We start from the raw sequence: 248,439 nt of genomic DNA, 5'->3' as shown, positions 1-248,439 counted from the left end.
TCCCCACCCAAGAAATGTGCCTTATTGGAGAAAATAGGTGTGTTAGATAAGCCTCCTTTAGGCAGGAGTTATAGTGCTGTTGGCTGCAAGTTCAATGTTGATGAATCAACAAATTAGATAAGGTGTCTTTAAACAGAAACACATGAAGTGAGGTTATGTATTGACCAGTTGATGAAAATGTTGCGACCAGAGACTCACAGACACCTAACCTTGTATTTCTCCTGGAAACATAGTTCAGTATTTTCTTTTTTTTTTTTTTTTTTTTTGAGACGGAGTCTTGCTCTCACCCAGGCTGGAGTGCAGTGGCACGATCTCGGCTCACTGCAAGCTCTGCCTCCTGCGTTCACGCCATTCTCCTGCCTCAGCCTCCCGAGTAGCTGGAACCACAGGCGCCCGCCACCTCGCCCGGCTAATTTTTTGTATTTTTAGTAGAGATGGGGTTTCACCATGTTAGCCAGGATGGTCTCGATCTCCTGACCTCGTGATCCGCCCACCTCGGCCTCCCAAAGTGCTGGGATTACAGACGTGAGCCACCGCGCTTGGCCCCATAGTTCAGTATTTTCTACTTCAGTGTTTGTGACAACTTTATAGAACAGAATTACCTCAAATAATGAGAATGAACTACACAGTTGATATAAGTGTGTGTGTGTATATATATATATATAATGTAGATGCAGATGTATTGTAATAAAATTAAGTCCTTATCTATTAGAGATATCTACTGAAATATCATGGATGAAGTCATATAATGTCTGGGATTGTTTTAAAATACTCCAGCAAGGAGATAAAAGTGTGTATATGGAGAATGCAAAAGAAATGAGATACCAAAGGTTGAAGGTTGTGGAAGTGATATTTTATTTTATTTTATTTTTTTCTGATGGAGTTTCACTCTTGTTGCCTAGGCTGGAGGGCAATGGTGCAATCTCGGCTCACCACAACCTCCACCTCCCATGTTCAAGCAATTATCTTGCCTCAGCCTCCAGAGTAGCTGGGATTACAGGCACGCGCCATCACATCCAGCTAATTTTGTATTTTTAGTAGAGACAGGGTTTCTCCATGTTGGTCCGGCTGGTCTCAAACTCCCAACCTCAGATGATCCACCTGCCTCAGCCTCCCAAAGTGCTGGGATTACAGGCGTGAGCCACCGTGCCCAGCTGGAAGTGATGATTTATTGGACCATTTTCTCTCTACTTTTGTATTGTATGTTTGAAAATAACCATATCAAAGGGTTTAAAATACACTCGAGAAAATCTCGGGGAACTATTTCTTTCTTTTTAGAAATTTCCAGAATTTTTTTCTTTTTTTAATTTTTTTTTTTTTTAATGTTTTTGGGAGGGAAATTTGAGATCCCAAACCCCAATCCTTCCACGGGCTAGGATGGGATTTAAGAGATCTGGCTCTAGGAGACCTGCTTGGTTATCTCTGACAACTCACAGTGCCACTGGACCTGTTTTTTAATCAGTTAAATAAGGAAGTTTAACTGGACAACCTCTGAATCCCTTTCATTGTTAAAGCCCTCTAATTCTAACACCAGTATTTCTTAAATTGGCATGTTCTGGTTGGGTATTACAGCCTCTCTTCAGCTGTTGCTCCTCTGCCCAATCCATCCTGTTACCACATCCTGTGACTCTTGCCAATTTTCTCCCTTTCTTTTGCAACATTCTTACCACAAAGCTCTTTGATTTTGGTTTATCTAAAGCCTGAACTCCCTAGCCTAGCAGTTAAGGTCCTGGCAGCAGAGGAGCCACTGAATGCTGTGACATGATCTCACTCTACCAAGAGCAAGGCCACAGTGCAGTTCAAAAAGGGCCAGGCGGGATGCAGTGGCTCACGCCTGTAATCCCAGCACTTTGGGAGGCTGAGGCGGGAGGATCGCTTGAGGTCAGGAGTTTGAGACCAGCCTGGCCAACGTGGTGAAACCCCGTCTCTACTAAGAACATAACAATCAGCCGGGCGTGGTGGCAGGTGCCTGTAATCCCAGCTACTCAGGAGGCTGAGGCAGGAGAATCACTTGAACCTGGGAGGCAGAGGTTGCAGTGAGCTAAGTGAGCTGAGATGGTGCCACTGCCATCCAGCCTGGGCGACAGAGCCAGGCTCCGTCTCAAAAAATAAAAAGGGCCAGAAAAACAGGGACAACACAGGCCATGCCAGGCTACTGCAGAACGCAGAGGCAAGTCACCCAAGCACGCCTGGGGAGGCAAGATGTCTCCTGGAAGAGGTGATATCTGAGCTGAGACCTAAAGGCTGACCAGGAATTACTGCAGCTAACAGAAGGGAGGGAACATAGAGGCAACAGCATGCATGAAGGAATGGAGGCAAGAACATTGGCAAAGGTCCAAAATTCAACATCCATCATCACATCTAGCACCATGAATCTCTCCAGCAGTATTTGCTGCTCATCCTTGCAACCCTTCTTTGCCTCCTGCCTAGTCTGTGAGGTGGAACTCCTGTGATTCATATTTGGGAAGGTATATATTGGACTCCCCATAGGCCTCCTTTAAAATAACCAGGGCAGGAGAAATTTACACTTCCTATTGCACTCTAGTTTTGCTCATCTCCCATAATTCTGATGGCCTATTTTTCAGCAAACTTAAGCTCAGAAAGGTTGTCAGTCATTCAGGCTCACACAGTCAGTGAAGGGGAAAATGGGGATGCAGAGCAGGTGGACCTGCCACCTGTTGTCCCTTTAACTGCACAGGCAGTCTGGGCACACACAGGCTTCTGGCCAGGTGTCTGCCAGAGGAAAGGTCTTTGCAAGTTCTCCGCATGCTGCAGCGTATACAGGTGCGCTACTGTGATCCTCTTTCTACATTGAGAAAGATGAGATCAGTTTCCTCAGGGCCAATTATAAAGTCCTGCCGGTCGCCTCAAATATCCCATCCTCCGAGAGCCGAAGACTCTAGGTCTCTCCCACCTCCCACGTGACTATGTGACATCTGACGGGTAACTTCATCTCATCTGTAAAATGGGTCTTGCAGGACCGTTCTGGTATCCGTACAATCCTGCAGAAAGCAGCAAAGAACACACCCAGCCTCCGCGTCATACTCCGCAGTGGCAGAGCTGGCGCACAGAACACCCGCCAGCCGGCCATGCGCAGGCGCACTCCACCAAGTCCCAACAGGCGCTCTGCGGCTGCGCACTAGGCTGGCTTTGCGGCCGCACTGCTTGATGGCAGCGGTGTCCGCCCCACGGCCGGCGTTGCCGAGGTAACGGCGAGCGCATGGGGCCAAGAAAGGTAAGGGCCCTGGGCGAAGAACGCGCGGCCCCTTCCGAGTTTGGTGTTTTGCCGCGAGAGGAAATCTCGCTCTTCGATAAGCCCTCCAGGGCGAGAGCGGAAAGGGCTCGGGTACTGTGGTGGGGTCGCACAGCCGGCCGAGACAGTGCCGGGACGGGGAGCCAGGCTTCCGAGCGCCTCCGCGTCTTCCTCGTGCGCCTGCAGCCCTTGGTTCTTGGAAACGCCGACGCCTTGCTCAGGGCTGGTGGGGCTGGGGCGCAAGGTGCAGCTGACGGTGCCCGAGAGGAGCCTCAGCCTCTGGTGGGGTTCGGTCGGGTGTGGGGGTAGTCAGGGAAAGAAGCAAAGGGGTAAGTTGAAATAGGGAGTTAGGAATTCGCGGGGCCCTTAACGCTATTTGGGTGCGCAGTTGTTTATTTGTATTAATAGTTGCAGCTGTCGTCTGGCGAGCGCTTTCCACGTGGTAGGCCCCGAACAAAACGCCTTCTGCAAAATTATGCATTTAATCCTCACAACAACTTTCAAAGGCTTGTCATCTGTTTCTATGGCTTATTTTCAGGTTCTAACTTGAAAGCTCCCCAGAGGCAGGATTGTTTACCTTGTCCCTTTCATCCTTGCCTCCCTGAGCCCAGGAGGTGCGCAGGTGGTGCTTGAAGCGTGTTTTGGTTGGGAGAAGGTGAAATTTGCTGGGTGGGAGGTTTTTAAACCACGTTTGTTTGGCACCTAGTCCAGGAAGGTTGGAAAATTAAATGGAGCCACCGCCCACTTTTTTGTTTGTTGTCCTGATAGACATTTACCAGCACCTAAGAGGTGTTAGCTTGTGTGCTCAAGGGAAGAATAAGAAACAGACCTTGCTTTTAATAGAAAGTAAGAATACGCAGCTCTGGAGTCAGGTGTGCGCAGGTTGGGGAAAGGAGAAGTAACGATTTCTCAGAGGTGCTCCAGGCCCCTCTGAGTCACATTCCCTATCTGTACAATGGAAATAAAAATAGTCTTTACCTCAGGGGGCTATTGGGATTAAGTGAGTTTGAATAGACCGTGCTGTTACAGGTGGTTGGCTACGTGTTAAAATCACCTGGGTCCTCCCAGGAAATTCTGATGTAATTGATTGCAGGTGAGGACTGGGCATGAGGCGTTAAGGGTAGCTAAGCTTGAGGGCCACTGTGTGTGATGTACCACTCCCAGGTTTAATTTTCCTAATCTACATTTTTCAGTCATCATTCTCAACTTAAGAACCTGCAGTGACTCCAATTCCAAACCAGCCTTTGCATCCCAAACCTCTTGACAACTAACCCAGTCTTTCCTGTATGTTTTTGTGCACCTCAGGCACGGCTCTTCTTTCTTATCTGTGGAATGAGGATAGTACAGTCAGCTGTCCCTATCAGGTTCCGAATCTGTGGATTCAACCAATATTACATCAAAAAATATTTGGAAAAAGACATTTAAAAAATAATAATTATTTGGCATTTACATTGTGTTAGGTATTATAAGTAATCTAAGTAATCTAGAGATGACTTAAAGTAGATGGGAAGACGGGCATAGGTTACATGCAAATACTGCATTTTATGTAAGGGACTTGAGCTGCAGATTTTGGTAGGGGGTGAGTCCTGGAACCAGTCCTTCTGTGGATACCAAGGGATGACTATAGTACCCACATGTGCAGCACATGGCACAGTTAGTGCCTCTGGCATCTGGTACCTACAGTTTACTCTTCTTATTTTACTCACATCCCACCTCTTACAGCATGCCATTCTCCTGCCGTGGCACTAAAGAACCATTTCTTGAATGTCCATTGCAGATACAGGGAATGGCAAATGCAGTCTTTTCTCCTCTGCTTTGCCTTTCGAGTTAAGCACAAGAGGACTCTTCCATGAAACTAGAGATCATCTGATTTGTCCTCTTGAATTTCTCCCCCTTGGGAAGTGAGCTCTGCCTTCCCAGAGAGTTTCTTTCGATCTTTTCTAGAAGCTTCACGCTGGTATCTGTGAAGCAATTCTTGCAGGACATGGCCTGGGGGATGTCTTCTGAATTTTTAAAAGTGGCTTTATTGAGATACCATATAATTCTGTAAAGTTCACCCTTCTGAAATGTACAAGTCAGTGGTCTTAGTATTCTCGGAGTTATGTAACCATCACCGTCACTACAATCTAATTTTAAAACATTTTCGTCACCCTCCAAAATAAACCCCCTGTCTATTAGCTGTCACCACCCACCCCCCGTTTCCCACTTTTCCCCGTCTCTGGCAACTGGTAATCTGTCTCTATGGATTTGTCTATTCCGGACACTTTATATTAATTGTCTCGTGGTCTTTTGTGTCTGGCTTCTTTTAGCATAATGCTTTCAAGTGTTGAAGAATGTATCAGAACTTCATTCCTTTTCTATGACCAAATATTTGATTATATGGATAGACTGCATTTTGTTGATCTGGTCAACTGTTGATGGACATTTGGATGGTTTCCACTTTGAGCTATTATGAATAATACTGTTGTGAACATTCACATACAAATTTTTCCATGAACATATGTTTTCAGTTCTCTTAGGTCTGTACCTAGGGGTGGAGTTGCTGGATCATGTCATAAATATGTGTTTGACATTTTGAGGAACCGCCAGACTCCTTCAGTCCTGTTAAATTTGAAGATGAAACTGGGCTTAGAGAAAGTGGGTTGTGCAAGGTCACACAATAATAATGGCGGCTTTGCGTGTCTGGAAGGCCTACTGCGAGCCAAATTCCTGAGGGGTGAGCAGCCACGTGAGCAAGAGTGACACAAGAACTTGGATTATGAGGGGTGTTTTGTCTCAGGGACCCTTCCATCCCACACACTTGGGTTGGAGTACAGAGTTCTTTCGATCAAGTGTCACAGCTAAATCTTGCCTTTTTTAGATGTGACAGCAGCCTGAGAGGGAAAAACGCTGAACAAATGAGGCAAGCTAAAATACAACTCTTTATTTGTTGAATTTATTAGAACTTCTTGAAGGTGGCCATTAAATCTTTTTTCATTTTTTTAAATTCCAAATGTAATATATATAAGTCAGCTGCTGAGCAGAGGTTATTATAAAAGTGAAAAATCCCATAAAAGTCCAAACCATTCCTGGAAGTCTTTCAAAAAGTGCCTTACTGGAGACCAGCATCCTGTCCCCAAAAAGCAGTGTTTATTTTCAGTTTTAGAATAAATTAGTGTCTCTCCAATTGAGTACTAAATGTGATAGTTGGCTTGGGCTGAGGGATAAGTCAGCAAGCAAGGTAAAGCCTAGTCAAAATATGCTCTTAAGAAAATCTCTTAGGTTTCCTGTGAACATGTAGTAGACATGGTTATGTTATAAACACTATACAGCAAGGTGCATGCATAAATATAAAATGTACAAAGTAATGCTCAGTATGTAATTCCTTCAAGATACCTTATTTAGAAATTAATCTAGCATGTTGCTGCTTAGAACACTGGCAATTCTAGGAAGGTTCCAACTTCCTGATTCTTCTTGTTTTTCATAGTTATCTTTGTAATTGATGTATCAATTCCTCTAACTCTTCTTTAGTCTGTGTTTTTCTATGTCCTCATATAATTCCTCAGCTTCTTCCTTGAGAAGTTGGATAAAGATATCATCACACATTGGATAAGCCTTTTCATTTCTTAATGATCATGACACTCTTAAAGCCACTCACCTTCCCCTCCCTCAGCTTTGGCCACCTTCTTGACTATTTCAGGCTTGATGGCGTCCCTTGCCAATGGGATGCAAGTACTGAGTGCAGGAGCCACCTAAGTAATTAGTCTTCTTTTTTCCCTTGTGAGGGTTTGGAGTCATGTAGGTTAAACGTGTGTATGATTTGGCTGCACTGTATCTTCAAGCACCAGGTAAGCTCTCAGTTGAAATCAAGTCTAGTCCTGGTACTGAGGGAGCAGCAGATTCAAGTTTCCCACCTCATTCCAGGACAGCTGCTCCTTGAGTGGAATGTCTTACACCATTTACATTGTTTTCCCCTGTATAGGGTTAAGTTTTCCTAGGTTAAGTGCATCTGCTGTATCTCTGTGCCTGCGTCACACAATATGCTCACATTTACTCCCTCCTTTAGACATTAGTGGATCACAGCCTGTTCTGTTAGTTCCAACTTGCTTTCTATGCTTCCAGGTATGTTATATACTTGTTTTGTCTCCTTGGGTCCAATGTATGGCCCCAGAGGGACACATACTGGCCTTGGCTTCCTCTTCTCCCTCGTAGTGCTGGGTGCACGATAGGTAATTCCATTATTGCTCAGTAACCCTTCACCATCTGATTTTGAGAAATAGTCATCAGACAAAAGACAAAAGTAGGACCCTGCCTGTGCTTTCAGCAGAATCCAGAGAGAGGGCATGGGCTTGGGAGTTCAACAGACCTGGGTCATCCGATACCACCACACTCGGGGTCCTCTACAAATCTCTCTAACCTGAATCTGTTTCCTATTTATAAAATGGTGTTGCTATTGCTCACCCTGTAATACTAATACTCACTGCGTGCCAGGCCAGGTACTGTTCTAAGCACTTTATGGATCTCAACTGTAAGATAGAATCTGTTCTTATCTTGATTTTGCAGGTGAGGAAACTAAAGCACAGAGTCAGTGACTTTTGCCCAAAATCACACTGCTAGAAAGTGGTAAAGTTGATTCCAATGCTGGTAGTCTGACTTTAGAGTCCCTGCTTGAAGCCAGTAGCATTTGGTAGTATATAATCAACCCTTAAATAACTGCTGCTGTCATTATTATTTATTAATGTACTTTAAATGTTGGGAGCTGATTGACCCAGTGTTTAGTGTGTATTTTAAGATCCTCTTGGAAAATGAAGTGCTTGCAAGATTTAATTTGTTGAGGACAGGGTCTCAGTTTTGTCTTTGTCTCCCCAGCACCTATGATTATTAGGAATTCCTGGTAGTAAATGTCTGTTGGGTGGGTGAAATGGAAGCACTCCTGGTAGACAGAAATCCTGTTGTGCTTGCTCTCTGGAGACCTAACATTGCAGCTTTGGGCACGTCACTAGGTCTCAGCATTGTCAACTGGAGTAGAAAGATTACCACTCATTTCCTGGGGGTTATTTTGGGGGATTAATTGCCATATTCTGGGTCAATGTGATTTACATTGCTCACACAAACTGTTCTTATTACTTTTAGTTTATTGCTTTATAAATACTTGATTTCTTCCCACAGACCCCTAAGTTTTCTGAGCCTCGGTACAGATGTACTCACATTTTGAATCAAGGTAGTTACTGATTGTCTGTTTCTTTCTCTTTGTTGTCTACTCTTTAAAGGATACCTCCTCTGAAAAATGGCAGAAGCAGTTTTCCATGCCCCGAAGAGGAAAAGAAGAGTGTATGAGACTTACGAGTCTCCATTGCCAATCCCTTTTGGTCAGGACCATGGTCCTCAGAAAGAATTCAAGATATTCCGTGCTGAAATGATTAACAACAATGTGATTGTGAGGAATGCAGAGGACATTGAGCAGCTCTATGGGAAAGTAAGTGCGGGCAGCCTCGGCAGGATTACTTTCAGACAACCCTGAGCAAGCAGTCCTTTCCTTCTCCCCATCCCAGCCATGCCCCCACACCAACCATGAACAATGTGTATTCTTTCCTTGCAGTTTGGTCCAGTTATAGGAAAAGTACAATTTGAATTAGTGCCCAAAAGCCATACATTAGGGTAATAGAATGACAGATGGAGCACCCCTGCCCACAAACCTTTATTTCAGTGATGAAGTAGAGTCAATGGATTGGCTTTTTGTTTTTTTGGTTTTTTTTTTTTTTGTCTTTAGTTGTAAAAGCAATGCATGTTTGTTGAAGGAACAAAAAAAGTAATTTACAGAAATGTAATGGGTAAAAAAGTAAAAATTCCCCACTGACTCCCATTCTGTTCCCAGAGGTAGCCACAGCGTGGTATGGTGTCCCTGCTCAGGCACGGATCAGGTGGGGCTTTGGTGTGAAGCTCCTTATCTGCTGCCTCCTGGTTGGAGACCTCTTCTCAGATGAGGACAAGTTCTAGTTTTTACTGTTTTCCAGCGTTGATCAAGTTGAATGAAGACTGGTAGTTCTTAAAAAAAAAAATTCCCACAGTCTGTTCATTGCTGTGGGCATTTTTAAAATACAGCTTTATTAAGTTATAATTTACAATTATAAAGTTCTCCCATTGTAAGTATACAATTCAGTGATTGTCATCAATTTATAGAGTTGCACAACTCTCACCACAGTTGTTTTAGAACATTCCCATCACCACAAAGTTCCCTTGTGCCCATCACACTTAATCCCTGCTCCCACTCCCAGCCCAAGGCAGCCACGGATCTGCATCTTGTCTCCATAAATGTGCCTTCTCTAGACATTTTATAGAAGAGTGGGTGGCACTGGCCGTGGTGAGGCAGGAGTCTCAGTAGGCCAAGGGCAGCTCACCAGGGAGGCCTTCACTTACAGTATATAACATTAAGCAAGAGGCTCTATAAAGTGCTGTATGCGTTTTTTCCTCTTGGTTTTTGTTGTTGCTGGGTTGTTTTTTGTTTGTTTTTTGAGACAGAGTCTTACCCTGTCACCCAAGCTAGAGTGCAGTGACGTGATCTCAGCTCGTTGCAACCTCTGCCTCCCAGGTTCAAATGATTCTTCCACCTCAGCCTCCCGAGTAGCTGGGACTGCAGGCACATGCCACTATGCCTGGCTAATTTTTGTATTTTTTGGTAGAGACCGGTTTTCACCATGTTGGCCAGGCTGGTCTTGAACCCCTGACCTCAAGTGATCTGCCCACCTCGGCCTCCCAAAGTGCTGGGATTACAGGTGTGAGCCACCATGCCTGGCCTTTTTATTCTGGTTGTTAATCTAGATGGAGAAAGGGGTGTTTGTTTTATTCTTTCAATTTTCTGTGTGTTTAAATATTTTATAGTAAAAAGGGGAAAAATGCATGTTGTTTTTGGAATCAGCAGGAATGAGAGGAATACTTCAATTCTGGAGTATGAAAGAATCCAAGAGGTTTTTTTGGACCTGGTGGGCAGCATGGCTCCTGCTTTCAGGCAGCGTGTTCCCAAACCATATGTAAAGAAGAAACTCTGCCTCTGCCTGCCCTCGGCTTATAAGACCTAGACTGAAAGCATTAGTTATGGGATAAATGATATGTGCCAAAAACTTACTAGTACTCTTGAAGTGATTAGAAAGGTATTATGCTAAGAACATCCTTAGTCGTCATTAGATAATCAGAGGGAAAATGTCAAGACGTGGAAAGTGGAGCAAACCTCTTGTTAACTCAGATGGGTACAGTTGGCCCTCCATATCATGGGTGCCACTTCTGTGGATTCACCCAACCTTCGATTGAAAATATTTGAGAAGAGGCCGGGCGCGGTGGCTCAAGCCTGTAATCCCAGCACTTTGGGAGGCCGAGACGGGCGGATCACAAGGTCAGGAGATCGAGACCATCCTGGCTAACACGGCGAAACCCCGTCTCTACTAAAAACACAAAAAATTAGCCGGGCGAGGTGGCGGCGCCTGTAGTCCCAGCTACTCGGGAGGCTGAGGCAGGAGAATGGCGGAAACCCGGGAGGCGGAGCTTGCAGTGAGCTGAGATCTGGCCACTGCACTCCAGCCTGGGCGACAGAGCAAGACTCCGTCTCAAAAAAAAAAAAAAAAAAAAAAAAAAAAAAAGAAAATATTTGAGAAGAAAAATTGCATCTGTACTAAATGGGGACTTTATTTTCTTGTATTAAACAATATAGTATAACAACTATTTACATAGCATTTGCATTGCATTAGATATTATAAGTAGCCTAGGATGATTTAAAGTATATGGGAGGACCTACATAGACTATATATAAACACTGCACCATTTTATATTGGGGACTCAACCCTCTGCAGATTTTGTTATCCACCAGAGGTCCTGGAACCAGCCCCCTGTGAATACTGAGGGATTACTGTATATTCTACCTCAGCTAAAAAACCTGGCAACTAAACATGAACTAACTTTGTTTTCTCTTCCTGGAAGGGTTATTTTGGAAAAGGTATTCTTTCAAGAAGCCGTCCAAACTTCACAATTTCAGATCCTAAACTGGTTGCTAAATGGAAAGGTAAAGTTGTATCATTCAGTTCTTTTGACAAATTATCATTTTCCTTTATTTTTGATCTTATACCTCAGATTGTATAGTAAAATTCTAGAGAAGTAACATGTACACTGGCAGTTTTACTGCCAAAGAATAATTCTAATCAAAGCAAAAGGGTTATGATTGGGTGACAGCGTGTTTAATTTCTAGAATTATCAAGTGTTAATTGGGCTTTTCTGTTGTTAAGTGTTTGCTTAGCAGAGTACTATGCCTGTGGCAGGTACTGGTAGTTAAGTACCTGCTCACCTGTGGCACTATGCAACATTTTTAAAATTTTGTTTCCAGAATTAGAATTTATAATAGCCATGACATGTATGTGTATAGTTCTCCCTTGCTGATTCTCTTTAATTTGCAATTGTTTTGGAGTATTTCTCTAAGGAATTCTCATGGTAATCACTTAAGAACCAATACCAGCATGTTAAAACATAATTAGAAAGGATCTTTTAAATGTTTTATTATAAGAAAATATGCAGATTAAAACTGCACTGAGATACCATTTCAACAATCAGGCAGAAATCCAAAAGTCTGACAATATACTGCATTGGTGAGGACTTCAGAAACAGACCTTCTCTTGCATTGCTGGTGGGGTGCTTGTGGTGCAGCCCTCATGGAGGTGAATCTGGCAATGTCTAGCAAAATTATATATGCATTTACTTTGTTTTCTTTTCCCCCATTCCTGTCTCTCCTCAGTCCCTGGTAACCTTTATATGTTTTCCGTCTATGGATTTACCTATTACAGATATTTCATATATAAATGCAATCATACAATATCTGCCCTTTTGTGTCTGTTGCTTTCACTTAGCATGTTTTCAAGGTTCGTCCCTGCCATAGCGTCTATCAGAACTTCATTCCATTTTATAGTGGAATAATATTCCATTGTTTGGACATAGTGCCTTTAGCTCATCTGCTGATGGACACTTAGATTGTTTCTGTGTTTTGGCTTTTCTGAATAATACTGTTGTGAACATTGGCATGTACGTATCCGAGTCTATTTTTTTATGTGTTTTGGATATATACCCAGGAGTGGAGTCAATGGGTCATATGGTAATTGTCTGTTTAACATTTTAAGAACTAGCCAAACTATTTTCCACATTGACTGCATCATTGTACATTCCCACCAGCAATGCACCAAAGGTTCCAATTTCTCCACATCCTTGCCAACACTTGTTTAAAAAAATAATAGTCGGCCGGGCGCGGTAACTCACGCCTGTAATCCCTGCACTTTGGGAGGCTGAGGCGGGCAGATCACCTGAGGTCAGGAGTTCAAGACCAGCCTGGCCAACATGGCAAAACCCTGTCTCTACTAAAAATACAAAAATGAGCTGGGCTTGGTGGCAGGCACTTGTAATCCCAGCTACTTGGGAGGCTGAGGCAGGAGAATCACTTGAACCCTGGAGGCAGAGGTTGCAGTGAGCCAAGATCGCGCCACTGCACTCCAGCCTGGCCGGCATAATGCAACTCCGTCTCCAAAAAAAAAAACAAGTTAAATTTTTACAAGGGATTTTTTAAAATATAGAAATGAAGTAACTGAAAGCTTATATCAAGTTGGTTGTATAACCACACAGGGAGAAATTATTTTGAGTAACTTTTGGTGTTTTTGGAGTAGGGCCTGGAGTGCAGTGGCGCAATCTCAGCTCACTGCAACCTCCACCTCCTGGGCTTATGCCGTCCTCCTACCTCAGCCTCCCAAGTAGCTGGGACTACAGGCGCATGCCACCACATCTGGCTAATATTTGTGTTTTCTGTAGAGACAGGGTTCCACCATGTTACCCAGGCTGGTCTTGAACTCCTGAGCTCAGACAATCCACCCGTCAAAGCCTCTCGAAGTGCTGGGATTACAGGACTGAGCCACTGAGCCTGGCCATTTGAGTAACTTTATAGTGATTTGATTGTTCAACCTAATGGGATAGACTTTGTGTCAGTTACTTCTTGTCACAGTAATGCTGCTTAATAAACCACCTCAAAATGTATTGGCTTTAAACAGCAACCATAGTAGTCACTAGGTGTGCTGTCTTGGCTGGGTGTGATCACTTTCCTGTGGTGTTAAAGCTGATCATCATTTCTTCCAAGCCTTTAATGCATGCAGAAGAGGCTGAGTTTGGGGAAAGAGAAGTAATTAGCCCAAAGGCAGAGTTAGGAAAAGACCAGGACGAAAAATCAGACCACTGGGTGACCTGATGAACATTTTGGGCGGAAAGAGTCCTCCCACCTGATGCCCTGCTTATGCCTGGGGTACAGGCAAGTTACTACAACCAAAACCTAAGATTCAGTAACAGCAGGAGCCCGCCTGTCAGAACTGCGCCCTCATCAGGCTGGCTTTCAAAATAACATGAGGTCAAGCCAGTTTGAGATTCTGCACAGGGAGCTAGAGCTGGAAGCCCTGAACTCCCAAATCCACATCCAAAACCAACACTGCAATCAAGTTCACTTTCCCAGCCCTTTCGATATACACATGTAAGGAGCTTTCGGTGAAGAGGGAAGAATGCAGATGAAGTTCATACCTCTAGGGCCTCAGCATTCTCATTTGGAAATTGGAATGAGCATTCAGCCGTGGCAGAGAGGTTTCCAATCCCGTGCTGTTGCTGCTTAGCTGGAGCCCTGAGTTGAGAAGGATTCTGAGGTCCCCTGTAAGCCCACCAAGACTGATGTGATTGATGGGCAGCACCTGCCAAGGGTATGGGTTCAGGGAAGGATGGCATAGAAAGCATATTTTTGCCATTGCTGACTGGACAGTATTAACTTTCTAGGTGTGTGATTTTGTGAACCTTAAAATTCTCAGTCTTTACTAGATTTTTAGTGTTTGTTCCCTTTATGGGAAATTTGCCTGAAACTAATAGAACTTCTTTGTTCCAGATGTGAAGACAAACATGCCTATCATCACATCAAAGAGGTAAGTCATAACGAACTTTGGCTTCTGTCAAAATGATGGTTTAAGTCAGATGTTTTTAGGTAGTCTTGTCCCATGTAGTAGTCCAGTCCACACCTTTTTTCCTTTCTCTTTTTGGTAGTAGATGTATCCTTGAAAATGATGTCTGAATTTAATGTGAATCAAGTCATTTTTGAAATGCCTTACGTGAGTTTATGGTTTGTTTAAATACTGTTTTGCCAGTTGAATTCTTTCCAAATTATGAATAACTATCCTGTAATAGCTATGTTATTAAGTCCTCATATTCTTGGGCCTAGATTTTGAACCAGCCTTCTGCCCAGTGGGCACAGATGGTCCTGTCCCTCTCCTCCAGCTACACTGTAGGGTCAGAGAAAGAGGCTTTCACAGAGGCCCTTCCTCATTTAATCCTGGACATTCCTGGAAGGTTTCTCCCCGACTCCCCAAACACACACATACGGCCTGGCTGATTCCTGCATGTCCTCGATCCTGCTCATGCATGATCTCTCCTGGGTTTCTCTCCTTACCACCATACCGTCCTCTGTCCTGGGTGCTGCTCCTCTGGCCCCCACAGTCCTCTTTGGCGTGCAGCACTCTCCTCATGTGTCATACATAGGTTCAGACTGTCAGTGCTTGGAGAGCAGAGATCAGGCCCTTCTCTCTTCAGCACCACACTTTGTGGTCCCTTGGTAAGATTGTTGGCTGTCTCCATCCATCCCAGACCTCCTTGTGCCTGTGGTACAGTACAAGTCTCAGCTCTTCCATGAAACCTTATAAAACTTCTCAAGTCTCAGTGATTTTGTTCATCTTGCTTCTAGCCTATACGGGCAAAATCCAGCAGCTCCTTTTTGGTTACATGCCTGGCAACCCCATAGCCAGCGGGGTGGCAAGGAGTGGTGGCACCAGGAAGATCTCAATGGCTGTTCTGGCTGTAACCTCAGGCCGGGGTCAGGAGTGGGATTCTGGTGTGTGGGAGGGACCTGCTGAGAACCTGGCAGAGCCCCCAGTCTTGGAGGAGCTATAGTATAGACAGGTTGCCACAACAGAAACCTAGGGATCAGAAATAGCAGGAGCTTGCCCATCAGAACTGCATCCTGGCTAGGCTGGCCACAGCATGACATAAGGTCAAGCCAGCTTGCCAGCATAGAGGTTCTGCACAGGGAGAGGGCTGCCTCCCTGAAGAGCATCCCTTTGTGAGCACTGCAATGTCCCAAGAAGTTTCACTGACCCTAGTATTCATTTCCTAGGGCCGCCATAACAAAGTACCACGGACTCGATGGCTTAAAACAACAGAAATTTATTCTCATGGTTTTGGACACCAGAATTCCAAACTCAAGGTGTTGGCAGGGCCACAGTCCCTCAGATGGCTCTAGGGGAGCATCCTTCTTTGCCTGCCTTCACTTCGGCTGGCTCCTGGCACCCCTTGGCATTCCTTGGCTTGCAGATGCATCACTCTAATCTCTGCCTCTGTGGTCACTCCCTTGTGTGTTTCTGTGTGTCTTTGTCCAAATTTTCCTCCTTTTTTTTTTGCATGAAAAAAATTGATAGATGTATGTATTTTCAGGGTACGGGTACATGTGATATTTTGCCTCTTTTAAGGACACCAGTCACTATGTCCTTACATCAAATTGATTCCATCTGCAAAGACCCTGTGTCCAGATAAAGTCATATTCACAGGTACTGGGGCGTGTAATCTGGGAGGTGTATGTTGTCCTACTATTCCTTACTCAAGGCCCCACAGTTACGGAGTTGCACTGAGAAGTGAAAGTGATAAACTGTTCACTAATAAGCAAGCCTGGCGTGAACTCAGTCTGCATTCAGACATTCTCTCTTCCCTCCTCAGCGCTCTTGATATACTTTATTGCGTTATCACCTTAGTTGATTTTTCCTTCAATTCTCCTCTAGTCTAACTGCCAGATTCTCATTTTTTAATCCCTTTGCCATACTTTGATCACTTTGATAGACTTCATGAATCCTGCATCTTTTTTGCAAGATTTAAATGTTCAATTTGCCATCAATTTGCATTGAATTTACATTAACATAACAAAGGACAAAGTGACATAGACTCGACACATAGTGACAGTGCAGGAATGTTGCTTGAAGTGGGTATGCTTGTGGGGATTAATTTTTTATAAGAAATTTTCGGATTACAATCCATTTCTGTATGTGAACCTAAAGATGTTTATAGATGTTATCAGCACAGTTCTGTCAGCAAGCTACATATGTCCCCCAACCAAAATCGATACTTGATTTATTATTTGTTCATAACACTTGGAATCACAATCTAAATTTTGAATATAAGAAAAATTGATTCATGTTCATATTTTTAGATAATTTTTCAACTTATATACTTGTCATAATTGTTGTTTGTGTTTTTTGTAGAGACAGGGTCTCGCTCTGTTGCCCAGGCTGGTCTTGGGCTCAAGTGATCCTCCCATCTCAGCCTCCCAAAGCACCAGGATTACAGGTGTGAGCCACTGCACCTGGCCATAATTGTTTCTTTGCTGGTGCCTCTGAAATTCTGATTTCTATTTCAAGTGGATTCACTCAAATTGGCCTTTTTCCAACAATAGTCGTCTTTGGGTGAAGAGCACCTTCTGTGTAACTCTTTCTGAAGGTAAGTGTCAGGACCCTTCTGTGATGCCTTTGGGGAACTGACACAGATAGAGGTATGTCCCTGAAGGACCAGCCCGGATAGTCAGGTCGCCCACCCCGTTGTGGTCCTTTATTCAGCCAGAATTCACTGTGTGTCAGGCATTGGGTAGGTGCTGGGGACCCAAGAGCGAGGAAAAGACCTAGTCCCCGTTCTTGAGGGATTTGCAGTCTAGTGAGAGAGGAAGAGAAGTGAACAGTTGTGCTGTCCTGTAGTGGTGTTGTGGTAGAGATACCATCGCCATTATGGCCAACAGGTGCTGACTGCTCTAGCAGTGCCAATCCCAGTCTCTGAGCTTGCCTGCGTTACCTCCTTTCATCTTCTCAAGAAACCTTCGAGGGTAGGTACTAGAGATGTTTCCGTTTCATAGATGGGGACTCAGGTGAGGGTTCAGTAGCTTGCCCAAGATTACATGGGCTCAGTGCCAGAGCCTGGGAGGTATTGATGTGGGTGGGCGTACCAGCACTCCCCGAGCACCTTCCAGTGCTAAGTATCATGCCAGTGTTGGGCCCGTGTGTCGTCTCAGGTCCTCACATCACTCCCATCAGGTGGGTCCCGTTCTTATCCATCTTCCACAAGTGGAAGAACTGAACACAGGGAAGTGAAGCTCCTTGCTCAGGGTCAGTATGTGGACTTAGGCACTGTGGCCCCAGAACCCGTGTGCACTAACCACTCTAAACCACTCTGCTGTGCACTTCCAGTGGTAAATGGGCGTTCATCGGTACAACAGTAGAGAACGGTGCCCTGTGCAAATAGGAGAGGTGTGTGTTCAAGGATGCAGAAACATGAGAATCCGTGGCGTGTTTGGATGGGCATGTCCTGTGTCCTTGTGGTCCTGGATGGTACTGCTTTCCCCAGTCCTGTCACCGCTTCCAGTCGTGGCTGCTGCCTCGTCCTTCTGCCACGCTGCCCCTTACACTTTCTGCTTTTTACTTCTCATTTCTCTTCTTGCAACTGCTCCAGCATCGGGGATTGATGGCAGCAGGACTTAGCTTTTTAAGATGTTGCCAGCCAGCTAGAGGATGCCTTCAGCTCTGATCCATATGTTGTTGTCTTGTCATTTGTTTTTGTGGCTCTTTTCATCATGTCTGACTTGGAGGCTTCTACATGCTCTTCAAGCCTCAGTCTCCTTTGACCTTTCATAGCGATCCTCTGAGACCCTGAAAAGGGAACACAGGTATGGCCTGGTTCTGGTGTATGGCAGAAGAGCACAGAGGTAGAGGTACTAAGTGGCTTAACTCAGAGCCACATGGAAGAGCCAGCTCCAGGACCTAGACCTCCAGAGGCTGTGTTCATCCCCACACTGCTGCCTCTGCTCTCAAAGAACAGTGAATTAAGACATTTCCATTCATTAACATCTTTTTCAATATACTATATATTGAGTCTGATTTATTTTTCAAGCCACTCCTAAAAACTCCACAATGATATAGTAATATTGATTGAGCACTTCTTATGGGCTTTGCACTTTACGTGTCTTATTTAATCCTTGCTGCAACCCCACGAGGTAGGTGCAGTTATCCCTAGTTTATAGATGGTCACTGAGCTTTAGAGAGGTGGGGTCATGCAGTTAATACGAGAATGTGATGGAGCAAGGATTGGAACCCACGTCTGCTTTGACTGCTGTGCTGCAAGGAGCAGAGCAGTGCTGTCTGTGTGCTCGCTTCGTTCCAGATCTTCTGGTCAAAGGAGGAACTGTTGACCCTTTAAATCAGTGATTCTTTCATGTGTTTTGAGTCAAGGAATTTGGCAAAAGTTGTGGGTCCCTTCCCCAGAAAAATATATTGTCACAAAAATTTGTGTTCAAATAAAGGAAATATATAGACCCTGTAGAACCAATGCTTTTGTTGATATGAAGAGCTGAGATTCTTTTTAGACCTCTCACATGACGGTTCTTTTAAACGTATGCATAGGTGGCCGTGTTCCAGGTGAGAAGACAACCTACTGGTTTTGGCACAGCTGTGTTCTTTTTGCTGGTTTTAAAAGTAATACATAACAAGATCCCTTTGAGGTGGTAGTACTACTCTCCACATTTTATAGGTGGGAAAATTGAAGCACAGAGAAGTTAAGTAATTTGCATTGCCACACAGTTGTAAGTAACGGGGCTGGACACAAAATGTGCAGTACCAAAGTCATGGTGTCGTACTGTCTCTCAGGTATTAGGGTAGCCTTACCAGGTGTTAATCTTCAGGATACAATTCCCAGTATATAGGGAGACATCCCTGATGTTTATCCTCATGTGGGGTGAACAGGGTGTGGACAACTTCGGGATTCTTAGGAATCAGGGTATAGCAGAAGCCAGTGTCCTTGTTAAATTGTGTGAGATATAGCAGTTTATAAACTATGACATACTCAGTCTTTTTCTTTTTGGAAACATTTCACAAATTTGCATGTCATCCTTGCGCAGGGGCCATTCTAAGTATATGTGCTGCCGAATGAAGCACTATTCAGTCTTCTTAACCAGGTAAAAGAAGGTGAAAAGTAAAATTACATCTGCCTTCTCTCAAGCCATGTGTTGTCTTGGATGTCTTTCAGACTGATCACTGAAGGTCCAGGCAAAAAGCACTTGAGTTTCACAATGTCTTTGACCTTCTGATCTTCAGATTTCCAGCATCTGGTAGTTCTCACATCACATGAACACATCCCAGCAGCCTAGGCATGAATGCTTTGCCCTATTGTTTTGCCTGTAACTTTTTGTAACTTGGGAAGTGTTTTGTAACTTGGGTGTTAGCTTCAAGTTTTAGAAACTTAACATGAATTTTGTCGTTAAAATCTACTCTGAAAAGTATTGTGGGGAAAGGGGCTATTTCTCTTAGAATATTTGGATGAATCTACATAAGCCAAATCATTTCCTTATCCTGTAAAGAGGTTGGTAGGCACTGTGATGAATATTTATTGAAATTCTCATTTTGCTTTCCAATACTAAACAAAAGTTCTTTGTATTATGAATGGCATATCTATCTGAAAACATTATGAGATCCAAAATTGAAAATAATACAAAACAAGCCGAGAGCGGTGGCTTCCACCTGTAATCCCAGCACTTTGGGAGGCCAAGGCGGGCAGATCACTTGAGGTCAGGAGTTTGAGACCAGCCTGGCCAACATGGTGAAACCCCATCTCTACCAAAAATATAAAAAATTAGCTGGGTGTGGTGGCACGAGCCTGTCATCCCAGCTACTGAGGAGGCTGAGGCAGGAGAATTGCTTGAACCCGGGAGGCAGAGGTTGCAGTGAGCTGAAATCGTGCCACTGCACTCCACCCGGGTGACAGAGTAAGACTCCATCTCAAAAAATATTAATAATAATACAAAAAAATCCTGATAAAGGATGGCCATTTTTTTTTTTTGCTTATTTATCTAAATCACTTAATCTGCCAGTTCTAAATTATATAAATTTTCATAGTTAAACTGGGTTTTTTTTAAAATAAATAAATAAAATGAAACTATAAAAGCAAAGAAACAAGAAGTAGCGTATGCTTGTTGCAGAACACTTAGAAAATACAGAGACCAGATGCGGTGGCTCACACCTGTAATCCCAGCACTTTGGGAGGCCGAGGCGGGCAGATCACAAGGTCAGGAGATTTAGACCTTCCTGGCTAACATAGCAAAACCCTACTAAAAATACAAAAATTAGCCAGGTGTGGTAGCGGGTGCCTGTAGTCCCAGCTACTTGGGAGGCTGAGGCACAAGAATCACTTGAATTCAGTAGGCGGAGGTTGCAGTGAACCGAGATCGTGCCACTGCACTCCAGCCTGGCAACAGAGCCAGACTCCGTCTCAAAAAAAAAAGAAAAGAAAATGCAGAAAAGTATAAAAAAGAAAAATATTTATCTATAATGCACCATTCACAAATAATGCTGTAAACATTTCGGTGTGTCACCTTCTAGTCTTTTATGTGCTTTGTTTTTTCAATTTTGAAATTCGAGTGCTGTTTCCAACGGTATTTCTGTCTTGCAGGTATCAGCATAGTGTTGAGTGGGCGGCAGAGCTGATGCGTAGACAGGGGCAGGATGAGAGTACAGTGTGCAGAATCCTCAAGGATTACACGAAACCGCTTGAGCATCCTCCTGTGAAAAGGAACGAAGAGGCTCAAGTGTATGACGAGCTTAACTCTGGAATGGTTTCTAACATGGAAGGCACAGCAGGGGGAGAGAGACCTTCTGTGGTAAACGGGGACTCTGGAAAGTCAGGTGGTATGGGTGACCCCAGTGAGCCATTAGGCTGCCTGCAGGAGGGCTCTGGGTGCAACCCAACAACAGACGGCTTTGAGAAAAGTGTGAGAAAGGATGCTGCACCTCTGCCCCAAGTCTGTTGCTGCAAACAAGATGCTCTCATCCTCCAGTGTGGCCCTCACCATGAGGACGGCAGCCAGCACGTCGGCCTCCTGCATGCTGGGGACAGGGGGCCTGACCATGAGTACGTGCTCGTCGAGGAAGTGGAGTGTGCCATGAGCGAGAGGGAGGATGCCCCAAATGAGGAAGTAAGTAGGAGAAAATAAATTGCTTCCTCCAAAGCCATCTGTTCCTGGAGATGTTGGCTAATAGGGATGTCTTTTGCCTGCAGCTGGTAGCTGGCCTATTGTAAGGTCCGAGGGAAGCAGCAGGCTCTGGGCCACAGCAGCTGTGAGGGCCATTTCAACTAAAACCCCAAAGTTGGTGAATAACTTTTTAAAAATTTATAAAATTAAGGCAAGGCCAATGGTACTCTCTCCTTTATTTGAGAGAAAACAAAATGCGGTGATAATTACACCTGATCTTGAGTACAGCTGAGCGAGAAGGGCTCACGTGTGGAAGTCAGCCGTCACGAGAAAAGCCTAGGGAAGCTGGGTGAGAGCTACGTCATTAGGGGACTTGCTGTCAGAGTTACCCTAGAGCTGTCTGGAATTGCTAAAAATTAGAAACAATCTAATGGCTGAATGGGATATGAGATACCCATTCAAAGCAATATCATGTAGACTTAGCATGAGGTTTATGAAGTCATATTAAGAGCATAGGAGCCAGGCACAGTGGCTCACACCACTTTGGGAGGACGAGGCAGGAGGATCACTTGAGGCCAGGAGTTCAAGACCAGCCAGGGCAATATAGCAAGACCTCATTTCTACTAAAAATGAAAAAAAAAAATTGCTGGGTGTGGTGGTACATGCCAGTCCCAGCTACTCAAGAGGCTAAGGTGGGAGGATTGCTTGATCCTGGGAGATCAAGGCTGGGCAACAGAGTGAGACCCTGTCTCAAAAAAACAAAAACATAGGCAAATGCTTATTAGGTACAATTGGGTGAAAAAAGCAACACGTAAAATAAAATTCACCAACAGAATGATTACAACTGCAGGAAAAATTCACAGGGAAAAAAGGAAATAAGCCAGAATCTTCATAGTGAAAAAATTAAAACTTCCTTTTCCACACAAGTAATAAAAAAGCGTTTCTTGGCCAAGCGTGGTGCCTCACACCTATAATAAACACTTTGGGAGGCTGAAGCGGGAGGGTTGCTTGAGGCCAGGAGTTCAAGACCAGCCTGGACAACTCTGTCTCTACAAAAAATTAGCCAGGCATGGTGGCACACGCCTGCCTGTAGTCCCAGCTACTGGGAAGGCTGAGGTAGGAGAATTGCTTGAGTCTAGGAATTTGAGGCGGCAGTGAGCTGTGATCACACCACTGCACTCCAGCCCAGGCAATAGAGCAAGAGTCTGTCTCAAATTTTTGTTGTAATCATTTCTTTATAATATTAGCACAATACAATGTGAATCCTGGGAATTTATAAGAAAAATGTTCATTTTAAAATACGTTCTCTATGACATGTAGTGCTTCCATTTGTTCTGTATATATTGTGTTTCTTTCTCTTTAGTTGGTGCAAAGAAACAGATTAATATGCAGAAGAAATCCATATAGGATCTTTGAGTATTTGCAACTCAGCCTAGAAGAGGTATGTTTTCAACATGTTATCATTTCAGCTGTTGGTCTTTGGGCCTGAACTATGCTATATGTGAACCTACCTCACAGTGTAGTTCTGTACGTAATTCAGTTATTGAATATTGTGAGTCAGTATTGAAATCATTATGTGTACCTCCCAAGTAGGCCTGCCCAAATTTCACTCCTCAGCCTTTATTTCATCAGTTCTAAGATATATGTTTGCAATCATTCCACAGAAGATTCGAGGTGTTTTTCTGTGTACTACTTTTCTTGTTAAGATTTTAGATTGCTAGGCCGGGTGTGGTGGCTCACACCTGTAATCCCAGCACTTTGGGAGGCCAAGGCAGGCGGATCACCTGAGATCAGGAGCTCGAGACCAGCCTGGCCAGCATGGTAAAATCCTGTCTCTACCAAAAATATAAAAATTAGCCAGACGTGGTGGCTCATGCTTGTAATCCCAACTATTCAGGAGACTGAGGCAGGAGAATTGCTTGAACCCGGGAGGCGGAGGGTGCAGTGAGCCAAGATTGAGCCATTGCACTCCAGCCTGGGTGACAGGGTGAAACTCTGTCTCAAAAAAAAGAAAAAAAAAAGATTTTATATTGATGGCTAGGTGTGATGGCTGATGCCTGTAGTCCAGCCACTTGCGTGGCTCATGTGGGAGGATTGCTTGAGCCCAGGAGGTTGCGTCTGCAGTGAGCCATGATTGCACTACTGCGCTCCAGCTTGGATGACAGAGTGAGACTGTGTGTCAAACAAAAAGAATAAAAAGATTTCAGATTGTTAACAGATGCTGACTGGTGACGTGGTGGGTAAGGGGGTGGAAAGAAGAAAAACATGGATTTCGGATTGGCTGAATATTTTGTTACTAATTTTCACTAGCTTTTTAAAAAATACTATAATTCATATACCATATAATTTATCCACTTAAAGAGTACAAGTCACTATTGTTTGGTATGTTCATGGAGTCTCAACTTTTCATAGACTGTGCTACATGATTCAGATCATGTAGTGACTGCTAATTAAGTAAATGGATTTATTTCCTTCTGCAGGATCCCTCTACTTAATGCAGTAGCTACATTCTTGAAAGTTAGCTTGGGCCTGGTGCCATGAATCACACCTGTAATCCCAGCACTCTGGGAGGCCAAGGCAGGCAGATAGCTTGAAGCCAGGAGTTTGAGGCCAGCCTAAGCAACATGGCAAAACCCCATCTCTACAGAAAATGTAAAAATTAGCCAGGTGTGGCAGTACAGGCCTGTAGTCTCAACTACTTGGGTGGCTGAGGTGGGAGGGTTGCTTGAACCTGGGAGGTCGAGACTTTAATGAACCGAGATCATGCCACTGCACGAGTGAGACCCTGTTTCAAAAAAAAAAAAAGTGGCTAAAAGTGGCCTTCCATAAACTCTATCATATTGTCCTGGTGATCTGGAGTTCCTCTAACCTGTGGTCACTTTATGCTCAGTCCCTCTTTTCTTGCTTATGTTGATAGTGCACACAGAAATGTCCTTTCTGCCTTTGAAGATAGCACCCCCTGGGCTCCCCTCTCCTCCAGGAGCTCTGTGATGGCTTTCTTTGATAGTTCCTGCAGTGTCCAGTGTGGTTCTTGGCATACAGGTGGGTCCCAGGAAGTGCTATGGAACACATCCATGTTGGTAATTTTATAGCTGAGACCACAGGAAAGTAATGTGGGGGCCGGGTATGGTGGCTCACACCTGTAATCCCAGCACTTTGGGAGGCCAAGGAGGGCAGATCACGAGGTCGGGAGATCGAGACCATCCTGGCTTGCACGGTGAAACCCTGTCTCTACTAAAAATACAAAAATTAGCCGGGTGTGGTGGCACACGCCTATAATCCCAGCTACTCAGGAGACTGAGGCAGGAGAATCGCTTGAACCTGGGAGGCAGAGGTTGCAGTGAGCCGAGATTGCACCACTGCACTCCAGCCTAGGCGACAAAGTGAGACTCTGTCTCAAAAACTAAATTAGGCCGGGCGCGGTGGCTCAAGCCTGTAATCCCAGCACTTTGGGAGGCCGAGACGGGCGGATCACGAGGTCAGGAGTTCGAGACCATCCTGGCTAACACGGTGAAACCCCGTCTCTACTAAAAAATACGAAAAACTAGCCGGGCGAGGTGGCGGGCGCCTGTAGTCCCGGCTACTCGGGAGGCTGAGGCAGGAGAATGGCGTAAAAACCCGGGAAGTGGAGCTTGCAGTGAGCTGAGATCCGGCCACTGCACTCCAGCCTGGGCGACACAGGGAGACTCCGTCTCAAAAAAAAAAAAAAAAAAAAACTAAATTAAATTAAATTAAATTAAATTGAATTAAAATACAATTCAAAATTCCTTTTCTTGGTTGCACCAGCCACGTTTCAAACACTGAACGGCCACGTGTGGCCACTGGCTACTGTATTGAACAGCACATGCAAAGACATTCCCAGCTTTGTGGAGATCTTTACTAGACAGCCCATGTGTACCTGTTCTTTAGATGTTTGGCCTCTCAGAGCCTCAGATTTCTTCTCTGTAAAGTGGGAGCTGTGTAACATCTTGTTCATAGGATGTTCTGGAAATTAAATAATACATGTAATTGGGTCAGGACAGTACCTGATAATATAGTAGATGCTCAATAAATGTTAATGCCTGCTACTTTTGTCATTATTAAGTTACTTGTAAAAGCTGATTAGCAGCTAGTTGGAACCTTATTTTTTACAATCACGAAAATGGCCACTGGATACATACTAAGTGCCAGGCATTGGGCTAAGGGCTACCAATACTGAAATAAGTAGAACATGACTTCCGTCTTAAAGATAGCCCAGAAATCATTACAGTTCAGTGTGATAAGCATAGTGTGGCATATGGATCTTGTCAGTATCGCTCTTCCTGTTTCCTTGGGCCCAATGCCTGACATCTATCAGGTGCGTAATAATTATTTGTTAAATGATTTAACGTACAAGATAGGGAATTTGCACAGAAGCTGGTGGAGACCATCCAGCAGGGCTGAAGTGGAAAGCCTTTGTAATCATGATAGCTGAGGATAGTAAAGGATAGATGGGGCTTGCCGCATGGACACAGGGTAGCAAAGGCTCTTTCAGATAGCTCAGCCAAAAAGAACACCAGATGGGGGAGGGTGTGTCCGTGAGTCAGGGTCTGGCCTGGTCCTGGGGCAGCAGGGCACTGCAGGGGGTTCTGTAGGGGAGTGGAGTGCCTAGAGCTAGCATCAGTATGGAGGGTGGGCTAGAGGCCTGGCCTGGGAGGTGGCAGCTGGAGGCGAAGTGTATTTGGTGTCAAATACTGTGAGTTCAGCCGCACTGTTCCAGGTGACCAACTGCTGTCTTTTATTGACAAGTTTTTTTTCCCCCCCGAGACAGAGTCTCGCTCTGTCGCCCAGGCTGGAGTGCAGTGGCGCGATCTCGGCTCACTGCAAGCTCCGCCTCCCAGATTCACACCATTCTCCTGCCTCAGCCTCCCGAGTGGCTGGGACTACAGGCGCCCACCACCACACCCAGCTAAATTTTTTTTTTGTATTTGTAGTAGAGACAGGGTTTCATCGTGTTAGCCAGGATGGTCTCGATCTCCTGACCTCGTGATCCGCCCTCCTTGGCCTCCCAAAGTGCTGGGATTACAGGGTGTTGACAAATTTTTTAAAGGCTGCTGCTACCTGCTGCCTCCTCTTGAACACTCCCTGATGAAAGGCAAGGGTAATAGGAGACAGGAGATGAGGATACTCTGCCTTCTTAGAAGCTGACTGGCACCTGAGAACATACCAGAGATGTGTTCCAGAAGTTTTCAGGGAGCATACCATTAAACCTAGCTCTACTTGTCGTTCTGTTTTGGCAGATTTCTTTTGAATGAATCACCCATGTTTGGTGCACTGCATGTACCCGCTCAGTGTTTCTGTGAATGTCAGTCAGGAGCACAGGCAGAATGGCGTCTCACCCCTGCTGTGGTGATTCACAACAGCTCTCTTAAGGGACTCAGAGCGGTAATACACAGCTGACTTAGAAGTCCATTCGGCACTGACATGGGAAGCTTTTGGTCTGCAACCTACCACAGATGTGGACATGCAGCCCTGTAGGGGTGTTTTCATGCCTTTGCCTTGACTCATTCAGAACAGAGATTTGGAAATTTGCATAGAGTAATTGAAGAGCTATAAACTATATTTACCTTAGTTATTTCTGAGTAGCTATTTCTGAAGATTTCTGTTTCCATCTTCTGCATCCTTCAGTGGACACGCACACACACAAACGCTCAAATGCTTTGCTCTTTAAATTTTTTGTTTTTATGTTTTTTAGAGACACAGTTTCTCTCTGTTGCCCAGGCTGGAGTGCAGTGGCACCATCGTGGCTCACTGAAGCCTCATACTCCTGAGCTCAAGGTATCCTACCACCTCAGCCTCCTGAGTAGCTAGAACTATAGGTGCATGCCACCCCACATCTGGCTAATTTTTTAATCAAATGCTTTTTAATTAGCAAGATCCAGTGAAAAATAGATTGATTTGGGGGACCGAAATTTTTTTTTAATCAAACGAAAGTTGATTTCACTGTAAATTAAAAGCAGTTGCATAATGCTGTCATAAAGTTAGGGCCATCAACTTTTTTTTTTTTTTTTTGAGACACCGTCTCGCTCTGTCACCTAAGCTGCAGTGCAGTGGCGTGATCTCAGCACACTGCAGCCTCTGCCTCCCGGGTTCAGGTGATCCACCTCAGCCTCCTGGTAGCTGGAACTACAGGCACACACCATCACACCCAGCTAATTTTTGTATTTTTAGTAGAGATGGGGTTTCGCCATATTGGTCAGGCTGCTCTCAAACTCCTGGCCTCAAGTGATCTGCCCGTCTTGGCCTCCCAAAGTGCTGGGATTACAGGCATGAGCCACCACACCCTGCCAGGCAGTCAACTTTTGAAGGTTAAGGAGATTTAACATTTAAATTTCCCAAGATCCAAAGTAGTCGTGTTTAATTTTACTATCCCTGTGTGTGCTGTTGGGAAACTAATGGGAGGAGATTTAATAGGGGTGGTGCAGACCAGCTCACTCATTCCCAGCAAGATTCCTTCCATGGCAGCACCCCAGTAGGGCCCTGCATTCCAGGTCTAATCCTTTGCTTGAGGGACTAAGAAGTTCGGATTTGTTAGAGCACAGAAAATGACTTGAGCTCTAGGAGCAGCATTCAGGCTGACTGTGCTCACAAGAGCCTGGGGAATAAACTAGAGTGTGAGTTTATTAACATTAGCAAAGGCCCCACCACCTGCCTTTCCATGTTGGCATATTCTCTTCATGTAGAAAATTCAGGTGCCAAAGGGTAATATAATTGGAAGGCTGCTTGGTGAACACGGAGTCAGCCCGTGAGGAGTGAGCTGGATAATCCAAATGCTTAAGGATGTCAGGCCCACGTGTCCTTCTCCCCAAGGAGGGATAAACTGTTTTTAACTTGATACTGATGATTCTAAGATTGTTGTAAGTCTTTCATTTAATTATTTTACTTAATGTGGTAGCATTTATTCTTTTTCTTGAAAAGCCACCATTGAATTGAGGTATATCAAACAAAGAGCTGCTAACATCTAGACTGGAGGTAGTGTGGTGCATGCATTGGTCTGCCACCGAACCCTTGGGTCGGAGTCTCATCCTGTGTGCATTGCGAAGACCTTGCCACCGTCACCAGATTCCCCATTTGCTGACTTTCCTCACTCACTCTGTGTCACATTCTTTAACTGTGTTGATACCATTCAGTTGTGGCTCTGAGTTTGCCGATGCATGTCGATTTCTTAGTCTAACTCTGGTGTTGGAGGCTACCTTACTGGTACTTCTGTGTATTGTTTGTATATAGTTATAAAGCTTTTAAAGAAGAAAACAAAAGAAAGTGGTCCCCACACAGGAGGACTAGGTGGGAATGCTTGGAAACAAAGGGGCACACCAGCGTCGGGCGACAGCTCTCCGTGTGCCTGACAGCAGCAGTCTCAGTTGGGTCTCGTTTACGCATCTTCTTGTGCCTGGCTCTTCCATTTTGTACCTCACCTGTTTTTTCCACATTCCTTTTCCCCTTCTTAGTGTCCATAATGTGGATTCCAAGTATCAGAATCCAGTGATTAGAATGTCTAAGATTCTCCCCTAGAATTTTGCAGTTATTTTTTACTGCTATGTTGTTTGACTAGTCTCCCTCCCCTGCAATAGGTCAGTGACTTTCCTTCTATCTAAACTTCTGAAAATTTTCCAGAGACTTCAACTGTGAGACAGTTTGGGTCCTTTTAGCAAGAATATATACTTACAGCAGAGCCTTTTGATTAAGGTTTGAAAAACTATTCTAATTTTTTTCTGTAAATATATTTATATTCTCTTATATACCCAGACACACAGGAAACTTTGGGTGAACTGCTTTGAGGATCGGGTTTTGTTTTAAAAGCCTTTGTGTGCTGGCGGGCAGGACAGAGAAGAACTGCAGTTTTGCTCTTTGTTTCATTGATCCTTGTTTTAAGCCTACAGCACCCAGTATTCCCAGGCAGTCTCCCCTCCCAAGTACTAACCAGGCCCAACGCTGCTTAGCTTCTGAGATCAGACAAGATCAGGCACGTTCAGAGTAGCATGACTGTAGGCCTTATTAATTTTTAAAGTTCACTTGGAATCATTAGAGTAGCCAAGAAAAAGGAGATCTTACTGCAGCTGTTAATAAAACATAAAGTAGCAATATAGTCTTGGTATAGAAAAGGAAAGATTGGGCCACAATCTACAAACAGACCCATTTATAGATGGGATTTCAGGGTACAATAAAAATAACACTTCATATTAGTGAAGAAAAGATTCATGGTGTTGGGACAGCTGATTAGCCATTTGGAAAAGACAAAGCTAAAATCCCATCTCCTAACATACACAAAAATAAATTTCAGGTCAATTAAAGATATAAAGGGAAATTTAAAATAGAAAACAAGGATAATTATTTATGCTTTTTTTTTTTTTTTTTTTTTTTTTAAAGACAGGGACTCTCTCTGTCACCTAAGCTGCAGTGCAGTGGTACAATATCAGCTCACTGCAGCCTCAGTCTCCTGAGCCCAAGCAGTCCTGCCATCTCAGCCTCCCGAGTAGTTGGGACCACAGGCACACGCCACCACACCCAGCTAATTTTTGTATTTTTGGTAAAGATGGGGTTTCGCTGTGTTGCCCAGGCTGGTTTCAAACTGCTGGGCTCAAGTGATCCACCAGCCTCGGCCTCCCAAAGTGCTGGGATTACAGGTGTGAGCCACCCTGCCTGTGTTTTATATATTTTTGAGATATGGATAAGTTCTTCTAAGAGGCCATAATATATAGATTTCATTACCTAGAGATTTAAAACTATGTTAAAGACAAAGGCAAAATTACAGGCAAAAGATGAAATGGGAAAAAAATATTTGCCACATGCAGTATAACACACAATAGGCCGGGCGCGGTGGCTCAAGCCTGTAACCCCAGCACTTTGGGAGGCCGAGACGGGCGGATCACGAGGTCAGGAGATCGAGACCATCCTGGCTAACCCGGTGAAACCCCGTCTCTATTAAAAAATACAAAAAACTAGCCGGGCGTGGTGGCAGGCGCCTGTAGTCCCAGCTACTTGGGAGGCTGAGGCAGGAGAATGGCGTAAACCTGGGAGGCGGAGCTTGCAGTGAGCTGAGATCCGGCCACTGCACTCCAGCCTGGGCGACAGAGCGAGACTCCGTCTCAAAAAAAAAAAAAAAAAACACACAATAGACAGTGTTCTTGGCATTCCTCGTTTTCCTCAGCTGTAGTGTTCTCCTTCAGAGGAAGATAGTGAAGATTGAATGCAGCGTGATATGTGTGACGTCTCTCTGTCCTGGAAGACACTTAGCAATGTATATTCCTCATTGTGTCCCCATCCCTCTCCCAGCTAGCCAACTTCCCTGGGTGGAGTGAAGACATAGCTTTAGTTCACAAAATGGCAGATATTTTTAAATGAATATATTTTCTGTAAATTTAAAATGAACTTCAGTGCAATGTGTTTTATGGGCAGTTTGGAGAAAGACGTGTGTGTGCTGAGGGAGGGCTAGCTCTCACAAGAAAAAACGCTTCTTGGAAATTGTGCTTTATTTTTGCTTGAATTGATGTAGCAGCTAATGACGTTCAGTGATGTATAGACAATGACCAGCACAGTTCCTGGCACATGTAATAGGTGCTCATTTGGTTCCTGCCTTTATTCTCTGCCTGATAGGACATACATACTCTGTCTCTAAATTGTTGATGATGATCACAAAATAGATCTTTTACTTAAATGGTGGAAGTATTGCACAGTGACTAGGTCTTTCACACACACAGTGACTAGATCACATTAGTAGAATACACTTTTTTCCTGGTTAGGCACCTACAACTGTATTCACATATGCCAGATGGCATATTCCACATGCAACATCTTCCTTACCTCTGCTTTTAGCCAGTGACATTTTAAACCATACTTTTTGTGAACTGGACATGGGGATGATTCAGTATTCATTTCAGGGATAATTAGATTGCCATGCCAGTTAGCTAATGTATTCCATTGTTTTATAGGGATCTGTTATTGAGATCTATTTTTCCATTACAACACTTGAGGGCCCTGACTACATTTAGCAGTATGATGTTAAAAACTATCATTTAACTTATCCTTCCATCTTATTAGTACTGTGAAAGTAAAACTTAATAATGCGATTGCAGGGGATATGATTGTCAACCTCTACAGACCTCTCTAGTCTACTGATTAGTTTTAAATAAAACCAACTCAATTGAATTAAGATCCCCTCCATTGGTAATAAGTGCCTAGTCACATTTTGCATAGATTGGTAAAAGCCAATCACCATTTTAAGCAAATAAAAATGAGATAATGGTTTCATTCACTCTTGGGGAAATGTATGCTTGCTGATAATGAAAACACATCAGTTTTTGAGGAACTTACATTTTAGCAGATATCAGGAAAGAATCTCTTATTAGGCAAGGATGGGATTGAACTTTTTTTTCCAGGCTATGCTATCCAGTTATTAGAAAGGGAAGAAAACTAAGGCCAGCCACGGTGGCTCATGCCTGTAATCTCAGTGCTTGGGGAGGCCGAGGCAGGCAGATCACCTGAGGTCAGGAGTTCCAGAAAGGAGGAAAACTAAAATTAATTGAGCTTTTAGGTGCTTTTCATAACTTATTAAATCTTTGTGTGATTTCTGGGACCTGTTGTGGGGTGGGAGGAAGCGGGAGGGATAGCATTAGGAGATACACCTAATGTAAATGACGAGTTAATGGGTGTAGCACACCAACATGGCACATGTATACATACGTAACAAACGTACACGTTGTGCGCATGTACCCTAGAACATAAAGTATAATTTAAAAAATAAAAATCTTTGTGTGATTTAATCTTATTAAATATTTAGCTAAAAAAAAAATATTTAGCTAGGAAAGCATTATGATCCCCATTGTATAGATGAGGCATGGAGAATTTAAGTGATACTTCCAAGGCCCTAGCTAACAGTGACGATTTGAGCTCAGGTCTGTCAGATCTCAAACTTCATTCTTTGTGTTACACTATTCTGAACCAAGAAGTGCAAATTGTGTTGAGGAAACAACTTTATCTTTTCCATTGCACCTTTTGGCCTGTAGTCCATCTGAAAAACAGCAGTATTCTGTATTAATAAGTAGTGAGTGATGGAAAGAGAAAAGGTCAAAATAAAATTGTGGGCCACTTGGCAGGGCTGTCAACAGCAGTGAAAGAAGTGGAACACAATGTTCACACTGAGAAGAGATGAGCTGAGTGAGGTGCAGAGACCTGCTGTAGGGTGGCTCTGGCTGTTGGGGCCTAAGCCAAGGGCAGGATTGGGGACCTGTCTTTTTTGTCTTTCAGCACAAGCATTGAACACCTAACATGTACTAGACCCCTTTCTAGGCCAAGGGAACAGCAGGCAGTTTCTGTTCTGCCAGAGTTTACATTCTAATCGGAGGAACACATGTAAGAGAAAGATTTTCAGACAAAAGTAAGTGCTCTGGAGGTGATCAGGATGTGGGTTACTTAGACTCGGTGGCCAAGGAAGACCTCTCCGAGAGGTGACCTTTGAGTCTGGAGCAGAACATGCCAGATAGCAGGAGTAGCGATTACAGAGGCAAAGGCCTGAATGAGCTTAGTGTCTTCAGGAGACAGAAGTGCAGACAGGACGTCTGGAAAGAGCAGTGGTAAGATCGTGCAGGGACCTGGAGCTGGTGGCAAGCAGTTTGGACTTTATTCTAAGGGCAGTGAAATCTCTTTGGAGGGTTTTAATTAGGGGAACGACATGATCTTCATGTGCCAAGAAGATGAATCTGGATGCTGTGGAGAGTGGACTGTAGAGGGCTCAGAACAGGGAGGGTGTCACAGGAGGCAGGAAGGAGCCACCCACAGGCTGGGACCAGGAAGGCGATAGGAAAAAGTGGAATAGAAGGTGACTACCTTCATCTCCAGAAATGCTCTAGATTTGGATTTGGGTAAAACTAAAGTAGTGGTTCCTCATATTTGTCAGTGTTTATCAAATTATGAATTAAAACAAAAATGATGAGTATCTGTTTAACACATTTAAAAATAATAATAGTGATGTCTTCAACAGCACATATACTAAAATTGGAACAATGCAGAGATTAGTATGACCCCTGCCCATGGATGACACAAGTTTGTGAAGCCTTCCATATTAAAAACAACAACAACCCATACCTTGACATAAATAATGTAAGTTTTTAATGAAAAATAACTATATTTTCCAAAACAAAAAATTTAGTGAGAAGAGGCTTCGTTTTTCATTTTTGCAAGTCGATTTAAGGTCTGATTTCCTGAAAGTCATCTAGATTCTTACATCTGCTTCTGGCTCCAGTCTTGGACCATCACACATCTTATAGTCACTGGAGAGAGCACAAATGAGGCAGATAACACCACATTATTATGAAGTGGTTTTGACCTTGAGACCTCCTGCAAGGGTCTTGGGGATCCCAGGATCCCCAGACCACCCTTTGCGAACTGCCCCTGTGAAGAGAGATGTCATCAGATAGCCAGGCAGAGAATGACAAGGTATTCACTGCTTGGAAGTCCTTCCACCCATATTACTTGTACTGTCTTTTGTTCTGTGTGTGCTGGATTAGGGGTGGGATGGAAGGACAGTGAGGAAACACGCTGAATGAGCAGTTTGTCAGTGCCTTGTTGCTGCACAGTAGCCTCAAGGCTCATGACAGGGAGGGGATTATGTTTCTGCTCCCACACTGCACAAGAGGACCCCTCCTTGTCTGTGTCTGCTGGAAGCAGCAGTGAGAGCTGAAGCAGAATATTTGATGTTTGGTTATAAATCTCATTTTTCACCTTCATATTTAAAAAGAAATATAGTCCCATTTTACCACTGGCTACCATTTGGTCACTACCTGCTATGCACCAATCTCATGGGAGTCCCTTCAGTGGTATCTGTAGACCCTAAGCGCCCTGGATAGGCAAAGCCAACAACACATGTCTCTTTGGGTGGTGTCAGTTGTTTGGCAGTGTATTATTTTAACAGAAAGCCATTTTCATTTCCATTTAAATGTGATTGTATTCAACTGGAGCCAATTTTCTTTGCCATTCCTACAGGCTTCCCCGCACATAGTAAAAATATGTCATCATATGAGGTCAGTGCAAACATAGGGTTCTAGAAAATCATTTCACCAAAGATAACTGGGAAACTAGTATTTTGTCAGGTAAGCAAAATCAGCACTGCCCCATACTTTTCACACATTTTTTTCTATATATATTTTTCTCAATTTAAATATGGTTATTTAATTGTACAGGGAGAAACTCCAATGAACAACAATTTCTATTGCTACACCTGTTAACGTCATTTTTCAGTTATATAGGTTTTTTAGGGAATAAATATGGAAACATTCATAAAAATCTTTTATTTTTTATTGATTTAAACCAGTTGGTAACATTTGTATTTTCTTAGATTTTTTTTTTTAAATCTAAGACATTCAAATGAACCATTTATATTAAAAATATGTGACCTTTTTGATGATGACTTAAGGGCATTAATTTGTATTGAAGTGAAAAGAGATCAGTCTGTAAAATAGTTTCGCAAGATTGTGGAACTATTTGTAATGAGCATTTTCTGCTTGCTGTATTTTCAGGCCTTCTTCTTGGTCTATGCTCTGGGATGTTTAAGTATTTACTATGAGAAGGTAAGATGCTTTGTTTACATACAATCCACTTAAAATTTCCCTATTGTTAAAAGCAGGTTGTACTAATTTCTATATTGCATTAATACAAATGTTTCTACTCTTACTGAATAAAATAGGAATTGAATTTTTCTCTAAAGTTTTGGATTTGGGTTCTGAGGTGGGACTGTTCGAGCAAAAGGCATCTTTGACCCCTTTTTGCATTTCATTCCTTGAAACTAGGAGAGATACAGTATCTTATACTGTATAATAATTAGGTCAGATCACTAGATCAGGAGATCGAGACCATCCTGGCTAACATGGTGAAACCCCGTCTCTACTAAAAATACTGAAAAAAAAATTAGTCGGGTCTTTACTAAAAATACAAAAAAATTAGTCGGGCGTGGTGGTGGACACCTGTAGTCCCAGCTACCCGGGAGGCTGAAGCAGGAGAATGGCATGAACCCAGGGGGCGGAGCTTGCAGTGAGCGGATATTACGCCACTGCGCTCCAGCCTGGGCGACAGAGCAAGACTCTGTCTCAGAAAAAAAAGGACATCTGTGTCAGAATAGTATTAAAAATTAACAAAAGTAAAAGTTACCAGTATTTGGCACCTACTATGATAAAAGCTATACGTTAGGTACTTTACATGCACTATTTATAGTCCTTACCACCACCTGGTAAGAATTTGCAGATAAAGTAACTGAGGCTCAGAGAAAATAAGTAATGTACCCAAAGTCACACAACTAGTCCAAGTAACTCCAAAGCCCATGACTTTGTGCTGTAGCCTGCTGCCTTTAGAAGAGAGATAATTGTAAAAATAATTCAAATAAAATGAAAAAGAGAAAAGTAAACAGAACAGTAAATGGAACAGAGAAGGTGTATTCTCTTTGACTCTTGGGAGCACATAATTTAATCGTTCATCAAATTCTAATTGCATAAATACTGTTCATGGGTATTCTAGCGGTTTGTAAGCAGTGTCTGCCTGACAGATGCCTCATTTTCCCAAATGGTGGCCATTCTTAGCCCCACCCTGCTTCTTCTCATGGGCCTTACCTGAAATTTGTCAGAACATTACAGCTGTGACATAAAAGCCTCAACATCTGAACAACATTGCACTGTGTTGGAAATTCAACCTTCTCTATGAGACTGTTGCTTGTTAGAAGAGGGGGTTGAGTGTTTACTCGCAGTGGGGTCACAAGGTCACACAGGTATGGAATTTTTGCATTAGGAACAACTGCAAAAAAACCTCTAGCCTATTGTATTATAATCTTAGGCTGGGACAAACTGAGCTAGTCTCACTGAGTGACTGAGCCTTAAATCAGCTGAAAAATTGATTGTTTCAGTAACTACTGAAATGAAGCAAAAATTTTCCAAACTTACCTAGTTATTTTGTTGTCATTGTATTTTTGGTAATGATACATCAGAATATTCTCTAGACCAAACCATTCTCATTCTCTTTGACTCCCACATTAAAAACAAAGTTGTCTTATAAGCAGTTAATTATTAATTTGTGCCATCAGATAAATTCTCTAGTTTCAAACACTAAATTTTGGATTTTTTTTTTTTTAAGTTTTACTATAAAATTATTTTTTGTTCTTCTGAACGTGATCTGACATAGAGTAGCTACTTGTTAAAGATCTGTGAAATGTTGTCAGGCACTGCCCTCCAGCCTTGGTGGGCTTGTTACAGTGAGCCCCCTGCATGTGCTGGTTCCTCTGCCTGGAATGTCCATCCCGGCACACCACCATCCCCCGTCCAGCCCCTTTCCCTCACTACTTCTCGTGCTCAAATGCTGCCTTTTCTAAGTCCTCTGGAGCAGTGTTGTGCAATAGAAGGACATTGAGAGCCTCAGATGGGAGCCATGTGTATATAATTTCAGATTTTCTGGTAGCCACATTAAAAATGTTTTTTAAAAAGCAGGTGGAATTTTAATACAATATTACACAGTTTATTTAACCCAACTTATTCAAAGTTATTGAAATAGTTTATATTCCCTATTTTTTTTTTTTCATACTAAGTAGGAAGTCAGTGTGTATTTTACGCTTAGAGCCCCTCTCAGTTCAGACTAGGTGTGTATGGCTGGCAGCTGCCTCACTGGACAGTGCAGGACCAGACCTTCTTGCTAAATTGCTCTACTGGGAGTGAGCCGAGATCGCGCCACTGCACTCCAGCCTGGGTGACAGAGCGAGACTGTGTCTCAAAAATAAAATAAAATAAATTGCTGTGCTGGGGGAAATGCGTTTTATTCACTGCTTCAGCTCCACACTTAGTATAGATGTTGACGCTCTGGCTGAACGGAGGGAGAATGCATACACAGTAATGCTTTTTGTTTTTTGTAAATAACTTTAGGAGCCTTTAACGATAGTGAAACTCTGGAAAGCTTTCACTGTAGTTCAGCCCACGTTCAGAACCACCTACATGGCCTACCATTACTTTCGAAGCAAGGGCTGGGTGCCCAAAGTGGGACTCAAGTACGGGACAGATTTATGTAAGTAATTCTTCGTGTGGCGTGTGTGAGAATGGAGTTTATATCAGATTTGCCCTAGAACATCAAATTGGTCATGTGTGCTGTTGACGATGTTTTCTAAGAAGGCATCCTTTGGGTTTAGATAAGATTATTGGATATTTGGATTGGGGTAAGGGTAAGTGCAAAAAGAGAAAAGGCAGGCTAGGGAGAAAGCCTAGGAGTAGAAGCTTGCAACCCCATTTCAGGCCTTCCCTCTTGTTTGCTCTGTAATCTTAGAAAAGTGTTGTGACTGGGCACGGTGGCTCACGCCTATAATCCCAGCACTTTGGGAGGCCGAGTCGGGTGGATCACGAGGTCAGGAGATAGAGACCATCCTGACTAACACGGTGAAACCCCATCTCTACTAAAAAATATAAAAAATTAACCAGGCATGGTGGCAGGCGCCTATAGTCCCAGCTGCTCTGGAGGCTGAGGCAGGAGAATGGCATGAACCTGGGAGGCAGAGCTTGCAGTGAGCCAAGATCGCCCCACTGCACTCCAGCCTGGGCAACAGAGTGAGACTCTGTCTCAAAAGAAAAAAAAAAAGAAAAGCATTCTATAGCACCCACCCCCACATCTCACTAGCCATGAGACTGGGTAATTTGGGAGAGTCCCTTATCCCCAGGCCTCAGTGGCCTCATCTGCCGAGTGAGAACAGTCATATAATTGTAATAATCGCCGCAGCCATCATTGAGCACTTGCCATGTGCCAAGCAATTTTACTAAGTATTTTACATCCATCATCTTGTTTAATCCTTATAGCAGTCCTATGCAGTGGAGACTCTTATTGTCTTCATTTTCTGATAGGGAGACTACAGTTTAGAAAAAGTAGGTCATTGCCCATAATAGTTTCCAGGGCCGGTAACTTGCAGAACTGGGCTTTGAATTCTGGAGCCCAGGCTTTTAGAAATGTCTAACAGTACTGCCTCCCTTGATCTTTTTTTTTTTTTTTTTTAATTAAATCAATACTTTATTTACTTAATTTTTTTAACTTTACATTTAGGGCCAGGTGCAGTGGCTCACGCCTGTAATCCCAGCACTTTGGGAGGCCGAGGCAGGCAGATCACTTGAGGTCAGGAGTTTGAGACCAGCTTGACCAACATGATGAAACCCTGTTTATACTAAAAATACAAAAATTAGCTGGCTGGGCATGGTAGCAGGCACCTGTAATCCCAGCTATTTGGAAGGCTGAGGCAGAAAAATTGCCTGATCCCGGGAGGCAGAGGTTGTAGTGAGCTGAGATCATGCCACTGCACTCCAGCCTGGGTGACAGAGGGAGACTCCAAAAAAAAAAAAAAATTAGGTTCAAGGGTACATGTGAAAGTTTGTTATATAGGTAAACTCATGTGACAGGGGTTTGTTGTACAGATTATTTGATCACCCAGGTGCTAAGCCTAGTATCCAGTAGTTATTTTTTCTGATCCTCTCCCTCCTCCCACCCTTCACCCTCAAGTAGACCCCAGAGTCTGTTGTTCCCTTCTTTGTGTTCATAAATTCTCTTCATTTAGTTCCCACTTACAAGTAAGAATATGCGGTATTTGGTTGTCTGTTCCTGGGTTAGTTTGCTAAAGATAATAGCCTCGAGCTCCATCCATGTTCTCACAAAAGACACAATCTTGTCCATTTTTGTGGCTGCATAGTATTCCGTTGCATCCCCTATCTTAAAGTGAGGGTCTGGACCAGGTGAGTTCCTCATTCAGCAGATAATGACTAAGGGTCTGCTGTGGGCCAGGTACTGTTTGAGGCATCAAGAATAAAAACGTGAATAAGACAAACAGAGCTGCCTTCATGGAGTTTACATTCTAGGGGGATTGGAGGGGGGACACACAAGCAAGTAACTACATGACGTAGTTTCAGGAACAGATAAGCACTGTAAGAAAAAGCAGAGTCAAAGCTACCCAAGGTCAACTGTAGTCCAAAAGATTCAGCTATCTACTGGGCACAGTGGCTCATGCCTGGAATCTCAGCACTTTGGGAGGCTGAGCAGGTGGGTCACCTGAGGTCAGGAGTTTGAGACCAGCCTGGCCAGCGTGGTGAAAGCCTATCTCTAGTAAAAATACAGAAATTAGCCGGGTGTGGTAGTACATGCCTGTAATCCCAGCTACTTGGGAGGCTGAGGCACAAGAATCTCTTGAACTTGGGAGGCAGAGGTTGCAGTGAGCCGAGATCACACCACTGCACTCCAGCCTGCACAACAGAGTAAGACTCTCTTAAAAAATAAAAATAAAAATTAAGATATTTTGAGAGATCAGATTCCCATAACTTTCATTACAGTATATTGTTATAATTGTTCTATTTTATTAATGTTCTTAATCTCATACTGTGGCCCTTTTGCCTGCAACTTTATTTTAATGATCAAGTTATACTTTGGATGATGCATGGAGAAAACTTCCTCAAAGATATTCTGCCTTATAAGGATGGTTGGACAGATGAATAGATGGATGGACAGATAGATAGAATTTTGAAAATAAAAAAGATAAACTGCTCAGTTTACAACTCCCCTGGAGGCCTTTGCCTCCACTGGGATATATCATCTGTTTCTAATTCCTTGTACAATCAATGTGGGACCAGGTCTCTGACTCACACAGAGTCAGACTGGGCCAGCATCAGTGTTAAAAGTGTCTTCACATTTCGCTGTGTAAGGAAAGGTTCTCGAGCAGTGCTAGCCTGGGATATGAGGAGCGGCTTCCTAAACTCTGCCTCTTCTTCAGGTATGGCTGCACAGTTCCTGCTGCTTTTTAACAATATTATTTTAATTTTGGAGGTCAGTGACCTAATCACATGAAGCCTAGAACTGCCAACATAGGCTAAACTCTTAACAATTGTTTTTCCTTAGAGAGGTAGTGACTCGTAATATAAGACCATTATGAAATTCACATCTTATCAGGGAAACTTTTCCCTTGAATAAATCTTGTCTATCAAATTTCATTCCAGGAGCAGTATTTGGGAGAGGTAATACGGGTCTCAAATCAAGTGCAGCTGCCAAGCTGGTTGACCTTGATCGCCTACTGGGGGAGCCAGGACAGGAGCCAAGAGGGAACCTTTCCTTACACTCCCCACTGAGCAGCTCCCCTGGCTGCCGGCTCCTAGGGCCAGCCAGGCACCTTGCCTTGGTGTTTTCTTCTCTTGTCTTATTTAATCTTCACACTCCTGTGAGGTCTGTAGTAGTAGCTTCCTTTTGTGGCAGAGGGGTTTGAGGTTTAGAAGGGTTAGGTAAGTTGCCAGAGTACTTAACAGCTCGTTAAGTACACAGATTAGGGCTCTGTGGGTTTGTCCTCCTACTATGCCTAAGTCACGTTGCCTGCTAAGAAGCCAAAAACTAACGCAGGATTTATATTGTCTTATGTAGACAGTTATGGTTTGATTTGATTTGGTGTGACCCAAAGGTCTGGTTACTCCTAAGCCTCCTTCCCAGCCAACCCTAGTTGGGGATTTGCATTGACTGATAAGTATGATTTCTGAGCTTTCTGCAAATTAGAAGTCCCAGCACAGAAATGGAATGGTGGGAGTCATTGAAAGCTAGCAGTTATAGAATTACCAGACCCAGAAGGAACCATGACCTGTCGTGACATCCATCCCAGAGTCTGACAGTTCTGTCCGAGAATGGAGGTCAACAGAATAGCTTTCTATTTGTCGCAGAACAAGGAGATGTGTCTTCTTCCCGTCTTCCTCTTTATTCTTTTTTTTTTTTTTTTTTTTTTGTTTGAGACAAAGTCTCACTTTGTTGCCCAGGCTGGAGTGCAGTGGCGCGATCTCGATCTCTTCTCACCACAACCTCTGCCTCCCAGGTTCAAACCATTCTCCTGCCTCAGCCTCCCAAGTAGCTGGGATTACAGGCACACACTACCACACCCAGCTAATTTCTGTATTTTTAGTAGAGACAGGGTTTTGCTATGTTGACCAGGCTTGTTTTGAACTCCTAACCTCAAGTGATCCGCCTGCCTTGGCCTCCCAAAGTGCTGGAATTACAGGCATGAGCCACAGCACCAGGGTCTTTGATTCTTTTCTAAGCCACTTCCTGGCTTGTTTTTCTTTTTCTTTTTTTTTTTTTTTTTGAGACGGAGTCTCGCTCTGTCGCCCAGGCTGGAGTGCAGTGGCCGGATCTCAGCTCACTGCAAGCTGCGCCTCCCGGGTTTATGCCATTCTCCTGCCTCAGCCTCCCAAGTAGCTGGGACTACAGGCGCCCGCCACCTCGTCCAGCTAGGTTTTTTTTGTATTTTTTAGTAGAGACGGGGTTTCACCGTGTTAGCCAGGATGGTCTCGATCTCCTGACCTCGTGATCCGCCCATCTCGGCCTCCCAAAGTGCTGGGGTTACAGGCTTGAGCCACCGCGCCCGACCCCTGGCTTGTTTTTCTAGTCAAATTTTGATATATTTTTGTTAATATCCTTTACATTTACGTGATTAATCCATATTAATCCATAAGTATTTTTCATGTGTACCTCCAAAGAATACAGACATTCTCCTACATACCATATAATGCCTGAGAAAAATTAGAATTACTTAATATCATCTAAGTGTCCAGTCTATACTTAAATTTTTCCTGTTGTCCTTGTAATGTCTTTTGTGGCTATTTTGGTTGTAATTTTTATAGAGATGGGGTCTCTGTATGTTGCCCAAGCTGGTCTCGAACTCCTGGGCTCAAGCCATCCTCCTGCCTGGCTTCCCAAAGTGTAGGATTACAGGCATGAGCCACCATGCAGGCCTCTGGCTTAGATTTTTTCGATACAGTCGCATTTGATTATTATATCTTCCTTTTAGTTTCCTAGGGCTCATAAGACATTACCACAAACTGGGTGACTTAAAAGCAACAGAGATTCATTCTCTCACAGTTCTAGAGGCCAGAAGTCTAAAATCAAGGTGTCAGCAGGGTCAGGCTCCCTCCAAAGGCTCTAGGAGAGAATCCATTCCTTGTCTCTTCTAGATTCTGGTGGCCCCAGGCATTTTGTGGCTGGTGACTGCATTCCTCCAGTCTCTACCGTGTCTGTCTGTCAAATCCCCTTTCTCTTATAAGGACACTTGCCATTGGATTTAGGGGCCATCCAGCTAATTCAGGATGATCTCATCTCAAAATTCTAAGCTTAGTTACATCTGCAAAGACTCTTCTTCCAAGTCACATTCCACATTCCAGGTCACATTCACAAGTCAGGGATTAGGACATGAACATATCTTTCTGGGAGCTGCCGTTAAACCCACTGCAATCTCTGTTCTCTCTTTTTTTTCTTTTCTTGAGACAGAGTCTTGCTCTGTCGCTCAGGCTGGAGTGCAGTGGCACGATCTCCGCTCACTGCAACCTCTGCCTCCCGGGTTCAGGCGAATCCCGGCCTCCTAAGTAGCTAGGATTACAGGTGCTTGCCACCGTGCTTGGGCTAACGTTTGTATTTTTAGTAGAGACGGGGTTTCGCCATGTTTGCCAGGCTGGTCTCGAACTCCTGGTCTCAGGTTATCCACCCGTCTCAGCCTCCTGAAGTGCTGTGATTACAGGCATGAGCCACTGTGCCCAGCTTCTTTCAATCTGACACAGTCACTCTAACTTCTTGTTTTGTTTGTCATGACGTTACTTTTTTCGATGTCTTTTAGGATGTTCCCCATTCTCTGTATGTCTGATTGTTCCTGATGATCAGACTCAAGCTCAGGTTCTCTTGGCACACATAAGTGATGTGTGTGCTTATTGGAGTGTGTCAGGAAGTGCTTGCAGTCAGGTTTTCCTGCTGTGGTGATGCTAAGTTTGATGGTGGCCGTTGTCAATGTCTGTCATATAATTACAGTTTTCCTTTTGTAAAAAACAAGTCATTTGTGGAGTGATACCGTAAGTAGCTGTTTTTCATTCCACACCTCCATCTGGCATTCTTCTGTAAGAAAGAGCTTTCCTTTTATATTCCCTGTTCTTTCAGACCTTATATTTACTTTTATTTATTTATGTAGTTTTTGAAACAAGGTCTCACTCTGTCCGCCAGACTGGAGTGCAGTGGCACAATCTCAGCTCACCGCAGCCTCAACCTCCCAGGTTTAAAATGATCCTCCCACTTCAGCCTCCTAAGTAGCTGGGACTACAGGAGTGCACTACCATGCCCAGCTAATTTTTTTTTTTTTGTATTTTTAGTAGAAATGGGGTTTCACCATGTTGGCAGGCTGGTCTGGAACTCCTGGCCTCAAGTGATCCACCCACCTCAGCCTCCCAAAATGCAGGAATTACAGGTGTGAGCCACTGTGTCCGGCCCTCAGATCTTTTTTTAAATGCCTACTATTTCTCAGATTACTTATGCTTTCATCTTTCAGGTATTTTTGTAAAACAATTTCATTTTTCCCCCTGAGTACACTACCACCATCATCCAGTCATGTGCTGCCTAACATTTTGGTCAAATAACTTTTTTTTTTTTTTTTTTTTTGTTGGTAGACGGAATCTCGCTCTGTCGTCCGGGCTGGAGTGCAGTGGCACAATCTGCTCACTGCAAGCTCCACCTCCTGGGTTCACACCATTCTCCTGCCTCAGCCTCCGGAGTAGCTGGGACTACAGGCGCCCGCCACTACGCCTGGCTAATTTTTTAATATTTTTTAGTAGAGACAGGGTTTCACCACGTTAGCCAGGATGCTCTCAATCTCCTGACCTCGTGATCCACCTGCCTTGGCCTCCCAAAGTGCTGGGATTACAGGCATGAGCCACCACACCTGGCCGGTCAAATAACTTTTATACAAATGGCAGTGCAGTAGGTTTGTTCACACCAGCATCACCACAAACATGCAAATAATGTGTTGCACTATGACAGCACGATGGCTACGATGTCATTAGGTGATAGGGATTTTTCAGCTCTGTTATAATCTAATGGGACCATGGTCATATCCATCATGGTTCATTGTTTGTTGACCTGCACCCAGCCAGGTTAATTTATTATTGAAAAAGGATACCAGGCGTGGCAGCTCACCCCTGTAATCCCAGCACTTTGGGAGGACAAGGCAAGAGGATCCTTTGAGCCCAGGAGTTCAAGACCAGCCTGGGCAACATAGGTAGACCATGTCTCTATATATATGTTTAAAAAAAAAAAAAAAAACCTAAAGACAGAAAGAAAAAAAATTTAAATAACTTTAGTGCAGGTTAAGTGTACAGTGTTTATAAAGTGTTCATTAGCACACAGTACTGTCCTAGACCTTCACATTCACTCACCACTCACTCACCCAGAGCAACTTCCAGACCTGCAGGCTGCATTCGTAAGTCCCCTATACAGGTGTACGGGTTTTAGCTTTTATAACGTATTTTTACTGTACCATTTCTATGTTTAGATACACAGATACTTAACCATTGTGTTATAATTGTCTACAGATTGAGCACAGTCACATGCTGAACAGGTTTGTAGCCTAGAAGCAATAAGTGATACCACATAGCCTATGTGTGTGGTGGGCTGTACCATCTAGGTTTGTGTAAGTACACTCTACCATGTTTACACAACAATGAAATTGCCTAAGGACTCATATCTTAGAATGTATCCTCCTCATTAATCCACACAGACTGTAATTGTTACTAGCATAGGTAACTTTGTGATACTTAGTTTATGCCATACACTGTGCTAATACTTCTGTCTTCAGCATAACCCCCATTTTTTATAACGAAATTGACATGCAGAGTTGTCCCATAGTCTTGGCACTGCTGACTTGACCTTGGGTCCGTCTACTGCCGGTGTTCTTGCTTAAACTAAGCTGTGCTGTGTCGGAGTCTGTCGTCAGAAATTACTTGCTTTGTGGGTGTGAGCTACTTTCAAGCTCTGTAATGCTCCAGGTGCATATTGGATTAATGATGTGTGTTTGATTACAGGTAATGGCATTTGAGGACTAGAAAAGATCTCAATTTCCCTTGATGTCTTCATTTTAGGATTTTGGAAACCAAGGCTCAGAGAAGTTAATAACTTGCTTAAAGGCACACAACTTGAGGAGGCAAAGATTGGGCAGGGAACAAAACTCCTGAGTTCACTTTCATTCCAGTACATGGTTTCTTTCCAGTACACTCCATCTCAAAAAGTTGAGAATTGTATGTTTGGATATTTACTTAGATTTGTGCCGCAGTGAATTTGAGCTGACTTGCCGAGTACTTTAAATACAACTTAAATAGGAAATACAGAAAGGAAACGTGACCATGGAAAATGTAGATGTGAAACAAGACTAAGTGAAGGGTTACTGTGTCGCCCTTGGGGTCCTATATGGTTACTAAAGTCATGCTACAAATTTGACTCTGAGCTTCCTGAGCCAAAGAGAAACATGATTACAGGATTGATCTGTCCAAAAAGGAAAATTATATCCATTCCTCAAGGGGAACAAAACTTTTCCTTGAACTTTCCTGTGCTGGTTTTAGCACAGAGGACAGCTAACAGCTTACAGATGTAATTGTGTTCGTTATGGCAATTCCCATAGCTGTAGTTGCATAGAAACCCCAAGTCTCAGGGGCTTAACAATAGAGTTCATTTTTGTTCATGTGAAATCCAACACGGCTGTCTCTGATTGGCGGCCCAATCAACTCCAAAAGATGCTTTAGGAGCTGCTTCCTGGTGGCTCCCAGTCTTCAGCACACAGCTTCCAAAGTCACCTTCAGGCCAGGCGCGGTGGCTCACGCCTGTAATCCCAGCACTTTGGGAGGCCCAGGCGGGCGGATCACAAGGTCAGGAGATCGAGACCATCCTGGCTAACATGGTGAAACCCCGTCTCTACTAAAAAAAATACAAAAAATTAGCTGGGCATGGTGGCAGGCACCTGTAGTCCCAGCTACTTGGGAGGCTGAGGCAGGAGAATGGCGTGAACCCAGGAGGCGGAGCTTGCAGTGAGCAGAGACAGTGCGCCACTGCACTCCAGCCTGGGCGACAGAGCGAGACTCTGTCTCAAAAAAAAAAAAAAAAAGTTTAAAAAAAAAAAGTCACCCTCAGAAAGAAAGAGACACAGAGAGGGTTTGTATAAGGGAGGGTTTTACGGGTCAGCCTGGAAGTGTCACACAACACTTGGCCATACCTAACTGCACAGGAGACTGACTGAGAGCTGTGGTCTGGCCATGTACCTGGGGGAGAGATAAGTGGATTTGATGAACAGTTAGCCAGTACCTGCCACAGACCATGTGCCTCTGAAGGGTTCCCTGCCAGATTCCAGAGTCTATGTGGCAGAGTCCCTGGCCCCAGGCTCCTTCACTGAGTGGCTCTCGAACTCCACAGACTGAATTCCCCCATCTCCTTCAGGTCCTCAATAGTGGAACAAACTGATACTTGAGTGGAATGTATGATTGTGACTTCTATCACTTGACTTTGAATTTCTTCAAAATAGGCATGAGTCTTACTCCTCTCTTTTACCAACCCCTGTCACAGTAGCTGGCCAGAGTAGCGAGTCAGACACTGCATTACATTGATCTCAAATAAATAACAAAATATTGATGCACATTCTATGAATTTTACACTCAGTATGATTCACACTCACTCTGGAGAGTGTAAGACAGGAAGCAAGGCAAGATTGCCTGTACTTTGACTTTGGAATTTATTTGTAGGGTGGGATGAGGTGTTAGGCTCTTGGCAACAGATTTCTTTACTAATTGCACTTTGTTTCAGGAAAATAAGTTTGGATTTTAAAAATAGATGACAGGGGCTGGGTGTGATAGCTCACACCTGTAATCGCAGCACTTTGGGAGGCTGAGGCAGGACGATCACTCAAGCACTGGAATTTAAGACCAGCCTGGGCAACATAGGGGGATGCTGTTGCTAAAAAAAAAATTTTTAATTAGTTGGGTGTGGTGGTGCACGCCTGTAGTCTTGGCAACTCAGGAGGCTGAGTGAGGAGGATTGCTTGAGCCCAAGAGGTCAAGTCTGCAGTGAGCCATGATCATGCCACTGCACTCCAGCCTGGGTGACAGAGCAAGACCCTGTCTGAAAAAATAGACCCCAAGGCATATTGCAGATTTATCTATCTACATATAGGTAATTGAATATTTGCCTCCTTTTGGAAAAGAAAAAAATTAATAAAGCAAGCTTTTTATTGAGTCTTATTCCTCTCTTGTTATTTTGAGTGGTTATACTTCTTTTTTTTCTTTCTTCTTTGCAGTACTGTATCGGAAAGGCCCTCCATTTTACCATGCAAGGTTTGGAGTGATTTTTAAATAAATTGATGGGTTAAAGGGACACAAGGGACACAAGGAATTTCTGGCCTCTAATTTTTTGGTGCCATAGGAACAAAAGTCATGTTCTTCCTGGCCTGATAGGAATAGATACTATATGTTCATGCCTTACACACTAATGTCATTATACTATATATAAGATGATATATAGTTTATGATACTATATGTTCTAGTGTTAAACATTGAGTTAATCTGTGCCGTAATTGTTCATCTTAACATCAGTTAGGCCGGGCGCAGTGGCTCACACCTGTAATCCCAGCACTTTGGGAGGCCGAGGTGGATGGATCATGAGGTCAGGAGTTCAAGACCAATCTGACCAAGATAGGGAAACCCCATCTCTACTAAAAATACAAAAAAAATTATCTGGGTGTAGTGGCGGGCACCTGTAATCTCAGCTACTCAGGAGGCTGAGGCGGAGAATTGCTTGAACCTGGGAGGTGGAGGTTTCTGTGAGCCAAGATCACACCACTGCACTCCAGCCTAGGCGACAGAGCGAAACTCCGTCTCAAAAACAAAACAAAACAAACATCAGTTAGTATTAGTGTCTAAACAGTTGTGTGAATTTACAGCTTTCGCATTGGGAAAAATACGTGTTTGGTTTTTGCTGTAAGTAAGTGTTGGAATCAGCCTGAAAGTTTGTAACTTAAAGTATGAATTTTTCATTAATATTTTCTCAATAGCAGTTTAGGGGAATTTAGAATCAGATGATGTAAATTTTATTTTCTGTATCTTTGTTCTTGGTAGCACAAATAATATTCGTTTAAAACAGGTTTATTTCATGCTTACTTTTAAAATGCTTTTTCTGTGTTTTCCAGTTATTCTGTCATTATCGAGCTAGTTGATGACCATTTTGAAGGCTGTCTCCGCAGGCCTTTCAGTTGGAAGTCCCTGGCTGCCTTGAGCAGAGTTTCTGTTAATGTCTCTAAGGTAACACAACATCAGCTTTGCCATTGGAGTGTCACTTAAATGGTTCAATTTTTTTTTTTTCTTACATGTAGTAGAATCAAAAAAGTTACCTGTAGAACCTTCATAACATTCCTGCCAGTGACATGCTGGCAGGGGTCATTTGTACCCTTCCCTTATTGCGCTAGAAGTTGTCCTCCCTTCACGTTACATTTTATTGTCCCCTCCCTCCCAACTGCTGCTGAGCTCCAATGACTGAGCTTTGAAGTTTCCCATGGTGATCTGATCTGAGTAGGCATTGCCTCTCTTCCCAGGGGTATCGTTGCTATGTGGCCTGTTTTATACTGCAATTTAACATTCACTCATACACATATTCACAAAGGAGCCAAAACATTGAAAGTTTGCAGATCTCTTAGAGAGGAAGGGACTTGATATTTATTGCAAAGCACTTTCCCACCCTGTTGTTATCCTCATCCCAAGGATGAGAAACCAAGGTTGGAGCTGTTGAGTGAGTAATCCAAGATCACACAGCTCATGTGCAGACTCGGGATCCAAACCCACAGCTCTCTGGCTCCCTGGCTTGTGTTTCACTGTATCCTTTCTGTTGCCATCAGAGATAGGAGGAACTCAGCTCACATAAGGACTATCAAGAAAGAAAGCTGTGTGTGTTTTCATTACTCAGTGATTTGCTGGCTGAGAACAAATTGTACATACCCTCTAATTTCGTGCTCATGCTGCTGGAGGTGAGGTGGGGCTGAGGCCGGAGGGTCTTGCAGGGCTGGAGATGACTGCCCTTTAGAGCAGGTTAGGTTGCCTAGGCTTTAGCTTGGTCCTGTAGAAAATTAGGGAGCCAGGCCGGGCGCGGTGGCTCAAGCCTGTAATCCCAGCACTTTGGGAGGCCGAGACGGGCGGATCACGAGGTCAGGAGATCGAGACCATCCTGGCTAACACGGTGAAACTCCGTCTCTACTAAAAAATACAAAAAACTAGCCGGGCGAGGTGGCGGGCGCCTGTAGTCCCAGCTACTCGGGAGGCTGAGGCAGGAGAATGGCGGGAACCCGGGAGGCGGAGCTTGCAGTGAGCTGAGATCCGGCCACAGCACTCCAGCCTGGGTGACAGAGCGAGACTCAGTCTCAAAAAAAAAAAAAAAAAAAAAAAAAAAAAAGAAAATTAGGGAGCCTATACTGTTTCTAGTGTTTTTATGCCCATTTTAGGGGACTCGTAGCATACTTAATATGTCCTCACTTAACATTGTTGATATGTTCTTGGAAACTGCAACTTTAGGCGAATACCATATAAAAAAACAATTTCTTCTTCTCATCATAAGAACACAACGTTGAAGTTTATTTGAAGACCTGCCATACATCTGTATTAGTCCATTCTTATGCTGCTATAAAGAAATACTTGAGAGTGGGTAATTTATAAAGAAAAGAGGTTTAATCGACTCACAGTTCCCAGTTCCACACGGCGGGGGAGGCCTCAGGAAGCTTAAAATCATGGTGGAAGGCACCTCTTCAAAGGGTGGCAGGAGCAAGAATGAGAGGATGAGGGAAGGAGGAAGCTCCTTACAAAACCATCAGATCTCGTGAGAACTCGTCATCACAAGAACAGCATGGGGACCGTCCCCCATAATCTAATCACCTCCCACGAGGTCCCTCCATGGCACGTGGGGATTGTGGGAGCTACAATTCAAGATGAGATTTGGTTGGGGACAGAGCCAAACCGTATCAGTGTCGTTTCACTTAACGTCCGTGTCGAAGAACCTATCAAGGACATTAAGTGAGGACTTACTATATTTAGTATTCTTAATGCTGTGTTTATAATGAATGTATCTGCTTATAACTCTTGCCATGTTCAGTGATTACTAAATGGCGGGTACTTAGAACATAAATCCCAGTTATGATGTCCCCAGGAGGAAACTGATGTGTCTGTGAGTTTCCACTTGGAGTGCACAGTGAGAGGGACTGGAGACCACCTGCATTTCCTGCTGATACATCCAAATTTGTACTATTATTTTGTAGGATACAGAAGTGGTTTTTCATTTCTCAATAGGAACTTATGCTGTGCTATTTGATTAAACCCTCAACTATGACTGATAAGGAAATGGAGTCACCAGAATGTATGAAAAGAATTAAAGTTCAGGTGAGTAAACCGAGAGAAATTCATGTCATCCGAAAGATTCTGTGCATCATAGTGTATCTGGAACATGTGGTCCCAAGAAAATACATGAATACAGTCTTGCCTTGGTAACAAAGCCTTCTCAGGCAGGCTCTGTAAGTCTCACCTTTTCCCCACTGAACCATTGGACACAAAATCTATGCTGACTTCCACTCTTCCTTGATTCCCCACTTTTTTACCTGTGATGTCCGCATCACTCAGCTGAAACTGCTGTCTCACAGGTGGCCTGTGACCCCCTGGTCAGGCCAGGACCTCTCACAGGTCTCATTCCCAGAGACCAGAGGTGTCCCTGTTGACTCTCTCCTGCTTCTGGGCTTCTGTACGGAACCGAGGTGCCGCCTGTCATCTTGGCTGGTTTCTCTCTGGTCTGGCCGAGTCGTCTAGTGTGTGTCCGTGTTTCTGCACTCCCTCCCTCTGTGTAGAGCCTTAATGTTGCTATTGGCTCCTCCCCACATCCAGTATGTCATTGTTGTCACCCTCTCTTGTACTTATCGCCCTTTCTTCTTTTCACACCACCCTGCCCCCTGCAGACCTGTGGTCTCCAGGGCCCCAGCACCTCCTGCCTTCAGTTGGTCCCACTTATCTCCACTAGGCTAATTTTTCATAAAATGCTCATCAGCCTCATTTCTCCCTTCTCAGTAGCTGGCCCAGTAACAGCAATGCCATCACAGACCTAGCGCTAATGTAAAATCCTAGCTTTCATCCAGCCCACCTGTTCCTGAAATGTGCTGGTAGAATACCACAGCAGAGGCAAGCTTAGCTTTAAAATCTTTGCCTGGTGAAAGTAGATACTATATGCTTGTAAGGTTTATGTTGTTCCATTCATTTTCTCCAGATGTTTCTGTTTTAAAGATGGGAACAGTATCATTATATAGACAGCTCTTTGTGAAATGTAGCTGTGGTGTCAGCTACCCGGAATGGTCTTACATTTCTGTTTTAAGAAATGGTCTTTTTTTTTTATTGGTTTCAGGAGGTGATTCTGAGTCGATGGGTTTCTTCACGAGAGAGGAGTGACCAAGACGATCTTTAACAATTCAACCTCAAATTTCTAATTTCACCAACAACTATTTATTGAGGGTTAGGTAAAAAGTTATTTTTGTTGTAATCATCCATTAATTTATAAATTTTAAAGGACATGGTGCTCCCAGCACCAGAAAAGTATCAGTGTTTTTAAAGATAAATTACACAGGGGAGGAGAAAGATCCCTGTGCTAGGAATGCAGATTCTGTCCTTGCGTTGGCCTCTAACTCTCCAATCCCGAGCCTCGTGCCTCTGGCCTCAGTCTGTGCCCTCATCCAGTCACTGCGGAGGTTGGACTAGATGAGTCCTGAGAGGACACTTCCAACAACAGAGACATTTATTCTCTGATTTTACCTGAAAATGGTAGTAGTTTACATTTATACAGTACAGTTTATGAAGCACTTTCATACACAGGCATCTCTTGTTACCTACATCTAAGCTGTTCCCAAAAGAGTGTTACAGAACACAACAATATTGTACAATATTATATAAGCATATCTTCACTGAACTTGTTATAAAAATGAGTGGTGAAATAATGTTTGGAGACATAATGAAAGCAATTAACATTTAGCAAAATATAATAAAGCCTTTTTGTAATTGGTGAGAAAGTCATGAAGACTTAAGTTACCTAAGGGCATTTGGTGGCAAGAGAAGGGAGATGGGTGGCTGGGCATGGTGGCCCATACCTATTATCCCAGCACTTGGGAGGCCAAGGCCCATGGATCGCTTGAGCCCAGGAGTTTGAGACCAGCCTGAGCAACATGGTGAAACCTCTCTACTAATAAAAATTAGCCAAGCATCGTAGCACATGCCTGTAATCCCAGCTACTCAAGAGGCTAAGGTGGGAGGATCGTTTGAGCCCAGGAGGCAGAGGTCGCAGTGAGCGGAGATCATGCCACTGCACTCCAGCCTGAGCGATAGAGCAAGACCCTGTCGCAAAAAAAAAAAAAAAAAAAAAAAGGAGGAGGGGGGAATGGGAAGGGGAAATACTTGCTCTTTGGTGGTAGAGGGTGACCAGCTAAGGTAGTAGCCTGAGCTATATTCTCTTAACTGGTCCAGACACTACTTGAATGATTTTGCTGCAAGCCCTTACATGTTTGTTGTATGGGGTATTGGCTATCCAAATTGGCAAACCATAATAGCAAACATTTGGAGAGTGGGAGTTGAGATGGGGCAGATGCCTGTGTATTTATCCCTGCAGCAGCCTTGTGAATTCAGGAGGAGGGACCCACAGAGGGGTGTTTGAGGCTCAGAGATGTTGGCAGGTGTGCATCACTACCAGTCATGCACACGGAGGACTGGACCTGAGATCAGTGTCTCAGCTGAAATGGCACTATCCTAAAAATTACATGCAGTCAGAAATAGAACCCTGTTGTCTGGTGGTGGTGGTGGTGGTGAACAAGGAAGGCCACCCACCATATCAGGCAGGGCCAGCTTTGTGCTCCCACACAGTCCTCTACCTCAGGGATGGGGTGCAGCCTGAGGCCCCCTTACTTACTGGTTGTGCCTGTGATTTCGAAAACAGCATCAGAAAGATTCCATGATGACCACCTATGGATCTAAGGGTAAGAACCTTGGTGCAGTGTGTGGTGCTTGGCTTTTAATTCCCCAGAGAGAATTCTGAAAACTGGGTAGTGAAATGAACCTTCTAGAAAGGAACGCTTCAAATCTCAGCTCTGCTTCCCTGTGGTAGTGTGCCCTGAGCAATTTACTTGCCTTGATAACTTCAGTTTTCTTATTTCTAGCATGTGGCTAATGTTTACCTAATCATGTGGTTGTGTGGGTAAAGGAGAGCTCAAAAAGCACTGTAATCCCAGCGCTTTGGGAGGCCAGGGTAGGTGGATCACTTCAGGTCAGGAGTTCGAGATCAGCCTGGCCAACATGGTGAAACCCTGTCTCTATTAAAAATACAAAAAAAAAAAAAAAAATTAGCTGGGCGTGGTGGTGGCGCCTGTAATCCCAGCTTCTTAGGAGGCTGAGGCAGGAGAATCACTTGAACCTAGGAGGTGGAGGTTGCAGTGAGCCCAGATCACGCCACTGCACTCTAGCCTGGGGGACAGAGTGAGACTCCATCCAAAAAAAAAAAACCTGAAGTTTCATTGTTACTTATTGATAACTTTAAATTGATAATTTTTTAAGAAAAAAAAAATTCTATTAACTTGAATGTGGTTCTTATTTTCACCCTTGTGGAGAAGCACTTGGATTAAAAAGAAAGAAATTTTCTCTCCTCCCACCACCCACCTCCCATGTACAATTTTACTAACTGAACTGAATTTTTAAAATCTCATTACAAACTTGAATAATCATCCCATGAATATTAACTCCCCTAACACTATAACCGAGGCCCATTTCTAAAGTTGATCTTAAAACTGGAAAATTTGAGTCTCTCTAATTTTGTGAAATATAGGGATGCTTTTTACATGATGTAAAAATCATATTTGTAAAATGGTTAAACTAGGAGGCAATATTTTTATTGCAAGTATGATCTCTTTTAAGTGAAAAGTTTCTGTCATTTAAAATTTTTAGAGTCTTTATATTTTCATAAACAGTATTTCAAAGGCAAATGTTCTTCCTAACTTTTTTTGTGTGTATGTGAGACAGAGTTTTGCTCTTGTTGCCCAGGCTAGAGTGCAGTGGTGAGATCTTGGCTCACTGCAACCTCCACCTCCCAAGTTCAAGAGATTCTCCTGCCTCAGCCTCCCGAGTAGCTGGAATTACAGGTGCCCGCCACCCTGTCCGGCTACTTTTTGTATTTTTAGTAGAGACAGGGTTTCACCATGTTGGCCAGACTGGTCTGGAACTCCTGACCTCAGGTGATCTGCCTGCCTTGGCCTCCCAAAGTGCTGGGATTTTCCTAACTTTTAAATGGCACATTCTGCTAAAGTAGAATCAGAAAACTTGAGTCCACATTTCAAATCGCCACTGGGAAAACAGTGGTAACCTAAAGGAATGTTGCTTGATCACTCTGAGCCTTGGTTTCCTCAACAGTAAAATGAGGATAATTACCACCTCCTGAGTTTGCTTTGCAGACTAAATGAAATGAGATGACATACAAAAGGGTCTGGCACACAATAGGTGTACTTTTCCCCTTTCAGACAAAGTTAAGCATTGCCATTCTTATTTTCACTAGGAAGTGAAAAGCCTATTTTATGCCTTGGTAGGTGAGACAGTGGAGGGGAAGGAGGTGATGGAAAAATAGTTGGAGGTAAAGTAGTAAAGACAGCTGAGGAGACTGGGAGGAGAGGCAATACTGCAGTAAGCACCTGCTGTACACAGGGGGCTAGATGCAGCCATTGGGAGGTTTTTTTAAATTTTGCTTTTTGTTTTTTGTTTTAATAGTGGCTGGTAGGTTTTCCTGGTTCTAGGAGTAATTCATGCATGCTGTAGAGGCTTTGGAGAATTACCTTCGTATAGATCATTTTAGTCTTTCAGACAGGAAACACTTCAGCACTTACTGTGAAAAGGATCCCGGTGGTCATCCCATGAACACTGATCAAGTCCCAGATGTGTGCTCTGGGGAGTGCTGAACAGTGGAGTGAAGAAGCACATCTCGGGAGGTGCTGGGAAGAAACTTGGGATGTCATCTGGGGAACAGAGTTACTGCCAGTGCTGAGTCTCCCTGCTGCTTCAGTTAGCATTTAGCTGATGTGATAAAGGAAACTTGATCGAAGGAGTCTCAGTTCATAATTCTACGGACTGAGCAACATTGCCATCTGTTGGTGTAAATCAGTAACTGATTTCCTTTATTAGGGGCAAAACCTAATTTTTTATAGATTGGTATGTGGTCTTATTAAGAGGAGGGGGCCAGGCGCGGTGGCTCATGCCTGTAATCCTAGCACTTTGGGAGGCCGAGACAGGTGGATTGCTTGAGGCCAGGAGTTCAAAAGCCAGCATGGCCACCATGGTGAAGCGCCGTCTCTACTAAAAATACAAAAAATTAGCCAGATGTGGTGGCGGGCGCCTGTGATCACAGCAACTCAGGAAGAATCGCTTGAACCCGGGAGGTGGAGGTTGCAGTAAGCCGAGATCACACCACTGACTACAGCCTGGGCAACAAGAGCAAAACTCCATCTCAAAAAAAAAAAGGAACTCGTAGCCTGCTGAAGCGCGAGAGAAGAAATATGAGGCCAGCTTTTGCCAATGTCACCTCCAGATTGGAGAGCACCCCCTAAAATACAGAATGGGGACCATCTAAAGCTTTTCTTGAAAATTAAGGGGTGAGAATCTCAGCACTTTGGGAGGCTTAAGTGGGAGGATCACTTGAGAACAGCCTGGGCAACATAATGAGACCCTGTCTTTACAAATAATTTTTTAAATTACCTGGGCGTGGTAGCATGCACCTGTAGTCCCAGCCACTGGGAAGGCTGAGGTGGGGAAATTGCCTGAGCCCAGGAGGTTGAGGCTGCAGTGAACCGTGATTGTGCCTCCGGACTCCAGCCTGGGCAACAGAGAAAGACCCTGTCTCCAAGAAAATAAATGAAAAGAGCTGCAGCCCCTAAGGGAAATTAGCATGAAATAGGCATTTCTTAATTATTTTAGCTGACTTTCATTGTTTACCACCTTTCTGTGTTTGAATGTTGATAAAAGCAAATCCTGATTTTCTCCTTTTTCTTCTCTAATGGCGAAGTATTGACCCAGTTTCTGCACGTACTAGGTACAGCTGGTCCCTTTCCATTTGCTGGGGTTGTCCTCTTGACCACTGCAGTGTGGCCCAGGGGTTACAGGCGCAGCTTTTGTGGTCGAACCCTGGTTTGAACCCCAGTTTTGCCACTGTGTGGCTTTGGACAAGTCATTTCCTCAATTTCCCTTTTCATCTATAAAAGAAGCATAATGTTAGGACCCACCTACAAGGAAGAATAAGTGTTTCTTCTGGTGTGGAGTCCTTTATGAATACTCATTAACTGCAGCTGCTGTTACTACTAATAATGAGTAAAGAATTAGACTAGAGAAGCTGAATCCTAGTATAAAATGTGAAGAAATGAGGGCAGATTGGAATTCTTTCATCTTTACCCTCTGGGGTTTTGTTGACTTCTTGAACACCATGTCACAGTTCTGCTTAAAATGGTATCAAATTCTGGGTGGGCAGTTTTGTATTTGAAGGAAAGTACCTGAGCTTGTAAATGCAAATGTTGCTTTGCCGTGCATTCTTTCCCACTGAAGTTAACTGTGCTGAAACATGGACTAAATGCCTCTTTGGAAACAAGCTTTAAGGATCTGTAGCAAGTTTTCTGAATATCTTTATTACTAATGTTAAAGGATAAAGCACGTTTAAGTTTATTTGAGCAGACAGCCATTCGTGAATCAAGCCGCACCAAAACCGAGGTGGTTCGGGCTCCTGAGGAAGGGTGTGAAGGGAGGCTTTTAGAGGGTGTGTGAGGAGGCACAGGAGAGAAGTTGGTTGGTTAAAGTTTAAGCAGTTGTCTTATTTAGGTTATCCCAGTGGCAAGTATCTGATTGTGTAACTAATGTTCAGTTGGCCATTTAGGATTGGCTGAGCTTAAGTTTTGTTTAGTTTAATATGGAACTGGGTGTTGGATCCATCTTGGTATAATGGCTTTTCCCTAAGTTATTTTAACACGAGGCAGTTATTGGTACCTTTAAGATGGGTTTGATTTTTGGAAATTAGACATCAGTTGGTACCAAGACTGGGGATTAAGTGAAGTAGTACATCACATTTGGTCAAAAACAACCGAGTTCTGGAAGAAGTTTCCAAAGAGGAATTCGGGAATGTTTTGCCTGTTGGCCTTTTGAAGTTCAGTGATAATTTCAGTACACAAACTCCAACATACTTGTTAAAAGTCACCTCATTTCTTTAGTTTCTCATCCCAGTTTCCCCAGCGTCCTCCTGTGAAGGTATCAGAGAAAGAAGATAGCCCTGTCTTCCTGTCCTTTCTGAACTCTGCCTTTTTAGTGGGCAGAGGAAGTGCTTTGTGGCACAAACCCAACCCCCGAACCTCCATGTGTTGGGTCAGGCAAAATGAAATGGACACAGGCTGGAATTTTACTGATTTGAGGCGTCGCTGGGCTCGTTTGTGCAAATAGACTCAGAAGAGCTCATTTAAAAGGGGTGACCATTTCCTGATTTAGATTCTGAGGGGTTTTGGTTTTGTTTTACTGTTGTTCACTATCATGAGCCTACCATGGGCTTTTTTTTTTTTTTCTTTTTTCTTGAGATGTAGTTTTGTTCTGTCGTCCAGGCTGGAGTCCCGTGCTGCAATCTTGGCTCACTGCAACCTCTGCCTCCTGGGTTTAAGCGATTCTCGTGCCTCAACCTCCCGAGTAGCTGGGATTACAGGCACTCACCACCACGCCCAGCTAATTTTTGTATTTTCAGTAGAGACAGGGTTTCACCATGTTGGCCAGGCTAGTCTCAAACTCCTGACCTCGTGATCTGCCCGCCTCAGCCTCCCAAAGTGCTGAGAGTACAGACATGAGCCACTGCACCCGGCCCTTAGCATGTGCTTTTAAACTAAAAACCACGAGGGGAAAGTACTCATTACCTCATAACTTGTGTTTCACCCACCTTGCTGTCTTCACATCCCCACTTTCTGCATGCACATTGGAAGGTGAATTTGTTCAGCTCACATTCATTTATAGGAATAATTTTCATTGCTCTGTGAATAAAATGTGCTGCCACTTTATGCTGTAAATGGATTCTTAGTTTAAAAACCTCATTGATAAGAAAATAATTTTGTTATCCCAGCACTTTGGGAGGCTGAGACGGGCGGATCATGAGGTCAGGAGATCGAGACCATCCTGGCTAACACGGTGAAACCCCGTCTCTACTAAAAAATACAAAAAACTAGCCAGGCGAAGTGGCGGGTGCCTGTAGTCCCAGCTACTCGGGAGGCTGAGGCAGGAGAATGGCGTGAACCCGAGAGGAGGAGCTTGCAGTGAGCTGAGATCCGGCCACAGCACTCCAGCCTGGGTGACAGAGCAAGACTCCGTCTCAAAAAATAATAATAATAATTTTGTTTTAATACATATAATTTTTAACATCTGGGGCAATTTTTATTTTATAAAGTCTTACGACGTAAGCTGACATATGCTTGAAGGGAAGCCATACACGTTTTTATTTTTTATTTATTTATTTTTTGAGATGGAGTTTCACTCTTGCCAGACTGGAGTGCAATGGCATGATCTTAACCCATCGCAACCTTCACCTCCCAGGTTCAAGCGATTCTCCTGCTTCAGCCTCCCTAGTAGCAGAGATTATAGGCATGTGCCACCATGTCCGGCTAATTTTATATTTTTAGCAGAGACGGGGTTTCTCCATGTTGGTCACACTGGTCTCGAACTCCCGACCTCGGGTGACCCACCCGCCTCAGCCTCTCAAAGTGCTGGGATTACAGGTGTGAGTCACCACACCTGGCCCATACACGTTTTTATTAACCACAGTTAAATGCATTTAGAAATCCATAGTACTGATTAAAGGTAGCAACCACCTTACCCCCAATGCCCAGGCTGCACTTAACATAGCTCTCAGCACAAACCACCACCTTCAGGGGGTTGTGCCTCGTGCTGGGGACAGTCAGTGACATAGAAGCCATGCTCCCGTATCGCCCGGTAGAGTGTGATGAACTTGGATGCCAGCCTTGTCCGTGGGACTACGTACTTCTCCGTAAATTCACTCTTGTCCAGTTGCTGTCTACCTTCTGCCATCAGAACGCAGTTAATGAACGTGAGTGTGTAAGTGTAGCAGTTGTGGTGGTCGTCTTCATACCTTACGGAAGAGAACAAGGGTGTTGAGAAGAAAAGGCTGCTCAGGAACAGGCCGTGAAGCTACCCATCAGGTGCCTCAGCAAGCAAGGCCTCTGCTGGTTCATGTGGTTAAGAAGCTTCAAGATGTGCACTTCAGGCCAGGTGCAGTGGCTCACACCTGTAATCCCAGCACTTTGGGAGGCCAAAGTGGGAGGATCACTTGAGGTCAGGAGTTTGAAACTGGCCTGGCCAGCAAGGTGAAACCCTGTCTCTACAAAAAATACAAAAGTTAGCTGGGCATGGTGGTGCACGACTGTGGTCCTAGCTAGTTAGGAGGCTGAGGCAGGAAAATTGTTTGAACCCAGGAGGCAGAGGTTGCAGTAAGCCAAGATCGTACCACTGTACTCCAGCCTGGGTGCATAGGAGGTTTAGCAATAGGGTATATAAGCCTGTCCCAAGCTTCAATTATAATGTTTCACCTACAAGCTCCTTCCCATCCTATTCTTTTCATGTTCACTTCAGACCCTAACTACAAAGCCTGGCAGAACCTTCATTTGATGCTAATCAGAATCATGAAGCCCAGATTGTTTTGGGCTTCATGTAATTCTGGGGGATGGTTGGTCTCTGGGCATCTGCTTGCTGCAGATTGGCATAGATTCACCCAGATGTTCAGAGTGGTTACTCAGTTGCAAGTTAACTACCAATTTGGGGAACTCATTGAACTTCTAGATTTCAGAGATGGAATTCCATATGAATTTTATGATATTCCGTAGTATCCAAACTTATTTCAAGGGAAACCTCAAAATAAATCCACAAATATGCTATACATCTTATAAAATGTTGAGAGTGAGAAATTAACTTGAAATTGCTAAAATTACAAAAAAGAAGCTTTTACATTTTGAACTTTTTTTTTTTTTTGTTCTGTTTTGTTTTTCTTTTTTTGAGACGGAGTCTCACTCTGTTGCCCAGGCTGGAGTGCAGTGGCGTGATCTCAGCTCACTGCAACCTCCGCCTCCTGGGTTCAAGTGATTCTCCTGCCCAAGCCTCCCAAGTAGGGACCGCAGACGTCCGCCACCACGCCTGGCTAATTTTTGTATTTTTAATAGAGACGGGGTTTTACCATGTTGTCCAGGCTGGTCTCGAACTTCTGACCTCAGGTGATCCACCTGCCTCAGTCTCCCAAAGTGCTAGGAATACAGGTGACAGCCACCGTACCCAGCCTGAATATTGTTTTTTTTAATTTTTGTTTTAAAGAAATATATCGTGACTTGCTATATATGTGTAAAAATACCTTGTCACACAACTGAAATAACTGAATACAGATTCTAGTCCTTTCAGCTCTTAAAACGCTGTAATTTTGTTATATGTGTGTGCTGACCCAACTGCAGAAAATCTAGAGTAGTTCAACCCCTGTTTAAATTCTGTCAGCGATGTTAATATCTCTGTATCGGCTCAACGTGAAGCTAAATGCTGCGGAGTCCTCTGTGAGCTGAGGCCACACGGGGATCCCACTTGCATAGCATGTGAGTGCCAGCGAGGGTGCAGCATTTGCAGTTGTGTACCTGTGAGGCAGCCAGGTCCCCGAGGTGGAGAAGTCTTCCAGGTACTTGTCCCATTGCTCCATCATTCCATACATGTGGGGCTGCAGTAATGGGATGCTTATGCTCTGTTCCCACCCTGCTCCATCTCGCTGGACACCATGTGCACTGTAGTTATACACAACCCCTGCAAATCAAAACCAAAGTCATGTGGCGCCTCAAGGAGAGACACACCTCTGTGAAAAAGGGACATCAGAAAATGACAGTAGCCATGTGGTAACTTTACATAATATAAATCCAGGGTGGAGGTTCTAGAATCTTTCTTCCGCCTAATGAGATTTAGATTTGCCTAGAGTCAGGGAGGGGTTTATGTAGCCTTCCCTGTTACTAGCAATCATTTCCTTGAGAGAAACCCAGTTCTAGCTCTACCTGCTGTTCAGGGCTGTGAAGTTGCCCCCAGGAAACAGAGACAATAATAGGTACCAGGATCATCATCTCCAATATTTTTATTGAAGTTCTGTATTTACCAATGGGTCAATCTTGTCTCCTTAAATCAAGAATAAATGTCCACCTGCTAAAGATGAGTGGTAAGTATGCCTGTTCTTGTGGGTAACTAAGTTCAGAACCGTTCTGGATTTCTAATCAGTGTCACTTTCTCTTGCCTCAGTGGGTAAGGAAAGGCTGTTATTAGACTTCACCTGTGAGGCCTGGCTAGGTGCCTCACCTGCCTCACCATATCCAGGCTACATATCCTGCAGGTGGCTCCATCCAGGCCCTTTTCCTGCAGACAAGAAAGCTTCTGGCTGAAGGGTTGCACACACTGCCCTCAGAGCTATAGGTGGCCAAAGGAACAGTTTTATTTAATCTTCACTTTCCTTTAAAAAAAAACAAAAAACTGCAGGCCCCACCATATCCTGCTTTACTCCTGAAGTCCCTAGAATGTGGGGACCCAGTGGTAGTCAGCTGAGCATAGGATTGGAAGTCAGAGGGCCTGGTTCCAAATTCTGGTTTGGACACAAGATACGAGGTCTTGGGCAAGTCAATCTCACTGGACATCTATTTCTTCTTATTTTAAAAATCAATAAAAAATACACTGATTTGTATGGCTCTTCACTGAGAAAATATTAAAGAGCTTTCAAATATTTCATATTGTTAGTAATAATTTGCCATAAAGTCAAATATTTCTCATTTGGGGGCAATGCCCACCTCATGGTGCAGTAGAAGAACCCAGTGAACAATGGAATCACTCATTAGATGTTGCCATAATCAAATCTCCACAAATACTGCTTTCCTTTTACTGGGTAGTGGGGGTTTTTTAAGCCATAAAACTGCACTTACCATTTGTGTTAGTTATTCCAACATGAAGATCAGACCTTCCATCATACTCCCTGAAAGAAACAAGGTTTTTTTTTTTTTTTTCTGGTTTGCATGTGTTTGGCATGAAGAACTGGCATTTAAAGTAGGAGGAGCCCAAGCACAGTGGCTCAAACCTATAATTCCAGCACTGGGAGGCCAAGGTGGGCGGATCACTTGAAGCCGGGAGTTTGAGACCAGCCTGGCCAACATGGCGAGACCCCATCTCTACTGAAAATACAAAAATTAGCCGGGCATGTCAGTGTGCTCCTGTGTCCCAGGTACTCAGGAGGCTAAGGCACAAGAATCGCTTGAACCCGGGAGGTGGAGATTGCAGTGAGCCAAGATCGCACCACTGCACTCCACCCTGGGCGACAGAGCGAGACTAAGAAAATAAATAGAGCCAGCTGGGTGCAATGGCTCACGCCTGTAATCCCAGCACTTTGGAAGGCTGAGATGGGAGGATCTCTTGAGGCCAGGAGTTCAAGACCAGCCTAGCCAACATGTGAAAACCTGTTTCTACTAAACATACAAAACTTAGCTGGGCCTGGTGGCATGTGCCTGTAATCCCAGCTACTTGGGAGGCTGAGGCATGAGAATTGCTTGAACTCGTGAGGCGGAGGTTGCAGTAAGCGGAGATTGTGCCACTGCACTCCAGCCTGGGTGACAGAGTAAGACTGTCTCAAAAACAAAAATACAAGTAGGGGGAGAGGCATGGTGACTCTTGCCTGTAGTCCCAGCTACATGGGAGACTGAGTTGGGAGGATCACTTGAGCCCAGGAATTCAAGGCCTCAGTGAGCTATGATTGTGCCACTGCACTCCAGCCTCAGCGACAAAGGGAGACCCTGATTGTCAAAAACAAAACAAAACCCCAAAACAGTTTGGGCTTCACGGTTCTGATTAGGATCAAATGAAGGTTGATCTACCTTCATTTGATTTGAAGGTTGATTCTACCAGGCTTTGTTGTTAGGGTCTGAAGTGAACATGAAAAGAACAGGATGGGAAGGAGCTTGTGGGTGAAACATCATAATTGAAGGTTGGGACAGGCTTATATACCCTGTTGCTAAACCTACTATGTGCTTACCATTTGTGTTAAGTTCAAATAGACTTCCCTCTTATCAGCAAAAACATTTCCTTGAGACAAACCCAGTTCTAGCTATACCTGCTGTTCAGGGCTGTGAAGTTGCCCCCAGGAAACAGAATAATAGGTGCCAGGATCATCATCTTCAATATTTTTATTGAAATTATTTAATTTTTAAGATTAAAAATTAGTCCAGGCGTGGTGCCTCAAGCCTGTAATCCTAGCACTTTAGGATGCTGAGGTGGGCAAGTCATATGAGACCAGGAGTTCAAGACCAGCCTGGACAACATTGTGAAACCTCATCTGTACTAAAAAATAAAATACAAAAATTAGCTGGGTGTGGTGGAGGGCACCTGTAATCCCAGCTACTCGGATGACTTGAGACACGAGAATTGCTTGAACCCAGGAGGCGGAGGTGGCAGTGATCCAAGATTGCACCACTGCACTCCACCCTGGGCAACAGAGGAAGACCCTGTCTCAAAAAAATAAATAAATAAATTAGTCTTTGTTTTACAGATAAGGAACCAGAGACACTTGGAGCTGGTTAGAAGAACCAGGATAGGCATCAGGGGCTTTATGATGCCCCAGCCTGTAATGCCCTCTCTGTGCTGTGCCCTCTCTGCATTGGCTGCCTCCCTGAGCAAGGCCCAGGGATGCTGTCTGTTTAGCACCTAACAGGATGACCAAAACCTTTTACATATGTTGGTTCATTTCATCCTCATAGGGACCAGAAGGAAATTGATTAAGGAAGTTAGTAGGCAGGAAGGTGAGTAGTCAACTCCCGTTTTCTTATTCGAAATCAGCACTCTTGAGGGGACAGGAAAGTTAGGAGGGTGAACTCTAGGGAGCATTAGACTAATGATACACAGGAGCCGAACATGTTTCCTAAGGCATACACCAACATTCTATGACCCATGCTCTCCTAAAGCCTGGCCTACTCTGGGCCGATCCTAATCCTATTGGTAAACTCCACGGGTACAATAAAATATAAACCTGGCCGGGCACAGTGACTGATGCCTGTAATCTCAGCACTCTGGGAGGCTGCGGCGGGTGGATCACCTGGGGTCAAGAGTTTGAGACCAGCCTGGTCAACATGGTGAAACCCATCTCTACTAAAAATGCAAAAATTAGCCAGGTGTGGTGGCGAGCGCCTGTAGTCCCAGCTACTCGGGAGCCTGAGGTGAGAGAATCACTTGAACCCAGGAGGTGGAGATTGCAGTAAACTGAGACACCATAGCATTCCAGCCTGGGCAACAAGATCGAAACTCCATCTTAGGAAAAAAAAAAAAAAAAAGTATAATCCTTTCTTTTGCTTTCTAATTCATCTTTTTTGTTTATACCAGCACTCTCAGCAAGAGAAAACTGAATTTGTTCTTAAAGCCAGGTGGTGTCTACAATGGAAATAGATCAGTTCTAGTCTTCAATTTAATTTGCCTCCATACAAAATAGTCTGTAAGTGCCAGTTCATCAGGCCTGGTATGTTGTACCTGTTTGTCACTGAAACTACAAATTAACTGGCGGTAAAGGTATTATTTAGATATTAGCTGCTGGGTCATTTTCCCGGTTAGCCTCTGAGCAATGTTTTTCTCTCTGAAAATCATATGAGCAGGTTTACTCCTCATATATTCCACATATATTCTTGCACTTATCACTGCAGGAACATATGCACACCATCAATTTTTTGAAGCCAGTAGGCCTGCATCTCAGGATTTAAGGCCAAAGCTGAAAAAATTGTCCACCAAACCTCACACATTATATATTAAGGAAATTTTAGTGACTAAAACAGAAGGAAAAGTTTGCACAATGCAATTTAACACTTTAAAAACACTGTACCTAAGAAATGTTCCCTGAGTTGGTCTGAGGTGGAATGAACATTTTTCTTGATGTCCATTAGTAAATGGATTAGCGATGCTAACAGGTGCGTCCTCCAGCTTCCTCCAGCCCAGGTCCTGCTGGCAGAGAGGGCAGCACTGGGGCACACTGAAGCTGTAGATGTATTTCTCACAGTGGTTGAATTTAATTAAAGCCTTCCCAGCCTCTGCGCAGTGCATAGCTTTCGCCTCCTGGGATGCCAGGGGAGGTTTCCGGAGACTTCCTTTTCCTCATTATACACCTGGCAAACGCACACCGCCCCAAGGAACCTGATCAGTGGTGATGTCATCCTGACTGATGGCTTCAGAAGCCAAACCAGATAGGATTAACCAGTAGCCAGGCCTCCCCCTAGACTGTTTCTTAAAGAGCTAGTTTCTATTTGTTTATTTCCATTGTTTATGGTAGCTGATAACTACCAGCTCCTATTCATCCTTTAAAGCCTCACTTTTCTGTGAAATCTTTCTCAGCTTCCCCTAGTCTTCCCTTGCAGTGGCAGTGCTGGATTCATATTTCTGTCAGAACTCTTATTTATTTATTTACAGACAGGGTCTCACTCTGTCACCCAGGCTGGAGTGCAGTGGCACGATCTTGGCTCACTGCAACCTCCACCTCCAGGTTCAAGTGATTCTCCCCACTCAGCCTCCCCAAGTAGCTGGGACTACAGACGCACACCACTACACCCAGCTAATTGTTGTGTTTTTTGGTAGAGATGGGGGTTTCACCATGTTGGCCAGACTGGACTCGAACTCCTGACCTCAAGTGATCCGCCTGCCTCAGCCTCCCAAAGTGCTGGAATTACAGGCATGAGCCACTGCACTCAGCCTAGAACTGTTATTTAATCATTTAGTTTTGTTTCTCCCATTAGTCTGTGAGCTTCTTGGAATTGGAGACTGACCTTTATTTTTGTGTTCCCAGAATTGGTTAAATCGTTTGTTGTTGCATAAATAAATCCTTAATTTAAGGCTATTTTGACATTTTATATTGTAAAAGTAATTTTGCTTGTAAAAAAAATAACATCCAGAATGTTCTGGGGATTTTTTTGAAAAGTTAGCAGCCCTGTTAGAAATAAGCATAGTGGTTACAGGAGGGAGATACTGACTGGGAGAGGACAGAGGTGGTTTCTCGGGTCCAGGGCTGTTGTGACTCATTATCTGGGTGTTAATAATATGGGAGTATTCCATTTGTGAAAAATCATCAAGCTGTGCATTTTATTATAAGCACTATATAATTTTTCAATTTTAAAATAATTTTTTAAATTTTTTGTTTTTGTGGGTACATAATAGGTGTATATATTTAAGGGGTATATGGGACTTTTCTTTTTTTTCTTTTTTCTTTTTTTTTTTTTTTTTTGAGACAGAGTCTCACTCTTGTCACCCAGACTGGAGTGCAGTGGTGTGATCTTGGCTCACTTCAATCTCTGCCTCCTGGGTTCAAGTGATTCTCCTGCCTCAGCCTCCTGAGTAGCTGGGATTACAGGTGTCTGCCACCACACCCAGCTAATTTTTGTACTTTTAATAGAGATGGAGTTTCACCATGTTGGCCAGGCTGGTCTCAAACTCCTGAGCTCAGGTGATCCTCCTGCCTCAGCCTCCCAAAGTGCTGGGATTACAGGCGTGAGCCACCGCGCCCAGCCTCCATGGGATATTTTGATACAGGCATACAATGTGCAATAATCACATCAGGGTAGATGGGGTGTACAATTTAAAAATAATTTTTAGCTAGGTGTGGTGGTGTATGCCTGTAGTCCCAGTTACTCAGGTGGCTTGAGATGGGAGGATCGCTTGAGGCTCGAGGCTGCATTGAGCCAAGATCATCCCACTGTGCTCTAGCCTGGGCAGCAAAGTGGGACCCTGTCTCTAAATAAATAAATAAATAAAATAATTTTAAGCAATTCCATTAAAATGTTCGGAAGAAAAGTAATGCCCCTTCTTTCTCACATAACATTTTTCCACCCACCATATTCTACTTTCCGGAGAACACTAATGGTATGTTAGGTTTTTTAAAAGCTCAATATTGGCTGAGTATGGTGGCTCACACCTATAATCCCAGCACTTTGGGAGGCTGAGGCAGGTGGAGCACTTGAGCCCGGGGACTTCAAGACCAGCCTGGGCAACATGACAAGACTCCATCTCTACAAAAAATACAAAAATTAGCCAGATTTGGTGGTGTGTACCTGTAGTCCCAGCTACTTGGGAAGCTGAGGTGGGAGGATTGCTTGAGCCCAAGGGGTCTTGGCTGCAGTGAGCCATGATCACACCACTGCACTCCAGCCTGGGTGACAGAGTGAGACCCTATCTCTAAAACAAAACAGAACAAAACAAAAACTCTCAATATTGTTATATTGTATACTGTTTTGAAATTCGTGTTTTTGCCTCATCTTGGAAACTTTTCCACAATATCAGTAATGTAGGTCTAGTTCATTCTTTCAGATTGCATGGGAATCCACATTTTGGTTGTACTACACTTTAACTAAGGCCCAACTGATGCCTGTAGTTCCGAAGATAAGCAATCTTAAAGGGGAGACCCACAGAGAAGGTATCATGGCAGGTAAAGGCCCTTCAGGAGAGTTAAGTATTTGACAGTGTACATTTAAATAAATTACAGTATGCTAAAATGCAAAAAAGTGCATCTTCAGTGTTACAACATGAGAATGATCATCAGACTCACAGAACTAGAAAGGACCTCAGAAATCATTTCAACCAACCTTCTCTTGTTACAGTGAAGGCAGAGAGGTTATAGCTAGACACAGCTCAGGTGACAAGGACCTGAGATTGTTCATTATTAATATAAACCACATGGTATGGCTGGGCGCAGTGGCTCACGCCTGTAATCCCAGTACTTTGGGAGGCCGAGGCAGGTGGATCACCTGAGGTCAGGAGTTCAAGACCATCCTGACCAATATGGTGAAACCCCGTCTCTACTAAAGTTACAAAAATTAGCTGGGCATGGTGGCGGATGCCTGTAGTCCCAGCTACTCAGGAGGCTGAGACAGGAGAATCGCTTGAACCCAGGAGGTGGAGGTTGCAGTGAGCTGTGACTGCACCATTGCACTCCAGCCTGCGCTAGAGAGTGAAACTCTGTCTCAAATAAATAAACCACATGGTATTGTTTGTTAGGTTGCTTGAGTGACCCAAGCCACTTTCAATTGAGAATATAATCTTTCTGACACCAACACCAAGAGGTATTGTTAATCTCATGAAAAAGGATTGAGACACCATGCTTTAATAAACATTTTAAATACACCAGCATTTTTTTTCAACACAAGCATCTTCAATCCTTTTTTTTTTTTTTACCATGTCTCTATCTTAAAAAATCTTATTATAAAATAAAACATAGGCACAGAAAACTACATAAAACAAATTGTAGTTTTTAAAATTTTTTTAAAGGCATTTTATTTTTTATTTTATTTTATTTGAGATGGAGTCTCATTCTGTTGCCTAGGCTGGAGTGCAGTGACGTGATCTTGCCTCACTGCAACCTCCACCTCCCAGGTTCAAGTGATCCCTTTGCCTCAGCCTCCCAAGTAGCTGAGACTACAGGCACCCACCATCACGCCTGACTAATTTTTTGTATTTTTAATAGAGACGGGATTTCACAATGTTGGCCAGGCTGGTCTTGAACTCCTGACCTCGTGATCTGCCTGCCTTGGCCTCCCAAAGTGTTGGGATTACAGGTGTGAGCCACCACGCCTGCCCTATTTTATTTATTTATTTATTTATTTATTTATTTATTTATGAGATGGAGTCTTGCTCCATTGCCCAGGCTGGAGTGCAGTGGTGCAATCTTGGCTCACTGCATCTTCCATCTTCCAGGTTCAAGCGATTCTCCTGCCTTAGCCTCCCAAGTAACTGGGATTACAGGTATGCACCACTGCACCCAGCTAATTTTGTATTTTTAGTAGAGACATGGTTTCACCGTGTTGGCCAGGCTGGTCTCAAACTCCTGACCTGAAGTGATCCACCTGCCTCAGCCTCCCAAAGTGCTAGTATTACAGTCATGAACTACCATACCCAGCCTATTTTATTTTTTGAGACAGGGTCTTGCTCTGTCACCCACGTTGGAGTGCAGTGGCACAATCAGTGCTCATTGCAGCCTCAAACTTCTGGGCTAAAGGGATCCTCCCACTTCAGCCTCCCAATCAGCTGGGACTACAGATGCGTAACACCACAGCTGGCTAATATTTTAATTTTAATTTTTATAGAGACAGGGTCTTGTTATGTTGCCCAGGCTGGTCTTGAATTCCCAGGCTCAAGCGATCCTCCTGCGTCAGGCTCACAAGGTGCTGGGATTATAGGTAGCGCCCTATAATTTTGACTTGAAGAACTCCTTTTAGTATTTCTTTTTTTTTTTTTTTTTGAGACGGAGTCTCGCTCTGCCGCCCAGGCTGGAGTGCAGTGGCCGGATCTCAGCTCACTGCAAGCCCTGCCTCCCGGGTTCACGCCATTCTCCTGCCTCAGCCTCCCGAGTAGCTGGGAGTACAGGCGCCCGCCACCTCGCCCGGCTAATTTTTTTTTGTATTTTAGTAGAGACGGGGTTTCACCATGTTAGCCAGGATGGTCTCGATCTCCTGAACTCGTGATCCGCCCGTCTCGGCCTCCCAAAGTGCTGGGATTACAGGCTTGAGCCACCGCGCCCGGCCTCCTTTTAGTATTTCTTATAGGGCAAGTTTTCTAGTGATGAACTCTCACCTATTAGAATGGCTAAAATCCAAAACACTGAGAATACCAAACCCTGGAGAGGATGTGGAGCAACAGGAACTCTCATTGCTGGTGGGAATGCAAAATGGTATAGTCATTTGGAAAATAGTCTGCCAGTTTATTACAAAACTCAACAAACTCTTACGTATGACCCAGAAATTGTGCTCTTTGGTATTTACTCAAATGAATGAAAACCTATGTCCACACAAAAACCTGCACATTGACGTTTACAGCAGCTTCATTCGTAATTGCTAATACTTGGAAGCAACCAAGATGTCCGTCAGCAGGTGAATGGAAAAACTGTGCTACATCCAGACAAAGGACTATTGTTTAGTGCCGAAAAGAAGCGAGCTATCAAGCCATGAAAGACATGGAAGAAACTTAAATGCGTATCGCTTATGAAAGAAGCCACTCTGAAAAGGCTGTGTACTGTATGACTCCAACTATATGAAACTATGGAAAAGGCAAAACTGCTGAGACAGGAAAAAGATCAGTGGTTGAGGGAAGGGAGGGATAAATAGGCAGAGTACAGAGAATTTTTAGGGTGGCGAAACTACTATAATGTGTCATTGCACATTTGTCAAAACCCATAGAATAAGCCTGGGCAAAATAGCAAGACCCCATCTCTATAAAAAAATTTTTAAACCTTGCCAGGCACTTGTCCTCCAAGATGCCCACTTAGCCCTCTTCCAAGTGTATTTTACTTTCTTTTCATTCCTGTTCTGAGGCTTTTTAATAAACTTTCACTCCTGCTCTAAAACTTGCCTCAGTCTCTTTTTCTGCCTTATGCCCCTCGGTCGAATTCTTTCTTGTGAGGAGGCAAGAATTGAGGTTGCTGCAGGCCTGTACAGATTCACTGCCAGTAACTCGGACACCTGTCACCGATAACATATTTTAGTGTTGGGTAACTCAGACAACTTCCTCTGCTAACATAGTTTGCTGCATGACTCGGATACATTCCCTAGTAGACACATACCCATTTGATTCCTTAAAGCAAAGTGTACCACTCCAGTCAAAGCCTTGTTAAAATAACCAGTTTCTTCACAGTATCAGTAATACAGGTCTAGTTCATTCTTTCAGATGGCATAGGAATCCACCCATCAGTGGGACATGACAGAGGCGAAATCCTGCCCCTGTCTCCCTTGGACTTGGTTACATACCGCTTTCACCAACCCAAGGAGCCACTCTCCTACCCTGACAGCTAGCAAGTGGCCAAGACCCACAGAACAACCACCACCACCCCTCTGTCATTACATTTTATTTAAAAAAAAAAAAAAAAAAAAGATGGGTGCACTGGTCACGCCTGTAGTCCCAGCACTCTGGGAGGCTGAGGCGGGTGGATCACTTGAGGCCAGGAGTTTGAGACCAGCCTGGCCAAAGTTAGTGAAACCCTATCTCTACAAAAAGTACAAAAATTAGCCGGGGTGTGATGGTACGCATCTGTGGTTCCAGCTACTTGGGGGACTGAGGCAGGAGAATCACTTAAACCTGGGAGGTGAAGCCTGTGGTGAGCTGAGATTGTGCCACTGCACTCCAGTCTGGGCAACAGAGCAAGATTCCATCTCAAAAAAAAAAAAAAAAGAAAGAAAAAAGAAAAAACTATAGAATAATGGAAAATAATCCAAAGGAATATATGAAAGGAGAAAAAAAGAACAAATAACAGATTGTGTGAATAGAAAATAAATATCTTTCAATGAAGGATTTATTAAGAAAAAAGGCCAGGCATGGTGGCTCACACATGTAATCCCAGCACTTTGGGAGGCCAAGGTGGGCAGATCACCTGAGGTCAGGAGTTTGAGACCAGCCTGGCCAATATGGTGAAACCCCGTCTCTACTAAAAATACAAGAACACAAAAATTAGCCTGGCATGTTGGCGCATGGCTGTAGTCCCAGCTATTCCAGAGACTGAGGCAGGAGATTCGCTTGAACCCAGGAGGTGGAGGTTGCAGAGAGTTGAGATCACACCATTGCACTTCAGCCTGGGTGACAGAGTGACACACTGTCTCAAAAAAAAAAAAAAAAAAGAAAAAAGAAAAAAAAATCAAGAGGATACATTTAAATCCAACTATATTACATTTAGTGTAAATGGACTAAATGCTCCGATATAAAAAACAAAGAAGGCCGGGCGCAGTGACTCACGCCTGTAATCCCAGCACTTTGGGAGGCCGAGGCAGGTGAATCACTAGGTTAGGAGTTCAAGACCAGCCTGGCCAAGATGGTGAAACACCGTCTCTACTAAAAATACAAAAAATTAGCCATGGTGGGTGCCTGTAATCCCAGCTACTTGGGAGGCTGAGGCAGAGAATTGCTTGAACCCTGGAGGCAGAGGTTGCAGTGAGCTGAGATCATGCCACTGCACTTCAGCCTGAGCAACACAGCGAGACTCCATCTCAAAAAAAAAAAGCTTTCCAAAACTGCCATAAAAAATGAAATCCAAATAGCTTTATATATAAGAAAGCAATGAGATCTTTTTAATTTTTTTAATTTTTAATTTTTTTTTTCTTTTTTTTTTAAGATGCAGTCTCGCTCTGTCACCCAGGCTGGAGTGCAATGGTGCCATTTCGGCTCACCAAAACCTCTGCCTCCCGGGTTCAGGCGATTCTCCTGCCCCAGTCTCCTGAGTAACTGGGATTACAGGCATGCGCCACCACACCTGGTTAATGTTGTATTTTTAGAAGGGTTGGGGTTTCTCCATGTTGGCCAGGCTGGTCTTGAACTCTTGACCTCAGGTGATCTGCCTGCCTAGGCCTCCCAAAGTTCTGGGATTACAGGTGTGAGCCACCCACCATGCCCCACATTTAAATCTTTAATTAAAAATCTTCCTGCAGGCTGGGCGTGGTGGCTCACGCCTGTAATCCTAGCACTTTGGGAAGCCGAGGTGGGCAAATTGCTTGAGCTCAGGAGTTTGAAACCAGCCTGGGCAACATAGTGAGATCTCCTATCTACAAAAAATACGAAAATTGGCCAGGAGTGGTGGAGCGTGCCTGGCGCACACCTGTAGTCCCAGCTACTTAAGGGGCTGAAACCAGGAGGTAGAGGCTGCGGTGAGCCAAGATCGCACCACAGCACCCCAGCCTGGGTGATGACAAAGTGAGACCCTGTCTCCAAAAAAAAAAAAAAAATCTTCATGCACAGTAAACTGCAGGCTGAGGTGGCTTCCATAGTAAATTCTTCCAGACATTTAAGGGAAAAATTAATACCCATATTACACAGACGTTTCCAGAGAATAGAAAAGAAAGACTTCCAAACTCATTTTATGAGACCAGCATATCCCAGATACCAAGCCTTGGCATGGACATTATAAGAAAGGAACACTACGGACTAATATATCTCACACACAAGGATGCAAAAATTCGAAACATAATTTTTAACAAATAGATGATTTATAGAAAATATATCATGGTTATGTGGGGTTTATCCTGAGCAATTGGAGAGGGTTAACATTAAAAATCAATCAGTATAATTCAATACATTACCAGTATAAAAGGGAAAAACAATATAGGTTTCTCAGTACATGCAAAAAAAAAAAAAAAGTGATAAAAGTCAAGATGTGTTCACGGTAAAAATGCTAAGAAAACTAGAAAGAAACTTAACTTGGCAATGGATAGCCTCAAAAAAATATAGGGCTAACATTTTAATTAAAGTATTAGTTTAATATTTTAAACTTAAATATTACATAATTTTAAATTAAAATATTAAATATTTTCATTGACTCCAGGAACAAAATAAGATGTACGCTATTATTACTTCTTAACATTATTCTGAAGGCTGTAGACAGTGCATGCAATAAAGCAAGGAAAAGAAAAAGATATAAAGATGAAAAGGAAGCAAAACTCATTATTTGCTGATGGCGTGATTGTAGAAAATCGGTAACAACCTACAAATAAACCATTAGAATTAATTCAAAATTTAGCATGGAGCTGAATCCCAGCTCAGTGTACAAAGATCTAGTGTATTTCTACATATAAGCAACAAGCAATTCGGAAATTTTAGGAATATCGTTTGAAATAGCATCGAAAACTGCATCTAGGGACAGACGGGCACACAAAGAAAACGAAAGCTTTGCAAGACCCTCGGCGCACGTCTGCGCAAAGGGTCTCTGTGTCTCTACGCCCAGATGGCCATTTTGAGTCTCGAGCTCGGAGCCACCCTTCTCTTCTGTTTTCTCAGCGTCTTCACCCGCCTCCATCTGATACGCCTTTTTCCCCTCTGTGTTTGGTAGCAAAGTTGCTTTTCCTATGGGCCGAGAACGGGAGCTGGTGGTTATCTAAGCAGACATAAAGTTTTATGCGACCCTGCTGCGGGCAGGAGCGAGTGGCCCTGCGTTCTCTGCCAGCGCGGGTTCGCTGCGAGTGAGGAAAATGAGTTCCACTTCCCCAGTAGGGCAGGACTTGGTGTTTAGTGCCAGATAACGCCGGAAGAAGCCCAAGCGGAGACTGCTTGTATCCTTCGGGAAAAATCTAAGTGCTAAGTACCATGACAGTGGCAGGAACCAAGCTGTTGGGTACAGCTTGTGGAAGTGCACACTGGCTGTCGTTGATTCAGTGTTTTATTATTTTTTTCCATATATGTATATTTTGCCCATGACACAGCCCTCAGGAGATCCTGAGAACAAGTGCCCGATCCAGTGTTTTACTAGCACAGACACCCTAAAGGGGACCAGCAGTACAAGGCTGATGAAATAACTTATGGCATAGTCGTACAATGGAATACTATACAGTTCTACAAAAGGAGGAAGAGGCTCTATGTACTGATATGGAAAAATCTTCACTGATTATGTGTGCTGTGCAGAACAGTATGTATGTTATCTTTTCTAAAAAGGGTAGAAAATATGTATATTTAAAGAAATATATTTGTGTATATTTAAAGAAATTCTGGAAAGATGTATACAAAGTTTGTAACAGTGGCTAGGTTTTGAGTTTTTAAAAAATGTTTCTGCTTTTTGTTTTGAAGAGGCGAGAACTAAATTGACAGGAGACTGAGACTTTTCACTACACTTTTAAAATATTTGAACATAATAACGTTCATATCGTGAATGTATTCCATAAAGAATGAGATAAGCTGAATTTTAAAAATAAGTGGCACGGGCTGGGCGCGGTGGCTCTCACCTGTAATGCCAGCACTTTGGGAGGCCGAGGCGGGTGGATTGCCTGAGCTCAGAGGTTCGAGACCAGCCTGGGCAACACGGTGAAACCCCCTGGCTACTAAAACACGAAAAAATTAGCTGGGCGTGGCAGCGTGCGCCTGCAATCCCAGCTACTCCGGAGGCTGAGACAGGAGAATTGTTTGAACACGGGAGGCAGAGGTTGCAGTCAGCCAAGAGCAAGACACTGCAGTCCAGCCTGGGTGACAGAGTAAGACTCCGTCTCAAAAAAAAAAAAAGACATGGAATTTTTATGAGCATGAATTGCATGAATCAAATGTGTTACGAATTAAAATGCAATATTCAAGACACTGAAAACAAAATTTCCAGTATACTTCCACATTCCTGAGAAAAATTTCAAAAGTTCTAAGTAATTGGAAGTATATACCATGCTCATTCATTGGTAGACTCAATATTTTTATAGCAAAGTAAAAGAAGAACATACAGCTATATATATATAACATGGAAAGATCTCACAGATATAATGTTGGTCAAAAGAAGGCAGACAAAAGCGTAGGTACTGAATTATTATTTATATGAAAGTCAAGAATAGTTAAACTAATTTGTAGTGATAGAGATGAACCCAAGCAATGACTTTTGTAAAGTATTGACTGGGAAGGACCATAAGGAAGCCTTCTGGGGTGTCGATGATATCCACCGCCACCCCCCACCCCCCACCTTTTTTTTTTTTTTTAAGAGACGGGGGCTTGCTTTGTGACCTAGGCTGGAGTGCAGTGGTGCGATCACAGTTCACTGTAGCCTCAACTGCAGTGAACTGTGCTCAAAGGATCCTTCCGGCTCAGCCTCTCCTTACTCCAGCACTTTGAAGTTAGTCGAGCCTGGTGTCGCGCACCTGTATTCCCAGCTGCGGGGAGGTTAAGGCAGAGGATTGCTTGAATTATGATGGCGCCACTGCACTCCAGCCTGGGCGACAGAGCAAGACCCTGTCTCAAAACAAAACAAAAAATTCTTTATTTTGATCTAGGTGGTAGTTTCGTGAGTGTATGCATGTGCAAAAATTCACAGAATGTGTTTTGTGCACTTATATTGTGCATGTTATGTATCTCGAGTTTTTAAGCAATGAGAAACCATTGTAAGATTAAAAGGTGAATGACATGATACGATTTATGTTTTAAAAATAGATTTTTACCTGGAGCGGAAGCCAAAAGACCAGTTAAAAGGCTATAGCATGGCTGGTCGGGCGTGCACGCCCGTAATTCCAGCTACTTGGGAGGCTGAGAGGCAGGAGAATCTCTTGAACCCGGGAGGCGAAGGTTGCAGTGAGCCGACATCGCCCCACTGCACTCCAGCCTGGGCAACAAGAGAGAAACTCCGTCTCAAAAAAAAAGAAGTTATTGCATGGTGCTAGGTAGAAGGGATGGTTGTTTCGACGAACGCTGACGGTGGAAAGGGGCAGAAGAGGACGCATTGGACAGAGGTGTGGGAGCAGAATCTGCAGGGTATAGAGAGCTAGAGGGAAGTGTCAAAAATAACTTTTGGGGTTTCCACCATAGGAAATGGAAGACGAACAGCACAGGACTGGCAGGAAAGAAAATGAAGACTAAAACGTGTGGAAGTAGAGATTTGGGGAAAGAGCAGCTGGGAGAGGGCTAAGGAATTTCCTTAAGTGGAAGGCGAGGTCCGGCGGGAACAGTTGAGGCAGGGCTTGAGAAGGGTGCCCAGTGAGTGCAAGTTTGAATGGGGAACCTGGGATTAAGAGGAGAGGCGGGAGTTTGCCCCAGGAGGGGTGAAGTGCCTCGAAGGAGGCAGGAGATCGCTAAGGAATACTCTTGGCGATGGGGGGCAGAATCGGAGGCACTAACAGTAGGCATAGGGATAAGACTGGCAGGACTAGGATGCCAGCCAGGCTCCGCCCCGGAGGCCTGGAAGTGCGGGACACCCAGAGCAGGGATGCCGGGACCGCCTGCCCGACCCCGGTGCGGAACCAATTGTGACGGCGGCTAGGTTACCCGCCGGCGCTACAAAGGTGCCACACCGGCGGGGCGGCGTGCGCCGGCGTGACGCGACTACGCAGGATGGGCCGGGCCAGGGCCAAGGCCGAGGCGGCAGCGGCTGCGAGAGGCGGCGGCACGACGACGGTCCTTCAGCCCAGCCACCATGAGCACCAAGCAGGTCACTTGCAGGTCAGTGCGCGGGTGCCAGGAGCGCCGGGCCACTTCAGGCCGCTCCCCCAGGCCTCAGGGGTGCCGGTGCGCGCCAATTCTGCCGCTCGGGAACCTGAGGCTAGAGCGGGACTCGGAAAGTTACTCAGCTGTTAGCAGCCGGGGCTTTGCGAGGCAGAGCGAGCGCCGGCCAGAGCCGGGGATCGGGGGATGCATGACTGAGACGCGGGGCGAGGCCAGCGCTGGGGGCTACGCCGCGAGTTTGAAGCGTGGCCCCTGTGGGCTGGGAGGAAGGACGTCCTAGCCAGGGCCGTGCAGGATGCTGGGCCTTGTGGGGAGGGCTCTGGGGCTTACGGTTTAACTGGAAAAGACTTGGAATTGATTAAAGGAACCCCAAGAGGACGGTTACAAATGGGGATACCACGTGGAAGTAATTTGTTAATAGATTATAAGGGCCTCGAAGTTTGGAGAATCCAGATGCAATCTAAACTTGCAGAGAGTTAGCAAGTAAAAATTGTTGTGTGGAAAATAATAACGACAGATAGCATTTTCTGAATATCGGTGAAGCGCCCTGCATATTTCCAAGTGCTTTATATTCATTATCATCAGACTTCACAGTAAGACAACTTAGTAGTTATTATTACCATTTTACAGTGCAGGAGACTGAGACTGAAAGAGGTTGACACTCTTATCTTACTGAGAGAGCCATTTACGAGGAGAAATGCCACGGTAATGGATGGTTTGTTGTAGAAAATAGAAAGCCAGATAGCTACACTGCGACTGCTCCTGTGAAACAGAATAGTGTGGTTGTGTAACACCCTCATTCCTTGGTCAGCTTGTGGCTTACTGGTAATGGAGTCTAGTCCTATTGAACTGTATGTTTGGAAAACGAAAATTGAATTGTATGCTTGGAAAAGGCAAATTTCATTTAATATTTTTTTTGTGGGAAACATTGCTTAAAAACAATTGTAGAGTTTGTGGAATAAACAGTTTATTTTCTGTGTTGTTACTTCTCTTCATTGGTATGAATAGTTGAGACGTGACTGTGTAATAAGTTTCCTATTAGTATTAGTGTATATTAACTGTTCAATTGATCCAAGGCCCAGGTGGCTTATGTTAAGCTGTTGTCAGAAATTTGCACCTAGTGCCTATAAGAAGACTTTTACTAGGTTATTTGTACTAGAAGGTGTTTTGTGAAGACGGGTTTGTGTGTGTTTATGTATTTTTATTTATATAAAGTTTCTCCTGCTGGAGGAGGTATTCCTAGGTCATTGTGCACTGTAAAGCAGCTTGTAGCCACCTAGAAAAACCTCTCTATTCCTCCCCTCGCTCTATGGTTTAGTTCCACCATTTATTCCCGTACCTGATCTAAGAAGTGTCCACGAAACAGTACACATTTATGTAATAATGCTTTATAATTGAATCTCAACTCTGTAGTATCTTATTTTACAAACAAGGAATCTTATGCTCAGAAAGACTTGACATTTGCCTAAAATTTCACACCTTAGTAGAGGCACAAGGACCTAAATCAGGATCATCTTTGTTTTTCCTTGTATACCTGGAGATAGCTGGACCTGAAAGCTTTAATTCTGTTTCCCAAAAGGGGTGTTCTGCAGGATGTTGCTCCATATAAATGAAGATTGGGTTGGAATGTTGCGAAGGGATCACTTCTGTTTAAGTGCTAACTAGTGTTTGTTGGGGACTTACAATGTGCTGGGGCTCCTAGGTGCTGTAGTGTATAATCCAGCAACCAGCACTATTCCACAGATGGTAAAACTGAGCTTCAGCATTGAAGTCACTTGCCTAAGGTCATTTAGCTTCCAAGTGGCAGAGGTATGAAATCAAAGTTCATGCCCTCATAGACTGTAGGGCCTCCAAATAAGTGTCAAAATACTAAATTAAAATTTCTTTACTGCAGGACTTTTCAAAGCTTTTAATATGTTCCCATGAAAGGAAACTCATACAAGGATACGTAAAACTGCAAAGACGTTTACTCACAAAGGGGTGTAAAGGAGTCAGGGCTCCCAATGACTGCCTCGTCAAATAAAAAACATAACAGGTGTTTAAGTGAGAAAAACCCAAATTACCAAGAGTACCAAGTTTACATTAGTGTGTTTACCATAAACTTTTCTACCAGCTTATCTACCAAAAGCTTTTCTTACTTTATTATCTCATTAACAAAAGGCTTATCTCCAGATATTGATAATTTATAGGAAATGTTCAAGGTATGATTTATTTTGGGGACCAGATCTAAGCAGGGTGGTTTTTTTTTTTTTTAATTTCAGGTCACAAAGTTTTAGGTTTGTTTTCCTGACTGTAGGATGTGATGTACATGTTTATTTTGAATGACAGCAGAATAATGTCAGTTTTGCTTTCAATCTATTAGGTATTATGTCTCTCCAAGAGATGCTTATCAAATGCTAGCAGTCTCAAACCTAATGACAAAGACACTCCGTGTTTTTATTGCCTGGAATGGTCAAAATGACTGCTTGTACAGTTATGCTGTCAGTCAGCTCTCCTGATTCCTTGATGTGCCACTCTATCCAGAATCTCAATCTGTGCATCATTTTTGCTGATTCCCCTCCCCTACAACCATCTCCCTGTCTTTCAGTCTGTTTTCCAAGCCCTGGGGGAGGCCCTTATTATAGCTTGGTAACCAGTTTATTTCACCCTCTCCTTTTGTGATAGAGCTTCCCTGCATCTCATAATCACTATTAGAAGACACAGGATTTCATTGTCCTAAGATAGTCAAGCTTCGGGCTTTTGATTCTTTGAAAGTCACAAAACATGGGGGATCTTTTCAGCCGGCAGGGGGTAGGCAGAGTTTGAGCCCCAGGGTTGGGCAGTTCTAGATTCTAATCCTCATACCACCTGTGCCACAACTGCCTCATCTGTGAAATGAGGATGGTAATGCCTAACCAGCAGGGCTGTTTAAAAGTTAAATAATAGCAACAAACCATTTATTTTGTATTAGGATGAGCACTTACATGCATTTTCTCAGTTAAACGTCCCAGTAGTTTATCAGAGCAGTCTGTGAAGTAAGTGCAGTTATTATAATCACATTACAGATGGGGAAACTGAGGCTTGGTGATTTAAATAACTTGCTCAGGGTCACATAGCAAGCAGTCTGACTTCAGTGTCTTCACCACCACACTGTACTTCATTTCATCCCCACCTCTAATCAGTACATTTATTGCAAGCCTGCCACAGTGCCTACCATTTGCTTCCTTCCCCCTCAGCGGATCTGCTGTCACCCTTGTTACAGCCATAAAATTTTAGCCTGTGAAAATATGTAGGAAAATGTAAAGAAAAAATGACACTGAGGATGCAAATTACCTGTATATTTGGAAGTGATTTGCAAAAGCGTTTTGCTAAACAGAGAGGCAACATTGAAGGGCCTGTAAGAAACCAGATTGATTGTTTCCCTCAGCACTGCTGCTGCTGGAGCTGCTGGTGGTTCTGTGGCCAGCAGTGAACCTGATATGCTCTGCAGTGTATAATAGCCATACTGTCTGAAACAGTCTTTTGGGGTTACCCGAGGTAACACTCCTTTGGAGTGTCCCCCAGAAAGAACCTACCTGCTCTGAGTCTCCAGCTATGCACTTCACCCGCCTAGTCGTCTCTCCCCTCCTCCAGTTCATGTCTTGGTCCTCTCTCTTGGAAGATATGAGGGGCAGTTTGTCCATCAGGAAGGGTTAGCAGTTGGAAATTCATTACAAAGTGCAACATGAAAGAGGCTTGGAGTAAGATCAGTATAACATAGATGGAGAGGAATGACTATAAGCACAAGACAGAGATGCCCCAAAGGACAAGCAGGATATGCTCTAGGTGGCTTTGTGCTTGTCACTGGGGAGTGTAAATGGTGACATATGCTACAAAAATAGGACTGGGCTGACTTCACCTCTTACATAACTCTTGTTTCACACTTGCCTTTCCTGAAGGCAGTGATGGTGGTCTAGAAATTATTTTTGAATCTGTTTAAATCTCAGCTCAGTCATTTACAGAAGCAAAGTGGCTTTTATGAAGTCACCAGCTTATAAATGGCAAAACTAACTAGAAGCTCTGGTTGGCAGTTAAATATTTGTATTTTAGTGGAAGAGATGATTAGTGCAGTTTGGAAGGCAAGTTTTCTGGATCGGACCTATGGAAGGTGGAGGTAGAATTATAAAAGGCATCCTTGTAGGAGACCACTACCTAAAAAACTTTCCTTTTGTCTGCCTTGTTAACAAATAGTATCTGGTAGACGGCCTGTGGTGGTCTTCCACCCTGGTTCTTTCAAGAAATTTTCTGTTCTAATTTCTTCAAAAGAAACAATACAGTATTGGCTGGTGCAGTGGCTCATGCTGTAATCCCAGCACTTGGGGAGGCCGAGGTAGGAGGACCACTTGAACCTTGGAGTTCGAGACCAGCCTGGGCAACATAGCAAGATCCTGTCTCTACCCAAGAAAAGAAAAGAAAAGAAACTATACAGTATTTATTAGATATCACTTTTGTGTAACTGCTTGTGTTGCCACTTTGAACCTGTCCTCTTTCAGTATTTATGAGTTTACTAATCCTGATACCTCTTTGTCATTCAGACTTGGCTCTTGGCACTGATTTTTTTTTTTTTTTAAACTATTATACCTTCAAAGGTTACCATGTTTGAGGACAATTGAAATATTGCAGTCTTGAGTAGCATTTCTCAAAAAGAATTCTCAAACTGCTGAGATGTATACTCCACTTTTGTGTTTGGGATCTCCAAGACCACCCCAAATCCAGAGATTGTCTAGAATTGGGACAAGTGGGTCCCCGGATTCAGCTGTACTCAAGTCTGAGATTATTACCATATCTAGTAAGGGGTCACAGCCAGATCATGAGGGCAGAAGACACGGGGGGTCTGGAGGAGCCTGGGTGCAGGCTTCCTGCATCTGTCCCTCCCTGAGAGGGCCACACAGCAATGAAAATGCAGCAACATGTGTCCAGGGAAGCCCATTAGAGATTCAGTGCCCAGGCTGGTCACCTAGGCCAGCTCTGCCTAGCATGAACCAAAATTCCAGACTCCCAGAGGAAAGTAGGTTTTCAGCATGAACTACATTGTACATCAGTTTAGACACAGCGAACCACTCTCCATCATTTAGGGAAAATTTTGTATCTGTGTGGAGAACTGTTACTAGCTGAGTTCCCAGATGCCAGGCAAGGGGCAGCCTCGGAAGCAGACCTTCCCAAGGATAGCAGTCTCAGATCTGCTATGTAACTCTCTTCTGTGTAGTTATAAAATCAGTATTGTAAATAACCGAAACTCTAAGTTTCTAACAAAAAGTGCCCTTAGTTTCCCAGCCTCTGTCTGTGCTTTTTTAAAAAATAAAACTATAACAGCCTTATGGCAAATTACTGCATAATGTCTGATCTAGTGCAGTGGTCCCCCACCAGTCCATGGCCTTTTAGGAACCAGGCCACACAGCAGGAGGTGAGCAGTGAGCAAGTGAGCAAAGCTTTATCTGTGTTTATAGTCACTCCCCGCCACTCACATTACCACCTGAGCTCCGCTTCCCGTCAGATCAGCAGCACCATTAGATTCTCATAGAAGCACTAACCCTATTGTCAACTGTGCATGTGAGGGATCTTCGTTGTGTGCTTCTTATGAGAATCTAATGCCTGATGATCTGTCACTGTCTCCCATGACCCCCAGATGGGACCATCTAGTTGCAGAAGAACAAGCTCAGTGTCCCACTGATTCTACACTATGGTGAGTTGTATACTTACTTCATTATATATTACCATAATAAAGTGCACAATAAATGTAATGTGCTTGAATCATCTTGAAACCATTCCCCATCCCACCATTCCGTGGAAAAATTGTCTTCCATAAAACTGGTCCCTGGCACCAAAAAGATTGGGGACTGCAGATCTAGTGGTATGCCACAAGAGGGTGCTCCGTGGAGAAAGCCTATCTGATTACCTGGCAAAGGCTGTAGGATGGCACCACTGTATAGTCACTTACGTCATGAGGTCCAGTTCTCATTTCGTAGGCTCAGAAATTTGGTTTTGTTAGTGTACATAGGGGTGGCTCATACTAGCCAAACTCATGAGAGACTGACTTATATACTAGAATATCCTTTTTTTTTTTTTTTTTTTTTTTTTTTTTTTTGAGACGGAGTCTTGCTCTGTCGCCCGGGCTGGAGTGCAGTGGCCGGATCTCAGCTCACTGCAAGCTCCGCCTCCCGGGTTCCCGCCATTCTCCTGCCTCAGCCTCCCGAGTAGCTGGGACTACAGGCGCCCGCCACCTCGCCCGGCTAATTTTTTTTTATTTTTTAGTAGAGACGGGGTTTCACCGTGTTAGCCAGGATGGTCTCGATCTCCTGACCTCGTGATCCGCCCGTCTCGGCCTCCCAAAGTGCTGGGATTACAGGCTTGAGCCACCGCGCCCGGCCTAGAATATCCTTTTATAATTTCCCTGGGAAAAAATAAACTGTCAGATATGTCTGGTCAGCACTTCCTCTGCTTTTGGGGAGAGGAACAGGTGGAGAATTCTCGTCAGAGGTTTCTGATTAGGGCGGATGTGCAGCATGTTCACTAGTACCCTTTCTCTGGAGACACCAGCAGTCTGGGCCTCTTGGGCCTTCCTGGAATGCCATACTATTCCCTCCTGTTGTCTAGTTCTTTTTTTTTTTTTTCTGAGATGGCGTCTTGCTCTGTCGCCAGGCTGGAGTGCAATGGCGCGATCTCAGCTCACTGCAGCCCTCTGCCTCCTGGGTTCAAGCGATTCTCATGCCTCAGCTTCCTGAGTAATTGGGATTACAGGTACCCACCACCACGCCCGGCTAATTTTTGTGTATTTAGTAGAGACATGGTTTCCCCATGTTGGTCAGGCTGGTCTCAAACTCCTGACCTCAGGTGATCCGCCCGCCTTGGCCTCCAAAAGTGCTGGGATTACAGGCGTGAGCCACTGTGCCCGGCCTTCCTGTTGTGTAGTTCTATTCTGTTTTCCACTTTCAGACAACACCGTATAAATGGTTAGGTTAAGGCTTTCTGTATCTGCTTGCATTTAGTAATATTCTAGCTGTGCCTTCCTGCAGTTATTCCCAAACATTCTTCATTAGAGAACAGATGTTCCCAACTACATCTTCCAGAGCACTAGCTTGAGAGGATCTGGGGCCCCAGATTGGGAAGTGCCATAGCATGTGGATGCCACTAGTGAGTGAGCCTGGGGGCTGGAGGGTATGAGGAGGCCTTTTGGATCAGCCAAGACTCATGCTGGTCCATGAAGGAAGGTAGGTTATAGTAATTCAGTGGAATGAAAGATATGGGCTACTGTGTTTTACACAAGGGCCATGATGGGGATGAAGGCAGCATGATAGGGAAATTGATTTTGTTGGGGAAAGGTCAGGGCTATCTGGAAAGACCAGACTTGGAGTCCTCGTACCTAGCAATTAAATCTTCTGTAAGTCACCTCACCTCTCTGAGCGTTGGCTTTCCTATTTGCAAAAAGAAAAAGAAAAATATCATATATCTTACCCTCAAGGATCACTACTCTTAATATGCAAGTATATATCTTTCCAGATTTTATTTTGAGACAGGGTCTCACTGTGTTGTACAGACTGGAGTGCAGTGATACAATCATAGCTCACTGCAGTCTCCAATTTCCAAGTTCAAGTGATCCTCCCACTTCAGCCTCCCTAGTAGCTGGGACTCCTGGTGCACACAACCACAGCTGGCTAATTTTTGTATTTTTTGTAGAGGTGAGGTTTTGCCATGTTGCCCAGGCTAGTCTTGAACTCCTAGGCTCAAGAGATCTGCCCGCCTCATTGTCCCCAAGTGCTAGGATTACAGGCATGAGCCACTGTGCCTGGCCCCAGATTTTTTTTTTTTTTTTTTGAGATGGAGTCTTGCTCTGTTGCCCAGGCTGGAGTGCAGTGGTGCGATCTTGGCTCACTGAAACCTCAGCCTCCTGGGTTCAAGCAATTCTCCTGCCTCAGCCTCCCAAGTAGCTGGGATTACAGGTACCCACCACCATGCCCAGCTGATTTTTGTATTTTTAGTAGAGACGGGATTTCGCCATGTTGGCCAGGCTGGTCTTGAACTCCTGACCTCAAGTGATCTACCTGCCTCAGCCTCCCAAAGTGCTGGGATTACAGGTGTGAGCCATTGCGCCCGGCTGGGTCTGATTTTTAAAGTACATATATGTATACATTTATAATCTTTTACCAAAATGAGATCATACTGTATACACTGGTTTAAAGAATTTTATTGTGAGCCGGGCGCAGTGGCTCACGCCTGTAATCCCAGCACTTTGGGAGGCCAAGGTGGGTGGATCACGAGGTCAGGAGTTCAAGACCAGCCTGGTCAACATGATGAAACCCCGTCTTTACTAAAAATACAAAAATTAGCTGGGTGTGGTGGCAGTCACTTGTAATTCCAGCTACTTCAGAGGCTAAGGCAGGAGAATTCTTGAACCTGGGAGGCGGAAGTTGCAGTGAGCCGAGATCATGCCACTACACTCCAGCCTGGGTGACAGCAAGACTCCATCTCAAAAAAAAAAAATTACTGTGGTAAAATTTCCGTAAAATTTACCATCTTAACTATTTTTAAGTTTATAGTTCTGTTACATGCATTCAGATTGTTGTGTAACCAATCTCCAGAGCTCTTTGTCTTGCAAAACTGAAACTCTGTGTACTACCCATTAAAAAACTTCCATTTCTCCCATCCCCAGCCTCTGACACCTACCATTCATTCTACTGTCTGTCTCTCTGAATTTGACTACTCTAGGGACCTCGTAGAAGTGGAATCATACAGCATTTGCCTTTTTGTGTCTGGTTTATTTTACTTAGCATAATGTCCTCAAGGTAGCATGTGTCAGAATCACCTTTCTTTTTAAGGCTGATTGTATATGGATAGACCACGTCTTGTTTATGCATTCATCCATCAGCGGATGCTTGGGTTGCTTCCACCTTTTGGCTATTGTGAATAATGCTGCTCTGAACATGGGTGTCCAAATGTTTGTCTGAGTCCATACTTCGAAGTCTTCTTTTTTTTTTTGAAACTGACTCACTGTGTTGCCCAGGCTGGAGTGCAGTGGCGTGATCTTGGCTCACTGTAACCTCTCCCTCCCGGGTTCAAGTGATTCTCCTGTCTCGGCCCCCAAAGTAGCTGGAATTACAGGCGCCTGCCACCACACTCGGCTAATTTTTGTATTTTTAGTAGAGATGGCATTTCACCATGTTGGTCAGGCTGGTCTCAAACTCCAGACCTCAGGTGATCCACCCACCTCAGCCTCCCAAAGTGCTGGGATTACAGGCCTGAGCCACTGGGCCTGGCCTGAATTATTTTGTGTCTATACCCAGAAGTGGAATTACCGGATCATATGGTAAATATATTTTTAATTTTTTAAGGAACTTCCATACTGTTTTTCTATAGCAGCTGCACCATTAACTGTTTTATAATCTACTGTTCTCAGTTAATTGTGTTTAACTTTCCATATTAATAAATTTTCATTTTATACCTAGTCCATACTCACATTTGTTTCAAAATACCTTTCAAAATATCTGGTTTAAAAATGTCTTTTATATCTTATTTGTCGAAACCAGATTCTAGTCCAGAGCTAAGTATTGCATCTGGTTATTATGTCCCTTGTGTTCTGTCTGCTAACCTAGCATTGTCCCTTCCCCTTTTTCTCTTTTCTAACAGCTATTTCTGAGGTATAACTTACACACCATAAAATTTACCTGTTTGAAGTATACAGTGCAAAACTTTTTAGTGAATTTACAAAGTTGTACAACCATCACCACAATTAAATTTTAGGAAATTTCTATCACCCCCAAAAGATCCCTTGTGCCCATTAGCAGTCACCCTCACTTCTTTCCTCCCAACCCTAAGCAGCCACTTAATCTACTTTCTGTCTCTATAGCTTTGCCTTTTCTGACATTGCATATAAATGGAATCATGCAACATGTGGTCTTTTGTGTCCGGCTTCTTTCAGTCCGCATCGTGTTTTCAAGGTTCATCCATGTTGTAGTGTGTGCCAGTACCTCCTTCCTTTTTATGGCTGGATAAGAGCCCATTGTATGGATAAATCACATTTTGTCTGTCTGTTCACCAGTTGATGAACATTTGGATTGTTTCCACTTTTTGACTGTTATGCATAATGCTGCTTTGGACATTCATATACAAGTATTTGTGTGGACATGGATTTTCATTTTCTTGGGAACATTCCTAGGCGTAGAATTGTTGCATCATATGGTAGATTTATGTTTACATTTTTTAAGAAACTGTCAATCTCTTTTCCAGACTCAGCCTCCTTTAGTTACGTGGCACTTATAAAGAGAGTAGGCCTGGGTCCCACATGCAGCCTCTTTTGTGTTTATTTGGTTGTTTTCTTGAGATGTCTTTCATAGGTTGTCCCCAGTCTCCTGTATTTTCTATGAACTGGAAGTTAGATCTGGGGTTTTGTGGATTCAAATTAATTGTTTCTGGCTAGAATATGTCATAGGTTATTTTATACTTCATTTTGGGTCGTATCAGCAGGTACGTATTTTTTTCCAAGTTGATTTTGGGTCCAGCATCATTTGGTGAAAAGATTATTTCCCCCACTTACCTTTTTTTTTTTTTTTTTTTGAGACAGGGTCTCACTCTGTCACCCAGGCTAGAGTGCAGCAGCACGATCTTGGCTCAGTGCAACCACCGCCTCCTGGGCTCAAGCGATCCTCCTACCTCGTCTTCCTGAGTAGCTGGGAGCACAGGCGCACACTATCATGCCTTGCTAATTTTTTGTATATTTTTTGGTAGAGACGAGGTTTCACCATGTTGCCCAGGCTGATCTCAAACTCCTGAGCTCAAGCGATCCACTCACCTTGGCCTCACAAAGTGCTGGGATTACAGGCATGAGCCATTGCCTGCGGCCTATGTGTGGTTCTATTTACAGGGTTTTTTTTTTGTTTTGTTTTGTTTTGTTTTGTTTTGAGATAGGGTCTTGCTTTGTCACCCAGGCTGGAGTACAGTGGTGCAAACAGAGCTCACTGCAGCCTCTGTCCTTCCTGGGCTCAAGCAGTCCTCCCACCTCAGGCCCCCAAGTAGCTACCGTGCACGACTAATTTTTATATTTTTTATAGAGATTGGCTTTTGCCGTGTTGCCCAGGCTGACCTCAAACTTCTGGGCTCAGGCAATCCTCACACCTTGGCCTCCCAAAGTGGTGGGATTACGGGCATGAGCCTCTGAGCCTGGACTATTTATGGATCTTTAAAGAATCCCTGCAGCCTCCCTGAACTCCAATCTCTGTGATTTGCCTGAGGTTTCAGGACCTAGAATATGCCTCCAGGTAGGAAGTCAGACTACATATGGGGCTTACTTCCTGTGTTTTCCTTCTCTTGAGGACCAGTCGTTTTTTCTATTGTCTGAAAGCAGTTGTTTCACATAAATTGTATCATTTTCCAGTTGGGGTTTTTTTTTTTTTTTTTTTTTCCTTAACAGTGAGAAGCCAAGATCCATGCTCCTTGGTAGTCAAAAGCAAAAGTTTGTTTCTCTCTCTCTCTCTCAGATGGTTTCTATTCTGTGTCTTTAAGTATTCTGATATTTTCCTTTGTAGTATCCCATCTACTAAACTCATCTAATGTAATTCTCATTTCAGACATTGTATTTTTCACTTCTAGAAGTTTCATTTGTTTTTTGTTTTGTTTTGTTTTGAGATGGAGTTTCGCTCTTGTTGCCCAGGCTGGAGTGCAATGGCACGATCTTGGCTCACTGCAAGCTCCGCCTCCCGGGTTCACGCCGTTCTCCTGCCTCAGCCCCAAGTAGCTGGGACTACAGGCACTAGCCACAACGCCGAGCTAATTTTTTGTATTTTTAGTAGAGACGGGGTTTCATCATGTTAGCCAGGATGGCGTCGATCTCCTGACCTCATGATCCGCCCACCTCAGCCTCCCAAAGTGCTGGGATTACAAGCATGAGCCACCGCGCCTGGCCCTTATTTTGTATTTTTTTTAGTAGAGACAGGGTTTCTCTATGTTGGTCAGTCTGGTCTTGAACTCCTGACCTCAGGTGATGCACCTGCCTCGGCCGGATTACAGGCATGAGCCACCACGCCCAGCCTAGTTTATCTTTAATATCAAGGCATGTTCATCTAGGGTCTCTACTGTTTGAGTATTCACTCAGGTCTCTCTACCCTGGCTGGACAGAGTTAGAATGCCTCCCAGGTATTCCTGTACCACTTATTCCTTCAAGGCCAGGATCTGATATCTCAGTGGAATATTCTGATACAGAACATGTGATACATCTGATATTCTGATGCATCTGAAACAATGTATCAGAAACAGCTTTCATTAAAAACTGTACTTCAAGTACCCATACAACCTTTCTGTTTCTCACTTTCAGTACGGTGTTTAATAAATTGCATGAGATTATTCTGTACTTTATTATAAAATAGACTTTGTGTTAGATGATGTGGCCCAACTGTAGGCTAATGTAAGTGTTCTGAGCATAAGTAAGGTAGCCTAGGCTGAGCTAGGAGAATCGCTTGAACCCGGAAGGTAGAGATTGCAATGAGCTGAGACTGTGCCATTGCACTCTAGCCTGGGTGACATAGAGAGACTCCATCTCAAAACAAAAAACAGAAAACAATGGCTTTATTGGGATGTAACCCCATCATTAGTCAAGGAGCATCTGTGTATATCTTTTGATATCACATGATGGTATTTGATCCTCACCACAACCAGTCCAGTGGGTAGTATAATCTTCATTTTATAGGGAAAGGTAGCAAGGCCCAGGGACGTTGGTTTTGTGACATGTTCTTAAGTGACAGAGCTGGGTCTTGAACCCAGATCTTCTGGTTTCATTAGTCATGCCCTTTAAGCTCCTTGAGAACAGAGAGAACAGTTTTTCACAGAGTATTTTCTCAATTATGTGGCTCACGTTGAACATATCTCAAATCAGGAAGATATATCTTCACATAGAAATATATGGGATTGTTTGCTTTTCTTCCAGAAAAGCTGTCATTGAATCAGTTGTAGTGCCTCTGAAATCACTGTTGTAGAATCAAGGAAATATATAGATCTCTCTCCAGTGCCTAATAGAGCCTTTATACCTAATATATACTTGGTAAATATTTGTATGCTAGGTTCAAGAAAAAGCTGATTTTATAAAGCAAAATGTGCTTCTGAAAGTTGTATGCCTGTGCTTGTCTCTTCAGGTATTTTATGCATGGTGTGTGTCGGGAAGGAAGTCAGTGCCTGTTCTCACATGACTTGGCAAACAGCAAGCCGTCCACCATCTGCAAGTACTACCAGAAGGGCTACTGTGCCTATGGAACTCGGTGCAGGCAAGGACTCTGCGACAGGCTCCAGCTGTGACACTGATTTCGTTTGGAGAATGGGTCTTGATAAGGGGGAAGTTTTAATGTAAAAGTAATATGACAGCATTACAGAAAGTATGGCAAATAAATTTAAAACCTGTTTCAGTACCCTAAAACTAATTTTCTTTTTTTTTTGAGATGGAGTCTTGCACTGTTGCCCAGGCTGGAGGGCAGTGGCGCAATCTTGGCTCTCTGCAACCTCCGCCTCCAGGGTTCAAGCAGTTCTCCTGCCTCAGCCTCCCAAGTAGCTGATATCACAGGCACCTGCCACTACACCTGGCTGATTTTTTTTTTTTGTATTTTTAGTAGAGACAGGGTTTCACCATGTTGGTCAGGCTGGTCTTAACTCCTGACCTCATGATCTGCCTGCCTTGGCTTCCCAAAGTGCTGGGATTACAGGTGTGAGCCACCGTGCCCGGCCTAATTTTCATTTTTTAAAACTACTTTTCAGCCTTATTCTTATGAATATATAGTTAGAAAATTGTACACAATTCCAGAAACTTGTTCGTGCTTTTGTAGTGCAGAGCTGATCTTTTGTTTCCTAGGCTGCAAAGTTTCCTTTCCTCCATTTTCTATGCAGTGCAGTGGGAGATGATGGAAGTAGGCCCACCTTGGTCTCCCCCTGCCAATGAGTGCCGAGAGAGACAGTCAGGGAGAGGTCATTGGCCCTTGTCAGCATTTTGGGGACTCCTGCTCAAAAGAATACTGGGTCAGTCAGGCATCAGGAGATTTCAGCTCAACATCTCTTTGGAACTTTCAGGCTCTCTGTGTGGTCTGGAGCTGTGTATCTGTCCCACTAAAGTCCCACAGAGACACTTAAGCATAGGTGATAGATAGCAAATGTCCCCCTCACACTGAATTGCCAAGCATCTGTTAATCGATAATCCTGTTAGAGTTTAAATATTGGAAAAGATGGCTGCTTTCTTCACCTCAACAAGTGCAGCAGAAGGAGGGCCATTGGCATCTGGGGAGTGTGGGGATGTGTGTGGATGGCATGTCTGTAATGCATCTGCTGTGTGTTTTGTTTAGATATGACCACACGAGGCCCTCTGCTGCAGCTGGAGGTGCTGTCGGCATCATGGCCCACAGTGTGCCCTCCCCAGCTTTCCACAATCCTCACCCTCCTTCTGAGGTCACTGCGTCCATTGTGAAAACTAACTCACATGAACCCGGGAAGCGTGAAAAGAGAACCTTGGTTCTTAGAGACCGAAGTGAGTAAGCGGAAGCCTTTTGTTGCTTCTTTTTGTATAGCACTCTTGGCTTATGCTTGGTGCTCCTTTCTAGCCTCCTCTTGTCAAGAGGACTCCTAACCTCATACACCTCCAGGTTGTGCGCGTGGAGAGACCAGAACTTTCTGAAGAGGCTCCATGTGGCTGTAGATCATTCAAATGATACGTTTGCCCTCGTGCCCAAAGGCTGGGTTGAGCTCCAAGACTGACCTGGCAAAACATAAAAACGCAATCTTTTTGTCAGCATGTAACTTCCATCTTCATATGGTGGTTGTCCAGCTGGTGAGAAGCATCAAGCTCTTCATTTCAAACCTAAATATTTTGTCTGGGTACAGTGGCTCACACCTGTAACCCGAACACTTTGGGAGACTGAGGTGGGCAGATCACCTGAGGTCAGGAGTTTGAGACCAGCCTGGCCAACATGGTTTAGTAGAAACCCCGTCTCTACTAAAAATGCAAAAATTAGCTGGGCGTAGTGGCAGGCGTCTGTAATCCCAGCTACTTGGGAGACTGAGGCAGGAGAATTTCTTGAACCCGGGAGGCAGAGGTTGTAGTGAGCTGAGATCACGCCACTGCACTCCAACCTGGGTGACAAGAGTGAGACTCCCTCTCAAAAAAAAAAAACAAAACTAAATATTTTGCTAAAGAGCATGTTTCACTGTTTGACTTTTAGGCCAGTGAATGGTCTTAGTTTTTATGCTGACAGTGTTTGACATTTTAGATTGCACCTTTGGGAACAGAATAGCACACTAGGGTTTGGGACATGGTCTGTGCCTTAAAACGGGGTTTGATGAGGAAGAAAGCTACAAATTGTAAAAGTTTTTTTGTTTTTTTTGTGTGTGTTTTTTTTTGAGACGGAGTCTCACTCTGTCGCCTAGGCTGCAGTGCAGTGGCATAATCTCCGCCTCCCAGGTTCAAGGGATTCTCCTGCCTCAGCCTTCCGAGTAGCTGGGATTACAGGTGCCCGCCACCACGCCCAGCTAATTTTTGTATTTTTAGTAGAGACAGGGTTTCACTATGTTGGTCAGGCTGGTCTCGAACTCCTGATCTCATAATCCACCCGCCTCGGCCTCCCAAAGTGCTGGGATTACAGGCAAGAGCCACTGCGCCCGGCCGTAAAAGTTGTTTTTATTGGCTGGTCCTCACCAGGTGAAGAGATTTCTAGTTCTTGGAATTGGGTACCATGAGGTAGGCAGATTCCATCCTCAGCAAATGAGTAGTCCTGTGAGAATACGTGACCTCTAAACAAGCTCGGAGGTGTGCAGTGGGAAGGCAGCAGCTCCTGGCGTGAGAAGGGTTCACCATGGGACAGTTTACGCTGGCCTCAGGACCCACAGATTTGCTGTAGACATCTATTCTAGTTCACTTAAAATGATTGGTAACTTTGCTGGTATGAAGGAAACACTGTGTTCTAGTGATCTCACTTTTTTTGTTTGTTTTAGTGTTAACTGGTCCATGTGTTAACATTTCCATATTTGCCATTTTAAACAGCAGCTTTAGTGTTCTTTTGTATAAGTGTATCCTATTGTTTTGCTTATTTCCCTGTCTGGCCATTTTTGTTTTTTGTTTTTTTAAGTAATTATAAGTAATGTCACTATGAACATTTTATACTATTCCTTTTATTTTTCCCCTTCGGTCTGTTTTTTTGCCATATGTTCTCAAGGGTGGAATTCTTAGGTCAGAGTAGCTTAATATGTTAGGCTTTGGTTAACGGCATATCAGAAAAATGGGGCCATTTTCATGTGTGTGTGCCATGTGTTGTATTCAGATCTGTCTGGCATGGCTGAAGGAAAGACTCAGCCGAGCATGGTGAGTAATCCAGGCAGCTGCAGCGACCCCCAACCCAGCCCCGAGATGAAGCCGCATTCCTACCTGGAGGCCATCAGGAGTGGCCTTGATGACGTGGAGGCCAGCAGCTCCTACAGCAACGAGCAGCAGCTGTGCCCCTACGCAGCTGCTGGGGAGTGCCGGTTTGGGGATGCCTGTGTCTACCTGCATGGGGAGGTGTGTGAAATCTGTAGGCTGCGAGTCTTGCACCCCTTCGACCCAGAGCAGAGGAAGGCTCACGAAAAGGTAAAGTCACAAACCTTTGCATGAACTCAATGTTAAGAAATCTGAAACGTACTGAACAGGACACTGAAGGCCATCCATACACACTCAAAAAAAGAAATCCGAAACATACTAAGTGACAGAATTGTTGGTGTTTCCACAGGTATCCCCCTGCCAGTAATATACCTATGTTATGCATCTATGTAAAACATCCTATTTTGAGATTCTTTTTCCTGCAGTCATTTTGCCATTTTTTTTTTTTTTTTTTGAAACAGAGTCTCCCTGTCACCCAGCCTGGAGTACAGTGGTGCAATCTTGGCTCACTGCAACCTCTGCTTCCCCGGCTCAGGTGATCCTCCTGGCTCAGCCCCGCCGAGTAGCTGGGATTACAGGCACTCACCACCACGCTCGGCTACTTTTATATTTTTAGGAAAGAAGGGGTTTCACCATATTGGCCAAGCTGGTCTCGAACTCCTGACCTCAAGTGGTCCGCCTGCCTCAGCCTCCCAAAGTGCTTGGATTACAGGCATGAGCCACCATGCCCGGCCTATTTTGCCAATATTTGATTACTCAGAATAAAGAGAAAAAGAAGTAGTATCTGAAACAAAATCATGCTAAGTTCAAAGAACAGATCTAGCTCAGGACCATGGTATGTCATATGTGTGTATGTCTCTGTCACACGCACATATAGCGTCCTCCCTCCCTGGGTTCACACTTCCTCATGGTTGGGATCCAGCTAGGCCAAGTTTTGGAAGATTTGAGCCCAAATCATAGAATCTGAGGAGCCACTTATTGGAAGGGCCTTTTAAAGTCATTAATGTCTGCAGTGTTTTGGGAGGCTTTGCCTTATGCTAGTCCCTATACATGATGCAGAGGGTACGAAGCTGGATAAGAGGCAGGGGAGGGCCAGTCATGATGACTCACACCTGTAATCCCAGCACTTTGGCAGGCCAAGGCATGCAGATCACTTGAGCCCAGGAGTTTGAGACCAGCCTGGGCAACATGGTGAGATCCCTGTCTCCACAAAATAAATAAACAAACAAACAAACAAACATTAGCCAGGTGTGGTGGCACACACCTGTAGTCCCAGCTACTTGGCGGGGCTGAAGTGGGAGGATCGCCTGAGCCTGGGAAGCAGAGGTTGCAGTGAGCCAAGACTGCTACTGCACTCCAGTCTGGGCAACAGAGTGAGACCCTGTCTCAAAAAATAAAAATAATAAAAAAATTTTAAAATGCCAGGTGTGGTGGCTTGGCTAACTTTTAAAATTTTATTTTGTTTTGGCCGGGCACAGTGGCTCACGCCTGTAATCCCAGCACTTTGGGAGGCCGAGGCGGGTGGATCACGAGGTCAGGAGATCAAGACCATCCTGGCTAATACGGTGAAACCCCGTCTCTACTAAAAATACAAAAAATTAACCAGGTGTGGTGGTGGACGCCTATAGTCCCAGCTACTTGGGAGGCTGAGGCAGGAGAATGGCGTGAACCCGGGAGGCGGAGCTTGCAGTGAGCTGAGATTGCTCCGCTGCACTCCAGCCTGGGAGACAGAGCGAGACTCCATCTCAAAAAAAAAAAAATTATTTTATTTTTCACAGAGATGAGGTCTTGCTATGTTGCTCAGGCTGGTCTTGAACTTCTGAGATCAAGCAGTCCTCCTATCATGGCCTCCCAGAGTAACGGGATTACAGGTGTGAGCCACCGCACCCGGCCTAAGGCATGTTTAAATGGACAGTGTATTCCTAGATAATCAAGGGGTAAGCTAGTACTGACTCCATGTGGCATTGGACAAGGAGACACTCTCCGTTGTCTTCCAGGGAAGCAGAGGATTAGAACTGTCTTTATGCAAGTGTGTGAGGTCTCTGCGGTGAACGTTGGCTTGTCTCAGATCTGGACACACTGAGTTCACAAGGGCCGGGCGTAGGTCTTCTCACTCTTTGCACTTCCTCAAATGCCAGCACATAGAAGGAATTCAGGGCATGCCTAATGAATGAATGAATTCATTGAATCGTTTTCTTGGGGAGAGGTGGTGCTGCTTACATATGACTAGGTTGCTAGCCTCAAGGCTTATGGTAAGGACGAGTCAGCACCTCTGATGTAGACATGGCTCAGAGTCGGGGGAAACAGTGCCCAGAGGAGCTGGGGGACTAGGGTCGCAGTCCTTATGGACTCTGACTCCACTGCAGTTTAACCTTTTCGGATCTCCGTGTTCTCAGCTCTAAATGAGTGGTGACCACGTCACCTCCTAGGAAAGCAAGGGGCTGGACCAGTGATGGTTTGAAGTCCTTTGTGTGGTCTGAGGGAGATGTCAGTGTCCTGACTTGGGGGAGGCTGGGCCTTGCTCACAGCAGTCGCTGTCAGTGTTCCTTCCTGATCTCAGCACTGGCAGTGTGGCTGCAGCTACTCCTAGGCTCCTGCCACTCCTCAGTGGCCAACAACCGAAGCCTTCCTTCCTGTCTGTGCTTCAGATCTGCATGTTGACATTCGAACATGAGATGGAAAAGGCCTTTGCCTTCCAGGCAAGCCAGGACAAAGTGTGCAGTATCTGCATGGAAGTGATCCTGGAGAAGGCCTCTGCTTCCGAGAGGAGATTTGGGATTCTCTCCAACTGCAATCACACGTACTGCTTGTCCTGCATCCGGCAGTGGCGGTGTGCCAAACAGTTTGAAAACCCAATCATTAAGTAAGTACAGCCAGGGGTCTTAGCTGTAGGAACTAGGAGAATGTTTGATTTGAGACTTTATTCCATCCACTTTTAAGCCCTCCGTTACCCTCCAGGGGTGTCTTAGTGCAGAGTAACTGGTGAGTTCTGGACCCTGGCTGCATGAACTTCAGCAAGTCATTTACTCTTCCTGAGCCCAAGTGCCTGTTCTTATAAAAGATGGGCAACAATTCCTACCAAGCGTTCTGGGTGTTGGGGAGGAACTCAGCAAAGATGATCTGTGTAAAAAGCTGTTCCACGGCAGTGGCCTGTTTTCGTTTCCTAGCCTTGTGTTTGAAATCCACTACTACCTGCCTTTAGCCCAGTTGCCTGTGAATCGTTTTGAGCTTCGTTTTTTTCCCCCACCAAAAACAAAAATAGGGTTATTTGAGGATGAAGTGGAATAATGCATGTAAAACATTCTGCATGATGCCTGGCACATGAGATGTGCTCAATGTGGCCAACAGGAGTCTCAAATTCTCCAGCAGGACAGGGGAAAAGCTGGCGTGTGGAGAGGTTACTGCACGCATTCTACTGTTCAGAACTCTTCACATCTATCTGCTCATCCCATTCCCGCAAAGACCCTCCTCAGTTACAGATTAGAAAACAGGCCTGAGGTCAGGGGGTCAAGTAACTTGTCTAAAATCGTGTGGTAAAACAACTGCTTTATTGAGATAAAAGCACACAATTTAGTTCACCACTCATCTGCTGTCTCTACAGAGTTGCCTATTCTGGACACTGCTTATAAATGGAGTCAGAATATGCGGCCTTTTGTGCCTGGCCTCTTTCACTGAGCATGGTGTTGTCAGAGTTCATCCTGACTGTAGCATGTGCCAGAGACCCCTTCTCCTGGCGGAATACGTTCCATTGTATGGACACAGCACATTTCCCTTATCCATTCCTCAGCTGGTGGACATCTGGGCTGTTTTCACTTTGTAACTATTATGAATAATGCTGCTGTCAACATTTGTGAACACAGTTTTGGGTGGACATGTGTTTTCATTTCTCTTGGGTATACACCTAGGCGTGGAATTGCTAGGTTTTATGGTATAATAACACTACATAAAACTGTTGGAGAATCTGCCAGACTCTGTTCAAATTTTGCATTCTCTGCACCATTTTACATTCTCACCAGCGATGTATGAGGGTTATTTCATCTGTCTTTTTTGTTGAGGAAACCCTATATATAGATATATAGATATGTATTTTTTTTGCCTTAAGTTCTGGGATACACGTGCAGAATGTGTAGCTTTGTTACATGGGTATCCATGTGCCAAGGTGGTTTTCTGCACCTCTCAACCTGTCACCTAGGTTTTCAGCCCCACATGCATTAGCTATTTGTGCTGATGCTCTCCCTCCCCTTGCCCCTGCACCGACAGGCCCCAGTATGTGATGTTCCCCACATGTGTCCATGTGTTCTCATTGGGAAACCCTATTTTTTAAATAGTAAATAAGGTTCTTGGATGATTGTGATTTCATCTTTTGGAATTTCTGGTGAAGGAAGTGCCTGTAGTGGTCAGGCAGTTGAGCAAGAGGTGTAGCAGAGAGTGTGCCCAGGCTTCATAACATGACTTCTCCCTTCGTAATCTAATTCTTATTTCAGGTCTTGTCCAGAATGCCGTGTGATATCAGAGTTTGTAATTCCAAGTGTGTATTGGGTGGAAGATCAGAATAAAAAGAACGAGTTGATTGAAGCCTTCAAACAGGGGATGGGGTAAGTGCTTTGAGTTTCGACGTGCCCTTGCTGCCTGCCTGGCTCTGCTGTCAGCCTGTGTCCTTGTTCTCCCTCCCAGGAGTGTGGTCTTAGGGGCCTCTTCCTCTCTTCCTTCTCTCAGGCACGATGCTGGGCTCTGGGATGCAGCAATGAGCAAGGACATGGTGATGTGGACCTGTTTAGTTTTGGTGTTTTTTTGTTTTTGTTTTTGTTTCGGTGAGATAGGGTCTCACTCTGTTGCCCAAACTGGAGTGCAGTGGTGCACTCTTAGCTCACTCTAGCCTCAGCCTCCTGGACTCAAGCAGGAGCCTCTTGAGTAGCTGGGATCGCCAGTACTGTGCGCCACCATGCCCAGCTAATTTTTTTTCTTTTTTTCTTTTTTTGGTAGAGACAAGGTTTCGCCATGTAGCCCAGGCTGGTCTTGAACTCCTAGACTCAAGTGATCCTCCTGCCTCAGCCTCCCAAAGTGCTGGGATTACAGGCATGAGCCACCGTGCCCAGCCTCAAGTTTTCCTCTTTGTCCTGGTTGTCAGCATGTTGACATTTTGCTGAGGAGTGGTTTTTCTCTACGTTTATGTCACTCCCCAAGATTAGGGAAATTTTAGCTGTTGTTTCATTAACTTTTTTTCTACCTTGTTTTTTCTTTTCCTGCTGGGACTCTACTTACATTTATGGTAGATTTTTTTATATTGTCCATAGATCTCTGGGGATGTTCATTCTTTTTCAACCTTTGTTTTCTCTTCATCTCTTTGAGCATAGTTGTAGTAGCTACTTTGAAATCCTTGTCATCTTGAAGTTGACCTCTGTTGTCTTTTAAGAATGGATCACATTTTCCTGATTCTTCATATATCTAGTAATTTTAGATTTTATCCTTGACATTGTAAATATTACGTTGTAGAGAGACTTAGGATTCTGTTACAGTTTATCTGTAAAGTGTTCATTTTTTTTTTTTTGAGACGGAGTTTCACTCTTCTTGCCCAAGCTGGAGTGCAGTGGTGTAATCTCGGCTCACTGCATCCTCTGCCTCCTGGGTTCAAGCGATTCTGCTGCCTCAGCCTCCTGAGTAGCAGGGATTACAGGCATGCGCCACTGCGCCTGGCTAATTTTTTGTACTTTTAGTAGAAATGGGGTTTCACCATGTTAGCCTAGCTGGTCTTGAACTCCTGACCTCAGGTGATCCGCCCACCTCGGCCTCCCAAAGTGCTGGGATTACAGGCATGAGCCACTGCGCCTGGCCAAGTGTTGATGTTTTTAACAGGTAGGTAAATTGTCTGAACTCAAACCCAGGCAGCAGTTGAGATCTCAGTTCTGGTTTTGCATTCGTGGCTGAGTTTGTCGCATTCCTGTGTGGTTCAGGAGTTAGTCAGATTTGGGCAGAGTTTATACACAGCCTTTGAGCACTCTTTCACAGGCCTCTTACTTTGTGGGATTGTTTCCTCACTTTCCAATGGCTGCGATTACCTTGAACTCTCGTCTTTTAGTTCTTCAGGCCAGAAAGATTGGATTTCCCCTTGGAGTTTTAGTCACCCCAAGTGGTTGTGATTTTGGCCTGCTCCAGGATAAAAGCTACTTCTTTCTTTCTTTTTTTTTTTTTTTTGGAGACGGAGTCTTGCTCTGTAGCCCAGGCTGGAGTGCATGGCTCTCAGCTCACTGCCACCTCCGCCTCCTGGGTTCAAGCACTTCTGCCTCAGCCTCCTGAGAAGGTGAGACTACAGGCGCATGCTGCCACACCTGGCTAATTTTTGTATTTTAGTAGAGACAGGGTTTCACCATGTTGCCCAGGCTGGTCTTGAACTCTGGAGCTCAGGCAATCTGCCTGCCTCGGCCTCCCAAAGTGCTGGGATTACAGAAGTGAGCCACAAAAGCTACCTTTTTAAAGGTAACAGCCTTTGCCATTGCTATTCTTCTTTGTGTTTACTCCTCCAAAGAATCTAACTGCATTTGTTCATTCTCCAGTGCCTTCAGGTCTTTTTTTTTTTTTTTTTTTTTTGAGACGGAGTCTCGCTGTGTCGCCCAGGCTGGAGTGCAGTGGCCGGATCTCAGCTCACTGCAAGCTCCGCCTCCCGGGTTTACGCCATTCTCCTGCCTCAGCCTCCCGAGTAGCTGGGACTACAGGCGCCCACCACCTCGCCCGGCTAGTTTTTTGTATTTTTTTAGTAGAGATGGGGTTTCACCGTGTTAGCCAGGATGGTCTCGATCTCCTGACCTCGTGATCCGCCTGTCTCGGCCTCCCAAAGTGCTGGGATTACAGGCTTGAGCCACCGCGCCCGGCCACCTTCAGGTCTTTTTGAAATATTTGTGTTAAGACTTGTCTGCAGGAGGGTTGGGTATGGTAGAAGTTTACTTGTCATACTAAAAGTGAAACTATACATTACCTTTTTTATGGTTCCTTTATGTTGCGTATCAGTTTACTAAAGCTTGATTTTTTTTTTTTTTTTTTTACCATTTTTTCCTCATACAATCTTCCTGTGTGTCCACAAGAGGGCAGGCGTGGCAAGCAGAGGGCCCCGGCCTGTAGAAAAGGGCCCCAGCCTGAGAAGGGGGCTCCGCTGAAAAGCAGTCTGGAAATTGTTACTGCTATTTGGATCTTTCCTTGTTTGCTTTCCTTTGATGACTGTGTGTTTTGCAATCCACAGACATTTACTGAGTACTCACTGTGGGTCAGGCACCTTCCAGCTAAGCACCACTGGGAGATGTAGAGATTAGTAAGACAATTTCTTTTTTTTTGAGTCTCACCCTTTCACCCAGGCTGGAGTGCAATGGCGTGATCTCAGCTCACTGCAACCTCCACCTCCAGGGTTCAAGTGATTCTTCTGCCTCAGCCTCCCAAGTAGCTGGGATTACAGGTGTGTGCCACCACACCCAGCTAATTTTTGTATTTTTTTAGTAGGGATGGGGTTTCACCATGTTGCCAAGGCTGGTCTTGAACTCCTGACTTCAGATGATCCACCCATCTCAGCCTCCCAAACTGCTAGGATTATAGGTGTGAGCCACCGCGCCCAGCCAAGTAAGACAACTTCATGGGAAACTGCAAAAGGGCAATTATGATACAGGTTTGCTAGTGACCAGTTCTTCATGAGGGACCATAAGTCATAACAGAGAAAGCACTTGGATCCACCAGGGGCTGTCAGGGGAAGCAGCGTGGGAACCTGAACAGTGAAGCAGGAAGCACCTGTGCAGGGGAAGTGACGAAAGGACATGGGCACAGAAGGGTGTCGGTTTTGTGTCTGGGGGACACTGGGAATGGCTCCTGGCACTGAAGCAGGTGTGTAGAAGGATGTGGTGGGACCTACACACAGACTGGAATCTAAGCGACACTTGAATCCCAGTGTGACCATGGTCTTTAAGAACAGGTTGGGGCCAGGTGCAGTGGCTCACGCCTGTAATCCCAGCACTTTGGGAGGCTGAGGAGGGCAGGGGTTCGAGACCAGCCAGGGGAGACATAGGGAGACCTCATCTCTTTAAAGAAAAAAAAAGGTTGGGAAGCTCCTCTGTGGTACTCTGAACAAGGTGGAAACTGGTGGAGTGGGAGGGAGGCCAGTGAGGAAGTGGCCCTGGTAGGCAGGCCCCAGAGGCTTCCACAGTTTAGGAACCCAAAGGAAGGGGAGATTGGGAAGTGATTTGTAAATAGAATGAACACAGTTGGGTGTGAGAGCCGAGAACACAGAGTGAGTCAGAGTGAACTGGAGGCTTTTGGCCTTGGTGACCAGATAAGCCTGGGGGAGGAAAAAGAGTAATATTCTTGTGAGAGTACGGAACCAGCACATAATGTGTTTGACCTGATGGAGTTCATAGCCAGTGTGCTAGGATGCCCTAGAGTTGTCCAGCAGGCTCTGGTGAGAGCAAACTGCTCGCGGTCATTTGAAGTCTGCTCAGAACCCCAGGCAAGTGGGGGCCTAGAGGATGTGCGGTCCACACACCTGCTCTGCAGCCACCTGTGCTCAAATCAGATCAGATGGCAAGGGAGCTTCCCGCCTCCCCCAGACGAAGTCTCACTCTGTCTCCCAGGCTGGAGTGCAGTGGCACGATCTCGGCTCACTGCAGCCTCCACCTCCTGGGTTCAAGCAATTCTCCTGCCTCAGCCTCCTGAGTAGCTGGGATTACAGGTGCCCGCCACCACGCCCAGCTAATTTTTGGATTTTTAGTAGAGACGGGGTTTCACCATGTTGGCCAGGCTGGTCTCGAACTCCTGACCTCAAGTGATCCACCCACCTTGGCCTCCCAAAGTGCTGAAATTACAGGTGTGAGCCACCACACCTGGCCAGGGAGCTTTTCTTTATGCTGCTCTGAAGCCGTCCTCAGAGAACTTCACCACTGGCCTGTGGCCATCCCATCTGACAAGACGGAAAACCACTGGATTCAGGAGCCCCCTTTCCCCGTTCTTGTCTCCCGCTGTCACACACACCCCAGCTGCCCCTGGCAGCAGCATGCCCTTTCTGTTGTTTGGCTTTATTTCTGTGACTTTCCCCCTTCCTCTGTTCTCTGAGATGGCCCTCTGGATTCTTGGGTATCTTTTTTTCACTTCAGTTTGGGGTCCTTTATGATTGGATAAACCAGAGTTCATTTGAGCAAAATGGGAATTCATTTGATTGAGTTTCCTCGGGCAGGGTTCTTAACATAGAGGTCTGTGGGGAAAATGGTAGAATTAAGAGAGAGGGAAAACATTTTGAACTGTTTGGTAACTGTAGGCTCTAGACCTAGGCGTTTTATGTATTGAAAAACACTGTTCAGAGAAGGGGTCCAAAGCACATAAGGCGTGAAGAAGCCCTGGTGCTGAGGGTGAAGACAGGAAAACTGGAAGGAGACCTATGGTTTTAGGCAGTTGCTAAAACCCTCTGCTTTCCCTGTAGTCACCTTGACAGCACTGCAGCCAGGAGGAATGGGAGACTTGGCTTGGTGGAGTACCTAGGGAACTTTGAGCAGAGACAAGTGGCCCAGCTTCAGACCTTAGTGCCCAGAGGAGTGACCAGGCCTGGCTTAGCTCTGTGGTGACCCAGGAGGCGCTCTGGAGCTGCCGGAGGGCCTGTGAGGCACTGCAGTCTCCACACAGCGAGTCTCCAGGCAGGTTCATATCCTTTGCAAGGCTACAGGTAAGTAGGGATGCTTCCTATTCTGCTTGGAAATCAGAATCCCAGCTGTGTGGGACCTGAGACAAATTACTCAACCTCTCCCAGCCTAAGTTGCCCCACCTAGAATGTGAGGCTGACCTACCTCTGCCGTAAGGGTAAGGATAGAGGGAGGCAGTGGCCCAATCTGGACCCCATATTTTCCCACCAGCCACTTGACTTTTTCTTTCTGCTTTTCAGGAAAAAAGCCTGTAAATACTTTGAGCAAGGCAAGGGGACCTGCCCATTTGGAAGCAAATGTCTTTATCGCCATGCTTACCCTGATGGGCGGCTAGCAGAGCCTGAAAAACCTCGGAAACAGCTCAGTTCTCAAGGCACTGTGAGGGTAAGGACTTTAGCCATCTCTAGTTGGGGACACTTAGCAGCTGTGGGCATTTCCAGGTACTGTTCCTGGCAGAGAAATGGGGTAGGCAAAAGAAAGATCAAGCAACGTAGCCTTCCTGTTGCTCTTGGCAGTAACCAGGCATGTCCACTGGCTGTTTTTGCAGTTCTTTAATTCAGTGCGGCTCTGGGATTTCATCGAGAACCGAGAAAGCCGGCATGTCCCCAACAATGAAGATGTCGACATGACAGAGCTCGGGGACCTCTTCATGCACCTTTCTGGAGTGGAGTCATCAGAACCCTAAAGAGTAGATGGTTGCCCTGCATCTTGGGCTCCATCAGCCAAAACTTTCCCAAGCCAGGGTGTGCAGAGCTTCCCTGTACTGTAGCCAAGGTGGTGTGTGGCTTGGATTTGAGTGGAGTTGGGCTTAGCCTTAGTCTCATTCACTCTCCATTATTACAGCCATGGGGAAGAGTGAAGGATATAAAGTAACCTAATAAGTGTATGGAATTACTATTTTTATAGCTGATATAGTTACACCTCAAGCCCCTCAGGGGTAACAACTAACCACCCAGACTGTTTGTTTGGATTGACTGCTTTAAAAAACAAACTTGGCTCTTATCTTTGATCTTTTCTTTCCCAGAGATAGTAAACTTGCAGCTGTCCCTAATGCAGCATATTTTTCTTACCAAAGGATTCTTCAACCCTATAAAAGGACTCCTCTATAGTGTATTTCTCTAATGTATTTAGTGTGTGGTCAAAATTTTGCTTTATACAGAGCTTTCAAGAATACACAATGCAGAGTGAGTGCAGCATAGCTGTTAACATACAACTTTTTTCTAGGGCTTTAAGGGTGGTCATTTTTTTTGAGTTCTCGCAAGTGTCCCAAATCAGGGTAGCAATCTTGTTGCCACATGTGCAGCAAACAAAGTGGAAGTATAAATCTTTTTCTCCCTTAGGGAGGCTCTTGAAGGAACAGGAGGTACAGTACTGGGTAGCAGTCTGGCCCTCCTGTCTGGTTGGTGCTGGGGCCTCCAGCCAGGGCCCTCCAGGGGAACCAAACCTCTGCTCTCACCTGTGGGTTCATGCCCATCAGGGTAATTGTATTGAGAACTCAAAATATACGTGCACTTACATAATGTGTGGTTCGTACTCAAGCGGTCTATTATCTGCAAAGCCTGGCTTTGATTTGAAATTTTGTAAAAATGTCATGGCACCCAAGGTTTCTGATTCTGACCCAGCAGTGGTCCTGAAGAGAGCTGATGGCAAGTCTTGTAGTCATTTTAATTGAAGGGTGAGCACAACCTTGTGAACTAGCACTGGCTTGTTCCAAGCTGGAATTTATCTGTTTTTTTTTTTTTTTAAGCTGTAGCTACCAAATATTTTATAGAACGCATTACTTAACCTATTAGCTGAGTTTAGAATACTTTCTGCTTAATTTTTATACTTAACTCTTCTTCAGTAGAGGGTTACAAAGAGTACAAAGGTTAAATTACAAATTCATTCCCAGCCTAGGCTCTGGGCACATTTCCTGTTCTTGAATTCTGCTCCTGAAGAGGGTGAACAAATGGGACGTTCAAATTGTGAGCTCAGAATTACTTTAAAAGGAGGTAACAGCCATTACACCTAAATTTAATTTATTTTATTAAAATAACATAAAATTGAGGGACCATCAGATAACTGTATTTTGTCAGGTGCAATAAAAACAAAATTAAAACCCAAATCATCAAGAAAACCTGTATTCCTGGCTTCCTTGTATACACATGATGTGACTAGAGAAACAAGGCTGTTAGAGAAACAAGGCTGGCCCTGCGGCCCCGCCCCATAGGGGCAGCTCCTGGAAGACAAAATTCAGCATGATGGAAGACTGCTCCCTGAGGGCCGAGATGGGGACTGGCTGAGTGCCTTGCCTGGAAAACCATCCCAATGCACTGGACACCTTAGAAGCTGTGAAAGGAGGATGTGTCCCCTAAGAAAAGTTCCATAGTACCAAAGCAGGCTCCTTCGGGCGGCCAGAGTCTCGGCAGTCCTGGGCTGTTTGGTGCCTTATGTGCAAAACGTCTGGCGCTGCACCACTCTCTGAAGAAAGTCTCACCTGTGACATGCATTCCTCCAGAAGCCGATTTCCAAAATCCCATGTGTCTCCACATCAGGGCTGGACTGTCTGCTACCTTACTTCCTCAAAATACTCATGTAGCCAACAGCTGGGCTGGGCCCCTGCTTTTTGTACTACCATCAACATCCACTTGCGCATCTAGAGAAGGCTGAGCCTTGAGCATGGGGGATGCGGGGAGGGAGCAGGATGCACCAGCACTGCAAATGGCTTCCTTCTCCCAGGGCCCAAAGGAATAGAAAAGAAGGCAACATGAAGTTAAGGCCCTGTGAGCAGTCTAGAAGGTCCTTAGCAGCAGCTTCTCTGAAAACATGTGTTCTGCCTCTGGAGAAAGGGAGCAGAAAAGTGGTGCCTGCTGGCTTCTCTTCCTCCCCTGGCAGCCTGAGGGCAGGTGCAAAGTCAACTAGAAGACAGGCAGCCTCGGGGACGTGGTCAGCGTGCAAGCATTGATATCCTCAGTGTGGGCTGCCCGATGCAAGGATGGCTCGGAAGCGCTCCGGTTGATCTTCGGTAGAGAGTGTTGGAGCAGCTCAATGGAAGACAGGATCTGAAACAAAGCCCCAGAATGCTCTCATTAGCTGTCTCAAAGACACAGGCTGTACCCTGCCCCCAACCATCTTGTAGAGGATCTGGGTCCCCTCCCTATAAAACAAAACAAAATACTCCCACCTTACATTGCCATCTTTAAGAACCAACCCATGCTTTAATCACCATTCTAGCAGCCCTGAGCCTTACCTGGGGAAAAAGAGGCCTCTCTTCCTTTACTTTCTTCACACAGTCAGCTACCAGCCTCTTCATTGCTTTGGGGCAGTTCTTATATAGCTTACTAAGATCTGGGGAGGCATACCCTCGGCCCACCATGAAGATGATCTAAGGGAAAGAAAACAGCTGAGCGAATGGGGGGTAAATGAACTACAGAAAATATCAAGTCCTAACCCTCTAGCTGCCTAGGCTGGGAGAGGCCCAAGGGCTCCCACGCGTTAGGACCTTTAGCACCAGCACAGACTCACCTGATCTCGGTTGTTGATGTGAGAGTAAGGAAGTTCCCCCGTCATCAGCTCATACAATACGATGCCATAGGAGTAGACATCCGACTGGAAACTGAATGGGTTGTTATCCTGCATTCGGATCACCTCTGGGGCCTACATTTATCACCATATGACAAAAGTGCATTTATCACCATATGACAGACCTTACAGACATCTAGGACCCAGGCTGTCCCTTTCATTAGTTTTGAATGAGTCCATTCTTCAGTCCCCACATAGTTTTTCCCCTAAAGGACTCCAACTCAGGCACTGGGTAAAACAGCTCAGGAATCCTTGTCTTTAAAGGACCAACACCCAGCACTTCTATCACCCAGCTTATTATCTCCTCTCCACACTAAGCTTCACAGTGGTTCTGATCAACAGCTTCCTCAAGAAAATCTACAATTGCCCTGAGGCTGGCTGTCACTAGGGGTCATGTGGATTTCAGGGAAATGTACAGAAACGCTTTAAAAGTTTGCACAAAAATCCCCAGGGCATTCCCTTTGCCCTGTACCAGAGACTGCTGGTGGGAGCCCAGATTCTCACCATCCACAGGACAGAGCCAGTAGGTTGTTCAACCTGCTGAGAACCACTCCAGCGTGACTTTACTGTTGCCAAACCAAAATCTCCAATTTTCACTGTTAGGCCTTCATGGAGAAATATATCTCAATGCTTGTTAAGGACTCTGGTTTCAAAAGAATGGTCAAGTTAATTTTGAAAAACATCCCAAAGTTCTTTATAACATGGTAATCTCTCCACCTTCCCTCTGTCACAGCCTCTGCACTGAATTTCCTAAGGTTTCTGAAGTTCTTTAAAGTGCTTTTGAAATGCCCCTTCTTCCAGAAGACAGGCAGGGATTGGTCAATGTGCCAGATTATTTGGCCCAAGCCAAAAGCAAGCCAGCGTTTCTTCTCTGCTGCTTCTCCCCATTTGCATGTCTAGGTGCTGGGTCCCTGGCCTTGTGACCTTTCCACATAATACAGGTGCTTGAAACCCTAACACAATGAGCAGAGGCCACACTCCAGTGCTCCCCAGAGGGCCAAGCATGGCCTGCTGACAGCTTACAGTCGTTTCTGCCTGTATTCCACCCTCAAATCACCATCTGAAACTTGAGTGGTTAACAAAATAGCAAATCCCTTACTGAGTGTTCAATGTTGTCATAAGAAATTCCTCGTTAGAATTGGTACCACTTGGTGACTTCAAAATGAGAGCCGAAGTCAGCTCGCTTCTGGGTAAAGAAGTCATACAGTTTAAGTCTAACTTGTGAGGGGAAAAAAAATTTAAAAACAGAAAAAAAAAACACATACAAAGTAACTTGTGATCTGTTGGTGCCCAGGAATTCACACCTTAAATCTGTGATTTCTGCTTTCATGGTATAATGTTTGGCTGCTAAAAAGCCCACCATTGAAAGGTGTTCCACACCTCAGACATGTACCTAAAACAGGCCATGTCCCATAATCCAACACAACTATCATGCCTCTCTCACTGCTCAAGAAGAAAAGTGGGTTGTAATGCCATCTTTCTTTCACAAGGAAAGGCTAGTGGAGGGTGGCAGATTCAAATTTGTTAAATTTCATGCCTTACAGCATTAAAAATACCTTTCTTCATTTACTCTTCTATAAAAACAACCCCTCTCCTCTTGTAACAGTGACTTCTGAGGAACCCACTTATGTACCTTTAAGAAAGATCATTTTATTTATTTTTTTGAGACAGAGCCTTGCTCTGTCCCCAAGGCTAGAGTGCAGTGGCATGATCTCAGCTCACTGCAACCTCTGCCTCCCAGGTTCAAGTGATTCTCATGCCTCAGCCTCCTGAGTAGCTGGGATTACAAGCACGTGCCACCACACCCAGCTAATTTTTAAAGTTAAGAGACAGGGTTTCGCCACATTGGCCAGGCTGGTCTCAAACTCCTAGCCTCAAGTGATCCACCTGCCTCAGCCTCCCTAAGTGCTGGGATTATAGGTGTGAGCCATTACGCCTCGTCAAGAAAGACTATTTTAAATAGTGATTTTGGAAATCTTTCAACATCTGGCTTGTAGCTACTTACTATCCACATCTGGCTTGTAGCTACTTACTATCCACATAACAAGTAGATACACATACACACACTGGCCACAAACTAGAAATAAACATAAGACAAAAGCCCAATCCCCCTCAGGTTAAATTTACTAATAGTGTGATAAAATTATACCTATTTCAAGTTTACCGAAATCTCTCCAAATCACTTTTGCTGAGATAAAACTCAGAAAGGAACCTAACCTAAACATCGCTCTCATCAGCCCAGGTGAGGCATAAGCTGCTGAGGGGCAGGCCAAGCCTACTAATTTTGACTTTTCTGTTTTCCTGTCCTCTTCTTCTTTCCTTAAAAAGATATCCCCTGGCACCAACAGCCACTTAGATAAAAAGGCTCTCCTCTGTTTCCCTAAATTTAGAACTGAGCAGTCAAATGAACTCAACAACCAAAGGATACTGTTGGATTTCATGTCTCTGTGGATGATGTTCTTTGCATGCAAATAGCTGTGAAGGGAAAAGAAATTATTAAAAATAAGTTTGAGGGGCATGGGTAGAAAGCGGTTTTAAACTACAGCTAAGAAGTAAAGCCACTGAAGGTCTGGCTCCAAGGAGTGTTACACACAGGGACAGATGCTGTGCTGTTCAGCCTGGTTCACATCACTGCTTACCTGAAAGTGAGGCTACAGTACAAACATGCTTACACTTTTTTTTTTTTTTCCTGGAGACTGGAGTGCAGTGATGCAGTCATAGCTCACTGCAGCCTTAACCTCCTGGGCTCAAGTGATCCTCCCACCTCCCAGTAGCTGGGACCACAGGCATGTGCCACCACACCACATTTTTTTTTTTTTTTTTTTTGGTAGATACAGGGTCTTGCAGTGTTGCCCAAGCTGGTCTTGACTCCTGGGCTCAAGTGATCCTCCCGCGTTGGCCTCCCAAAATGCTTGGATTACAGGCATGGGCCCCTGCGCCTGACCATTGCTGACACTTCTTCAAGCATCAGTTTTACTCAAAAGTAATTCTGATAACCCAATGTCCATAACTGATGAATGAATAATGTGGCATATCCATACAATGACATGTTACTCAGAAAGGAATGAAGTAGTGACACATGCTACAACCTGGATTAATCTTGAAAATATTAAACTGGGTCAAAGCGCCCAGGCATACAATACCATATCTTATGTATTATACACAGTCAAGCATCACTTAACGGCAGGGATATCTTCTGAGAAATGTGTTGTTAGCCAACTTGTTATCATGCAAACGTCATAAAGTGTACTTACACAAACCAAGATGGTACAGCCTACTACACACCCTGGCTAAATAGTATAGCCTGTTGCACTTAGGCTACAAACCTCTATGGCCCTCAGTGTACTGAATACTGTAGCTGGTTGTAACATGGTGAGTATTTGTGTCTCTAAACATAGCCAAACATAGGCCGGGCGCAGTGGCTCATGCCTTTAATCCCAGCACTTTGGGAGGGCCAGGCGGGCAGATCACAAGGTCAGGAGAACAAGATCATCCTGGCTAACACGGTGAAACCCCGTCTCTACTAAAAATACAAAAAATTGGCCAGGCGTGGTGGCGGGCGCCTGTACTCCCAGCTACTCAGGAGGCTGAGGCAGGAGAATGGCATGAACCCGGGAGGCAGAGCTTGCAGTGAGCCGAGATGGCGCCACTGCACTCCAGCCTGGGCGACAAAGCGAGACTCCATCTCAAAAAAAAAAAAAAAAAAAAAGCCAAACATAGAAAAGGCACAGTAAAAATACAGTATTATAATCTTGTGGGACTACCTTCCTATATCATTATATATATCTTTATATCATTATGTCATATCTTACATGATTGCATTTATATTAAACTATAAAGTAGGCAAAATCCGTAGAAACAGAAAATAGTTGCAAGTGGGTGAGAGGTATTGGGTGACCGCTAATGGGTATATCATTTGGATATCTGTCCACTCCAAATCTCAAGTTGAAATGTGATCCCCAGTGTTGGAGGTGGGACCCAAGTGGCAGGTGTTTGGGTCATAGGGATGGATTCCTCACGAATGGCTGGGTGCCCTCCCTGCAGTAACGAGTGAGTTCACACACTATTAATTCACATGCTATTAGTTCACATGAAACCTGGTTATTAAAAGAGTCTGGGACCTCCCTCCATGCTCTCTCTCTTGCTCCTTTCTCTCACCATGTCACATGCAGCTCCCCTTGCCTTCTGCCATGAGTAAAAGCTTCCTGAGGGCCTCACCAGACACAGATGCTGATGTCATGCTTTTTGTACAGTCTGCAGAACCATGAGCCAAATAAACCTCTTTTCTTTATAAATTACCCACCCTTAAGTCTTCCTTTAGAGCAACCCAAACAGACTAATACAATGGCATATATTTCTTTCCTGGATAATGAAAATGTTCTAAAATTAGATAGCGGTGATGGCTGCACAACACAATACCAGAAAAACACTGAGGTGTACATTTTAAAAGGGGGAATTTTATGATATATGAATTATATCTCAATTTTTCTGAAAAGTCATTCCATTTCTTAAAATATACAGAAGGCAACTTCCATACGAATTTTAAAGATAACATGAGAATTTCTGTAGGACTTGCAAGCACAGCTATACCTTAGTAGCTCCCAGATGTCTAGGGGGTATAAGGAGTTCCTACTCCTCTACCATAAGGGGCACTTCTGAGGAAAAGTTTGAGAAGCACTCCCTGGGCTAGCCAGGAAAGGTGGGAGGATCACTTGAGGCCAGTTTGAGACCAGTCTGGGCAACACAGTGAGACTTCCAACTCTACAAAATACACAAAAATTAGCTGGGCATGGTAGCGTGTGCCTGCCGTCCCAGCAACCTATGAGACTGAGCCAAGAGGATTGCTGGAGCCCAGGAGTTCGAGGATGGAGTGAGCTATGATCGCGCCACTACACTCTAGGATAGGTGACAGAGTGAGACCCTGTCTCTCTAAGGAAAGAATTTTTTTTTTTTTGAGATGGAGTCTGGCTCTGTCGCCCAGGCTGGAGTGCAATGGCATGATCTCCGCTCACTGCAACCTCCACCTCCCAGGTTGAAGCGATTCTTCTGCCTCAGCCTCTCGAGTAGCTGGGATTACAAGCGCGCGCCACCACAACCAGCTAATTTTTGTATTTTTAGTAGAGATGGAATTTCACCATATTGGTGAGGCTGGTCTCGAACTCCTGACCTCGTGATCCACCCACCTCAGCCTCCCAAAATGCTGGGATTACAGGCGTGAGCCACCGTGCCCAGCCAGGAAAAAGTTTTTAATTTAAAAAAAAAAAAAAAAAAAAAAAAAAAAAAATTATCCCAAAAATGACATCTGTTTAAACCCTCATGTGGGACAGCCATGCCTCAAACAGCTGAGCAGAGGGCACTGCCACAGCTATCCAAGCAGAAGGTACATGCCCCCCACTATGTTCTCAGGTTTCTGATAATGCGAGGGTAGCAGGCAGAGCCCGAATCTAAGCCCCAAGGGGGAAGCGCCAAGGGGGAAGTTCAGTCCCAACAGGGGAATCTGAACTTTTTTTTTTTTTCTTTGAGACAGTCGCTCTGCAGCCCGGGCTGGAGTGCAGTAGTGTTATCTTAGCTCACCGCAACCTCTGCCTTCCACGTTCAAGCGATTCTCCTGTCCTGGCCTCCTTAGTAGCTGGGATTACAGGCATGTGCCACCATGCCTGGTTATTTCTTGTATTTTTAGTAGAAACAGGGTTTTGCCATGTTGGCAAGGCTGGTCTCGAACTACTGGCCTCAAGTGATCCACTGGCCTTCGCCTCCCAAAGTGCTGGGATTACAGGTGTGAGCCACCTCACCCAGCTGGAACCTGAACAACTCATTCCTGATAACTGGCCCCTCCAGCCAAGGCCAGAGGCTTACGCAAAGATATCACAGAATCGCTTAATGGACTAGAAGGCTTTTCCTGATTCTGGTTCCAATTTAGGGACAAATTTGATGCCTGGGTCCCAGAGAGGCATCAGACCATCTACTCACTCCATTCCCTGAGCCGTCTGCCGGGCAATGTCAATTAGCTGGAACATCTGAAACTTGGTCTCCTGGACATGCAGGTGTTTGTAGAGGCTGCTGCCCTCGCACCACTGGGTCACAATTGCCAGGTTGTCCTTTGTCATGTACCCCATGAAAAGCAGAATGTTCACATGCCGTGTTTTGCTGGGGAGGTGAAGAGAGGAGAGGGAGGAGGAAAGTGCTCAGGGAGGTCTACTGTGCTTTTCCGTGGACACTGGGTTCTGTGCTCTCGACACCACCCCCAGTCCCAACCTGGAGGGGGCTAGAAAAACAAACACATGGCATGGCTGATAACCCAGGTGGCATTCTGAGCAAACAGAGAAGCGCACCATTAGTTCACTGGGCCATCAGTTCAGTGCTGGCCTTGCTTACAGAGACGACATTATCTTCCATCAATGCACACTCCATGACCCTCCCCGTGGAGGTCACAAGGACTCCTCTGTAGAAATCTCCATTATATGACTTATTCCTACAAGTCTAAATAGTGACTGAAAGATTTGAAAGCTGACTGTTCTGAAGTCTAAAATAAAGCAACTCAGCTATAAAGAGGGTTCTGGGAAATAAAGGTAAAAACAGGGCCTATTTCTGCCCACCTCAAACCAAAACCCAGAGATAGAACTTGGGCTATTGAGTTTACTGTGCCCAGAGGAGGGTATTCTCCTGAGAAGGGGCTCTTCGAAAGGCCTGACAGCCACATAAACTAAAGGAAAGATCCCTTGAGAGCAAGGGAGGAGCATCCAACCACAGGAACTCCAAAGTGAGTCCTAACTGCCCGCCCATCCCAACCCGCGGCACAGTCCACTAACTCTGCAGTCCTTGTACCCCCACTCTAGCACTCCAGAGGGACTGGACTGCCAGCTTTGTACTCACCGCAGAACAGCCACCTCATTCCTGAAGGCCTGGAATTGCTCTGGGGTTGGGTCGACAACCTTTAGGATCTTTACTGCAACGTCTCCTGCAAAATTAGTTGGCAATCAGTGCAATCAGTTGATCTTAGTCTTTCAAATAACCTAGTTTTGAAGAAGATACAGTGAATCATTTATCCAAAGAATCACATACCTACACAGATACAACAAATCTCCAAAATTTTTTTTTTTGAGACAGGGTCTCACTCTGTTGTCTAGGCTAGAGTGCAGTGGCACACAGTGGCACGCAGCGGCCTTGACCTCCTGGGCTTAAGCAATCCTCCCACCTTGGCCTCCCAAAGTGCTGGGATTACAGGTCCAATTTCTACATAATTCAAATGACTCAAAAAAGTTACATAGGTTAACTGCTATCCCTACAGTTAGGCCTTCAATAGTCTTGGTTAAACTATTCATACCAATCCTGGCAAGCCCCAGATGGGAGGTCATGTGTGACAGGTCAAAACCTTGTCCTGTGGGAATGAAATCAGTGCATGGATATGAATGGCCTGGCAAATACAGAATGACTGGGGCTGGATGCTGGTGTAAGGAAGCAGACCATTTAGCAACTACTGAGGTTGAACTCCGAATCCACATTTCAGTGAGACCTAAGATGGTCACTAGGAAAAATTCAGAGATATATATTGAAATTAAGCTTCTCTGCCTTCAATACCGTTAAAAAGTGATCCTAATAATACTGAACCCTGGCACTGTGTGTACTTTTATCTCTTTTAATCCTCACAGCTGCCCTATGACGTAAATAATTTATCTTCACTTCAGACAACAAGCAGAGAAGTTTAGTCACTTGCCCAAGGTCATACAGTCAAAAAACAAAGAGTGCTGCAGCCAGGATCAAAACCCCAGTCTGACTCCAGTTGCTATCCTACCTACTAGACTGACAACTGACTATCAAGCACTGTAAAACCAGCCTCTTGATATAACTTTAGACACATCCAGGGATCCCGTTCCACTTTAGAGTGCTATAAATTTAAAAGCCACTTTCTTTTCTTTTTTTTTTTTTTCTGAGACGGAGTCTCACTCAGTTACCCAGGCTGGAGTGCAGTGGCGCAATCTTGGCTCACTGCAAGGTCTGCCTCCCGGGTTCACACCATTCTCCTGCCTCAGCCTCCCGAGTAGCTAGGGACTACAGGCGCCCGCCACCACGCCTGGCCAGGATGGTCTCAATATCCTGACCTTGTGATCCGCCCGCCTCAGCCTCCCAAAGTGCTGGGATTATAGGCGTGAGTCACTGTGCCCGGCCAAAAGCCACTTTCGAAAGTGTTTCTGGAGCCTCTCTGTTGGAGCCTTCCTCTTTTTTTTTTTTGAGATGGAGTCTCGCTCTGTCGCCCCGGCTGGAATGCAGTGGTACAATCTCGGCTCACTGCAACCTCCACAAGCGACTCTCCTGCCTCAGCCTCCCGCGTAGCTGGAATTACAGGCACGCTCCACCATGCCCAGCTAATTTTTGTATTTTTTGGGGACACGGGTTTTCACCATGTTGCCCAGGCTGGTCTCAAACTTCTGACCTCAAAGGATCTGCCTGCCTCAGCCTCCCGGTGTGCTGGGATTACCAGCATGAGCCACCCCACCCAGCCCTCCACATTTCATTTTTGGGAAGAAAATTGGTAGAGAGATGGTTCTCACAATAGGTACCAAACTGTCTTCCCGTGATCTCTGGTTTTATCATCTAAAGTTTCAATGAGTCCCTGTGTTTTAACAGCAGCCTCCAAAGTGGCTCTCATCCAGTTAACCTGCATTACCATGGTAAACCATGTGTTTACCATGGACCCTGGGCCATGGGCTGCCGGTGAAGGTGCTGCTGACTGGATGGGAGAGATCCACACTATGTTTAAAGCTACCTTCTATCTAGAAAAATGGATCTGGTATACCATATGGGACACATGTATAACCAGCCCTGAGTAGGAGGACAACAATCTTTTGTGTAAGTGTCCATTCCGGTACAGTTGGAGCCAAGACAGGAGTGCTGGAACAGAAGGGGTTCCCCAAGATGGGGGAGTAAATCTTTTTTTTTTTTCTTTTTTGGAGATGGGCCCTCACTATGTTGCCTAGGCTGGCCTCGAACTCCTGGGCTCAAGCAATCTTCCGACCTCAGCCTTCCAAGTAGCTGGGACTACAGGTGCCTAAGTAAATCTCTTTTCCAAGAGGATATAGAAAGGTTTTCTGAAAGAAATAGGATATAAACCAAGGGAAGGACTTTAGTAAATAGGAGAGAATGTTTCAGACTGGGCACATCAGAAATAAAGGTGAGGTGAGGGGGATGAGAGAAACCTGAGCTGTGTTTAGTAAACTCTAGGGTAGGATTTGGACACCTGTAGGACAGAAAGAGGGAGGCCACAGAGGAATCTGCTGCAATAGCCCAGGAAAAGTACAATGGGTGACTGTGGGGACTTAGAAAGAAGGGATGAAGACAAGAAACCCTGTGAAGGTAAACTGACCCAATGAGGCAGTCAACTGAGTGGGAGTGCTGGGAAAATGGCCAACGCTATGACCCAGGCTCCAGGACCCAGAAAAGGGCAGAGTCTTTAATGGGATGGGATAGGACAGGGCTAGGGGTTCAGGCACATGGCTTGGCAGATGCTGGATGATTGCTCAGGGGGAACTGCTTCTAAGGACCTTCCTATTTCACGGGCCTCATTTTGCAGTCCATTCCTTCTTATAGCTCTCCTCTGGGCATGCTCTAGTTGTCACTGAACCCACCCTCTGGTGTCACCTGTTCTGGCCCTAATCAGTAATACAACCTCAGAATTCAGAGCCAAAGTTCACGCAGTGACTTACTCTGACCTTGTAGTCAGCTGAACTTCCTTAGCAGTTTCCACAAGCATTATCATTAAGCCACATCTTCCCCCTCCAGTTCTACTTTTTGGAACAACAAATAGGACTTATCTCTGTTAAAAGTTGATCTTTTCTTTTTTCTGTCATCTTAGCCAGTTGAACTCTTCTCACTTTTCTAAATCCTCAGTACTGTGCAAATACATATCACACCTCTGGTTAAGTCACTGATGGGAAGACCAAACAGGGTCAACCAAAGACAGAGCCCAGGGTACTTGCAGGGATCCATCTGCCAGCCAGCTCTCGTTAACATAGTTATGGTAATAGATTATTTGCAATTTCTTATGAAATCCAGAAGCAATGTTCTATACTGCAGCATTCCCCTCATTTACATATAAACAATCCAAGGACTGCCACGAAAGGGATTCATTCAATCTGCTAGGATCAATGAGCAAACATTATAGGAAAATGGATTTCAACTCTAATAAAGAACTATTCCATGCCCGCCCCTTGCCCCACCCTGGCTCTTGCTCTGTCACCGAGACTGCAGTGCAGCAGCACCATCATGACTCACTGCAGCCTCAAACTCCTGGGCTCAAGGGATCCTCCCACCTCAGCCTCCCAAGTAACTGGGACTACAATACAGGTGTGCACCACCACGCCCAGCTAATTTGTAAAATTTTTTGTAGAGACGAGGGTCTCATGTTGCCCAAGCTGGTCTCAAACTCCTGACCTCAAGTATTCTCCCGCCTCAGCCTCCTAAACTGTTTGGCCACTGCACCCAATTATATGTGGGCCACTGCAACCAATTAAGAACTATTTTCTACTAGTAGGAACTACCTGGAGATAGAATGGGCTTTTAGACAGATCATGAGCTCTCTCATCACACTCATTTTCAAACAAAGGCTGGCCAAACCTCCTAAAAGTCTCGTACGACCCCGGATCCCACTTAACCCAAATGATACTCAGTCTTTATAGGACCCTAAAACACCCTACCACTGGACCTCACTCCTATTAGTCTACCTCTCACTCACTCTAAATGAAGTCCTAAGATCTCCTTGAGTTCTCTGAACAGGCCAGGTGAGTGGTCCACTTTGCACTTGATGTTACTGCTTCCCTAGATATCTGCACCACCCTCACCCTCCATGCAAATGCCACTTTCTTGGCAGATTCCTCCCTGACCAACCTACTAAAAACTTTGAACTGGGACTGCCAGTGCATATCTCCTTTCCTCCATTTTTCTCTTTAGCAATTACAGCACACTATATATTCTGCTTTTCTTGTTTACTGTCCCCGCTAAGAATATAAAGTCCTTAAGTTTTTTTTTTTTTTTTTTTTTGGAGAGAAAGCGTCTTGTTCTGTTGCCCAGGCTGGAGTGCAGTGGTGTGATCATGGTTTGCTGCAGCCTCTATCTCGCAGGCTCAAGTGATCCTCCTGCCTCAGTTTCTCGAGTAGCTGGGACAACAGACACACAGCACCACGTTCAGCTAATTGTGTTTTCTTGTAGAGACAGGGTCTCACTATGTTGTCTAGGCTGGTCTCGATTTCCTGGGCTAAAGTGATCCTCCCACCTCAACCTCTCAAAGTGCTAGGGATCACAGGTGTGAGCCACCACACCTGGCCTAGAGAATTTTTTTTTTTTTTTTGAGATGGAGTCTCGTTCTGTTGCCCAGGCTGGAGTGCAGTGGTGTGATCTTGGCTTACTGCAACCTCCACCTCCTGGGTTCAAGCAATTCTCCTACCTCAGCCTCCTAAGTAGCTGGGATTACAGGTGCGCGCCATCACGCCCGGCTAATTTTTATATTTTTATCAGAGACAGGGTTTCACCATTTCAGTCACGCTAGTCTTGAACTCTTGACCCCAAATGATATGCCTGCCTTGGCCTCCCAAAGTGCTGGGATTACAGGCATGAGCCACCGCACCCAGGCTTGATGCCAAATTTAATGCTCAAAAGGAGATTGTGAACTTTGGGCCTCAGAGACGCTGCTTTAAATAAATATATTGAGTTTTAGTTTATGCATCTGAGGCCTCTGAGTTGCTTTGAGACCCTTTCTGCTTTACTTCCACAGTGGCTCGGCTGAATTAAAAAAATCTTCAATCAAAATCATGAAAACAGTTGTAATTTTTAAGATACTGAACAGATATATTGTATACAGGAACCAGAATATGGGGGGAAAAAAAGTATTGCACGAAACAATCTAGAAATTATGTTTCCTTGACCACTCATTTTTCTTCTTCATTCATAGACCAGGGCTTGCTTTCTGAAAACATGGCATAAAAGTCCACTGCTCCTCACTCCTCTGACTTTTGAGACTTTCTGACTTAAAAAAACCTAGTCTGTTTTTTTTTTTTTTTGAAACGGAGTCTCGCTCTGTCACCCAGGCTGGAGTGCAGTGGCACGATCTCGGCTCACTGCAAGCTCTGCCTCCTGGGTTCATGCCATTCTTCTGCCTCAGCCTCGCGAGTAGCTGGGACTATAGGCGCCGCCACCACACCCAGCTAATTTTTTGTATTTTTAGTAGAGACGGGGTTTCACCGTGTTAGCCAGAATGGTCTCGATCTCCTGACCTCGTTATCAGCCCGCCTCAGCCTCCCAAAGTGCTGGGATTACAGGCGTGAGCCACCGCACCTGGCCTAAAAAATCCTAGAATCTTAAAAACAAGTTATCTACATTCTAATAGTAGTCTTTATGGAAGTAACACTGTAACAAATAATCTTTATCACAGTTTGAAAGCTCACCCTATTGAGAGAAGACAAAGTTCGGAAGCAGAACCATGTAGTAATACCTTGAAAACTTATGAATCCCCAAATAAAAGTGCTCAACCAGAGGAAAATTAAACTTGGGTACAACTTAAACTTCATCCGCTGGCTTTTAGCTGGGGCTTTTAAAATGTGATACAAAAATGATCAAATGCTAACAGAAGCAATAAATGCAATATCCATTGCTCTGCCTCCTACAATTACTAGCAGCCTTTTTATCTCAGATACAAGTAAGTGCTCTATCCCACGAAGTGCTTGTGTTCTTCTTTCCTAAGGAATCCTGGAGATATTTATGCCATCTAAAATATTCTGCAACTGGCTGGGCATGGTGGCTCATGCCTGCAATACCAGTACTTTAGGAGGCCGAGGCAGGCAGATCGCTTGAGTTCATGATTTCAAGACCAGTCTAGGAAACAAGGCGAAACTCTATCTCTACAAAAAATACAAAAATTAGCTGGGTGTGGTGGCATGTGCCTATAGTCCCAACTACTTGGGAGGCTGAGGCAGGAGGATGGCTGGCTTGAGCCCAGGAGGCAGAGACTGCAGTAAGCCAAGATTGTGCCACAGTACTCCAGTCTGGGCAACAGAGCCAGATCTTGTCTCTAAATATATATAAATAAATATTCAACAATAGTATCATTTCTCTGGGACCCGGGAGGCAGCCCGGTAGTACATACTAGATGCAGTTTTCTTTTTTTTCTGAGACAGGGTCTTGCCCTTTCACCCAGGTTGGAGTACAGTAGTGTGTACTCACTGTACTCAGCTCACTACAACATTCGCCTCCTGAGCTCAAGCAATCTTCCTGCCTCAGACTTCCGAGTAGCTGGGACTACAGGCGAATGCCATCATATCCACCTAATTTTTGGTAGAGATGGGATTTCACGATGTTGCCCAGGCTGTTCTTGAACTCCTAGGCTCAAGTGATCTGCCTGCCTCAGCCTCCCAAAGTGCTGGGATTACAGGCGTGAGCCACCCTGCCCGGCCAGATGCAATTTTCAAAGGGAAAGGAATCATTCCACATGTACTTTACAAATGCTCAGTCGGGTGCCAATCCTCTTAAGGAACTAGAAATTGGTCAGATGATTAACTACAAATGGTGAAAACCCATGCATTAATGAGCATGGTAAATTACAAGTGGTAAAAACCATGCATTAAAGAACACAAGGTAAGGCTGGGCACAGTGGCTCATGCCTGTAATCCCAGCATTTTGAGAGACCCAAGAGGACTGCTTGAGTCCAGGAGTTGGAGACCAGCCTGGGCAACATAGTGAGACCTTGTCTCTACAAAAAATAAAAATAAATAAAAAAATATTAGCTGTCTCTACAAAAAAATAAAAAAATATATAGCTGGGCATTGTCTGGGCATAGACCTTGTCTCTACAAAAAATAAAAAAATATTAGCCGGGCATTCACCTGTGCTCCCAGCTACTTGGGAGGCTTAGGAAGGAGGATTGTTTGAGCCCAAGAATGGAAGACTGCAGTGAGCTGTGATTGTGCCACTGTACTCCAGCCTGGGCAACAGAGCAAGAATCTATCTCCAAAAAAAAAAGAACACCAAGTACTCAAAACTGGAGGTGTTTGATATTTTCAGTACCTTGAATTTTAATACTCCATACATTTGATGCTTTTAACTTCTCTCAATCTTTGCACATTTGCACATTTATCTCTAAAGATAATTCCGGTGTCATCCAAAGTAGAAGTATAGGCACTGAGGGACTCTGTGATTTTTGCTTAATTGTAATCTGAATTTAGAAGAGATGACTTTTTGGGAACATGCAGCATTTTCAAGAAAATACCTATTATTTGCCAAAGTCCTAAAGCCAGAGGCATTAAAAACCTAACAGAGAAATGCTAAGTATGTTGCCAAAATGTTGAGTGTTGCCAAAATACACAAGCTGTAACTACAGAAGTTAAATAGTACCTTTCTTCCAAGTGACAAAGTGTTTCCATTAAAATAAGAACACTAATATTCCACACAGATTCAATAATTAAGTCTATGCCTTCCCTGTTTGATAGGGATACCCACAACTAATCCTAGGGCGGGACAAAGAGAAGTTATTTCAGGAGATTTCCAGCTTTCTTATGCCTAACTGCATGACCATGGGCAAATCAGCCCCCATTTCAATCTCTAAGGTCCTTTCCAGCTTACAGTTTTTAGAACCCAAGCTCCCTCCATAGCAGCAGACTCTTGCTCACTTAAGGAGCTTCCAAGCATGACCCATGTGCAGACTGTATTTAATCAGTTTAAAGGAGAAGCACTCCTGACATCTGATTATAGGGCTCAAGTCTTATTCACTAATTTCTAATTATCCTGGGAGCTTTATAAGAACCTAGTCTAAAAAGAATTAAGCTCAGTCTTCAAGTATAACCAAGTATCTAAGGGAGAGTACTGCTGTAAGCCCAGAAGCACTCAGTCTTCTCTTCCTCCTGGCCCCCTGAGCTGAAACTTGACTTCACACCAAAGCCCTGCAGTAAGTAAACGGAAGGCCCCAAGCTTACCGTGCCATTTGCCCTTATAAACAGTTCCAAAAGAGCCTGACCCAATCCGAGTGGACAGCATCACTTCACTGGCTTCTATTTCCCAGTAATAGCTTGAATCTCTCTGTCCACGAGGCCTCTGAAACAAGTAGAGATCATTATTATACTCCATGCAACGGTAATAATCTTTTGATAATGAGGGCATCAAAGAAAGGATCAACCCATGTCATCTGTTTCCATATCTTTTAAAGATAAACATATTAATCACGATTCCAATTTTTGTCTTTTGAGAAATACCATTTCAGTTAAAGCACTGGCAAGCTATCTGATGCAAGTGTGCCAAAAATGACAGTGACATTTATAATCTCCTTCATTAAATATACTTTAATAGAATCCTCTCCCAAAACAAGTTAAAAGTATTCTAATTTCCAACGAGGTTTTTCTTACTGAACCCTAATTGGCAGGAGGTACGGTTTCTATACTCACAATTTTGTTTTTCTCCTGGGTCCCAGATACTGGTGCCCGCTCTCTTTGTGCTGGCACGGGTGTTTTCGGCTGTGACCAGCCTGTTGGGCTCAGATTGTTGGGGCTACTGGACAGGGCTGAAGGTGAGGCTTAATAGACAAGACAAACAGAATCCACACAAGGATAAGCCAACAGAAGATACACCGTATAAAGAAAAAAAGCCCATTATTGTTGGCTAAATGACTATGGAAAAGTACCTGATTCGCTGTGACTTCGAATTGCATCCTGAAACAGAAAAGGAAAGCTGGTCAACTCCTACACACAAAAGATTTTCTCTGGGGGAGGGAAAAGAGAGGAGAAGGATGTGCAAGAACAAAATAGTATTAAAAAACCTCTAAAAATCATAAAAATCCTAAACATACTCTAATCAACGTTCCTTGATTAAATTCAGTAAGTATCAGTGGCCAGTACCTCCAAGGCTGATTTTTCATTAAATATTAGAGGGACTGGTATCAATTTTTTTGGTTTTTTTTAGATGGAGTCTTGCTCTGTCACCCAGGCTAGAGTGCAGTGGCGCAATCTCAGCTCAATGCAACCTCCACCTCCCAGGTTCAAGCGATTCTTCTGCCTCAGTCTCCCGAGTAGCTGGGATCACAGGTGTGCACCAGCATGCCTGACTAATTTTTGCATTTTTAGTCGAGACAGGGCTTTGCCATGTTGGCCATGCTCGTCTTGAACTCCTGACCTCAGGTGATCCACCTGCCTCGGCCTCCCAAAGTGCTGGGATTACAGGTGTGAGCCACCGTGCCAAGCCTGGTATTAGTTTTTCATATATAATGAAAACCACATTCTTTTTCTCAAAAGAAAGCAATGTACACAACAAACATACTCTTTCAAGGGAAGCTAGCAAAGTTACTCTCAGCTGAGACCCTTCCAAAGATTGGGAATCTTGTTCCACTGAGGCTCAAAACTTTTTTTAAAAAGGCAGGGTGGAGAGGTGGATTCTGGGGGAAGCTCACTCTTACTCCACAAGGAATTAGGCTAAATTAACTAGAAGTTGGATTTGAAAAAGGTAAGCAGCCTACATACTTTATCCAAGCCTAAAATCACAGAAAGCTGGAAAGACCACAAATCCAAGTTCAAAACCAACATTTTACATATAAGAAAACACATCTGAACAGGTAAGGAGACTTGGCAGGGTCACTTGGCAGAGCCAGGGAGTGGCAGAAATAGAACCAGAAACCATCACACACGGATCTCAGCCCTCAGCTCTTTCACCACAAAACACTGCCTTATGGGTGAATTTGGAAATTGATTACATTCTGCTCATGGGAGAAAGCAAAGGCTATCTTTAGAATTTATTAGAAACTGTTTGGAAAATAGTTTAAAACACAGAGGCCTCCATGAGACCTAAACCCCAATCTAAAATTCATCACTTGGAATAGAATAGTATAATAGAATAATATAAAACCACTTGGACCCCGTATCCTCAAAAAGGACATTTTTTTGGGGGGAGGTCCTACTATTATCTTTGTGTAACTACAGTATAGACAAGATACTTGTTCCACACAACTATTACTAGAATGCTCCCACTCAATGGTATTATTACAAGATAAAAAGAATCAAACCAAGCTGTTCCTCTGCTCCCAAAACATAATTCGGAATTTAACAAGAAAGCCTAGTTCTGGTTCCCAAAACTAGCTAGTCTTCAGAATTACTTGGATAGTGATTCTGACTCTGGAAAGAAGAATGACGATCCACCCCTAATCCTCAACCCAGGATTGACTGAGCATGTTCTGGAGGGGAACGTGGGAAGCCCAGGAATCTGTGTGTTTTTAAGTACAGCAGGATAACTGCCAGGTGGGCAAAACAGTGGCAAAAAATAACGTGGATTTCAATAGAAATCGGCAGCTGTAGCTTCATTATCCAAGTAATCTGTTCTTTGTTTTTAAAGCAAAGCACAATTTATTTTTATTAACCACAATTATATTCCTATGTAATAGGATATTTTCCTTAATGTCATAGTAATTTTCTTCCCTATATCCATTAAATATTCCATATTTTATTCTGTGCTAATTTCTACAGCTGGATCAATTTATCCTAGAAAGAATTTTTCTATTGTTCCTGGAATCTAAATACTCAAGAGAACTATGAATAATTTGAGACTTACAAACAATTTAAATAAATAAAGCAACAATTAGTCTACTTTTAAAATGCTGACTCATATGTGATTAAATAACAGGAATCAAAATTTACCCTGCATCCAAAGTAAAAAATGATTTAGGCATAACAGTTGTGCTAATTCTTTTATAATAAAAACTCAAAAATTCTTGACACAATCATACATAGCTCATTACAACCTCAAACTCCTGGGCTCAAGCAATCCTCCTGCCTGAGCCTCCTGAGTAACTAGGACTGCACGTGCGCACAACCAAGCCTAGCTAATTTTCATATACCTTTTTGTAGAGGTGGGGTTTTGCTACATATAGCCCAAGCTGGTCTCGAACTCCTGGTCGCAAGTGATCTTCCCACCCAGCCAATTCTGACCTTTATTGTTCCCTGTAAGTATTACAGTGTTCATACAGGAACAAACCATTTAATAAAAGTAGCAGTAACTGGTATATTATTGTATTATCAGGACTAATCATAATGATAAAGCCAAAATAACAAAATTAATAGCTTATACATGACCTCCTCACAACAGTGGCAGGACAATTATGTTGAAAGTGATTTGAGGTCTGAGTGAAATAAACTGTGCCTGAGGCAGCAGATGTCTACATGATGAGAGAGAGCATAGTTATCTCTGATAAGCTTTCAATAAAGGATATTTATTCCAGGGTTTATCAACCAAACTGACACATTTGGTACTAATATATAAACAGAATACCAATGCTGTGAGTACCAACTAAGTCAGTCTAACATTAGTCTGGTTGGAACTGATTTAAAAAAAAAAACAAAAAACAAAAAACTTTTTAATGCCCTTGGCCTCAAAATCTAACTTGAGATTTTTTGTTTGTTTTTAAGGGGGATTCTTACCATGTTGTCCCAGTTGGAGTGCAGTGGCTAATCACAGGCACAATTGTAGCTCCCTACAGCCTAGAACTTCTGGGCTCCAGTGATCCTCCTGCCTTAGCCTCTGGAGTAGCTGGGACAACAGGCATACACTGCCACGCCTGGCCTAACTTAAGAAATTCATTTCACCTATCATCAATACCATATACAACATTTTTTTTTTAACTTCTATATACTCTACTGCCAAAAAAAAAAAAAAAAAGGAAAAAAGAAAACATGGAAACAAGCAACAAGAAATATAAATTTAACTTTGCAACTATTTCATTTTTGGTAGTCTACTGTCTGACAGTTTTAGCAATCCTGTTAATTACAAGAAAGCAAAAGCATGAAGAAAAATACCTACTCTTCCCCTCAAACAAAATCGTCTGGACCACGCCCTGGGAGAAGCATTCAGGCTGTTATTCTAGTCCAAAGCAATGAGAAATAAAGAAGAATAAAGAACAAAGGAAGTATTTAAGTGTATTCAGTTGTTATTAAAGATGAAGCAGAAAGCAAATTAAACCAATAGGACATAACCAAAAAGCCAAGAAAAGAAAAAGCAGTTCAAAAACACTAGCTTTGGGCACTTGGACATCTCCCTAAATACCTGCTTATTAAATCCTAGGACTCCACCCTTTTATTTCTAAATAAAATCACAAAAGTCTTCCAGAGAATCTGTAGTTCTCCATCACTGTTATTTTCTGTCCCACACCAAAATTAAACTCCTCTTTAAATATCTTAGGCACTCGTTCATTAAAAGCCTATTCAAATCTGATAATGGGAAGAGTTCAAATGTTAACATATTTTTCAGGAAATTTTAGTTCTCCACTTGAATGATATACCAACCAGACTATTCAGCCAGTCTAAAGATACTATGGATATAAAATAAACTGTAAAAGTCCAGAGACCTGAGAAAGTGTTGCAACATTCTTTGATCAGATTTGAAACCCAAAACTCCTGAAATAAATATCACCCTCACCCCATTAATTGACTGACATTACCACCCCCAAGGGGCCCTATTACCTCAATCATCCTGCTGTCCACAGGCAGGGTGGTGCTGACCATGTGGACATTAGGTGTGGACGTCGACCTCTGCCTCTGGGAGAGGGAACCTTCAGATGAGGGACTGGAGGTGTTAAAGGTGAAGGCGTGAGGTGTAGAATACCTGTGCTGAGAACTAGGCAAGGAGGAGAAAGAAAACTCCATGATTGGCATTTAGGCTTTCATACTGGTGAAGTCTTTCAACTACCTACTTGATTAAGATGCTTAAGGGCAAACTCTACCTGTACAACCTTTGACACAATGTTTGATTCTTTCAAATACGTGACATCTAAAAATTATCTTAAGTCTGGGTGCTTTTGCATACAAAATTTGGAACAGGAAATAATATATGTACTGGGAATTCAATGAAAAGGAGAATGTATTGTAAGTTTTCTTTTTTTTAATAAAGCGCCACCCGAATACTCCAAATTTTTACATCATCTCCGGGAAAGAATAGATTAACATTTGACAATCACACTACCACTTATTAAGCTAGTTGGAACGTGCCCAGTTTAATTTAGAGACTAAATTTGAGAACTTTAAGATTTTAAACAGATAAGTAGACGTGCTGAGTATGTCTGCAAAAAGGCCAGACGTTTTCATTATTTGTTCTAAAGATTAGTTTGAGGTTTGTTCAGATTCAGTTAACATCCATGTATGAATTAAAGGGATAAAAGGCCAGCTTTTCTAAGGGAAATTGTTCTATTGTCTTGAAAAAATGCCTTCCCACATAATTCTGTTTATGGCTTCAGAGGCCTGGTTTCTTCTAATCTTCAGAGGTAACTACAAACTCTTGGTCAGATCTGCTTTTCAAATTATCAAGAAAAATAAAAGTCATACACAAATATATATCCAGACATATGCAAATTCCTTATTCTGAGATATGCTGCCTTTAATAATTTCCATAGTAGTTTCACATTAAACATTATCTGATTACACATTATGTGTGTGTGTGTGTGTGTGTGTGTGTGTATTTTTTGGAGACAGAGTCTTGCTCTGTCACCCAGGCTGGAGTGCAGTAGTGCCATCTCAGCTCACTGCCTACCAGGTTCAAGATTCTCCTGCTTCAAGTAGCTGGGCCAAGAGGCGCATATCACCACATCCAGCCAGTTTTTTGTATTTTTAGTAGAGATGGAGTTTCACCATGTTGGTTGGCCAGGCTAGTCTGGAACTCCTGACCTCAAGTGGTCCGCCCACCTCGGTCTCCCAAAGTGCTGGGATTACAGGCCTGAGCTACCATGCCTGGCCTAAAGTAAGATATTTTGGATGTAGATTTTACTTTAGGTTTCAAATTCATGTGTGTAACACTGAGCAATATGTGAACTGAACAAAACTGATTGTAAAGCTGGAAAACAGAGTAAAGACAAGTTATATGCAAACTCAGAGACACATTAGAAACAATATTTATGCTGAAAATATAACTAAATGTTTTTTAAAGACACTAGTCTATTTAAATACATGGTTTTAGCAAATGCAAGGCCATAACATGCATTTCAAAGTCAAGGGTTTTATTTTTATTGAATCACTGTATCAAGTTTTGGGACCCTTTCCATTGAGGTTGAACTCAGTACATACTGAGGAAAGTAGAATCTCAAGCTCTTTAAAATGTAATGACATATTAAGGAATATGCTACGATAACAGAAGAAACTATAGTCAAAGTCACTTTCCAGAATGTAAGATCTACAGATCCATAAAGAGAAATTTCTACATTTTGCTGTACCACCAGTATCACATTCCACAGAAGCAGCAAGGGATTTCCACATAGAGAGGAGGGAATGTGAAGAAACTCTTATTTTTTGTCTTTGAGCTTCCAACCCCACCTCCCCCCACCAATAACTTTCTAAAAGAAAAGCTATAGGTAAAAAAATTACCTAACAGGCATCCTGGAAACAGACTCTCGCATACGACGCATAGTCAAAGAAGGTAGTGCTGGGACTCCACTATCACCAATAGTGGAATTTGGAAACAATCTAAACAAAAGCAGGGAAAGACTGGTTTTTAGGCTTACAGTAATCTTACAAGACAATCAGCGTGCCTTGCTTTTGCAAACTCAGAGCTACTAAAACTGAACTTTTCCCAGTCACATTTTCCTCAACTGTTTTACATTACCTAGAATAAAGGGAACAATATTCCAAATAACTGGGTTTGAATGATTATTGAATGTGAATAATACTGACCTGCCAATAAACATACGGGCTCCAGTATGCTTTTTCTTTTTCTTTTTTTTTTTCTTTTTTTTTTGTTGAGATGGAGTCTCGCTCTGTTGCCCAGGTTGGAGTGCAGAGGAGCAATCTTGGCTTACTGCAACCTCCGCCTCCTGGGTTCTCCTGCCTCAGCCTTCCAAGTAGCTGGGATTACAGGCACACACCACCACGCCCAGCTAATTTTTGTACTTTTAGTGGAGACAGGGTTTCACCATGTTGGCCAGTCTGGTCTCAAACTCCTGACCTCAGGTGATTCATCCGCCTCAGCCTCCCAAAGTGCTGGGATTACAGGCGTGAGCCACCACGCCCGGCCCAGTGTGCATTTCTAGGAAATACTGGTCCTATGTCTAGCTATATCAAAATAATGTTTTTCAAACTACAGTAGAACATTTTACAAACTATGTCACATAGAGCTTTTCTGGAAACATTCCATCTTGAAAATAGATAGATAAAAAGACTAAAATAGGAGGAATAAATCACAGAAAAGTGAGTAATTAGGCACCTTCTTTCCATGAGCTGGGCACTTGTCAGCAAGCCTCATAAGAACAATGCAAGGAAGGTAATATCCCCTTTATTCAGATGCATGAACGAAAACTCAGTTGTGGTTATGGTTAATGACAACAGTGAGATTCTGACATACGTCTGTTAGACTCAGAATCTTGTGCCACCAGGTGCGGTGGCTCACACCTGTAACAACACCACTTTGGAAGGCCAAGGCGGACAGACTGCTTGAGCTCAAGAGTTCTAGACCAGCCTGGGCAACATGGTGAAACCCCCGTCTCCACAAAAAATACAAAAATTAGCTAGGCATGGTGGCAAACACTTGTAGTCCCAGTTACTCAGGAGGCTGAGGTAGGAGGATTACTTGAACCCGAGGTCAAGGCTACAGTGAGCTGTGATCATGCCATTGCACTCCAGCATGTGAGACAGAGCGAGATTCTGTCTTTTAAAAAAAAAAAAAATGCTGGGTGTGGTAGCTCACGCCTGTAATCCCAGCACTTTGGGAGGCCGAGGTGGGCAGATCGCAAGGTCAAGAGATCGAGACCATACTGGCCAAGAAGGTGAAACCTCATCTCTACTAAAATTACAAAAATTAGCTGGGCGTGGTGGTGTGTGCCTATAGTCTGAGCTACTTGGGAGGCGGTGTCAGGAGAATCGCTTGAACCCGGGAGGCAGAGGTTGCAGTGAGCCGAGATCACGCCACTGCACTCCAGCCTGGCAACAGAGAGAGACTCATCTCAAAGGGGAAAAAAAAAAAAAAAAAAAAAGGTGGTGGGGGCTGGGGGGACAAAAATAAGATAAATTTTGAAAGCTTGTGCCATTTGTGCTACTCAAGCTCTCATCACAAAATCAATATGTGACCATGAAAGCAAAAATATTTTCAGCATGGTCTAATAATAACACTCCCTTGGTCTCTCTAGTACTATCAAAAAAGGACAAAACTTTAAACTTTTCATATCCCTAGTTACAGTTTTTAAAAGGCAGTTTGGACCATGTACTTTTAATATAAACTAAATTCTTTAATAAAATTTTATCTATATGAAATATATTGTCTCCTAACAGAAACAAGAATCTTTCAAGATTTTATATTCAAACAATTTTAATTCCAAACAACTAAGTTTTCTCCAGTTTAAAGTGAAGAAAATGGCATCAACTGTGCTTTCTGCTCTTTCTCAGTGTCAAAGGCTCATTCAGCATATTCAACAAAATACAGAGCAGTGTCAGCAGTGTCTACTAGCAACCCTAGTAGATGATACTATTAAGAGAGAAAAGCAAAAAATCTTCTTGTTTTCATATCCTTTTGTTCTTTTCCTTACTGAATCACAGTCACAGTATGTCAATCTCAATTTGACAGATAGTAAGTCCTACTCCTACCTGCTCATTCTGGAGTATCGATGCCACCAAGCCTAGCTAGTTTCAGAATTATCACTGTTTCTAAAGTAGTTTCTGGATCACAATTCATTAAATGAGTCTAGAATCCAAACCTGCCAGTCAAAATCTACACCAAATACCCTTTAAAGTATTTATACTCCTCATCCCTATATTCCTTGAGAAAAAGAACAATGCCTTACAAGAGTTGTCTGATATTACTCCAGTCCACACACATAGTAGGTACTTTGGTGCTACAGTGCTCATGAAATTTGTAGCCACAAGTCTGACATCTAAATCCATTGAGCAGGAATTTCTGACAGATGTCACAGAAGGCAAGCTTCAGGAACGTCTTCCGAGCCTACACAAGGACACAGGTGTAAATTATGCTGAATAAATAAAAGATGACAAAAGACAAAGTCATTTCCTCCTTGGCCTCCAAAAGAGTTTTTACAAAATGAATCGTACTTCCAACATTTACAGAATTCATAATCACAAATTGAAGTGTATCTCTGGCTAATGAAATCTAAATTGCCTTACCGTAAACAACAACATAAACAGCTTTAAACAATTCAACTATATACATACGCATATTACCTGAGAAATTTCTGTTATGCCTGGCAAAGCCCTCAACATGCCAGAAAGAGAGGAGATCTGCAACTTACAAAGTTGTGTGTTGTGAGCGGAACATGATCCAGGAAATCTACTTGAAGTTCTTCCCCAATCAAAGAGGCAGCATCAGTATTCCAATCTAAGCGTGCTTTTTTACTAAAAAGAATTTTTAAAAAAAGCATAAACAGGAAATGTTTAAACAAGGTAAAAGTGCAATAGAAATAACAACAGCTACCATTTATCACATGCTATATAAATACAACTTTATTTAATCCATACAACAATAACTTATTTAATTCATACAACAAACCTATGAAGTAGGTATTATTTCTATCTGAAAAATAAGAAAACTGGGACTCTAAGAAGGTAACTTGCTGAAGGCCACAGAGCAAGTTTAAGGGCCAGGGCCTATGTTGGAATCTAGGTCTGCTGAACTCCAAAGCCCATGTTCTTAGAATAAAGTTTTCTATTTATTTAAAAAAATGTTTTTTGGTAGAGACAGAGTCTTGCTGTGTTGCCCAGGCTTGTCTTGAATCCTCGACCTCAAGCGGTCCTCCTGCCTCAGCCTCCCAAAGTGCTGGGATTATAGGCGTGAACTACCATGTCTGGCCAGAATAAAGTTTTATTTAAACAACGATATATAACAATCTCACGATAAAGTCAATATACATTAAATTGGAATTTGTAACATTAAAATCTTACAAAAATCCCCAAATCCTGTAAAATGGATTATAAATATTGCTGCAGTACAAAATTTAGTCTTCAGTAGCCTATTTCAATCTACATAAATAGAAAGGAACCACAAATGAAAAATGTACTTTTCTATTAATAACAGACTCAAATCTGGCCGGGCGCGGTGGCTCAAGCCTGTAATCCCAGCACTTTGGGAGGCCGAGACGGGCGGATCACGAGGTCAGGAGATCGAGACCATCCTGGCTAATACGGTGAAACCCCATCTCTACTAAAAAATACAAAAAACTAGCCGGGCGAAGTGGCGGGTGCCTGTAGTCCCAGCTACTCGGGAGGCTGAGGCAGGAGAATGGCGTGAACCCGAGAGGAGGAGCTTGCAGTGAGCTGAGATCCAGCCACTGCACTCCAGCCTGGGTGACAGAGCGAGACTCCGTCTCAAAAAAAAAAAAAAAAAAAAATAACAGACTCAAATCTGTAGTTGTAGGGTCTATAAGTCAATGAGAAACTTAGAACTGTCTTTTAAAATCTATTCTGAAACCACACTTTCTCTGCCTACAGTATAAATAAGATAAAAAAACAAATACATATAAGTAAAAATCAATGCCCAATTCCTTTCTCATGTTGTATCCAGTTAATCTGGCCCATTTTCCAAAGGAAGAATATTCTCAGGTAAAGAGAATAACATGTACAGCACCATTCAAGCCTCTTCATCATCTACCAGAAGCCTAGTCAAGCCATTTTTCTCACTATCCAACAGTAAATAATACACTCATTAATATAATTACCTATACAGCACCTGGCAAACTCCCTATAATTCCAAAGGACTATTTTGCCCTTATGAAGAGAGGCAGGACAAGCCTTATTTTCTCATCAATCTGCAGACTGATCCTAATGACAATCTGCTCTCTGTCCTGGAGACTCCAGAGTAGCTCCAAACTAGTGCAGCCTTGGATGAGAGCAGACCAAGCCCTCCCTGTCTCAGAATCTCTCTAGTCCTTAAGGACCACTATGGATTGGCTTAGGGACCCAACCTGGGCTACATTCAGCAAAAGTTAACATCTGCTTCAAAGATTTGCACTTCAACAAACGCCTCCTAAATTGAGAATTACACTCACCCTTTTGAGTAGATTCATTCCCTGGGCTATTCTCTCAAACTGGAGAACTCTTTGAAACATGAAAAAATGTAAGCTAAAGATGAATAATGTAATTGACCCTTTCCAAGAAGAGGGTAAAAAAAGAACCCTTTAAAGGTTTCCCTATATTTTGGTGGTGGAGGGAATAGTGTAAAATGGATAATTACAGACAGCTCTGCTGCTTTGAGGTATTACTCCTAGCCTTTGAGGGGATGCCTCTATCTTGTCACCACCATTAGGAATAGGATAAACTATGAATCTTCCCTGAAGCAGAAATGCTTCTGCATCTTTAAACAATCTATTAAACAGCAGGGATTAGGACACATTTAACTGAACAAAAAAAAAAAAAAATTAGTGAATGAGAAAAGTCAATCTCCTGAGGATAGCATTCTTTATATATATAATAATGCACTTTCTGAGTGCCCAGTCTATATAACGCATTACAGTAAACATAGTAAACACAAAGAAAAATCTTTGCCTCAAAAAACATAGCATCTAACATTACCGTTTCCATCCATGGAAACATTATCAATACCTAACATATGTTTTTTTTTTGTTTCTTTTTTGTTTTTAATAGATAGGAGCTTGCTCCAGCCCAGGCTGGAGTCCAGTGGCACAATCATGACTCACTGCAGCCTCAAAGCCCTGGACTCAAGCAATCTTCTCACCTTAACATTTCGAACAGCTAGGATTACCGGGCCGCACCACCATGCCTGGCTAGTTTTTAAAATTTTTTTGTAGAGATGGGCCTTCACTATGTGCCCACGCTGGTCTTGAACTCCTGGCCTCAAGCAACACTCTTGCCTCAGTTTCCCAAAGTGTTAAAATTACAGGTATTGGACTTTTCAAGAGAATGTCCAAGCAATAATTTCAATTTCTTAATACCTATTTTTCTGAATTATCTCTTTATAAAGGCATAGAAATATACAATATTCTATAGGAAGCTGGTACAATTTAATACAAACATAGCTATTTGAAGCTAGAAGAAGTCAATTGACTTTTGAGCTCTTACCCTTTGTGTTCATGGAGAAGTCTGAACACTGCACAGCACTCTGGTTGAAGGCCCCTCACCTTGAGTGCTTTCATAAGGCAGTCATGCAAGCTCATTCCATTTCGTACATTGACCTACAAACAAAGGATCACCTTTAGGACCAACATAGGCTGCAGCACCCCTTGGAAAGGTGGGCACAGAAATAAACGCACCAGTCTACAAAGGTGCAGGCAAATTTATGACAGCATTGCTTGTGATGGCACACGCACACACACATATATGAAACAACCTGAATGTACAGCAGTAGGTAAGTACTTGAATGAAGTGTGAGACATCTGTATTATGTCACATTATGCAGCTATTATATTACTTATAATGACCTGGATGGAGAGGAGTCCATGATATATTAATTGGTGGAAAATATCCTTCAGAATAATAGAGTAAGATTATTTTAAAGATGAAGAGGCCAGGCACGGTGGCTCACACCTGTAATCTCAGCACTTTGGGAAGCCCAAGGCAGGTGGATCACCTGAGGTCAGGAGTTCGAGACCAGCCTGGCCAACATAGTGACCCCGTCTCTACTAAAAATACAAAAATTAGCCAGGCATGGTGGTGGACACCTGTAATCTCAGCTACTCATGAGGCTGAGGCAGGAGAATTGCTGGAACCCAGGAGGGAGAGGATGCAGTGAGCTGAGATCACGCCATTGCACTTCAGCCTGGATGACAAGAGTGAGACTCTGTCTCAAAAAAAAAAAAAAAAAGGTGAAGAAATTTGTATGTTACATGAGTGCGGAAAGATTTACACTTAGCTGTTCATATCAAGAGATAGTGGTTAAGAAAGAGAAAATGACGGCCGGGTGCGGTGGCTCAAGCATGTAATCCCAGCACTTTGGGAGGCCGAGACGGGTGGATCACGAGGTCAGGAGATCGAGACCATCCTGGCTAACATGGTGAAACCCCGTCTCTACTAAAAAATACAAAAAACTAGCCGGGCGAGGTGGCTGGCGCCTGTAGTACCAGTTATTCAGGAGGCTGAGGCAGGAGAATGGCGTGAACCCGGGAGGCGGAGCTTGCTGTGAGCTGAGATCCAGCCACTGCACTCCAGCTTGGGCGACAGAGCGAGACTCTGTCTCAAAAAAAAAAAAGACAGAGAAAATGATAAACTTTTCCTTTACATGTCTCTAATTTTGTGTGATTAGATGTATACACATGTATGTTCATTAGATTCATTAAAGAGGAAATAAGTCAATCTGCTCTACAAACAAACATGAGTTTTTATGATCAAAATTTGTACTTCAACTTATTTCAACAAAAATGACTAATCATTCTAACAAAAATTCCATCTCACAAGTACTTAACACTAGTGAAGGCAAAGCAGGAAGTGGAAGATATAGAACTCCAGCCCTGCTGTAGGGACAAACACCAATCTTAGTTTAAATATATGTCCATACCATACCAAGCAGCCTTAGTGGCACATACTTCTCTATATTTCCCTGTACTCAACCCTCAAAAAGCTAGGCAGGTACTCAGAACCCTATTGGGAAGTGTGAGTGCCCAGGACACTCACAATTAATGGCAGCTGTAAAAAAATTTGAACTAAAATTTCAGAGTTTTAATAAAAGTCCTCCATGTGTTAACTTCAAAGCCAAGAGTTAATCAAAAGTAAAGTAACTAGAGTCAGTATGGCCAGCAAGGAGGGCAAAACATACATTTGCAGTGCTTGTTAACTTCTTACAGCAAAGTTCCTCCTCTGAAAGTGTTAACAGCTTACAGCAGCCAGCCAACCCCTTCCCCAGAAGGTGGTGAGTGTATGCATATATTTACCTATGCGAATACATGGGGAGGGGAAAGGAAGCAAAGCAGGGCTCCAAAAGGCCCAAAGTGTTCTTAATCTTGGCTCTTACTCCAGGCACCTCAATGCCAATCCAGCCAACCTTCTCCAGCTGGTTTACAACAGAAAAAAGTCTTAAGAAACAGGACATAGGTATCTGGGCCCTCCTAGTTACCAGGCTCCAAACCAGGGTATAGTATTTTGATGCAAAGCAGAGAAAACAATCTAGGAAAGAAGGAAATGCATGTGAGCCTAAAGAATTTGAAAAATATCAGACAGGGGCAAAGTAAGAAGTTTTTCACAAGGCTTTATTTTGCTATCACCAGGGACTGATGGGGACTTATCTGCCCAGTAATCATTATTTGAAGCCCAAAGATGGACTCCACATTCAGAGTACAGTGTAGAAGAATTTGAACTTGTAACAGATTAGCTCAGAAGGTGATGGGAGTGGGGGAGGAATATTTTCTGGGAGGATCAATCATCTGGGAGAAAGGAAAAGATTTTCCAAATGAAAAAAGTTCCTTTGGAGTTTGTGATAGCCTCCTTAGCTACCGATGGTTTTTCCTCTCTTTCAGAGATGTGGAAGAAAGCAAAGGTCTGAACAACAGGGTAAGGGGAAACCAACTGATTCTTCAAATAGATAGAAGATTGATCATAGGAAACCTCTGAGGAAAAGAAATGGGGATACAGGGGCAGGGGTCACCCAAGACTTCTGGCTCATATGAATGCTTTACCTATTTAAAAATAAATAAAATTAGCATTCTTTAAAAGTTCCTTGTACATACCAAAATAGTTCAGACAAATGATATCCGGGATTTGTGTCAAAACATTGGGAAAGGAGTGGATGAAAACACAGATTAAGCAGGACTGCCACGGTTAGCTAAGTGTTGAAAGTGGGTAAGTTGTACATCAGATTTGTTATTCTGTCTACGTGTGTGGGGGGGTGTGTGTGTGTGTGTATAAAATCTGTATTATATATACTGAGACAGGGTCTTGCTCTGTCGTCTAGGCTGGAATACAATGGCATGATCATGACTCATGTAACCTTGACCACCCCGGTTCAAGTGATCCTCCTGCCTCAGTCTCAGCTGGGACCACAGATGGGCAGCACCACCCTTTGTTTTTTTTGTTGTTTTTTTTTTTTTTGTTTTGTTTTTGTAGAGACAAGATCTCACTATATTGCCCAGGCTGGTCTCAAACTCCTGGGCTCGTCAGCCTCCCAAAGTGCTGGGATTACAGGGAAGAGCCTCTGCACCCAGTCTGTATATATTTTTTAATGTCCCAAAATAAGTTTATTTTAAAAGTTTCTTGACGCAGTGATACCCACCAATTTCCAGCTTTTCAGAAACAAAACAAGTAAGCTATACTGATCTGAACTATGAAGACACTAAGAATGAGGAAAACGAAGAGTAATAAACACACACTAACAGAATCATGACCTGCACCAAATGCTGTATAATAATGTTTTCTAAGCTATAAAGTGATATCTGTTATATTATCAGTCTTCATTAAATCATAATTCAAGCTGGACAGTTCTTTAAATATCGTCTAATCCAGTCAGGTTCCCAAATGTAGCTGGCATCAGAATCCTCAGAGAAGCTTGTGAAAACATAGATTCTATCTACTTGTCCAACACATCCAAGGATTCTGATTCAGTTAGTATGGAATAAAGCCCATTCATACAGAACGAATCTGTATTTTAACCTGCTGGTCAGCTGATTCTAACAGTAGTGGTCCTCGGCTCCAGTCAATCACTCATCTAATAATAATTAGAAGCAGTAGCAGCAGCAACAACAGCAGCAACAGCGGCAGGAGGAAGTCAAAGAGGTACATGTTTAGAAAATAAAAATTAGAAGAAACATTCAAAAACCTAATTATCACATCTAAAATTATTTAAATCAGATACACGTCCTCTGTCTCATTCTCCTCTTTACAGCCCTCTATGGATACATGCTGTAATCAGCTAAATAATTTCTAGAACCCACTGAGTGATTATGAGAGTCATTCTGGGTTCAGGAAGTGAAGCAACCTAGGGAGGAGTAAAAACAGCTGACTGATGGTACTGGCCTAAGTGACTCTTCCCTCCTCTACTGCTTTCCTGAAGCTCGGTGCCTGGTGAAAGCAGCTAGTTCTTTCACAGTTAGTACATCTTTACCCAAAGAAATAGGCAAAACTAACCTAGGCTACAACCTTCTCATAAGCTGTAGGAGAAGTCAAGCTTGGTTTCCAACCATTAGCTGTGCTCAAATGGAGGTGATCAAGGACTACATAGATGTTTAAAAAGCTAAGAAATAGTCACAGCAGCCAGGCATGGTGGCTCACGTCTGTAATCCCAGCACTTTGAGAAGGTGAGCCAGGCAGATCACAAGGTCAGGAGTTTGAGACCAGCCTTGCCAACATGGTGAAACCCCATCTCTACCAAAAATAGAAAGAAATTAGCCAGATGGGGTGGCGGGTGCCTGTAATCCCAGCTACTTGGGAGGCTGAGGCAAGGAGAATCACTTGAACCTGGGAGGAGGAGGTTGCAGTGAGCCGAGATCAGGCACTCCAGCCCAGGTGACAGTGAGAGCCTCTATCTAAAAAAAATATATAATCATCATCATCATAGCTACCACTTCACTAATGAATCAGTCACTGTACTAAGTACAAGCCTCATTTCATAAAGGTCAGGAAACAGGCTCAAAAAAGTACAAAACTTGTTTAAATGATATAGCTAATAAAAGGCAATGCAAGGATGTAAATTGGGGTTTTCTTCTTTTAAAGGTTCATACACTTAATCACTATGCCACATTAAGTTTTCCAGCCTGCTGGGCAAACTGGTAGCAGATGGGGATGGAGAAGATAGTCTCAATAACACTCTGAAGAAGCACCAAATGGTCTTCAACTTCTCATAACACACAATTCCTATATCTGACTTCTCAATTTAGGGTCAGAAAGAAAATTAATGAGAAACAGTAGGTAAAATTACTTTGCAAATGAAAGACCACTATTCAGATATAGGGGATTATTACTACTTATTTTGCCAGCCATAAAATTTTCATTTTTAGGGAGACAAAGATAAACTTACTCAAACTTTAATTGGACTTTTGAGTTTTGCCTTCAGTTCAAAATGCACCTAAGTATTCAACACTATACTGGGGAGGCTCCTTAGGTTCACAAAAAAAGTATAAACAATTTATTAACAAATTGGGAAGAGTGGAACTGTTACAAGCAAACAGAGAAAACTCTGGACTGGGGTTCCCTACCTCAGAACCTTGCTTCACCTGACTATACGGTATAAACACAATGCATTGATTTTACACAAAGAACAGAGGATGGGTGAGGAAGAGGCATGGAAGTTTTTGAACTCAAGTTCTCTGAACAGTTCCACTAAGCAAAACCAATACAATTTCACTTTTCTGTTTTGGCTAGGTGGTTGGTTTTGTTTTATCCATAATAGTAGAAATTTTTTTTTTTTCTTTGAGAAGGGGTCTGGCTCTCTGTCACCCAGGCTGGGGTGAAGCGGTGCGGTCTCAGCTCACTGTGACCTTTGCCTCCTGGGCTCAAGCCATCCTCCCACCTCAGCCTCCTGAGTACCGAGTAGCTGGGACTACAGATGCGTGCCACCACGCCTGGCTACATTTTTGTTGTTATTTCTTTCTTCAGATAGAGTCTCGCCCTTTCACCCAGGCTGGAGTGCAGTGGCACAATCCCGGCCCACTGCAACCTCTGCCTCCCAGGTTCAAGTGATTCTCCTGCCTCAGCCTGCCAAGTAGCTGGGATTACAAACGCACAACACCATGCTTGGCTAATTTTTGTAATTTTAGTAGAAATGGGGTTTTACCATGTTGGCCAGGCTTGTCTCGAACTCCTGACCTCAAGTAATGTGCTGGTCTTGGCCTCCCAAAGTACTGGGATTACAGGCGTGAGCCACCACAACCAGCCTACTTTTAAAAATTTTTTTTTTGTAGAGATGGGGTTTGCCATGTTGCCCAGACTGGTCTCGAACTCCTGAGCTCAAGCCATCTGCCCACCTCGGCCTCCCAAAGTGCTGGCATTACAGGCATGAATCACCACACCCGGCCAGGTAACTTTTTTGAGTGCTAAATTCTTAGAAAAATTGAAGTTTTGTATCAGGCTGGGGCGGGGTCTCACGTCAGTAATCCCAGCAGTTTGGGAGGCCGAGGCAGGTGGATTACCTGAGGTCAGGAGTTTGAGACCAGCCTGGTCAACATGGTGAAACCTCGTCTCTACTAAAAATACAAAAAAATCACCGGGCGTGGTGACATGTGCCTGTAGTCCCAGCTACTTGGCAGGCTGAGGCAGGAGAATCATTTCAACCCAGAAGGCAGAGGTTGCAGTGAGCTGCACTCCAGCCTGGGTGACAGAGTGAGAATCTGTCTCAAAAACAAAAAAACAACAACAACAACAAAAAAGAAATTTTCTATCCAAAAACCTAGTGGCAGTGTCCTGCCATGATGCCAATATGAACCTGTCACGCAAAAATAAACTATGCAGAACTAACTGGCTGGTGTCAGTGCCCTGAAAAAGAAGACTGTATGATTTCTAAGCTGCCTCCAGACTTGTCCTGGGCCTATGAAATACACAAAAATAATTTTTTCTATGTAATTTTACTTTCTTCTTTATACTTGGTTGTAATATTCAAAAAGCTTTAGGTGAATATTTTAATAGAAGAAATAAAATGTCTTCTAAAAAAAGTAGTTGGAAAGGCCTAGAGACTTTTCAAAGAAAATTCTTTGAAATATACCCATAAAAATGTACTATTTGTTTGGATGAAGTGGCACAAAGGAAGACATTCCAAGCAAGAGTAATAGAAGGAAGGCCAACAGGTGGGAAAAAATAGGGGGTGTGAAAGGAACAGCAATATAAAGAAATGAATCTGCAGTTAGAAAAAAAATTAATAAAGACCCTATATGACAATGAATATTTTGCCTGTCTTTAAGTTGAACAACATGATCCTTAATGTGTCCCACAGGCAGATAAATAGTTAAATTTCCTAAGTAGAATTTTCACATACCACTGTTCTTTGCTTGTTTGGCAAGAAAACACGGATAGTGTTGCTTGTCTTAGAAGGATCTGTGAGTTTGCCATCATCTGATGCCCGGCGCTGATAGCCAAACTGCTGAACTATTGTAGGAGAGATGCAGCTGGAGCCATCAAACACGGCATCTTTGAATCCAAAACCATTGCTGATCGTCTTCCAAGCTCCCTGTATGTGCTCCATTGATGCAGCTTAAACAATTCTTAAACCTGGTAAGAAACACAAATAATTATAAGTCTAGAACAAAAGTATTTAACCCAAGAACACAATATATAAAGACCAATTATGAAAATAGCACGATGTGGGTTTTTCATAAGTGATACCTCCTGCATTTATTAGCAAAGAAAACTTTCTTTAATAGTACATTTCCATAAAATATTTCATAGATGAGGAAAATGGGACCAGCAGTTAAAAGATTTAGCAAGGGATGGCCAGGCGCGGTGGCTCACACCTGTAATCCCAGCACTTTGGGAGGCCGAGGCAGGTGGATCACAAGGCCAGGAGATTGAGACCATCCTGGCTAACACGGTGAAACCCCATCTCTACTAAAAATACAAAAAATTAGCCAGGCGTGGTGGCGGGCGCCTGTAGTCCCAGTTACTCAGGAGGCTGAGGCAGGAAAATGGCGTGAACCTGGGAGGCGGAGCTTGCAGTGAGCCGAGATCGTACCACTGTACTCCAGCCTGGGCGACAGAGCGAGACTCCGTCTCAAAAAAAAAAAAAAAAAAAAAAAAACCAGAAAGAAAGATAGATTTAGCAAGGGACCAGGCACAGTGGCTCACGCCTGTAATCGCAGCACTTTGGGAGGCCGAGAGGCCAGTGCATCACTTAAGGCCAGGAGTTTCAGACCAGCCTGGCTAACATGGTAAAATGCCATCACTACTTAAAATACAAAAATTAGCCAGGCATGGTGGTGGGTGCCTGTCATCCCAGCTACTGGGGAGGCTGAGGCAGGAGAATCACTTGAACCCAGGAGGTGGAGGTTGCACAGCTTGGGGGACAAGAGCGAGACTCCACCTCCAAAAAAAAAAAAAAAGGCCAAACTGGAACATGAGCCCAGGTCTCAAGACTAGTCTATTACTTTTTCAATTACATTTCTCTTCTTCCTGAGCAACTATCCTTGAGTGTGAGGAACACATTAGTACTATGAGAAATACCTGCAAAAAAGTGTAAGCCAGAATTTATGACTTCATGGAAGAAAAACTATTATTTCTAGGATGTATTTTAGGCACTTTATAAATTATCTCATTTAAGAGTTTCTTTTCTTTTCTTTTTTTTTTTTTTGGAGACAGAGTCCACTCTGTCACCAGGCAGTGGCGTGATCTTGGCTCACTGCAACCTCTGCCTCCCAGGTTCAAGCAATTCTGCTGCCTCAGCCTCCTGAGTAGCCAGGATTACAGGCATGCACCACCATGCCCAACTGATTTCTGTATTTTCAGTAGAGATGGGGTTGGCCATGTTGGCCTGGATGGTCTCTATCTCTTGACTCGTGATCTGCCCGCCTCGGCCTCCCAAATCACATCTGGGATTACAGGTGTGAGCCACCGCGCCTGGCCAGATTTTTAATTCCTTCCTCTATCCTCATTTTCTTTTTAATTAATTTATTTTCTGAGACAGGGTCTTGCTGTGTCGCCCAGGCTGGAGTGCAGTGACATGATCACAGCTCACTGCAGCTTCGATTTTCCAGGCTCAAATGATCCTCCTACCTCAGCTTCCCAAGTAGCTGGGACCACATATGCGCATCACCATGCCCAGCTAATTTTTAAAAACAGTTTTTTGTAGAGAAAGGCTCTCACTATGTTGCCCAGGCTGGTCTCGAACTCCTGAGCTCAGGCAATCCACTCTCCTTAACCTCCCAAAATACCGGGATTACAGGTTAAGCCACTGCAAACCCTTTGTTTTTTGGACAGAGAAGTCATGCTACTTGCCCAAGAACACCCCAACAGTGGGTAAAATAACCAGATTCCATATGTTTAAATTTGAAGTATATGAATTTTCTACCATAACATTCAGAGTTCAGAGTTCAGAGTTCAGTTCATGGTCAGAAACCATGCAGAAGTAAGGGGGGTGGGGTTTCCTCCTTTAGAAAACTTTGAGGTTGATAAGGAATCCCATCTTTTCAAGCCTTCCTCCTTCAGAAACTTGTTTTATTATTAACAATAGCTACTATTTACTAGAAGCTTACTATTATGAGGCAGGATACATAGCATACATTCCAATCATTATCCACATTACTTTCAGTGCTACTCTAGGTAGGAATTATATCCCCATTTTACAGTTGAGAAAATTCTCTCACACACAGCTTGTAAGCAGCAAACTAGGATTCTGAACTGGGCTGCACTGACTCCACAGCCCTTATCTTCCCATATATAACACTAACACTCAAATCATTTTAGTCACAGCTGAAATGACCTAGAATTAAGGACCACAGAATCCAAACCTTGTTTTTAATCAAAAGTTTCTAACTGAATATCCACTACGTGCTAAATCACATCACATGCCCAAATTAAGAGGGAGGTTAGATATTTAGTATTCTTAGATGACAGCTGAGAAAACCAAAGAGGTTTTGAGACAACTTAAGATCACAACATGGAGTTATTCTCATACAGTCTTGGTACATCCTTTTTGGAAAAGAATATGGAAATATCTATTAAAAGTTTGAAATGTTCTTAAAGAATAATCTAGTATTCTCCAGAAATCTATACTATAGAAGCCTAAGACAAGTGTATAAAAACATGTGTAAGCATATTCCTTGCAGCACTATTTATACCCTTGAAAAACGATGGTAAAAACCAAATACCTAACAATAGGGAATTAAATAAACCATGTTAATATCCAGGTGATAAATGAAGTAGATCCACATATACAGAGATGGGAAAAGATATCCAAGACAACAAAAAATGAACAAAATATATAGTTTGAACCTCTTTAATATTAATCTACAAAGAGGGAGGGAAATCTAGAAATAAATAAATGGATGGGGAACTCTAGAATTAAAGTGTTAACAGTGATCATTTCAGCAGGACTGTGAAGGGTTTTTATTTTCTACATTACTTATTTTTTGTTTTTATATTTTACTATTACACTATAAACTTCTATCAGCATATTTTATTTCTGTAAGAGGGGATGCCAGAGCAAGATCTCGCTGCCTCGTGCCTCTAGAACCTCAACCTGAGCCCTGACTCACTCCTACCTAACTCCATCCCCAGGTTACTGTGAGGTCCCTTTTTTGGAGTACATATAGCTCCTCTTTTTTCTAGATGTTTGAGTTTTTTTCCAACTAAAAAGGAAAAGATGGAGGAGCTTAAGACCAGATAAGAGAGAAATAGATGAGGGAAGAGACAGAAGGAAGACTCATCTGAGCATCTTACTAGCCTGAAACGATATGGTTCCTAATGATCCATGTAACAGCCTGAACAAGCTTAAAATGCAACTCATTGTGTCACTTTCCTGTTTAAAACTCAGAATAAAATCTAAACTCCTTGACAAGGTGTCTAAAGGCCTTCTTTCAGAACATGCCAGACTTTGTGCCTCAAGACTTCCGAACTTTGTGCTTCTCTTCACCTGGAAGGCTGAAACCCCCAAAACAGGCAAGCTGGGTTTTTTCACATCTTGTCTCCACCCAAGAGACATCTCTTTAGAGAGGCTTTCCTTAACCACACTATCCAAAATTGCCCGCTCTCCTTCTGCCAATTAATACTGTTTCATTTTCTGCATGGTACTTACGTTAGATAGTTTTCAAGTTTTAGTCCGTCTCCCTACCTTCCTTCTGCTCCATAAGGGCAGAACCCTGCCAATCTTGCTCAGTATCTGGAATACAAAGGCGTTTAAATGTTTACTAAATTAAGTGAAAAGCCAGAATAATGCTACAAAAAAAAGTAACGTTTTTTAAATAGAAAAGACTTGTCAAAAACTATTAAATGTGAATCAAATCTCCATTTAGTGGTACGTCTTCAAAAAATACTTTGTCAGCCGTGCGCAGTTGTCCACACCTGTAATCCCGGCACTTGGGGAGGCCCAGATGGGAGGATTGCCTGAGGCCAGGAGTTCGAGACCAGCCTGGTCAACACAGCAAGACCCCATCTCTAAATTAAAAAATTTTTTTTAAATTAAAAAACAGTATTTTGTTTTCCAGCAAGATGAACTGTAATGAATTTTATTTTTTGTATAGATACATATTTCAATTGAGATGAGGTCTCACTATGTTGCCCAGGCTGGTCTTGAACTCCTAGGCTCAAGCAGTCCTGCCACACATGTGCCCCTACACCCAGTGTGCAACAGATTTTATTCTATATTCAACTGTGGGGGAAGACTGTATTGGAATCAATTCCAATTGATTGGTGAAGAACCCACTGACAAGACTAAAATGTAACCTCAGTCCAAGAACAGTAATTTTACATTGAATTCCAAGTCTTGCAAGCACTCAAAATATAGTGCCGGTACTTAGTAGAGAACACACTACAGTAACTTTTAATAAAAAGTGATAAAATAAAAATACACCTACTTTAATTCAAGTCCTAGATTATTTATCATTCATAGTATTTTACTTTCTGTCTCCATATCGAGACCACTTACAGCTTAAGAGGCAGGCTAAGGACCGGGCGCAATGGCTCACGTGGTCAGGAGATCGAAACCATCCTGGCTAACAGGGTGAAACCCCGTCTCTACTAAAAATACAAAAAATTATCCGGGTGTGGTGGTGGGCGCCTGTAGTTGCAGCTACTCGGGAGGCTGAGGCAAGAGAATGGTGTGAACCCAGGAGGCGGAGCTTGCAGTGAGCCGAGATGGTGCCACTGCACTCCAGCCTGGGCGACAGAGCTACACTCTGTTTCCAAAAAAAAAAAAAAAAGAGGGAGGCTAATGTTTCCTAACCATTTTCTTTTTCTTTTCTTTTTTTTTGAGACAGTCTTGCTCTGTTGCCCAGGGTGGCGTGCAGTGGCACGATCTTGGCTCACTGCAACCTCTTCCTCCCGGGTTCAAGAAATCCTCCTGCCGCAGCCTCCCAACTAGCTGGGATTACAGGCATGCACCACCACGCCTGGCTAATTTTTGTATTTTTAGTAGAGACGGGGTTTCTCCATGTTTGCCAGGCTGGTATCGAACTCCTGACCTCAGGTGATCCACCCGCCTCAGCCTCCCAAAGTGCTGGTATTACAAGTGTGAGCCACTGTGCCCGGCCTTCCTAACCATTTTCATGGCACATACTCATACAAACCATAGGTCATATTTGCAGAACAAGATGAAGTACACAGACAATGCTGCTTCAAGAGCCCTACAAGTTGTCTCAGGGAAGAGTGGCACAACTCTAACCTGTTAATCACAGAAAATTCTACTAAGGTATTCCTTTATCAAGGCAAACATCTGAAAAATCAGGGCAGACATCTGAAAACTCAAGGCAGACATCTGAAAACAAGGAGGAAAAAAGCATCTTCTAAAAAAATCATATAGCAGCAACATACTTCAATCCTAAATAGAGATATTCAGAAACCCCGTTGACACTACCTTCAAATATAAGCATAGATCGCTTTTCCGGCAGTGACGACCTACCCACACGAGAACATGCCTCTCGCAAAGGATCTCCTTCATCCCTCCCCAGAAGAGGAGAAGAGGAAACACAAGAAGAAACGCCTGGTGCAGAGCCCCAATTCCTACTTCATGGATGTGAAATGCCCACGATGCTATAAAATCACCACGGTCTTTAGCCATGCACAAATGGTAGTTTTGTGTGTTGGCTGCTCCACTGTCCTCTGCCAGCCTACAGGAGGAAAAGCAAGGCTTCCAGAAGGATGTTCCTTTAGGAGGAAGCAGCACTAAAGGCACTCTGAATCAAGATGAGTGGGAAACCATCTCAATAAACACATTTTGGATTAAAATATATATATATATAAGCATAGATCTAGCTTTTAATACTGTAGTTTCTTTGACTAAATGCCCCATGTTAAAAAATGTATACACAGACACACATACACACACATCCTAGACATATACTAAAACTAGATAAGCCAATGTGAAAATCAGTTTCTGCATGTGAAAAGCCTTTCAAAGTTGCACAGAAAAGTTCTAAAATCAAATGCATTCTCCTACGAATGGAGAAATATGTCACGTTGGACAAGATCAATTATTTAAAAAGAGAGACATGTTGGCCAGCCACAGTGGATCATCCCTGTAATCCCAGTACTTTGGGAGGCGGAGGTGGGTGGATCACCTGAGGTCAGAAGAATTGCTTGAACCCAGGAGGTAGAAGGTGCAGTGAGCCGAGATAATGCCACTGCACTCTAGCCTGAGCAACGAAGCAAGACTCCAACTCAAAAAAAAACAAAAAACAAAAAACAAAAACAAGGAGCTCCTAAAAATTAGTAAAAGATGAACAATGTCACTGGGAAAAAAACAGGAAATTAAATTCATAGAAAAGCAATAGAAAGGCCAGCAAATATATATGTTTAATATAAAGTAGGGAAACACAAATATAAAAACTATTTTTAATATTAATTTGTAAAATTTATTTTATTTTTATTTATTTTTTTGAGGCGGAGTCTCACTCTGTTGCCCAGGCTGGAGTGCAGTGCTGCAATCTCTGCTCACTGCAACCTCCGCCTTCTGGGTTCAAGTGATTCTCCTGTCTCAGCCTCCCAAGTAGCTGGGATGACAGGCATGTGCCACTATGCCTGGTTAATTTTGTGTTTTTAGTAGAGATAAGGTTTAACCATGTTGCCCAGGCTGGTCTTGAACTCCTGACCTCAGGTGATCCACCCACCTCAGCCTCCCAAAGTGCTGGGATTATAGGCGTGAGCTACTGTGCCAGGCCAGATTTGTAAAATTTGAAAAGACAAAACATCTAGCACAAGCATTTCAAGTAATCTACTCTCACAGTGAAGAGTATAAACCACAAAAGTATAGCAATCTAATAGTATCTATTAACTATTTAAAAATTTAACTTCACATTTCACACCCAGCAGTACACAAACACAGGAATGTTTCTAATACCAATAAACTGAAAATTACCTCAGACTCAAAGCCACAGAACTAAAATTGGAACAATTTAAGGCAGGACGGGTTTAAAAACAAGACCTCCCAGGAAACTGAAAGAATGTCTATTCCCAGCTACTCAGGAGGCTACTCAGAATCTCCTGAGGCCAGGAGTTTGAGGCTGTAGTGCATGACTGCACCTGTGAATAGCCATTGAAGTCCACCTAGGCAACACAGTGAGATCCCTTCACACACACACACACACACACACACACACACACACACACACACACACGTCATTTTCCATAATTTAAGAATAAGGTCAGTGTCATCTGTCACCAATACCAATACAATTTAATACTTCCAAGTACTACATGCACAGTAAAATATCAAAAGTAAACCACACTGCAGGAAAAAGATAAGCATTAAAAAAAAGTAGGCCAGGCGCAGTGGCTCACACCTGTAATCCTAGCACTTTGGGAAGCCAAGGCAGGCAGATCACCTGAGGTCAGGAGTTCGAGATCAGCCTAACATGGTAAAACCCTATTTCTACTAAAAATACAAAAAATTAGCCAAGCGTGGTGGCGTGCGCCTGTAATCCCAGCTACTCAGGAGGCAGAGGTTGCAGTAAGCCAAGATCGTGCCATTACACTCCAACTTGGGCAACACAAACAAAACTTTGTTTCAAAAAAAAAAAAAGGTAAACCAAACAAACCAAAAAAAAAAAAAAAAAAAAAAGGTTAACTGTTCATGGGCTGGGCACAGTGGCTCTCATCTGTAATCCCAGGACTCTGGAAGGCTGAGATGGGAGGACTACTTGAGCCCAGGAGTTTAACACCAGCTTGGGAAACATACCAAGACCCTGTCTGTACAAAAAAGTGTCAAAAATTAGCTGAGTGTCACAGCATGCACCTGTAGACCCAGCTACTTGGGAGGCTGAGGTGGGAGGATCGCTTGAGCACAGGAGGTCAAAGCTGCAGTGTGCCACGATCACATAACTGCACTTCAGCCTAAGTGACAGAGCGAGACCTTGTCTCAAAAAAAAAAAAAAAAAGAAAAAGAAAAAGGCATTGTTTAAAAGAATATTGTTAAGTATGTAATTTCAAGATACTTTGGTAACAAAAAGTTTATATGGAAACTAATTGTAAAATCACATTTCTGCTCAATGATAAAAATGTATCTTTTTAAAAAAAAAAAAAAAAAAAAGATAACTCTCTTCGCCGGGCAAGGTGGCTCATGCCTGTAATCTCAGCACTTTGGGAGGCTGAGGCAGGCAGATTATCTGAGGTCAGGAGTTCGAGATCAGCCTGACCAACATGGAGAAACTCCATCTCTACTAAAAATGTAAAAATTTGCCAGGGGTGGTGCTGCACGCCTATATTCCCACCTACTCAGGAGGCTGAGGCAGGAGAATCGCTTGAACCCAGGAGGCAGAGGTTACAGTCAGCCAAAACTATGCCATTGCACTCCAGCCTGGGTGACAACGAGACTCTGTCTTCAAAAAACAAAAACAAAATTATTTTTATATATACAAAATAGTAGTAAAAACTTTTATTACCACAAAAGTTCCCAGGCTTTAAACATTTATTTGGTAAGACAGTCTGGGAATTTGTATTCTATAGGCAAAACATTTACCTTTTACATGCCAGAGAAGCCACAGTGTATTCATAATTTACCATGATATCTAAATCATATACATTATTTCAGAAGCCTACAACTTACTTAATACAAATTATTCTAGTCTATTACAGAATTTAGGTTTACCTGGTTCCAGGCTACTTCCCTCTGGATTCCTGACTTCCCCTGGTCACCCCCACCAACCATCACAGAATGCTTCAAAAATCAAAAGGCCTAGATTCTACTCTGTTTTGCCTTCCTCTACTTTGGCTACTATTCCATTAAAAGATTACTACATGGGCCTAACCCCAAAATCAGTCTCTGAAAGGTACCAGGTGACATTTTAGGATAGAAAAAAAAAAAAGGAATGACTCATAATTGCCAGGTATCTTAGCTTTCTGTAGTCACCTACTTTGTATCTATCAATCATGAATTTATATAAACTTCTCTAAAATTATTTTTTCTGGTCGACATTATTTCTGAGGGTGGTAGGTTCCCTAGGTTCACCAAAAAAAATTGCCTTTTATTGGCTTCATGCATCATTCTGCCACCTGGACTTTGAGGATATATTTGCTTTAATCAAGCAATTCATGATTGTTATGGTTTAAACTCTTCAAAGTTGTATCTTTCTATAATCTTTCAACTGCATTTATTCCCTATATGAATATTCCTTTTAGAAAGTTAGAGTGTGGCCAGGCACAGTGGCTCACGCCTATAATCCTAGCACTTTGGGAGGCCAAGGTAGGTGGATCACCTGAGGTCAGGAGGTTGAGACCGGCCTGGCCAACATGGCAAAACCCCGTCTCTACTAACAATACAAAAATTATCCGGGTGTGATGGTACGTGCCTGTAATCCCAGCTACTTGGGAGGCTGAGGCAGGAGAATCGCTTGAACCTGGGAAGCAAAGGTTGTAGTGAGCCACCGCAATCCAGCCTGGGCAAGAGTAAAACTCCGTCTCAAAAATTAAAAAGTTAGAGTGTAAAACTATTTCTATATTCAAGTTAAAAAATGGGCTTACGGCCTGGCCAGGTGCGGTAATTGATGCCTGTAATCCCTGCACTTTGGGAGACTGAGGTAGGAAGATGGCTTAGGCCCAAGAGTTTGAGACCAGCCTGGGCTAATCCCTGCACTTTGGGAGACCGAGGTAGGAAGATTGCTTAGGCCCAGGAGTTTGAGACCGGTCTGGACAATAGTGAGACCTCATCTCTACAAAATCTAAAAACTAGCCGGGTGTGGTGGCATACACTGGTAGCCCCAACTACTTGGGAGGCTGAAGCTGGAAGATCACTTGAGTCCAGGAATTCAATACCAGCCTGGACAACACAGTGAGACTCCTACTCTACACAAAAAAGTTTTCAAAAAGTCATTTTTCCTAATTCACATAACTCTACTAGTTTTCATGTATTTCATTACCATGTTAATAAGAAAAAAATTTCAGTATATTATACTGTCATTCTTTTCTCAGGTGCTGTAAGTTATTTTGTGACCTTATTTATCATTCAAATTTCTACTTTAAAGTAGAAGATACTTTAATGGATATACTGGCAGTAACTTCTATTCACATAAGTATGATGAACCTGAGACAATTTTTTTGGGGGGGGACGAGGCGGGGGCAGGGTCTCTGTTAGCCAGGCTGGAGGGCAGTGGTGCAATCTTGGCTAACTGCAACCTCTGCTTCCCGGGTTCAAGTGGTCCTCCCACTTCAGCCTCCCAGGTAGCTGGGACTACAGGTGTGGGCCACCATGCTGACTTACTTTTGTACATTTTGTAGAGATGGGGTCTTACCATGTTGGCCAGGCTGGTCTCAAACTTCTGACCTCAAGTGATCCACCAGCTCATCCTCAGCTGGGATTACAGGCATGAGCTACCACACCCAGCCAGTTCACTAATTTTTAAATATCATGACAGTTATATCATAATTCCTATGGATCATTTTAAATCAACTGACCCACAGAAGTCAACCAAAAATGCAAAACCAATGAAACAATGGTAGTTGTAGAATCCACATGTTAAGTATTAAAATTTATGTAAATAAGGTGGCTATTGTTTAAGATGTAATATAAAATTAGAACCACAAGTAAGTGTCCATGAAAAAACACAAATATGCGACAAAGCTTGTTTGGCTATCTGAACAAAAACAATACGTGTTTGCTCTCTTTTGGTACCCGCTAAAATTCACTAGGCAACAAGATATATCCACCAAAAAATAAATTTCTTAAAACTCCTTATCAACTGAGCAGCAGCAACAATAATGATATTAGCTAATGTATTAGCTAATACTGAATGCTTATTATGTATGTTCTTTACATACAATATCCCTTTTAATCCTCCAACAACCCCCTATAAGAGAAATTACCATTTTAGAGTGAGGAATCTATGGACCATAAAGGTTAAGTAAAAATGTCCAAGGTTACATGGTATTCAGAATATTCACAAATCTCACCAGGGTTTCATCACACCATCACATATGTTAAGATCAGTGCATTTGTGGGAGAGGCGGTTCCTAAGATGAGGTGCCAGATTTCAACCTTGTGGCAGCCTACTCTGGCTTCCTAGTATCTGGCTCTTTCCTCTACTCTGATAATCTGTTTCTAATTATACTTTTATTTATTTTTTTAAGGCATGACCAGTCTGGCTCCGTCAACCAGGTTGGAGTGCAGTGACATGATCATGGCTCACTGCAGCCTTGATCCACATTCAAGCAATCCTCCTGCCTCAGCTTCCTAATTAGCTAGGACTACAGGTGCACACCACCGAGTCCAGCTAATTTTTTATTTTCTGTAGAGACGAAGTCTCGCTATCTTGCCCAGGCTGGTGTTGAACTTCTGGCCCCAAGTGACCCTCCCACCTCAGCCTCCCCAAGGTGCTAGGATTATAGGTATAAGCCACTGCACCTGGCCTAATTATATTTTTATTTATTAAAAAAAACCCAAAAAACAAATTTGGGAAGGAGGATAAAGGGGAAGTTACTCATAATTTTACTAATCCTAACACATTTTTTTGGATATCATCTTCTAATATCACAGGCACAATACATAAATATCAGTTCAAAATCTACCTCCACCTTTTATTAGTTGTATGGCCTGGCCTTTCACCAAATTGCTTACCTTTCCCATATACCAATTTTCGTCACTTATTCAGGCAATAAACATTACTGAGTGCCTACTATGTACCAGGCACTGTTCAAGATGCTTGGGCTACCTCAGGGAACAAAAGACAAGGATCCATGATCATAACAGAAGCCTATCTTCTGGTGGAGGCATGCACAGTAAATTCTATGATAGTGGGTGATAAGTGCTGGGGAAAGGGAGCCAGACTGCAGTTTATAAAGTGAGGTCATAGTAGGTCTCAACGAAGAGGTAACAGCTGAGACTTGGAAATCAGTGAGTCTGACTTGCAGATAACTGAGAGAACAACATTCCAGGCAGAAAGAACAGCTAGTGAAAATCCTTTGTATAAGGTATGGTAAAAAGATCATAGAGTTAAGTGAGTACAACATCAGGGAGCAGGGACAATGTGGATAACATAATGCCTTGTAGGTTATTATAAGGACTTTGCCTTTTACTGAGTGAAGTGGGAAGCCACTGAAAGGTCTTGAGCAGAGGAAAGGCACAATCTACCTTAGATTTTTTTTTTTTTTTTTTTTTGAGACGGAGTCTCACTTTGTCACCCAGGGAGAGTGCAGTGGCACGATCTCTGCTCACTGCAACCTCTGCTTCCTGGGTTCAAGTGATTCTCCCACCTCAGCCTCCCGAGTAGCTGGGACTACAGGCATGTGCCACCACATCCGACTAATTTTTGTATTTTTTTGGTAGAGATGGGGTTTCACTGTGTTGGCTAGGCTTTAATCTTAAAAGGACTGTTCCAGGCACAGTGACTCATGCCTGTAACGCCAGCACTTTGGGAGGTCAAGGTGGGCAGATGAACCCAGGAGTTTGAAACCAGTCTGAGCAACATGGCAAAACCCTGTATCTACAAAAAAATTTAAAAATTGACCAGGCGTGGTGGCTCACGATATAGAAAATAAATGACATAGGCAGTTAGATACAGAATTATGAAGTTCAGAAGACGTCTGAGCAGAAGAACCATAAAACAAAGATAATAGTATTTATCTAATTAAGTTATTAAATTGTTCAATAGTGTAAAGCACTTAGCATTGGGCCTAACACAGAGTAAACAACACTGTTACAGCTTCTATCCCACACAAGAACACCCACCACAGGAGATGAGAGAGGGTGGAAATTCAGCCCATGCTTCACTTGCTAAGCCATGTGTCTGGTACACAGACAGCATAAGCATGAAGGATGGGGATCCTTCTAATTCATATGTAGGAAGTTTTCCTGCTAGCTGAGCTACATCTCTGCAGAGGTACAGCTGTACAAAATGGACCTTTTTCTATTTAGTAATGGTGACTTTGGGGCTGTGGCCCTAATCCTTTTCCACATACACGTGTACTTTTACACAATTACATTCTCAATCCAAATACTGTATCACAATAGTCTCCTTCAAATTTAAATGTTTGATAAATTATTTAATTTTGGCAAGGTGCAGTGGCTCATGCCTGTAATCCCAGCACTTTGGGAAGCCAAGGCAGGCGGATCGTGAGGTCAGGAGTTCAAGACCAGCCTGGCCAACATGGCAAAACCCTGTCTCTACTAAAAAATACAAAAATTAGCCAGGTGTGGTGGCGGGCACCTGTAATCTCAGCTACTTGGGAGGCTGAGGCATGAGAATCCCTTGAACCTAGAAGGCGGAGGTTGTAGTGAGCCAAGATTGTGCCATTGCATTCCAGCCAGGGTGACAAGAGTGAAAATTCTGTCTCAAAAAAAAGAAAAAAAAAAAACAGGAATCAGAATTACTTCAAACTCTTCAACAACACTAGAAGACATAATGGAGCAAAGCCTCCTAGATTCTGAAGGAAACTATCTGCAATTTACAATAATCAGCAAAACTATCAGTGAGGGACAGAACCAGAGAGATTTTGACATTCATGATTACAAAAATTTGAAACTCCATGATTCCTTTTTTTTCTTTTTTGAGACAAGTCTTGCTCTATTACCCATGCTGAAGTGCAGTGATGTGACCTTGGTTCACTGCAGCCTCCGCCTCCCAGGTTCAAGAGATTCTCCTGCCTCAGCCTCCCGCGTAGCTGGGACTACAAGCACACACCACCACACCTGGCTAATTTTTTTTTTTTTGTATTTTTAGTAGAGACAGGGTTTTGCCATGTTGGCCAGGCTGGTCTCGAACTCCTGATCTCAGGTGATCCGCCCGCCTCGGTCTCCCAAAATGCTGGGATTACAGGCTTGAGCCACCACGCCCGGCCCGTAATTCCTTTCTCAAGGAATTTGTTACAGGAATATAGCAAGAGAAAGACTTAGGATATAGGAAATGGGACATCCAGCTTAGGAAAGAAGTGAAGGAAATCTCCAGAAGGCCAATATGGAGAGAAATCCCTGGATAACAACTGTGCACCAGACACAAGAATCCATAATTATGTGACCCTTTCTAGCAATTTCTAACTATCATCGACACAATGGCCTTTTCTTTTCTTGAGAGTGCCAGGGAAGGAGGAAGGGAGGAAAGCGGTTGGAGGAAGGGCAGACAGAGGGAAGGAGGAAGGGAAGGAGGAAGAGGGAAGGGAAGGAGGAAGAGAGAAGGGAAGGAAATAGCCTACATTTTCAAACTTAGCCCCTTTAAGTATATTCTCTCCCCTGTGGAGGAGGTGAATGGTAAAACCTGTGCTAGGTCTTGAGACATTCCAGGTGGCTGCACAACATTAATAAAATAGTATAGCACCATAGTGTTTCCCAAAGCAAGGGATATATACTACTCATGGTTTACAAAATGATTATAAGGGATATATGTACAAGATACAAACTAAAACTGATATGATAAGGAAAAAGTCTCAGGTGCTAGTATATGTTTAATGCTTCTTTAAGACTTTCTACTAAGACAGGCGCCATGGCTCACACCTGTAATCCCAGCACTTTGGGAAGCCAAGGTAGGGTGAATTGCATGAGCTCGAGTTCAAGACCAGCCTGGGCAGTATGACGAAATCCTGTCTCTACTAAAAATACAAAAGTTAGCTGGGCTGTGGTGGCATGTACCTGTAATCCCAGCTACTCAGGAGGCTAAGGCGGGAGAATTGCTTGAAACCGGGAGGCAAAGGTTGCAGTAAGCCAAGATCTTACCACTGTACTCCAGCCTGGGCAACGGAGGGAGACCCTGTTTCGGAAAAAAAAAGCCAGGGGCCGTGGCTCACGCCTGTAATCCCAACACTTTGGAAGGCCGAGGCGGTTAGATCATGTAAGGTCAGGAGTTCGAGGCCAACCTAGCCAACATGATGAAACCCCATCTCTACTAAAAATACAAAATTAGCCGGGCGTAGTGGAACACATCTGTAATCCCAGCTACTTGGGAGGCTGAGATAGGAGAATCCCTTGAACCTGGGAGGCAGAGGTTGCAGTGAGCCGAGATCGCGCCACTGCAGACTCCAGCCTGGAAGACAGAGCAAGACTCTGTCTCAATAAAAAAAAAAAAAGGTTTATAAATTTATTAGGCTGGGCGTGATGGCTCACGCCTGTAATCCCAGCACTTTGGGAGGCCAAGGCAGGCAGATCACAAGGTCAGGAGATCGAGACCATCCTGACTAACACAGTGAAATCCCGTCTCTACTAAAAACAAAAAATTAGCCAGGCGTGGCGGCAGGCGCCTGTAGTCCCAGCTACTTGAGAGGCTGAGGCTGGAGAATGGTGTGAATCCGGGAGGTGGAGCTTGCAGTGAGCCAAGATCGTGTCACTGCACTCCAGCCTGGGCGAAAGTGCAAGACTCTGTCTCAAAAAATAATAATAATAATAATAATAATGATGTTTTTAGGCCGGGAGTGGTGGCTCATGCCTGCAATCCCAGCACTTTGGGAGGTCAAGGTGGGTGGATCACTTGAGGTCAGGCGTTCCAGACCAGCCTGGCCAACGTGGTGAAACCCCGTCTCTACTAAAAATACAAAAATTAGCTGAGCATTGTGGTGGGCACCTGTAATCCCAGCTACTTGGGAAGCTGAGGCAGGAGAATCACTTGAACCCAGGAGGCAGAGGTTGTAGTCAGTTGAGACTGCGCCATTGCACTACAGCCTGGGCAACAGAACAAGACTCCATTTCAAAAAAAAAAAAAAATAGCTGGGTTTGGTGGTACAAGCTTGGCGGCACCAAGCTACTTGGGAGGCTGAGAAATGAGAATCGCTTGAGGCTGTGGCAGGAGAATCACTTGAGCCCAGTAGTTCAAGACCACCTTGGGCAACACAGCAAGACTGTATATCTTTAAAAAAAAAAAAAAATTGATTAAATTAAAATACAGTAAGAATGGCTGCTCAAAAAAAAAAAATTGCTACACTGGCTAGGTGCAGTGGCTCATGCCTGTAATCCCAGCACTTTGGAAGGCTGAGATGGGGAGGACTACTTGGGTCCAGAAGTTCAAGACCAGCCTGGGCAACATGGCGAAACCCCATCTCTATAAAAAATACAAAAATTAGCCAGGCATGGTGGCCTGTATCTGTAGTACCAGCTACCTGGGGGGCTGAGAGGGAAGGATCACTTGAGTCTGGGAGGTGGAGGCTGCAGTGAGCTGAGATCATGCTGCTGCATTCCAGTCTGGGTAACAGAGCGAGACCTTGTCTCAAAAAAAAAAAAAGAAAGAAAAAATACTTGCTACATCAATGAACAGCAGCGGCAACAACAGTTTCATTACATACTACATATCCTAGAGACTATACCGAGCACTTCTGGTTTAGTAGGTAAAAGAACAGGTACTGAGTTTGAAATCCAGCTTCACTACTTGGGCAACTCCATGGATCTTGGGTAAAGATAATAATGGTATAAACTTCACTAAACTGCAGTGAAGAATGAATGAGACAGTGTAAATAAAGTACCTAGAGTCTGGCATATAAAAAACATTCTAAGTTAGCAAAAATTGTGTACCTTCACTATTAAAACAAATTCTTCAAGTGAAAAGCTGAACTCACTCAGAATTTTTTAAGTGTATTATACTCACTAGTAAACTTGGGAATTAGATTGTCATCTAGGAACTAGGGTGTGTGGGTTAACTTCAATCTTTCAACTTCTGAGAACTTCAGTGAATTCACGAACTTCCAGGAACTGAATACAGAATATTGTATATATGTACATGTACATCTTTGTAGGGAGGGGCCTTGCTTCTATTAAAATTTTTTTTTTGAGACAGAGTTTCACTCTTTCACCCAGCCTCCTGAGTAGCAGGGACTACAGGTGCATGCCACCACACCTGGCTAATTTTTGTATTTTTAGTAGAGACAGTGTTTCGCCATGTTGACCAGGCTGTTCTGGAACTCCTGACCTCAGGTGATCCACCCGCCTCCATCTCTATTAACATTTGAAAGCAATCTGTCCTCTACTGAGCACAGTCATTGTGTTCTTAAAACACAAATCGAAGCTGGGCACAGTGGCTCACTCCTGTAATCCCAGCACTTTCGGAGGCTGAGGTGGGTGGATTACCTGAGGTCAGGGAGTTTGAGACCACCCTGGTCAATGTGGTGAAACCCTGTCTCTACTAAAAATACAAAAATCAGTTGGGTGTGGTGGCACGTGCCTGTAATCCCAGCTGCTCGGGAGGCTGAGGCAGGAGAATTGCTTGAACCCAGGAGGCAAAGGTTGCAGTGAGCCGAGATTGCGCTACTCCACTCCAGCCTGGGCAACAGAGCAAGACTCTGTCTCAAAACAAAACAAAAAAACACAAATTTGGACATATTACTAAATACCCTTTATCTGTTCTTTATTACACTCAAATCAGCACTCATATTCTTTAACTGTGACCTACAAGACCTTTCATGATGGCCTGGCCCGTTACCTATCAAACAGGACCTCCCCTGACCACCCTGGTTCAAGTGTATCCTGTCCTTCTCCATCATTCTTCTCTTTACTCAGCTTTACGGTTTTCATAATAATTCATCACCATTTGAAATAATATTAGGTATTTGCCTGCTCAATGATTATTGTCTGCCTATACCACTAGGTAGCATGCTCCAAGAAGCTAAGTTCAGTTCACCCTTATAAGCCCCACTGCCTTTAAGTATCTAGCATTTGGCAAGCTCTTAAGAGAAATTTGCTGAATGAGTAACATATGGTATCTGGGCTATCTGGGAAGTGGTGAGTTCTCACAAAAGTTATCAGTGTAGTCGTTTATGAACCACATTATGCCAAAAGACTCTACTCAGGACTAGAACACTGACAACTGTGGAAAAACTATAGAATCTGCATGGAGTAATTGTTGACTGGCAGTCAGCTAAGGAGCAGCCAGGATAATGGTTGGCTGACAGTCAAAGTCATGTAACAGTTCGTCAAACAAATCCCAAACAGACCAGCTGATAATAATACCCAATTAAAGCTACTATAGAATTCTACGTCAGAGGTATTTCCAAAGTTTGATTTACTACTATTGTTTGGCATTTCCCTTCATAGGTGTTTTATATTACAAATAAAACCAAACACATTCTTGTTCATCTGTTCTGTCACAGTAAATGGTAAATATTTCCTACCTACTCACACAACCGATTTGTCCTAAACATACACTGCTGAAAATAAAACGGACTTTTAAACTACAGGGCTCCTGCTCAAGAAATGTAAAAATGGGCCGGGCATGGTGGCTCATGCCTGTAATCCCAACACTTTGGGAGGCTGAGGTGGGCAGATCACCTGAGGTCAGGAGTTTGAGACCAGCCTGGCCAACACAGCCTAAAAATACAAAAAAAAAAAAAAAAAAAAAAAAAATGACATGTAAAAATGTGTTTTTAAACATACATAAGGTTATGCAGAATGCAAAAGAATGTACAGGAATATGATGGATTACGTTTATTGATTTGCGTATGTTGAACCAGCCTTGCAGGGATGCAACATACGCAAATCAATAAACGTAATCCATCATACAAATAGAACCAACGACAAAAACCACACGATTATCTCAACAGATGCAGAAAAGGACTTTGACAAAATTCAACAGCTCTTCATGCTAAAAACTCCCAATAAACTAGGTATTGATGGGACGTATCTCAAAATAATAAGAGCTATTTATGACAAATCCACAGCCATTCATACTGAATGGGCAAAAACCGGAAGCATTCCCTTTGAAAACTAGTACAAAATAGGGATGCCCTCTCTCACCACTCCTATTCAACATAGTGTTGGAAGTTCTGGCCAAGGCAATCAGGCAAGAGAAAGAAATAAAGGGTATTCAGTTAGGAAAAGAGGAAGTCAAATTGCCCCTGTTTGCAGATGACATGATTGTATATTTAGAAAACCCCACTGTCTCGGCCCAAAACCTCCTTAAGCTGATAAGCAACCTCAGGATACAAAATCAATGTGCAAAAATCACAAGCATTCCTATACACCAATAACAGACAAACAGAGAGCCAAATCATGAGTAAACTCCCATTCACAATTGCTTCAAAGAGAATAAAATACCTAGGAATCCAACTTACAAGGGACATCAAGGACTTCTTCAAGGAGAACTACAAACCACTGCTCAACGAAATAAAAGAGGACACAAACAAATGGAAGAACATTCCATGCTCATGGATAGGAAGAATCAATATTGTGAAAATGGCCATACTGCCCAAAGTAATTTATAGATTCAATGTCATCCCCATCGAGCTACCAAAGACTTTCTTCACAGAATTGGAAAAACTACTTCAAAGTTCATATGGAACCAAAAAAGAGCCCGCATTGCCGCAAGACAAAAGAACAAAGCTGGAGGCATCACGCTACCTGACTTCAAACTATACTACAAGGCTATAGTAACCAAAACAGCATGGTACTGGTACCAAAACAGAGATATAGACCAATGGAACAGAATAGAACCCCCAGAAATAATACCACACATCTACAACCATCTGATCTTTGATAAACTTGACAAAAACAAAAAATAGGGATAGGATTCCTTATTTAATAAATGGTGCTGGGAAAACTGGCTAGCTATACACAGAAAGCTGAAACTGGATCCTTTCCTTACATCTTATACAAAAATTAATTCAAGATGGATTAAAAACTTAAATGTTAGACCTAAAACCATAAAAACCCTAGAAGAAAAACCTAGGCAATACCATTCAGGCATAGGCATGGGCAAGGACTTCATGACTAAAACACCAAAACTGACAAATGGTATCTAATTTAACTAAAGAGCTTCTGCACAGCAAAAGAAACGACCATCGGAATGAACAGGCAACCTACAGAATGGGAGAAAATTTTTGCAATCTACCCATCTGACAAAGGGCTAATATCCAGAATCTACAAAGAACTTAAACAAATTTACAAGAAAAAAAATCAAGCAACTCCATCAAAAAATGGGCAAAGGATATGAACAGACACTTCTCAAAAGAAGACATTTATGCAGTCAACAGACACATGAAAAAGTGCTCATCATCACTGGCCATCAGAGAAATGCAAATCAAAACCACAATGAGATACCATTTCACACCAGTTAGAATGCAGATCATTAAAAAGTCAGGAAACAACAGGTGCTGGAGAGGATGTAGAGAAATAGAAACACTTTTACACTGTTGGTAGAACTGTAAACTAGTTCAACCATTGTGGAAGACAGTGTGGTGGTTCCTCAAGGATCTAGAACTAGAAATACCATTTGACCCAGCCATCCCACTACTGGGCATATACCCAAAGGATTATAAATCATGCTGCCATAAAGACACATGCACACATATGTTTAGTGCAGCACTATTCACAATAGCAAAGACTTGGAACCAACCCAAATGTCCATCAATGATAGACTGGATTAGGAAAATGTGGCACATATACACCATGGAATACTATGCGGCCATAAAAAAAGGATGAGTTCATGTCCTTTGTAGGGACATGGATGAAGCTGGAAACCATCATTCTGAGCAAACTATCGCAAGGACAGAAAACCAAACACTGCATGTTCTCACTCATAGGTGGGAAGTGAACAATGAGAACACTTGGACACAGGGTGGGGAATACCACATACCGGGGCCTATTGTGGGGTGGGGGGAGGGAGGAGGGATAGCATTAGGAGATATATCTAACGTAAATGACGAGTTAACGGGTGCAGCACACCAACATGGCACATGTATATATATGTAACAAACCTGCGCGTTGTGCACATGTACCCTAGAACTTAAAGTACAATAATAATAATAACAAAAATGTACAGAAACAAAAAGATTTCAGATATGGAGACAAAATAGTTCCACTTACAGGAAATATAACAATTTCAAAATATTTGGAGGCCATGTCCCCAAACAAAAATGCTTTTTTTTTTTTTGGAAACAGGGACTTGCTCTGTCACCCGGGCTGGAGTGTAGGGCTGCGATCTCAGCTTATTACAACCTCTGCCTCCCGAGTTCAAGGGATCCTCCCACCTCAGCCTCCCAAACAGTTGGGAACATGGGCACACACCACCACATCTGGCTAATTTTTGCATTTTCATAGAGACAGGGTTTCACCATGTTGCACAAGTTGGTCTTGAACTCCTGAGCTCAAGTGAACTACCTGCTTTGGCCTCCTAAAGTGCTGGGATTACACATGTGAACCACCGTACCCGGCCCCAAAAACGCGTTCTTAAGCATAACTATGTAATGCTAGTTGTAGTTTAGATTCTAAACCCGGTGTGGTGGCTCACGCCTGTAATCCCAGCACTTTGGGAGGCTGAGGCAGGCGGATCATCTGAGGTCAAGAGTTCGAGACCAGTTGGGCCAACATTGTGAAACCCTGTCTCTACTAAAAATACAAAAAAATTAGCTGGGCATGGTGGCAGGTGCCTGTAATTTCAGCTACTCGGGAGGCTGAGGCAGGAGAATTGCTTGAACCCAGGAGGCAGAGGTTGCAGTGAGCCCAGATCATGCCATTGCACTCCAGCCTGGGCAACAAGAGCAAAACTCTGTCTCAAAAAAATTAATGTAGGCCGGGTGCAGTGGCTCATGCCTGTAATCTCAGCACTTTGGAAGGCTGAAGCAGGTGGATCATGAGGTCAGGCGATCAAGACCATCCTGGCTAACATGGTGAAACCCCATCTCCACTAAAAAAAAAAAAACTAGGCTGGGCGCGGTGGCTCACGCCTGTAATCCCAGCACTTTGGGAGGCCGAGACGGGTGGATCACGAGGTCAGAAGATCGAGACCATCCTGGCGAACACGGTGAAACCCCGTCTCTACTATAAAAATACAAAAAACTAGCCGGGCGAGATGGCGGGCGCCTGTAGTCCCAGTTACTTGGGAGGCTGAGGCAGGAGAATGGCGTAAACCCGGGAGGCGGAGCTTGCAGTGAGCTGAGATCCGGCCACTGCACTCCAGCCCGGGCGACAGAGCGAGACTCCGTCTCAAAAAAAAAAAAAAAACAAACAAAAAACTAGCCAGGCGCGGTGGCGGGTGCCTGTAATCCCAGCTCGTCAGGAGGCTGAGGCAGGAGAATGGCTTGGACCCAGGAGGCAGAGCTTGCAGTGAGCTGAGATCGGGCCACTGAATTCCAGCCTGGGTGACAGAGCGAGACTTGTCTCAGCGAAAATAATAATAATAATAATTAATTAACTTAAAAAATAGTAAGATAAAAAATACTTCTCCCATTTCAGTAAAAGGATGAAGCCAATTTCTCAATGAATAAAAACAAGAGATTGTTGAACGTCAAGTTTTATAGGCAGCCCGGGCAACATAGGGAGACACCAGGTATGGTGGCATGGGCCTGTGGTCCCAGTTATTGGGGCGGGGCCACGGGGTGGGAGGCTGAGGTGAGAGGATGGCTTAACTGGGAAGTTGAGGCTGCAGAGAGCCATGATCATGCCACTGTACTCCAGCCTGGGTGATAGAGCAAGACTCTGTCTCAGAAAAAAAAAAGTCAAGAATGCATTCTTGAAGAATTCCACCAACAAAATGCACCAAATATAGCCAAAGAGTTTTCTGCTATATGCCAAGTGGAAAGCTACGAAGAAAGAGAAGAACAGAAGCAGGAGGACATTGATTTTCATCTCCTATCCTTTCAAGAAGTAAGATTCATTATCTTGTAAAAAGTCTAAACACTGGTAAGGCAAGACACAAGTCCGACCCATAATATTGCACTTCTGTCCTCAGGCAACAAATCAAATGACAGATAAAAGCACGACATCCACCACCCAATCCCCAGGCTTCAGCCGAGAACTCACAAACATTCTGCTGGCTAAAGCAAAAAGGTGTACTGTATTTCCAGACAGCCTGCAGAGTTCTGAGCACTATTTCCATAATCCTCATATCTCAATCTACACAAAGCACCATGGGGCTTATAAACAGATTATATAGCAGGCAGGAACACTCTTGGGATGCTGAGGCAGAAGAATCACTTGAACCCGGGAGGCAGAAGTTGCAGTGAGCTGAGATCGCACCATTGCACTCCAGCCTGGGCAACAAGAGCAAAACTGTCTCAAAAATAAAAGAAAAAAGAAATCCAGTTTACCTCCTTGTGGAATTCCTAATGAACTGCTGAGAAGTGATCTTACACAGGAATCTTATATCATTTATTCTGATGCTCATAATCCAGAAGAATACAGGGTTGTGATAAAGGTATTTTCAACTCCACATAGTCAATTCAGCCTCCTCACCCTGTGGTCCACCCCTAGAAATAATTTCAGTGAATTGTTGCATTCAGAGGCATTTCTAAAAATGATTAAATAGTACCAGATTAATAAACTATAAACTAGCAAACTTTCAAAAACCCTGGAAAGGTTTTGCTGGGTTTTTTCAGTTTATCATATCTTGTAAAAAAGAAGAAAGCACAACTATGTTCAAGGTGCAAGATTATTAGGGAGCAGCACACGTACAAAGTACAACGAAGTAGCTTTGGGACAAGTCAAATCTGGAAAGACTACAATTATTAAAAAGTTACTACCTGTACTTAGGGTATCATTTTAATAGATTTGAATCCTAATATTTTAAGGTACCTCTGTCACATTAAAGCTAAATCTGAGGCATAAATGTTTGAGTGAAAATGTTATTTTATCAACGTCTAGAGAAGGAAATCATACTAGAACACCCACGTAAGTTTTCTAATGGATTGTACTGCCGTAACTATTCTCCCGAAAAATCAGATTAGATTCCTTTGGACAGTGGTAAGAATTATCACAACTCTGACTAAAGCAGCAAGCTTCTCAGCAGTTAAGTGTGCTAGAACTACAAGTCTTAAAACTTCTGTCCAAAAGAGAGTCAAGCAGCAGCTGGAAAAACTTAGGGTTAAGGATGACTTTGTTTTGTCCTATCCCTTGGCTCTATGCTTTTGCTTATTAGCAAGGCCAAGCAGTCAAATCTTCCTATTGCCCTTTCTGAGTAGGGAAACACCCACACGCAATAAACAATGTAAATACTTCAGGCATGGACATTTTAAAGTTTTCTTCAAAAATGCCTTAGCAAATCAATCATCATAAGGCACTTTGAAAAAACTTCATTTTTGAGTTTTTCCTCAAATACTATATTTCACTTAAAAATATTAAGGTGGCCGGGCGCGGTGGCTTATGGCTGTAATCCCAGCACTTTGGGAGGCCAAGGTGGGTGGATCACAAGGTCAGGAGATATAGACCATCCTGGCCAACATGACGAAACCTTGTGTCTATTAAAAATACAAAATATTAGCTGGGCATGGTGGCACGTGCCTGTAATCCCAGCTACTCAGGAGGCTGAGGCAGGAGAATCGCTTGAACCAGGGAGTTGGAGGTTGCAGTGAGCCAAGATCGCACCACTGCACTTCAGCCTGGTGACAGAGCAAGACTCAGTCTGGGAAAAAAAAAAAAAAAAAATTAAGGTGGCAGGACAAAAATATCTAAGGTAGCCAGCCTTTTGATGTTAAATAAGGTTTTAAGAGATTCTTAGAGCTACCTAAAACCTAACTTGTGAGAACCTACCAATGCTTTTTGTGTAGTTTCGACTCAAGAAATTTACTGAGTCAAGAGAACTTAGAATTTAATTTAGCACAGCTCTACGATTTATTCAGCTCTCCTTACCATTATCTCATAGAACTGTTAGAATTAAACAGGCTGAAGCAGGTATTATTCATAATACCCCTTTTTCTGATGAAGAAAAAAAGTAAAGTTCAAAAGGTTTAGTGACAATTTAAGACAAGCAAAATTAAAAATTCAGATACTCAGACTTTACAGTTCTTTCCATTACAATACTGATTTAAATGGTACATTAGGATTTGAAAATTTTATTGTTTAATGATGTTACTATTATACTCGCTCTAAAATTTTTTGTTTGTTTTTCACAGTTGATCTGTACTTTGAAACCTAGGACTTAATTTTTTGGAATACAATAATGTAGTGGTTAAGAGCTTTAGGCATTGAACTCAGAAAAAACCAGGCTGAAGTTTAAGCCCTATCTAGAAGAGTTCCTAATTATTGTACTGTACTGTATTTATTCATTTTTTTTGTAGAGGTGGGGCAGGGCGGGAGGGTGTCTCACTATGTTGCCCAGGCTAGTCTTGAACTCTCGGCCTCAAGCAGCCTCTCAGCTCAGCCTCCCAAAGAGCTGGGATAAAAAGGTGTTAGCCACTGTGCCTGGCTTATTACATTACTTTTAAATACTGTTTATAAATAACGCATCAGACCTCTGTGTGGAGGAAAGAAAAAGACTGTATATACCATGTCTTATATATTACAAGCAATTAAAATTTTTCTTCATATTTAAGAGATTTTTACTTCACTTCTAAACAACAAAAGATTTAGCTTAAATTCATTACTTTAGGGCAGTCATATTCTTAATGCTTTTTTATAACTTTTCCTTTCTTTCTTTTTACTCAAATAATATATTAATAGATGGTATATCAAAAATCGAATCTTTGTTTTGTAGACATGGAGTCTCCCTTTGTCACCTAGCTGGAAGTGCAGTAACTTCATCATAGCTCACTGTAGCCTCAAACTCCTGGGCTCAAACAATCCTCCCACCTCAGCCTCCTGAGTAGCTGGAAAAATATAACCTTTCATTCATGAAGTTAACATTATAATCTACAGCAAATGGATAAAGAATTAAGACAGGTAGAAATATAATAACGATATTACCCGTTTAAGTCTTTTTTTTTTAGATGGAGTCTTGCTCTGTTACCCAGGCTGGAGTGCAGTGGCACAATCTTGGCTCACTGCAACCTCCACCTCCGGGTTCAAGTAATTCTCCTGCCTCATCCTCCTGAGTGGCTGGGACTACAGGTGTGCACCACCAACGCCCTGCTAATTTTTGTATTTGTCTTTTTTTATTTTATTTTATTTTTTTTTCAAGACAGAGTCTCACACTGTTACCAGGCTGGAGTGCAATGGCGCAATCTCGGCTCACTGCAACCTTCACCTCCCAGGTTCACACGATTCTCCTGCCTCAGCCTCCCGAGTAGCTAGGATTACAGGTGCACACCACCACACCCAGCTAATTATTTTTAGTAGAGACCGGTTTCACTATGTTGGCCAGACTGGTCTTGAACTTCTGACCTCGTGATCCACCTGCCTCAGCCCCCCCAAAATGCTGGGATTACAGGGGTTGGCCACCGCGTCCGGCCTAATTTTTGTATTTTCAGTAGAGACAGGGTTTCACCGTGTTAGCCAGGCTGGTCTAAAACTCCTGACCTCAAATGATTCACCCACCTTGGCCTCCCAAAGTGCTGGGATTACAGGAGTGAGCCATCGCGTCTGGTTTTTAAAGTCATTTTTTAAATATTCATTCCCAAAATATTCTCCCCAAAGTTGGTAATAAATAGATAAAATAAGGTCGGGCACAGTGGCTCACGCCTGTAATCCCAGCACTTTGGGAGGCCGAGGCAGGTGGATCACAAGGTCAGGAGATCGAGACCATCCTGGCTAACACAGCGAAACCCCGTCTCTACTAAAAATGCAAAAAATTAGCCGGGCGTGGCGGCGGGCGGTGGGCGCCTGTGGTCCCAGCTACTTGGGAGGCTGAGGCAGAAGAATGGCGTGAACCCTGGAGGCAGAGCTTGCAGTGAGCCGAGATCACGCCACTGCACTCCAGCCTGGGCGACAGAGGGAGACTCCGTCTCAAAAAAAAATAATAAATAAATAAATAAATAAATAAATAAAATAAATTCTCCATGTAATTAGAAGACTGCTCAACTACAAATCATGACATTAATTGTGAATGTTAGGCAATACAAAGGAATTCCTACACATCAAAATAACTTAAGCAATGCCCTAGAGTGAAAATTCTGTTGTAGTATTATCTGGCTGCCCTGAGTTTCCCCTTGGTTTGAAAGCAGAGGGAATGGCCAGGCGCGGTGGCTCAAACCTGTAATCCCAGCACTTTGGGAGGCCGAGACGGGTGGATCACAAGGTCATGAGATCGAGACCATCCTGGCTAACCCGGTGAAACCCCGTCTCTACTATAAAAATACAAAAAACTAGCCGGGCGAGGTGGCGGGCGCCTGTAGTCCCAGCTACTCGGGAGGCTGAGGCAGGAGAATGGCGTGAACCCGGGAGGCGGAGCTCGTAGTGAGCTGAGATCCGGCCACTGCACTCCAGCCTGGGCGACAGAGCGAGACTCCGTCTCAAAAAAAAAAAAAAAAGAAAGCAGAGGGAAGAGGAGGAACTGGTAGCAAGAGCTTACAAAGTCTGTATCTGGCATAACAACCTGAACACATTAAGGTGCCCTTTGTTGTTGTTGTTGTTGTTTTGAGATCGAGTTTTCCTCTCGTTGCCCAGGCTGGAGTGCGATGGCATGATCTCCACTCACTGCAACCTATGGCGCCCAGGTTCAAGCGATTCTCCTGCCTCAGCCTCCTGAGTAGCTGGGATTACAGGCAGGTGCCACCATGCCCAGCTAATATTTTGTATTTTTAATAGAGATGGGGTTTCATGTTGGCCAGGCTGGTCTCAAACTCCTGACCTCAGGAGATTCACCCGCCTCAGCCTCCCAAAGCACTAGGATTACAGGTGTGAGCCATTGCGCCCGGCCAGTTGCCTGTATTTTTTTTTTATTTTTCTGAGACGGAGTCTTGCTCTGTTGCCCAGACTGGAGTGCAGTGGCGCAATCTCAGCTCACTGCAAGGTCCACTTCCCGGGTTCACGCCATTCTCCTGCCTCAGCCTCCCGTGTAGCTGGGACTACAGGCGCCCGCACAGCGCCCGGCTAATTTTTTTGTTTTTTAGTAGAGGCAGGGTTTCACCATGGTCTCGATCTCCTGACCTCGTGATCCGCCTGCCTCAGCCTCCCAAAGTGCTGGGATTACAGATGTGAGCCACCGCGCCCCACCGGCAGCAGCCTGTATTTTTTTTTTTTTTTTTTGAGACAGAGTCTTGCTGTGTCGCCCAGGCTGGAGTGCAGTGGTGCGATCTTGGCTCACTGCAAGCTCCATCTCCTGGGTTCACGCCATTCTCCTGCCTCAGCCTCCAGAGTAGCTGGGACCACAGGTGCCCGCCACCACGCCCGGCTAATTTTTTGTATTTTTAGTAAAGACAGGGTTTCACCATATTAGCCAGGATGGTCTCAATCTCCTGACCTCATGATCCGCCCGCCTCAGTCTCCCAAAGTGCTGGGATTACAGGTGTGAGCCACCACGCCTGGCAGTTGCATTTTCAAACAGCACTTTCCCCGCCAGTTGCCTGTATTTTTTAACAGCATTTTCCTTACTGACATCTGAAGCTTAAGATTTACCTGTGTTTCTTTCTCCCTACTTGACATATTTCTTAGTATGTGAGGATTAATATATGGGAAGCACACAGTTTTACACCTGAGATGGTAAATGTTACTTATTATTGTTTGTTAAATAAGCAACAATTATATGATTGAAATATATCAGAAATTGATTAGAAATGATGTTCTAGTGCCAGGCACGGTGGCTCAAGCCTATAATTCCAGCACTTTGGGAGGCCAAGGCAGGCAGATCACTTGGCCTGGCCAACATGGTGAAACCCCGTCTCTACTGAAAATACAAAAATTAGCTAGGTGTAGTGGCAGGTGCCTGTAATCCCAGCTACTCTCAAGGCTGAGCCAGGGAGAATCACTTGAACATGGAAGGCAGAGATTGCAGTGAGCCAAGATTGCATCATTGTACTATAGCCTGGGTGGCAAGATAAAAACTCCATCTTTAAAAAAAAAAAAAAAAGGTGTTCTATTCATTACAACAATCAGGAACTCTGGCTGGGTGCAGTGGCTTAATCTCAACACTTGCGGAGGCCAAGGCATGAGGACCGCTTGAGCCCAGGAGTTCAAGACTAGCCCCCTGGGCAACATAGTGAGACTTTCACTCTACAAAAAATTAACTAACTAAATAAAATACAATAATTAGAAACTCTTCTAGATAGCTCTTAAACCTCCAGCCTGAATTTTTCTGAGTTCAATGCCTAAAGCTCTTAATCACTGTTACTGTATTCCAAAAATTAAATCCCAGGTTCCAAAGCACAGGACACCTGTGAAAAACCTATGTTTAACTCTCACATTACTTAGGGAAATCTGTATTTCCCCATATTAACAATACACTACCTTATTCATTTACTCTTTGTAAATTGTCTCCAGATTCTCAGAGATCCTCTGTAGACCCTATGTGGGACAATTCTAGATATTTTACCCATTAGTCTATAATTTAGAACCTTGTAAATGACATCAGCACAGTCCTAAATCACCGCATTAACCAACTCAACTTTTTGGAAAATCTCTCTCTCTCTACCTGCACTTATCATTTCCTCAAAAAGTTTCTTATTTCTCTAAGAAAGGAGACAGAAGGCAAGATTTAGTATCAGGCCAGTGCAGTGGCTCACACTTGTAATCCCAGGACTTTGGGAGGCCCAGGTGAGTGGATCACTTGAGGCCAAGAGTTTGAGATCAGCCTGAGCAACATGCTGAATCTGCACCTCTACTAAAAACACAAAAATTAGCAGGGAGTGGTGGCACGGGCCTGTAATCCGAGCTACTTGGGGGGCTGAGGCAGAAGAATCACTTGAATCCGGGAGGCAGACGTTGCAGTGAGCCAAGATCATGCCACCGCACTCCAGCCTGGGCGACAGAATATCAAATACAAAAGAAAATACACCAAATACTATGTATAACTTAAAGCTGCTTAATGCTTAAGAGAAATATAAAATATCCTGTTTCATTGTTCTTAAAGGTAGTTCTATTAATTATATACAACATTTTATTTGAAGTGAATGCCAGTTTACATTCATTTATTTATTTATTTATTTATTTATTTTGAGATGGAGTCTCGCTCTGTCACCCAGGCTGGAGTGCAGTGGCGTGATCTCGGCTCACTGCAACCTCTGCCTCTGGGGTTCAAGTGATTCTCTTGCCTCAGCCTCCTGAGTAGCTGGGATTACAGGCTACCACCACCACACCCGGCTAATTTTTTTGTATTTTTAGTAGACAGGGTTTCACCATGTTGGCCAGGCTAGTTTCGAACTCCTGACCTCAGGTGATCGCCACCTTGGCCTCCCAAAGTGTTAGGATTACAGGCACCAGCCACCGCACCCTGCCTCAGCTTATATTTTAATCATTTAACTAAAATATTCTAACACTATAAGTATCTTTCTGATAAATCAAAAGATTAGAAAATAGATTGGGAATATTGAGGAGAAATAGCAATGAAATAAACTAGGCCGGGCACAGTGGCTCACTGTAATCCCAACACTTTGGGAGGCCGAGGCAGAAGAATGGTTTAAGCTCAAGAGTTTGAAACCAGTCTGGGCAACATAGTGAGATCTCTATCTCTACAAAAAATTAAAACCCAGCCAGGCATAGTGGCAGGTGCCTGTGGTTTCTGCTACTTGGGAGGCTGAGGTGGGAGGGTTGCTTGAGCCCAGGAGGTCAAGGCTGCAGTGAACTATAATCTCACTACTGTAGTCCAGCCCTGGAGACTTGAGACCCTGTCTCAAAAAAAAAAAAAATTTCTGGCCGGGCATGGTGGCTCACGCCTGTAATCCCAACACTTTGAGAGGCCAAGCTGGGTGGATCACAAGGTCAGGAGATCAAGACCATCCCGGCTAACACAGTGAAACTCCTTCTTTACTAAAAATACAAAAAATTAGCTGGGCGTGGTAGCAACGCCTGTAGTCCCAGCTACTCGGGAGACTGAGGCAGGAGAATCATCTGAACCTGGGAGGTGGAGGTTGCAGTGAGCCGAGATCACACCACTATACTCCAGCCTGGTGACAAAGTAAGAATCCATTTAAAAAAAAAAAAAAAAAAATTTCTACAGTGAAGATAGAATAGAGCCAAAATTACCCTAGATAATCCTCTTAATCTTCCATTAAATACACGGCCTGTATTTAGGGTATTTACTCCATCTCTCTATCCACTTGGTTTCTTCCTCTTTATTTATTTATTTATTTTTTTATTTTGAGACAGAGTCTCGCTCTGTCTCCCAGGCTGGAGTACAGTGGCGCAATCTCCACTCACTGCAAGCTCTGTCTCCCGGGTTCATGCAATTCTCCTGCCTCAGCCTCCTGAGCAGCTGGGACTACAGGCACCCACCACCATGCCTGGCTAATCTTTTATATTTTTAGTAGAGACAGGGTTTCGTCGTGTTAGCCAGATGGTCTTGATCTCCTGACCTCGTGATCTGCCCACCTTGGCCTCCCAGCATTTTGTTCTTTAAAAAAAAAATTCAGGCCAGGCGTGGTGGCTCACCCCTGTAATCTCAGCACTTTGAGAGGTTGAGGCAAGCAGACTGCTTGAGCCTAGGAGCTTGAGATCAGCCTGGACAACATGGAGAAACCCCATCTCTACAAAAAATCAGCCATGCATGGTGTAGCACACGTGTAGTCCCAGCTACTCAGGAGGCTGCAGTGGGAGGAACACCTGAGCCCAGGGAGGTCCAGGTTGTAGTGAGCCATGATTGTGCCACTGCATTCCAGCCTAAGCAACAGAGTGAGAACCCTGTCTTAAACAAAGAAAACAAATAAATTTCAAGTGGTCACAACACTGGAAAAAAATAACTTTCACACACAAAAAGTTTCTGCTGAACAAATATGCTCAAATGCTAGTTTCCTAACCAGTCCAAAAGGGCACTCTCATGCACTGCAAGGTGATGTGTATGTGTCAATATTTTGAGTTTCCTCACTCCTCTTTCTCAATTTCTGACCACAAACTGGTAACTTCATCAGATGACAGCCCAGAATAAACACACATGAAGAAATAAGCCACTCTATTCTTCTAAAAGTTAGCAGGGGCTGTATACGTTTATAAAACAGACTCCAGCATTTTAAAAGTGTAACTTTAAAAATGCAAGTTTAAAATGAGCTAGTTCAAAAACGATTACGCCAAAACAATCAGTTCCACAAACCATACCTGGAGCCAACTTTATTTTTAACTCTCACCACAAATGAGCTTTGAAATTGTTTTCATTTTAAAACACTTTGTCTGGACTCTTTTTTAACCTGTTTTTCTTTTCACCTTCAAATCAATCATTGTTTTCTTCATCTAGTCAGCAACTGCTGATTTTTAAAATAAACAGACCTGTATTCAAAGTACATCATTAACACAAGTACCATAACACACAATGTACAAATAAAATATGGTTTAGGAATGATTATTCAGATGGCCAAGTAACAGTGGAGTTTAAAAAGAAAAAAAAAAAGCAAAAAAAAAAAAGCTACATAATGAAGTAGGAAGGAAGGGAGAAAAAATCACCTGGAAACACTAACAATTCCAACACTAATTTCTCTTTCACACTAAAGGCATTAATTTTCATAGTAAATCTTGCATATTCAACAAGTGGTTAAAAAAAAATTAGCCCTCCTCAAAGATAAGGACACAGAATATAAGTGAATCATTCATTCTATACACTGGCATCACTCATTTGGGCAGAGATGTGTCCTCAAGAAAAGACGTATTCCCCCATGTTTACATCTTACCAAAGAAATTTCAAAAAGTAACCATCTATATTAGCCGGATGTGGTGGTGCACACCTTTAATTCCAGCTACTTGGGAGGCTGAGGCAGAAGAATCGCTCGAACCCAGGAGGCAGAGGTTGCAATGAGCCGAGATCACACCATTGCACTCCAGCCTGGGCAACAAGAGCAAAACTCAGTTTCAAAAAAAAAAGAAGAAAAAGAAAAATTCTCTAGTCTTTAGTGGTGCTCTCAATAGTAAACTTTAACAACTTCTAAGAGTTACAGTAAGACACCTGTAAAACTGATAATATCATTTGTTCTTCAGAAATTACTTTTAACCAACTTTTCAATAATTTTCTCAAAAGAAGGACATGTTTAAAATTTTTCCCTGGCCAGGCATGGTGATTCATGCCTGTAATCCCAGTAGGATGGCTTAAGCCAAGGATTTCAAGACCACCCTAGGCAACAGAGTGACACCCCATCTTTACAAAAATAAAACAAAATTAGCTGGGCATGGTGGCACATGCCAGTGGTCTCAGCTACTCAGGAGGTTGAGGCGGAGGATCACCTGAGCACAGGAGTTTGAGGCTGCAGTGAGCTATGAGTGTGCCACTGTACTCCAGCATGGGGGCCAGGGACTGTCTCACATACACACGCAGTTTTCACTGTTACACCATTAATTCATTAAAGCTCTAAATTATACCCTGCTATTTTGCCAGAGGATAAAATAGTAAATGAAACACAAAAATATAGCCTAGGGTAGGCCAAGTGCAGCGGCTCATGCCTGTAATCCCAGCATTTTGGGAGGTCAAGGTGGGTGGATCACAAGGTCAGGAGTTCGAGACCAGCCTGCCCAATATGGTGAAACCCCGTCTCTACTAAAAATACAAAAAAAACTAGCCGGGCGTGGTGGCACATGCCTGTAATCCCAGCTACTCGAGAGGCTGAGGCAGGAGAACTGCTTGAATCCGGGAGGCGGAGGTTGCAGTGAGATCACGCCACTGCACCCCAGCCCAGGTGACAGAGCGAGATTCCATCTCAAAACAAAAAAAAATACATAACCTAGGGTGAGGAGCAAAGACTCACAACTGTAATCCCAACACTTTGGGAGGCCGAGGTGGGTGGAGTGCTTGAGCCCAGGAGTTCAAGATCAGCCTGGTCAACCAAGGGGGAACATCAACCCTACGAAAAAATTTTTTTAAATTAGCTGGGCGGGCCGGGCGCGGTGGCTCAAGCCTGTAATCCCAGCACTTTGGGAGGCCGAGACGGGCGGATCACGAGGTTGGGAGATCGAGACCATCCTGGCTAACACGGTGAAACCCCGTCTCTATTAAGAAATACAAAAAACTAGCCGCGCGAGGTGGCGGGCGCCTGTAGTCCCAGCTACTCGGAAGGCTGAGGCCGGAGAATGGCATGAACCCGGGAGGCGGAGCTTGCAGTGAGCTGAGATCCGGCCACTGCACTCCAGCCTGGGTGACAGAGCGAGACTCCGTCTCAAAAAAAAAAAAAAAAAAAAATTAGCTGGGCGGCCGGGTGCAGTGGCTCATGCCTATAACCCCAGCACTTTGGGACGCCAAGGCGGGCGGATCACGAGGTCAGGAGTTCGAGACAAGTCTGGCCAACATAGTGAAACCCCGTCTCTACTAAAAATACAAAAAATTAGCCAGGTGTGGTGATGGGCATCTGTAATCCCAGCTACTTGGGAGGCTGAGGCAGGAGAACTGCGTGAACCCAGGAAGCAGAGGTTGCAGTGAGCCGAGATCACGCCATTGTACTCCAGCCCGGGCAACAGTGCGAGACTCGTCTCAAAAAAAATTAGTTGGGCATGGTAGTTGTGCCTACAGTCCTAGCTACTCAGGAGGCTGAGACAGAAGGATTGCTTGAGTCCAGGAGGTCGAAGCTGCAGTGAGCCGTGACTGCACCACTGCACTCTAGCCTGGGTGACAAAATGAAACCCCATCTCAAAAAAGAAAATATAATCTACATAATTATATACCAAAGCACTGAAGAACTACATGTATTTCCTATATCTTGTTATAATCCATCATCTAGTATAGGACATTGCACAAAATTAGGTATTCAAATATCTGCTGAATATTAATGGAGAAAAGTTAACAATATTTATCCTAACCCTTTTTCATGAATACTGAATCACTATCACATAAATCTAAAGAACCAGAATGCCTCTCTATAGACTGTAACCGTTCATCATGGAATGAAAGGAAAATAAAAATAAAGAGCACCATTCATTCAACAATTTCTAAGAATCTACTTTCAACTGTTAGCTGCTTTGAGGAATATAAAGTTCAGGAAGACATGGTCCTTGCATTCCAGAACCCCTTAAAGTAGAAGTAAAAACCACCACCGTTTAACAAAAATTGAGTATGTGCTAGAGACTCGGCTAAGAGCTTTCAGGAAGACAAGTAGGCCTACAACAAAATATTAAATTAAGGGTAGGGAGGATTCTTAAGAAAGGTACTATAAGAATCTGAAATGTGGAAAGGTCACTTCTAGCTTGAATGGAGGAAGAGGTAGACAAGGATATTTCATTGCGTATTTGAGCTTAAAGGGGTAATATTTCAACAGACTAACGCAGAGGTAAAACAAAAACTAAAGTGTGCCCAGGGAATAAGCACAGACAAGCAGGTAAAGAAATGAGCCTGATGAAGGATACAGCCTTTCTTATTATATAACTTCATTTCCTTTTATTTTAAATCTTTACATTTAATATCTTTACAAACGCACTCATTATAAATAGCAAGCCCTTCCGCTTCTAAAATGTTTACCCTGCTTTGTTTTTTTTTTCTATAGCACCTAAACATTACATAAATTAGAGGGGGTCTTTTAACCCCTTCTTTGTTTTATCTTTCCTTTCCTTTCCCCAATAACCAATTATTCTTCAGTGTTTTCCTACATGCTTATAATCTCATACCAATATATACAGCTTTTTTGCAATAATCTCTTTTCCCAATATACTAATTTTTTAAGATACATGAATTGGGCTGGGTGTGGTGGCTCACGCCAGTAATTGCAGCACTTTGGGAGGCCGAGGTGGATGGATCACCTGAGGTCAGGAGTTTGAGACCAGCCTGGCCAATGTGGTGAAACCCTGTCTCTACTAAAAATCAAAAAAAAAAAAAACTAGCCAGGCGTGGTGGCTTAGCCCGTAGTCCCAGCTACTCAGGAGGCTGAGGCACGAGAATTGCTGGAACCCGGCAGGCAGACGTTGCAGTGAGCTGAGATCGCACCACTGCACCCTAGCCTGGGCAATAGAGCGAGACTTGGTCTCAAAAAAAAAAAAAAAAAAAAGAGATACACGAATTGATCACAGAATACATGTTCAAGAGGGAGGAAAACAAATTTAAAATACAGGCCGGGCACGGTGGCTCATGCCTGTAATCTCAGCATTTTGGGAGGCCGACGCGGGTGAATCACTTGAGGTCAGGAGTTTGACACCAGCCTGGCCAACGTGGTGAAACCTCGTCTCTACTAAAAATACAAAATTAGCCAGGCGTGGTGGCGCATGCCTGTAATCTCAGCTACTCAGGAGGCTGAGGCAGGAGAATCGCTTGAACCCAGGAGGTGGAGGTTATGGTGAGCCGAGATCGCACCACTGCACTCTAGCCTGGGCAACAAGAGCGAAACTCCGTCTCAAAAAAATAAATAAATAAATAAATGATACAAAAAATTAGCCAGGCAGGGTGATGAGTACCTGTAATCCCAGCTACTCAGGAGGCTGAAGCAGGAGAATCGCTTGAACCCAGGAGGCAGTCTGCAGTGAGTCAAGATCATGCCACTGCACTCCAACCTGGGAGACAGAGCAAGACTCCATCTCAAAAAATAATAATAATAATAAACAAAAATAAGCCGTGTGCAGAGACTCACACCTGTAATCCCAGCACTTTGGGAGGCTGAGGTGGGTGGATCATGAGGTCAGGTGTTCAAGACCAGCCTGGCCAAGATGGTAAAACCCCGTCTCTACTAAAAATACAAAAATTAGCCTGGTATGGTGGCGGGTTCCTGTAATTCCAGCTACTCGGGAGGCTGAGACAGACAATCACTTGAACCCGGGAGGCAGAGGTTGCAGTGAGCCAAGATCGCGCCAAATAATAATAATAATAATAATTTTTAAAAACCCCAAAACTGTGGAAAAATACCAAAAGCTTAAAATAACCTATAGATGACAAATGTGAACATTTGTACACATGTATCCAGTCTTTTTTTTTTTTGAGACAGGATCTCACTCTGTTGCCCAAGCTGGAGTGCAGTGAGAAGGAAGATCATGGCTCACCACAGCCTCAACTTCCTGACCTCAAGTGATCCTGCCGCTTCAACCTCTCAAGTAGCTAGAACTACAGGTGTACCCAGGCCCAGTTAAATTTTGTTTTTTTGTTTTTGTTTTCTTTCTGTAGAGATGAGGGCTTGCTATGGTGCCCAGGTTGGTCTCAAACTCCTGGGCTCAAGTGATCCTCCTGCCTCAGCCTCACAAAGTGCTGGGATTATAGGCATGCTCTACCTTGCCCTGACTCCGTATTTTCCATGCACAGATACATATTGTAAATATTTTTCTTCAAAAAATATGAGGTCCTACTTAACATATTTTAGTGCTGTTTTCACTCAATATGCAGTTGACCCTTCCCAACACACACTGAACTGTGCAGGTCCACTTATATGTGGATTTTTTTCCCCAGCACTTTGGGAGGCTAAGGTGGGCGCGATCATAAGGTCAGTAGTTTGAGAACAGCCTGGCCAACACAGTGAAGCCACGTCTCTACTAAAAATACAAAAATCAGCTGGGCGTGGTGGCGGGTGCCTGTGATCTCAGCCACTCGGGAGGCTGAGGTAAGAGAATCACTTGAACCCAGGAGGCAGAGGCTGGAGTGAGCCAAGTTTGCGCCACTGCACTCCAGCCTGGGCGACAGAGCTAGACTTGGTCTCAGAAAAAAAAAAAAAAAAATCAAAACTTATGCATACACTTACAGACCATATAACACCATTTGCACAGACACACATTCGCAGTTGAGAGAAATGTAAACAAATGTTAAGATGCAGCATATTAAATAACTGCAGCCAGGTGCAGTGGCTCACATCTGTAATCCCAGCACTTGGGGAGGCAAAAGCGGGTGGATCATTGGAGGTCAGGAGGTCGAGATCAGCCCATCCAACATGGTGAAACCCTGTCTCTACTAAAAATACAAAAAATTAGCCAGGTGTTGTGCAGCTACTCGGGAGACTGAGGCAGGAGAATCACTTGAACCCAGGAGGCAGAGGTTGCAGCAAGTGCAGTGAGCCAAGATTAAGCCACTGCATTCCAGCCTGGGCAACAGAGTGAGACTCCATCTCAAAAATAAATAAATAAATAAATAAATAAATAACTGCATAAAATTAACTGATGTTGACTGGGTGAGATAGCTCATGCCTATAATCCCAGCACTTTGGAAAGCTGACGGAGGTAGATCGCTCAAGGCCAGGAGTTTGAGACCACCCTGGGCAACAGAGTAAAACCCCATCTCTACCAAAAATACAAAAATTAGCTGGGCTTAGTGGCACAAGCCTGTAATCCCAGTTACTTGGGAGGCTGAGGCAGGAGAATCGCTTGAACCTGGGAGGCGGAGGTTGCAGTGAGCTGAGATCTTGCCACTGCACGCCTGGGTGACAGAGTAAGACCTTGCCTCAAAACAAAACAAACCTGTTGTACACACTATATTACTATAGTAATTTCATAGCCACCTCTTCTTACTATTGCAGTGAACTCAAGTGTTACAAGTTGCAAGTATCCACTTAAAAGGCCTTGTGTCCCTGTGAGCAGTTGGTCTCTCCAGTAAATTTCCTATTGCAGTAAAAAGTGGTATTTCTTGGCTAGGCACATTGGCTCATTCCTGTAATCCCAGCACTTTGGGAGGCCGGGCTGGTGGATCACTTGAGGTCAGGAGTTCGAGACCAGCCTGTCCAACATGATGAAACCCCGTCTCTACTAAAAATATAAACATTAGCCAGTCGTGGTAGTGAGGGCCTGCAATCCCAACTACTAGGGAGGCTGAGGCAGGAGAATCCCTTGAACCCAGGAGGCAGAGGAGAGCTGAGATCACGCCATTGCACTCCAGCCTGGGCGACAGACCCAGACTATGTCTCAAAAAAAAAAAAAAGTGGTCTCTCATGGGTCTTCTGTATTTTTCCATCATCTACAGTACAATACCATAAACTCTGAATAACACCATGAGTCCCATATGAAGTGCCACTAGTGATGCTGGAAGCGCTCCCAAGAAGCAAAGAAAAATCATGACATTATAATAGAAAGTTGAACTGCTTGACTTATACAGTAGATACAGGTCAGCAGCTGCGATTGCTGGCCATTTCAGACAGACTATTCATCTTTTCTTTTTATTTTTTTTTTCGAGAGACAGCATCTTGCTCTGTTGCCAAGGCTAGAGCACCATGGCACAATCATAGCTTATTGCAGCCTCCAACTCCTGGACTCAAGCAATCCTCTCTCCTCAGCCTACCAAGTAGCTAGAACTACAGATGCATACCACATGCCTGACTAGTATTTTCGGTTATTATTATTTTTACTATTTTAGAGATGGGGGGGTCTCACTATGTTGCCCAGGCTGGTTTCAAACTCCTGGGCTCAAGCAATCCTCCCTCTTTCGCCTCCCAAAGTGCTGGGATTACAGGCTTGTGCCTGGGAGGTCAAGGCTACAGTGAGCGGAGATCACACTACTGCACTCCAACCTGGGCGACAGAGTGAGACTCTGTCACTCACAACACAAAGAAAAGGTATGAGTATAAAGTAACTACAACTATATGTATCAATTTACAGAAAAACTTTATTCTTTTTTTTTTCTGCTTATTTTTCTTCTTACACCTCACAAGGATGAAAGAAAACAGTGTTCTTTTTAAAAAGATGTCGGCCGGGCGCGGTGGCTCAAGCCTGTAATCCCAGCACTTTGGGAGGCCGAGGCGGGTGGATCATGAGGTCAGGAGATCGAGACCATCCTGGTTAACATGGTGAAACCCCGTCTCTACTAAAAATACAAAAAACTAGCCGGGCGTGGTGGCGGGCGCCTGTAGTCCCAGCTACTCGGAGGCTGAGGCAGGAGAATGGCGTGAACCTGGGAGGCGGAGCTTGCAGTGAGCCGAGATCGCGCCACTGCACTCCAGCCTGGGTGACACAGCGCGAGACTCCGTCTCAAAAAAAAAAAAAAAAAAAAAAAAAAGATGTCATTAATTGTGTAATTAATTTATCTCTTTGAAAAACATTATACACAGGTTTAAGAGGGAGGAAAAACCCCATGAGATCCAAATATAGTCAAATCCAAAGGTTCCGTTTTGCCCACTAGATCTAAGTAGCAATACGAAGCAAAGGAGGGCCAGGCACAGTAGCTCATGCCTGTAATCCCAGTACTTTGGCAGGCTAAAATGGGAGGATCAATTGACGCCAGGAGTTCAAGACTAACCTGGTAAACATAGTGAGACTCCCCCCATCTCTAAAATAGTAAAAATAATAATTTTTTAAAATGCAAAAAGAAAAGCCTACAACCACTTCACAGTCATTAGGATTGTTACTTTCTTTATTTATTTTTGAGACTCACTCTCATGGAGTGCAATGGCGCGATCTCAGCTCACTGCAACCTCTGCCTCCCGGGTTCAAGCTATTCTCCTGCCTCAGTCTCTCAACTAGCTGGGATTACAGGCATGTGTCACCACGCCCAGCGAATTTTTTTTGTATTTTTAGTAGAGACGGGGTTTTACCATGTTGGCCAGGCTGGTCTCGAACTCCTGACCTCAGGTAATCCGCCTGCCTCGGCCTCCAAAAGTGCTGGGATTACACGCATGGGCCACCGTGCCCGGCCCAGGATTGTTATTTTAAAAATTAAAAAAGAAAAACAAAAACATTAAAAAAGAAAAAATAACAAGTGTTGGAAAAGATGCGGCAAAACTGGAACTCTTGTGCTTTGCTGGTGGGAAATGTAAAATGGTGCAGTCACTGTGTAAAACAGTTTGCAGTTCCTCAAAAAGTAAACACAGAATTACCATATGATCCAGTAATTCTATTCCTATGCATATACCCTAAGGCACTGAAAGCAGGGGCTCAAACTGATATTTGTACACCAATGTTCACTGCAGCATTATTCACAACAACCAAAAGGTGGAAATAATCCAAGTGTCCATCACTGATGAGATAAAATGATATATTCATACAATGAAGTATTATTCAGCCACAAAGAGGAATAAAATACTAATACATGCCACCACTACATGGATAAACCCAAAAAATGTGCTAAGTTTAGTCAGACAGAAAAGGACAGACAGCGTATGACTCCCCTTACATGAAGTACCTGGAATAGGCAAATTTGTAAAGAGAAAGTAGAATAGGGGTTACGAGGAACTGGGCATAGTGAGGAATGAGGGGTTCTTGCTTAACGAGTACTGTTTCTGTTTGAAGTAATGAAAAGGTTCTGGAAACAGGTAGTGGGGATAGTTTTAAGACACTGTGAATGTTGTTAAATGTCACTGGATTGTAGATACACACACACACACACACACCATCTCCAAACCCCTACTCCTCCAACTTACATAAGACAGCCTAGGGGTCCATTTTGCATTGTCAAGCAATACTAGGTAATACTAGCCAGGGAAATCACAATCTCTCCTCTCAAAATCACACTACAATTCTACACCAGACTAAGGTCAAAAACGGTAGAGTATTATTTATCCCCCCATTCTCCCTGGGTATAATTTTATTCCCTATCTAAAACCTATGAATGCAAAAGGAAATAGCCAGCATGGTAACAGCTGCTTGAGCTAAAGAGTCAGTGAGCAGACAAAGCAGGCAAATGTCATCAAGGCGCTAGCAGGCAGAACCTAGAGCACTCTACATATAATGCCCAATAGAGGGAGAAGCTTAAGCAAGGTAGCTCCTACAACAGATAGGTCCTAAGTTACAAAGTTCTAAGTTTGAATTTAGTAAGTATCGCCTCTTTACTGTAAGCATTTTGTAGAGATGGCAGTAGTGAAAATAAATCCATAAGTGATTAACCTCTGATTAATGTTTGCTGTGTAAGACAAGGTTTTAAGAACTGGAGATATATAAACAAGAGTAAGATATGCCCCACTGGAAATATATAAGAAAAAGACATGACCCACTTTTAAACAGAGACATAAGACATCTATACAAAAAATTCAACCTGGCCACTGCGGTGGCTCACACCTGTAATCCCAGCATTTTGGGAGGCCAAGACGAGTGGATCATCTGAGGTCAAGAGTTCGAGACCAGCCTGGCCAACATGGTGAAACCCCATCTCTACCAAAAATACAAAGTTTAGCCGGGCATGGTGGCAGGTGCCTGTAATCCCTGCTACTTGGGAGGCTGAGACAGGAGAATCACTTGAATCCGGGAGACAGAGGTTGCAGTGAGCCAAGATCACGTCACTGTACTCCAGCCTTCGTGACAAGAGTGAAACGTCCTCTCGACGGGGGCGGGGAGAGGAATAGATAAAAGTAAGGAAATGTCAGCCTCTCTCAATTAGATAAGGTCCTTGAAGGTAGGAACTTGCCTTATGCTGCACCAAGTGCACTGGCCTGCACCTAACAGAGGCTTAAAATACCGGCTTTTGATTTCCACTAAACATATTATATGATGAGAAAGCAATGTAAGTAAGACAGAGGCAAGAATTGTATATACTTAGTCTGGTATCCAGGGAGAGCCTGGAAGATTTGAGCAAGAAAATAAGGCCAGCACATCTACCCTTAAATATTCTTGTGTTGTCACAAAATAGGATATGATATATAAGAATTCATATTCCCCTCCGTGAAAGGAAGCTGGGTAGCTAGACAACAAAGGGGAACATAGAATTACTATACACAACATAACTTTCTATATCCTCTAAATTTTGTGGTATGTGACCTTATTACTCAAAGAAAACAATATTTTTACTTGTTTTTGTTTTTATAAGAATAAAACAATATTCTTACTCAAAGAAAACAATATTTCTTTTTTTTTTTTTTTTTTTGAGACGGAGTCTTGCTCTGTCACCCAGGCTGGAGTGCAGTAGCCGGATCTCAGTTCACTGCAAGCTCCGCCTCCCGGGCTCCCGCCATTCTCCTGCCTCAGCCTCCCGAGTAGCTGGGACTACAGGCGCCCATCACCTCGCCCGGCTAGTTTTTTGTATTTTTTAGTAGAGACGGGGTTTCACCGTATTAGCCAGGATGGTCTCGATCTCCTGATCTCGTGATCCGCCCGTCTTGGCCTCCCAAAGTGCTGGGATTACAGGCTTGAGCCACTGCGCCCGGCCAACAATATTTAATTCTTAAGAATTTCCAGGCAGGGGCCAGGCACAGTGGCTCCCAGCACTTTGGGAGGCTGAGGTAGGCGGATTACCTAAGGTCAGGAGTTCGAGACCAGTCTCGATGGTGCCATCATGAAGAAACCCTGTCTCTACTAAAAATACAAAATTAGCTGGGCATGGGGGAGCATGCCTGTAATCCCAGCTACTCAGGAGGCTGAGGCTGGAGAATCGCTTGAACCCAAGAGGCAGAGGTTGCGGTGAGCTGAGATCGTGCACCATTGCACTCCACTGGGCAACAAGAGCGAAACTCCATCTCAAAAAAAAAAAAAAAAAATGTGCACAATTAAATGGCTTTTATTATATTCACAGTTGTGGATCTATCTCCATAACTGCAAAACACTTTTATCACCCAAAACAAAAAACAAACAAACAAAAAAACCCATCACAGTCACTGACCACTCCCTACATCCCTTAACCCCTAATCTACTTTCTGTCACCAAGGATTTTCCTATTCTGGACATTTTATATAAAGGGCATAATTCAATATGTGGTCTTTCCTGCATGGTTTTACTTAGCATGTTTTCAAGGTTCTTCCATGTTGTAGTATACATCAATACATCCTTTCGTTTTATTACTAAGTAACATTCCATCATATAGCAGCGCCCCCTATATCCACAGGGAATATGTTCCAAGACTACCAATGAATGCCTGAAAACAAAAACAGTATACTATACTGTATATACTATGTTTTTTCCTATACATACATACCCATGATCAAGTTTAACATATAAATTAGGCACAGTAAGAGATTAATTATAATTAATAATAAAATAGAACAATTATAAGAACATACTATCATAAAAGTTACGTGAGGGCTGGGTGTGGTGGCTCACGTCTGTAATCCCAGCACTTTGGAAGGCTGAGGCAGGCGGATCACCTGAGGTAGGGAGTTTGAGACCAGCATGACCAACATGGTGAAACCCTGTCTCTACTAAAAATCCAAAATTAGCCAGGCGTGGTGGCACATGCCTGTAATCTCAGCTACTCAGGAGGCTGAGGCAGGAGAATCACTTGAACCCAGGAGGCAGAGGCTGTGGTGAGTCAAGATCGTGCCACTGCACTCCAGCCTGGGCAACGAGAATGAAACTCCATCTCAAAAACAAAAACAAACAAACAAAAAATTGATTGCCACTGCCTGCTGCTTCCCATTTATTAACAAAAAAAGTAAACAACTTCTAAATCATAAAGATTTTAAAACTGTAAACTAGCTTTAGGATTGTTAATCCCCACCCAGTAAAATTCCTTAGAATCTGGTCTAAAAATAAAACCATGTGTCAAGTGTTCCTCAAAAAATACTATGTGCACTGATTGGAATGTCATGCCAGTTAACATACTTTGTGAGTAATTTGCCGAACTTTAGATAGTCTAGGCCAAAACCAGTAACAAAGAAACAACACCCACTTGACATTTTCCTTGGTTAAGCTGAGATTCTAGGGGTCATTTTAGAAGAAAGGTAAACATCTGAAATTAACTAAAACCATTTAGAGCTACGCAAGTCATTCTGGGAGAAAAGAAGTTACAAAATGACTCACATATTGTAAAATTAAAGATGAAACCTTAATGTGTAATTAAGGAATTTTTACTTACAACTCTAAGGCAAGAAAAAAATACCCAGCCATTACTATCATGAGAATTACAAGGCAAGATGCCTGGGCGAGCCTGTAATGCCAGCACTTTGGGAAGCCGAGGAGGGTGGATCACTTGAGGTCAGGAGTTCGAGACCAGCCTGGCCAACATGGTGAACTCTCGTCTCTACTAAAAACACAAAAATTAGCCAGGCGTGGTGGCCGGCACCTGTAATCTCAGCTACTCGGGAGGCTGAGGCATAAGAATCCCTTGAACCTGGGAGGCAGAGGTTGCAGTGAGCCAAGATCGCACCACAGCACTCCAGCCTGGGTGATAGCGCCAGATTTCGTTTCAAAAAAAAAAAAATTTACAAGCAAGATAAGTTAGCCCCATACCAAAAGTATCGACTGAACTGCAACACAAATATCTAGTATTACATTTTGAACCCAGTCAGATGAGCAATTAGGAATTCTACCCTCCCATACACATACCAATAAAAGACCTAAACAACCTCATTCTAAATAAACCCAGTGTTCTCTGATTTTCCAATTAATTTACTCAAGGTAAGCAATTTTCCACCTCACAGTCATTTGTTTTGAAGAAATGACTCCCAAGATCTGCATAACTTAAAAACAAAAAACTAAGTCAAAGCTCAATTTCATGGTTTCATAAACCTCCTCACTGTCACATTAGTACATTGCCTTTCAAAGGCAATATTTAAAATTCTCTTCTGCAAGTCAACATTAAGGCATGCTGTTTGGCTAACAAGCTCCTCCCAAGATCAAGATTATTATGTATGGCCTATTATGTTCCTAACATGCAAACAAAAGTACTCCCTCATGTAACATTTTTTTAGGCAGTAGGTTACTAACAAAGATTTACCTGAAATTTAAATGTAGAATCATACATTTATTACTAATAGACTACCTGAAATAGTAAAGTTATCAATTGTATTTTTCATTTCCTAAATATTCCAGTGCTTCTGGAAAAGTCAAATTTAACTTACAATAAGTTGTTTAATCTTCAGAGCAAACAAATGGAATAAACTAAAAGCAACTAGTCTCAGAGCAACTGTTATATAATACTTGATGCTTAACGTTCTTCATCTTTTAGATACTTTTCATCAGAAATTACCAGCTTAATTTGCTTCTCACTGCTTTTTTCAGCTAAACCAAATCCCATAAAAAATGCTCAAGCCTTCTATTGAAGGCACACTTTTTTTTTTTTGAGACAGGGTCTCTGTCGCCAACACTGAAGTACAGTGACATGAACATGGCTCACTGAACCTCAACCTCCCTGGGCTCAGGTGATCCTTTCACCTCAGCCTCCCAAGTTGCTGGGACTACAGGCATACTACACCATACCCTGCTAATTTTTTCTTTTTTTGTGTATGTATTTTTTGTAGGGACAGGTTTTCACCATGTTGCCCAGGCTGGTCACAAACTCCTGAGCTCTAGCAATTCACCAGCCTCGGCCTCCCTAAGTGCTGAGCTTACAGGCATGAGCCACCACAACTGGCTGATGTTTTTACAACTACTGACAAGACTTTAACAAAGGAATTCCACTATAATTTATAACCACGAAACACCACATATCAGCCAGGCACGATGGCTCACGCCTGTAATCCCAGCACTTTGCGAGTCCAAGGCAGGTGGGTCAGGAGTTCAAGACCAGCCTGGCCAATATGGCGAAACCCCGTCTCTACTAAAAATATAAAAATTGGCTAGGCGTGGTGGCAGGTGCCTGTAGTCCCAGCTGCTTGGGAGGCTGAGGCAGGAGAATGCTTAAACCCGGGAGGAGGCAGAGGTTACAGTGAGCCAAGATCATGCCACTGCACTAAAAAAAAACCACATATCTTTAAAAGATAAGCCTTTAGTACAGAAACAGTAACAGGTTTATTTTTCCAAGTATCCCAGCATTCAACTGGGTCAATTGTTTATGCTGCATTTTAAACAGCTTAGCCCTTTAGTGATAAGGGTAAAAACAAGTCAAAATAATCCTGAATGTTCTTCAGTGGTATATAATCATCACAACGAAAGCAAGGTTTAGGAACTGCAACTGAAGTCTGTTAATTCCGTAATAGTCACTTTAGCATAAACATTAATCACAGTATTATACCTATTTTAGGAAAATTATGTTTATGGGGATAAAGATTTTATAACAGGTTGTTATCCAAGAAGTCAATACCAAGAAATAGTTTAAAAAATATACTTATTAAACTAAAAATACATCCTACACATTTTTTGGATGTTTGTTTTCTAGAGTCGTCCAATTTCTGTAAGACTGGGGAGTACATTATTTATATTTAAAATTTAGGCCAGGCACAGTGGCTCACGCCTGTAATTCCAGCGAGGCCATGGGAGGCCGAGGTGGGCAGATCACTTGAGGTCAGGAGTTCGAGACCAGCCTGGCCAACACAGCGAAACCCCATCTCTACTAAAAATACAAAAATCAGCCGGACGTGATGATGTGTGCCTGTAATCCCAGCTACTCGGGACGGTGAGGCAGGATAACTGCTTGAACCAAGGAGGCAGAGGTTGCAGTGAGCCGAGATCACACCACTGCACTCCAGCCTGGGCAAAAGAGTGAGACTGTCTCAAAAAAATAAAAAATAATAAGATAATAAAACAAATATTAGGAGAGTGTTTTACATTTATAAAGTTAACATTTTTGTGAGCAAGTATAACTTTAGGAGAATTTTTTGCAAGAATCCCCAGGAATATATGAGTTCAATTCATTCACCACTGTGTAAGTGCAAAACATTTGATATAAAACACTTATCAAAAATGTTCTGCTGGCCAGGCGCAGTGCATCACACCTGTAATTTCAGCACTTTGAGAGGCTGAAGCTGAAGGATCACTTGAGCTCAAGAGTTCTATTGAAGGCATACTTTTTAGACCAGTCTGGCCAACACAGTGCAATCCCCTCTCTATCATTAAAAAAAAAAAAAAAGTTCTGCCTGGCCAGTGGCTCACCCCTGTAATTCCAGCAAGCACGTTGGGAGGGAGATGTGGAGGCAGGAGCATCACCTGAGCCCAGGAGTTTGAGACCAGCCTAGGCAACACCGTCAGACTCCATCCCTACTCATTTTTTTTTTTTTAATTAGCCATGTGTGGTAGCACCTGTCTGTAGTCCCAGCTACTCAGGAGGCAAAGGCAGGAGAACTGCTTAAGCCCAGGAATTAGAGGCTGCAACTGAGCTACGATCATGTCACTGCACTCTAGCCTGGGTGACAGTGTGGATCCTGTTCCTTTAAAAAAAAAAAAAGAAAAAAAAAAAGTTTGAATTGTTCTGAAAAAATAAAAAAAACTAAAAAGTCATTAAGTTTAACAAACTAAATCTTTTCAATCACTATCAGCTTCAACATCGACAAAGGGAGAAAACTATCAGCAAGAATAAAGATTCAGCAAATCATGTACAATAATCCAAATTCAATTAGTTCACCATCTACAACAAAGCCCCCTCACAATTCTAGCAACTTTTATTTTTCTCTCATCTCTCACCATTTCCTTCCTGCACCCCAGGCAATTTGCTGCTCCCCAAACTCATCCCAACTCCCACACGTCTCTAAGCCTTTGTACCAGCTGTTTCCTGAGTTCCTCCTCACCTGGTGAGCACTTACTCACCGGTCTTTCAAAACTCGACGCTTAAGTCTCCTCGAGTGTAGAAGCTTCCTCAACTCCTCCCCAAGGAAAACTAACTGTTCTAAATCCCCACAACACTTGGTAAGCCAATTCTTATCACACTGCATTGTTTTCACGCCTTAGGAGCGCAGGGAGAGCAGAATCTCTCCACTCAGCCCACAGAGGACCAGGCAAGCAGAAACGTTCAATGAACGTGCCTTGAATTCATTTCCTACTTAGATTAAGTGACCCCCTAGAACCCGTTCACACCTCAAGGAGACATAGAAGTTCCTATCCTTCTTCCCACCACAGAATGAATACCAGGGGCACACCCAGAGCCCTAGAAAGAGAACAATGAATGAACACGGCCGCCTCGCCTCTCACGACGTCCAAACTCCTCTCTCGGGTATCGACTCGCTCGCAGAGCCTCAGCAGCTGCAGAGCTGAAGCGTCCCGGCGGCTCTCGCTTCACACAAAAGGCAGCCCTGGCTCTTCATTCCAAAGCGTCCTGAGGCCAATCCTCTATAAGCATCCCAAGACTTTCATTAATAACCCACAGAGTCTTGATACCCAAGGCTAGTCCTGATATCCAAGAAGAGAACCCTGTGACTTTGTGTTAGGGCACTGGCCAGTTTCCTCCTCTGTTACCCGATTCCTCACGTCCTCCCTAAAAGGGTGTCACTTGACTGAAGTATCCAGAGAGAGGTTGCGTGCAAGCCCGGGTCCCACAATCGACGGCCCAAGAGAAAAGGAATTGGCCCATCCAAGTGACAACAGACATGGGGCAGCTCTGGGCGGATTTTCCCACTGCCAAATAATGAGGAATGCGCACTGGCACAGGGGTGGCGTTGGCACGTTTCCGCAAAACACAAGGAAATTTGAGTGGGATGTGGGAACTAGGCTCGCCGGCCATGACACCGGACTCCGGGGCCCCCGCCCAACGCTAACCGGGGTGACAGCGGCCTGGCCCAAGCCCTCCGCCCGGCAGCCGTGGGGCCGCTCCATCAGCGCCACCCAGGCCCGCTCGCTCTGGAAGCCGGTCCCTCAGTCCCGCCGCCCGGCTCCCCCGGCATCCACGACCCGGCCCCTGCCACCTACCTGAGGGAGCCAGGCCGCCCCAACGTCCTGTCGTCCGGTGGCAGCTTCTCGTCCGCTCCTCCTCCCCGCGGCGGGTGAGGGAGCGGGAGGCGGTCACATTCGGCGCGTCCCCAGCCCAGGGGACGGAGCCCCGAGTAGCCCCCGCATCGTAGCACACGCGCTCCGCGCCTCAGGGCACGCGCCCCAAAGCCCGGCCAGCTGACCCTTTTCGGGGCCCAAGGAATGTAGCAGAAAACCCTTCCCACCTCACAATCGTTCTCCTCTTACTCCCGCCATCTAAGATGGCGGCCCAAGCGCCCGCGATTAAGACTCTCGGGCGGCCACTGCAAGCGAGCCCTCGACTCGGTGCTCGTCCTCCCGACCTGCGACGCCACCGGCTCTCCGCTTCTGCGCAAGCCCTCCTGGCAGTCGGCGTCTAACTTGGCTCGGGCATCCATCGCTCTGGCCTGAACACAGGCCCCGCCCCCGGGGCGTGGGCTCGCGATCTGGTGGCCGCCATTTCGGAGCTGAAGAGGTTAGGCGATGCTGACTTATTCTCAGGAGGGGCACTCGGTAATCGAGAAGAGCCGGCTTTCGGCCAGCCAGGAGTGGTCAGAGGCCTAGAAGGGGAGAGGAAGGCCTGCCTGCCAGCATTGCAAGGCCCAGCGATCATCAGACGTGCCCCAGGACACAGAGCACAGTGTCCAACTTTGACGCGTCCTCTCCGGAGTCGGACACTTTAATGCCAAATCACGGCTCCGGCACTTGACAGCTATGTGGACAGTCCCTGAACCTTAAGCGGTCTTTTCCTCGTGTGTAAATTGGGGGTTCATTTTTTTTCCCCCATCACATTAGCAAAGAGTTAGAAAAACTAATAATATTGATCCAAGGTACATTGAAACCTGTTGTATGCCCTCTCAGCGCTATCAGAGTGGAACTTGGACTGTTTAAAAGTATGTATCCTTCCTCCCGGCAGTTTCACTTCTAGACATGAATTCTAGAGAAATAAGTAAACATATACACAAAAAGTTACGTGTGAAGATGTTTAATGCCATATTTGCATTCTCGAGAAACACTGGAGGTGAAATGTAGATTAACAGGAAACTGGTTAAGAGAACGCTGCTACATCCAATCTGGGTTGTCATCCATCCAAGAATGAACTAGATATAACTACTGAATTTAAAACAACAACAAAAAGGGCCGGGCAGGGTGGCTCACTGCTGTAATCCCAGCACTTTGGGAGGCTGAGGTGGGCAGCCTGAGTTCGGGAGTTCGAGACCAGCCTGACCAACATGGAGAAACCCCGTCTCTACTAAAAACACAAAAATTAGCCGGGCGTGGTGGCCTGTGCCTGTAATTCCAGCTACTCAGAAGGCTGAGTCAGGAGAATCGCTTGAACCCGGGAGGCAGAGGTTGCAGTGAGCCGAGATTACACCATTACACTCCAGCCAGAGCAAGACTCCATCTCGAAAAAATAAATAAATATAAAAAAATAAAAATACAAAAGTAGCAGGGCGTGGTGGTGCATGCCTGAAATCCCATCTACTCGGGAGGCAGAGGCAGGAGAATTGCTTGTACCCGGGAGGCGGAGGTTGCGGTGAGCCGAAATCGTGGCATTGCACTCCAGCCTGGGCAACAAGAGCAAAACTGTCTCAAAAAAAAAAAAAAAAGACATAGCCGGGCGTGGTAGCTCACGCCTGTAATCCCAACACTTTGGGAGGCGGAGGCGGGCAGATCACGTGAGGTCATGAGTTTGAGACCAGCCTGGCCAACATGGTGAAACATGTTTCTACTAAAAAATAAAACAAACAAAAAAATTGGGCAGGTGTGGTCAATGGAGCGCTACTGCACTCCAGCCTGGGTGACAGAGCCAGACTCTTGTCTCAAAAGAGAAAAAAAAAAGCCATTAAGCTGAGCCGGGCGCGCTGACTCCTGTAATCCCAGCACTTTGGGAGGCCGAGGTGGGCAGATCACGAGGTCAGAAGATCGAGACCATCCTGGCTAACACAGTAAAACCCCGTCTCTACTAAAAATACAAAAAAATTAACCAGGCGTGGTGGTGGGCGCCTGTAGTCCCAGCTACTCAGGAGGCTAAAGCAGGAGAGTGGCGTGAACCCAGGAGGCGGAGCTTGCAGTGAGGGGAGATCGAGCCACTGCACTCCAGCCTGGGCGACAGAGTGAGACACCATCTCAAAAAAAAAAAAGTCATTAAGTTAAAAAAACCAGAACATTATGTATGATCTTATTTATGCAAACACAGGAACACAAGATACCAACCTAATACTACAGAATGCCATGTGCACTATTCCTTTTCGATATTGAGAGCCTATTAGGTACCACACATTATTTTGGATATTGGAAAATTAACAGCAATCAAAATCCCTGCCTTCTAGTAATGGGAGACTAAAAGAAAATATAAATAATAAGATTCAGGCTGGATGTGGTGGCCAAAGCCTCTAATCCCAGCACTTTGAGAGGCCAAGGAAGGAGGTTCACTTGAGCCCAGGAGTTGAAGACCAGCCTGAGCAACATGAGACCCCATCTCTACCAAAAAAAAAAAAAAAGAAAGAAAAGAAAATTAGTATGCATGGTGACATGCCCCTGTAATCCAGCTAGGGAGGAGGCTGAGGTGGGAGGATCACTTGGAGTTGGGGATAGCTTGAGCTATGATTGCCTCACTGCACTCCAGCCTGGACAACATAGCAAGACCCTGTCTCTTAAAAAAGAAGAAGAAAAGAAAAATGAAACAAATTGAGAATGACAGGAGTATGTGGACCAACATAAAAATAAATGTGGGAGAAAGATTGGCCAGGCGCAGTGGCTCATGCCAGTAATCCCAGCACTTTGGGAGGCCGAGGCAGGTGGATCACGAGGTCAGGAAATCGAGACCCTTCTGGCTATCATGGTGAAACCCAGTCTCTACTAAAAAGACAAAAAAAAAAAAAAAAAAAATTAGCTGGGCGTGGTGGCGGGTGCCTGTAGTCCCAGCTACTCAGGAGGCTGAGGCAGGAGAATGACGTCAACCCCGGAGGCAGAGCTTGCAGTGAGCCAAGATCACGCCACTGCACTCCAGCTTGGGCAACAGAGCGAGACACCGTCTTAAAAAAAAAAAAAAGAAAGAAAGAAAGACTAGAAGGTGTGGAATGTGGATACCATGAGGGGGATTTTTTTTAATGGGAATAATAGGCCAGGCGCAGTGGCTCACACCTGTAATCCCAGCACTTTGGGAAGCCGAGGTGGGCAGATCACCTGGGGTTGGGAGTTTGAGACCAGCCTGACCAACATGGAGAAACCCCGTGTCTACTAAAAATACAAAATTAGCCGGGCATGGTGGCAGATGCCTGTAATCCCATCTACTCGGGAGGCTGAGGCAGGAGAATTCCTTGAACCTAGGAGGCAGAGTTTGCGGTGAGCGGAGATGGCACCATTGCACTCTGGCCTGGGCAACAAGAGCGAAACTGTGTCTCAAAAATAAATAAATAAAATAAAATGGGAATAATAACACCTTCCTTACAGGATTAAATGAGATAAAACCTGGAGAGCACTTAGTGCAGAGCCTGGTGGTTGAGACTTCAGTGCCTACAGCCTGACTTGCCAAGGTTCAAATTTGGACTCTGCCATTTCCTTATCTGTGACTTGGAGAACTCATTTAAACTTCTCAATTCCTCCATTCCCTCATCGATAATGGAAATGTGATGATACTACGTCTTAGAGTTGTAAGGATTTAGTAAGTTTTAGAAGTAAAGTACTTGGAACAATGCCTTGCTCATATTAAGTGTTGTAGAAGTGTTAGCTGTAATTCCTAGAGCTATCTCCCTCTTTTTCTAAAATAACACTGGTTTACAAGGAAACCAAATAAGTCAATATTATAACTATCCCTAATTATCATTATCATTATTACTTGAGGCAGAACTTCGAAGCCACACATGCTGACCTTCTGATTATTCCTTCCTTCAGCATCCCCACCTGATATTTGCCCAGCACTTTACATCTTAGAAATTTAAGGAGCCTATGCCTCATTCAAACTTTTCAGCTCACCTGGAAGAATGGCTACTTCATTTTTAAAAAAATTTATTGAGGTGAAATGAACCATTTTAAACTGAACATTTAGTGGCATTTAGTACATTCAGTCTTTTACAGCCACCGCCCCTAGTTCCAAAACATTTCCATTACTCCAAAGTAAAACCCGTTACCCATCAAGCAGTTTCTTCCCCATCCCCCGATGTCTGGCAATCACCAGTATGCATTCTGTCACTATGGATTTTTCTATTCTGGATGTTTCATAAAAATGGACTCACACAATACGTGGCCTTTTGTGACTGACTTCTTTCACTTGGCATAACGTTTTCAAGGTTCATCCACATGGTAACATGTGTCAGTACTTTATTCGTTTTCATGGCTGAATAATATTCCATTGTAAGTTTATACCACATTTTGTTTATCCATTCATCTGTTGGTGGATATTTGGGCTGTTTCCATTTTGGGGGCATCGTATGTGCTAAGAACAAGTGTGTTACATGCTGGGTTGCATATCCCCTACTTTGGATACCTCTGGTTTGGTGGTAGGAGAGGTCAAGTGTGCTAAAGTTATTAGGAAAGGTCTCAGAAGGGTAATAGGAGGAAGGAATGAGTCTGAAATGGTTTGAAGGAAGAATAGACATGCCCATGATGTCAGATCAGAGGAGGAAAATAGGCCGGGCACAGTGGCTCACACCTGTAATCCCAACACTTTGGGAGGCTGAGGCGGGCAGATCACCTGAGGTCAGGAGTTTAAGACCAACCTGGCCAACATGACGAAAAACGTCTCTACTAAAAATACAAAAATTAGCTGGGCATGGTGGCATATGTTTGTAGTGCCAGCTACTCGGGAGGCTGAGGCACAAGAATTGCTTGAACCAGGGAGGTGGAGGTTGCAGTGAGCAAAGATCATGCCACTGCACTCCAGCCTGGGAGATAGAGGGAGACCCTGTCTCAAAAAAAAAAAAAAAAAAAAAAAAAAAAGATATACAGTTGGCCAGGCGTGGTGGCTCACGCCTGTAATCCCAGCACTTTGGGAGGCCTAGGTGGGTGAATCACGAGGTCAGGAGATCAAGACCATCCTGGCTAACGCAGTGAAACCCTGTCTCTACTAAACAAAATATAAAAAATTAGCTGGGCATGGTAGCGGGCGCCTGTAGTCCCAGCTACTTGGGAGGCTGAGGCAGGAGAATGGCGTGAACCCAGGAGGCGGAGCTTGCAGTGGGCCGAGATTGCACCACTGCACTCTAGCCTGGGCAACATAGCGAGACTCTGTCTCAAAAAAAAGAGAAAAAAGATGTACAGTAAGGTCTTTATGTTTGGCAAAAAGGGTGCATTTTTCAGATGAAGGAAAGAAAAAATAGCGGCCATTTACAGAATGTCTTCACGTATCAGGCATTTTTACAGTTTCCAATACACAACCCGTGAGAGGCCTCATCTTCACATGAGGAGAGGGTAAGTAATTTGTCCTAAGACACAAAGCTGGTGGTAAGTAGTAGAGCAAGGATTTGGATCTGTTTTGTTTGTTCATTCCTCATTCAGTTAATAAAATTTCTTGGCAGACTGGTGGCTCACACCTGTAATCCCAGCAATTCAGGAGGCCAAAGTGAGAGAACCCCTTGAGGCCAGGAGTTTGAGACCAGCCTAGACTACATCGTGAGAGTCCATCTCTATCAAAAATTTTTAAAATTAGCCAGACATGGTGGCACATTCCTGTAGTTCTAGCTTCCTGGGAGGCTGAGGCAGGAGGATCACCTGAGCCCAGGAGGCTGCAGTCAACTATGATCATGCCACTGCACTCCAGCTTGTCTAAAAAAAGCTAAAATTAAATTTCTTTAACGCTTAATATATGCCAGGCCCTGTGTTAGAGCTGGGCCTATAGCAGTAAACAAGGCAAAGTCCCTGTATGTACTCAAGGACTTTAAGCTCTAGCAGGGGAGACAAGCAGCAAACAAGTAAATGAATAATATGATAATTAGGGTTGTGGCAAATCAATGAAGGGAATTGCTAGAGAATGACAGAATGGGAAGAGGGTGTGCCTTTAGATTCAGTAGCCAAGGAAGGCCTGTCTCAGGAGGTGATAGTTAAGCTGGGCATGAAAGGATGAAAAAGAGCCAGAGGAAGAGCATTCTAAGCAGTTGGAACAGCATGTGTGAGGGCCATGAAGTAAGACAGGAGTGCAGGCCAGTGTGGTTAGAGCACAGAAAACTAGGGGAGCAGATGAAGCTGAGGACAAAGGGTGGAGTCATATTCAGTCTGACTCCCAAACCTGTGACCTTTCCATGCCATCCTGCCCTGCAGGACTTTGAAGTGTGGGGCTGGCCTGGGCTGGGTGCTGGGAAAGACAGAACCATGTAAACAAAGAGTTGCCCCAACAGGCGACGCAAATGTGCTCTCATGGATGACTGTGCAAGGGGTACCCAGAGGAGGGAGGCGGTGACCAGAGGCAACATGTAAGCTATCTTAAAGGATGAGTGGAATTGTAACCATAATAGGTCCTTTATCCAGTGCATATGGCAAGTCAATTCGCCACATTGCAGCAGTGAAAGAGGTTTAATTCTAGGTATGCTGAACGAGGAGATGGGAGGAAACTTCAAATCTGTCTCCATGGAGTTTGGGGCTAGTGTTTTCAGGGGTTTGGGAATCAGCCAAAGTGTGGAGATCCTTGATTGCTCAAAGAGCACAGGGCAAAGTCATGGAACAAGGAGATGAAGAAACTGTATTCTCATGCTGATTCCATTCCTCTTGTAGGGGTTAGTGGGTCTTCAAACTATTTGAGGTCAACTATCTTGCTGGAATTTGGGATCTAAAAAACATCTTAGGAAATTCTTAAACAAAAACCTTATGATTATAATGTCAGATATTCTACCTATCTTAAACAAAAGCCTTATTATTCTAGCATCAGAAAGCTTATTTATAGGCCAGGTGTGGTGGCGGCTCACACCTGTAATCCTAGCACTTTGGGAGGCTGGGGTGGGAGGATCCCTTAGCCCAAGAGTTCAAGACCATTCTGGGCAACATAGGGAGACCCATCTCTACAAAAAAATTTTAAAATGAGCTAGGTGTGGTAGCCTGCACCTGTAGACTGGGCTACTCAGGAAGTTGAGGCGGGAGGATTGCTTGAACGTGGGAGGTCAAGACTGCAGTGAGCCATGATTATACCACTGCACTCCAGCCTGGGTGACAGAGTGAGACCTTGTTAAAAAAAGAAAAAAAAAAAAAAAAAAGCCTGTCTGTAGAAACAATGGGGATGCAAATGGTCAGTATCTAGTGCTCTGTGTCTTTCAGTTGCAAGAAAGTGGGTCAAAGTACAGCCTGAGTAATGCTTGATTATAACTATTAATATATTTTTGTCCAAAATTCTTGTTAATCCTGTGAGGACAACTTCAGAATGTTCCAGACTGAGAAGGGAAGGAGTGCAGGGCAAGAGGTGGGAACAGTATGGGCAAAGGCTTAGAGGTGTGATTAGCTTACGTTTGGGAAACAGCAAGCAGGTCTCTGAGGTTGGAGATTGCCTTCCTGGGGCAGACAGCATGGAGAGAACACTGAAGGGGAATCCTAAAGGTGCAAAAGATACCTGGCCCACTGTCAATCCCCCTCATGCCATAATGGGCAGCCCATGATGGAGGGTGAGGGACTGGCTGCTGGGGTGGCAACCACAGTACATGCTATGGTGTCATTTGCAGGAAAGCCTAGTACAGCCATCTTGGAAAACAATTAAAAATTAAGACCTGGACTTTCTCATAAAGTACTTGGATGCATATACTTTGGAATAATCGGCTGGGTGTGATGACTCATGCCTGTAATTCCAGCACTTTGGGAGGTCGAGGTGGGTGGATCACCTGAGATCAGGAGTTCAAGACCAGCCTGGCCAACATGGTGAAATCCCATCTCTACAAAAATACAATAAAAAAAAAAAAAATTAGCTAGGTATGATGGCAGGTGCCTGTAATCCCAGCTACTTGGGAGACTGAGGCGGAAGAATCGCTTGATCCCAGGAGGCGGAGGTTGCAGTGAGCCGAGATTGTGCTATTGCACTCCAGCCTGGGCAACAGAGCGAGACTCTGTCTCAAAAATAAATACATAAATAAATAAATAAATAAATAAATTGGAACAGTCTCTATGGAAGGTGATTTGGCAGTATCAAAATTATAAATGCATATATCTTTTGTGCTATAAATTCTCCTCCTGGGAATTTATCCTACAGATATACTTGTAAAGGTGTGAAATTATGTCCAAACAGGTTATTCCTTGCCACATTGCTTGTAATCTTTTTTTTTTTTTTCTGAGACGGGGTCTCGCTCTGTCACTAGGTTGGAGTGCAGTGGCGTGATCTCGGCTCACTGCAACCTCCAACTCCCTGGTTCAAGTGATTTTCCTACCTCAGCTTCCCGAGTAGCTAGGATTATGGGCACATGCCACCACACCCAGCTAATTTTTTTTTTTGTTTTTGTATTTTTAGTAGAGATGGGGTTTCACCATGTTGGCCAGGATGGTCTCAAACTCCTGACCTCGTGATCCACCCACCTTGGCTTCTCAAACTGCTGGGATTACCGGTGTGAGCCACCACGCCCAGCCCACATTGCTTGTAATCTAACAAATATGGGCCAGGTGTGGTGGCTCACACCGGTAATCCCAGCACTATGCGAGGCCGAGGCGGGTGGATCCCTTGACCTCAGGAGTTGGAGACCAACCTGGACAACATGGTGAAACTCCATCTCTACCAAAAATACAAAAGATTAGGTAGGTCTGATGGCACACGCCTGTGGTCCCAGCTACCCAGGAGGCTGAAGTGGGAGGATCACTTGAGCCTGGGAATCGGAGGTTGCAGTTAGCTGAGATTGTGCCACTACACTCCAGCCTAGGTGACAGAGTGAGACCCTGTCTCAAACAAACAAACAAACAAATACTATGCAGCTGTAAAAAAGAACGATGAACTCTTATGTACTGATATGGAAAGATGTCCAAGAAATACTGCCAAAAAACAAAAACAAAAAAGAGCCAAGAAACAAACAGTGTGAACAGTATGCTCTTTTTGGTGAAAAGGGAGGAAAATATTTGCTTGTAAAGAGTTAAAGTATAGGCCGGGCGCGGTGGCTCACATCTGTAATCCCAGCACTTTGGGAGGCCGAGGCGGGCAGATCACAAGGTCAGGAGATAGAGACCATCCTGGCTAGCATGGTGAAACCCAATCTCTACTAAAAATACAAAACATTACCAGGCATGGTGACACGCGCCTGTAGTCCCAGTTACTTGGGAGGCTGAGGCAGGAGAATCGCTTGAACCTGGGAGGCAGAGGTTGCAGTGAGCCGAGATCACGTGACTGCACTCCAGCCTGGGCAACAGAGTGAGACATGGTCTCAAAAAAAAAAAAAAAAGAAAGACATACAATATGTATGGAGGACACACCAAATGCTGCTAACGGTAATCACAGGCCAGGAGGAAGGTGAGAACTGGGTAGATGTGGTACAGCAGAGGGAAAAATAGTTTGCACTGCCTAGCTTTTTATAATTTTTAGTTTTTGAACCATGTGAGTGTGTTACCCCATTCAAAACTTTAAAAACAAAAAAAAACCTGCCTGGAGGTGAAATTGCCTGGTTCACCCTGGAAACAGATTGGGAGATGGGGACTGAACTGTAGGGTGGGGTCCATGGCCTATTCCCCAGCCCTAGCACCTCCTCCATTGTCATACTCCCCCTTTCCCTTGAATCCAATGTGACCCTCACCAGGACACTACTCACAACACTTCCCAGCACCACCTCCCCTACCACTCTGCTTCAGTTGCAAAGCCCCAGGGGGAGACATGCCCTGACTAAGCAGCCCTACTCATAGCGATCCAGGGCCACCTGCTTCTTGGACATGTCCAGTGCCCAGCCTCCCAGGACCTCTCCCACCACCTCCATGGCTCACCTCTGGAGGAAGGTTGTCCACAGCATTCCCTCAAGACTCACATGTGAGTCTTGCACTAATAGTCCACTCCTGCTGCAGCCACAGCTGCCTGCACCAGACCCAATGCTGCCATCCCCACACGCTCTAAGTGCAAGAAGAAGGTGTACTTGGCTGGGCGTGGTGGCTCATGCCTGTAATCCCAGCACTTTGGGAGGCTGAGGTGGGTGAATCACTTGAGGTCAGGAGTTTGAGAGCAACCTGGCCAACATGGTGAAACCCTGTCCCTACTAAAAATACAAAAATTAGCCAGGAATGGTGGCACATGCCTATAGTCCCAGCTACTCTGGAGGCTGAAGCAGGAGAATTACTCGAATCCGGGAGATGGAGGTTGCAGTGAGCTGAGATCGCGCCACTGCACTCCAGCCTGGGTGACAGAGCAAGACTCCATCTCAAAAAAAAAAACAAAAACAAAAACAAAAACAAAACAGAAGTGTACTTTGCTGAACAAGTGACCTCCCAGGGCAAGGACTGGCATTGGCCTTGCCTCAAGTGTGAGAAGTGTGGAAAGACACTGACCTCCAAGGGCCACCCGGAGCATGAAGGCAAGCCCTATTGCAACCACCTCTGCTGTTTCGCTGTGTTCAGGCCCAAAATTTTTGGGCGAGGTGGAGCTGAGAGTCACACTTTCAAGTAAACCCAAATGGGGGAGACCCCATCTGGGCCACTGTCCAGGCTGATGTCAGGCTACCACCACAGACTCAAGGCTTCCTTGTAGATCCTCATAGCCTCAATAAACCTGAACACTTGGGGGTGGGACGGGGAAGACTCACTTGCTCTGAGCCCTGGACACACCTCAGGGCTGAAGACCCACCTTCAACAGGAGCCCGATTATAGCATATTCCTACTTTAGCAGCTCCTGAGGAGAACATGCTTTCTCCTTGATAAGCCCAGTCCCTCCTCTCTGTTCTGCACAGAGGGGCTGGCCTGGACTCTGGAGTCAGACAGCTGGGAGACCAAACCCCAGCCTGCCCCTCATCTCTGTGATTCTTGGCCTCTCCCTCAGGTCAAGTAGGAAACACTTGCCTTCAGGCATTGCTGGGAGGAAACAAAACTGGAAAGCACAGTCTCTAGCACACAGTAGGAGCATAGGAAGCGCTGCTCCTCCGCCTCTCCCCAGCCTCTCTCCCTGACTCACTGCTTTCTGCCCTACATGGACAAGCTGACTGGGTCTTGAAGAAGAAAAACACCAGTGTGCCCCTTCCACTTGCTACCCTAATTCCTCCCCTTTAGGGCCAAATTAATCTAAAAACTGGTCTAGGCTCAGGCTTAATTTTCTCACCCACCCCTGCATTAAGCCCTGACAGTTGGCCTTCCACAGCCATCCCCAGAAAGCCTCTCCTTCCCACGGAAACCACTCTCCAAGGTCCCCGGTAAATCCCAGGAGGGTGTCCCAAGCCCAGGTCTCAATGCCCTTTGTGGCATTTGGTAAAGGGTATGCCCTTCCTGTTGAAACTCTACCTCTGTGCTTCTCTCCTATTTCACACCAGCGCTGTCTGATTCCTCTTGTCCCAGGACTGGCTCTTTTTACACTTGCAGGGCTGTGGAACCCAGAGCCGCTTGGTGAAGCAGCTCCTGCCATTTCCTCTGTTGGAAATACCCTTCCGTGCTTTAGATCCCAGCTCGAGGACCACTTCTGCAGCGACTAGCTCCACCTCTACCCCAACTTCGTTGTGTGCATTGCCTTTTCTCTGCCTCATATAGGCATCACGGAACAGGCACAAGCTTTGGAATCTGACTTATTTAAAAGGTAGCACTACTCACAAAAAAAAAAAAAAAAAAAAAAAAAGAGGGGCCAGACACAGTGGCTCATACCTGTAATCCCAGCACTTTGGGAAGCTAAGGTGTGGATCACCTGAGGTCAGGAGTTCAAGACTAGACTGGCCAACATGGTAAAATCTTGTCTCTACTAAAAATGCAAAAAATTAGCCAGGCATGGTGGCAGGCACCTGTAATCCCAGTTACTCAGGAGGCTGAGGCAGGAGAATCACTTGAACCCCGAGGCAGAGGTTGCAGTGAGCCGAGATCATGCCCCTGCACTCCAGTCTGGGCAACAAGAGCAAAACTCATTGGCCGGGCGCGGTGGCTCACGCCTGTAATCCCAGCACTTTGGGAGGCCGAGGCGGGCGGATCACAGGGTCAGGAGATCGAGACCATGGTGAAACCCCGTCTCTATTAAAAATACAAAAAATTAGCTGGGCGCGGTGGCAGGCGCCTGTAGTCCCAGCTACTCGGGAGGCTGAGGCAGGAGAATGGCATGAACCCAGGAGGCGGAGCTTGCAGTGAGCCGAGATTGCGCCACTGCACTCCAGCCTGGGGCACAGAGCGAGACTCTGTCTCAAAAAAAAAAAAAAAAAAATAGAAACAAGGTTGCACTATGTTGCCTAGACTGGTCTCAAACTCCTGGGCTCAAGGGACCCTCCTGCCTCAGCATCAGGTATAGCTGGGACTACAGCTACACAAGAGCTATAGACTTGTTTTTTGTTTTGTTTTGTTTTGTTTTGTTTTGTTTGAGATGGAGTCTCGCTCTGTCACCAGGCTAGAGTGCAGTGTCACAATCTCTGCTCACTGCAACTTCCGCCTCCTGGGTTCAAGCAGTTCTCCTGCGTCAGCCTCCCAAGTAGCTGGGACTACAGGCACACACTACCACGCCTAGCTAATTTTTGTATTTTTAGTAGAGACGGGATTTCACCATGTTGGCCAAGATGGTATTGATCTCTTGATCTTGTGATCCGCCCTCCCTGGCCTCCCAAAGTGCTGGGATTACAGGTGTGAGCCACCATGCCCGGCCTTTTGTTTTGTTTTGTTTGTTTTCCACCCAGGCTGGAGTGCAGTGGCGCAATCATGGCTCACTGCAGCCTCATCCTCCCCAGGCTCAGGTGATTCCCGCTTCAGCCTTTTGTGTAGCTGGGACTACAGATGCGTCACCACACCCAGCTAATTTTTTTTTTTTAATTCAGCTATAGACGTTGAATTTCCATCTCTTTATCCTATTAGCTGTTTGACTCTATGTATTAGCAAACTGGCTAATGTATCTGAGGTTTTCTTATCTGTGAAATGGGAATGATGTGCCCACCTCCCCCCGCCCCACCAAGGGCTTTGGTGAAGCTGAGATCCCTATTTAATCATCTTATCAGCCGGGTGTGGTGGCTCACGCTGAGGAATGAGACCACTACTACTCCTGCTGCCCTCCTCCCCCCACCTTGCCTAGTTCACAGAACAGGAAGAAAGCGAGAAAGAAACAAAAGTAAGATAAATAGCCAGACAACCTTGGCACCACCACCCAGCCCTAGGAGTTAAACAAAGTAATAACATCAACCCCTGACCTAAACTACTTGTGTTATCTGTAAATTCCAGACATTGTATGAAAAAAGCATTGTAAAACTTTTTGTTCTGTTAGCTGATGCATGTAGCCCCCAGTCACGTTTCCCACGCTTGCTCGATTTATCACGACCCTTTCACGTGGACCCCTTAAAGTTGTAAACCTTTAAAAAGGCCAAGTATTTCTTTTCTCGTGTCTTAAGAGCTCGGCTCTTAAGACACGAGTCTGCCGATGCTCCTGGCCGAATAAAAAACCTCTTCCTGGCCGGGCGCGGTGGCTCAAGCCTGTAATCCCAGCACTTTGGGAGGCCGAGACGGGCGGATCACGAGGTCAGGAGATCGAGACCATCCTGGCTAACACGGTGAAACCCCGTCTCTACTAAAAAATACAAAAAACTAGCCGGGCGAGGTGGCAGGCGTCTGTAGTCCCAGCTACTCGGGAGGCTGAGGCAGGAGAATGGCGTGAACCCGGGAGGCGGAGCTTGCAGTGAGCTGAGATCCGGCCACAGCACTCCAGCCTGGGTGACAGAGCAAGACTCCGTCTCAAAAAAAAAAAAAAAAAACCTCTTCCTTCTTTAATCCGGTGTCTGAGGAGTTTTGTCTGCGGCTCATCCTGCTACAACACCTGTAATCCTAGCACTTTGGGCGGCCTAGGTGGGCAGATCACTTGAGATCAGGAGTTCAAAAGCAGCCTGGCCAATATGGTGAAACCTCATCTCTACTAAAAATACAAAAAAAATTAGCCAGGTGTGGTGGTGGATACCTGTAATCCCAGCTACTTGGGAGGCTAAGACAGGAGAATCGCTAGAACCCAGGAGGCAGAGATTGCAGTGAGCTGAGATTGCACCATTGCACTCCAGCCCGGGCGACAGAGCAAGACTCCTTCTCCAAAAAAAAAAAAAAAAAGCATCTTATTTTATGTGATGAGAGGCAGGGTGGGCTTTATGACCAGGAGGCCAGCTAGTCACACAGGAACCCCATTCCATGCTCAGAAAGCTCCTACACTTGGAGTTGAATGCTCTGTGATCTCTGTTTTGAAATTCTTCATCATTTTATCTTTGAGTTTGCATTTTGTATGTGAAGTCCAATGTGGCGATGGAGCTTGAGACCTCCGCTCCTGCGTGGTCCAGACTCTTACTTCCTCCCTGCCAGGGAAGGGGTGAGGTTCCAGCCACTTGCTCCACTGTGTTCTGCCACTTCTCTCCGACCCCACCCCACTCCCTACTGCTACCTGGCACAGCCTCCCCTCTCTCATCCCCACCCAGCTCCTTTTGTGACCTTCCACCTTGGGGTGGGGCAAGGAAGGTCAGGGTGGGACTCCTCCCAGTCCACCAGGTGTGGTCCTACCACTACACATTTGGCAGACAGCCTAGCAGGTGCCTCCTGCCCCTGACCCAGATTCTGAACACTACGTGGTATAGAAGTTGCAATCCCTTGAGGGTCACTATCTATCAGGAGGAGGGACAGTGTTCTAGTGGGAAGCAAAGATCGCCTTCCCTGCCCCCAGCTGGGCTCAGCACATCAGTCTGGCAGCTGGTGGGAGGGGTGACCTGGGAGCCAGCTGGTGGGCAAACTCAGGCCCCTACACATGACATGAAATAGCAAATATAAAACATGGTGGAGAGACCATGAAAGAAAAGTGCTACATTTTTATTTTTCATTTTTTATTTATTTATCTTTTTTGAGAGATGGAGTCTTGCTCTGTCGCGCAGGCTGGAGTGCAGTGGCGCAATCTCACCTCACTGCAACCTCCGCCTCCTGGGTTCAAGCAATTCTCCTGCCTCAGCTTCCCAAGTAGCTGGGACCACATGCGTGCGCCACCATGCCCACCTAATTTTTGTATTTTTTTAGTAGAGACAGGGTTTCACTATGTGTTGGCCAGGCTGGTCAAACTTCTGACCTCAGGCAATCCTCCCGCCTTGGCCTCCCAAAGTGCTGGGATTATAGGGGTGAGCCACCGTGCCTGGCCAAGTTCTACATTTTAGTTGAACTTTTTTCTTTCTTTCTTTCTTTCTTTCTTTTTTTTTTTTTTCCAAGATGGGAGTCTCACTCTGTCGCCCAGGCTGAGCTTGATCTCGGCTCACTGCAACCTCCACCTCCTGGGTTCAAGCGGTTCTCCTGCCTCAGCCTCCTGAGTAGTTGGGATTACAAGTGTGTGCCACCACACTCGGCTAATTTTTGTATTTTTAGTAGAGACGGGGTTTTGCCATTTTGGCCAGGCTGGTCTCAAATTCCTGACCTCAGGTGATCCACTCACCTTGGCCTCCCAAAGTGCTGGGATTACAGGCGTGAGTCACTGTGCCCAGCCTCAGCCAAACTTTTAATGGCACTTTTTCTTCTGCCTTTTGAACAAAGGCCCTGCGTTTTCTTTTCTTTTTAATAGAGACAGGGGTCTCACTATGTTGCCCAGGCTGGTTTTGAACTTCTGGACTCAAGCAATCCTCCCACCTTGGCCTCCCAAAGTGATGGGATTACAGGTGTGAGCTACAGCAACCGGCCATGGGCCCTGCATTTTTTCTTTTTCTTTTTTTGAGACGGAGTCTAGCCCTGTCGCCCAGGCTGGAGTGTGCAGTGGTGTGATCTCAGCTCACTGCAACCTCTGCCTCCCAGGTTCAAAAAATTCTCCTGCTCCACCCACCCAAGTAGCTGGGATTACAGGCGCGTGCCAATATGGCCGGCTAATTTTTGTATTTTTAGTTGAGACGGGGTTTCACCATGTTGGTCAGGCTGGTCTCGAACTCTTGACTTTGTGATCTGCCCGCCTCGGCCTCCCAAAGTGCTGGGATTACAGGCGTGAGCCACCGCGCCCAGCCAGGCCCTGCATTTTCATTTTGCACTGGGTCTCACAAATTTTGTAGATGACCCTGGAGAGAGGCCAGGAGGGTCATATAGGCCTGGAAGGATCTTAAAATTTGCCATTCTCCCCACACAAGGTTATAGAGGTACACTGATCGGAATAAAACAAGAAACCACTCATTATACAATTTTAAACTGGAGCCTGACACCAGACCACACTGTCTGTGGTAGATTATTATTCCAGCTGTCCACTGTTGTGTAATAAGCTGCCTGAACTTAAGCTCAGCTGAGGGTATGTGCCAGAGCACCTCTGCCTGCTCTTCCAGCCCCGTGGCCTTAGGGTGTCCAGAATTCCTACTTGGGGACTCAGAGCACCAACAACCAATGCGTCATGGTATTTTATGACCTACTGACCTAGCGTCTCTTCCACTGTACTCTACTGACTGTAGCAGTCACAGCCCACAGAGCCAAGGGGAGGAAATACAGAATCCACTTCTCCATGCGGAACTGATGAGGTTACAGAAATTCATATGGGATGGGACCTATTGTTGTACTATCTTTGAAAAGTATTAATTGGCCACATCTGTGAATTACATCTTAAATCCTTTATCTTGTAAAGAGCATCATAAATTTACATTATGTTTGTAGGGGGGTGGATTATGAATTTAAAAGTTATTAGTTTGTTGAATATAAGCTTTTAAAGGCTAGGCACAGTGGCTCATGCCTGTAATCCCAGCATTTTGGGGAGCCAAAGCAGAAGGATTGCTTGAGGCCAGGAGTTCAAGACCAGCCTGAGCCATGTAGCAAGAACTCTTCTCTACAAATAGAAATAAAAATTTTAAAATAAGGCTTCAAAATATTTCATAACTTTTTTTTTTTTTAGACAGAATCTGGCTCTATCACCCAGGCTGGAGTACAGTGGTGTGATCTCAACTCACTGCAACCTCCACTTTTCGGGTTCAAGCAATTCTCCTGCCTCAGCCTCCCAAGTAGCTGGGATTACAGGCCCATGCCACCACACCCAACTAATTATTTGTATCTTCTTAGAGACGGGGTTTCACCGTGTTGTCCAGGCTGGTCTTGAACTTTTGAGCTCAAGCAATCCTCCCACCTCGGCCTCCCAAAGTGCTGGGATTACAAGCGTGAGCCACCGCGCCCAGCCTTCATCGTCAGTTGTTTTTTTGGTTTTGTTTTATTTTGAGACAGAGTCTGGCTCTGTCATGCAGGCTGGAGTGTAGTGGCTCGATCTCAGCTCATTGCAACCTCTGCCTCCTGGGTTCAAGCGATTCTCCTGCCTCAGCCTCCTGAGTAGCTGGGATTACAGGCACGCGCCACCATACCCGGCTAATTTTTGTATTTTTAGTAGAGACAGGATTTCACCATGTTGGTCAAGCTGGTCTCGAACTCCTGACCTGGTGATCCGCCCTTTTTTGCCTCCCAAAGTGCTGCGATTACAGGCATGAGCCACCGCGCCTGGCCCATCACCATTTTTTAATACCTGCTTTGGCATTTCTACATTTAAAGAATATATACCAGGAGATGCTGGGGGTGGTGGCTCATGCCTGTAATCCCAGCACTTTGGGAGGCCAAGGCAGGTGGATCACTTGAGGTCAGGAGTTCGAGACCAGCTTGGCCAACATGGTAAAACTTCATCTCTATTAAAAATACAAAAAATTAGCCTGGAGTGGTGGTGTACTCCTGTAGTCCCAGCTACTTGGGAGGCTGAGGCAGGAGAATCACTTGAACCTGGGAGGCAGAATTTGCAGTAAGCCAAGATTGCACCACTGCACTCCAGTCTGGGCAACAGAGCTAGACTCCATCTATAAAAAATAAATAAATAAATAAATAAAAATCTCAGGAGCTTCAAAAAAATGTAATGGCTTAGGTCTTTCTCATTCTCTGGGATGAGGGCCTTATTATGTTACATTCTACCACCCCCATCCCGCAGCGTGTAGTACTGAGCATATAGTTGGTGCTTAATATATACGTGTTTCACTGTTAGCTAAGACAGAAGAGAAACTATGGTTTTAGCCTTAAGACGAACCTCAAAGGAACAAGGCTTATTGGATGACTAACGCTTTAATTTCTGGTTATTTCATTGTCATCATATCCAGTCTAAAACTGATACAATTTCCTTCATTGGCTCACATTGGATGGCTCCAAAGGGAGAATGAAAGCCAGATAATCAGGACCAGATAATCAAGATAATCAAGATGTGCTTGTGTTGCTTTGTTTTGCTGAAATGATAGGGACAATCCTCTCAGTTCTCCCTTTCACTCTCCATTATCTACAGTTCAGCCTCATGCTGGAGGCCACACCAGCTACTGGAGATGTAGAGATGCCCAGCAGAGTCCCTGCCCTTGAGGGCCTCATTGTGCAGTGTGGAGGAGAACAAATGAATTACAGGCCCAGGCAAGGCATTGAAACATAGTAGTCTATCTACAGGTCAGTGCTCCTTGGAGAGGGCATGACTGGATAAGTGGGAAGGAAGGGTCTCCTGGGGGAGGAGTGTGTTCAGGAATGAAATGACAAATGAAATTCTCCAAGGGAAGGAGATGGGGAAAGACAGGCAGAAGAAACAGGGCAAGTAAAGGTACACACAGAGGCAGGAGTTGGCACTCTTCATGGTAGCCAGACTCCAAGATGACTGCCAGTGATCTCCACTTCCTGTATTCACAGCTTGTGAAATTCCCTGCCATATTTTGTCAGGGTTGGTCTGCATGACCATTAGAATACCGCAGAAGTGGTGTTGTGTCACTTCCAAGGCTAGTTCTAAGAAACTATATGCATTGCTGCCAAAAAAAAAAAAAAAAGGAACTTAACCCAAGATTTTTTTTTAAGCCCTGTATCTTCTATCTTCTATCTCTTTCTCTCTCTGTTGGATCATTTGTGCTGAAGGAAGTCACAGTCAGTCCTATAGAGAGACCCACATGATGAGGAACTGAGGCCACTTGCCAACAGCCACATGAGCAGATGTTTCAGGCCCATCAAGCCTTCAGATACCACGGTCCCCACTGACTACAACCTCAGCTTTTGTTTTTTGACTATGACCTCATGAGAGACCTTGAGCCAGAGCCACCAACTAAGCCCCAGCTGAACTGGACTCTCACAAACTGCATGAGATAGTAAATGCTTGTCTTAGCTGCTGAGTTTTGGAATAATTTGTTACACAGCAATAGATCGCTCATACAGTGTGTGTGAAAGGAAATGTAAGTAGTTTGGTTTGTTGACTGCCTAAGTTTGGTGAGAGACTGGGCCATTGGAAGGGGCTGGGAAGCATCTGGGCTGTCCACTTCAGGCCCCATGCCTCAGTTGAAGTAGTTGGTTACAGAGGACTTCAGTGTTTGCCTTTTCTTCTTATCCTAAGAAACGTTTGGGGACCCACCCCTCCCCTACTCTCAGCCCCTACTATTTGGCTGGGACTCTCCCCCCGGTGCCAGGAATGGAAGCTGTGACAGGCACAGGCCCCTGGTCACTGTGATTGGTTCAGGGATGGACACATGACTCAACGGATCCAATCAGAGTGAGTCTCAGGTTTTAGAGGAAGCTTCCAAATAAGCCTTCTGGGCTTTCCCATGGACTTGAACTGGGAGGGTAGGGAAAGCTGGAGCTGCCTCTGCCACCTTTTTTTTTTTTTTTGAGTTGGAGTCTCGCTCTGTTGCCCAGACTGGAGTGCAGTGGCGCCATTTCGTCTCACTGCAAACTCCTTCCCAGGTACAAGTGATTCTCCTGTCTCAGCCTCCCAAGTAACTGGGATTAGAGGTGCTCGCCACCATTCCCAGCTAATTTTTTGCATTTTAGTAGAGACAGGGTTTCACCGTTTTGCCCAGGCTGGTCTGGAACTCCTGATCTCAGGCAGTCCACCCACCTGGGCCTCCCAAAGTGCTAGGATTACAGGCATGAGCCACTGCGCCCGGCCCTCAGCCACCTTTACACAATGAGAGCAGAGCCTGGGGTTCACGGGGTCCTTCAACCTCTGTTGAGCACTGAAACCAGCCAGACCTGCAACAGCCAGACCTGGGCTTTTCAGTTCCATGCAGATAACATTCCCCCTTTTTGGACTTAAAACAATTAAGTTAGTTTTTCTATCGCTGATAGCAGAGCCCTAATAGATGCCCTGGAGGTTAGCTGTTGATTTTCTCTCTGGAAACTGAATATTGACATTCAGTGAAGCTCATGTCTTCTTCTGAAGAGTGTTCCCTTCAGACCACGTGTGGAAATCACTGGGAGTTATGCACACGCTTTCAGGAGGAGGGAGTCTTTGAACTGAAGGAGTGTTCCGGGCCCCAAAGACCAATGGGGTTAAAAGGCTACCCACTGCCTTTAGTCTTCCTTCCGCTATTCATCCCTCAGGTGGCTTGCTTTGCCCCACAGCCTCTGAGGTGTTTGTGGATTCACAGGGCTTCATGTTGGAGAGGCTTTGTCAGACCAGATTCAGTTCATTGTGAGAACTCTGGAATTATTATTTTTATTTTAATTTTTTTTAATCTGACTGGAAGCCATTTATTACCAAACCAATTTATTTCTTAGAGTTCAAAACCTTGTGTGAGAAGCTTCCCTGGCCTGGATGGAGATCAAGTTTTTTTTTGTTTTTTTTTTTTTTGAGACGGGGTCTCACTCTGTCACCAGGCAGAAGTGCAGTGGCACGGTCTCGGCTCACTGTAACCTCCACCTCCTGGGTTCAAGCAATTCTCCTGCCTCGGCCTCCCGAGTATCTGGAATTCAGTTGCACACATCCACCCCCGGCTAGTTTTTTTTTTTTTTTTTTTTTTTTGCATTTTAGTAGAGATGGGGTTTCACCATGTTGCCCAGGCTGGTCTCAAACTCCTGACCTCAGGTGATCCACCCACCTCAGCCTCCCAAAGTGCTAGGATTACAAGTGTGAGCTGCGCCCGGCCTTTTTTTCTTTTTTTTGTTTTTTTGAGAGAGAGTCTCCCTCTGTCGCCCAGGCTGGAGTGCAGTGGTGCGATCTTGGCTCACCGCAAACTCCACCTCCTGGGTTCAAGCGATTCTCCTGCCCCAGCCTTCCAAGTACCTGGGACTACAGGCGCCCACCACCACGCCCTGCTAATTTTTTGTATTTTTAGTAGAGACGGGATTTCACTGTGTTAGCCAGGATTGTCTCGATCTCTTGACCTCGTGATCCGCCTGCCTCGGCCTCCCAAAGTGCTGGGATTACAGGCGTGAGCCGCCATACCCGGCAGGTAGTTTATTTTTTTGGAGACAGAGCTTTGCTCTATCACCCAGGCTGGAGTGCAGTGACACAATCTTGGCTCACTGCAACCTCTGCCTCCTGGGCTCAAGCGATTTTCATGCCTCAGCCTCCCCAGTAGCTGGGATTGCAGGAGTGCCCCACCAGCCTGGATACTTTTTTGCATTTTTAGTAGAGATGGGGTTTTGCCATGTTGCCCAAGCTGGTCTCGAATTCCTGAGCTCAAGCAATCTGCCCATCTCGGCCTCCCAAAATGTTGGAATTACAGGCATAAGCCACCACACCCGGCCTGGTATTAAGTTTATAATTAACAATATTTACAACCCTTATAATGTGCAATGTTTCCATAACTTGGAGACCATGAGAACTGAGCTTTAAACAGTAGCTGAATACGCAGTCCTCTGATGTTTAGCTTAAATTTTGTGCCCCTTCACTTACCTCTCTAGAAATGAAAAATTTTAAGATAATACAAGAGGGTCAACCTTAGCTAAAAGCTTCAGTCATCACATTAAAAAAAAAATCAAGCCTGTCTATATAGCCTTTTTCTTAGTCTAAAATATGGTTTGCACATTAATTCTGGAAATTGCTTTCTTTTAGTTCATTTTCTCATTATAGATCTGGGCAACTGTGGTTTGATCTTCCTCAGCGTTTGTTTTTGTTTTTGTTTTTGTTTTTGAGACGGAGTCTTGCTCTGTCACCCAGGCTGGAGTGCAGTGCTTCGATCTCGGCTCACTGCAAGCTCCGCCTCCCGGGATTCGCCTGCCTCAACCTCCTGAGTATCTGGGACTACAGTGCCCACCACCACACCTGGCTAATTTTTTTTTTTGTATTTTTAGTAGAGACGGGGTTTCACCTTGTTAGCCAGGATGGTCTCGATCTCCTGACCTTGTGATCCGCCTGCCTGGGCCTCCCAAAGTGCTGGGATTACAGGCGTGAGCCACTGGGCCCATCTCAGATTCTTTATAGTAATGTTGGCATCCTGTAGACATTTTTCCTATCAGGGAAATCAGTGTTTTCTTTTTGAGATGGAGTTTCGCTCTTGCTGCCCAGGCTGGAGTACAGTGGTGTGATGGCTCACTGCAACCTCTGCCTCCGGGTTCAAGCAATTCTCCTGCCTCAGCCTCCTGAGTAGCTGGAATTACAGGCACCTGCCACCATGCCTGGCTAATTTTTGTACTTTTAGTAGAGACAGGGTTTCTCCATGTTGGTCAGGCTGGTCTTCAACTCCCTACCTCAGGTGATCCGCCCATCTCAGCCTCCCAAACTGCTGGGATTTCAGGCGTGAGCCACCATGCCTGGCCAGTGTTTCTTTTAGAAACAATTTCAGAAGTCAAATGACTCCAAAACAAATTGGCTGTTCATAAAACACAGAAAGGAAATTATGAACGGCAATAGCTAACAGCAATAGAGCACCAACTGTATGTCAGATATAATGCCAGAAGGCACATGATCATATGGGCATAACAATACTTTTAAATGGCTACCATTATCATCCCATTTTACAGATTGGGGAACTGAGGCAAGGACACACAGTTAACAGTGCTTGAGCTGTAGATCCAATTCAAGCTGTCCAATTCCACACCCCTCTATTTTTTTTTTTAATAACTATTTGGATAGAATTTCTAACAAGGAGAAAATAAGCAAGAAACATCCTTACATAGAACCTGCACCTTTAATCATTATAGTATATTTGTTCAATAAATAAATAGGCCCTCAAACATAGTACATAACTAATCTTAATTAAGAAAACACCAACAGGCCGGTTGCAGTGATTCACACCTGTCATCCCAGCACTTTGGGAGGCCGAGGCAGGCAGATCACTTGAGCCCAGGAGTTCAAGACCAGCCTGGGCAATATAGCAAAGACCCTGTCTCTATAAAAAATACAAAAATGAGCCCGGGCATGGTGGCGCATGCCTGTGGTACGAGCTACATGGGGAGGCAGAGGTGGGAGGATCACTTGAACCTGGGAAGGATCCAATGAGCTATGATCATGCCACTGCACTCTGCACTCCAGCCTGGATGACAGAGGGAGACCCTGTCTCAAAAACACACACACACACACACACACACACACACACACACAAACAAACAAAAAACACCAACGTCCTCAAAATGATAATCCAAAACAAGATTAATCTTGACTGAAAGCCACAATGCTGAAGGGGGAAATGAAGAGTGTCTAATATATGCTATACAGGCCGGGTGTGTTGGATCACGCCTGTAATCTCAGCACTTTGGGAGGCTGAGGCGGGCGGATCACGAGGTCAGGAGATCGAGACCATCCTGGCTAACACCGCGAAAACCCGTCTCTAATAAAAATTTTTAAAAAAAAATTAGCCAGACGTGGTGGCGGGTGCCTGTAGTCCCAGCTACTCGGGAGGCTGAGGCAGAAGAATGGCGTGAACCCGGGGGGCGGAGCTTGCAGTGAGCCGAGATCAGGCCACTGCACTCCAGCCTGGGCGACAGAGCAAGACTCTGTCTACCAAAAAAAAAAATTTTGCTTCACAATTCTTACTCATTTCTGTATTTGTCCTTCCTGAGGTTTACTTATAATAAATAGTCACGAAAGCTTACAGCTTAGAGAGATCGAAGAGACCTTTCAGTGCAAACCTTTCTAGCCCCCACATTTGGCAGATGCAGGGTGCTCTGCATCACATGGAGCCGTGGGCAGCTGAGAGCCCAGCTGGATCTCCTGGGATCAAAACCCAGCTGTCATTTACAAGCTGCGTGACCTTGACAGGGACTTAACCTCACAGAGACTTGATCTTATCTTCAAATGGAGCAAGGAACACCTATGTCACAAGATTACTGAGAGAATTAAAAAAGATAAGATACAGAAAGAGCTTGGCATTTAGTAGGCACCCAACAAATGTTCCTTTACCTATTCAAATAGCTTTTCCGCACTTCAGATTATTTCTCTAATATAGAGTTCCTGAAGTTAGGGCTGACCATGGTGGCTCAACACTTTAGGAGGCCCATACTTTAGGAGACCAAGGCGGGAGGATCAATTAAGGCTGGGACTTCAAGACCAGACTGGGCAACATAGAGAGACCCTATCTCTACAAAAAAAATAAAAATAAAAAAGTTAGCTGGGCATAGTGGTACTTGCTTGTGGTCCCAGTTACTTGGGAGGCTGAGTGGGGAGGATCAGTGGAACATGGGAGGTCAAGACTGCAGTGAGCCATGATTGAGCCTGGATGACTGCACTCCAGCCTGAGTGACAGAGTGAGACCTTGTCTCAAAAAAATAAAAATAACAAACAAAAAAACAAAGTTGAGAAGGCCAGGTGTGGTGGCTCATGACTATAATCCTTGCACTTTGGGAGGCCAAGGCTGGTGGATCACTTGAGCCCAGGAGTTCGAGACCAGCCTGGACAACATGGCCAGACCCCATCTCTACAAAAAAATACAAAAAAATTAGCCAGGCATGGTAGTGTGTTCCTGTAGTCCCAGCTACTGTGGGAGGCTGAGGTGGGAAGATCACCTGAGCCTCCCCAGGGAGGTAGAGGCTGCAGTGAATCATGATTGCACCACTGCACTCCAGCCTGGGTGAGACCTTGTCTCAAAACAAAAACAAAAACAACAAAACAGCCAGGCTCGGTGGCTCACACTTGTAATCCCAGCACTTTGGGAGGCCAAGGTGGGCGGATTACCTGAGGTCAGGAGTTTGAGACCAGCCTGGCCAACGTGATAAAACCCCGTCTCTACTAAATATACAAAAAAATTAGCCAGGCATGGTGGCGGGCACATGTAATCCCAGCTATCTGGCAAGCTGAGGTAGGAGAATTGCTTGAACCTGGGAGGCAGAGGTTGCAGTAAGCCGAGATCACTCCCACTGCACTGAAGCCTGGGCAACAAGAGCATCTCAAAAAACAAACAAACAAACAAAAAAACCATCTCAAAAAAACAAAACAAAAAATCCAACAAAACTCCAGAAGTTGAATAATTGGATCAATTGGTATAAACATTTTTGGACCTCAATCTATATTGCCAACTCACTTTCCAAAATGATACTAATTTAACTCCTATCAGTGGCAAGTGAGATTGCCAGTCACACTACACATTTGCCAGCATAGAATATGATAATTTATTTTTTTCTGTGGGTTATTAGAAAAAGGAAAGTACGGCCAGGCGCGGTGGCTCAAGCCTGTAATCCCAGCACTTTGGGAGGCCGAGACGGGCGGATCACGAGGTCAGGAGATCGAGACCATCCTGGCTAACACGGTGAAACCCCCTCTCTACTAAAAAAAATACAAAAAACTAGCCGGGCGAGGTGGCGGGCACCTGTGGTCCCAGCTACTCGGGAGGCTGAGGCAGGAGAATGGCGTAAACCCGGGAGGCGGAGCTTGCAGTGAGCTGAGATCTGGCCACTGCACTCCAGCCTGGGCGACAGAGCGAGACGCCGTCTCAAAAAAAAAAAAAAAAAAGAAAAGAAAAAGAAAAAGGAAAGTACTTTACCACCATTTTAAGTTGTATCTCTTTGATTAATCACAGGGATGAATATTTCCTTATATATATGTTGCCTGTTTTCTTTTTCTTTTTTTTTTCCAGACAGGGTCTTGCTCTGTTGTCAGACTGGAGTACAGTGGCGCAATCTCTGCTCACTGCAACCGCCGACTCCCAGGTTCAAGGGATTCTCCTACCTCAGCCTCCCAGGTAGCTGGGACTACAGGTGCACACTACCACGACCAGCTAATTTTTATATTTTTAGTAGAGACCAGGTTTCACGATGTGGCCCAGGCTGGTCTCAAACTCCTGACCTCAGGTGATCTGCTCACCTTGACCTCTCAAAGTGCTGGGATTACAGGTGTGAGCCACCTCACCCAACCTGTTCCCTGTTTTCTGATTTAACTGTTTGTGACCTCGGACCATTTGGGTATTGGTGTTTTTTCTTACCAATATATATGAATTATTTTTTATGATAAAGAAGTTAGGCCGGGCGCGGTGGCTCAAGCCTGTAATCCCAGCACTTTGGGAGGCTGAGACGGGCGGATCACGAGGTCAGGAGATCGAGACCATCCTGGCTAACACGGTGAAACCCCGTCTCTACTAAAAATACAAAAAAACTAGCCGGGCGAGGTGGCGGGCGCCTGTAGTCCCAGCTACTCGGGAGGCTGAGGCAGGAGAATGGCGTGAACCCGGGAGGCGGAGCTTGCAGTGAGCTGAGATCCGGCCACTGTACTCCAGCCTGGGTGACAGAGCGAGACTCCGTCTCAAAAAAAAAAAAAAAAAAAAAAAGAAGTTAACTTCTCCAGCCTTGGCAACATGGTGAGACTCTGTCCCTACTAAAAAATACAAAAACTAGCCCAGTGTGGTGGCATGCGCCTGTAATCTCAGCTACTAGGGAGGCTGAGGCAGGAGAATTGCTTGAACCCAGGAAACGGAGATTGCAGTGAGTCAAGATTGTGCCACTGTACTTCAGCCTGGGTAATAAAGCAAGAGTCCGTCTCAAAAAAAAAAAAAAAAAAAAAAAGAACAAAAAAAGGCTGGGCGCGGTGGCTCACGCCTGTAATCCCAACACTTTGGGGAGCTGAGATGGGTGGATCAACTTGAGGCCAGGAGTTGGAGATCAGCCTGGCTAACATCTTGAAATCCTGTCTCTACTAAAAACACAAAAAATCAGTTGAGTGTGGTGGTACATGCCTGAGGCTGATACAGGAGAATTACTTGATCCCTCGAGGCAGAAGTTGAAGTGAGCAAAAACAAAACAAAACAAAATAAAACAAAAAACAAACAAAAAATAAGTTAACTTTTTTTTTTCTTTTTTTTTGAGACGAGTCTTACTCTGTCACCCAGGCTGGAGTACAGTGGCGAGATCTCCACTCACTGCAACCTCCACCTTCTGGGTTCAAGGGATTCTCCTGCCTCAGCCTCCCAAGTAGCTGGGAGTACAGTCACCCACCACCACACCCAGCCAATTTTTGTATTTTTAGTAGAGACAGGGTTTCACCGTGTTGGTCAGACTGGTCCTGAACTCCCGACCTCAGATGATCCACCTGCCTCAGCCTCCCTGTCAATGGGACCTTATTTGGAAATAGGATCTTTGCAAATACAATGAAGCTGAAGTGAACTTGTAGTGGAGAAGGGTCTCACTCTGTCACTCTGGGTCTGAGTGACAGGGTCTCAGTCTGTCACTCAGGCTGCAGTGCAGTGGCACCATCTCAGCTCACTGCAGCCTCGACCTCCCTGGGCTCAGGCATCCTCCCACAACCACCTCCGGATTAGCTGGGACTACAGGCATCCGCCACCATTTATTTGTTTATTTTGTTTATTTTTTGTAGAGACGGGATTTCCCCATGTCGCCCAGACTGGTCTCAAATTTCCTGGACTCAAGCAATCCTCCTGCCTTGGCGGCCTCAGAAAGTGCTGGGATTACAGATGTGAGCTACCGCACTGGGCCTAGCTGATGTCTTAATAAGAAGACAGGCACAGGGAGAACACCAAGAGACAACACTGGCAGAGATTGGAGTGATGCACCTGCAGGAAAGGGCCTCCAAGGATGGCCAGCACTACTAGAAGCTCAGTAGAAGCAAGGAAAGATTCTACCCAGAGTCTGAGAGGGAACGTGGCCCACTGATACCTTGATTTCAGACTTCTGGCCTCCAGAACGATTTCTTATTTGTGGTACCAAATTTGTGGTACTTCATTATGGTAGCCCTGGACACTGATATACCATATTAAGGCCAAATTTTTTTTATTAAAATTGGGACTGGACAGAAATGATTCCATGCTGAAAGTGGAAGTGCTGGGCATGTAGAGTAGGACCCAAAGTGACTCTACTTTGCAAATTACACCAAAATGAAACCCAAATGACTGGAAGATTTAAATGTAAAAAATGGGCCAGGCGTGGTGGCTCATGCCGGTAATCCCAGCTCTTTAGAAGGCAGAGGTGGGTGGATCACTTGAGGACAAGAGTTCGAGACCAGCCAGGCCAACATGGTGAAACATCCTCTCCACTAAAAATACAAAAATTAGCCAGGCGTGGTGGCAGATGCCTGTAATCCCAGCGCTTTGGGAGGCTAAGGCGGGCAGATCACCTGAGGTCAGGAGTTCAAGACCAGCCTGGCCAAAATGATGAAACCCCGTCTCTACTAAAAATACAAAAAAAATTGCCCAGTGTGGTGGCAGGTGCCTGTAATCTCAGCTACTCAGGAGGTTGAGTCAGGAGAATCGCTTGAACCCGGGAGATGGAGGTCGCGGTGAGCTGAGATTGTGCCACTGCACTCCAGCCTGGGCGACAGAGTGAGACTCCATCTCAAAAACAAATAAATAAATATAAAAAAGAAAAAATGAAACCATAGGAGTACTAGAGGAAGGCTGGGCACAGTGGCTCATGCCTGTAATCCCAGCACTTTGGAAGGCCAAGGTGGGCGGATCACGAGGTTAGGAGTTCAAGACCAGCCTGGCCAATATGGGGAAACCCTGTCTCACTAAAAAATACAAAAAATGGCCGGGCGTGGTGGTGCGTGCCTATAGTCCCAGCTACTCAGGAGGCTGAGGCAGGAGAATCGCTGGAACCCGGGAAGCAGAGGTTGCAGTGAGCCGGGATCAAGCCATTGCACTCCAGCCCAGGTGACAGAGCAAGATTCCGTCTCAAAAAAAAGAAAAAAGAAAAAAAAGAGAAGTACTACAGGAAAGCTTGAGAAGGTTAAAAAAAAGATTCAGTACAGGGGAAACTTCCATATCTAAGCATGATACGAATGCCAGAAGGCAAAAAAGAAAAGCCTTATAAATTGACCTACATGAAAGTCAATTTTCTGCATGCTAATAAGTACCTTAAACAAAATCAAAGGTCAAATGATAAACTGGGAAAAAATATTTGCAATTCAATTCATAGATGAGCCGGGCGTGGTGTCTCATGCCTGTAATCCCAGCACTTTGGGAGGCGGATCACCTGAGGTCAGGAGTTTGAGACCAGCCTGGCCAAGAAGGTGAAACCCCATCTCTACTAAAAATACAAAACTTAGTGGGTGTGGTGGCGGACGCCTGTAATCCCAGCTACTCGGGAGGTTGAGACAGGAGAATCACTTAAACGGAAGGCAGAGGTTGCAGTGAGATGGCACCATTGCACTCCAGCCTGGGTGACAAGAGCAAGACTCTTTCAAAAAAATAATAATAATAAGTAAATACAATTCACAGATGAAGGACTGGTTTCCCTAATGTAAAAAGAGCTCCAAAAATCAATTAAGAAGAAACCAAGAACCCCACAGACAAATAGTCAGGACTGGGATAGTTAGGATATGAATAGGCAATTCACATAAAGGAACATGCAAATAAATCAAATATACAAAAAGAGAGCCACCATCATAGTAAGAGAAACTACACTGAGAGACCACTTCTCACCTGACAGTTTGGGCAAAGTCAAAAAATGCAGCCAGGTGTGGTGGCAGGCCCGTAGTCCCAATTACCCAGGAGGCTGAGGTGAAAGGATCCCGTGAGACCAGGAGTTTGAGCCCAGTCTGGGCAATACGGGGAGCCCTCTTCCCACAAAAGGTTTGATAACTGATTCCAATGTGTTTTCAGTATATTCTTGACTAAGAAGGGCAGTCAGTTAAGACCACATCACTGGGTGACCTCTTAGGGTTCTTTGCAATGCTGGGACTTTGTGAACCATTGTAATTGCTCCTAGCATTATTCCCACCTGTTAGCATTATCTGAGCGTCAAGACATCAGGTGCTTTAGAAAATCGAACGATTGGGCAGGGCGCAGTGGCTCACATCTCTAATCCCATCACTTTGGGAGGCTGAGGCGGGAGGATCACTTGAGCCCAGGATGGGAGGCTGAGGCGGGAGGATCACTTGAGCCCAGGAGGAATTTGGGACCAGCCTGAGCAACACAGTGGGACCCTGTCTGTATTTTTTATTTTTGAAATATAATTTTTTTTTAAGTTTAAAAAAAGAAAGAGGAGCAATCGTAGAGTGGCTAACAATAGTGTAATGGTTAACTCCCTTGGTTTGACTCTTGGTTCTGCCACTTGCTACCTGTGCAAAATTGGGTAAACCATTTAACTTCTGAACCTCAGTTTTATTTTCTGTAAAATGGGTATAACATCGTTCTTACCTCATAGGGTTGTTATGGAGAATTAATGAGTTTAAAAATGCACAGCATTTAGAACAGTGGCTGGCACATGGTAAGCACCATGTAAGTGTTAGCAGGGTAACCCTAAAGTCTGAAAGTATAGATAATTTTAGTATGTATTAGCAACAGACCATTTATTCTGAAAATTCCTCTGTGTTTCTAGACTTGGTAGCCACCCTATATATACTAGGTACTTTAAAAATACATTATCTTGTGTCTGGGTGTGGTGGCTCACTCCTGTAATGCCAGCAATTTGGGAGGTCAAGGCTGGTGGATCACTTGAATCCAGGAGTGCAAGACCAGCTTGGGCAACATGGTGAAATCCCGTCTCTACAAAAAATACAAAAAATTAGCCAGGTGTGGTGGTGTGCCCCTGTAGTCCCAGCTACTCATGAGGCTGAGGTGGGAGGATCACCTGAGCCCAGAAAGTGGAGGTTGCAGTGAGCCAAGATGGTGCCACTGCACTACAGCCTGGGTGACGGAGTAAGACACTGTCTCAAGAAATAAATAAGCATAAATACGTACATACATACATACATACATACACTATTTTCTTTAATCCTCCCAATAGTCCTATAAGGTTGGTTTTATCTCCATTTTACCAATAAGGAAACAACGCATCAGAGAGTGAAGTTACTTGCCTAATGTCAAACAGCTAGTGAGGGCTAGAGACAAGGTTCACACTGCTCAAGTTCTTTTCACTCCAGCTGCTCTGTCATCTTAGGCCATCTCCTCTGGTGTGCCTGTCTCAGTTGCCCAAGTCATCCTTTGGTCCACGGAGGATGGAAAAATCCAGCCCAATTCCAGATGCCGGGCCCCAGCCAGAGCTCCTGCCTGACTCTGATGCTGCCACATGATAGGCTGATTTATAGAGAAGTAGGGGAGCATTCCCCACACCCAGCGTCACCCTGATGCAGGATTCCTAAGGTGGAGGGAGAAGCAGGCTGGCAGCTCCGCCTCCTGAGAAGTTGGTGGGGGCTGGGGGAAAGGGCGGGGGAGAGAAAGGCCACTGACGCCCCACGGAAAGATGCCAGGGCTTACATTTACACTGGGGCATAAACATAGCGGCCCCACAATTCCTTCTAACTCTGTCCCTTGGGTAAGCCCCAGAGTCTCCTAAGTGCATCCACGCAGGCTTGTTTTAAGGCACCACCGACGTGAGCAAAGTGTGCAGTGACCTTTTCTAAATAGATCTCATTGGGCTGTGACTTTGAAAGCAGGCCAAAGGCCCCAACCCAAAATAGACAGCCTACTGCCCTGTTATTTTCATGGCTTAAAAAAAAAACAAACCCTCCAAAGCAAAGCAAGTATTTTTATCACAGGCCTCTCTTAGAATAGCAACACCTATTTACTTGGAGGGAGGAGACTGCCGGGACAGTTTCAGAGCTGGGCGACTATTCTGGACAGGGTGGATGAGCACGCACACAGGGAATCCTCCTACCCATCACAGGGCCTGGCCGGCTCCAGTACCTCTACCTCCAGTACTTACACACAGGTCCCAGCCCACCCTACACCGTGCATCTCTTTTTTTTTTTTTTTTTTTTTTTTTTTGAGGCGGAGTCTTGCTTTGTCGCCCAGGCTGGTGTGCAGTAGCCGAGATCTTGGCTCACTGCAACCTCTGCTTCCTGGGTTCAAGCGATTTTTGTGTCTCAGCCTCCCTAGTAGCTGGGATTATAGGCACCTGCCACCATACCCATCTAATTTTTTTATTTTTATTTTTAGTGGAGACAGTTTTGCCATGTTGGCCAGGCTGGTCTTGAACTCCTGACCTCAGGTGATCCACCCATCTTGGCCTCCCAAAGTGTTGGGATTACAGACGTGAGCCACCGCGCCCAGCCATACCTCTCTTTCTAAACGGCTTCTGCTCCTCCAGGTCCTGACCACAGGCTTTGCTTTCATATTTGGAGCTGCAGCCCTCAGACCCTTTACTTCCCTCCACCACTAAAATTCAGATCTTCTTAGGGCCGGAGGCTCACCAAATCTAAAGAACATACATCAGCCATGAATAATCAGTCGTAGCTGAATTTTTATTGAGCACCACAGAATGCCAGGGACCACGCTAAGCATTTCTCGTGTATTATCTCACTGAATTTTTAGGCCTGCTCTATGAGGTTGGGCTATTAACAGTTCTATTTTACATAAGGTAAGACTGAAACTTAAATTAAGTTTACATAAGGTAAGACTGAAACTTAAATTAAGTCATTTGCCCAGAATCACACAGTTAAGCAGAGGAAAAGCTTGGAGATCTGAACCCAGGCTTAATGACTCCTGGCTGTGAGCTCTGGATCATTCTTTGATCATTGTAGGATTTTATCTTATTTTATTTTAGAGACAGGGTCTTGCTCTGTCACCCAGACTGGAGTGCAGTGATGCAATCATGGCTCACTGGCTGGGCATGGTGGCTCTTGCCTATAATCCCAACATTCTGGGAGGCTGAGGTAGAGGATTGCTTGAGCTCTGGAGTTTGAGATAAGCCTGGGCAACATGGCAAAACCCCATTACTACAATACAAAGAAAAAAATATTAAAATTGGCTGGGTAGGTGCAGCAAACCACCATGGCACATGTATTACCTATGTAACAAGCCTACACATTCTGCACGTGCATCCCATTTTTTTGTTTTTGTTTTTTGGTTTTTTTTAGAAGAAGAAATTTTTAAAAAAGAAAGAAAAACGAAACACTAAAAATGCTTAATAGTGAAAAAAAATTAGCTGGGCATGGTGGCACATGCCTATAGACCCAGTTACTCAGGAGGCTGAGGTGGAGGATTTCTTAAACTTGGGAGTTCAAGGCTGCAGTGAGCAATGTTCAAGCCCCTGCCCTCCAGCCTGGGTGATAGAGACCCTATCTCAAAAAAAAAAAGAAAGAAAAGAAAATAAACACTAGTTTATTTTGAGAAAAATAAATAGGAGAAAGCTCTCACTGTCTCTGGTAGGGGCAGTGTGGTTTGGTGGTTAATGACACATACTCTAGAGTCAGGCTGCCTGAATTTAAGTCTGAGCACTGCTACTTTCTAGCTGTGTGACCCTGGGTCATCTATGGAGTATCTCTGTGCCTTTGCTTTTTTACCTATAGAATAGTAGCATCTATCTCATATGATGGACCTGAGGATAAACATGTGAAAAGTGCTCAGGAAACTGAGGCTCAGAGAGGGATAGTGATTTGTCCAAGGTCACAGAGCATAGTGACTGGTAGAGCTAGAATTCAAACCTACGAATTTCCAATTCCAAAGCCTGTGCTTCTCTAAGGATATTTATGAGTCTACCACTTTCTCTCTCCAATGGTTCCTCCAACGTCAACATTCTGAGATGAGTTACTAAGGAAAAATATTCTCTTTGTGGCATTTCTTGTGTTTTTTGCCTTGAAGTAAAAGCTGTTGGCTACCAACATCATCTCTAAATGAAATGAGGTTTTCCTTCTCAGGACACACAAATGGTTATATTAAAGGTGGAGCTGGTCTCTGCTACCTGTACTAGATGGCAGTCCTCTGCCTACCCTCACCTTTTCTCTGAGCAATTCAGCAAATGCCTATTAGGTGCCCATTCTACCTTGAGGACAGTGCTAACTGTTAAGAAATTATTAGAGCTCTTCAAGCAGGAGGGCAAAAGTTGTGTGGAGATGGAGATGGCACTAACATGTACTCAGCCCCTACTGTATGCCAGGCACATGGAATCTTCAGAACAACCCACTTTTTCTTTTTCTTTTCTTTTCTTTTTTTTTTTTTTTTGAGATGGAGCCTCGCTCTGTCACTCCGGCTGGAGTGCAGTATCACGATCTCGGCTCCCTGCAACTTCTGCCTCCTGGGTTTAAGCAATTCTCCAGCCTCAGCCTCCTGAGTAGCTGGGATTACAGGTGCGCATCACCACGCCTGGCTAATTTTTGTATTTTTAGTAGAGATGAGGTTTCACCATGTTGGCCAGGATTGTCTCCAACCCCTGACCTCAGGTGATTCGCCTGCCTTGGCCTCCCAAAGTGCTAGGATTACAGGCATGAGCCCGGCCAGCCACTTTTTCTTTTTTTGTGTCTTTGAGACAGGGTCTGGCTCTGTCACCCAGGCTGGAGTGCAGTGGCGCCATCTCTGCTCACTGCAAGCTCCGCCTCCCGGGTTCACGCCATTCTCCTGCTTCAGCCTCCCGAGTAGCTGTGACTACAGGTGCCTGCCACCTGGCCTGGCTAATTTTTTTTTGTATTTTTAGTAGAGACGGGGTTTCACCGTGTTAGCCAGGATGGTCTCAATCTCCTGAACTCGTGATCCACCCGCCTCGGCATCCCAAAGAGAGCCACTATACTGGGCCAACTAATTTTTTTTTGTATTTTTCGTAGAGACATGGTTTGACCATGTTGCCCAGGCTGGTCTTGAACTCCTGACCTTAAGCAATCCACACATCTTGGACTCCCAAAGTGCTGGGATTACAGGTATGAGCCACCAGGCCCGGCCAACAACCCACTTTCTAAACTATGTGGAATTTCCTGAGTATCACCTGTGAAGTAGGTATTATTCCCATTTTATAGCTGATAAACTAGAAGGTCTGCAAGAATAATTTCCTCGAAGCCACATGGGTTGTAAGAGAGAAATTGCATCTCACACCCAAAATTTATAATCTAAAAATTATCCCTGGACCTTAGCATCAAAGTGACCTGGGAGCTTGTTAGAAATGCTCAATCTTGGCCAGGCACGGTGGCTCATGCCTGTAATCCCAACACTTTGAGAGGCCAAGATGGGAGGATCACTTGAGGCCAGGAGTTTGAGACCAGCCTGGCCAACATGGTGAAACTTTGCCTCTACTAAACACATAAAAATCAGCCTGGCATGATGGCACGTGCCTGTAGTTCCAGCTACTCGGTAGGCGGAAGCGGGAGAATCGCTTGGAGGCGGAGGTCGCAGTGAGCTGAGATCATGCCACTGCACTCCAACCTAGGCTCCAGAGCAAGACTCTGTCTCAAAAAAATAAAGCACAATCTCAGGCTGCCCTCAGACTTGTTGGATCAGAAACTGCCTTTTATAGGACCCTGCAATGATTCTCGTGAACATTAAGGCTTGAGAAGTACTTCTTTAGTGATAAGGAAAGGCAAGGAGATACAGGGAAAGCCACCAAGGGCATGGCAAGAGTGGCAGTCAGCAAAGCAACCCCAGCGGTCAAGACTTGGGAGGGTTAAGGCCTGTGGCAAATGAACTCCTTCTCTCCTGACCTCAGTCTCTTTTCTACTTTTTGTGATGGGACTGCAGCGCTGATAGCTTTCTCTGTGCTTTTCAAACTCTGTGCTGATGTGCCCCAAATGAGCTGGGTATAGTAGCAGCTTTCTCGTGTTTATTCCCTAAGTTCAAAAATAGTTTGACTTCAAACCTCAACTTGAATGGAAAGGAAATCCTAAATTTAAGTAACACATATCAAACACTGGCATATGAGCTTCGTGATGGGTGGCCAACCATGCCAGTTTGCCCAGGACTAAGGGGTTTCATAGGATGCAGGAATTTCACTGCTAAAACTAGAATAGTCCTGGGCAAACTGGGATGGTTGGTCACCATATCCCTCTTTTCAGCTTCTCAAATGAACATATAGGCAATTCCTTACTTAGCACAGTGCTTCTAACACTGGCTGCACATTGGAATCACCTGGGCACTTTTGGAAAAATAAGAATGTCTACTCACTAACGCAGATGAATTAAATCAGAACCTCTGGGGGTAGGGACTGGGCATTGTTATATAAAAAAATTTTCCCATATGATTTTGTGTGTGTGTGTGTGTGTGTGTGTGTGTGTGTGAGACAGAGTCTCGCTCTGTGGCCCAGGCTGGAGTGCAGTGACACAATCTCAGTTCACCACAACCTCTGCCTTCCAGGTTCCAGCGATTCTCCTGCCTCAGCCTCCTGAGTAGCTGAGATTACAGAGGCTCACCACCGCCCCTGGCTAATTTTTGTATTTTTAGTAGAGACGGGGTTTCGCCATGTTGACCAAGCTGGTCTCGTACTCCTGGCCTCAAGTGATCCGCTGGCCTCAGCCTGCTGAAGTGCTGGAATTACAGGCGTGAGTCACCACACCCAGCTCCCATGTGATTTTGGTGTGTAGCTAAAGTTGAGAGCCAATGCTCCTCCTGAAGTCGTCTTTCGCTCTGAGTAGCACATTTTATTTTATTTTTTTAAGAACGTGAAAAATTGACTGAAGAAAGGAAAAAGGAAAAGGGGCCAGCCTTTACTGAATCCATGCCTTTCACTCTGGTCAGCACCCAAGTGCCAGAAGATGTAGTATCTGTGAAGTAGGGGTTATTTGTGCCAATTATGCAGATAAACACTGAGGATCAGAGAAGTTCTTAACCTGGCAAAGGTCACACAACTAGGAATTAGTGGTGAACTGTGAGTCCCAGTCTGTCTCTTCATACTAAGGCCAAGACAAGAATATGCAAAACTAATTGCTGATGGTAAAAGTCAGAGGTACACAGATGGGAGAGAGGCACGAGCAAGCTTGTCAGGGGGCTGGAGGTGTTATAAATCTTGATATTAGTGGTTGTTGCAGGGGTATGCAAGATGTAAACATCTCTGAGCTGTATGTGGAAAATAAATGCACTTTAAGTTTACCATGGTATGTTACACCTAAAAGTCCATAAGTTCTTCTGCCGACAGTGACCTTGCCGTAGGCCCCTCTAGTTGACCCTGGAGGTCTGCACGGGCTGTGGACTGAAGAAGGCAAAGGCTGTGGAGTCAGAAGGAAGTGGATTCCAGTCCAGCTCATGACGTTGGGCAAGTCACTGGACATGGTAAATTGAGGGAGCAATATCTACTTAACTGGGTTAATCTTGAGGCCTAAGGAAGAAAATACATGTCTGGTCTCTAGCACAGGGCTTGGCACAGGACAGAAGAGGCAATTCCTAAGTGGTCAGTAAATGGTGGCTTTAAGCCATCTTTAAGACATCTGCCCTGTCAGAGGGATACAGAGTCGGAGCCTTCTTGGGGTAACAGGAGCAGCTGAGGAATGGGAACCCCTAGGGACAGAGCATTTACAGAACTTGTCCGATCCTGTTGAAGAGATCACATGGAGAAGCCAAGTTGAGAGAGAGGCCTGATGTCCCAGTGCCCTAGCTGAGCCCAGCCTTTGAGCTGTCCCCAACAGGGTGCCAACCGTGTGTGTGAGCTGTTTTGGACAGTCCAGCCCAAGTGAGACCCTGGATAATGCTGTTCCTGCCAATGTCATGTGGAGCAGAGCCTGGTCAATCCACAGAATCTCAAGAGGTAATGCATGGATATTGTTTTAAGCCATTAAATTTTGGGGACAAGCAAAACAGGAATTGCTATCTAGAGTAGGAGGGTTCCAATAATCAACACCAAAAACATGTGCCATTGGCTTAGGAACAGAGCAGTGGGCAGAGGCCAGACAGGCTCCAAGGGGATTGTTATTGGAACATGGAAGGTCTGTGAATGTAATTGTAATAGGGCCTTTGCCTGACACAGGGCAGATCAATATGCTGAGACACTAGGTTGCAGCAGAGGAAGAGGTTTAGTGGTATGGCTGGCTAATGAGGCGATGAGAGGAAACCTCAAATCTGTCTCTCCAAGGAATTTAAGGATAGAGTTTCTTTTTTTTTTTTTTTTTTTTTTTGAGACGGAGTCTCGCTCTGTCGCCCAGGCTGGAGTGCAGTGGCCGGATCTCAGCTCACTGCAAGCTCCGCCTCCCGGGTTCACGCCATTCTCCTGCCTCAGCCTCCCGAGTAGCTGGGACTACAGGCGCCCGCCACATCGCCCGGCTAGTTTTTTGTATTTTTTTTAGTAGAGACGGGGTTTCACCGTGTTAGCCAGGATGGTCTCGATCTCCTGACCTCGTGATCCGCCCGTCTCGGCCTCCCAAAGTGCTGGGATTACAGGCTTGAGCCACCGCGCCCGGCCAGGATAGAGTTTCTAAGGGGTTTGGAGTAGGCCGAAGTGTGGAGATTGTCAATTGGTGGAAGAGTGCAGGGTGAAGTCATGGCACAGGGAGATGAAGAACCTGTTTTTATGCTGGTCTGGTTCCTCCCTGGGGGTCTTCAAACTGATTGGCGTCTGCTGTTCCACTGGAAAGTCAGGATCTACTTGAGCAATTTTTTTTTTTTTTTGAGACAGAATCTCACTCTGTCACCCAGGCTGGAGTGCAATGGCCACGATCTCGGCTCGCTGCAACCTTTGCCTCCTGGGTTCATGCAATTCTCCTGCCTCAGCCTCCCGAGTAGCTGGGATTACAGGCATGCGCCACCACGCCCGGCTAATTTTGTATTTTTAGTAGAGACGGGGTTTCTCCATGTTGGTCAGGCTGGTCTCAAACTCCCGATCTCAGGTGATCCGCCCGCCTCAGCCTCCCAAAGTGCTAGGATTACGGGCATGAGCCACCACGCCCGGCCTTGCTTAAGCAATTCTTAAACAAAAGCTTTGTGATTCTTATGTCAGAGATCCTATCTATCTTAAGTGGGTCAAAGTGCAGCCTGATTAATGTTAATTATAACTGTATTTCTGTCCAGAATTCTTGTTAACCCTGTGAAGACAGCTGAATGAGGAAATTGTTATTGGAGGCTGAGTAAAGGGGACCTGACTTATTCACTGGCAGAATGTTTTAGTAAAACTGTTCCCTGCGATAATGTGAACACTAAAACATACCTTGCTGATTTGGCTGACGCAGGATGTTGATCGCACCGACTGGTTTTTTTCTTTTTCTTTCTTTCTTTTTTTTTTTGAGATGGAGTTTTGCTCTTGTTGCCCAGGCTGGAGTGCAATGGTGTGATCTCAGCTCACCACAACCTCCACCTCCCTGGTTCAAGCAATTCTCCTGCCTCAGCCTCCCGAGTAGCTGGGATTACAGGCATGTGCCACCACGCCTGGCTAATTTTGTATTTTTAGTAGAGACAGGGTTTTGCCATGTTGTCAGGCTGGTTTCGAACTCCTAACCTCAAGTGATCCGCCCACCTTGGCCTCCCAAAGTGCTGGGATTACAGGCGTGAGCAACTGCGTCTCGCCAATTGGCTCATTTTAACTGCATAGCAGGAGGTATGGATAGACAGATGAACTGAAGAAGGAATTGTTCAGGATTCAAGCAGAACCTAAAGAAAAAGTTTCTAGCCCCAAACTTGCTGGATTGGAAAAAACAACTGTTTCTTGTTCTTAATCTTAACAGCCCAGTAAAAATTCTCCCAGAAAACAAAAACCTGTGTTATGCCCAGACGGTTTGTTCCCCAAAGAAGACCACCAGAGTCCAGAGTCAAAGCCAAGCGGCAAGGATCTTTACTACAAGTTCGAACTTGGTCCCTCCATTCCACAGCATACAGGAGGGCCTGGAACAATGCGAGTGCTTGCTTTTTATAGCCCGACGTAAACAGGATATGTAAAGTTACAGGGAACAAGGTAATTCTCTCGGTTACAGCATTACAATTGGTTAACATTATACATTTAGCATTCCTTATCGGAGATCTCCCAGGTGATGTTTTTCTGAAGTTTGAAAGAAATATGGAGGAATGTGTTTGTGCTGGACTCAGGAAGTTGGGAGATATATGGGGGATGTGCCTCATTCCTTTCACCTGAAGGGATGGCCAGACACGATGGCTCATGCCTGTAATCCTAGCACTTTGGGAGGCCTAGGTGGAAGGATCGCCTGAGGCCAGGAGTTTGAGGTTACAGAGAGCCCCAATTGCACCATTTCACTTCAACCCCGGGGGGACAGAGTGAGATCCTGTTTTTTAAAAAAAGGAAAAAAAATATGGATTACAGGTGTGGATTATAGGGGAGAAACCTGGTGCTAAAGATTAAATCCAGGGAACTTCTAGTAAAACGTGGCCTCAGGGTCAAGACCAAATCAGTGACACAGCTATAAGACCCTTTTGTTGCTACTTCAGAAAGATTTAAGCATTTGCCAGGTGGATCCTCTCAGCTAGATAAAAAGGCCTCTAAGAATCTTTAGGGAATTTTTCCTCAGCAGTATATGCAGGGTCCAAAGCAGAAAAGGCTTGTCTCAGAAAGAAATTAAGGGTGGCTTTTGTCTAATGCAGTGGATTATAATCTGATACATAGGAAACTCACAACATTTTTAATTGTACTAGCTTGACTGAAAGGAACAGAGACTTTTTTTTTTTCTTTTGAGATAGACTCTCACTCTTTGTCCAGGTTGGAGTGCAGTGGTGGAATTTCCGCTCACTGCAACCTCCACTTCCCGGGTTCAAGCGATTCTTCTGCCTCAGCCTCCCACATAGCTGGGACTACAGGTGCATGCCACTATGCCTGGCTAATTTTTGTATTTTTAGTAGAGATGAGGGTTTCGCCATATTGGCCAGGCTGGTCTTGAACTCCTGACCTCATGATCCGACCACCTTGGTGTCCCAAAGTGCTGGGATTACAGGCGTGAGCCACTATGCCCAGTGGAACAGAGACATTTTAAAACAAAAAGTAGCCTTTGTGGCCCCAACTCCCTAAGTGCAGGAAGCCAGCAAACATGGTCATTTCTTATGGAAAAGAAGGATGACTCAGAGGGTGGAGCCAAGAGCCTAACAGGACCATTCCCAGGAAGCTGACCCAGGACTTTCATCAACATTTCCTACCCTTGGAGCAGGGAGGATTGTACCCCGTGGAATTTCAGAATGGCCACGGACCTGTGACTATCCTAGGTCTCCTGCTTTTGAATGGGAGTGTGTATCGGGGCACCCGGGTTCCTGTTTCATCATTCTACATTGGGTCCATAGGGGGAGAGAACTTGTCTCTTTAATTCACAGGTCTTCAGAGCAGGAGGAGCCACACCCAAAGGCCTCAGCAACAACTGGATGAGATTTAGTTGATGAGTAACTTCAAGCCTAGGCCTGAGGCTGAATTGGGGTGAGACTCTGGGAGTTATGGGAGGTAAGGGGAAGTTCCTTTTGCATGTGAGACAGGCTTTGGGGACCAGGTAGTAGACTATGGTGGCTAGTCTCCAAAGATGGCCCAATGACTCATGCCTCCCTGTGTGCATGCCTTTGTGCAGTCCACTCCCACATCATATCTGGGCTGGTTCTGTGACCTACTTTAACCAACAGAAAGCAGCAGATATGATGGATGCCATGCCAGCTCTGGACCTAAGAATTAAGGCGGCCTGGTAGTGTCAGCCTTTACTGTCTGGAAGACCCTGAGCGACCATGTAAGAAGCCTGTTTACCTTGTGCTTGTAAGACCACATGGAAAGGCCTAGGGTAGGGGAGAAGCCCTGGAACTATCTGGAAAAAGACAGGTGCAGCCTTTCTGGTCTGGCTGAGTTCAGACCTCTAGCCACCCCACCAACCTGCGTGACATGAGAATGCCATCTTGGATGTTCTAGCACAATTGAGTCCCTGGATGATATGGTGTAGAGCAGAACTGACCTCAGATTACCTGAGTCAACCCACAGAGTCATGAGAAGAGAATACAAGGGTGGTATATTTTTGAGTGTGTGTGGGTTTTTTGTTGTTGTTGTTGTTTGTTTTTTGAGATAGAGTCTCACTCTTTCATCCAGGCTGGAGTGCAGTGGCGTGATCTCGGCTTACTGAAACCTCTGCCTCCTGGGTTTAAGCAATTCTCCTGCCTCAGCCTCCTGAGTAGCTTGGATTGCAGGTGCCTGCCACCATGCCTGGCTAATTTTTTTTTTTTTTTTTTGAGATGGAGTCTCGCTCTGTCACCCAGGCTTGAGTGCAGTGGCGTGATCTCGGCTCACTGCAAGTTCCACCTGCCGGGTTCACACCATTCTCCGTCCTCAGCCTCCCCAGCAGCTGGGACTACAGGTGCACGCTGCCACACCCAGCTAATTTTTGTATTTTTAGTAGAGACGGGGTTTCACCATGTTAGCCAGGATGATCTCAATCTCCTGACCTTGTTATCCGCCTGCCTCGGCCTCCCAAGGTGCTGGGATTACAGGCGTGAGCACCGCGCCTGGCCTAATTTTTGTAGTTTTAGTAGAGATGGGGTTTTACCATGTTGGCCAAGCTGGTTTTGAACTCCTGACCTCAAGTGATCCACCTGCCTCGGCCTCCCAAAGTGCTGAGATTACAGGCATGAGCAACTGTGCCCAGTCAATGGAGGTATTTTGAAGCCACTCAGTTTTGGGATAGTTTGTTATACAGCAGTAAACAACTAAAATGCCATTGGCCAAATCCAGTCAGAAATTAAAGAACAAAAAGCCCACTAAAAGCATGCTTATAATCATCTTCCAGAAGCAGAGAGTGGAATGGGGAAGGGTGGGGAGTGGATCTGGACGGGTGAACTGAAGATAACCAACACTGGTCCTGAAGGCTTAGATACGGGGTAAGAGACAGGGATTCCTGGGTTTGTGACATTCGGAATTGGAAGGATTGTGAGACCTTTGATGAAGCAGGGATGACTGGACAACAACCACATTTTAGGGGGAAAGGCCTGATTTCTATTCTGGATATATTGAGGTTGAGAGGCTTTGGGACACTCACATGGAAATGTCAAAGGAGAGGATTGTGAGAACTGTCAGCTACAAAGCTGGGAACCGTAGCTGAGGGTGAAGTTGCCCAGAGCAAAAGGCCAGGGTGAGATGAGAAGAGGGCCAAGGACTGAGCTCTGAGGAACCCAAGTATTTAACAGTCAAGCCAGCAAAGGAGACAGAGAAGGGACAACCAGAGAGGTAGGATCAAAAATGAGGATTGTGCAATGTCAGGGAAGCCATGAAAAGAAGATGATAGAAGAGAGCAGTCAATGACATCTTTTTTTTTTTTTTTTTTTTTTTTGAGATGGAGTCTCGCTCTGTAGCCCAGGCTGGAGCACAGTGGCCCGATCTCGGCTCACTACAAGCTCTGCCTCCCAGGTTCACGTCATTCTCCTGCCTCAGCCTCCTGAGTAGCTGGGACTACAGGTGCCCGCCACCATGCCCGGCTAATTTTTTTGTATTTTTGGTAGAGACGGGGTTTCACCATGTTAGCCAGGATGGTCTCGATCTCCTGACCTCATGATCCACCCGCCTTGGCCTCCCAAAGTGCTGAGATTACAGGTGTGAGCCACTGTGCCTGGCCAGTCAATGACATCTTACACTGCTCAGAGGTCAAGTCAGAAGAGGATTGAGGGCCAGGTGCAGTGGCTCACACCTGTAATCCCAACACTTTGGGAGGCTGAGGCAGGAGGATCACTGGAGCCCAGGAGTTCGAGACCAGCAACATGGTGAGACCCTGTCTCAAAAATAAATAGATAGATAGGACCAAAGGATCCATCGAGGTTGGTGGCCTTCAGGAAAGCCATTACAGTTTTCTGGGGCTCAGTAAAGTGAGCACTCACTCCCTTAATAGGCAGCATGAAATGAGTGGGCCCATAAAATGGGGCCTGCAGAAGAGCTGGCGCTATTTCCAAAGAGGGAATCCAGATGGCCAGCAAACCTTTGAAAAGGGGCTCATCCTCAACAGTCACCAGAGAAATGTGAATTAAAATCACAATGAGCTTCCATTTTACGCCCACTAAATTGGCTAAAAATAAAAAACCTAATGATACTAGAATTTGGCAAGGGTATTAAGCAAGTGGAACTCTAAGGCATTGTTGGTAGGAATGCAAGTTGGTACAACCATCTTGGGAACAGTTTGGCATTAACTAGTATGGTTGAAGATGTGCATAGTGTGTTAAGCCAGGTTTCCTGGGAAACTGAGGAGGGTGTTGGCATGCAGGAGGTTTTGTGGGGAATGCTCTTAGAAATAGCACCTATGAGGTAGTGAGGAATCAGGATTTCCCGCAGGGAGAGGATGAACTGTGATAGAGTTGTAACAGAGACCTCCGTCACTGGGAGCTCTGAAACTGGGATGGCCCTTCACAGTTGTCCTGAATTGACAGAAGGGTACCATTCCTTTATACTCCTCTATTGATCAGTTATTGCCTGGAGCTGCACCCAAAGAGGGGTTGCAACCTGTCTCACTAGAGGGGTCTCCTGGCATCTGGGAAGTGAGTGAGTGCCTTGGTCCTGAAGAGGGAGATCTTTTTTTTTTTTTTTTTTGAGACGGAGTGTTGCTCTGTCGCCCAGGCTGGAGTGCAGTGGCCGGATCTCAGCTCACTGCAAGCTCCGCCTCCCGGGTTTATGCCATTCTCCTGCCTCAGCCTCCCGAGTAGCTGGGACTATAGACACCCACCACCTTGCCCGGCTAGTTTTTTTTGTATTTTTTAGTAGAGACGGGGTTTCACCGTGTTAGCCAGGATAGTCTCGATCTCCTGACCTCGTGATCCGCCCGTCTCGGCCTCCCAAAGTGCTGGGATTACAGGCTTGAGCCACCGCGCCCAGCCTTGAAGAGGGAGATTTAAGCAACACATCACAGCATCCACTACAGTCCTATACCACATGGATCCCCCTGCTTCATAAAATAAGCTAAACCCATCTGAGAACAGTTTCTCCAGAATTCTGCTTCATCTCTTTTTCTTTTTCTTTCTTTCTTTCTTTCTTTCTTTCTTTCTTTCTTTCTTTCTTTCTTTCTTTCTTTCTTTCTTTCTCTTCTTTCTCTCTTTTCTTCCTCCCTCTTTTCTTTCTCTCCCTTTTCTTTCTTTTCCCTTTCCCCTTTCTTTTCCTTTCTAATAAGTTCTCACTCTTTTGCCCAGGCTGGAGTGCAGTGGCAACTATGGCTTACTGCAACCTCAACCTCCGGGGTGCAAGTGATTCTCCCACCTCAGCATCCCAAGTAGCTGGGACTACAGGTGTGCACCACCACACCTGGCTAATTTTTATAGAGACAGGATCTTGCTATATTGTCCAGGCTGGTTGAAAACTCCTGAGTTCAAGTAATCCTCCCATCTTTGCCTCCAAAAGTGTTAGGATTACAGGTGTGAGCCATTACACCTGGCCATTTTCTTTTCTTTCTCATCTCCTTTTCTGGGGAAGTTTGAGAAGGTTAGTGGAATGAATGGCAGCGCTCACGCTGCAGCTGGTCTCAGGCCACAGCTGATAGTCTTCTTCTCCCTCCTCTCCTGTGCATTCTAGATCCCCTCACCCTTGGCCAGCATCTCTGCTGGTCTAGGTGGCTTATGTAGTGAGATAGCCCTGAGAGGTTTGAGACCGTGGTCACCATGCCTGTCTCAGGTCATGGTTGCCGCATCTGTCCATTAACCATTATAGTTGGTCAGAGAAGAACCAAGAATCACCACAATAGATCTGCTGGAGTGTTAGATGAGTCCCTCCCCATCCTGTTGTGCAACAGCAGCCCTGCCTCCTCCTGGTGATCATTTAACCTGGTGACTCTTTCTTGACTGCTGGTCTGTTGGTTCAAGGAGGCTGAAGTGACCAGGTGGCAGCTGATTTGATAAGACAAATTTTACTGGCCTCTTGGGGGAAGCATCCTCCTGCTGGGAATGAGGACTTCTAGACCTGTAGAGCCTAGAGCTGTACAGATGAGAGGCCTGATTCCTCCAAGCAGCTCAGTGGGAGTACAGTGAGAGCAGCCACTCGTACTTCCACCCCCAGATTCCCAGATCCATTTATTCTACTTCAAGAAGACAGTCCCAGCCCCAATCTGGAAATACCATCTCACGTCTCTTTACAGGTCTGCAAAAAGCAGGCACTCGAGCTCTTAATCAACAACCCATGAATGGCTGTTGATTCAGGGTGAATACTGCATCCTGGGGGATGGTGCTCTATCCTTGCAGTGTCATTTCCAGATTGATGCCTCGGCTGCATTCCTTTTCTCTAACTAAAGTGCTTTTTATTAATTTTATTATATTTAATTAAGTTTTGGGGAGCTACAGAGTCTTCCTCTGTTGCTGGAGTGCAGTGGCACGATCTTGGCTCACTGCAACCTTTGCCTCCTGGGTTCAAATGATTTTTGTGCCTCAGCCTCCCAAGTAGGTGGGACCACAGGTGTGTGTTACTTCATCTGTAATAGCTTTTCGTATTTTTAGTAGAGACGAGGTTTCACCATGTTACCCAGGCTGGTGTTGAACTCCTGGGCTCAAGTGATCTGCCTGCCTTGGCCTCCCAAAGCGCTGGGATTACAGACGAGAGCCACTGCACCTGGTCACTAAAGTGCTTTTTAAATTTTTAGACTTGCCAAACATCTTTAATATAGAAATTCTTTAATCTATCAACTCAACTCACAGCAACAGCCACAAAGCAGTTTAAGAGAAGGGGCTTGGGAGGGAGAAAGGAAGGTTTTCAGGCTCCTGTTTCCCTCACCTGCAATCCCACTTGCTGCCCGTGAGAACACGGTCTTAGCAGAGAACAAATCAAAGCATCCAGAGCCGTAGGGGCATTACAGCCCACTCTAGGGTGGCCCAAGTACTGTAGTCCCCTCCAATATGACATCACTGCAACCTCTAGGGAAAGCCAAATCCAGCTAGGAGACAATAGGATGGTGATTGTTACTGACAGAAGACATCATTCATCTGCATTCTGCTGATCATGTCTTTTGGAGACAGAATTTTCTAGACACTGTTGGATAGAAAAAGAGTTAAAAATGCACCTGGGAGAAGAATAGAAGTTGAGTGTTAGTCTACCTTCTGCCAGAATTCCTTGCCTATGACTAGAAAGCGGGAGAGGATCTGCTCATAGTTGGGAAGGGGAAGGGATGACAGAGTCTTTGGTCCAGTGGGACTGGAGCCTTGCCAGGCACTGACCAAGAAAGCCTCAAGGCAGATCAGCGACTCCTGTGAGAAGCAGCATTGGGTGAACCGTACTCCAGGGAGTGCTGTGGTACAATAGCTTTCAGGCAGAACTTATTGCAGGTGTGGAAGAGAGAAAGGACCCAAATGGGAAATAATTAAGAGCTCAAGTGCCTGCTTTTTATAGGTCTATAGGGAGACGTGAAATGATATTTCCAGATTGGGGCTGGGAAAGACCCAGTCTGTTGTTCCTTTGTGGCCCAGTTAGACTGTTTGGATGTGGGCAACAGTGCCAAAGTCCTCCAGGGTCATTCAGGCCAGCTGCTTCTGGGCAAGGTGGTATATGGTAAGTCCAGTGGATGTCACAGTCATAAGCAAGGCTGTACCACCTTTGCTGTCTCTTGGTCTGATGGGAGTTACCTGAAACCCTTGGTCTAATATGATATTATCTGAGCCTAAATGTCAGTGGATTAATGCTTTGCAAGTCCTTAGATCGGCCGAGGCGTTGTAGCCAGGAAAGGTAACCCACACCCAAAAGATGTGTCAGTTGCAGTCAAGATGAATTGCTTCCCCTTCCAGGTAAAAGAGGTCTGATGTAATTAGCATGCCACCAAGGGGCTGATGGGGCTTCTTGAAGGATGGTTGTCATGTTGAGGGTTCTATGTTCTTTTAAAAAAAAAATTGTTATTTTTTCTCATACATCACATGAAGGATGAAGAGGGCTCTATGTTAATGTTTGTTGCTGGAAGATTGGACATTCAACAGTGACAGTAGCTAGAGCATTCTTAGTGAATGTAGAACCTCTAACCCTGCCATATAGCTTCTCCATTTGTAAACCCATTGTGCCAGAACTGGGGTGGCCAGTGACAGAGGCTAGCTGAACGGCCTAAGTCTCTCTGCCTATTTTGTTACATGGTACCTCTTCCATGGTAGATGCTGTCTGGGGGACAGCAGACTAGGATGCAGTGCCAGTTTCCATGGGTCCACACATCCCTGTTTCCCAGACCTCCTTGTCTCTAATCTTCCTATATTTATCCTTACTAATTTCGCCACTGCCCATATGTCTGTATCTTACCTCAGGCTCTCTTGGCCACGAAGTTGATGAGCAGGTGCACTGCCCAAAGCTCTGCCCATTGGGAAGATTCCTCCTCATTCGTGTCTTTAAGGGTCACTGCTGAGTGAGGCTGCAGTGCAGCCATTCTCTGTTTTCAACTTGCACCCCCATGCTAAACGCACCCATCTGTGGATCAAGCTTGGCCTTTATCCTCTTTGCTGGCTGGTCATAAGACAGCCCCAAAGCAGCCACCAGGGTAAACTGAAGGAGGCGTGCTGGTGTCACACTGGGGTATGACATGGGGGTCTTGGCCACCACGGGGATCTTGTGCAGCTTACTCGTGCTCTCTGGCCCTGCTTGTGCCTGATCCCAGATGTTCCACCTTATTACGGATTGCTGTCAAGCCTATCTGACCTTGTCATTTGGTAGGTCTGATAGATCCCAGCTTGGGATGAACAGTTCTGACTGCAAGGGTCACTTAATGTCCCATGGTCAAGCCCTTTATCTCTGTGAGGGCTACCCACAGGTAATTTCTCTAATGGCAATAATTCTCTGCTGCAGACTGAATGGCTTTGCTCTAGAACTTGAGGGATCTACGTGGTGATTCTCTCACTGGGGCTTGCCATAAACATGTGGCATCTCTTCCCACCACAGATACCTCTAATAGCACGGGTTCTTCCAGGCTATGTGGCCCCAGAGGCCGAGCTGCTTGTACTACAGCCTGACTCTGCCACAGAGCTCTTTTCTGCCTTGAGATCTGTTCAAAGTTGGCAGCCTTCCATGTTCCTAAGAAAATGGGTTGGAGCCGTATTCCCAAGTATAAAATATGCTGCAGACCAGGCATGGTGGCTCACACCTGTAATCTCAGCACTTTGGGAGGCCGAAGTGGGTGGATCACTTGAGGTCAGGAGTTTGAGAACAGCCTGGCCAATGTGGTGAAACCCCATCTCTACTAAAAATACAAAATTATCTGGGCGTAGTGGCAAGTGCCTGTAGTCCCAGCTACTCAGGAGGCTGAGGCAGGAGAATCACTTGAACCCGGGAGGCAGAGGTTGCAGTAAGCTGAGATCACACCATTATACTCCAGCCTGGGCAAAAAGAGTGAAACACCATCTGAAAAAAAATAAATAAATAAAGTAAAATATGCTGCAGAAGTCTACAAAGTGTTGCTGTCTTCTTTTTTTTGAGATGGAGTTTGGCTCACTGCAACCTCTGCCTCCTGGGTTCAAGCGATTCTCCTGCCTCAGCCTCCCAAGTAACTGGGATACAGGCACGCACCAACATGCCCAGCTTATTATTTGTGTGTGTGTGTGTGTATTTTTAGTAGAGACGGGGTTTCACCATGACCAGGCTGGTCTTGAACTCCTGCCCTCAGGTGATCCGCCCACCTCAGCCTCCCAGAGTGCTGGGATTACAGGCGTGAACCACCCCGCCCAGCTGAGTGTTGCTGTCTTCTTAAGGAGTAACAAAATGTAATTACTTGTCCTTTACCTCGGAGACAATGTCCTAGCAGGCCCTAGACTGTTGAATCCCTAAAAACCTCACCACGTGGTGAGCCTCTTAAACTTCTGGAGTCCTTCTAATTCTTTTTTTTTTTTTCTGCTTTATTTGCTATTTTTTCCAACTTTCAGATTCAAGGGGTACATGCACAGTTTCGTTACCTGGATACATTGTGTGATGCTGTGATGCTGAGATTTGGGATACAAATGATCCAGTCACCCAGGTACTGAGCAAGTATCTAACAGTTTTTCAACCCTTGCTCCTCTCCTCCCCTCCCCGCTCTAGTAGTCCCCAGTGTCTATTGTTGCTGTCTTTACGTCCATGAATCCCTGATGTTTAGCTCCCACTTACAAGAACATGTGGTATTTGATTTTCTGCTCCTGTGTTAATTTGTTTAGGATTGAATTCTTATAGGGTTTATCTCCAACTCTTTGGAGCCATCCAGTCCTATTAACACTATCTCACCCATAGACTGGATCAATATGATGTTTCGCAGGATGCCCAGATGGCCCAGTCCCTTTACACTATGTTATGACACAGGGCAAGAGTTAACATAGCCTTGAGGTAGACTGTAAATGTATATTGTTGTCTGTCCCCACATATATTGAGCTATTTTTGGTCCTTTTTCTTGTTAGGGATGGGAAAGAATGTATAAGCCAAATCAATGGTTGGACACCACAGACTTGAAGCAATGTTAATTGGATCTAGGAAAAAACACCATCTCCACACAGCAATTCCAGTTGGGGCTTGTATTAGTCCGTTTTCATGCTGCTGATAAAGACATACCCAAGACTGGGTAAGTTGTAAAGAAAAAAAGATTTTACTCGCAGTTCTATGCAGCTGGGAAAGCCTCACAATCATGGTGGAAGGCAGAAGGCACGTCTCACATGGCAACAGACAAGACAGAATGAGAGCCGAGTGAAAGGGAAACCCCTTATCAAACCATCAGATCTCGTGAGACTTATTCACTACCACGAGCACAATATGGGGGAAACCACTCCCATGATTCAATTATCTCCCACCAGGTCCCTCCCACAACACATGGGAATTATGGGAGCTACAATTCAAGATGAGATTTGGGTGGGGACACAGCCAAACCATATCACAATTACTATTTGGCTGAGTTTGCAGTAGTCCTCTGTCATCCTCCAGCATCCATTCAATTCTTGCAGGAGTCAGTTTAGTGAATTAAATGTGGGGTAGATGGTGATCACGACCCCTGAATCTTTGAGATCTTCTAGAGAATTCTATGAAGGAAGTAGTTTCAGCTGCATTTTACAGGCAAGGAAACTGAAGTTTAGAGAGTTATACAAAGATTTATTGTAAAACTTTGTTTTGTCAAATCTGTTTGACTTGCAAGCTTTTTACTTAATCACTAAGCTACCCAGCCAATAATTGTAAGTAGAGTTAATTTAGGAAACTGAAAAAGAGATGACTACATTGCTACATGTCCATAAAACTCCATCATGTTTTTTGTTAGAAATGTTATTAACAAATCTAATTATCAGATCAAAAGGGGCCAATTCTGCCTAATTTATTAAAAGTGGGAGATAATGCTGGGCGCAGTGGCTTATGACTGTTATCTCAGCACTTTGGAAGGCTGAAGTGGGAGGATCGTTTGAACCCAGAAGTTAGAGACCAGCCTGGGCAACAAAGCAAAACCCCATTTCTACAAAACATACAAAAAAATTAGTCAGGCACGCTGGCACACACCTGTAGTCCCAGCTACTTGGGAGGCTGAGGTGGGAGGATCACTTGAGCCCAGAATGTCAAGGCTGCAGTGAGCTGTGATCACACCACTGCACTCCAGCCTGGGAGACACAGTGAGACCCTGTTTCAAAAAAAATAAAAAAAAAAAAAGGAGATAAAATTCAGTGGAGAAAGTGTTAGCTTTTATTCCTGGCAGCTTTCAGACAAGCTGTATTTCCTAAACTATATGCCAGGATGTTTCCTCATTTAATTTTTCCAGAATTGTAATGGAAAAAGAAAGAGGAAAAAGAGTTGCCACCCAAAATTAAAATATCCCTTTCCATACGGAGCATAGCAGCATGAGGCTGTTGAGAGCCAGAGGATCAACTTTGTGCAAATGAAACAGTGCAAGGAATGGCTCTCTGTGTGTCCTTAGCAAGTCATCTTGCTATCTTGGATCCAAGTCATCTTGGATCTCAGTTGTTTTTTTTTTCATTAGACGGAGCCGCACTCTGTAGCCCAAGCTGGAGTGCAGTGGTGCAGTCTCGGCTCACTGCAATCTTTGCCTCTGGGGCTCAAGTGATTCTCCTGCCTCAGCCTCCCAAATAGCTGGGACTAGAGGCGTGCACCATCACACCCGGTTAATTTTTTTATATTGTTAGTAAAGACGGGGTTTCACCATGTTGCTCTGGGTGGTCTCAAATTCCTGAGCTCAAGTGATCCACCTGACTCGGCCTCCCAAAGTGCTGGGATTAAAGGCGTAAGCCACTGTGCCCAGCCTGGATCTCAGTTTCTTTATCTGAATAATAATTATATTATATATTTTATATGTATTTATATATTATATATTTTATTATAATTATTTTATAATATATCTGAATAATAATTATCTGAATAATAATAATATCTACCTCAGAGGATTGCTACGTCTTGCTCATCTCTGAGTCCCTAAAATATGTGGCACAAAGTAGCATTCAAAGAATATATGCTGAATTAATGAATGAAAGAATTTTGAAGATTAAGGCCAGGTGTAGTGGCTCACACCTGTAACCCCAGCACTTTGGGAGGCCGAGGCGGGTGGATCACAAAGTCAGGAGATTAAGACCATCCTGGCTAACATGGTGAAACACCGTCTCTACTAAAAAATACAAAAAATTAGCCAGGCGTGATGGCAGGTGCCTGTAGTCCCAACTACTCAGGAGACTGAGGCAGGAGAATGGTGTGAACTCGGGAGGCGGAGCTCACAGTAAGCCAAGATTGCGCCACTGCACTCCAGCCTGGGTGACAGAGCGAGAGACTGTCTCAAAAAAAAAAAAAGATTAAATGAGATCACATACTTACATGGTATACAGTAAATATTAGATTCTATAGGCCAGGCGCAGTGGCTCACGCCTGTAATCCCAACACTTTGGGAGGCTAAGGTGGATGGATTATTTGAGGTCAGGAGTTTGAGACCAGCCTTGCCAACATGGTGAAACCCCATCTCTACTAAAAATATAAAAATTGGGCAGTGGTGTTGCACACCTATAATCCCAGCTACTCGGGAGGCTGAGGCAGGAGAATCACTTGAGCCTGGGAGGCAGAGGTTGTGGTGAGCTGAGATCGCACCACTGCACTCCTGTCTCAAAAAAAAAAAAAAAGATTCTATGGTAGCAATTTGATGATATATATTGAAAGCTTGAAAAACACGCATGTCTATTGATCCAACAATTCCATTTCTGAAAATGGAAACTTAATCCTAATTAAGTTTAATTACTAGTTACTTTAGTAATTTATAATTACTAAATTATAAATCTTAATAATTTTAGTAATTAAGAGTAAATTAATGATTATGATAATCTTAGTTATTCAGATAATTAAGAATGCACCAGAGATTTAGGTACAAGAAGGCTCTTGGAAAAACAATCTAAATATCCATCATTTTTTTGGTGAAGAATCTGCATGTGTGACATACAGAAAGATTTGATAAGACTATACACTAAGGCCGGGTGTGGTGGCTCAAGCCTGTAATCCCAGCACTTTGGGAGGCCGAGACGGGTGGATCACGAGGTCAGGAGATCGAGACCATCCTGGCTAACGCGGTGAAACCCCGTCTCTACTAAAAAATACAAAAAAATAGCCAGGCGAGGTGGCGGGCACCTGTAGTCCCAGCTACTTGGGAGGCTGAGGCAGGAGAATGGCATAAACCCGGGAAGCGGAGCTTGCAGCGAGCTGAGATCCGGCCACTGCACTCCAGCCTGGGTGACAGAGCGAGACTCCATCTCAAAAAAAAAAAAAAAAAAAAAAGACTATACATTAAGATGGTGGTTCTCAAAGTGTGGCCTGGGGACTGGCAGCATCAGTGCCATTTGAAAACTTGTCAAAAAATGTAATTCTTGGGCCCCATCCCACATCTACTGAATCAGAAATTCCGGGGTGGGACACAGACATCTGGGTTATTTTTGTTTGTTTGGTTATTTTTTTGAGACAGAGTCTTGCTCTGTCACCCAGGCTGGAGTGCAGTGGTGCGATCATGGCTCACTGTAGCCTCAACCTCCCAGGCTCAGGTGGGTCCTCTCACCTCAGCCTCCCAAGTAGCTGGGACTACAGGCACACACCACCATGCCCAGCTAACTTTTTGGGGTTTTTTTTGTTTTTTTTTTTTGAGAGGGAGTCTCACCCTGTTGCCAGGCTGGAGTGCAGTGGTGCGATCTTCGCTCACTGCAACCTCCGCCTCCTGGGTTCAAGCAATTTTCCTGCCTCAGCCTCCCAAGTAGCTGGGATTACAGGCATGTGCCACTATGCCTGGCTAATTTATGTATTTGTAGTAGAGATGGGATTTCACCATGTTGGCCAGGCTGGTCTTGAACTCCTGACCTCGTGATCTGCCCACCTCGGCCTCCCAAAGTACTGGGATTACAGGCGTGAGCCACCGCACCTGGCCCATTTTTTGTAGAGAGAGGATTTCAACATGTTGCCTAGGTTGATCTCAAACTCCTGGGCTCAAGTGATCCCCCCACCTAGGCCTCCCAAGTGCTGGGATTTCAGACATGGGCCACCGCACTTGGCCCCATCTGGGTTTTAACAGGTCCTTTAACAAGGTGATACTGATACATATTCAAGTTTGGGAACCACTGCTCTAATCACTGTTACTAGAAGTTGTTCATGAGTGAAAGTATGAATATATTAATACATACGTTTTAGAGACAGAGTCTGTCTCTGTCACCCTGGCTAGAGTGCAATGGTGCAATCACAGCTCACTGCAGCCTCCAACTTCCGGGCTCAGATGATCTTCCCACCTCAGCTTCCCAAATAGCTAGGACTATAGGTGTGTACCACTATGCCTAGCAATTTTACAGATTTTTGTGGAGATGGAGTCTTGCTATGTTACTCAGGCTGGTCTCAAACTCCTGAGCTAAAGCAATCTTCTGCTTCAGCCTCCCAAAGTTCTGGGATTATAGTTGTGAGCCACTGTGCCTGGCCTTAATATTCTTGTATTTCCTGGTTTTCCTGTAGTAAGATTACATTACCAACTGATATAAGAAATATCTACTAAAATTTTATTTTGAAAAGAAGAAAAAATAGGCCAGGCACAGTGGCTCATACCTGTAATCTCAACTCTTTGGGAGGCTGAGGTGAGAGGATTTTTTGAAACCAGGAGTTTGAAACCAGCCTGAGCAACATAGTGAAATCCCATCGCGCAAAAAAAAAAAAAAAAAAAAAGCTTGGTGTGGTGGCATGTGTCTTTAGTACTGGCTAGTTGGGAGGCTGAGATTTGCTTGAGCCCAGGAGGTTGAGGCTGCAGTGAGCTGTGACTGGGCCTCTGCACTGGAGCCTGAGTGACAGAGCAAGATCCTATCTCAAAAAAAAAAAAAAAAAAAAAAAAGGAGAAAAAGTAAATCCCGAGTAGAAGTGAAAGGGGAGAAAAAAGTTATGAAAACAAACAAAAAACAAGAGAAAGAAAGCATTCTTATCTCCCCCAACATAGTTTCTTCTCCCACCTTAGCTTTCTCCCCACATGAATGGAATGGTATGTACTTATAAGGTTGATTGATGTCCCAGTTATTTTGTAGCTGCTTGTTTTTCCATTTAATATTGCACAGCATTACTGCATGAGGGAAGTCTAGCTAAACTTTAAAAAAATTACACAGCAGCATTTCCCAAGGTGTCACAGTCTTCAGAATAAGATATATATATGCGTATGTGTATATATATATATATATATTTTTTTTTTAGGAGACAAGTCTCATTCTGTCACCCAGGCTGAAGTTGCAGTGGGAGGATCATAGATCACTGCAGCCTTGAACTCCTGGGCGCAAGTAATCCTGTCGTCTCAGCCTCTGGCGTAGCTGCGACTACTGGCATGAATCAACACACCCAGCTAATTTTTTTTCTGTATTTTTTGTAGAGACAGGGTTTGGCCATGTTACCAAGACTGGTCTTGAACTCCTGACCTCAAGTGATCCACCGGCTTCAGCCTCCCAAAGTATTGGGATTGTAGGCATGAGCCACCACACCCAGCCACACCCAGGTAATTTTCAAAATTTTTGTAGTCATCATTTTTTTAAAAAAGGAGACATGTTACTTAATAGAGTTATGCCCTTGATCACCCATTTCCCTTGGTTGTTTCCAATTTTTCACCATCATAAATAATGCTGCCACCAATATTTGCACATACACCTTTTCCTAAATTTCAAATTATGTCCTTAGGGTAGATTCCCAGAAGCCGGGTTGCTGGATCAAAGGGTAGGAACATTTTTACAGCTTCTTCTGGGTGTTGCCAGACTGCTCTCCCGATGAGTGGCTACCGGTTTAAGCTGCCGTCAGCATCATACAAGACTGCTAGTTTCCACTTAGCCTTCCTAATGTGAGGTATCATGATTGAAAATAGTTTTGGCCGGGCGCGGTGGCTCAAGCCTGTAATCCCAGCACTTTGGGAGGCCGAGGCGGGTGGATCACGAGGTCAGGAGATCGAGACCATCCTGGCTAACATGGTGAAACCCCGTCTCCACTAAAAATACAAAAAACTAGCCGGGCGTGGTGGCGGGCGCCTGTAGTCCCAGCTACTCGGAGGCTGAGGCAGGAGAATGGCGTGAACCTGAGAGGCGGAGCTTGCAGTGAGCCGAGATCGCGCCACTGCACTCCAGCCTGGGTGACACAGCGCGAGACTCTGTCTCAAAAAAAAAAAAAAAAAAAAATAGTTTTGCTATTTTAATGAGAAAATAAGCTACCTCTCCATTGTTTTAACTTTCTTTGGTTATGAGAGACAATTTTTAAATTTTTATTTTATTTTTTTTTGAGACGGAGTCTCGCTGTGTTGCCCAGGCTGGAGTGCAGTGGCATGATCTCAGCTCACTGCAACCTCTGCCTCCCGGGTTCCAGCGATTCTCCTGCCTCAGCCTCCCAAGTAGCTGGGACTACAGGTGCCAGCCACCAGGCCTGGCTAATTTTTGTATTTTTAATAGAGTCGGGGTTTCACTATGTTGGCCAGGCTGGTCTTGAACTCCTGACCTGATGATCCACCAGCCTCAGCCTCCCCAAGTCCTGGGATTACAGGCATGAGAGACAATTAATAGCTTCCCCTCCTTAAAAATAAGCTAGTTAATATTTCTTCTTTAGTAAATTGGATTGGGAGGAAAGTTCTGGCCTGCTCACAATTTAACCTCTCTGAGCCTCAGTTTCTTCATCTGCAAAATGGAGTGGTGCCAAAGTGATTGTGAAATCAAGTGAGATAAAGTCTGCAATAACTTCTTTTAACAGTGTAGGTATTCATTACCGTAATCCCACTCAGCCTCAAATTAATTTACCTAATATTTACCTATGTATTATAAAACTTTCTGCTTTGTCAATAATCTTTTTTTTTTTCCTTTTGAAATGGGGTCTCACTTTGTCGCCCAGGCTGGAGTTCAGTGGCATGATCTTGGCTCACTACAACCTCCGCCTCCCAGGTTCAAGTGATTCTCCTGCCTCAGCCTCCTGAGTAGCTGGGATTATAGGCGTGCATCACCATGCCCAGTTAATTTTTGTATTTTTAGTAGGGACAGCGTTTTGCCATGTTGGCCCAGCTGGTCTTGAATTCCTGACCTCAGGTGATCTGCCAGCCTCGGCCTCCCAAAATACTGGAATTATAGATGTGAGCCACCATGCCCGGCCAGCAATCTTGAAAACTTCCACCGCCTCCCAAATCTTGAAAAACTTCTCTCTTTGTGTGTGTGTGTATGAGACAGAGAAGACAGAGAGAGAGAGAGAGAGAGAGAGAGAAGAGAGGAAAAAGGAGAGAGGAGAGAGGAGTGAGAGAGAGAGAGGAGAGAGAAAAGAGAGGAGAGAGGGGAGAGAGAGAGACCTGAGGTCTTAGAAGACTGGAGGCAAGGTCTCTCCTTTCCATTATTTAATTTACTCAGTTTTTCGAGGGAAATACTACGACTTGTTTGGAGTCTTGCGGATAAGAGCCCTCCGTTACTAATGATATTAATAATGGCATCCGTTAATGAGGACGTCGTTATTATCTAACATTGGCAGAAGAAAGCTCCGCGGCACAAGGGCGCAGCCTCCCGTGTTCTGCAGACCCGATTTCGCATTTGGGAGGAGAGCTCCACTCCCCACAAAAGTCAGTGACACTCCAGACCCTGCAGAGACGCCTCCAGGGCGCGAAGTGGACCCTGGCCGACCTGGCAGGGGCAGGAGCCAGAATCCATCAGTTAACCACTCTGAAGGAAGTTTCTACCTCAACGTTTTCCCCGTTGCTAGGAAACACGGCTTCGCCGCTGCTCATTGGTTAGCGCCCCCTCTTGTGCCTATGCCCTGTAATAGCACCTACAGTTGAGCAAACAGCAAAGACTGTTTAACACATGATTTAAATCGTCTTTATTGTGAAATATAACACACAGAAAAGTATCTAGGATATACACAGAGCTTGGAAAATAGATATTGTTTATCTGTTGTGTAACCCACCTACAAAAACAAAGCACTGCCAGCACATTAGACACTGGCCCTGCTTCTCTCCCTCCTTCTCCCCAGCAGGTGTTTACCTTTCTCACTTTCCTTACAGTTTTATTACCTGTATGAATGTATCCTTTTTTTAGGATTTTATTTTTCTTTGTTTTCTGGCTGCTCCTCCAACTTGCCAAGCTTGCTCCTGCCTCAGGGCCTTCGTACTTGCTATTCCTTCTGCCTGAAACACTTTTCCCCCAGACAGCCACATAGCTAGACCTTCACTTCCTTTGCCCAATGTCATCTTTTCAGTGAGAGCTTCCTCAGCACTCCCTGTCCCCCCTGCCCTTTTTTTTTTTTGACACTGAGTTTTGCTCTTGTCGCCCAGGCTGGAGTGCGATGGTGTGATCTCAGCTCAGTGCAACTTCTGCCTCCTGGGTTCAAGTGATTCTCCTGCCTCAGCCTTTCAAGTAGCTGGGATTACAGCTGCCCACCACCATGCCCACCTAATTATTGTAGTTTTAGTAGAGACAGGGTTTCACCATGTTGGCCAGGCTGGTCTCAAACTCCTGACCTCAGGTGATCCACCCTCCTCGGCCTCCCAAAGTGCTGGGATTACAGGCGTGAGCCACTGCACCCAGCGCCCCCCATCCCCCGCTTCTTACATAGCACTTAGCACCCTGTGACACATTTTTCTTTTTTTTTTTTTTTTTTTTTTTTTTTTTTTTTTTTTTT

At 44.4% G+C, this 248,439-nt stretch overlaps 5 protein-coding genes, 1 non-coding gene and 1 pseudogene across 21 annotated transcripts; 4 read left to right on the top strand and 3 right to left on the bottom strand.

Annotated features, from left to right (window-relative positions):
* The first annotated feature begins 3,149 nt into the window (after positions 1-3,149).
* TSEN2 (tRNA splicing endonuclease subunit 2) lies at positions 3,150-58,263 on the top strand. 8 transcript variants are annotated; one of them, XR_003118206.1, is made up of 13 exons: positions 3,150-3,235; positions 8,503-8,708; positions 11,201-11,282; positions 14,169-14,205; positions 20,804-21,326; positions 22,687-22,764; positions 34,853-34,903; positions 37,232-37,370; positions 47,449-47,485; positions 48,337-48,448; positions 50,477-50,566; positions 51,573-51,684; positions 57,802-58,263. XR_003118206.1 is itself a non-coding variant. In XM_025377329.1 (13 exons), the coding sequence occupies exons 2-13, from the start codon at positions 8,520-8,522 to the stop codon at positions 51,630-51,632; spliced, it is 1,221 nt and encodes a 406-aa protein (XP_025233114.1). In that variant the 5' UTR covers positions 3,150-3,235; positions 8,503-8,519; the 3' UTR covers positions 51,633-52,234. The 8 variants fall into 8 exon arrangements, 7 of the variants coding, with proteins under 7 accessions (XP_025233114.1, XP_025233109.1, XP_025233112.1 ...); XM_025377329.1 differs by lacking the exon at positions 57,802-58,263 and having other exon boundaries at positions 20,804-21,011; positions 21,189-21,326; positions 51,573-52,234; XM_025377321.1 differs by lacking the exon at positions 57,802-58,263 and adding an exon at positions 19,257-19,313 and having other exon boundaries at positions 3,198-3,235; positions 51,573-52,234.
* LOC112619980 lies at positions 29,213-29,332 on the bottom strand (annotated as a pseudogene).
* On the top strand, positions 33,303-33,404 carry LOC112619866. The gene has a single exon (XR_003118361.1). It is a non-coding gene; the product is annotated as a U6 spliceosomal RNA (small nuclear RNA).
* Positions 58,264-58,712: 449 nt separating the features above from the next.
* On the bottom strand, positions 58,713-65,347 carry MKRN2OS (MKRN2 opposite strand). The gene is made up of 4 exons (XM_025377791.1): positions 65,130-65,347; positions 62,200-62,249; positions 60,886-61,048; positions 58,713-59,345 (listed from the first exon to the last, which is right to left on the bottom strand). The coding sequence occupies exons 1-4, from the start codon at positions 65,345-65,347 to the stop codon at positions 59,105-59,107; spliced, it is 672 nt and encodes a 223-aa protein (XP_025233576.1). The 3' UTR covers positions 58,713-59,104.
* An 11,652-nt stretch (positions 65,348-76,999) lies between these two features.
* MKRN2 (makorin ring finger protein 2) lies at positions 77,000-105,320 on the top strand. Of its 2 annotated transcripts, XM_025377852.1 has the most exons (9): positions 77,060-77,152; positions 82,800-82,856; positions 90,289-90,417; positions 91,480-91,661; positions 93,448-93,752; positions 96,191-96,405; positions 98,027-98,137; positions 103,444-103,588; positions 103,752-105,315. In XM_025377852.1, exons 1-9 carry the CDS (start codon positions 77,127-77,129, stop codon positions 103,887-103,889), a joined length of 1,308 nt encoding a protein of 435 aa, XP_025233637.1. In that variant the 5' UTR covers positions 77,060-77,126; the 3' UTR covers positions 103,890-105,315. The 2 variants fall into 2 exon arrangements, with proteins under 2 accessions (XP_025233638.1, XP_025233637.1); XM_025377853.1 differs by lacking the exons at positions 82,800-82,856; positions 90,289-90,417 and having other exon boundaries at positions 77,000-77,152; positions 103,752-105,320.
* On the bottom strand, positions 105,206-190,067 carry RAF1 (Raf-1 proto-oncogene, serine/threonine kinase). 8 transcript variants are annotated; one of them, XM_025377844.1, is made up of 19 exons: positions 189,679-190,049; positions 144,355-144,438; positions 140,605-140,837; positions 133,776-133,888; positions 130,994-131,096; positions 130,532-130,689; positions 128,127-128,225; positions 126,237-126,390; positions 125,578-125,637; positions 122,420-122,447; positions 122,184-122,311; positions 121,719-121,836; positions 113,639-113,723; positions 112,736-112,912; positions 109,194-109,240; positions 107,270-107,388; positions 106,709-106,840; positions 106,434-106,568; positions 105,213-106,245 (listed from the first exon to the last, which is right to left on the bottom strand). In XM_025377844.1, exons 3-19 carry the CDS (start codon positions 140,809-140,811, stop codon positions 106,102-106,104), a joined length of 2,007 nt encoding a protein of 668 aa, XP_025233629.1. In that variant the 5' UTR covers positions 140,812-140,837; positions 144,355-144,438; positions 189,679-190,049; the 3' UTR covers positions 105,213-106,101. The 8 variants fall into 8 exon arrangements, with proteins under 8 accessions (XP_025233630.1, XP_025233629.1, XP_025233628.1 ...); XM_025377843.1 differs by lacking the exon at positions 144,355-144,438 and having other exon boundaries at positions 189,679-190,067; XM_025377845.1 differs by lacking the exons at positions 125,578-125,637; positions 144,355-144,438 and having other exon boundaries at positions 105,206-106,245; positions 189,679-190,067.
* Positions 146,153-146,501, top strand: LOC112619723 (40S ribosomal protein S27-like). Its single transcript, XM_025377854.1, has one exon. It carries the CDS (start codon positions 146,188-146,190, stop codon positions 146,440-146,442), a length of 255 nt encoding a protein of 84 aa, XP_025233639.1. The 5' UTR covers positions 146,153-146,187; the 3' UTR covers positions 146,443-146,501.
* Positions 190,068-248,439: the final 58,372 nt, after the last annotated feature.

This window comes from Theropithecus gelada, chromosome 2 (genome assembly GCF_003255815.1).
Source record: "Theropithecus gelada isolate Dixy chromosome 2, Tgel_1.0, whole genome shotgun sequence".
Lineage (NCBI taxonomy): Eukaryota > Metazoa > Chordata > Mammalia > Primates > Cercopithecidae > Theropithecus > Theropithecus gelada.
Note: the sequence above shows the minus strand (reverse complement) of the source record. Positions and strands in the feature narration are given on the sequence as shown.

Bases quoted from the DNA above. Each gene is read 5' to 3' on its own strand.
- TSEN2 (XM_025377321.1), top strand. From the start codon at position 8,520: ATGGCAGAAGCAGTTTTCCATGCCCCGAAGAGGAAAAGAAGAGTGTAT. The intron at 19,314-20,803 runs GTAAAAGAAGGT...TCTGTCTTGCAG, and splicing joins TATTCAGTCTTCTTAACCAG to GTATCAGCATAGTGTTGAGT. The intron at 34,904-37,231 runs GTAAGATGCTTT...AAATAACTTTAG, and splicing joins TAAGTATTTACTATGAGAAG to GAGCCTTTAACGATAGTGAA.
- MKRN2OS (XM_025377791.1), bottom strand. From the start codon at position 65,347: ATGCACTGCGCAGAGGCTGGGAAGGCTTTAATTAAATTCAACCACTGT. The intron at 62,250-65,129 runs GTACAGTGTTTT...TGTTTCTTTCAG, and splicing joins ACTCAGGGAACATTTCTTAG to GGAGTATGATGGAAGGTCTG. The intron at 59,346-60,885 runs GTACACAACTGC...CTCTTCCGTAAG, and splicing joins GGGACCTGGCTGCCTCACAG to GTATGAAGACGACCACCACA.
- LOC112619723 (XM_025377854.1), top strand. From the start codon at position 146,188: ATGCCTCTCGCAAAGGATCTCCTTCATCCCTCCCCAGAAGAGGAGAAG.
- MKRN2 (XM_025377852.1), top strand. From the start codon at position 77,127: ATGAGCACCAAGCAGGTCACTTGCAG. The intron at 77,153-82,799 runs GTCAGTGCGCGG...CATGACCCCCAG, and splicing joins ACCAAGCAGGTCACTTGCAG to ATGGGACCATCTAGTTGCAG. The intron at 91,662-93,447 runs GTGAGTAAGCGG...TGTTGTATTCAG, and splicing joins CTTGGTTCTTAGAGACCGAA to ATCTGTCTGGCATGGCTGAA.
- RAF1 (XM_025377843.1), bottom strand. From the start codon at position 140,811: ATGGAGCACATACAGGGAGCTTGGAAGACGATCAGCAATGGTTTTGGA. The intron at 130,690-130,993 runs GTAAGTTGCAGA...GTCCTTGTGTAG, and splicing joins CGCTCACAACACACAACTTT to GCTCGGAAGACGTTCCTGAA. The intron at 113,724-121,718 runs GTAAGCTTGGGG...CTAATTTTGCAG, and splicing joins TTATAAGGGCAAATGGCACG to GAGACGTTGCAGTAAAGATC.